This window comes from Trichosurus vulpecula, chromosome 3 (genome assembly GCF_011100635.1).
Source record: "Trichosurus vulpecula isolate mTriVul1 chromosome 3, mTriVul1.pri, whole genome shotgun sequence".
Taxonomy (NCBI): Eukaryota; Metazoa; Chordata; class Mammalia; order Diprotodontia; family Phalangeridae; genus Trichosurus; species Trichosurus vulpecula.
Genome location: NC_050575.1, coordinates 387,138,081 through 387,357,251, shown reverse-complemented (window position 1 = coordinate 387,357,251; position 219,171 = coordinate 387,138,081). Strand labels below are relative to the sequence as shown.

Sequence of the window (219,171 nt, the reverse complement as noted above, 5' to 3'; positions counted from 1 at the left end):
GCCACATGCATGGCTCAGGATTACACATTGCCCCTTGTCTTTGGGACCTTGGGCAAATCACTTCATTTCTTCTAGCTTCAGTCTAGTGATCTGTAAAATGGGCAGGTGTACCAGGTCCCAAGGTCCTTTCCAGCTCTGAAATCCTATAATGAGGTCTGTTCTCCAGGTAGGAACATTTAATAATAGGTGCACACACATACACACCTATTCATACATGCAAACATGTATATACATGCATACATACATGCATAACTCAGTTGATCCAGCCACGATGGGTTCTCTTTTTATCCCCATCTTACAGTTAAATAAACTAAGGTAAACAGGTTAAATGCTTATCTAAGGCTGGATTTGAACCTAGGTCTTCCTGATTCTGGGTCTTTACCACCTACCTGCTTGATAATAACGCCACCATCCAGCAGCCTTTATGTCACTGCCTTGCGGCTCCCGGGACTCCGATGCTCACATCAGCCATACAAAGGAGGCAACCCAGGGGTGATTATGCCCCATGACCTTTTATTGTGATGTGTCTTGGGACTGGTGATGGAGGGACCCTGTTCCTGGGCTTTGATCTCCCTCTATCAGTGAGAGGCATGTTTTCTTCCAGCAGAGTGGTTCTTCAGCCACAAGAACCAGAGGAGAAGAAGGAAGATCTTTTTTGGAGTCCGCTGAATCAAACACAGGCAAGAGCCGTGAGCCAAAAGACACGTTTATTGTACAAATGGTACTGGCAGTGTCTTTTCTATCCCTTCTGTGAGGTTATCAGTAGAGAGTCAGTCCCTTTGACTGAAAGAGGCTAATTAGAACCCGATGAAGATTAACTAAACAAGCTTCAATAAAATGAGCTGCCTGTACTGTTTAATTGCCGTGATTAAAACAGCCCTGATAAAGAAGCACCTTAAATGCAAACAGCAGGGGAGAGGTAAAAATACTATACAGGGTTGTGAGATAACCAGGAATAGAATCCGTAGTGTTCAGTTAGGGAGCAGCAGAAAATGTGCGGTCTTTTATTTTGTCTCATCAGTGGGTTGGTTTGCCAAGCAGAATATACTTAATGCTCAGTCAGTGGTTCATGGTAATGAATAACCAGCAAAAAAAGCCAAGAACTCCTTCATTTTATGCCATTACTAAAAAGCTAATTCGGCTTTTTAAGTGGCCGTGCCCAATGCCAGCGAGGAGACACAGCCTGGACCCATGTCTCTGTCCAGCTTGGTTTGTTCATCTTGGTAATTATTAACATTTCTGCACCGTAACCTCCTCCCCCAAACCCCATTCAGTGGTTAACTGTCCCATTTGTGGACCCTGGATTCTTTCCCACTTCCTGTTACCACCTTTGGGGCACATCCATGGACTTGGGGACAGAGAGAAGTCAAATACAAACCAGCCCATGGAGCATCTGTTAGCCCCTCCCGTGGAAGGTTCAGTGAGAAGAGATTGCAAGGAAGGATTCCTGAAGTGTATGGACAATTGATGGACATGATTTCTCACCCTTCCTCGCAATAGCAAACATATGGAATTGGCTATATAGAATAAATCTTGTTAAAATAAATTCCAAATGATCATCCAAATTATTTGGTTGGGCTGAGATTACAGCATAACTTTCTTGAAATAAATTAAGTGAACTTTTTGGCTGTGACTTGGAAGTATCTTTTATTCAGAGGTCTTTACTTTAGTGGGATTGATTGTGGCAGATTCCAACCTCTGTTCAGATTTTTCAGTGAATTCTTAAAAGGAGGAAGTTGGCAGATAAAGTAAATGGGTTCTTGGGGCCCAAATGCAGGTGGCGATGTTAGTGCGAGAGAGGTTTGAGGATACCCCATGTTGGAGAAAGGACACTTTATATTTAGTAGTCACACTTTGGGGGAATATGAGTGTTTCCAGAAAGTTTCTCAGATGACGTCAGGAGACAGCTAGCCTAAAATATAATTAGCATAAAATAAAATCTGAATTTGGTTATTGTACTAGTTAACGTTATAATAATGACCTGAGGGTAAAAGGAAGGGCCTAATGGTCAGCCCCCGATATTCAGGGAGATGGGGAGTTTGGAGGAGAACCTCGATTTTTATCTACTTGAGCAGAGCCTAGAATCTCAGAGGTCATCCAGCTGAACCTGTATCTGAACAGAAATCTCCTCTAAACGATCCCTGACAAAAGGTTATCCAGCAGTTCGTTCCACTTTGGGACACCTCTGAAGTGTTCGGAGACTTTTCAGTAATAAATAATCATAGTTAACCATCCAGTTTGCAAAGCACTATTACAGATACCTCATTTATCTTCACAGCAACCCTGTGGTTGGGGGCTGATAAACAATAATCCCCCTTTCAGTCAAGGAAAAGGAAATAGATAGAGGTTGAGTGCCCCGTCTGGGGTCATACAGCTAGTAAGTGGCTGAGGCTGGATTTGAACTCAGGTCTTCTCGACTCTAGGTCCAGTATATATCCATTGTGACACCATGGAGCCAAAATTTGCCTCTCAGCTTCCATTGTCTAGTTGAGGCAATAAGTATGTGCGGATGGAGCCAGCTCACGCTGATTGTTAAATTTTCAGTGTGAGCCCATACGTTGGAAATCAGCAAATGCTACAAACCAAGGCTTGTTTTGGTGATTTGCTGGATACAGCATAAGGCAGAATAAACTTGAAGGTATGCTATCAATATATTTTTTTCTTTTTTTGAGCTGGTTGTTAAACATATACTGGCATACCCCTAAATAACTTTGGGCAAGATACTTCCCCTTCCTAGGTTTGTTTCCTTGTCTCTTCAATAAGGAGGTTAGACTAGGTGGTACCTAAGATCTCTTCCAGCTCTAGAGAAATAATCCTACATGCTAACATCCCCAACTCCAAAGAATCCTCGCTAGTAAACCATCAGCTGGTGGAAGAAGGTAAATTAAGTGGTAACAAGACCTTGCCATCCAAGGATCAAAGGGAGGACCAGGGAATATTTAGCCTGGAGACTTCGATGAGAAAAGTCTTCAAATATTTTAAAGGTTCCCACGAGGAATAGAAATTACACTTGTTCTGGATATCTATTTGAAACAATTGCTCCATGTCCTAATGATTATTAGTATGTATTTCCCATAGGTATCTTAAAACAAGGAAGTAAGTGTTATATACAGGGAGACATGTCTTATTTTTACTAGGATCACAGGTACCAGCTCTAAAATCTTCTCATATGAGGTAATTAGTTTTTTGTTGGGCCCATCGGGATATTTATTGGTTATTCATAATAAATGAAATAACATAAATGGTCATTTACAATGATCTGGTCATACGTAAATGAAATAACAGTTCATTACTTGAACTTGCCAGAGACCAGATGTTGGAGTAAGGTGAACCACTACTGAGACATTTCCTCCCTTCCTTCTTACAGAATAACTCTGTTGTGTATTCTGACATTGCCGCTTTTCATTGTGGTGAAATGCTTCATTGAAGAATGAAACTTTGGGGTGTCAGCTAGATGGTGCAGTGGATAGGGTGTAGACCTTGGAGTTAGGATTCAGATCCTGCCTCAGATATGTACTGAGTTCAAATTCTGCCTCAGATATGTACTAGCTGTCAGTATCTACTTACAGATGGGGCAGCTAGGTGATGCAGTGGATAGAGTTATGGGCCTGGAGTCAGGAAGACTCATCTTGCCTCAGACACTTACTAGCTGTGTGACCCTGAGCAAGTCCTATTTGCCCTGTTTTCTCATCTGTAAAACCTAATTCTATTTGTCTCAGTTTCCTTATCTGTAAAATGAGCTGGAGAAGGAAATGGTAAACCATTTCAGTATTTTTGCCAAGAAAACCCCAAATGGGGTCATGAGGAGTTGAACACAACTGAGAAACAATTGAACAATAACAAATCTTCAGATGTGAGTTTCCCCTGATACTTACTAGCTGTAAGTATCCCCTAGAGACTTAGTAGCGATAAGTTTCCCCAGATACTAGCTATAAGTTTCCCCTGATACTTACTAGCTGTAAGTATCTGGGCAAGTCACTTAACTTCATTCTCACCCATCAAATGGTAGTACTAATATCACCTACTTCACAGGATTGGTTGTGAGGATAAAGTGAGATAACATGTCAGCATTTCACAAACCCTAAAGTGTTATATAAATGCTAGCTATTATTAGGATAAGAAGAAAACTGAGATCCAGGGGAGGTATCTTGCCTAAGGTCACTGCTAATAAATAGCAGGAGTGGGACTCCAAACCTGTGTCCTCAGCATCCAAATCCAGGGTTTCTTACATCATATACCAATCACCCTGCCTCTCCCAATTGCCTCCCCTTCCCTCAGACCTAACATCCCTTCTCTCCCCTTACCTTTCCTCTTCTCCCTACCTGGTAAAGGTCAGGAAGTAGTCCAGCCTCTCAATGGGAGCACCTGAGCCATGCTGGCCTGGTGTGGACACCCTCCACTTAATAAGGAGCAAGTACGGCTTATTAGTAATGATAGTGTCTCAAGGCCCTGTTAGTTGGTGGTGCAGCAGACAAAGAGCTGGGCCTGGGGTCAGGGAGACCTGAATTCAAGCCAGTCTCAGACACTTACTAGCTGTGTGACCCCGGGCAAGTCACTTAACCCCTGTCTACCTCAGATTTCTCAGCTGTAAAAATGGGGATCATAATAGCACCTTCCTTGCAGAGGAAAGGAGATATTATTTGTAAGAAGCAGTTAGCACAGAGGAAGTGCTAGATAAATACTTATTGCCCCTCCCTTTTCTTCTCCCCTCCTCCCACCCTCCCTAGTGTGGCTTTTAAAACCTAAACAGGCCCTAGCACAATGTCCTTATGCTGCTTTGATAACTGCCCAGGAAATGTGTTTTGATTTTTAAAAAATTATCATGATGATGATGATTTTTGGTAGCATGAGGCTTTTCTTTGCATCAGATGAAGTTCCAGTCTGACAGATAAACTAAGAGTATAAGGGAGGGGGAAATCTATTAAAATAGTACTTTCTTCTGCAAAGAGAAGACTTTGAAACCCTGTGCAGTACACCCCAAGAAAGAATTACCCAGGGAAAACACAAAACAAAATTGGAGGCCTGTTTAGGCCTGGATGGGAGGGGACAGGAGGGGAGACAGTTAGCATCTACATCCTGTGAGGAAGATGTATTCTCTTAAACAGGAATCACTTAAAATGAAAGATGAGATTCACTTAAAATGAAAATGAGTGCAGTGCCCGATAATTCAGCCCTTTGAGGGTAAGGGGCCACATGGTACATATGACCTGCCTCAATTTCTTCCTTTGATCTTTGCTGAGATCACTCAACCTGGAGTTTCCAATTCTTTCTCAGACACTTAAGTACCTGTGTGACCCTGGACAATTCACATAACCTCAGTCTGCCTCAGTTTCCTTATCTGAAAAATAGATAATAATAGCGCCTACTTCCTAGGGGCATTGTAGGAACCAAATGAGATATGCATAAAATACTTTGCAAACATTAAAGCACTGTGTAAATGCTAGGGCTATTATTAATAATCCCTCCCTCCGACTTGAACACTCTGCCTGATCTTTGTTTTGATGGTCATTCACCATCTTTTGTCATATTTGTGCTCATGTTGAATCCCTTCCAACTGTAAGCTCCTGGAGCAGTGGGGATGAGATCATTTTTTAAAATTAATCTTTGCAGACTCAGAACCTAAAGCCTTGCTAGTGCTTTGTGCTTAATGTAAAATGGGTTTCTTAATACCTTATCTCACATGGTGCTTGTAAACTTTAAGACCCTAAATAACAATACTTTCCACTTTCATAGTGTTTTAAGGTTTCCAAAGTGCTTTCCTCACAATAATCTGTTGAGTTAGATGGTATAAATGTTATCTTCATTTTTACAAATAAGGAAACTGAGACACAGAGAAGTAACCTATGATCATAAAAATATTAGGAAAGAAGTATTTATTGAGCTCCTACTATGTGCCAGGCACTGTTTTAATACATTAGCTATTATTAATATCAATTATGATTTTTTTTTCATCTTATATTCCCCTGTCATGGTGTAGCACGGTAACTTGAATGCAGTAAATTCTTAATCAGTGTTTGCTGGACGACAAATGCAAAGGGTCACTATTGGGTGTGAGGGTGGCATCTAGTATTTCTTAGCTAAATGTTTGTTGCAGTATTCCTTCAGGACATTTTTCAAAAGACCTTTTTAAAGGGACACTGTCAATCCAGATTGAATCTTTTGAAGACAAATTTATGCCATTTATGCTTGATGTTGGCCACTGACAAAAGTCCCCACCAAGACAGCAGTTCACTGGGAGGTAAGGGCAGTGAGGAAGTAGCTTGTTACTCACCAGAAAAAGATTCTATTTTCTCAGAATTCTGTGTAATTTATGATATTTATTACCAAAACAGGCAAAAGATCTTTTCATCTTGACAGTGTCCCTTCATTGTCTTCCATTAGCTGGTTAAATGCAGAATAAGGGGATGATTTAAGCAATTACATTCATTAAAGAAAATTATTTTATTATCATTTTTTAAGTAACCAAGCTATTTTCTTTCAGCTAAAAGAAAAGAAAAAAGGCCGAGGTAACTTTTTTTTTTAGCCACTTCATCAATGAGAAAAAAAATCAGAATATATTCAACATTCCCTTTTTTTTGTCAATGCACAAAATAATTGCACTGTATCAGCAAACAGTTTACATGCACCAGGAAAAAAAAAGAACAGAACCAGAAAAAAGAAAAATGCAGATTTAGACTGTTTACTTAAGGAGTCACAAAAAGGCATCCATGTAAGGGTTAGTGGTTTCATGTCTAGTATATGATCAAGTTTTCATATGCAGCTCTCCAAAAGGACAATTGGGTTTTTCTTTTTAGATCGGGCTACTTTGGGTGGGCGCGTGATGCAAAGACACAGAGTCCAGATAAATAAATTGTGTCCAGTAGGGCACCAGTCAGAACCTCAGAAATCGTGGAGGCACCAGAAATAAGGAAATGTCACTATGGGCATTAAGAGAAGGCCCCTGCCTCCAGGGGCTGCTCTCTGCTGAACTGCAGTTGGGGAATAGGAACTGGCAAATATGCATGAGGCATAGAACTAGGCAAAGTGTTGACTCGAATCTGCAGCATTAGGCCCTGGTTACCCTCCCTGTCTTCCCCCAGGAGGACCCAGCAGTAGGTGAAAGTGCAGGTCACAGCTACTCTGATTATGGCAGTCACAGTGTTAAAGTGGGCAGGTGTCACTTTCTTTTGGAGAGTGTCAAGTGAGAAAGTTAGAGAGAGAAACAGAGAGATGAGCTGAGCAGGGTTCGCTAACATGGTGGAAGCTCTGGCTTTTGGAGGAGGTCTTTTTGCAGCAAAAACGTAGGATAAGATGTTGTCTGTCTGCCTTTTGGTAGCAATGACACCTTCATCCTTTCTAAAGAAAAGATAAGTGGATGCTTCTCTGTCAAACACTTCTGTCACTTCATATGGGTTATGAATTGTCCACTCCCCTGAGGCTGACCCAACTGTTGAGAAAAGCCATCCTGGCTGATTAGAGAATTTCCCTTCCAGTCACAGAATATGGGCATTTTGAAGTTAGAATAGTCTGAATAACATCTCCTTACATTAGGAATCATCGGTATGAATTTCAGGGGGAAAACTGCAATGAATGTTAGACCTAAGAGTGCCTAAAAAGGAATCTTTAGTTTTATGAATGTTACCAACATGGAGAGAAGTAGAACATGGGGAGCTTCTCACAAGTGAAGATTAGAAGTTATGGAATATCTTCAATGGTGTCAAAGAATGGCACCATCTTCATACAAAGAAAGAGGAAGCCTCAGGTGCCACTTATTAGGAATGAGATGGGCGTGAGGATGGCTTACTGGGATATTAGAAAGGAAAGATGTCAGGATGGAGGAGAGAGCATCTGTCCAGGGGAAGAGACTGTTGCCCTCATACAGGTCAAGATTCCCCTAGCCGCCACCATGGAGGAGGACACTGGAGCTGCTGGGGGAGACCCAGGTAAACTTGACAGGGGAAGGATGGGAAGCAGAAAATCACCTCGTGAAGAAAGATGCTTGAAGGAAAATATCATGACTCTCTACCTCACTTCAGTCCTACTAAGCCCCTTTTATGGGGGTGGGGTGGAACAAGGAAAAAAGACACCCGACTTTTTGTGTCAAGGAGCTGTGTTGATTTTACTCTGTTTCTGAATACGTGACTGGAGATGAAAGGGTTTACTGAAATGGGTATCAGTTAAAAGGAGTCTCAGAGGGTATTTAGAAACCCATACCTGAATAGTAATCTCTAAAACACGTCAAGAAGTGGGCATCTCTCCCCAGTGAAGATCTCCAGGGAGGGGGAATCTTCTTCCTTCCAAGGAAGGTCTAGTTTATCCTTCACAGAGAACAACAGAGATCAGAGCTTATCCCACCTGTATAAGAAACCCTTTTCTATTATACCTGACAAAGAGTACCCCAGCCTCTCCTGAAGATCCACTCGAAAGGGACCCTCTACTTCCTGAAGCAGGCCTCTGCCCTTTTGGACAAGTCTTAATTGTTGGGAAATTCACCTTATAGACTGAACAACTTTCATTACTTCTTTGTTTTATTACAGAGGCAGCCTAAATCTGCCTCTAACTAGAACCCATTGTTCCAAAGCCTCACAAACAAATCCAGTCTTTCTTCCACATGACAGCCATCTATCTGAAGACAACTATTGTCTCCCCAGTAAGTTTTTCTTTCTATAGGCCAAGTCATCCTCCCTTTGTTCAATATGGCCTTCCTGGACACTCTGCCTAGCTTTTCAACGTCCTTAAAATATGGTACCCAGCATTGAATACAGTACTCCAGGGGTGGACTGATCAGGATAAAGGACAGTGGGATTACATGCTTTTCAGTGCAGCCTGAGATCATGGTAGTTCTTGGAGATGCTATATCTCGCTGTGGACACACTGATTTTGTAATCCACGAAAATCTCATTTTTTCTCCAGAATAGGATTTTCATTTTGCCAACTAACGGTAGAAAAACAGCAAGAAATGAGGTAGGGATGTAAATTCGCACCCATTCTTTACTTGGAGCTTCGTTATTGTGGGTCTGAGACACCCTGGCCAGAACTTTGCAAGTAACAGTCGTTCAGTAAATGATTGAAGTGCAATGAATTGAATAGAGCAGGGGCAGTGGTCTTAATGTTAAGCAGACTCCTACAGCCTTGCAAAGTACTGGGTCTGTGCCTGATTTCAGGCTCCTCCATCTGCCACAAAGACTGGCATAGGAAAGACTCAGAACAAAATAATGCCTCTGGTGCTGCCAATCTGGTACTATGCACTGAAACAAACACTATCTGCTCCTCTCAAGCAGGCCCCAATTTTGCAATACAATCAGTCCTTCTCCATAGGCAAGGCATTAAAGCATTCATCTACGAAAGAGCCAGATAATCTCTTCTGTTGCCAGTGTACCCATCAAGGGATTTTTAACCTGAAAGTCTCCATCAAGCAGTAGAATTAACTCCCTAAGATGGTGGGGCCATCTTTTCTGGAGATTTTACAGCTGCCGAGTTTGCTGCAAATCATTCAAACCCCTTCCATCTTACACTAATAAAAGCCTTTCCCATCCTTCCTGGACACAATGCCATAAGGATGATGGCTGTGCCTGTCCCATTTTATAATCTATGAGCCCTTATATTTTTAGGCTTCTCATGTATTTCTGCATCCTTTCCACGCATGTAGATAGATACACCTTAGGGGCCCTATGTTTGTCAAGGGCATTGCTTAAGTCAAGGCAGCTGCATGGTTTTTTTTTTTCCTTCTCCCCCTTGCATCATTTAAGGCAGTCTTAGCAATACTGCTCAGGACTTACATGTCAAAGGATTAACTTTGTTTGCTCTTAATTCTGGGTACCATCTAGGTAACACTGACAGCCGGAGGTGAGTCAGTATTACTAACACCTCAGGCTAATCTTTCTTGAACAGGCCAAAGCTTCAGCCTTCTACTCTTTCCCTTAACTGGACTTTTGACTGTTATTCTTAAGTGAATAAAAGGCAATTCTTCAGGCGCTCCCCCCCTCTCCCCGGGAGTGATTGTTGAATACACACTATAAGAATTAATCTATCTCAGCTTCTTAACCTGGGAGAGTCAGTGAACTCGGATGAGGGGAAAAGACATTTTAATTTTCACTAACCTTTGGTTTTCTTTGTAATCCCATGTTTTATTTGAGGCATTTAAAAGTATTATAGACTTCACCAGACTGCCCAAGGGCTCCAGGACACAGACAAAAAAGTTGAGAACCCCTGCCTATCTGAACTTGGTATGATAAAAATGCTGGTATTCATCTCTTCTCCACTGGATCAAGTAGTTGGTTAAAGTTAGTGGAGTTGGTATTTTGCACAATTTTAGAGAGGCACCTTTCCCTTAGTTACTTTCCCTGAACTAAAGGAAGGTATAAATGTTGGAAGACAGATTCTATAAAAAAAAGTTAAAGAGATGGGATTTAACCGAGGAGAGAAAATACAAATTATTGCACGAAGGATGATAACCTTTAGTTCCATCTGTGCTTAAAGGCAGAATAAGAAGAAACAAGCTAGACATGTGTACCATGAAGACATTTGAAATTAGAGATGGGAAAACACCGTAAAGTGGAATCTCAAAATGGTCACCTCTGATGAGCCATCTGAGATGGCTTAGCTGTCCTATTATTGGAAGGTAGGAGATGAACTAGCAGGCTTTGCAAGGTTTCCTCTTCTCCCTTTTATTTGGACAAGACTCTTTCTCAAGGACAAAAGCCCTATTTGAGGCATAACACATGTTAATTCATGTTTTATGGAAAGTCTTTTCCAAAATTGAAACAACAAACAACTCCAGCCCATGGATCCCCTGCAAGAGAGCTACCTGCTCACTGCAACCAATCCAACATGGCGGTTCTATTTGGACATTTTCCACTCTAGGTGGCCTATAATTTCTTTTGGCATCACAAGCCAGAGGACCAAACATCTAGAGCACAGAATTGAGATAACAGCCTCTTGTCTTGTGATTTCATAAAATGCCTCTTTTCCAGTGGCTATGGGAAATCTCAGTGAATTGGTTTGAGACTGGCATGTCCAATCATACCATGCTTAGGGAGGTTTTGACTTAAAAAAATAAAAAAAGATGTTGGCATTTGTTTGAAAGGGATAACGGTCACATGTAGAAAATCAGTCAGTAAGCCCTTGTGTTTCTGGGATCTTTTTCCCTTCGTGATCTGTTCGATTGTATTTGCTCTCATTTCTTTGGAGCCACACTAATCTTCTGTCTGGTTGCTAGGCCTCACTTGTCCATACTATTTATTTTACATACATCAAACCATTCATATCATCTTGGCAGCACATGAATCCAAGAGGATGGATAAGGAGCATTTTTTTAGGTATTCAACTATTCAGATGCTTCCCATGTAGGAAATCAAATTCAAAGGCACAAATAAACCTGAAATACAAATTACGAAAATCCTCAAGTTTTAGTTAAGAAAAATCGATAAACCGAGGCACAGATAAGTCAAACAATTCGACTAAATCCTATAGGAAATCCCTTTAGAAAGTGAATCCTTTCCCAGGTCCTCCTCCACCTGATTTCACCAAGGACTCGTTTCCTCCCAGGTTATCTTTTCATATATTTGGACTAACCTGTGGTTAGTCAAGGGTTAGGATTAGCCAAATGGCAGGAAAATGACCAAAAATTGCTTTGTTTTCAGGACAAAGACTAGGATTGCTGATCTTCCAAGTTTCTTAATGTTTGCGCTTTAAAAAAAACACCTTTTTCTTGTTTGTTTGTTTTAACTCTGATTGAAACATGGTTTAGAAAACCAGGTTTCAAAGCGTAGTTCAGTAAGACTCTACCCGCCTCTCTGAGCTGATCTGGTGTCTTCTCTGCCAAGTCCCTTCAACTTTTCTGTGCCTTGGCTTTCACATTCGCAGCATAGGGACAACGGCACCTTTCTTACAGGATTGCTTTGGGTATTAATTAAAAAACTGTTAAATGCTTTGGGCCACTGGGAGATAGCTGCTAGTGTCGAGTGCTTCCATGCTGCCCCACCCACCCTGTAATTCTCATTTACCTTCCTCTAGTGAGACAAGCATGTGTGTACTCAGGCAGGAAATGGAGAGAAGCAAGTCTGTAGACAGTGATGGAAGAAAATGATGAGTGAATGAATGAATGAGTGATGTAGCTGTCAGGGAAATGTGAGGCTCTGGCCAAGGTGTGACAAGCAGGTGCTTTCTTAAAGTGCTCAACCTGCAACAATTAATCAAGTCATCCTTGCTTTTAATCACATTGTTTTGGAAACCAATTAAAGCCTCTCTTCAGCTGTCTTTCAGAACCAAGCAGTCTGCTTTGCAGCCTTGATTGGAGTAGGCTCTTTTAGTCATTCCGGAATGAGAGGAAATGGTTTGGTCTAGTGACTATAATGGCCCCCAAGCAAGAGCCCTGGGGTATTTGTTGGGTGGCCACAGTTTAATTCACTGGCAGCCAGGAATGGTGGTCATGGAAAACAGTCAGTCACCAGTGTGAAGTGCCTAGGCATGAAACCACTAGTTCTTGTATTGAATGATAGGCATTTTTGTGCTGTTGCTTTTTTTTTATACATATCTAAATATTGTATGGTGTTTGCATGTAAATATGTAACCTGCATTTGTAGGTACCATTTTGTGGCATGCAGTTACTGGAATGTACAAAAGAAGTCTCGCTAATCTTTACAAAGAGTTGCAAACAGAATTACAAAACACGTATCCCAGCATGTAGGATTCTCAGAGCTGCAAGTTAACAAGAATCTTTATTTGGTTCACTTTAGGTTCTGCAGCAACCACTCAATATTAAAAAAGAGGAACAGAAAATTAAGATGTACAAAAGATGTAATATCCCTTTAGAAAGCAAATTGTCAGAAATGTATTTGTATTACTGATGCTCTCTCCTCCTATGTCCCCTCCCACCCTCTCCCCCAAAAAAGACCCTTGAACTAAACAAAACTGTGAGAAGTATGGTGTGTGAGTGTGAGAGTGTGTGTGTGTGTGTGTGAGTGTGTAAGGAAAAGAACTAAACTTCAATGGAACATGCTCTAATCTTTAGTTTATTTCTGGTTAAAAATATAGCAATCCAGTGCGGTGTAATAAAGAAATCTGCTTCAAACAGAGCAGAAAAACAGCTAACGAGAAGCAAAGCAGAGTGCGGAAGTCTGGGCCGTACCCAACAACGTTGTATGTGGGATCCTCTTTCAAAGGGATTTCCCCAATGTGGAACTGAGGTGTTTGTCTATGGATCTGTCCACACTCGATATAGACACGTACATACACGCACAGGCATGTCAAGGTGTTATCTCTAGTGACTACTGATCAGAGAGGGACAGTCAAACATGGCGGTCTAGCTTATGATTTGGGTCAGATCATGAAGCCACGCTGGCAGAGTAGGCAGAAACACACTGCACCTCCTGGTCTGACTGAAACAACACTTGGGTTGTATGTTTTTGCACTGGTTTTTGTGGGGAGGTTGAGGGAGGGAGGTAGAGATTTTTTTTTTAACGAACTTGGGAATTTTTTTTTTTAGCCACTGAATTTTAAAATATGATCCTGTTATTGGGAACTGAACAGCTTCAGAACAGGGATAGTGCATCTTTAATGACTATGCATATCTACCAGTGGGGAAATCAAGGCAGGCATTATTACAAAGATGGTAAAACCAATGAACTTAAGTGACATATATCATAGGAAACAATACATCCTTAAGGGGCTGTCATTACCAATGGTGGCGTACAAGGGACATGTTGGAAGCCTGAATATACATCCTGCATACAAAGTGCAAAAATACCACATGCTCTGAGCCCAAGCATGATGTCGGAATCTGTCCATGGCAAGATGTACCAGACACATTGACTGCATTCATTCCTCTTCTGAATAATTGCCCTGGTTTCCCATCTAGACACTCCAGTCTCGACCTGAATCCAACTCCCGGACCTCCGGTAGCATGGTTTCCCTTAGGAGCTGGTGTGTGGGTGACAAGGAGGCAAGGGAAAACACTTGGGCTAGGGACTCTGATGCCAAATACAAAAATGAACCACTGGTGCAGATGTGTCTGTACACACCCATGTTTGGTTAAAACCTAGGCTATGAGTTGGGGGTCAGGGATTTGGCCTTTTCAAGGAAAGCCAATGGGGCAGTGTTGGAAAATGGTAAGATTAATTAATTTAGATGGGTAGAAAAGGGGAAGACATTTCTCCCCCCACCCCTTAACATATGTATATGCCCATTTGAAGACAATAAAAAGGGCTAGTTTCCCTACCCATTGGGAAAAGACAGCTTCTATTCCCTCCACTCTATACCCATGAATGCTCGTCACCAGGATATCTCAGACCTGAGAGTGAAAAGAAAGTATTAACTACCTTTCTTTCCACCTCCCAACCCTGATGCTGGTGTCTTAAAGACAGCTGCTTCCTTCTCCTTGCTTGACCCAGCTCAAAAATGAGACGCTCCTCCGGGACTTCGCTCTTTGGCCGCCGTGTCCTTCCTCTGCCTACTGGCAGCAGCTTGTCCTCCTTGTCGTGAGGGTGACGGTGATGACAAAGGTGATTTGATTTTTGCTGTTGATTTCCCGAGATCCCTTCTCTTCTCTTTCCGTGTCTAGCTGGGAGGGCTGGTGTGTCGGCCACCTTCTGCCATGTCACACAGCATAGTGTTATACAAGCAAAGAATTTTGGCTAAAATCCAAAAAACATTACCCAGAAAAAAAGGCAAACTGTGAGTGATACCCAATCATGTTGTTCTTCTGTGAAAAGACTTGGAAGTTGTTGTTGGACAGTCAGAGTTATGCTCGTTCCCTTTTTTGTTTAGTTTTGTGTTTTGTTTTCCTCTCCTTTCCCCCATCTGTATGTAGAACTGTTACTTTTGCTAGGACAATCTCATTAGATGAAAAAGTTAATAAACAAAATGGCGACTCCAATGTTTAGCAAGATCACCATGACTACCAGAATAGGAGCTGAGCCCTGGAACAGAGAGAGAGAAGGAGAGGTGAATTTTATGGACACGAGAAATGCAAAACTTTCTCTTTATTGGATACACCCTACTTCCCTATAAACCAAACAATTGGGAATTAAAAGGAAAGAGGGATGGCAGATCGCCAACAGTTTAGGGACCAGTGGGGTTAAATAGGACCAGAAAAATCAGGTGAAACCAGAGGTTGCCATGTATACCACTCTCTAATTGGGACTATCAGTGGCTGATTTGCAAATAGGGTAGTGAGCAATACTAGCTCTTCCTCATTTTCTACCTGAGATGATGGATCTCAGAAGTACTTATGGCCTTGACAGAATGGAGCACAGATCCCTCTGGTTACCCCTTCTCAAGGATAAGTGATCGATGACTCAGGCAGACATATATGAGCCCCCATGGTGGATGTCCTTGTTGGTGACCAATTCAGAGCGGCCCATGTCGTCCACACCGCCCCACACTCTAGGAGACCTCACCCTTGAAATTCACTGCCACACAGCCCTGATGAAACAAAGAATCCTGCTTTTTCAAGAGCATACGTCTATGTTACTTTCCCATAGAAACCATTTTCCTATCCGCTCTGCAGTCCTGGAGGCTAATTGCTGGGACTCCCCTCTCCCACTCTAGTTATTCAAAAACCATGGATGAAGGGGGAAGACCTAAGTTCAGAGCCTACGTCAGATGCTTCCTAGCTTTGTGACCCTAGCGAGCAAGTCCTTTCATTTCCGTCGGCCTCAGTTTTGTCCTCTGTCAAATGGGTGTAATGATGGTACCTTGCTCATAGGGTTGTTATGAGGACAACATGTAATAACAGAAGCTAGTGTTTATATAGCACTTTGCAGATCTCTCTCCCTCTCCCTCTCTCTCCCCCCTTCCTCCTTCCCCTCCCCTCCCCCTCACACTTGGCATTTTCTTCAGCTTCTTCCCTAAATCCTGGAATGCTGAATCCCTGCTTAGATCATCCAAATGCTCTCTAATTTGATCCTCACAGTAATGCTGGGAGTTAGCTGCTGGTATCACCTCCATTTTATAGATAAGGAAACACTGAGCACAGCACAAGTGACTTGCCCAGGGTCACCCAGCCAGTAAATGTCAGAAGAAGGATTTGAACTCGGGTCTTCCTGACTCTGGCAGCTAGGTGGTGCAGTGGGTTGAGCATCAGGCCTGGAGTCAGGAAGATGAGTCTTCTTGAGTTCACACCTGGTCTCAGACACTCACTAGCTGTGTGATGCTGGGCAAGCCACTTCATCCTGTTTGCCTCAGTTTCCTCATCTATAAAATGAGCTGGAAAAGGAAATGGCAAACCACTCCAGTGCCTTTGCCAAAAAAAAAAACCCCAAATGGGGTCACGAAGAGTTGGACATGACTGAGAAATGAGTGACTGTCACTGCAGCGAATCCACCGAGTTCAAATCTGGCTTCAGACACTTACTAGCTGTGTGACCCTGGGCAAGTCACTTTACCTCCATTTTCCTCGACTTCTTCATTTGTAAAATGGGGGTGATAATAGCACCTACCTCCCAGCATTACGGAGAGGACTGAATGAGATCATATTTGTAGAGATTCACTATGTAAATGCTGGCTATTAGTAGAGTTTTGCAAGTTAAAACTAAGCTATTGAGCTAAGGGGTCTTCTCTCTGTCCCTTTCTGTATCTTTGTCTGTCTCCATCTCTGTCTCTGTCTCTTTCTGTATCTTTGTCTGTCTTCATCTCCATCTCTCTGTCTCTCTCTCTGTCTCTCTGTCTCTGTCTCTGTCTCTCTCTCTCTCTCTCTCTCTCTCTCTCTCTCTCTCTCTCTCTCTCTCCCCTCGCTACTTGGCATTTTCTTCAGCTTCTTCCCTAAATCCTGGAATGCTGAATCCCTGCTTAGATCATCCAAATGCTCAGCCCTTGGCCACAAGAGCATCTTGGCTCTGGGACTCTCTTTCCAACTCTCCCCCGCCCCACCCCGCCTCCACACTCCCAATCCTCTTTTTGTCATGGTCCCCTCCAGCCCAGGGATTTCTAACAGCAGCTTCTCTTCAGCCACAGTTGCTGTCGTTGGGCAAAATTTGTCTGAAACCAATCAGTGGCCCTGTCGCACCTCAGTATGATAGGAAATCTGCAGTGAGATTCCTCGGAAGCTGCAGCAGCTCCCACACGCCAGCCCCTCTAGCCAGCCTGGTCGGCAGAGTGGACCGCATTGGACAGGAAAGCTAATGACAGAGGGGATGGGGGAGGAGGAGGAGATGGAGGGAAGGGCAGAGCCAGGATGCTCTGGCAAGCTTCTGTGGCCCCTGCCCACTCTGCCCAGCAGAACCGTCTGAGTAAGGGACCCACCACAGGAACTCAGGCTAGAGGTTTCCTTGGGAAACACATCTGCCAGATCAATAGGGGAGAAGGGCCCCGCCTGGCATCTTAGGACCAGGTTGGTGTTTCAAAGCCACTCTCGCCTGGAAGACACTGACCCCCATATCTCCTTGAATCAAAACCAGGAGAGCTCAGTGTGTGCAGGCTGCAGCAAAGAGCAGACACACCCTGGGCCGCAGGCCTGGCTTCGGTTTCCAGGGATTGTGAGAATCCTGACTATTCCTTCCAGTCCCTTCCTCGGCCGTACAGATAAAAATAGGTAAACTGAGGCATAGGTCCCTATTCAGCTGTTTCTACTTGGCTGATTTTTAATTCAAACTGCTCTGTTTTTAACAGATTTCTTTACAAAATTACACTAGGTAGGTAGGTAGGTAGATATTTTAACCAGACATAAATGAAAGATTAGTATGTGCTCCAAGTTAAGCCTGGATCTGCAAGGTTGGGGCCTTGAGTTGGGCAGAAGTCCTAGCCTCTTAATGAGGAACACTTTACATATTATCCTATCTCGCCAGGTCTGAAAAAGCCTTACAATCTCCCAAACTGGATCTAGCACTCTTCTGACTTGTTCCTGAGCTCTGATGAGGAGTATTCTAGGTATCATTCTAGTCAGCCTAAACCAAAGGGTTCTAGACTCTCCCAGACTGGCTCCAGCTGTCTTCTTTCCTGAGCCTATGGGGTCTGAGCTTTGATGAAGAATGTTCTGGGTATCATCACTATACCAGGCCTAGACTGAAGGGTTCTAGAATCTCCCAGACTGGCTTCAGCTCTCCTCTGCCATGGGCCCTGGGCAGGGGCTTTGCAGCAGAGGCCATCTAACTGGGCAGCATTTTCCATCTGTCTCTGTCTCATCCTTCTGATCTATTTTAAAGAAGCCTCCACACTGGCCCTATTAACATTTCCTCCTCTGGAGCTCACTGATTCAGTTCACTTGGGGCATGGTTGGGGGGGGGGGTGATGGAGGGAAGAAAGGGGCGGCGGGGAGAGCTGTCTCCCAAGCCTTGGAGCTTGTTGGAAAGGCTTACGTGGTCGCATAGCAACAAGGTCAGGGGAGCCAACCACAGGGAAGGATTTTGCAGAACCTCTCCCAGCAGCCAGGTAGCTACCCTGGATTGGTAAATGTGGCTCCGTCTGCTTGCGTTCCAGAACCCTTTTTGAGATACTGACTCCCCAGCCCTCCTTCCTCCACCCCCACCACCCTCAACCTCCTGGGTTGAAACCAGACTCAGCAATTCTGAGCAGTCTGCTACTGGTCATCTCTGTGCGTCTTTAAATCCCCTCTCCGAACATGGAAGCGCATCATTGGGTGGCTACTGCGGCTGGTGTGGGTTCTCACATGGGAAGCCAACCTGCCCCAGCCTAGAGGAACAGGACCCCGGCTGAGGAAAAGCAATAGTCCCCCTGCCCTCCATCAGTAGCCATCCAATTGAACCTGTTCACGTTCCAGGGGCCTGAGACCCAGGGAGACTGATATAGCCGGCTAAAAGTCCAAGGGCTGAGAGACTGGGGGGGGGGGGCAGCACAAACAAGGTTGCATTGTCATAGAGGGCTAGGGCAAAGCTGGCTACTGTACCAGGGATTCTGGAACCTAAGGAGAGATTGCCTAAGATCTCACAGAGGGAGGACTGGAGGCTGAGACCTGCAGAGTCTCTGGGGCAGGGCAGCGGCCTTCTCTCCTTGGGTGGTCTGAGTCTACAAGAGGCTTTTTTGACTGACTGGCATTTAGCTAATGGGTGTCTGCCCAGGATGTACAGATATAGCTGTGTGGCCCCAGCAAGCCACCTGACCTCCCTCCTCTCTGACTTCTGTATCTGTAAAATGGGGATAAAAAGAGCACTTGTACTGCCCCTCCCCCTGCTAATTATTCTTTCTGTCTTGTCTTCCTCTAGACTGTCTAGAGACAGGTAGGTGGTACTGTGGATGGAGCGCTGGGCCTGGAGTCCAGAAGATCCAACTTCAAATCCAGCTTCAGGCACTGACTAGCTGTGTGACTTTGGACAATTCACTTAACCTTTGTCTTCAGTTTCCCCATTTGTAAAATGGAATAATGACAGCACCTATCTCCCAAGGTTATTGTGAAGATTAAATGAGATGATATTGTGCCTGGCACACAGTAGGTGCTTAATCAATGCTTGTTCCCTTCCTTCTTATATTTGCATCCTCAGTGCCTGCATGGTGCCTGGCACACCTTGGGTTGTTTCTTTCCTTCTTTTATCTCCAGCACTTAATACAGTGCCTGACACACAGTAGGTGCTTAATCAATGCTTGTTCCCTTCCTTCTTATATTTGCATCCTCAGTGCCTGCATGGTGCCTGGCACACCTTGGGTTGTTTCTTTCCTTCTTTTATCTCCAGCACTTAATACAATGCCTGACGCACAGTAGGTGCTTAATAAGTGCTTGTTTTCTTCCCTCTTATATTTATATCACCAGCACTTAGTACAGTGCCTGGCACATAGTGGTGCTTAATAAAGGCTTTATCATTCATCAGTTATATTCATTCATCAAATGAGATGATGTATACAGAGAACTTTGTAAATACCATTGTGCTATAGAAATGTCACCTGGGAGAATATCTGTAACGTGCTTAGCACAGAGCTTGGCACACAGCTGGCACTTGATAAATGTTCGTTTCCTCCCTCTCTTCCCTATTATATTTATACCCTTTTCTGTGCAGAAAACAACACGAATCTGCCGACACAAATTCCCTTTCACTCTTGTCCCCAAACTAGGCAGCTCCCTTTTCCAAAACCAAGGCCTCAAAGCCTTCCTCTTTCCCTTCCCAACGTCACTAAAATTGTGCCATCAAAGGCAAGTTGTTATTCCCGTCCAACAGGTGAGCAAACTGAGGTCCTGAGGGGGGTGAAGTGATTCGCTCAGGTCACATGCTAAGTGAGAAAGCCAGAAACTGAACACAGCCTCCTTCCAAGAAGTTATTGCTCTCTGTCAAAGTGGGGACATGTCTCCATGCTATCTCCAGGACAGTTGCCAGAGATCTCTGACTCATCCGAAGAAACAGGTTCACTGGCAATTAAAGTAACGGGAATTTCTTGATTTCCAATCCAGTGCTGATACTCGGGCGACTCTTATCTCTAAAGGAATAAATATGTAGCAAGTGTCTTGGGTGCAGTGGGTTGGGGGATGTACTTGGAGATGGGAAGAATCCTGTCGCGTCCACTCAGGAGCCATGTGACCGGCTTTGGGCTAGTCACTCAATCTCTGGAGCCTTGGTTTCTTTATCCATACAAGACAGTAAGATTATGGTGAGATGCAAAGGAGATCATGTATAGAAAGCAATTTGCCTATTAGCACCGATTAAACGTCTGCAGTTGTTGTTCTGACTTGAGAGGTCATTCCAGGGTTCCCCAGAAGCCCAGTGGTCCCAGCACAGCTGAGCTGTTTCTGGCAGGAGCTGGAGGGGCCATGGTGGTTCTCAAAGTGCCAGCGATGGTCTGCACCAAAGTCACCATCTCGCTTTCCCCCCTGTACTTGGGCCTTATGTCAACCCCAAAGCCATTCACCAAGGGGGTGCCAGAATGAGTAAGAAATGGGCCCAGGGCCTCAAGCATGATGGCCTAAGTCTGCGGCCCCTTGGAGGTAAAGACCACGGAACCAAAGCCTCTTCCCTCTGATCAGGAGTGAGGGGAATAGGGGCAAGGGCTCTCCTTTTGGTCCTCAGGTGCCCACTGAGTAGATGCTGCAGATATTTAATGAGAGAGAGAGAGAGAGAGAGACAAAGAGAGAGAGACAGAGAGAGAGAGAGAGAGACAGAGAGAGAGACAGAGACGAAGAGAGAGAGGGAGACAGAAAGAAATAAGCAAGACAGAAACAGAGAGACAAAGACAGAAAGAGAGATAGAGAGACAGAGAGAAAGAAAGAGGAGAGACAGAAACAGAGAGAGACACAGAGAGACATAAAGAGAAACAGAGAGACAGAGAGAATAGTGGATAGAGCACCAGCCAGTCATGAAGAGCTGAGTTCAAATCCAGCCTCAGACACTTACTAGCTGTGTGACCTTGGACAAGTCATTTAAACCTATTTGCCTCAATTTCCTCATCTATTGAACGATCTGGAGAAGGAAATGGCAAACCACTCCAGTAATTTTGCCAAGAAAACCCCAAATGGCATCAGAAAGAATCAGACATGACTGAACAACTGTCAGATTAATCTTTTATCACATAACCCTCAGTGACTCCCGCTGCCTATGGCAAAGCCCAAATTCTTGCTCTCAAAGCCCTCTACAATCTGACCCCAAATCACATCTTCAGCCTGATTCCCCTCTCACTGCTCCCTTATGTAAATCTTTTTGAATCAAACCTCCTAATTTCCTCCCTCTGCACTTTGTTCATCCTGTTCCCCTTGCCTGGGATGCCTTCTCCCCCCTTTTCTGCCCAAGTCCTACTCATCCTTCAGAGGCCTAAGTCAAGGCCATCACTTCCATGACAGTATTAGAGCTAGCCCATGCTGCTCATTTTCTCCTGAATTCATAGCACACATCGTCTGTGACTCATTCGGTGACTAATTGGATACTATCTCATGACATCTTCTAGGATCATGAGTTGCAAGAGACCTTATAGATCAGTTTGTTCAATGCTTTACTTTACAAAGGAGGGAAGTGAAGACCAGAGAAGGAAAATGACTTACCCAAAGTCACTGTGGTTGTGAGAAACAGAGCCAGGATTTAAGCCCAGATCTGCCTCCATATGCCCTGATCTGATACTTTCATCTTATAGCAACTCTCTTACACACCTGCACTAGACAGACGATGAGCAGCCCAGTGGAAAGACCGTGTCTCATCTCATCTTCCCATGTATCCCCTGTAAAGCTTCACACATTTGGGGTGTTCAGGAAATACTTGTTGAAAGGAGAGTTGAGATCCGGGGGACAGGAGGCTCCAGCACCCAAGCCAAACTCCCGGTCTTGGGGACAGGGTCACAGACTGCAAATGTGGTTTCTCTCATTGTCAGTGCAGCATTGAATGTATCTGGGATCGCTGAAGCTGTCTAGCTTCTTGTTAAGTGGGGGCTGGGCTAGAAATGGGGGGAGCCCTCATGGGCCTGCTGCTGGGCCCACCCTCTTACTCTAAAGCATCCTCTTCTCATTCTCTCTGGTGTTCCAGAAAGTGAGAATGTCCACGAGACCATCCTCCCCTTGGGAATAGGGGGCTATGTGGATGGAGCTGAGGTTCCGTTCTTGACCTGTTATTGTACGTGCCTGGCGGAGGGCCAGGCAGGAAAGTTAACCTCTCCATCTCCCTCTCTTCCCGAGCCCGACCAAAGCAGGCCAGGGAGGTGGCTCAGTGAGGTCCCAAAGACCCCAGTTCTGCCTCATTCACCTTGCTAGCTCTGTGACCCCGGACAAGGCAGTCTCAGCTTCCTCTCCTATAAAATGGGGATAGTAATCACACCTGCCTCCCTGGCTTGTTGTGAGGATCGAATGAGATACTCATAAAACACTTTGCAAACCTTAAAGCACCATATAAGTGCTGGCTGGTATTATCATCCCAGACAAACAATTCTCAGACTGCCCCATGCCTGCCTAATAATAATTGTGATAATTATAATGAAGAAGGAGAAGAAGGAGCAGACAGAGAAGAAGGTGGAGGAGGAGGAGGAGGAGGAAGATGATGAAGAACTAACATTAATATAGCACTTTCTATGTGTTAAAAACTTTACAATGATCTCATTGATCCTCACAATAACCCTGAGAGGTAGGTACGATTATTATCTTTATTTTAAAGATGTGGAAACTAAGGCAAACAGATTTTTAAGGTGACTTGCCCTGGGTCACACAGCTGGTAAGTGTCTGGGGCTGTTGAACTTGGGTCTTCCTGAACCCAAGCCTGATGCTCTAACCATTACGCCACCCAGCTACCTGACAGATGTACCAATCACTTAGCCGACTGGAGGAATTATTTCAAAGAAGCTATAAAATTGTATAGACAGGAGGGGCTTTTCCAACCAGTTCAATACCAGAACAGGATGAAGGACGTTGATTCTAACCACTGTCGAAACATGTTCTCCGGAAATGGAAGCCCTTTCAGGTCCTGTGCAAAGAGTACTGGGTAAAACCACGTCATTCATTCTGTCGCCAGAGGCCTAGCTGGATACATTTTGTAATAAAACTCTTTTGAAATAAAGCAGGGCTGTTGGACCTGCTGGGTCCCTCCGCACCAGGATGGGAGGCCATGTGAGCCTGATGTGATGATAACCGATAACAAGGTCGTGCCTTTGTTGACTGTGTCATGGAAACCACATAGGAGAATTCCTTGGGGGCCCCCCAAGCACCATTCCCCAGGGTTCCATTCAGTGGAAGAGTGAAAAAGAAAGCCACTGAGCAACAACACAGTCAGACCTCTGAAAGACCCTCCTCTTACCAGGGCTGGGGAACGTAGCGCGGCAGTTAACACCCCCAGGCGCTCATTTGGGGAAACCAAGGCACAGAGGGATGTAGAGGTAGGATGCTTCCAGCCTGCCCTGGCTGTCAATGGCAGAGCTCACAAATAGGGTCTAAGGTCTAGCTCTATGTAACAGTACTCCCTGGGGGGAAACCTGGCTGGGCTTAGGAAAGAGTTATTTGTCTGCTGACAAGGAGAGGCTGTCAAAACTCCATGTGACTGCGGTGCGATTGTGAGGGGAGGGGCAGCAGCTCATTCTCTCCTAGGCTACTGGAGGTGCGCAGCCCCGGCCCTCCTGAGGAGGATGATAACAGAGGCTGCTCTGGCTGGGAAGTCTATTTACCTGAGTTTGTCTTATGCAGAGTGGAGCGTACAAACCCATATTTCTCACCAGTAAACACCCAGGCCCTTGGTCACATGAATTTTTGACTCTACACAAATGCACACAGCTGTTCACATGAGATCATCATGTCACCAGCGTCATCCTCTCAGACTCAATTTCCTCCTCTGTAAAATAGGGACAATAAACCATCCCAAGGTGGTTGTCAGGACTAAATCAGGTAACTAAATCAGGTATCTGTCTTTAAAAACTGCTGCCTCTTCTCAGCCGGTGCAGGCCACCTGAAACATCTGATGAGGCATCTTCATGGGCTCTTTGAGACCTCCCTCTAACAGATACCCACCAGCTTACGGGCACTTTGAGATGGCAGCTCTGCCCAGGATGTCCAAGGATAAACATTTATTCAGAGTCTCCTATGTGTGAAACTCTATCCTGGGCACTGGGGAGACATTGACAAAAATGAAACTATGCCTGCCCTCAAGGTGCTTCTTGTCTATCAGAGGAGATAAGATGTATGGAGATAAAGACAAAGGGAGGGGAAGAATGGAGCCAAGAAGAGATCAGGCAAAGTGTCATGGAGTGGAAGGGAGAGGAGAGAGAGGGGGGAAGAAGAGACAGAGACAGAGAAACAGGGAGTGGGGGGAGAGACAGAGAGAGAGAGAGAAGGGAAGGAGAGAAAAAAGATAGAGAGAAGGGAAGGAGAGACAGACAGAGACAGAGAGAGACAGAAAGAGGGAAAGAGAAGGGAAGGAGAGAAAGAAAGACAAAGAAAAGAGAGGAAGGGACAGAGAAGGAGAAAGAGACAGAGAGACAGAAAGAGAGAGAGAGGAGGGAAGGAGAAAAAGAGAGAAGGGAGGGAGAGACAGAGAGAGATAGAAAGAGGGAGAGAGAAGAGGAGAGATGTTTTATACACAGAAATGGTAGATGGAATGATGAGAACAGCCAGTAATCCAGTTTGCCCAGAATAACTGACTGCATGTTTCCCCTCCTCGCTTAATGGGACCTCCGTGTGTGTGTGGGCAGGAGTTATATTGCAAAGGGAATTAAATCCTAGGCTAAAGGGTTTCTTTCTTATACTAGAGATAATAGGGAGCCATGGAAGGTTTTTGAGGGGGGGAGTAATTTGACAAGACCTATGTATAGCATAGGGGATTATAGCAACTCTTGAAGTAGACAGAGAACCGGGCCTGGAGTCAGAAAAACCTGAGTTCAAAACTGGTTTCATTTACTAGCTGTGTGAACCTGGGCAAGTCACTTAACCCTGTTTGCCTCAGTTTCCTCATCTGTAAAATAGGCTGGAGAAGAAAATGGCAAACCACTCCAGTATCTTTGCCAAGAAAACACCAAATGAGGTCATGAAGAGTTGGACACAAGTGAAATGACTGAACAAAAAAAAGATGAATTGGAGTGGGGAGAGACAGGGAAGTATAGGCCATTACAAATTTTTATAAATATAATTTTAAATAAACACAAGTATAATAATGAGACATATTAATGCACAATGAATATCATCAATATATGAATATTATAAATAATTATTAAAATAATTTTTATAAATATAATTTTTAAAATTATCAAGGCTATTATCATAGTTCAAGTAAGAGGAAAAGGGCAGTGGCTAGCAAAAGTGCACCACTGCAATGACAAGATATGGAGTTGGAAGGCCCATGGAAGGTGAGGGAGAAAGAAGAGCCAACCATGGCTCTAAGGCTTGGCCCTGGAGGGCCAGAGAAGTTTGGAAAACAGTTGGTTTTAAGGGGGAAAGCGATGAGTTTGGTTTTGAACATTTGAGTGTGGGATGTCCATAAGACACTAGGCTGGAGATTTCCGGTAGGCACCTGGAGATGTGGGTCTGGACTCTGGGAGAGAGAGAGATCAGGGCTGCTTTGTCCTGGGCCTGCTCTTCTCCCTCTACATTCTCTCCCTTGTTATTCTCATTTGCTCCCATGGGTTCAATTATCATTTCTCATCTCTACACAAATATTCCCAATTCTCTATATCAGGCACTATTCTCCTTATATGAAACACCTTGACCCTAAGTGATGCCCTCCATGAGGGAGGTGTGCTAGAAGAGAGAACTTTCTGACCCTCTGAACAACAGCCAATTTACTCCAGGCACCATATTGGATTTTATCATTGCCTCATCTTCATGCAAGATGACATCAATTCTAAAACTCGCATTTTCTCAGTCGCCCCCCACCCCAACTCCGGGGGTAGTTAGAGTGGGTGGTGAGTGGACATCTGGGAGCTTCTCCCAGATCTTCCATTTAAGGAGGTGGGCCAGAGCAGCTGCCTTATCATTCCCCACTTGGCTGAAGGACTTCATCAGACCCTCTCTCTCCTCTCTCCCCTTCCAAAAACCTTTCTAGTTCCTGTGTATATGCTGTCTTTCCTGATTAGACTGTGAGCTCCTTGAGGGTGGGAATGGTCTTTTGCCTTTCTTTGACTCCTCAGAGCTTAGCATGGTGCCTGGCACACACTAGGTACTTAATAAATGCTTACTGACTGGTTTAAGGCCACCTCTGCATTCCCCTGATCCCCACCTTCTATTTTCCCACCTAAACAAGCTCAAACATATCTTAGTGACCTAAGGAATCCAAGAAGCTCTTTGGTACCCAAACAGAGAACATATTTCTTCATCCTTCACCCTGCCAATCATCGGGCTTGTCTGAAAATAGCCACACAGACACACGATCTCACGAACATATATATCCTAGCTGCTTTGATGAGGAAAATAAAGTTGTAAGTGGAAGCTGGTATTTTGGTCCCAGCAAGGGGGGAGGGGAGATGAGAAAGGGGGGGACAACTGCATCTTCGTGTGTAAGTAGATGGGGGGGCAGGAATATTTTAAGAATCAGCCAACTGGTAAGAATGACAGATGGTCACAGAGACTTCAGGTAGAGGCAAAAATAGGCCTGCTTTGCGACAGGACAAATCTCATGGATGCAGCCCCGTCTCTGTGAAGATGAGGCATGTTCGTTCCCCCAGATGGCCTCCTCAAGAGGCACTTCCTGAGGAGGGGTGGGAATCTCACTTAGAGAGAAACAGACAGAGAGACAGAGGGAGACACAGAGACAGAGAGAGACACAGAGACAGAGGGAGACACAGAGACAGAGGGAGAGACATAGAGAAAAGAGAAGTTTCCTATAAGGACATGGGGGTATCCCGTTGCTATAACAACAATGATGTCTAGAATTTCAACAGTACTTTAAGGTTTGAAAAGCACTTTATGTATAGGAACCCACCTGGTCCTCATAACAACCCTGTAAAGTAGGTCCTATTATAAGTTCCATTTTACAGATAAGGAAACAGACCAAAGGAGGTTAAGTGACTGGTCCAGGGTCACGCAGCTAGTATATGTCTGTGGCCGAATTTGAACTCAGGTCTTCCTGATTCTAAGTCTTGCCTTCTAGTCACTTCCACACCCAGATGACTACTGAAGGAATGCAGATGGGTTTCAGATGGGTTATAAGGGACTCGGCCCAACGTCATGGAAAGAACGTTAAGATTGGCAATAACAATGTTAATAATAATATAACAATACATCATGACAATATAATAATTCATTCTAATATATTATAATTATATGATAATATAATCTATTATAATATAATGATATATAGGACTTTAAAGCTTGCAAAGCACCTCACAAATATTACTCCTTTGAGCTTCCCGACAACCCTGGGAGCTAGGTGCTATTATCACCCCCCATTTTACAGATGAGGAAACTGAGGCAGACAGAAGTTTAAGTGACTTGCCCAGGGTCACACTGCTAGTAAATGCCTGAGGCCAAATTTGAACTCAGGTCTTCCTGACTCTCAAGACTCAGTGTCTCATGACATCCGAGAGTGATAAGACCTAAGTAGCCATGTGGCCAACGGGGAAAATCATCTTGTCTCCCCAGGAACCTGCCAAGAGAGGTTTCTTTTCAGCCACGACATCTTATGACCCTAAAAGCTCTTATCCCCTTTGAACATGCTACCTGCACACAGGGCCAGGTTCCCTTCTGGTGTGTGGCCCGGATGGCCAAGGAAAAGGGAGTGTAATAGATTCATGGATGGAATCCCAGCATGTTTGGCCCAGAAGGGCCCCAAGAGATAAAGAGGAAACAAGCCACTAATCCTAGTCCTGTGTGTGAAATTCCCTATTGGAAATCAGGAGACCTAGTTTTGGTTCTAACATCTACTCTCAGGTGTAGACCACCACATGGCAAATGGTAAACTTAGTATTCTTATGGCAGATTATAAAATGTCATTTGTATAGAATCTAGAATCCAAATGACCAGGAAGCTCACAATTCCCCAAAGACTGAAAATTTCTGCCTTCCCCCAAAACTACAACTACCCCCTGTGCAAGGTTATTAGAAAGAGTACCGGCCCCGGAGGACTGAGGGGTTAAAATCCCATTCCTGATGCCTACAATACCTGACTGACCTTGGGAAAGTCACTTAACTTGTTGGAGCCTCTGTTTCCTCATCAGCAAATGAGGGGTGGGGTGACACTAAAGGCCCTCTAGGGTCTCTTCCAGCCACAGATCCTGGGTTTTTGATAACTCTGGTCATCCTGAGGCCCCTAAAGATTCTATCGTGATCATATGCTGTCAATCTAAACTTGAAAGCAGGTAATCCATGTGTGACCTCTCGGTTTACCAAAATAGTCAACCAGAACATTTCATTTCCCATTCTGGATTGAATTCTGGATTGTGGATATTCTGGATAAATGGCTGTGTAAGCTTTTGGGTAACTGAGGTGTAGGGGGTGAGAACATAGGGAGGCAGGGGCCAGAACATATGCAGGTCATGATCCCTGCTCTTCAGCAGCTGGCATGCACGGTGGCATAGTGGGTAGAGTGCTGGATTTGGATTCAGGAAGACCCGAGTTCAAATCCTGCCTCCAGGACATATTTCAGGCAAGTCACTTAATCTCTCTGAGCCTCAGAAACCCAGTACTTGGATAAAACACATCTCACTGCCAAGCTGCTGTAGGTCTTCCTTATGTGCCCGAGGAGCTAATGGGGAAGCTCTCCCTGGCAGCTGAAATTGGAGCATCTGTGAGGACCAGGAGTAAGAACCTGAGCCTTTCTTCCATTTCCTCCTCTCCCAACAAAAAGCAAGTATGAGCCTTAGTCTCCTCGTCTGTAAAACGGGGATAATGACATCTGGCACATTCTGTTTCACAACATTGTTGTGAGGGTCAAATAAGATGAGGTGGATACATAAACACCAGTTACTATTATTTTTGACCCAGGGACCACATCCTGATGTGTTTTATGAGACTAGCACTTAAACCTGGGGAGGGTATATGAAACAAGATAAGGTGAAATGCTGTTCCCACTTCTGATATGTATGAACCCATTCTACTAACTTCAAGACTATCCCAACGGATAAGCCATCCCACTTCCTTACTGCACCAAGTGAAGTGCGAACCATCCCACTATATTCAAGACTATACCAACAGAGAAGCCATCCCACCTCTTTATTTCTCCAATTGAAATGCAAACCATCCCACTATCTTCAGACTATACCCATGGGTAAGCCATCCCACCTCCTCATTTTTCCAATTGAAGTGCGAACCATCCCACTTACCTTGGGTCTCTCTCTGAGCCCTGTGGAGGGCCACGCCAAATGCATCCATGCATCCTCTGTACACTTGAGAAGAATAGCTCCCATTTCTATGGGGTTTTAAGGTTTGTGAAGTGCTTTCGGCACAAGCCTGAGAGGTAAGTAGTGCAAGTATTATTACTCCCCATTTCACAGATGAGGGAACTGAGGCTCAGAGAAACTAAGCGACTTGCCCATAGTCACACAGCTAGGAAGTATCGGGGGAGGGATCTGGACCCAGGTCCTCTGGCTCCAAGTCCAGGGCTCATTCCACAGGACCACAATGCCTCGCTTCTGTCTGAGAGTTCTCCACACCCATGTCTGTAGACCCTAAGCCCCCTCCCCATCTCTGCCTCTTGAAGCCCCTCACTCCTCTTAGGGCACAGCTCTCCAGAGCTTCCTCCTATGAGGGGGCTTTCCTGCTTCCCACCGTTGCTGACGCCACCCCAATTTCTATCTGTTTGAGTCTGTGTCTGTCTCATCCCCATACCTAATAGAAGGGAATCTCCTCAAGGGCAGGGGAGATTTCATTTGAGTCTGACACTTAATAACTACCTGGCCTTTCTGGGGCTCCGCCCACAGAGAAATCCACCCTTTGCCGGGGCCATCTCCCATGCCCGGGGCAGCCTGTTGTCACCTCCGTCTCATAGAATCTCTTACATCCCTCAAGACTCAGCTTGAACACTATCGTGTCCATCCCAAGCCCTCAGAGCCTTCTCTCACCTTCCCGAGAGATCATATCAACCCTGAAACTCATACTGCCTCAGTAGCCCCTGCCCTTAAGTCAGAGTTAGAGTTTCCCCCTCTGATTAGAGAGGGTGGCAAGCTCTTCCCAAACCCTCCATTTAAGGAGTGTGCTCAGGGCAGCCTCCTAGCTGCACTTCTGAATTTCAGACTTCATTCCCCTGAGTACCCTGCTCCTCAGATTCTTTTCATGTGTTATTTTCCCCCATTAGATTGTAAGCTCCCTGAGGGCAATGTGCATATAGTAGGCACTTAATAAATGTTTCTTGACTGACTGGCTGGTCCCCTCAGCTGCAAGTACCCTCCCCTTCTTTAACTACCTTATATATGTGGATGCTATCTCCCTCAATAGAATGCTGGCTTCTTGAATGGCAAGAACCATTTCTTTTGTTTGTTTTTGTTTTTCTCTTTGTATGTGCTCGGCATTTAGCACATGGCTGGGCATATAGTATGTTCTTATTAAATGCTTATTGATCGATTAATGAATTGAATGAGGGCAGGAACTGTACCTTATCCAAACTTGGACTCACCCCCATTCACTAGCACAGGGCTCTGTACACAGCAGGTGCTTAATAAAGATTTACTGAATTGCCTGCTGGGCAGTGCAGCAGTTTGTGATTTCCTGATGAAAACAATATGCTTTCTATCCACTGGGGATGCCATTTGTTATTGATTCCTTTACCTGGCCCCTTCCCACTCAGTCTCACAGATCCAGCCCACCTCCAGCAGGGGTGTCCAGTAAGGGGGTGGGGGCGGGATGGAGGAGACACAACTGATCACACATTGGGAAGTATGACTGTGGGTGATGAAGGTAGCCCAGAATCTTGGTTAGGTCACTGGTGGGGCATCTATTGGGGAACCCCAAACCTAAGGCCCTGCTAATAGAGAGACCATGCGGTACAGTGGAAAAAACATTAGATCTGGAGTCCAAAGACCTGGGTTCAAATCCTGTCTCTGATGCTTCCTACTTGTGTGACCTTGGGTAAATCACTTCCCCTCCCTGGGCCTCAGTGTCCTCATCTGTAAAGTGGGGTGTTTGGACTAGATGTCCTCTGAAGTCCCTTCTCCTTCTAATTTCACGATCCTCTAGGGAGGACCTCCACCATCATGAGAGCTCCCCGCTGGCCTGGCTCTGCCCCCAAGCTGAAGAAAAATGCACATGCTCTACTCACTTACCGTACTGGACTTAAGCTCATTGCCATTTTCCTCATCAGATTCTAGTGCAACAGGTAAGGATTTCTGGGGTGGGGAGAAGGTCAAGTCCCATCTCAGTAGCCGGGGCTCGGCTTTGTCTCCGAGCCTTAGATTTTCCAGTTTTTGCACTGTGGGTTCAGCAGAAGACGACGGCCTGAAATTCTCCTTATTCTGGGACTTGGACCTCAGTCTCTGCACCCCGAAGGCCCGGTCATCGGAGCGGTGATCCTCCACCAAGCTCCGGCAGGCCCCGGCTTTGCTGTAGTGTCTTTTTTGGGTGTGCACCTCTTGCATATAAGAATCCATCCTCATGAGGGGCTTCATCTCCATCTCATAGTTGCTTAGCTTCTCGTCCAACTCCAGCAGCTTGGGATTCCCTGAGCTGTGGTTGTTGGATCGGTGGTGGGAAGTCCATGAGAACGGGGTGGGGGAATCCGCCCACCTCTCCCGGGGCTTGTGGTTCCCCGACGACGATGACGGGTGTTTGTGACCTGAGCTGCGGCCGCGGTAGTCATCCCCTGGCTGGCAGCTCCGCAGGGCACCGCTCCGCACCCCTCTCGACCCCCCTACCTTCTCCTCGCTCCAGCTGTTGGGCCTTAGGTAGTCCCCACCCCGGCCCTCCAGCAGCATCTGGATCTCCCCGCCTCGCTCTTCATCCACAGAGATCTGCCGGGAGAAGTGGGCACTCTTGTTTCGGCAGGCGGGGACTGGCGGTGGCGTGATGGAGGGGCTGGCAGGGAAGCTCTGGAGGGGGCTGTCATCAGGGGTGAGGTCGGAAGGGGTTGTGCCTTTCCGGTACAGCTCAGGGCTCTCCTGTTGCAATGGGGTCCCTGTGGAGATCACCTCGATATCGTCGCTTGAATTCTGACGCTTTGGCCTCTGGCATTCAAGTCCTTTATAGAGGAAGATATGAAGAAGAAACACAAGGTCAAGGTGACCCAGAGAACACTGGGGGGGGGGGGGGGTCCTAAGTGAGTAATCTTATCTTAGAAGGACTCAGAGGGTAAAGGGCTGGAAAGAGCTGGAAGCAAGGATGGAATGCGGCAAAGAACAGAGGTAGTCACACAGTCCCTGCCAGGACAAGACTTTAGTAACAACTTACTGGTCAGTCTCCCCATATCAAAAGCCCCAACATCACATGATGACTTTATCCCCTGCCCATGTCACTATGCTGGGGCCTCTTGTCTGACCTCCAAACAATGATGAATTATCAAGTAACTTCCACAGTCATGGTTTACCCTCTCCGACCCGGTCAATTATTAACAGCAAAGGAGAAAGGAAGAAAAGAGATAAAAATAGTTAAAATTGTTATGACATCTTTCAGTTCTTCAAAGTACTTACTTATTCACCAGGAAGGGAGGCCAGGTATTATTACACCCTTTTCACAGATCAGGAAATTGAGGTGCAAAGTGGTATAACAGGAGTGAGTGCTGAATTTATAGTCAGAGGATGTGGATTTAATCCTGGCTCTGACATTTGCTACCCATGTGACCACGGATAAGTGATTTAATCTCTCCAGCCTCCGGTTTCCTCATCTGCAAAATTATGGGATGGGGCCGTGACTACCAACATCTCTTCTAACTCAAAATCTATTAAGTCACACGACTTGGCCAAGATGACACACCTAGTTAGTCATAATGCAAAGACTAGAATCTGTATCTCCAGGTGAATCCCCTCAAGACCACAAGATTTCCTTGCTTCTGGTGCATGAATGGATGTCGGTCCATGCTTTAGCCAACTTACCTGGGATTTCCTCTTGCCCTGAGTCACTCCTGGGTGGGGGGGTGTGTATGGCAGGTGGGAAAGGATGGGCATGGATAATGTAGAAATGGGTCGTCAAGAACGGCTGGCTAGATTGGAGTAAGCCTGAAAAGGGTCTCAAAGGGATGGTGGGGCCCAAGCTGAGCATGAGCCAGGGATGCAGGACTGTCATTAATAAGGTGGGGGGTGTAGTCCTAAAAGGACAGTTTCTACAACCACCCATTGACTTAGCATGGTCAGATCCTTATTAGAGGACTTTTCAATTCTGGGCTTCAAAACCTGGAGGATACAGAGGAAAACAATGGAGGAGACAGAGGGTGGTGGATGGTTCTCTGAGTAAAGACTAAAGAACTGGGGTTATTTATCCTAGGAAAAGAAAAGTTAGAAGGAGATGATTATAATGTTAAGAATGGTAAGGATTAGTGCCTACTCAGGCAGGATAGGAGGGGAGGCAAATTGCAGGATGAGGGTTTTTTCAGTTGTGTCTAACTTTCTGTGACCCCATTTGGGTTTTTCTTGGCAAAGATACTGGAGTAGTTTGCCATTTCCTTCTCCAGCTCATTTTACAGATGAGGAAACCGAGGCAAACTGGGTTAAGTGACTTGTCCAGGGTCACACAGCTAGATTTGAGTTCAGATCATCCAGACTCCAGGGCCAGCACTCTATCGACCACTGTGTCACCTAGTTGTCCCCATGAGAGGCTTAGGTTAGATAAAAAAATTTTCCCAACTTTGGGACTTGTTAAACATTTGGAAAGGGTTACTACAACAGAAAGTAGACACTCTTTCCCACAAAACCATCACAGTTTTCCCTTTTCTGGGCTTCAGCTTGCTCTTCTATAAAATAAGGGGTTTGTACTACCTAACCTCCAAGCCTCCTCCTGTTCTAACATTTTACCAATCTATAAATCTCTGTGATCTCCAGTGGTCTGAGACATCTGAGGTCCTGCTAGGAAAAAGGGTGGAGTCATAATAAGGAACCTATCCTTGAGGGCAGGGACTCTCTCTCTCTCTCTCTCTCTCTCTCTCTCATGTGTGTGTGTGTGTGTGTGTGTGTGTATCCTTAGCACTTAGCACAATGCCTGGAACATAGTAGGCTCTTAATAAATATTTATTAAGTGACAAATCAGTGTCCCAGTTCATAGGGTCAGAGGATTTACAGTTGAAGGGGACCTTAAAGATCATCTAATCCAACCACTTTATTTCTGAGATGGGGAAACTAAGGCCAAGAGAAGGGGAGTGACCTGCCCAAGGTCATGCAGACAGTTGGGAGCAGAACTAGGATACAATCTACATGCCCTGCTTCCAGAAGTCTGTTGCTCCCTGGTCATACCATAGGGCCTCTCTAGCCACCTTTCCCCAACGTGCCCCTTCTTCCTTCCTCCCACTATTTGTTGACTGCTCAATGGATTGAACCAGGTTTGCAAAGTGAATAAATGAAGCATTGGAGCTGTTCTGCAAGGCTCCTAGAGGCTGGTCCCATTCACAGCTTGTCTTGTCCTCCTCCACCCCACCTCAAACAGCTAAGCCCATAGGCTTCCTTTGTGTGGTCCTCTGTCCTCTTCTTCTATACATTCTGTGGTCACAAGGGCCCCCAGAGACACCTGAACATTCCCAGCCATACCCCTATAGCTCCCTGCTGTCCTCCAAGGCCCCTCCTAGGCCTACTCAGGTCTTCACTCCAGCTCTGCAGGGATACTGAAATCCACACATCAGCCAAGCCATTCACCTTGCCCCAGCCCTGTGCCATCTGGATGCTGTCACTTCTCCAACACTGACCTCCTGGTCACAAGTATGATGTGCCCTTGCCAAATTTTGGGGGCAGGGGAGGAAGGGGCCTTTGTTTTTAAACCTGCTGTTTGGCCCTGGCATGCCACAAGTGGCACAGGGCATTCTACCAGTGCCCCTCATGGTGGCACTCTCATGGTCCCAGGCCCAGGAAGTATCGGAGCCAGAAGCCTAGAGCCTGGTGAGAGCCCCCGGGGGAGGGCACTGGTAATAGCACCTAGGGAGGGTACTTGTGAGGGCACCGGCAGGAGGTGCTGGTGGCGGCCCTGTGCCTCCTGCTCATCTTCACAATCCTGCCTTTGAGCAGCTCACCCAGCTGGGAAATGATCTTTGGCTAAAATTAGCTCCTGAGCATGTGATATTCCTGGAAGAATCATTGTTAAAATGCAAAACAGTACACGCAGCCTTTACGCTTTGATTCCAGCATCTTTGTTCCTCTTACTCCTTTCCTGGGACTTCTAAGGCTGAAGAACTAGCCAGCCCCAAGTCCTCCCTGCCTGCCTCCTGTACCCATAGGCCAACCACCTCATTCAAGGTCTGATGGAATTGGGGAGAGAATAAAAAACTCTGTGGGAATTGCAAGCAATCCAGCCTCCATCCTGGCTCCCAAGGCTCCCAATCTATGTGTAAATTAAAAGATGGAGAATGATTCCTTCATAGCAGGGTCACAGAGCTATAGGGACCCCACTTACTCAAGACCCTCAATATTTATACAAAATGGGTTGGGGCTCCTAGCAAACACAATATTTAGTTATCAGGATGGTTCTTCGAGTCCCAGGTGCCTATGTTTTCCCACCACTGTCCTGGCTGCTGGACATCATCCCATTCAGCCCAAGCCTGTCCAGGGCTGCTCTGGCCCACGGCCCAGACTATGGTGAAGCCACCACCACCAACCAAAGACCTCAATGTCAGGTTTGGGTTTGGGAATGTTGGCCTTGTAAAGGCTTCTAATGAGAAACAGAAAAGACAGTGATGGTGGAAAGACCAAGGAAGGAATAAATTAAATAAAAGATAATGATGCATTATCTAAAGCATCGCTTCAGGAGCAGAAAGAGAACTGGAAAAGTCTCTGAGCAGAAGATGGGTGAGGGCCTGAGAATCTGTGAAAGTTGTAGGAGTGAAGCTGCATTAAACTACTTGGTCCAGGAGCCAGGATGGGATTGTAAGAAAGAGGTGAGCTTGGGAGAAAGGAGAGAAGGGAAGGAAGGAAGGAAGGAAGGAAGGAAGGAGGGAGGGAGGGAAGGAGGGAGGAAAGGAGGATGGGAGGGAGGAAGGGAGGATGGGAGGGAGGGAGGGAGGAAGGAAGGAAGGAAGGAAGAAAGAAAGAAAGAAAAAGAAAGAAAGAAAGAAAGAAAGAAAGAAAGAAAGAAAGAAAGAAAGAAAGAAAGAAAGAGGGAGGGAGGAAGGGAAGGAAGGAAGGAAGAGAGGAAAGGGCAGAGAGGGTTAGGAAAGAAGAAAGAAAAGAGACAGGAAGAAAGAGTGAAGGAGGGGCAAAGGAAAGAAGGAAGAAAGAAAATACAATCATTAAAATAAGTAGATACACAAATGTAAACACATTCAGAAAGAAGATACAAAGAAACAGGATTCATCTGGTTACTATTTTGTTAAATTTAATGTATCCTTTTCAAAAACAGAAAATATGTAAAAGAAATGGGTGGTTTCATATGCAGTTCTCTCGGTTCTTCTCTACGTATTTAAAAGGTCTGTGTTAAATGACTGTCAAATTCATCATAGAAGAGTGAAGAAGAGAAAGCCTTGTCGGGGGAGGGCAAAGTGACACAATAGTTTCAGAGCCTTGTCTTGCCAGCACAGGCCCATTGAGGCCCACCCCAACGTGGGTTCTCCAGCGCTCCCCCAAGTTCTCCGCCCACCAAGAGAAGGCCCAGACAGGTGGTTTCTTGGGGAGCCGTGGGTGCTTAGCTGTGTCTGGGGGCTATGTTTCTGAAAGTCCAAGGCGTTCCCAGTACAAAGAGGAGTGAGGCTGAGCGGAGGAGGAAGGGGACCTTGGAGGAGAACCATGGAAGAAAGAAGCTCTTTGTCTTTTATGAACAAGAAGACTGCTGGGAAAGGGAAATACAGCATGGGGAGATAGTAAATATAGAATTAACCCTGCAGTCAGGAAAGTCCTGGGTTCAAGACCTGTTACTGACACACCCATGTGACCTATCCAGAATAAGTCAAGCCAAAAAACCTTTATTAAGCATGATTAAATTACTTAATGTCTCAGAGCCTCCACACAATCCTACAACAGTGGCTGATCTTCATTAGGTAGAGGAAAAGTCATAGATAGATCTGGGCAGAAGGGGCCTCAGGAGCCCTCTAGTTCAACCCCTCATTTTTGATGAGAACACCGAAGCCCAAAGTTGTGACGTGACTTGTCCAGGATCACATGTGGTCTTTGTCAGAGGTGGGATTTGAACCCAGATCCTCTGACTCCAACGCCATTGTTCCTCCTGCTGTATGGTGCTGCCTCCCTCCCCTAGCAGTCATTCCCCTATACCAATGAGATCAAAGAAGGGAGGCCTGGGCATCTCCTCCCAACCAGAGGGCTTGGATCATGCATGTAGAGAAGTGTACACATGTGTGTGTTCATGCACATACAAACACGCATGATGTGGGGGGGGCAGTGCAACTATGATGATCCAGAGAGACGAACACTAGACACTTTTCTGGGTTGCTCGCTCCCAACCTAGGAATAAAAATGGCAGCATAAGGTGCTGACAGAAGGAATCTGACAGACCCACAGTTCTGTCTGGTTTTTCGCAAGGAATGTCTTTTGCAATGTACAAGGAAATGAGGGGCCAGCTGTGATGATGATAAAGTATAGCTTTATACATACCACCCCCACCCACCCCCACACACATACATAAAACATACGCACACACAATATATGCATGCATACATATAAACACCTACATTCACATACATATACAAGTACTGCACATGCATACATAAACACAAAAATATGTACACATGTACACATAATACACACAAATATCCATGTGTGCACAAACACACACACACAATACAATAATGCAAACACACATGGTTCCTACATACGCACACTCATGCATACACAGTGCACACATGCACATGCACACAATACACATACACACTCGTACACATATACACATACACGTGCACACATTCACATACAAAACCACACACACTAACATGCACACACATGCACACACTAAACACTGCACATGTACACATGCACAGACACACACAAACACACATATTATACACAAACACATACAAGCACATTTGCATACCAAAGTAATTCACTAACACACATGCACACAGTGCACAAGCACACAATACATTGCACACATGTATACACGCACTCACACACAAAAGCACATGCACTAACATACGCATGAACACACACAAATACACACACATGCACATGTGCCTAGACATACCCTTTGGGGGTAGGAGAGGGAGAGAAGGTCTAAGAACAGACCACAGAAGGTGGAATTAATAGGACCTGGTGCCATGGGTGACGATGAGGGTGCACTACCTGTCCAATGCTTTGGTCATTTCTCAGATGGCCTTCTGCCCCACTGGCCTCCTGCCCCGATGCCTGCCCCAGATCCTAGCCGACTCACCATTTTCCCTGTGCTGGAAGGAAGGCGAGAAGTCTTTGGCAGTGATCCTGGCCATCCGGGCTTCTTCTTGGGCTTTCTGAGCTGCAGTGAGGGCTGCCTCCGCCTTGGCCCGGGAGTGGGAGGTCCTACATAAGTGAGAGAGACAGGGGAGATGGGTGAAACACATTCCAGAGCTGCAGAAGAAGGGACCTCATGGACCATCTAGTCTAGCCTGTGGCTGAGCAGGGATTCCCTGTAAGATAACCAGAGAAGCGATGGGCATTCAGCCGCCTCCAGTGAGGGATCCCCTGAGTCAGGAGGTGGCCTGTTCCACTCCAGGACAGCTTTCAGACTTGTGAAATTTTTTCCCAGCATGGAATATCCACCCACTGCCCAATGGGAACAAAGAAAACAGAATCATAGAGTTAAAGCAGAGTCACTCAGTCCAGCCCATTGTTTTACAGAATGAGAAACTGAGGCTCAGAAAGTTTAAGTGACTAGCCCAGGGTCACACAGCTGATAAGTGTCAGGAGCAGAATCTGAACCCAGGTCCTTGATTATGAGCTCTGCACTCTATCCACTACACCACATTGCACCCCCCTCCAATAATCATCATAGCTACCTAACATAGATCTCATACATTAGCATTTGTAAAGTGCTTTACAAAAAAAAGAAAGATCATAGATGGAGAATCTGGAAGGGACTGAGAGGCCTCTGGTCCAACCCTTCATCCCACAGAGAAGGAAGGTGAGGCATAGAGGGTAAGGGGCTTGCTAGAGGTCCCACAGGTAGTAAACATCCAATGATGCTTCTCTGCCCCTCAGCATGTCCATGAATGGGCTGGATGTGACCGTGGAGCCCAGATAGAAGACGCAACTGCTTCTGGTGGCCCTGGCACCTGTCGTGGAAGGGGCAGAGAGTGACATGCTCCAACAAGAGGGGACAGACTCTCTCTTGTGAAGAGGCTGGAAGTGAGAACAAAGTCTGCAGGTCAGGACAGACTCTCTGCTGTCTTCCTCCCCAGGGATGCTCCCGAGAAGAACCGAGAACCAAGGGCCCCCCGAATCACAGATTCCAAGCTAGAAGGGACCTGAGCTCAGCTTCTCAGTCAGTCAGCCAACAAGCATTCAGTAAGCACCTACTCTGTGTCAGGCACCGTGCTAAGCGCTGGGGATGCAAAGAAAGGGGTGAATATGGTTCTTGCCCCAGAGGGCCTTACATTCTAGTGGGGGGAGACAACATGCTGAGAACCAGACAAATATTATCCATCCATCCATCCATCCATCCATCCATCTATACATCCATCCATTGATCTATCCATCTATCTATACATCCATCCATCTATCCATTCATCCACCCACCCATCCATTCATCCACCCACCCATCCATCCATCTACCCATCCATCCATCCACCCACCCATCCATCTACCCATCCATCCATTGATCTATCCATCTATCCATCTATCTATACATCCATCCATCTATCCATCCATCCAATCTATCCATCCTATCTTTATCATCTATTCGTCATTCATCTATGTATCTATCATTTATCTTTTCATCCATCCATCCATCCCTCTACCCCTACACATGTGTATATCTTTCATGGTGTGTGTGTGCATTGGTGTCTATATATATGTGTGTGTATACACACACTATGGCATATATATTATATATACACATACATACACATCATGGTATATATTATATATACACATACATACACATCATGGTATATATTATATATACACACTATGGTATAACATACATTATCTTGATATGCATAATATATATAGCATATATGTGGCGTATGCTATATGTAGATGTGTATAGTCTATATACAATCCATATTATATATACCATAGCATGTCATATATACTATATGATATATCACACATATACCAGATATATTGCATATATACCATATAGTATGTGAGAGATATAGTATTATATATACACACCACATAATTTCTATATAATATATGTACCATATAGTACATATGGTATACAGTATTATATAATTTCTATATATCACTTATATAATATATTATATACTTACCATATATGATGTTTATTATATAGATTGTACATCACATTTATAATATATATAAGTATATATATGTGTATATATATATATATACACACACATACACACACACATACACATACACCCACACACTGTCACACATACACTGTGTAAATGGAAGTTAATTTCATAGGGGAAGGCAGTAGTGGGGTGGGGTGGGGTGGGGTTGGGGGAGGGCCTCCTACAGAAGACAGTATCTGACCCGAGCCTTAAAGGACTGGCTAGTGGGCCGGGGGAGGGGGAAAGCACTCCCTAAATCCAGCTTTTGTTGAGCACAGCCTCAGAGATGTAAGGAACAAAGAACCACATCTGACCCGATGGGAGGGGTGGGACAGATCTCTTTAGAGGCCCTTAATAGTGAAGGAGGCGCATGAAATGATGCCACAGCCACCACCACCACCATCATTACCAACATGCCAAGGTTGTGGTGTGAATAAAAGGAGCTGATACACTTTCCAATATTATCTTACACTATACTAACTCTGCGTGAAACCTTTGCGGCAGCCTGTCTGGTCTAGTTACCATCCCCCAAACACACAAGGAATGTTCCTACTTCTGGAGCACTGCTGATGTAAGTCCTCTGCACCCCCATGCCCATCCCCCACGGGGTGCCCTATACTTCCTTCTCTTCCTTTCTAGTCCCACCTAGTGTTTGAGGCCTGTGTTTAAGAAAAATAAGAATGATAGCCAGTATTTATAGAATGCTTTAAGATTTGCAAAGGGCTTTACAAATACAAAATCATTTTAATCCAGCTACAACCCTGGGGGGCAGGCTGATCACCATTTTTACAGATAAGGAAACTGAGTTTGACAGAAGTTAAGTGACTTGCCCAGGGTCACACAGCTAGTAAAATGGATGAGGTCACATTTGAACTCAGGTCTTCACTGCTCTGGGTCTAGTGCTCTATCCACTGCACTACCTAGCTGACTCAAATAAGCACCACCTTCTCCATGAAGCGATCCAGGAGAGGCCTGACCATCCTAGCCTGCTTAAGAGTTCTCTCTCCTCTGATTTAGAATGTCAAGGCTGGGAGGGCCCTTAGGATACAGAATGTCAGAGCTGGGAGGAACCTTAGAACATAGAATGTCAGAGTAGGGAGGGCCCTTAGAACATAGAATGTCAGAGTAGGGAGGGCTCTTGGAACACAGAATGTCTGAGCTGGGAGGGCCCTATAGAATACAGAATGTTACAACTGGGAGGGTCCAAAAAAGACAGACAATCAGAGTTGTAAAGGAATTCAAAAACCATCTAGTTCAAATTATGGAGGCTCCCCAATGAACTGGATCTAGAATTGAAGTGTCTTACATGGGAGCATGAAACTCACTTTTTAAAAAAATAGAACTTCCATCTTCCCTTAGACAGCTCTACAATGTGCTTGCCCCCACCCCTCACCAAAACAAAGGGCACATGAGTCCCAGTAAAGGGTTTGTGGATGTACGCTCACATGGGCTTATTGGCACCCAGCCCCCTACTCACGTACCAATCCTGGCACACCCTGCCTTACACATGTCTGTTCTGCTCCCTCTGCAGCTCCTTGGAAGAATTCTACCTCTTTGCCATTGAATTAAAGAAATCCAGACACTTCCCCACATCGACTCCCATTTCTCATCGGGAAACCTGCTGGGAATACCAACAAAAACACCCTCCCATGTTGTCCTGCTTTTCTGACTTTCCTGTAATGTTGCCTGAATGGGGAGAGGGAGGGCTGGCCAAGCAACAGTATGCTCAGCAAGGCTGGTTCCCAGGAGGGCCCTGGCCAGGCCAGATCGAGCTATTCCCTGTATTCCTCGGGTAGCTGTGGGCATGGCTCCCAAAACCTGGGGCAGGATCTCCCTCTCTGCCTTCTGGCCCAACAAGCCTGGAGCCAGAGCCATCACATTTGGAGCAGCCCCTACTTGGGGGACATGGGAGCCCCAGCTTCCAGGCTCTCTGACCCTTGGTTACTCACAATGTTATGGGTGCTATAGCTATTTCTGAGGCTTCACTAAGATAAAATCAACCACCTGAATCAAGCCTAACCATGTGTCTATCAGTCAACAAACATTTTTTAAGCACTTACTCAGTGCCCTAAGTGCTGGGGATACAAAGAAAGACAAAAACAGTCCCTACCCTCAAGAAACTCATAGGAGAGACAACAGGAGAACAACCCCATACAAACAAGATACAGACAGACTAAAGTGGAGATAACTGGATATGTGTATGTTATACACACAATAAATTAAAAGTTATTTGAAAGGGGTGAAGCTCTAGTAGCTAGGGTGGGGGATGCATTTAGGGAGAGGGGAAGACCAGGAAAAGCTTCTTGCAAAAGGTGGGATTTGAGCTAAGTCTTGAAGGAAACCAAATAAATTAAGATGAGGTAGAGATGGGCAGCCCAGATATGGGGGTAGTCAATGCAAAGGCTTGGAGGGGGGAGATAAGAGATGAGAGGAGCATGGAGTTTGAAGAATTAGAAGTAAGTCAGTGTGGCTGAATTGCAGAGACCATGCAGGGGAGTCAAGTAAAAGAAGACTGAAAGGGCAGGCAGGCAGGCAGGTGCCAGGTTGAAAGGGCTTAGATGCCAAATAGAAGACTCTCTTTGGATCAGAGATCCACTGGGGGAAATATTAGAACTTTACATAAAAAGAAGGAGTCTAGGCAAGTGATCTTCCCTGCTCTCTTGACCCCAAATGGTTCTAGCCATATTACCTTGTGCCATCTTGGGCACAGAGCTTCATTATCAAGATCAAATGGAAGGAAGCCATTTTCCCTTGCTTCGGTTCTTGTTCTTTCCTTCTCACCTCTCTTCTGCCTCCCCTGCCCAGCACCAGGACTTTCTTGCCACTCTGCTCCCCTACTTCCCAAGTTTCAAAGGAATGAGACTTGATAAGAGAATCAGAACAGTGGAGTCAGAAGTCGTGGATTTTACACTTGACCTTGTCTCTGAATAGGCATGAGACCTTGGGCAAGTCACTCCTTTGGTCTTCTGTGGACCTGAGTTTCCTCATCTGTGAAACTAAAGACTTAGGTGGTACAGAGGAAAGTACCAGCAAGCCCATTTTCTGCCCCATCTTCCTTGTGATCAAGAAAAACGATTAAGCACCAAAAAACTCATCCAATACAGAAACTTTGTTCAACAATGCATATGTGCCATTCTGTCCTCATATTCCCCCACCTCTCTGCTATGCTGGACCAGGTGTGTTACATTAACTCTTTCCTAGGACCTTTGTTAAGTTTTCCATTCCCCAAAATTCTGCTTCCTTTTCACTAGTCTTTCATTTACATTGTTATAGTCATGGTACATGACGTTCTCCAGGTTCAGTCTGCCTTGTCATGCCTCATTTCAGGAAGATCCTCCAACATTTCTCTGAATTCCTCATATTTGTCATTTCTTGCTGCCCAATTATATTCCACTGCATCATTTAAGCCATTCTCCAATTGCTGGGCACCCATTTTGTGTCCTTTGTTACCACAAAGAGTGTGGCTGTGAATATTTTGCCTGTAATGCATCTGTTTTTGACTTCCCCAGGGTACACATCCAGTAACAGAATTATTATTAATAATAACTAGCATTTATATAGCATTTAATCGTTTGCAGAGTGCTTTACCAATATTATCTCATTTAACAACCCTGGGAGGTAGGTGCTGTTATCCCCATTTTTCAGTTGAGAAAACTGAAGCAAAAAGAGGTTAAGTGACTTGCCCAAGGTCACACAGCTAGCAAGCATCTGAAGCTGGATTTGAACTCAGGTCTTCCAGACTTGAGTTCTAGCTCTTTATCCACTGTGCCACCTTGCTGCCTCAAAAGTATGAAATGTTTAGTCATTCTTTTTTAAAAAAAATACCTCTTCCATCATAATGGAAAATGAAATCAATAAAGTTTGAAGCTGGGGCAGCTAAGTGGTACTGTGGATAGAGCACTGGTTCTGGAGGCAGGAGGACCTGAGAGAGAGAGAGAGAGAGAGAGAGAGAGAGAGAGAGAGAGAGAGAGAGAGAAACTTTGAAGCTTTCTGTGTTCCACCAACAGGGATCAATGTGCACCTGCCTTCTCACAGGCTCTCAAGTACCAACCATTTCCATACAGGGGAAGGGGGGAGTGTGAAACACCAGAGTTGTTTTAATTTGCCTTTCTCTTTCTATTAGTGATTTTGAGCATGACTTCATACGATCCTTTATAATTCAGAATTTTTTTTTTTGGTGAAGCAGTTGTGGTTAAGTGACTTGCCCAGGGTCACACAGACAGATAGATAGTTCAGAAATCTTAAAAAAATCCCAAACCTCTTTATTTCCTTTGTCTACTTGTCTATTGGAGAATAGGTCTAGATATTTATATTTGTATCAGCTTCCTGTATATATTAGATATAAAGTTTCATTTATACTTTATTCCATTTCCACCTTTATTTTCTAATTCTGTCTTCACTGATTTTATTCATACAAAAGCTTTTTAGTTTTATTTCAAGTCAAGTCAATAAACATTTATTAAGCACCTACTATGTGATACGCACTGTGCTTGGTGCTACAGATACAAAGAAAGGCAAAAGACAGTCCCTACCCTCAAGGAGCTCATAGTCTCATGTAGACAAGATGCAAATAACCATGTACAAATAAGATGTAGAGGGAATAAATTAAGGATAGTCTCAGAGAGGAGGCAGTAAAATTAAGAAGGAATAAGAAAGGCTTCTTGCAAAGGGTGATACGTTTGCTGAGACGTGAAAGAAGCCAGCAAAGTCAGGAGGTAGAGATAAGCAGGGTGGAGCTGCTGGTACAAGGAACAGCCAATGCAAATGCCCGGAGTTGGGAGATGAGTGTCTTATTTGTTGAATAGCATGGAGGCTGGTGTTACCATCAAAGGATGTGGAGAGCAGTAAGGTGAAAAAAAAACCCAAACAAACTAAAAATGCAGGAAGGGGCTAGGCTATGAAGGGTTTTAAATGCAAATATAAGATTTTATATTTGATCCTGGAAACAATAGGGAACCTCTGGAGTTTATTGAATAGTGGGGGTAACATGGTCAGGTCTGCACTTTAGGAAGATCAGTTTGACAGCTGAATGGGAAATAGACTGGAGTGCTGAAATGTAGCCATAATCATCTTTTATTTTTTTATCATTTCCTCTCTCTCTCCACTGTTTGGTTACTTTTCCTTCTAGACATAATTGTGAATGGTATTTGATTTCATCCTCTTCTTATATGTGTGTGTATATATATATATATATATATATATATATATGTATGTATGTATATATGCATGTGTGTGTGTGTGTATTTTTTTTACTGTGTCACTTTTTATATTCAGATCAAGTATCCATTGTGGTATGTGGTATAAGATATTGGTCTAATTCTAATTTTTGCCAAACTGCTTTCCAGTTTTCCCAGCAGTTCTTATAAAAAAAAAAGAGGGTGGGGGGGTTGGTGGGTGAGGGAGGAATTCTTCCAGTATTTGATGTTCTTGGGTTTATTACACCTTGTACTTCTCTTTTTCTTCATTTTTGTTTCTTATTTATCTAATCTGTTCCACTGATCCACTTTTCTGCATTTTAACTAGCAGGCGATATTTTCATGACTATGGCTTTCTAAGAGTTTGAAGCATGGTAATGATACGTCCTGATTCATTCACACTTCCATGTTTTTCTTAAGCTTATAGACCTTTATCTCTAACAAATGAATTTTTAAATTATTTTGTCTAGTTCTAAAAAAAAATGATACCTGGATAATTAATTTGATTGGTATGGCACCAAATATGTAAATTAATTTAAGTAGCAGGAACAAGATTGGGATTAAACCTGTGAATTCCCTGGTATGGGGAATTCTCTGGTAGGGAAATTCCCTCTACTAATGCAGGTCAGCACCTCATCTGCAACTTACAACCTCAGAGAGTTTTCTAGAGCACAGAGATGTTAAATGTCATTAAGCCAGTAGGTGATGGAGGTAGCACTTGAACCCAAGTCTTCTCCACTCCAAGTCCAACCTTTTATCTACTGTGCCTTGATGACTCATTTTGCCGTGGCTGCATCATGAATAGTGACAATCTCACTGATTATTTAAGCATCTCTTTATTTCTTTCAAGCATGTTCTGTATTCGTATTTACCCAGGGTGTCCCCAAAATTTTAAGCTATTAAAATATAAATCGCTGGGGACCCATGTATGTCTTAAGAGCATTTGGAATGGAATTTCTCTTACTATAATTTCTTCCTGATTTTTGTTAGTACTGTATAGAAATGCTGACGATTTCTGTGGATTTATTTTGAATCCTGCAACTGCGATGTAGCTGTTAGTCATCTCCATTAGGTTTCCCCCCACCCCCATTCTCTGAGGTATGCTAAGCTCACAATTATGTCATTTGCAAATAAGGATGCTGATACTTATACTTTTGATTTAGTTTGCTTGCCTTATTGCTAGAGCTAACATTTCTAGAGCTATGTCAAATCATAGGTTAATGGGTCAGAAATGAATTAGGGTTAAAGTATTCCTGCTTTTTAAATTTTTTGCTAGGAATGTTCCTAGTTTTTTTTCCACTGCAAATCATTCTTGCTCTTGGTTTTATATATATGCTTTTAACTATATTAAAAGGCCTTACTATCTTTATGCTTTTTAGAGTTTTTTAAAGTACATGAGTGTTGAATGTTGTCAAAGGATTTTTTTTCTGCATCTATCAAAATAATCATGTGGGATTTGTTCTTTCTTGTTTCTATAATTAATTAGGCTAACTGTTTTCCTAGTGCTGAACTATCCTGGCATCCTTGGTATGAATCCAACTTGGTTATAGTGAATTATCTTCTGGATACATTTCTGTAGTTCCCTTACAAGAATTTTATTTAAAATTTATGCTTTGGTAGTCATTAGTGAGAATGGTCTAGCGTTCTTTTATCTGCTTTGTTTCTCCTTTGTGTTGTCAGGATATTTGCCTCATAAAGGAGATTTCCTAGGGTATTTTCTGTGTCTTTCTTTGAGAATCATTTCTGTAGCATAAGTATTAATTACTCTTTAAACATCTGATAGGATGCACTTGTAAATCCATCTGGCCCAAGCCCCACATACATTTTAACTGCCTTGCCAGCTTTAAACAAAAGGAAAAAATACATCAATGATGGCATTCTAGGAATTGCAGTTCCACAAACATTTGTTAAAGGTCTACTATGTATACCAGACCCTAAGCTATTTCCCAGAGGTAAAAAAATGGGTTTTGTCCTCTTGGAGCTTATTATCTAATTAAATAATTAATGTATAAGTACAATGTAATTAGGCAGCCAGGTGATGCAGCATATAAAACACAAGGCCTCTAATTAGGAAAGTTTGAGTTCAAATCCAGGCTCAAGCATTTATTAACTGTGTGACCCTGGTCAAGTTAAGTTCTGTCAGCACTTAGATAAATACTGTTAATTATATAGGAGCAAAGGAAAGATCCCTGTAAGGGAGGAGAAGAAGAGGAGAATCCAAGAATCTCAGAGTTGGAAGGGACCTCAGCAGCACCAACCTGTGCCTGAGCAATTCTATGTACAACGTACCCAACAAGCAACCATCTAGTCTTCGCTTAAAACTCTCAAAAGAACAAGAAAGACCTACTTCCACCCCATCATCTCCATCTCTTAGAATCTCTAGGTTCCTTCAAGGCCCAGCTCAAGCGACAGATTGTACATGAGGCCCTTCTTGATCCCTATAGTTGTTAGTACTTACCTCAAAATTATTTTGCATTTACTTCGTATGTTTTGTGTTTACTTATTTGTGCACGTGTCGTTCAGCCTGCCCTCACCATCCACCCCAAAAGAATGTAAAAGACCATGGTCTATTTTCACATTTTCCTATCCTAAGGTAGGCCATTCCACTTTGGGATAGCTTGAATTGTTAGGAGGTTTCCTTAAGTCGAACCAGCATTTGTGCTACTTAGACCCTGTTCTGTTCTCTGAGAAGGGAACAAATTTAGTCCCTCCTCCATGTGGCAGGTCTTCAATTGACTGAAGATAGTTCTCATCCCCATCTTTCCATCCCTGTCTTCTCTTCTCAGAACTAAATACCTCCTGTCCCTTCAATAGCTCTTCATTTGGCATATTCTTGAAATCCTTCACCATCCTGGTTTTCCTTCTCTGGATACTTGAGAGTTGTTCTTCCTAAAACATGGTGCCCAGAACTAACCCCAGTAATCCAGGTATGGTCTGACCAACACAGTGGTACAATAGTATTAATATCTGCTTCATCCAAAAAAAAATCTGCTTCATCCTAGATACTATACCTCACTTAACACAGCCTATGATTACATTAGTTTGCTAAATCCAATATTTTTTTAAAATCTGTTCTCCTCCTGAGCATTTGACACATTTGATCACCCACTCCTCCCTGGATTTGCAAGATAACTTCTTTCCATGGTTCTCTTCCTATGTGCCTGATTGTACCTCAATGTCCTTTACTGCATCATTATCTATGTCCTCCCCACAATGCATGGGTGTATTCCAGTGCTCTGTCCTCAACCTTCTATAATTTTTCTATATTCCTTCTCTTGATGAATTTATCATCTCCCATGGTGGAAGGGAGTTTAATTATCATCTCTATACAGTTGATTCTCAAATTTACATAGCCAGGTCTCATCTTCCTCCTGAGCGACCACACCATATTTCCAACTGCCTGCTGGATCTCTGCATCTGGATATACTCTAGACCTCAAACATGTCTGAAACAGAATTTCCCTGATCTCACTCTTCTTCTCTATATCTGTCACGGGCACCACAATCTCTCTAGTTCACAGCCCTGGAGCCATATTTGATTCTTCCCACTCTCCAACCACTTGCCAAATCTTGTTGATCATACCTCCAGCATCTTCCTTAACCTGTCTCACCTCTACTCACACAGACATAATCCTAGTTTTCAGGTCCTTTTTTACTTCTGATATACACATAGCAATAGCCTTCTAATTGCTCTCCCTGACTCCAGTCCATCTCTTTCCTCTCTTATCCACTAGATACAAAGCTGTCAAATCAATATTCCTAAAAATCTACCCTATGTCACTCTGTAGCCAGAATGGACTTTGTTTTCTTTGAATGACTCAGCTTGCCTCGTTGAGCTTCCCTGGACGCTGGGGCTTGCTCTTCCGGGGCAGGAGGCCCAGCGACCATGCCAGGGATCGGAGAGCTTCCTGTGTGATGAGTGGTGGGGCTGGCTGAGGGGAGGTGTGTTAACGTGGTCTACGCTAGCAGGAGGGGCCAAGTCAAGAACCAATCGGCCCTGGTTGTTCAGGCAGCGCTTGACGATGTCAAAAACTCTATAAGAGAGAAGAGGACAGCTTGAAGATCCTCCTCTTTCCTTTTCCAGTTGGAGCCAGAGACGCCTACAGCCGAAGCTGAGCTGCTGGTAGCAGAGCTGACTAGAGGCTAGTGGGTAATCTTCTTACCGTAGAGGGGAAGCATGTATACGATTTTGCCTTATACCATCTCGCTTCTCTGTGGCCTCCTGGTTACCCTTGTAAGGCGGACTTATTGGGCCTGGAAGCTTTTGATGAAAATATCAAAATGGGGACGCTGGTTTGTGTGCTTGTTATTGTGGAGTGTAAATACATGCTTTAGTTCTCCTGCCTTCTGCCTAGAGAATTCCTTATATCCTGAGGTTCCGGACCTTTTAGGCACATATGAGATTCTCTTTGAAATCATAAATTCTACCTTCCTAATATACACTCTCCTGCCTTAGTGACTCCCTATCGTCTTTAGGGTGAAGTAGCAACTTCTTTGTTAGACTTTACAGTATGGCTCCAACCCATTTCTCTAATATTATTCCATGTTATTGCTCCTCACACATTCCGGCCAAACTGACCTATTTGCTATCCCTAACTATGACATTCTATCATCTCCTACCTTCATGCCTTTGCATGGAGCCAGCCAGCTGGCCCCCTTATGGCTGGAACATTCTCCCTTATCATCTCCACCTCTTGGAACCTCTAACTTCCTTCAAGGCCCGGCTCAAGTGACAGATTGTACACAAGGCCCTTCTTGATCCCCATAGTTTTTAGTACTTACCTCAAAATTATTTTGCCTTTACTTTGTATATTTTGTGTTTACTTATTTGTGCATGTGTTGTTCAGCTGACCTCACCCTCCACTCCAAAAGAATGTAAAAGGGCATGGTCTATTTTTTTTTGTGGGCCTTTTCTTTTTTTAATTAATTTATTTAATATTTTTGGTTTTCAGCATTGATTTTCACCAGAGTGTGAATTACAAATTTTCTCCCCATTTCTACCCTCCCCCACTCCAAGATGGCATATATTCTGGTTGCCCCATTCCCCAGTCAGCCCTCCCTTTTGTCACCCCACTCCCTCCCATCCCCTTTTTCCTTACTTTCTTGTAGGGTAAGATAAATTTCTATGCCCCATTGCCTGTACATCTTATTTCCTAGTTGCATGCAAAAACTTTTTTTTGAACATGTTTCTAAAACTTTGAGTTCCAAATTCTCTCCCCTCTTCCCTCCCCACCCACCCTCCCTAAGAAGGCAAGCAATTCAACATAGGCCACATGTGTATCATTATGTATAACCCTTCCACAATACTCATGTTGTGAAAGACTAACTATATTTTGCTCCTTCCTATCCTATCCCCTTTTATTCAATTTTCTCCCTTGACCCTGTCCCTTTTCAAAAGTGGTTGTTTTTGATTATCTCCTCCCCCTATCTTCCCTCCCTTCTATCGTACCCCCTTTGTATCTCCTTCCTCCTTCTTTCCTCTGGAGTAAGATACCCAATTGAGTTTGTATGTTATTCCCTCCTCAGATCCAATGAGAGCAAGATTCACTCATTCCCCTTCACCTGCCCCCTCTTCCCTTCCTACAGAACTGCTTTTTCTTGCCACTTTTAGGCAAGATAATTTACCCCATTCTATCTGTCCCTTTCTCCCTCTCTCAATATATTCTTCTCTCATCCCTTAATTTGATTTTATTTTTTTAGATATCATCCCTTCATATTCAACCCGCCCTGTGCCCTCTGTCTATATACACACATGCACATGCACACACACATATACATATATACATGTATTCCCTTCAGCTACCCTAATACTGAGGTCTCATGAATTATATACATCATCCTTCCATGTAGGAATGTAAACAAAACAGTTCAACTTTAGTAAGTCCCTTATGATTTCTCTTTCTTGTTTACCTTTTCATGCTTGTCTTGATTCTTGTGTTTGAAAGTCAAATTTTCTATTCAGCTCTGCTCTTCTTACTGAGAAAGCTTGGAAGTCCTCTATTTTATTGAAAATCCATATTTTGCCTTGGAGCATGATACTCAGTTTTTCTGGGTAGATGATTCTTGGTTTTAATCCTAGCTCTATTGATCTCCAGAATATCATATTCCAAGCCATTCAGTCCCTTAACGTAGAAGCTGCTAGATCTTGTGTTATCCTGATTATGTTTCCACAATACTCAAATTGTTTCTTTCTGGCTGCTTGCAGTATTTTCTCCTTGATCTGGGAACTCTGGAATTTGGCAACACTAATTCCAGGAGTTTTCTTTTTGGGATCTTTTTGAGGAGGCAATTGGTAGATTATTTCAATTTCTATTTTACCCTCTGCTTCTAGAATATCGGGGCAGTTCTCCTTGATAATTTCTCGAAAGATGATATCTAGGCTCTTTTTTTGATCATGGCTTTCAGGTAGTTCAACAATTTTTAAATTATCTCTCCTGGATCTATTTTCCAGATCGGTGGCTTTTCCAATGAGATATTTCACAATGTCTTCCATTTTTTCATTCCTTTGGTTTTGTTTTATAATAACTTGATTTCTCATAAAGTCACTAGCTTCCACTTGCTCCAATCTAGTTTTTAAGGTAGTATTTTCTTCAGTGGTCTTTTGGACCTCCTTTTCCATTTGGCTAATTCTGCCTTTCAAGGCATTCTTCTCCTCATTGGCTTTTTGGAGCTCTTTTGACATTTGAGTTAGCCTATTTTTTAAGGTGTTATTTTCTTCAGTATTTTTTTGGGTCTCCTTTAGCAAGTCACTGACTTGTTTTTCATGGTTTTCTTGCATCACTCTTGTTTCTCTTCCTGATTTTTCCTCTACTTCTCTAACTTGCTTTTCCAAATCCTTTTTGAGCTTTTCCATGGCCTGAGACCAGTTCATGTTTTTCTTGGAGGCTTTTGATGTAGGCTCTTTGACTTTGTTGACTTCTTCTGGCTATATGTTTTGGTCTTCTTTGTCACCAAAGAAAGATTCCAAAGTCTGAGTCTGAATCTGAGTCCATTTTCGCTGCCTGGCCACGTTCCCAGTCAACTACTTGACCCTTGAGTTTTTTGTCGGGGTGTGACTGCTTGTAGAGAGTATTTTGTCCCAAGCTTGAGGGGCTGCACTGTTGTTTTCAGAGCTATTTCTACACAGCAAGCCCTGCCACACCAGCACTACTCCTCCCCCAAGAACCGCTAACCTGGACGGGACTCAGATCTAAGCTGGCTCTGCACTCCTGCTCAGATCCACTACTTAATTCCTCCCACCAGGTGGGCCTGGGGCCAGAAGCAACTGCAGCTGTAGCTTTGTAAGCAGCCTCAGAACTGTACCACCCCCGCAGCCACTGGGGAGGTGGCCAAACCACGAACTCCTTTCACTCTGTCCCAGCAGCTTTTCCCACTAACCTTCTCTGTTGTCTTTGGTGTTTGTGGGTTGTGAAGTCTGGTAACTGCCACAGCTCACTGATTCAGGGTGCTAGGGCCTGTTCCACCCAGCTCCCAGTCTGGTTGGTCCAGGTGCGGCTCATGCTGGGCTCTGCTCCGCTTCTCTCCCAGTTCTGTGCGATAGACCTTACCCTGTGACCATCCAGGCTGTCCTGGGCTGGAGCCCTTCTTCCCTCTGCTATTTCATGGGTTCTGTAGTTCTAGAATTTGTTCAGAGCCATTTTTATAGGTGTTTGGAGGGACCTGGGGTAGGGGGGACCTCATGCAGGTCCCTGCTTTTCCAGCTGCCATCTTGGCTCCGCCCCCAACATGGTCTATTTTCACATTTTCCCTTTATATCTCTAGTATGTACTACAGTGTTTATGACCCAGTAGGCCAAAGTCCCAAAATGACTGAGTAGAACATTACATTGCTAAACTATATTGAACTTGAAACCCACCAAAATCACCAGAAAATTTTCGGCTAAGGGCTGGGGGTGAGCTGGGGACTAGGGAAGATTTCATGGAGGAGGGGGCATCTGATGCAGGCCTTGAAGAATAAAAAGGATTTTGACACCTGAAGATAATTAAGAAGTATATTCCAAGCTCTCCTGAATGCACAGAGGTTGGAGAAGGCATGACAGGAGTAGAGATAACTAGTAGTTTAGTTTGACTGGAATGACAAGCACATGAAGGAAAATAGCAAGACATATGGCATCACATGGAAGAAGGATATTTTAAGTGTATTAGGGCCTTTGTTAGTATCTACTTGCACAAATATGTCATTATATTTTCTTTGTCTTTCCCATAGTGATGACTTGCCCAAAGAGAACTCCGAGACTCAAACTCTGTTATGAACACAACCCATTGCTAGGCAATGGTCCAAATGGCCCTTCTAAGCTGCTTAGAACTCAGATGCCCCAATAACCAAAGTAAATGGATGTGGTAGCTCTTGCCCAGGCAGCTGAGCATGGTGCCCCAGAAAATGGGATCCCAAGCTCATTCCCATGTGAGTCCAGTTGGATGGGCTTTCTATGTGCTACTGTTCACAAAGGGGATGGATGAAGTGTGTGTGTGTGTGTGTGTGTGCACGCGTGTGCGTGTGTGTGTGTGTGTGCGTGTGTGCATGTGTGTGTGTGTGTGTGTATGGTTCATCATACTTATTACTTCTGAGCAAGTTATTCTCTTCTCTGAATTTGAGTTACCTCATTTGTAAAATGGAGAGAGTTGGTGGACTGCATGATTCCTAAGGTTCCTTCTGGTTCTAATGATCTATGATTCTACTACTCTAGAGTATTGTTGTTCCAGCTATTAAGTTCATTTAGGAACCTACAAACTAGATGGTATAGCGGAAAGAACACTGGATTTTGAATGTGGGAAACCTGAGTTCAAATCCCAACTCTACTTCAATCAGTTCACATCTCAATCTTCTCCTATATAAAATGAAGATGTTGTATTAGTAATCTCCAAGGTTTCATCTGAATCTAAAGCCTATGAGAATGAATGACAATTTGACTGCAGGATTGCCTCTGTCCATGGTGCTACTATCTAGTATTACTGTCTTTTAACTGACCAGCATCATTACCTATTCATGCTAGTAAAATGAATACAGTTAATACAGAGAAGGAAGAGGAGAAGAAAGAGGAGGAGGAGGAAGAGGAGGAGGAAGAAGGAAGGAAGAAGAAAGAAGAAGGAAGAAGAAGAAGAACAACAACACAACTACACAACAACAACTCTTCCCACATCGGTGGCAGGCTAAATTATTTATTGACTGGTTTGTCAGTCCTCAGATGACAAGTACGGTCCTGTTCTGTCTGCATCAGAAAATGAGGAATATCCCTATTAAAAAACATAAGAGTTTGTCATATACTATGATTAGATCACTGAGGTCATACAGGCACATACCAGGATCTTGTATCTTCATGTTCTCCCCCCCCCTCCCCCTCCCTCTCTCCCTCCCTCCCTCTCCTCACCACTCTATTCCCTAGGTAGTTATTTAAAGGAATTTCATTATAAAGCACTTTCTCCCCCTTGGCTCCACACCTACCAATACCTATGGGCTAATCAGTGTTGCTCTTAGTAGGCAGTATGAGAATACCTAAATTTACTTGTAAGCAACCAGGAGAAAATACTATTTTTATATATCAGAGAAGTGGTGGCATAACTGCAGTGTAGAGGATGGGTGGGGGCCAAATTACAGCCTATAGTAGGAACACAGATCATTGCACTGACCTCCTTGATTGAATGATACCCAGGGAGCACTTTCTGGGGACCTAGGAAGTAGTTACTGGCAGATGTCAATCTTAAGCCATCACCATAAGCTCACACTTGGGATCACAGAACCTTAGAATACACTTTCAACTAGGGAAGTCAGAGTGCAAGCAATCAATTCATTCTAACAAATATTTATTAGGCATCTACCATGTACAAGGTACTATGGCGGGTGCCAGGGATGCTGGGATTGATGATACAATCCCCATCCTCAAGCAGCTCAGTTATACTAGGGAGTGTACAACTATACAGATAAATATGAGATAAAGTAGCATATGAGAGGTCAGCAGCAATGTGGTGTGGAGGCATCTGAACAGCTTTTTGGAATGAAGAGAAGACTGAGGTGGGTGTCTTGTGCCTCATGCTATCTTCAGGTATCTGAAAGGCTGTCACGTGGATGAGGAATTTCACTTATTCTTCTTGGTCCCAGAGGGCAGAACTAGGAATAATCAGTAGAAGTTACAGAGAGGCAGAAATCAGCTAGACGTCAAGAACAATGGGACATTAGGTGGCACAATGGATAGGGTGCCAGGTCTGGCGTCAGGAAGACTCATCTTCCTAAGCTCAAATCTGACCTCAGACACTTACTAGCTGTGTGACACTGGGCAAGTCACTTCACCCTGTTTGCCTCAGTTTACTCATCTGTAAAATGAGCTGGAGAAGGAAATGACAAACCACTCCAGTATCTTCACCAAGAAAACCCCGAATGGGATCCTGAGAGTCAGGCACAACTGAAAAGACTGAACAACAGCAAAGAACAAAACTTCCTTACAATTAAAGCTATCAAAAGGGAAATGGGTAGCCATGGATGTAGTGAGCTCCCTTTCACCAGAGGTCTACAAGAAATGCCTGGATGACCACCTAGGAATGTTGTAAAGAAAATTTTTAGAGGATTAATGATTTGAAGTGGAAAGAGACTTTGGAGACTGACCTCTTCAACTCCCTCATTTTATAGACAAGGAAGCTGAAGCTCAGAAAAGGTCACATAGTAGGTATGATTGTGTTAGATGGCCCCGCAGGTCCCTAGCAATGCCAAGATGCTGTGATTCAAACAAGAAATTCAGAAGCTGCTTCCTCTCAGCTTTTAGAATTAAGCTTTTGTTTCCTGTCTCTCTCCTCTTCTATTTCTTACCCCTGCTACTTCTTCTGGCTCCTCTACCTCCATCTCTTTTGTTACGAAATAGCTCTAAGAGGGAAACTGAGGCGCATATCTGTGTCCAGAGCAGGTAGCAGGACCTCAGATAAACAGAAAAAGTATGCTTCACCCTCACCCTGCCTTTCTCCAATGCACATTGTGGGAGCTGCTGGTACAGGACCTATCATATAAGCAAGGCAAAGAGGTCTTAAGCCACTAGGATCATTCATACCAGCCTCCTAGGTGCAATTGAGACTGAAACCAGAGGCAACCTGATAGTGGAGTGGAAAGAGCACTAGGCTTGGAGTCAGGAAGACCCGAGTTCAAATCCTTAATAGGCATATAACCTCAGGCAAGTTACTTAGTAACTTAAGTACTTAGTAACTAAATAACTTAACTTTCTGCATCTTAGTCTCACCTCCTTCATCTGTAAAATAAGGAGGTTAGGACTCAATGTCTCCTAAGGCCCCTCCCAGCTCCAAATCTAGATGCTTATGAACCTTACATTAGGCAGTAGCTGGTTCTTCACTTCTGGCCTCTGTCAGGTCCAAAATTTTATGATTCTAGAATAAGGCTAATTCATACTAAAATATTTATAACTTATATTCCTGTGCCCCAGGGCATTTGCATCAGCAAAAAAAAAAAAGGAGCAAGGGAAAAGGGGAATAGTTAACCCTAAGGAATGACTCCTTAATGGTAAATGTAAATGTACTAGGGCTTATTGTAGGGAATGGTATTTACTGGGGATGGGACAGAGAAATGCCCACACTGCATACGGCACTGGAAAAAACACAGGACTGGCAGGTTTTGGATCTGTCTTCTTGTCCGGGCTTTGCCAGTTATTAGCTATGTGACCTCAACTCTTCCACTTGTTAGCTGTGTGGCTTTAAGCAAGCTAATGAAACTCTCTGGGTCTCAGTTTCCTTATCTGTAAAACAGAATGCTTTAGGGGCAGCTAGGAGGTGCAGTTAGTAGAGCACCAGCCCTGGAGTCAGTAGGACCTGAGTTCAAATCCGGCCTCAGACACGACACACTTATTAGCTGTGTGACCTTGGGCAAGTCACTTAACTCCAACTGCCCTGCCTTCCCCCCTCCAAAAAAAGAAAAACAAAACAGAACGCTTTCTAAGATCCTTTCCAGATCTAATATTCTGTTCCTGTGTGGTGCCTTAGGCAGATCAGTTTTCCTTTTCAAAGCTTGTTTTCTTCATCAATCAAATATGGAGGTCTGATTAAAGGATCCCTAGGTCTGTTCTAGCTCTAAAAGCTAGATTTTTGATCTAGTTTTAAGTGGGTATGAGATGGGCCTCCATTTCAAAATCTGCTTTGTAGCTGGTGCCCTTTGTGGCTGGTGAAGAGATTCCCAGCGGCACAGACTTCACTTTGGCCCTATTCAGGGTAGAGGTCCAATCTCTGAGGCAATGAGGATTACTACCCCTCCCTCTGTGGTCTTTCTGCAAGGAACTTGATTCCTTAATGACTCTGTAAATGTTATTATCGTAGAAACAGGGTCTGAGTTCTCACTAACCACTAACAAAGCACTTCTAGACAGAAAAAATAAAAAAGGACCTGGTCTTAACCTCCTGGTGCTAAAAAACAAACAAAAAACCCAAAATTATTTCTATGGTCGCAGACAACTGGCAGAAAAGCTTAAATCACCCCATCCAAGAAAGGATCAACCCGCAGGCTCCAAGCAAGCACAGTGGAAGAAAGTCTTCATCCTTCCTTCTGGTATAAAAACAAGGTAGAAGCAGCAGCTGAATTCAATTTGAAAGCTGCCTGCCCCAGGAATAGATTGGAAGCCAAAGGATACCTGAGAGGACAGCCGGAAGAAGGGACAACTGAACCAGATTACCAGAGAGGGGGAAGGAGAGGGAGCTGCTTCCATTCCTAAGAAAAGTCCAGGACTGGGGCCACTCTACTATGGGTGCCCAGAGTGACATCTGGGGTGGCCACTGAGGGCACTCTGCCCATTTCTTTCCTCTCTCTCCCTTTTTTCTGCCCTTTCTTATCTCTCTTCCCTTCTCTTTCTTACCCCTCCTACTTCCTCTGGCTCCTCTTTCTCTATCTCTTCCTCTTCACCTTTCTCTTTCTTCTGTCCTTTTTATTCTTTCCTTTTCTTTCTCCTCTTCTTGCATTTCCCATCTCCCAATATCTCCTTCTTCCTTTCTCCCCTTCTCCTTTTAAATTTTCCATTCCTATGGGCAGCTAGGTGATGTAATAGAGCACCAACCCTAGCTAGAGTCAGGAGGACCTGAGTTCAAATCCAGCCTCAGACACTTACTAGCTATGTACCCTGGGCAAATAACTTAACCCTAGTTGCCTCCAAAAAAAATTCTCCATTCCCTCTCTACCTCTGTTTCCCCTATTTACTTCCTCCTTTCTCCTCCCCTTAGCCTTCTCTTTCTTCTTTCTTTCCTCCTTCCTCTTTCTGAATCTCCTTATCCTCTCTCTACTATGTTCTTCTCAACTCTCATTCAAGTCAACAAACATATATTAAACACCTACTATGTGGCAGGCACTGTGCTAAGCACCAGCAGGGTGCTTTGCTTAGAGTAGGTGCTTTGTATGTAATAAGTGCCTTCTACATGAGGCAGCACGGTGTAACTGGATTGGAGGTTAGAAAGACCTGGGTTCTAATTCCCCCCAGACACTTGATCACTACACTACCCTAGACAAAGTCATTTTACCTTTTTCAGCCTCAGTTTCCTCATCTACAAAGTGGAGATAACAATAACCTACCTCATAGAGGTGTTCTAAGGATTAAATGAGAAGTGCTTCAAATCAATAAGGTGAAATAAAATACAGATATTATTTTTAATTTCCTTTTTTACTGAGAACATAACAATCATCAAACACCAACATTTCAATATGTTTTAAAAAGAACAAAAATAGGTTTGCACAAGAAACTGTTAACTATCGCTCTGTGAGGTTTGTTCTTAACGAAGTGTGTGTATATCTGCATATATAATTTAATGAGGTGATAAGGCTGCTCTATTTGTTTATGTCCCCCTTTGCACCTTTTTAAAATCTTTTTCTGCACATTTAAAAGTGTTTCATTGATGTTCTTTTGGGGCATATCTATCACTACTCTCTAACCTCAGATAGAAGGCCTCCCTTACAACAATTAGCTATAGTGCAGCAAACTGAGAATGCCTAGCTCATTCCACATCTGTTGTTGAGAAATGTCTAATTGGACTGAATCTCCCCCTTTTTCCCCCTAACCCAGCCTTCCTTATGGGCTAAGCCACTCTTTTCCCTTCTTTTCCTGAAACTTCCATGAAACTATGTTTCATGTGCCCAGTGGCCACTCTGTACCAGCTATGGGGTGTTTGCAATGCTCAGAATTTAAGAGTTTGCTGAGCCCTGCCCTAGGGCTCTGTCTCCCTCGTGGATCAGGCCCACCATTGCCAGGGGTTTCATCTCTGGCGTGAGCCACTGTGAGCTTCTGAAGGCACATATGCTGATGCTCCTATCTGGGGGCTCAGAGAGCCAGATTCAGGGCTGGCTCAGGTAAATTTTCTGCTGAGCTGGTTTCATCATTATTACCAGGCAGCTAGAGAAATTGGCAGGCATGGTACCCAGGAAAGGGAAAAAAGCCTAGTGCTGGCCAAGTCAATAGATCTCCTTAAATCTCTACAGGCCCTTTCAGATTAGGATGCAGGTGCTGAGTGGGCTGCCGGGGAAGGGGCAGAAGCCTCCATGCTCATTTCTCTTGCCTGATGCTGATTTAAAAAACAACCACCAGAAATGAGAGTGAAGAGGAGAACAGGAATTTTTCAGGAATGTCAGATCACCTAGGGATGGGATCCCACGTGATTTCCTCTCATAATGTTCTGAGGATGCCAAGAGTCCTGGGAAGTAGTATGGAGGGGTGGCCTTCAGTGTCTTTGAGTCCACCTTGCTTTCTTCCTGGTGCTTCTGATTTTTTAGTAAGTCAACCAATAAACATTTATTAAGAACCTACTATGGGCCAGGCACTATTCTAAGCATGGGGGATAGAAAGAATGGCAGAAAATGGTCCTTGATCTTCAAGGAACTCACAGTCTAACAAGGGAGAGTCTATGTAGACAATTGAATATAAACAAGCTATGAACAATAAGTACAAACAAGCTGTAGATAAATTTGAGATAATCAACAAGGGAAGGCACTGGAATTAAGGGGGATTAGGAAAAGCTTCTCGCAGAAGGTAGGATTTTAGCTGAGACTTTGACTTTCTCAGATTCTGAATGCTCATGGGAAACAACAAACTATATTTCTCCTGAAGATTAGCAATTAAAAGTGTTAGGCTATTGGGAAGCAAAGCTCTGAGAAACCAGATCCTTCCTGTCTTTGCCAGTGGCCTATTAAGGGATGACTACATGTTGGCTGCTCCTTGGGCCCTCGCCTATATTTGAGTCAAAAAGACCCAAATGATGGGATCCTTGTTCCTGGTCTTTTATATATACAACTAGAGCCTGAGGAGGAAAAGGAATCTGGGTGTGGCCTAGACATTTGCGATGTTTCTAAGGGTCCAGTTTGGATCATTTTTCCCAAAGTCCCCTAGTGCTAACTCATTGCCTTGAGCTAAAACCAAAACTTGCCCCCTGCTGAATATAACCAGGCACCTGCCCCAGGGCACTGTGGGCCTGCCACTGATCACATTTCCCTGCCTGGCCTGTAATGCCCAAGATACACTAATGTTAGAATCCTGAACACCAATGCTGAAGAAGGACAGGGACCAAGAGAGTTTCTCATTGTACCAAATGGGCCATTTCAGGAACTCATCATTTCCAAGAGCAGTGTGTTTCCTACATTCAGGTTACATGACCAAACTCGTTTCTCATCACCATGGTCACTTCTCTTGGCAGGCAGAAAATCAATTACTGTCTGATCAGCCAGCAGGGCAGTCAATCACAGTGGATTCTATTTGAATCTAGAAGTTTAAATAAGCTCTCCTTTCCCAAAGACCTTTCAGCTACTTTCCTTGGGGACAGAGGGACCTCAGAGAATAAAAAAATTCAGAGTTGGAAAGGACATCAGAGATCATTCATCCAACCCCAAACTCAGCAGGAGTCTCTTCTCCTACATTTATGAGTTAGAGAAGAAAGAGGACATTGTGGCTTGAATCAGAGGGCCCGTGTGATTCTGGGCAAATCACTTAAATTCTCCTGGACCTCAGTTTCTTACACCGTAAAATGAAGAAGGAGTAAATGACCTCTAAAAACCCCATCTCGCTCCAAATCATGATCCCCCAGCAAGTGGTCCTCCAGACATTGCTTGAAAACCTCTAGTGATGGTCTAGTCATCTAGAGATGACTCATTACCTTCCAAGACAGCTCACTCCATTTCTGGACAGTTCTGGGTTTTCTGGGTTTTTTTTAAGATTGAACTAAAATTTGCCTATCTGTAATATGCATAGACACTATATATATATATATATATATATGTATATATATAAAACCAGTTATATTTGTGTATTTATATAACCAATACATAAACTTATAAAATCATTGTAGACCTATATGTATATGTATGTACACATGTATGCATGTATACATAAAATATGCGATTTCAAGCGCTTGATGAGGAATTTTTCTCTCTACCAGAGACTTTTAGTCTTAGACAGCTGCCTCACGCACTGGCAGGTTAACTGACTTGCCCAGGGTCACACAACCATTCTGTTGCAGAGACCAGATCATCTTCTGTTTGGCTTTTAAGTTCTTTATAACCTGGCCCCTTCCTAGCTTTCTAGTCTTCTGATTACTTTCCCTTCCCCATAATCTATAATCCAGCAACACTGGCCCCCTGGCTGCTCTTCCCACACCACACTCCATCTCTAGATTCCATGTTTTCATGGGCCCTCCCCATACCTGAGGTTTTCCTCCTTGTCACCACCTCCCGGCTTCCTTGGCATCCTTTGAGTCTCAGCGAAAATGCCACCTGCTTCCAGAAGTCTTTCCTGGTCGCCCTTCATGCTTGTGCCTTCCCTCTGTTGATTACCTCTGATGTATTCTGGAGATACCTTGTTTGTACACAATTGTTTGTATGTTGTCTTCCCTGTGAAGTTGTCTTGAGACAACTTCATACTTGAGAGTATGGAATTATCTTTCACCTTTCTTTATATCCAAGGTTCTTAGCACAATACTTGGGCACATAGTAGGGGCTTGGCAAATGCCTGTTGACTTGATTTCCTGATTCCATGGTCACCATTGTCCAATACTGTTCTCCCCACCTCTCTCTCTCACATACACACACACACACACACACACACACACACACACACGAATGAAAATGCATTCATTGAATGCTTACTTTGTGCCAAGAACTGTGCTAAGCACCAGTGATACAAATATAAAAATGAACAATCCCTGCCCACAAGGAATGAACACTGTAATAGAGGGACACAGCATAACCAGGGAAGTGGTAGCCAGGGAAGAGTATTTTGCTTTGGAAAATTCCAGGGATGGTGAGTGGCATTATGGGGGAACAGACTGACAGGTCCTTTTCCGGAGTGAGGGAAGTATTGATTTGATTACAGTGCCAGAACTAGAAAGCTGGAGAGAAGATGACCAGGGAGGAGGGAAGAAAATGAAGCTTGGCTGGGCCTGACTGGACCAAGGCAGGCACTCAGTAATGAGGCCCGGGGAAAGGAGGGAGGGGAGAGCCCAGGGCAGGAGTTCAAGAGTTAAAATGATTAAGATCTCTAGAGTGTGGTTTCTGGTCCCAATACCAGTGGGCAGAAAGACAGTGGAAGATTAAGGAATAAACTAAAATGTAGTTGGCTTCTACCTGAAATAGTGAACCAAGTGTAAGATGTGTCAATCAACATTTATTAAACACCTACTATGTGCTGACTAAATATTGTGTATATATAAACACACATGTGTATATGTATGTATGTATGTGTATATATCAAAGTTCAATATATCCAGAACCTGTTATTCATGGTTGTAAAAACTCTCTCAACTAAAGGAGCTCAACACACTTCCATGAATGGATGAGACAGTTTGTGAAAGTTGCTGTGGCTGAAAAAATGACCCTACAAAGCTAATATGAAGCCTCTGAATTTATCTAGGCTACTTCTCAGAAGACAAATATATAGTCCACCTCAGGGCACACACAGAAAGCCAGCGCAGATTGGGAAGGCCTTCCAAAGTTGATCATCTACTGGTGCTGTCTTCAAGAACCAAAAGTCATCACCAATTCCCAGGAATCAGAAGTGTGGGTCATCCAAAGGCCAATGGAGAGGTGGATGGCAGGAGTAAACAGGCTGCAGCATATTACCAACAACAGCTTTTACTGAAGTGATTAAATATATGGTCAAATGAATCACTGGAAGAGAATATTAGTGTAGGATGGAGAAAAACTTATTCTTGATACTTCAGGAAAGGGAGAGGAAAGGAATTAGTATGTATTAAATGCCTACTATGTGCTAGGCACTTTACAAATATCTCATTTGATCCTCACAACAACCATAGGAGGTAGGTGTTAATATGATCCCTGTTTTACAGTTGAGGAAATGGAGACAGATAGAGGTTAAGTGACTTGTCCAGGGTCACACAACTACTAAGTATCTGAGGCTGGATTTTAACTCAGGTCTCCCTGACTCTAAGCAAGGCATTCTATCCACTAGCTGCCCTTAGGAATGTGGGGAGGCGACTCTGGGTTTCTGAAGGCTACACCAGTGAAAAACAAGCTCTGCCAGGGTCGACCACCAAAGAAAGACTTTGAGTAGGTTGCCAGTGGTTGATTGTGTTTGCTCTCCAAGAACTAGCCTCGCCAAGTATGGAATGAGTCATGACCAGTAGGCTGGACATGAACTCATAAACTCTTTGGATGTGGTTATTCATGGACAAAGAAATTTTAAAAATGAAAAATAATCTTTAGTCCCATGTGGTCCCCTTCCAGTTCTACAGTGGCAGAGGCAGGGAGTTGGAAAAGGTCTAAGAATCACACAGCTTTAAGGCTCTTTATAAGCATTAATTTAACAAGTGGTACGCTAAATGAGAGTAGGCAGCTAGGTGGCGCCATAGTGCATATGGCACCTGGCTTGGGGCCTGGAAGATGCCTCTTGCTCAGTCCAAATCCAGCTTCAGACACTTACTAGCTGTGTGACCCTGGGCAAGTCACTTAACCCATTTGCCTCGATTTCCTCATCTGTAAAATAAGCTGGAGAAGGAAATGGCAAACCAATCCAATATCTCTGCCATGAAAACCCCAAATGGGGTCACAGAGTCAGACATGAGCAAACAATAACTCTAAATGAGAGAGTCTTGCCTAATGATGATCATGCTGGCATAATGTTTGGGGACCTGAATCGTATCATTCACATCTTTGCTATAAGTAAAACCAGGAGACATAAGAGAGTTGTAGCTAACTGGAGGTTTTCTTTGGAAAGGCAAATAAAGAGTTGGTAGAGACATTTTTTACCAGGAATCCAAAGGCAACAAAGTAATTTCATAGAACACCTGGCCATCTCACCTTGCATTTCTCACAATGAGTGCAAATAGAATGAGCAATATGAAGATGTAGGAAGCTAGGTGATGTGATGGGTGGAGTGCTAGACTTGGAGCCACGAAGAACCAAGTTCAAATCCTGCCTTGGATTCTTAACAGCTCTGGAACCAAGATCAGTCAGTGTCAGTTTTCCCTCTATAAAGTAGAAATAATTGTAGCACTTATTTCACAAGATTGTTGTGAAGATCAAGTAACATATGTAAAGTACTTTGAAAACTTTTAAATGCTACATAAATGTTAGCTAAAATTATTATTAAGATAATTGTAGGGGCAGCTAGGTGGTGCAGTGAATACAGCACTGGCCCTGGAGTTAGGAGGACCTGAGTTCAAATCTGTACTTAGATGCTTGACACTTAACTAGCTGTGTGACCTTGGGCAAGTCATTTAACTCCAACTGCCTTGCCTTCCCCTCCTTCCCCCCAAAAACAAAAAGATAATTGTAACTAATGCACCAACTTTTGTTGCAGCAGATGAAGGGGTAAAGAAATTCTAGGAAGAATCCTAGAAGACTCTACAAATCAAATCGATATATACTCAGCAACTTCAATGAAAAGGTGGGCACAGGAGAGGACAGCAAATACACAGTGGAAAATGCTCATTTGGATTAAGACTTGAAAAAAACTGAAGACTTACCATTAGATTGTAAGTTTCTTGAGGGCAGGAATTGTCTTTTGCCTTTCTTTGTATAGCCATTGCTTAACACAGTACAGGCACATAGTAGGCACTTAATAAATGCTTACTGACTGACTGACTTAACAGATTTTACAGAAGTCTCATGCCTAGCTATTATGAATACTTTATTCAAAAAGAGCCCAGACATGATAAGCACCAAATAACGTCACAAAACTGAAACTGACATATCTTAACAGAGAGGAAGTAAGTGACCACCAGTCAAAGGGAGGAGGTAACAATCTTTGAGGTAGCTGTCTGTGTATAATCGGGCTGTTCATTGATTTTCTAGAACAAAGATAAAAATATATACTAAATTAGAAGAAAAGAATAAAATGAGAAGATAAAGCACAATCAAAATAGCTCCAACCTAACCTATCAGACAAGCTTGTGTTTGTCTTTCATTTTTGAAGGGGACCATGGCATCAGGGAAATGATGACATGACTTGCAGTTGACTTTGATTTGAGTGAGGGAGGGCTGTGCAAGGTCACCAGCCTCACTTTCTCCTCCAGAGCCATCAGGGTCCAGTGGCCTGATATTAATCAGGATGACTGGAGATGGCCCAGCTATTGACACTGAAAAATGAGAAATGGCTATTGGATCCCCCTTGTCAATAGGAACTATTCCCATTTTCCTGCCAAAATTTGACTGATACTAAAACAATCGCCATTCCAAGGACTCCAAGAGATTCCAGAAACTCCTTTAGCCAACCAAACACTTTGATCACCTTGCCAAGCAGGCACATGACAAGCAGAAGTGAGCATACACTAATTTATAAAGCCCCCTAGATGAGTATGGCGAAATACTATGAACAATATTACCTAACAAAACAATAAGAAACAGGGACATGAGACAAATTTGCAGAAAGCTTGAAATGAGACCCAATTCAACCAGATCATCTCCAAACACATTTAGGATGCAAATGGAATGACAAACAATAGAAGAAAAGTGGAAATGATTCATCAGCATTCCCATAACACTCAATTGTCTTCAATAATTACAATGGACCTACCATCATTGGACTCTAACATATCAGTCCCTGGTGTATTGCATGAGGAATGAGGAATGGTTCTAAAGAAAGTGACAGGAAGAAGAAATGGACCAAACGAAATATACACAAAGGCAGCCCAGGTTAGAGGAGACAGAATTTCAAGAACATTGAGGGTCCATGAAGGTGTCAAGGATGGGATCATTGATTTAGAACTGGATGAGACCTCTGAGATCATCCAGTCCAAGCCCCTTATTTTATAGATAAGATAACTGAGACCCAGAGAGGTAAAGTGATTAGTCAAATTTAACAAAGGCCATCGGCATTGGAAGTGGCATCAAAGCTCCAGATATCCAATGAATGATGAGAAAAAATCATGCACAGTATTATTACTTAAAAATTCAATTGGTAAGATAGCAAAATAATTACTTATCAATATGTCTTATCTTTATAAAATTATTATGAGCAATCTGTACATCTATCATGGATGTCCTTGATATGAGAAGGGAACAGGTAGGGCTTTCTTCAAACATTTTCTATCGTAGAACCTATCTTTTACACAGTTGAATGAAAGGTGCACAAAATACAGGACCCCATTATGTTTGTTTCTTGTTGACTATAAAAAAGCATTTGACTTGATAGATCCAAGTGTAGCACTGATAACGCTCTTCTGATAAGGTGCCCCCTCTGCCTATGTTAAGCCGCCACAAGATTCCTTGATAGACACAAAACAGAGATAACTTTGTTCCATGACAAGAGGCTTACTATTATTAAGCAAGGCAAAAACAGGGATGTGTAATTGGCAATGGTGTTTGCCACTAACATGGAAGATGTCCACCACAGAGTATAAATAGAAGATGGTAATGTCCTCCAGATATTTCTATTTGCAGGTGAGATTGTGCTGAAGACATCAAACCCCAGAGTACTACAGAGCCTCCTAAATATAATTCAAAACCACTGAAAGAGCTGGTCTAACAATCCACACAGGAAAACACAAGTGCATCAACAGTGTTCACTGTTCAGACTATGACATGCAGTTGAAAGGACAGTTTTTTGAGCCAGTCCCACAGATCTGGCATAAACACTATAGCCAGACAGTGAACTTTGCCTACAATTTCATAGGAGGGAAAGAGCAGAGGGGTCTGCTTTTGGAAAACTGCCCAACATTTGCAATGATCCCAACTTTTCCCAGGAAACAAAAATCTATTTAGCACCAGTAGTATTCTGATATTGTTCTATGGTAGCAAATCATGGAATGCCACGATTACCAAAAATCAAAATGGTGGATCATCCAAGGGGAATGTAGACAATGACAGGTATAAATAGGGTGCAGCACATTACCAATAATGACTTACAATGAAGTGGCAAAAAATATATCAAGTGGATGTAATTGGAAAAGGAGGTGAGCCAGTCATACAGTGTAAAGAAGAAATTTATATATGGGCAGTCCTTGCATTACACTGGTACCCATATAAGATGGAGATCTAATAGAGAAGGTTCCTATCTGTTGATCTACTCTCTTCTTTTGTTTTTTTTTTGGTCTTTTTTATTTTTAGCTTACAACACTCGGTTCTACATAATTTTGAGTTCCAGATTTTCTTCCCCCCCTACCCTCCCCCCCATCCCTCCCCAAGACAGCATGGAATCCGATACATCTTCTATGTATAACTTCGCATTGAACGTATTTACACACTCCACTCTCTTCTTAAATCTTTACAATCTGGCTTCTGACCTTATCATGCAACTGAAACTTCCCTCTTCAAAGCTAACATTGACCTCTCAATTGCCAAGTCCGATGGACTCTTCTCGATCCTCATTCTCCTTGACCTTTGACACTGTTGATTACTCTCTCCTCCTTGGTACTCTCTTCTCTCTTGGTTTTTGGAACACTGCTCTCTCCTGGTCCTCCTACCTACCTGACTGTTCCTTCTGAGTCTTCTTTGCTCAGTCTTCATCCAGGCCAAGTACATGAACCATGGGGTTCTGTCCTGGACCCTCTTCCCTTTTCCTTCTATACCATTTCAATTGGTGATCTCATCACTTCCTGTGGATTTAATTATTACACCTATGCTGATGATTCTCAAATTCTCAAATCTATTTATCCAGTCATAACTTTCTTTGTTGACCTTCAGACTCATACCTCCAATTGCCTTGTGGACATCTTGAACCAGATGAGATATCTTAAACTCAACATGTCTAAAAATGAACTCATCTTTTCCCCTAAACCCTCTCCCCTTTTCCTATTACTGCCAAAGGTACCACTATCTTCCCAGTCCTCCATACTTATAACCTGGTGCAACTGTTGAATCCTCACTCTATCTTAGCCTCCATATCCAATCAGTCACCAAGGCCTTTCAGATTCACCTTTGAAACATCTCTAGAATATGCCCCCTCTCTCCACCCTGATGTAAGCCCTCATCTCCTCAGGCCTTGAATATTACAATAGCATTCTGGTTGGCTTTTTTGCCTCACATGACTCCCTACTCTAGACTGTCTTCCATTCAGCCACCAAAGTGATTTTCTTAAAGTTAAGGTATAACCATATACTCCCCTACTAAATAAATTGCAGTGGCTCCCTATCACCCCCAGGATCAAATTCAAAGCCCTTATAACCCAGCTGCCTCCTACCTCTTTAGTCTTCTTACACCTCTCCCTTTAACATACCCCTCTCTCCAGCGACACCAGCTTCCCTGCTGTTCTACAAACAAGGCACTCCATCTCTCAGTTCTGGGTATAATCTGTAGCTGTCTCCATGCCTAGAATTCTCTCCTTTCTTATCTTCACCCCTTAGCTTCCCTGGCTTCAAAATCCAGCTAAAATCTCACCTTCTACAGGAAGCCTTTCCAAATCTCTCTTTAATTCTAGTGCCTTCCCTCCATTCATTATTTTCTATTTATCCTGTATGTAACTTGTTTGCTCATATTTTAGTGCATTTTGTCTCTCTAATTAGATTGTGAGCTCCTTGAAGGCAGGGACTTGCTGTGATCACAAAGTGAATACATTTCAAGGTCAGGACTTGAACCCATGAACTGGGATTGTGGACTCTGATCCAACATACTTCCCATTGGGTCAAATTGTCTTTCACTGGAAAGCCTGAATTTAATGATACTACCCTATAGATCTCTTCTGGACTGGCTAAGGAAGGTGCCATATTGGAGCCACACTGGTGAGTTCATGAAGTATTAAAATAAATATATTTCTAGAATTTTCTAAAACTAAAAGTTGAAGAGAAAGTGCTAGTCTGCACTGGCAGACTCCTCACTGAGACTTGTGCATACCCATGAAGTCAGAGTTCTAATCCCCAGCCCATCCCTATAGAGACAGAGATGATACAAATATAGACACAAATGTGAATACAGATGAAGGTGTAGATAGATGATATAGGCATAGATAGATTTAGACAGATGATACAGACATATGATATAATGTAGAAACACAATACAGATGTATAGATAGATGATATAGACATAAATACAGATATGGATAGAAGAAACATAGATATAAATATAGATCTGGATAGATAACATAGCTATAGATATGTTACATAGAAATATATAGAAAGATGATACTGACATAAATATAAATGTAGGTAGATGACATAAACATAGATATAAAGATGATATAGACATAAATATAGATAGATGATATAGAGATATTATATAAATTATAAATACAGATATGTGATTCTATGTGTATGTGCATATGTATACATGCACACATAAACACACATATGCATACATAAGTATATATACACACATATGTATGTGTGTGTGCATATGTATGCATGTATGTATATATATATTGTACAGCTCACATTGATTTAAAGCCTTCACTAAAATATTAGGAGCAGAGACATTAAGGTGCTTGCTGCATGACCACCGGAGCTGGGGCCCCAGGAGAAGATTCGGTCCGTCTAGGGCATCTGGATTACAGCCAAGCCATTTAGGAAAAAAAATTACTTCACAGGAGATTATGAATTGTCTAGGATTTTTCAGAGAGTCCACAGTGGCTTCAATGGAACTGGTCTCTGTCTCAGGTTAATATGTAATGAGGCCATTTGGAAAGCTGCATCTTCATGTACCCTTGGGATGGGAAGTGCCTATATCACTTGAGTAAGGCATATATTATGGGCCTTTTAAAGAGACCAGGCCATTGAGGGGACATATTCCAGACGTGGCCATTTCCGATCGGTGAGTGGACAGAGACATCCTAGAATCATGAATTCATGAAATGCTAATGCTTGGTGCATTTGCACCACAACATCTCACCCAGCAACCCTGCTTCAGGCTATGGAACAAACAGAGATATAGATACTAAAACTTTAACACTAAAACATCACTAAACTAAAAATATCCTTCTGATTTGTGACCTTGGTATCTGGACAACCCCTGTGTGGAAGAATTCCTCTCAGTAACACCTTCAGCTTTGCACCTAGAGGCACAATAATTTAATTTAAATAGGCCTTGCCATTTCCCTCGTGAGGGAGGAAGGGTGAAGGTGTCAGTGATGATGATGCCTTCTTTACACACAGGGAAACTGAGAAGTCAAATGATTTGCTCATGAGCCAACCTGAACAGGAAATTCAAGTCTCTTGATTCCTAGCCCAGTACTTCATAACTGACACCAGACTTATATGATTTCTTTGTGGATCTGGGCACTGACCTATGTGCCACCAGCTCAGTCTTAATAAAACTGTGTAGAGGAAACTGTTTGTATTCATCAGCTACAGCCTGCCTTTCATAATATTTATTCTCTCCCAATGGCACCATCCTTTCCCTCTCTTGGCAAGGCTGTCTTACAACTTCTACCTACTTAAATGTCCATGCCTCCTCTCTCTTATATCAACCATATATAGCTTAGTATGAATTTATTCCAGAAAGCCCTACTTTAATGACCCATTTTTGTGTAAAAGTGACCCTAGGTCAGGGAAGCTTAACCTGAGGTCAAAAAACCCAGATTTCAGGGGATCCATGAACTTGGATGGGGAAAAATACATCTTTTTCAATATAATTGATTTCCTTTGTAATCCTATGTATTCGATTTTACGCATTTAAAATACTATTCTGAGAAGGGGGCTACAGGCATCACAGGACTGCCAAAATGGCCCATGACACCAAAAAGGTGAAGAACCCCTCCTGTAGGACCTCACAGATTATATTAGCAGAGGATAATGTCTAGCAGGTTCTATCATAATAGAAAGATTTTAAGGATGGTCACAGTAGAATGAGTCTGCTATGTGAAGGCCAACCCAGCTCAGTACAGTAGGTTAACTACTCACTGATGAATTTTTATAGATTTAGAGATGGAAGGTCTTCTAACCCAATCTTTTTATTTTCAACATGAGGAAGCAAAGGTCCCGTAAGAGGTTAGTGCTTGGCCAAGGTTACATAGGAAGTGGCCGAGGTGGGATTCCAACCCAGATTCTCCACCTCTCCATCCAGTAGTTTCTTCAGTACCATGCCACCATCTTTGACCATGGCAGCCTCTAAAACAGACAAAAATACAAATGGCCTTCAGTGCTGTGTGGCCCCTTCTGCTTCCTCAGTGACTATTGTGGGGTGGCAGAAATTGGGACAGAAGGTGCTAGGAATTAAATAATTTTCTGTTCTCAACCTACTTTGTGTCATGGACCCCTTCTCAGAATGTTTTAGATGTATGAAATAAAATACATAGGATTACAAAGGAAAGTAATTATAATGAAATACAGTTACCAAAATATTTCAAAAGTTCACAGACTTGAGGTTGAGAATCCATTGTTTAGATGGTTCATGAACCTTAACTGTTGGGACTCTAAATCCTCCACTGACAGACCAATTCACATAGTGCTGGAATAAATATTCCCACTGCACTAGGATGTCCTCTAGGCAATTCAAACCAACACGCCCAAAACAGAGCTCATTCTCTTTCCACCTCAGCCTAACTCCCCTGTCTCCATTGAGGGCAGCACCATTCTTCCTGTTGGCCAAATTCACTTCTTTGCTCCCACGTAGCGAGTCACCAAATGTCACACTACGTCTACCTCATCAATATCTTGTTATCTGTCTTCTTCTCTCTATTTGTACCACAATCATTCTAAGGCAAGCCCTCATCACCTCTCACCTGGACTATTAAAACTGTTTCCTAATTGTTCTTTCTGTCTCCAGTCTCTCCCCTCTTTAATCCATCCTCCACACAGCTGCCAGATCAATATTCCTAAATCACAGGCATAAGCATGACCCTCTACTGCCCCCAGAAGCTTCACTGGCTCCCAATTACCTCTAGGACCAAGTGGAAATTCATTTGGCTGGTATTTAAAGCTGTTTTTCCACCTTGTAGATTCTATATTCCAAACAAACTGTCAGTTTGCTCCCATGACATTCTTTCTTTTTTTGAGCAGGGAAGGCAAGGCAATTGGGGTTAAGTGACTTGCCCAAGGTCATACAGCTAGTGAGTGTCAAGTGTCTGAGGCCAGATTTGAACTCAGGTCTTCCTGATTCCAGGGCCAGTGCTCTATTCACTGCACCACCTAGCTGCCTCTATCCATGACATTCTATTTTCCCTTGCATCTTTGTCCCTCATACCTGGAATGTTTTCCTTTCCTTGTCTCCATTTCTTGGAATCCCAGACTCCTTTCAAGGATCAGCACACGTGCCACCTCTTTCAAGATATGTCTTCCAATTCCACAGATGATTAGTATCACCTCCACTCAAAATCCTTTGGTATTTTTTGGTAGGGCAGCTAGGTTCTAAGCACTGGGCTTAGAACCAGAAAGGCTCATCTTCCTGAGTTCAAATCTGGCCTCAGACACTTACTAGCTGTGTGACCCTGGCCAAGTCACTTAACCTCAATTGCCACCAAAAAAATAAGGTGTCACAGATTGACCCAAAGATTGACCTGGTACTCATAACACATAAAAAGACCTAGGGTCAGGTCTCCAGCACACTGAAGAGTTTTTCTATCAAAGCACTTGGACAATAATTAAACAGGATGAGAAGGTATGGATGTACATTAATGAGATAAAAAAAATCCACTGAAACAAGAATTTAAGTGAATGAGTAAAATCCCAGAGGATGTTATTTTAAGTCTCATTTCTCATTATGGAAGCAAAGATTTTTGTCCCCATTAGAGCAATTATTAGGCATTAGTGAGCTACTAGGGAGGGCCTGGAGGGAGCAGGTAGGAGGGGCATGAGAGACGTTTTCTTAAACCTGTGATTTAATTAGCATAGGGAGCTTTTGGTGGGGAAATTCCCTCCACCTGTTCCTCTACTTCATCTTAGAGAATTAGCTGGGGCACTGAGGGGTTTGGTGTTTTGAACTGGGACATTTAGTCAGTATTTGGTTTTGTTTTGTTTTTTTTGGAGGGGGGAAGGCAGGGCATTTGGGGTTAAGTGACTTGCCCAAGGTCACACAGTAAGTGTGTCAAGTGTCTGAGGCTGGATTTGAACTCAGGTCCTGCTGATTCCAGGGCTGGTGCTCTACTCACTGAGCCACCTAGCTGCCCCTATTTAGTCAGTATTTGTAACAGGTGAAACACATTCAGGTCTTCCTGACTCTGAGTCCAATCTCTCCATATTACCATGTCCCCCTCCACAGCAGGCTCTCCTGGCCCTCTAACATCACATTCCATAAAGGAAGGCTATCCTTCTCATGGACAGTGGATAGATGGCTTCTCCTCTCCTTCTCCATTATTCTCTTCTACCTCCTCCAGGTCCCAAATGATGGAAAGAAGGCCCTTTCTGTTGCTCCTTCACTCAATTTTAAAATGTAACCCCCCTTGTAGTTGTAGCAGGTAGCCTGTGTATCTCAAGTCCAGAAGTTCTTAACTTTTGAGGGGGCCAAACCCCCTTTGGCAAAGCCTTTGGATCCCTCCTCAGAAGAATGGCTTTTTAAAAAATTCATAATTGAAGAAATGCTACCTTTTGGGTGAGGATAGTGAAAATAAAGGTGTCATTTTTTCCAATTCAGGTTCAAAGACTCCTAGAAATTTATCCATGGACCAGAGCTCCTACTCTACAAGTACTTGTCATATCCCCTAGGCAGTTCCCTTTATTCTGGGAGTCTCAGAGTTCAAAGGGAACCCAGAGGTCATGTAGTCCTGTACTGAATAGGAACCCTTTGACCATATCCCTGGTGTGTGATCATCGAGCTTTCATTTGAAGTCTTTCAGTAGGAAGAAATTCTTTCCCCTTTCCCACAGAATGATGATCCCCTTTCGGGACATCTCTGATCACTGGGAAACTTTTCTGTATGCCAAACCAAAACTTGTCCCTCTGCCACCTCCATCCATCACTATGAGCTGTCTCCACTGAAACCCTAGAGTAACAAGCTTATCCATCTTCCAAGTGACAATCCCTCAAATATTTGAAGATTGCTATTTTGTCCTCTATGTTTTCTTTCTCCAGGTTGAAGATCCCTAGTTCCTCATGTAGCCTGATCTCCTGCCCCTTCACCACCCAGATTGCTCTTGTCTAGATGAACTATGAGCACAACTGCCTTCTACTCACTAGCAACCAGCATAATTTTCTATTCTCAGGCCAACCATGGGCAGCCCACCCAGGTGCTACAGAAAGCTTCAAGCACTGGAAAAAATTATCACCTATCACCTGCCTTCTGACACTCACCCAGGAGAAGGTCAGAGTAATTGTCACAAAATATTATATCCCCATCTGTCAAGTAGGGCAAGCTCAATGGATAAGGGTAGATCCAAGCCCATCAATCTGACAGAGATCTGTCACTGGCACATTTCAGCTCTGCCAGGTTCTAAACTTTGTCACTGACACGACAGTTAAAGGCTGCGGACCCAGGAAAATTATGGATATCACTAGAGAGAGAGAGGAAAATTCAACTTGGGGGCAATCTCAGGGGAAAAGCAATGACATTGAGGGGGATCATGAAGGCTTCTTGAAGAAGATGGCACTTTAGCCAAAACTTGAAGGAAGCCAGGAAAGCCTGGAAGCAGAGATGTTGGAGAGCATTCTCGATGTGGGGACAGCCAATGAAAATGCCCAGAATCAGGAGATGGAGTGCCTTGGGTGAGGAACGGCAAAGAGGCTGGTGTCACTGGACTGAAAAGTATGGGTTCAACTCTATCATCTCTGGGCTGAACTCTATCATCTTGATACAAAGCATTCACCCCTCCTAAGGATTCATTCCTCCCAACTTCCTTGTTATTTTCAAGGGTGCCACCATTCTCTCAATCACCCAACTTCACAACTGAGAGACCATCCTCATCCATACATTTTCATTCACTACCCCATATGCAAATCAGTTGCCCAGTCTAGTACAACTAAAAAGAATATCATATAATGGATAGAGCATTGGATTTGGAGCCAAGAAGACCAGGTTTCAAATGCTGCCTCATGTACTTATGAGCCACGTGACCATGGACAAGTCATCTAACTTTTTAGTGCCATGTTTTTCTCACCTATAAAATGAAAGCACTGGATATGTTGGCCTTTGGGGCTCTATCCACTGCACCACCTAGCTGTCCATTGTTTTCCCTGCCCCTTAGTAAAACACAAGCTCCTTGAGGCCAGGAATTACTGTGTTTGTGCACTTAATCGAGGGCCTGGTAGATAGCTGGCATTTCATCAATGCTTATTGAAATAAAGTCCCCAGGGATCTGTCCGTGGTCCTGAGCTGTTCAACACAGACCTGCAGAATCATAGATTTAGAGCTGAGGGAAGCCTCCCAGTAAGGCAGCAAGGGGATAAGGAACTAAGCATCCATATAACACTTGATATGTCCCAGGCACTGTGCTAAATGCTTTTAAAAATATTTTCTGATTTGATCCTCACAATAACCCCAGGATGTAGGTGTTATAATTATTCTCATTTTACAGCTGAGGAAACTGAGGCAAACTGAGGTTAAATGACTTGCCCGGAGTCACAGAGATAATAAGTACCTGAGGCTGGATTTGAACTCAGATCTTCCTGACTCCAGAGTGTCCAAGGTTGCAGAGAAGTCAAGAAGTCTGAGGACTGAGAAAAGCCATTGGATTTTGTGACTAAGAGATCATCAGTAAGTCTGGAGAGAAGATTTTCAGTTGAATGATGAGGTCAGAAGTGAGATTGCAGAGTCTGGAAGGATGGGAGAAGAGAAGTGGAGGCATCTACTATGGGAGGCTTTCTCATGTAATTTAGCTGTGAAGGAGAGGAGAGATATAGGAGGCTAGCGAGGGAGGATGGTCAGATCCGGGGAGAGTCTTTAAAGAGGTGATAAGACATCAGTGTTCTTGTAGGCAGCAATGAAGGAGACCGTAGAGAGGAAAAGAATAAAGATCAGAGAGAGTGGAAAGAATCTGCTGGAGAAGATGGTAGGGGACAGGATTACGGGTGCTTGTAAAGGGATTTTCCTTGACAAGAAGATCCACCTCTTCATGCAAGATGGGTGAAACAGGAGATAGTGGAGGAAGAGGGATGAGTCACGCACAAAGAGGAGGACAGGAGAAGAGAGAGTCCTTGGAGAATGGCTTCAATCTTTTCTGGGAATTGTGAAGCCGCAGCTGAAAAAGTGGGTGTGAAGGGGGTTGTGGGAGGCTTGAGGAGGGATGCAAATATTTGTAATAGTCACAGATTACTCTGATTTTTAGAGGATGGGAACATCTTCCTGAGTTCAAATCTGGCCTAAGACACTTCCTAGCTGTGTGACTCTGGGCCAGTCACTTAACCCTATTTGCCTCAGTTTCCTCATCTGTCAAATGAGCTGGAGAAGAAAATGGCAAACAGTTCTAGTATCTTTGTCAAGAAAACACCAAATGGAGTCATAGAGAGTCAGACATGACTAAAAAGTAACTGAAAAATATAGTACGATTAGTTAGCCAGGTGACCTTGGGCAAGTCACTTCTATTTCTCTAAGCCTCAGTTTCTTCATGTGTAAAATGAGGGTGTTGGGCTATGTCAAAGGCCCTCAAACATTTTTGCTCGCAGAAAAGTCAACAAATCAAAAAGCATTTATTAAGTGCCTAGTGTGTGCCAGGCACTGTGCCAAATGCTAGGAGTACAAAGAAAGACAGAAACAGTCCCTGCTCACAAGGAGCTCATAGTCTAATGGCAGAGATGACATGTTAACAACTAGGTACAAACAAAGCAAGGAGAACAGTGTCACTGGGTCAAAGAATTAATTCATGTTGGGGAGTAAGGTGTTAGAAGGCTAGACATAGGAAGGGGTATGGTTGTGAAGGGCTTTGAATGCCAAACAAGATATTCTATTTGACTCTGGAAGTAATGGGAAACTATTGAATTGGGGGACGGGTAACAGTCAGAGCTTCATTCTAGGAAGATCAGTTTGACAGCTGAGCACGGGATAGATTGGAGTGGGAAGAGATCTGAGGCAGGCTGACCAGCTAGCAGGTTATTGCAATAGTCCAGGTGGGAGGAGATGAGGGCCTGCCCCAGAAGGCTGGTAGTGTCAGAGGAGAGAAGGGGCACACATGAGAGACGGTACAAAGGTACAAAAAAGAAGACTTGGCAGCTGATTGGATATGGGGTGGGAGAGGGGAGAGACTGAGGAGTCAGAGTTCACCCTGGGTCGTGAGCGTAGCTGACTGGGAGCACGGCGGTATCCTCCACAGTAACAGACAAGTTAGGAAGTGGGAGAGACTGGGCAAAAAGATAATGGGCTCAATTCTGGATTTGTTGAGCTTAACATAGCTAAGGAAGTAGAAATGCAAAATTGGAGCTTAGGAGAGAGGTCAGGGCTGGACAGACGGATCTGAGAATCATCTGCTTAGAGAAGATAATTAAATCCATGGGGATTGATGGGAATCACCAAGAATGTCCAGGATGATTCAATTTCCTTCTCTCTTCTGAAGCTCAGGGTTCATTTTATTTTGACCAGTTATCTGAATTCTCAAACTTATCCTAGATTATGTTTCTCTACCTACTTCTCAAGCCAATGTCTTCTTCAGCCAATCCTTGCTTTCATATCCCTCCACTGTGGATAGCTCTAAGGATTCAGTCCTTGATCCTCTATGCCGGGGCGGGGCGGGGGGGAACCTGGGCTCAAGGCCACATGTGGCCTTCTAGGTCCTTGGGTTCAGCCTTTTGACTGAGTCCACATTTTACAGAACAAATCCTTTTATTAAGGGATTTGTTCTATGAAGTTTGGATTCAGTCACAGGGCCTCACTAGAGGGCCACATGTGGCCTCAAGGCCCCAGGTTCCCCATCCCTGCCTTAGGTAGTTCATCTGCTCTCCTGGTTCACAGATGGCACAAGTGGATAGGGTGCCAGGCCTGGAGTCAGGAAGACTCATTTTCCTGAGCTCAAATCTGGCTTCAGACACTTACTAGCTGTGTGACCCTGGGCAAGTCACTTCACCCTGTTTGCCTCAGTTTCCTCATCTGTAAAATGAGCTGGAGAAAGAAATGGCAAAATCAGTCCAATATCTCTGCCAAGAAAACCCCAAAGGGGGTCACAAAGAGTCAGATATGACTAAAACAAATGAACAACAATACGATTCACAGAACTAATTTCTAGCTAGATGACAGAAGTTAGCTTTCTTATACTCAAATGATATACCCTATGCAGCACCTTCGATGTAATGGAAAGGCCACAGGATATGGCCCGAGGAGACCTGGGGTTGAATCCTGATTCTAATACTTATTCTCTCTATAACCTCTTGGAGCCTCTATTTTTTCATCTGCAAAATGGGAATGATCATACTTTAATTCTCTCTGGGTTGTTTTGGAACATATTGCTTGGTTAAAAAACTACCCAGATGTGCCATGGCTGATTATTCTTAAAAATAGCACCAAAGACAAAACTCCTTGACTTTTCCTCTGATTTCTTTGGCCTCAGCCCAGTTTCCCACTCAACACTGCCAGTGCCATCATTTCTCTCATTTTCTGGGCCTTAAACTTTAGTGATATCTTTGACACCTCCCACACCCAGTTACTTACTGCTTCTTCTGACAATAACCTATCTGTATTTATCTCTTCTCTTTTATTCTTTCTGCTAATTCCTTAGTCTGGGTCCTCTCTGCCTCCAGGCTCTCTTCCCTTCAATTAAGCCTACACTTAGTTGCTAAAATGATCTTGCGTGCCCACTTCTTAAAACTTCTCAGAATTGCTACTGCCAACATGCAGGAACCCTAAAATCCAGACTGTTACCCCCATGAGAGCAGGGCCTAGAACAACGTCCTGCGCACAGTAGGGATAGATGTTTGTTCCATACAATTCAACTCAATCTATTCTGATCACACCCATACCTCACCCTCAAAAATAATTCATCCATCTACTTGACAATGAAGATGTAAATTGCTTTATCAGGTAGAAGAGATTTTTTTTATAATAGAAAAATCATTGGATTTGGGATCAGATTTGAATTTGATTTTAATTAGATTTGAATCCTGGATCTACTATTTACTTGTGTGACCTTAGAGAAGTCACTTAATGTCTCTGGCCCTTGGTTTCCTCACCTATAAAAAGGGGAAATTGAATTAGAGAATCTCTCTAAGGTTCTGTCAGTTTTAAATCCTGAGCCTAAATCTTTTACTCTACCATAAGAGACAAAGCTTCCAACAGAAATAACTCCAAGAGAAGTGAGACAGCTGTTTAAAGTCACATTAATGTATACATGAAGGATAGTTGGGGAAGAGGGCTTGAGTTCCTGGTAGGATGATTCTTCCTGGTTGTGTCAAAATCTTTCACCAGCAAGCCAGATCACCTGCATTGAATGACTTCAGGTATCTCTGGGCCAGCGTTGGAGAAGGGGCCAGCCATCCTCACTAACTGCCAACCAACTGCCACCCAGAGGGCAAGCAAGCTGACCTAGCTGAAGCAGCAAAGCCCCCTGAGGGTGGGACAGGAGGCAGCATGGGCATCTTCCTTCTGGACAGCTCAGGACCCCCATGTCTTCAGGCATCACCCTAGGAAGCCACCCCTACAGTGATGCAGCCTGGCTGGACCCTGTGGGTATCACAGCCACAGCTACCAAATAATCAGAAAAGACACGTCTTAACACCAAACTTTCTGGTGCTATCAAATGGTTCCACATAAGAAACTGATGTGATTTTATCAGTGGGAATGATATTAAAGAAAAGGCATTACCATCTGTGTTGTCCCCGTACCCTAAGGACCATGAGACTTTTCCATGTGACTTGCAGTTGAAATCTTCCATGCATGCTGTCTCCCTCATTAGAATGGGAACTCTTCGGGAGTAAGAACCGACTGTCTTTCTCTTCATATCCCTAGTGCTCAGAGCACTGCTTTGTACATAATTCTTAATAAATGCTTTGATTCATTCATTTTTTCATTCATAAACACTGATAAGTATAAATCTAGCAACTCTATCAAAATTTTATCGATGCCTTTTTTTCATTACATGCTCTTCTGAATATATTTCTCTCCATTCCATTGTAATAAAGATCTTAAAATAAAAAGGGGAAAAAAGCAATTTAACCATCCTAACACACTACCTGGAATTAATTAACAGTATATATAACATTCCCCACTCATTGTCCCTCACCTCTACAGAGACTGAAGGGAGGTACATTTCCTCAACTGTTTTCCGGGGCCAGGCTTGGTCTTTATAATGACCCAGTGTTCAGTTTGGTCTTCTTGTTCTTTCCACTTACGTTGCTATAGCCATTGTGAACCAACGGCTTTCCTGGCTCTGATCACTGCACTCTGTATAAATCTTCCCATGTTTCTCTGAATTACTCCCATTCATTATTTTGTACACTGCAGTAGCATACCATTACAATCACATACCATAACTTGTTTAGCCATCCCCCCAATGGATGGGTCACTACTGTTTCCAATTCGTTGATACCACAAAAAGCATTTCTGTAACCTGATTAAATTATATTTTTCATACATATATGTGAATATATTATGTATAAATGACAATAGACTCTGCTGTTGAATCCTAAGTGTGCTCCTCTCACTCTAGTATGAAAGGTCAGTCTCATGCGGGTTCACTAAAGATGAAGCAGACAAGGATGGATGGTGGTGGTGGTGGTGCTTGCTGTGTGTGTGTGTGTGTGTGTGTGTGTGTGTGTGTGTGTGTATTCTTGCTCCAACTTTCCATTGGGCACACAGAATTAGGATCCTTTGCTGACATATGACATTAATATCTATTGCTACAGATACATGCTTCTATTGGTGTCCTTCCGTACGTATAGAACATTCAACAGTCATCCATTTACTCAGCTAACACACAGTATTTAGTAGCCGTCAGCCACGTAGAATGTGCTGCTTAGTCTCTCAGTGTCTGAATTAGGAGTTGCTCCCGGGCCCAACCTTCTGTCTTTGTACCACCTCTGCCCATCTGGCCAGCCCCAGACTCACCACAAAGCACTCCGGCCATCTTCTTTTTATGATACTAATTCTATGATTCTTCTCACTATCCTTAGACTTCCCAGATCAAAACATGCCTTCCTGACCAACAACTTGCCTTATTATATGTTGTCTTCTCTTATTAGCATGTAAACTCATTGAGGGCAGGGGCCGTCTTGCTTTCTGGATTTCTATCCATAGCATTCAGTACCATGTCTAGCACTTACTCATTTGTTCATTCATTCATCTTCCTGTCACATGTGCTCCCCTCCCCTCCCCCCATATAGTTAGTTTGGCTATCAGCTATTTAACTAGCAGGATTATCTTGGGCACACACTAATCAAAGCTACCTCTGTGCACAGAATACATGTCTTCCTCAGTCTCCACTTGTTAACATCCTTCTCTTCCTTCAAGACGCAGCTCTGACATTACTTCATTTCAGAAGATCCCTTTCGGTGGAGGATTTCTGAAGTGTCTAATATGCATCAGGCACTATATTAGGTGCTGGAAATGCAAAGAAAAGCAAAAAACAGTCTAATGGGGGAGACAGTATGTATATTTAACCAACTATGTACAAACAAGGTTTGTACAGGATAAATAGGAGATGATGAAAAGAGGGAAGGCACTAGCCTGAGAGGAAATCAGGAAGGACTTCCTACAGAAGGTGAGCCTTTAGCTGGGACCTGAAGGAAGCCGCAGAGGCTGAGATAAGGAGGAAGAGAATTCCAGGCATAGCAGAGAGCCAGTGAAAAGGTCAAGAATTGGAGGACGCAGTATCTTGTGGGAGGAGGCCAGTGTCACTGGGTCCCACAGCAGATGGAGGGGAGTAAGGTATAAGAAGACTAGAAAGGTAGGAAGGGGCCAAGTTATGAAAAGCTTTTAAAACCTAATGGGATTTTTTTTCATCCTGGTGGGATGAAATAAGTGAGATCAAATAGTGGCTTTCTAATAAGGAGCCACCAGAGTTTATTAAATAAGGGAGTAACATGATTAAACCTGTACTTTAGGAAGACCATGTTCATAGCTGAGTGGAGGATGGGCTAGAGTGGGGAGAGACTTGAAGCAGAGAGCTATTTCAATAGATCAGGCATGAGACGGTGAGTCATGAAGGTGGTAACTGTATCAAGAGGAAAGAAGGGGGTCCTATGAAGGTATAAATGAAAGGACTTGACAACTGATTGGATACAGGAGGAGGGGGATGAGAGAGAGTGAGGATTTGAAGATGACACCTCGGTTGAAAGTCTGGGTAACTGGGAGGATGGTAGTATGACTGAAAGTAAAGAGGGGAAGATTTTTGGGGAAAGATTGTAAGTTCTGTTTTGTACATGCTGAGTTTAAGATGTCTACAGGGCACCTAATTCAAGATATTGGGGTATGTGAGGTGTTCAAAGAGAATTAGCACATCTCATGTGAAGGCTTGCCAAGCCCTTTTACAGGGCTGCTCACCCACCTTTGGTGTTTACCTGGCACTCGACTCTCACCCATGGGTCCAAGAAGCTCTAGCATACACAATGGCTACAAAAACTGTTTTGACACATGGGCTAGACCAGGTTGAGGGTAAATGACAGGCCTCAAACCCACTGGTGAGTTGGGGTATGTCTACCCCAAGTATATGAAAGACATCCCCCAGTGGAATGGGTAGATGAACAGTTTGTTCCAACGGCCATGAAGCCGACTGGAATGCTTAAAGCTTGGTCAGACAATGAAGATGCCAAGGTCATCTGCTGCATCCTGAGCCATTGCCAGTCATCCTGACTTTTGTCCTGCCACTGGACTTCAACTTCTTCTCTCTGGAAGAGAGAGTCAGGCTGACATCTTTGTGCAACTTTGCCTCACTTAAAGCCAATTTATGCACGAGTCAAGGCATCACCCCATGGGGTCACTGGTCCTCTTTGAAAATGAAAGGCAAACAACAACAACAACTCGAGATGCTCAATAGGCAATTAGAAATTTGAGCCTGGAGGTCAGGACAGAGGCTGGGGCTGGACGGACAGTTCTGAAAAATTATCTGCACAGAGATGATAATTGAAGCCATGAGAGCTGATGAGATCACCAAGAGAAACAGCATCAAGAGAGAAGAGAAGAGGCTTGCCTGATTTCCCCAGCTGATAGTGAGCTTTCCCTCCTCAAATTATTTTGTATCCCTGTGTCTAGAGCTCGTCTTTGTGCCCTGATCATATTATACTATGTGTCATGTGTGTGTGTGTGTGTGTGTGTCTGTGTTTTGAGGCAGAGGGGATTATAGAGAAGAAAACCCTCGGTCTGGATTTAGAAGACATAGCTTTCGATTTTCTAGTTGGCATCTCTAAAACGAGACTAAACTAAATGATTCTAAAGTGTTTTCTACTTTAAGCCTAGAGTCTTTTAATGCCCAATGCTCTGATCAAACAACAAGCATTTATTAAGCACCTGCTATGATCCAGGCACTGTGCAAAATGCAGGGGACACAAAGGAAGGCAGAAACATGGTCTCTGCCCTCGAGAAGTTCACAGTCTGCACAAACAAATATGTCCAAACAAGATATAGGTTGTTCCAAAAGTCTGTGTGAAGTTTTAAGAGATCAGAGCTTAAAGCTGCTTTAAGACTTTTAGAACAGCTTGTACAAAGCCTCAGAAGGAAGGCTCTAAATTGTGCGCTCTTTGAGGGCAGGGTGTGTCGTGTTCTAGAACAGAATGTTAGGTTCTTAAGATTAGGTTGTGTTTGGAGCCTCAGTACCTAGCACAGAGAAGGGACTTCATAAATGCTTGTGAAATGACTGTTAATAGATATTTATTCATCGGCAGATTGATTTTTCTCATTGTATCACCAACACCTGGCAGCCAGCACAGTGCCTTGCATGGGGCAGACACTTTTAATAAAAGTTTATTAAATTAGATACATATTTTAAGATAACTATGGAGCTCATTGTTTTTATCTCTTCCCAGCTCACAAGCTTCTCGAAGACAAAGACCAGATCTAATCTACAACTATTCTGCTCCCAGAGACTCTATTACAGAATGCTAGATAGACCCTGTGGGTGCTAATTGAGAAGGCTAAGGCTGGTGCCCCAGAGAAAGAGGTTGTCTTAGGGGAAACTAGATCCCCTACCAAGCGACCATCTGTCTCTTTCCCCCCACCCCCCACCATATCCTGCATGCTGAGCCTTGGCCCGCCCATCTCACTTTCCCAGCCCTTTCCAATGGGTACTTAGCTTTTCCAGTCCAGGGCTGGAGACACTCCCCAGGCCTTTAGCAACCTAATGACTTGCCAATCAATCTTTCAGATGGTTATGGGCCTCTGGAGAAGATGAGATGGGGAGGAAGTGCTAGAAAGCATTAATCTACATCCTGGAGAGAGTCATCTGAGGAAAGGCCTCTGGGATGGCTTGGACAGACAACAGGACTTCCTGGGCATTTGGTTTTAAAAGCAAAGCAAAGCTATTTACTCAGACCAAGAATCGAGGGTTTGTTTAAGAAAGACAAAGGCAGCGATGCAAGAAGCAAAGAAACCAGAGGGCTGTGTGTTTCTGTTGCTATTATTTGTCTTTTTAATCAACAGCTAAAATAAGTTGAATTCCCAGAGGTTGTTTTTTTTTCTTTAAATTTCTAGTTGTACATGTGTCCCATAGGGCTGTCTATATGCACTCCAATCCTGATTTCCAACAGAGAAGACCCAGGCTTTCAATGACCCCTAGCTTTAGGGTTTTATATTTTTTTTCTTTATTTTTCACATCTGGACAGCTTAGGCATTTTACAGGATTCCTCCAACACACACACACACACACACACACACACACACACACACACACGACATGATTTCCCCCAGTCACACCCAGGAGCTGGAATCTGAACCCAGCTCCTTCAAATCCAGAGCTTTTTCTCTCCATCCATTTTTCTTCCCAGTTCAGGGGAGGGATTGTTTTAATTGTTTTGTCTTTGAATTCTCAGTGCTTCAAAGTGTCTGGCACATAGTAGGCACTTCATAAACCCTTGTTCATTTGAATTGACTTGATGTAACAAACACCAGAACTGTAAGCTCTATTTTGCTCCAACCCATCTCACTAATACTTGGTTGCGAGGCTAAGACTCAAAGAGGATAAGAAGAGTTTAATCTGAACACCAAGGCAAGTCCCTATCCACCCCCCACCAGCAGACTCCTAAGGAAGCCAGGTTTCCTAACCATGTCACGGAGGAGGGAAGAACAAAAGGAGATGAGGACAACCAGTCACTGAGCATCCAGAAAACAAGTTTCTCTTCTTCAGTTGCCATGGTAACCCCCACCTCTTCCGGGGTGGAGGCTGGTTAGGGAGACACGCACTCGCGCACACACACCCCAGATTGCTTTTCCAAAGTCTTCTTCCCTATCCAGAGCTTGGCTAAAATCTGGTAGAGACCCACATCCAGAGGCTGGGACCTGCCGGCAGTTACTCAGGAATGGTACACTGGCACTGCCCTGTGATGGCTGAAGGCCTCCAGGCCCCCAGTGTGACTCAAACCCCTGAGGGATCATAGAGGAAAAGATTTTTCCCTCTACTCTGTATACATGCACATAGTTGTATGTTGTCTTCCCTTGTTAGCACGTGAGCCCTTTGAGGACAGGGATGGGATTTTTTTTTCTGCCTTTCATTGTATCCCCAGGGCTTATCACAGGGCCTAGCACATAGTAAACCCTTAAAAATGCTTTCTGACTGACTGACTGTCAAAGCACTTACTGAGACCTGCCCATTCTGGAAGACAGAGCAAGCAGCCGTTGTTTCTTGGGGTGCCCGCTTCAATCAATCGCCTTTCCAGTACAACTAAGCTCGTTCTCCTCTGCATCTGCTGCTCTGCCCCAAATAAGATGCCCCTCGCACAGATTAAGTTCATCACCTCTGATCTCATCACCAGGTGGCTAACTCAAGCTTTGATAGACACCACCTCCCTCAGCTCCTCTCACCTCTGATTGGAGGGCTGATACCAAACTCCTCCCAATGCCTTCCTTCAGAGAGGGCAGAAAGGGGACTTTTTGGCTCAACTGGTTTCAACTCCTCAGAACAAGATACCGCCAAGCTGGGTAACCCCTGGTGTGTCCTTCATCTCCAACCGTGACTCTCCTGTCTCCTTTTGTGGGTGTTGTCTCCCTCTGTTAGACTGTAAGCTCCTTGAGGGCAGAGAATTTCTTTTTATTAGTTGTATCGCCGGTGCTTAGCACAGTGCCTGGCACATAGTAGGCACTTCATGTTTATTGGTTGTCTATCTCCATCTATTTGGATAATTAAAGCCCCTAAAACTCTGACCTCTGTCTGAAGACCATCCAACCAGTTGAAATGGTGTGTGTGTGCATGTATGTGTGTGCGTGTGCGTGTGTGTGTGTGTGCGTGTGCACGCGGCCATGCTAGAGGTAAAGTGATGGAGAAACGATGACTTAAAAACTCACCTACCAGGCTAGAAAATCTATATTCAATCCTGACTTTCAGCTGGGTGTCTTTGGTAAGTCTCTTCCCCCACTCTGGGCTGGCTTCCATTTTCTCACCAGTAAAATAAAGGGGGTTGGATGGGATGCCTTCTAAGGTCCCCTCTACCTCTGAGTCCTCCAAATGCACAGGCTTCTCCCTCTCCTCTCTTCCTCAGCCTGGCCCTGCCCTCCTGCCTCACTGTAGAAGGTCTATTTTTTTTGTGGCTGTGGATAGGCAGAGCCTGAAAGCACCACTCAGTTTAGACTCAGCTGCTTTTGGAAATCAGGGGGTTTGCAGCTTATAACAAAGGACTTGTTATTTTCCCACCAGGTGTTTATTGCTCTGATAAAACCCATCCTTAAGTGCCAGTTAGAGAGACTCTCTAAAGGTTTCCTGAGGCCTGGTTGCTGTTGTAAAACCTGAGCCTGCCACCGGTGGTGGGGAATATGAGGGGTCCTGAGTAGGAAGGGCCTGATTCCTTTCCTTTCCATTCCCTTCCCCGTTAATGTTTAATTATGTAGTAATCCCAGATGGGTAAAACCAATGTGCTCACTCTGAGGCTATTTTTAGCCAAGCGTAGTCTTTGGCTCAGGTGAGCTAGCTAAGCTAGCTAATCACATACCCTGCACCTAACTCACCCATCCCTCTCTAAGGACTGGAGGAGGCTGGGGCCGCCCAAGTGAGCAGTGACGGCTACAGCCTGGCCTGTATTCCCCCAATCCTGCTCATTTTAAGGACATGAGGCCCCAGATCGGTTTTGTGAGTGAGCTGTACTTTCCCTGACCATTGCCTGGCTATCTGCACCTTCCTTGGCCCTGCCCCCACCCTTCCCCCTTTCTTCTCCCAGGAGGACAGTCCTGATATGATTGTGGCTGCTTTCTCACCTGGATACTGGTTGTCCACACACCACAGAGTGACTCAACGAGCCACCACCCAGCCCTGCCTTTTCAACTGCCAACACTTTGAGGAGCTAAAAGGCCACAGCATCCCTCCCTTCTTGGCATTGCTCCTGACCAACCCTTGACATTCCTCATTTAGACCATCTGGTGCAAGAACAAATGGGGACAGGTCCACTTCCATGGAGGTAATGTTGATGGATGCCCAAGGGAAAAGAAAGCATGGGATGCTTTAAAGGTGCCAGGGGTGGCATTTAACAAGCCATTCGCTCCAGGTCCTAGTATAGGACAATATAGCCTAATGGTTACAGCAGGGCTCTGAGATCTGTCCCAGTTCTCCCAATGGCTCTCTGTGGCTCAGTTTCTCTTTCATTTTTATATGACTGGGACACTATGATTTACTTGAAAGAGCGCTAGCCTTGACATTGGAAATACCTGGTTTCAAATCCCACTTCTGGCCCTTACAAGCTCTATGATCATGGGTAAGTCACCTAGAATCTCTATGCTTTGTATCAATGACAGGATAATACCTATAGTACCGTAACCTGTCAGGGTTCTTATGAGGATCAATCAATCAACATCTCTTAAGCACCTGGTATGTGCCAAACACTGGATATACAATTAATAAAAAGGATACAAAAAGAGGCAAAAGACAATCCCCACCCTCAAGGAGGTTACAATCTAATGGGTCCGATGAGACATTTGTAAATGTTGGCCATTGTTATCTGGGATGTGTTGGGCCTTAGAAACGTGTAAGACCTTTCACTGGAAGGACTGATCGAAGGTAAACCAGTCTTGGACTCCGCTACTCGCCTATTTGTCCAGGGAGAGTGGCAATTTATGGTAGGCAAATGGAAGAAGCTACCATTTTGATTTATTTTGGTAGTAGTCTGATCAGAATAAGTCACAGTTCTACAAGGCTTTAAAGTTTATAGAGCTGGCAGGCGAGGTCTTGAGGCAAGGCAGACAGGAAATACCTGACAAGAGAATATTCAGGTCCTCGGACTGTGCCCAGCACAGAGCAGTACCAGGTGCCAAATGGCCCAGGGGAGGACGGTGTTATCACCCAGGTCAAGGACTGCTATCTCTCTTGCACCCTAACAACAGCCAGCTTTAGAGCTGGAAGGTATCTTAGAGATTGCCTGGTCCAGCCCCCTCCTTTACAGATGAGGGAACTGAGGCCAGAAAGAGTACGCATAGAGTCACAGATTTGGAGCCTGCAGCTACCTAGGTCATCCAGTCCAATCTCGTTTTACAGATGAGGAAAATGAGTCCAGAGAGGTTAAAATGTTGATTAAATTGTAGATTTAGGGCCAAAAGGGGCCTAGATCATCTAATCTTCTCATTTGATGGAAAAACTAAGGCCTTGGAGAAGTGATTTTGACTACCCTCCAACTTGTCCCATATATATCTTGTTTGTACAAAGTTGTTTACACGGTGTCTCTCTTATTAGACTGGAAGCTTCTCGAGGGCAGGGACTGTCTCTTCCTTTGTATCTCCCGCACTGAGCACAGCGCCTCACACATGGTGGGCACTTGGTGGCTGCCGTCCTTCATTCTCAGAGAGGATCACAGTGACATCACTATGTAGGTGTCAAGGCATAGTGTGTCCGACTGTGGCTGATCAGACCAACACAGCTCTGGAGGCTCTACCACAGGTTGGGCACAAACAGTCCATAGGAACATGTGGGGTGGAGATGTCTCTAAATTTGTGCATCTCATGTTTCCTTTGGCCACCATATGACCCTGCCTCTGATTCCCACCTTGAATGTACTACTTGCTTTAGCAATCTGTGTTAGAATCTATTCCCCCTACTTGACCGTAAACTGCTTCCATGCAGGGGCATGAAATTTATATCTTCTCCAAGGCCAAGCTCCATGCTCTGCACACAGTTGATCTTAATAAATGTTCATTATATTCTAAAATTGAAGCCAATTTTAAAGGAAAGCCTGGTTTGTCCCTCCCCTTCCTGCCCCAGTCAGGGTAGAGGGTGAAGGTGGCGAGGCAGGCAGAGAGAGAGCGGTGACAAGCTGAGGGGCAAGCCTAAGGAAGAGAGGGGTAGGACAAGAATGAATGAAAGCTCGATGAAGGACTCACAGAACCAGGGAAGGAAGATGAGAAGTCATGTTAATTCAGTTGGTAACACACTGAATAACACCGTTTCTAAAAAAGATGCTGGAGGGGCGGTCCCTCTGTACACTTAGTGGCAGGATGGGCTGTGGGGAAGGTACAACACTGTGAGGCTGCTCCATGGGGGTCTGCAGCACCTCTGTCCTCCTCCCTGCTGCTCTTTCTCCAGTCTTGGCCACTCCTACAGGTCCCCAGCCCCCATAAGCTACCCCGTGGGCATTCTCCATTGCCTGTTGCACGGCCTCCTCCACAACTGGCTGCCTAGAAGACCTGTTTTTTTAGATGCTCTCATGTTAAGCTGGGTTAAAAATACTGGAGTTATTTTTAGGGTTGTTGACTGTGCAAAGGACTGAGGTTAAATCCTTGGGAAAAACATGATTCTGCAAGGACCCCCACATACAGGCTACTCAGGGTCCTTTTTCAGCCCTTGGGAAAAATGTGGGTGAGCTCTGAGCTCTGCATCCACTGTACACAAAACATAATTAATATCCGGGGGCAGGAGGGGAAGGGAGGGCCATCTCCAGCCATATGGTATTTCTAATGAAGCTATTGGGACATCAAGCAAATTACCAATTGAGACAGGGCAGATGGGAACTACCCAATGACAGGAAATCAGGGTGCTTAGACCGTGTCCTTGCATGAGAGCCCGCCCTTCTGCCCCTTCTGTGCCCACCACCCACCTCCCTGAGATTCTGCTCTTCATCAGGTTTACAGGTCTACAGTCTTAGCTTGGGGAAGTCACCTTACCTCCCTTCCCTTTTCCACAGACTGCCTGGGACTTAAGCACAAGAGTCAAAGCCTCACCAAAGTTATTTCCTAAATTACACTAATACTCTCCTTTGTATCTGCATAGGTCCTCAATCTGAGGTATTCACATAATTTGTCTTATTGTTCTAATCATGAGCCTCCATGATGAAGAAATTGAACCTTAAGGAGGCCTTGTGTCTCACCCCAAATCACAATTGTAGTGACCGAGTCAGCATGGAAACCTAGCAATCTAGAGTCCAAGTTCAATGCTCTTTCCATTTCTACCATCTTGCCACTCATACTGTCATGAAAACTGGGTAAGCCATATGTTCCTATCCCAATTTACAGATGAAGAGATTGAGTCCTAAAGAGGTTAAGTACTATTTGCCCAAAGTGAGCCAAAATCCCAGTTGGACTGCCTTCTACGTCCACATTTTTCCCTATTTCTCCCATCCCAAATGACTTTATTTCATAATTAAAGCCCTGGGAGGTTAGTAAAGAATTTTCCTTGCTGTCTGGGTCTCCTCTGAGCTCAAGACAAGACACCTAAATATAATTCTACCTTAAGTTGTCATTCTGGGAAAATCCTTACAGGGGTCAGTAGGCTTTTGTTTCGCTCTTTGGCCATACTGCATCTAGAGCCCAGGGTGATGGTCTGAAGTCAAGTCAACAAGCATTTACTAAGTGCCTACTATATGCTAAGCACCGATACAAAGAAAGGCAAAACTGATCCCTGCTCTCCAGGACCTCATAGTCTAATGGGAGAGAAAGCATACAAACAGATGAGTATGAGTAAGCTATGTTTAGGGTGAACACCGATATTTGGGGGTGATGATGAAACTGAGGTTGAAATTTAGAACTATGCTCAAAGGGCAACCAAACTGTGCATACCCTTTGATCCAGCAATACCACTACCAGGTCTATATCCCACAGAGATCATCAAAAAGGGAAAAGGACCCCCACATTCAAAAATATTTATAGCAGTTCTTTTTGTGGTGGCAAACAATTGGAAATTGAGGGGATGCCCATCAATGGCTGAATGAGTTGTGGCATAAGATCGTGATGGAATACTATCATGCTATAAGAAATGATAAGCAGGCAATCTCAGAAAAACTTGGAAAGACTTACATGAACTGATGCTGAGTGAAGCAAGCAGAACCAGGAGAACATTGAACACAGTGACAGCAACACCGTGTGATGATCAACTATGATACAATGATCCAAGACAATTCCAAAAGACTCTTGATGGAAAATGCTATCCACATCCAGAGAAAGAACTACGGAATCTGAAGGCAGATCGAAGCAGACTATTTTCATTTTTTTTGTTTTTTGTTTTTTTTCTTGTGGTTTTTCACTTTTGTTCTAATGTGGAAATATGTTTAACGTGATTGCACATGTATAACCTATATCATATTGCTTGCTGTCTTGGGGGAGGAGGGGAAGAAGGGAGGGAGAAAAATTTGAAACTCAAAATTTTACAAAAATGTATGTTGAAAACTATCTTTACATGTAATTGGAAAAAATAAGACACTATTAAGGAAAAAGGAAAGAAACTGAGGCTGATGAAGATTGAACTTGCCCTACTAGTATTTGAACATGGGTCATCCTGGCTCCAAATCCAGGGCTCAATTGACGACGGTACCTAACTGCTACAAATTTTAATTGAAAGAGAAGAAGAAAGGGAGAGGAGAAGGAGAAGTAACTGTATCCCCTAGTTCTGTGCCTTAAGTGCTTAATAAATATATAAATATATTTAATAAATAATAATTAACAAAATAAATAATTATTAAAGTAAATTTTAATAAAATGTGATGATTTTATTTGAATTGAAGGGAGAAAACAGAGAAAGTTGGCAGGAACTAATGGAAGTGGAAGGTCGACAAAATGAAATTGGACACATTGGATCAGGAAGAGTGGAACTCATGCTCCTTTTGATTGTCACTTGCTGAGCCTTTGATTCGATCTCTCAGCCTTTTCTTGTTATCAGTTCATTCCACCAATATCTGCCAGCCTCCCAATGACTCCTCTCTTTTCTCCAGGGGTTTCTGAGCCAGTTCATCACTGCTCTCCATTCCAATCCCTGCTCTCATGCTTGAGGACTTTACTATTCAGGCCGATGTCCCTTCGGACAATTTGTCCTTCTAACTTGTCAGCCTCCTCAGCTATCGTGAACTCCACTTCCACTCCACCTCAAAGAAAGTTCAACAGTACCCGACATTTTTCTGAGCCTTCATTCTTAAAAGACTCCTTTTTGATCATAAGCCCCTTTTCGTTCTTCTCTCCCTCCTTCCTGAACCTATGCTTCATCCTTAATACAGCATTTAGTTCCTTCTTCCATGTGATAGGTGCTGACCTCAACTTCCTCCCTTCACAGGCTTTAGCATCATTAACCAATTCACCTATGCACCATCCTTGACCTTTGAATCTGATGCTGCCTTGCCTTCATCTTCTTCACACCAGAGGTTAACGCCACCCTGTACCTTATGTTGTTGTCCAGTTGTTTCATTTCTGTTCAACTCTTCGTGACCCCATTTGGGGTTTTCTTGTCAAAGATGCTGGAGTAGTTTGCCATTTTCTTCTCCAGCTCATTTTACAGATGAGGAAACTGAGGCAAAGAGGGTGAAGTAACTTGCCTAGAGACATACAACAAGTAAGTGTCTGAGGTAGGATTTGAAACCAGGAAGATGAATCTTCATAACTCCAGACCCGGCACTCTATCCACTTGTGCCACCTGTGAACCAGGAAGCAGATGAACTGCCGAAGGCAGAGATGGGGAGCCCAAGTGGGACATGACTGAAATGAATGAACAACAGCAACGATCTCCAGGATCTAGCATGAGGCCTTGGGCATAGCAGACACTTTATAAATACTTGCTGATTCGAAGGGCAGAGGGAGTGAGAGGAGAAAAGAAAAGGAGTCAAGAGTAGTTAGAATTATCGACAAATATCATCCCTCTTGATTCTCACAGCAACCCTGGGAGATAAATGCTGCTATTATTATCCCCTTCACTTGTGAAGTGGGGAAAATGAGGCAGAGAGAGGTTAAGTGATTTGCCCAAGATCACACAACTAGTAAGAGTCCAAAACAAGATCTGAATTCACGTCTCCCCGATTTAAAGTCTAATGCTCTATGCACTACGCCACCTAGGTGACTCAAAGAACCAAGGGCTGGGGTTCGGGAGAGCATCCACCCCAAATTCCTGGGCGCCAATCAAGCACTTTCATTCTGGAACGTGTACTTTATGTAAGAATGTTATAAAACCGACAGAGACACTGTAGCATTGCTAGGCATGATTGTTACAATTTTCATTCCCAAGCCCAGGGCAGACGTGCAGAATGAGAAGTGACCTAGCCTACATTTTGGAGAGATAATCTAATGCGTTAGCGTATTCTGATCTCCTTCTGCACTGTCATAAGGACGTAAAATGCTACCCATGACAAATGAGACCCTCCCCCTGGCCAAGGGGTAGGCAAGGCTATGCTCATCCCCAGAGTGGGGATGGAAAAGAGCCTTAGACTATAGAGTTAAAAAAAATCTGGGGGTCCTGAATGATCAGATCAAAGCCCAGAGTGGCTGGCAATGATTTCACATGCCAAGGATAAAAACTCCTTAAAGAATGATGTAAATGCTAGTTATGACAATGACAGTGTTGATGACTACTAGATGTCCTTATCTCACCCAGGCTGAAAGATCATGGGCTTCTCAGAGCCCTAGTCCCACCCCGATCAGCACGGGAACTTTGACCTGCTCCATTTCCAACTTAGGTCAGTTTCCCCTCCTTAGCAACCTGACTCACCCTATTAATACCACAGTGGGAACACTTAATCACCATAGCCCACTGAAGCCCAGAACTCCTAAGCTTGAGGTATCTGCCATCCTCAGCCTCCCCTGTAGACTACAGGCCTGCTACATCATAGCCAGTCTGCCTTTATTATTACACTTGTTAAGTGACTTGACCAAGGTCATACACTTAGGAAGTAGGAGAGTCAAGATTTGATGCAAGGTCTCTTGGTTCTAAGTCCAGTGCATGTTCCACTATGCCCTGGCTGCCCCTCTGTGTGAAGCTGTAAACAACAGATTCTTTTTCTCCTTGAAAAGTAACAGGCTTCACATACTTTTTAAGCTAGCTTTTATAGAGCCTTAAGGTTTACAGATTATTATGACAAAAATGGTGGCTCAGTGAATAGAACACCGGGCCTGGAATCAGGAAGATTCAACTTCCTGAGTTCAAATCAAACATGGACTACCTGTGTGACCCTGGGCAAGTCACTTACCCCTGTTTGCCTCAGTTTCCAAATCTGGCAAATGAGCTGGAGAAGGAAATGGCAAACCACTCTAGTATCTTTGCCGAGAAAACCCCAAATGGAGTCACAAAGAGTCAGACATGATTGAAAACAACTGAATTACAAAAATAACAATAGTTAGCATTTATATAGAGCCTCAAAGTTTGTCGATAATTTTAATAATAGTTAATATTTAAATAGAGCCTTAGTTTTGCAGAACACATTGATAATGATTGCTAACCTATTAGTGTATCTTATGGCTGGCAAACTGTTTTACAAATATTGACTCATTTTATCCTTAAAACAACCCTGGGAGGTAGATGCTATTATTATCCCTATTTTACAGACGAAGAAATTGAGGAAGACTGAGATTAAGTGACTTGCCCAGGGTCACACAGTTCAGGCCACATTTGAACTCAATTCTTATTGAGTCCAGGCCCAACGTTCTGTCTACTGCACCCCTTAGCAATCTCCTAGGACAGCAGTAACCCAATATCACTTGCATGTACATATGTGCAACTGCAAATCATAGAGCTGGTTGGACAGTTCCTCAGTGGTCATCTATGATGACAGGAACATAAATCTAGAGTCAGAGGAGACCTCAGAGGTTATCTAGGTCAATCCCTGCATTTTGCAGATGAAAAAACTGAGGATAGGGGCACCCAGGTAGTAAGTGTGGGAGGTGAGATTTGAACTCAGATCTTCTGACTCAAAAGCCTGCTATCACTCTTTCTTGTTACACCATGGCTCCCTTCAAGTGTTGGTCCTAGAAGCAGCAAGAGTGATTACAAATATAACAGCTGCAAAGACATTTACAGCACATTTTAAAGTTAGCACCGTGGCTGTGATATAATAATAAGTACATAACAAATGTCTGATTGAGTGATAAAATCCTAAGGCCGGTCACAGGCCGCTGAGAAACAGCAGTTCATGGACCTGGAGACCAGGAGTTATTCAAGAAAGCTCTGGATCAGAGAAGTCCCTTAGAGATAGCTCCTTAGAAGGCTAAGTATTGCCAGAGACTTTTAGCCAAAAAAAAAAAAAAATAACAAAAATGAACCCTTTAAATCCAAGTAGTTGGCACATGTGAGCTAGTTAGCCAACAGGCCATGTCCACCAGGCCCCCAATGCTGTTGTGTAACTTCTCGCTGCCAGGTGTCATGCTAAGAGGCTTTAGTCAATTAGCAATGATAACTGAACCTAAAAGTAACTAATTATATAATTAAATTCATGCTGCCCACACACATATAAGGATTCTTGATCATGAGGTTCACTACTGAAATGCAATACCCCCAAGGGAACTGAGGCAAAGAGAAGCAAAATGAATTCAGATTGCATCCGTGTAGCAGGTTTCTGAATCCCAATCCACTACAACAGCAAACAGGGTACTACTGGAACAATGAAAATTAGGTTTTTATAGAGTTATAAAGTACAAAAGCCATGTAGCTGTGGTCCAGTAGTACTCAGAGGCAGCCTGGAGTGGTGGGAAAACCACTGGGCTTAGAGTCAGGAAGCATGTGTTCAAATCCCACCTTAAATACTTCCCAGCTAGTCACTTAACCTCTCAATGTCTCATTTTCCTCGTCTGTAAAATGGGAACATTGATGCATGTAGGGCCTAACTCACAAGGCCATTGTAGAGAAAGTCCTCTGCCAGCATTAAAGCACTACAGAAATGTGAGTTATTATTATTATCACCACTACACTAATTCTGAGGGAATAGGTATGCCCTCTTCCCACCACAGATTGAAGTTCTAGGGGAGAAAATCTAGAAGCGAATCCACCCCATGAACACTAGGACATGAAGAAACCCATCCCACTGTGCCCAACAAAATCCAAACCAATTTAATTGCTGCATCAATGAGATTTCTTATAAGGTAACTTTAGTTCAAGGTTTGAAAATGTGAGATTATTTCTACATAACCTGAATTCTACCAGGCTCTCTAGAAAGAGTACCAGGCTTGGTCTGAACATCCAAGTCTGGAGGGTATAGCTCTCTGACATCAACCAACAACAGGATAATCTGACCCATGAACCTCTGACAGGCACACTCAGTTGGCTCACTCTTTATCTTCACTCTTTTGCTATAAATTTTCATCCAAATGTCTTGATGGAGAAAAAAGGGCAGAAAGCCAATGAAGACAAAAGAAAAGAAGGAGCCAAGGTGAAGTGGACTGGCTAGCTCTGAGACATAAAGGCGTCATGTTAGCAATGAAGTCCACAGAATTTTTATTTACTGCCAAAGTTTGAGGTTCCATCATTAGAGCACTTCTCTTGGCCTTGGGGTGCCAAGAAGCACAGAGTTGCTGACTGACCACACTTCTGAATCTTTAAAGCACCTAACAGTTGGCCAAAAAGACATTTGTCGGGGACCTAGGTGGCACAGTGAGCACAGCCTCAGCCCTGGAGTTAGGAGGACCTGGGTTCAAATCCGCCCTCAGACACTTGACACATTTACTAGCCTTGTAACCTTGGGCAAGTCACTTAACCCCAATTGCCCTGTCTTCCCCCTCCAAAAAAAAAAACAAACAAAAAGACGCTTGTCTTAGGGTTTCTCTGGATGACAGCACTTGGCCCAAAGAGTCACCATCCACCACTATGGAGAGTTTTATGTCAGAGATAAGGAATGTGATTTCTCACCCCAACTCAATTGATATAGTCATAGTATTTTGAAATAGCTGAAGGTTTTAGAGTAGTGACAGGTGTTTAACCGTAAAAGTATGGCCAAATCCAGTGATCCTTTGGCAATATGTGACCACCTTTCTCTGACATAATTTAAAGGAGCAAGCTCACTTCCCTTGCTGAGCAAAAAATTTTAAAAATGGAAACACCTTTGCTTTAAACAGCTAAGCCCTGGATAAAAAACTGAATTTGGCAGTTTGAGGAAGTTCCAAACTAGGTAGAGGAAGCTTCTGAAAGAGAGGCACTCTTGGGGAGGAGAAGGTAATTTCTCTCTCCTCCCCAAAAAGACTATGCTTACTATGCAGAAGAACTACTCAAATAGTAGCAGATAGTTCATGCAGCAGGGAGCAGAGGCATACAATCACGATAGACAGAAATATAGAGACAGTCACCTGAGGGAGGAAGGAGCTCCAAAGAGCAAGACCACTGGCAACAGAGAAGAGAAAGAGCTAAGGACTTAGAAGAAAAGTATTTCTGGAAATTAGAAGTTAGGCCACGGAGAAACCTGTATGAGGAGAGAAAGGATTTCCAGGCCCTGCAGTTCTGGAGTTATGTTATCTTGGCCCACGTGTTGTCTCCCTATGTAATTCACTACCATAGTAGTCTTAAATTATGACCACTTTTCTCATACATAATGATGTGTAAGAGTATACTATGGCTTTTTTGTTTCATAGCTACTACTATTGTTGTGCCATTAGGTAAATACCTTTACTATGAACTAAATGTGTCTTCCTATTAACATATATTGTTAATAAGAAGCACACCAGTGGGGGCTCATGAGTTATAGTTCAAGTACCCCTAGGACCTGAAGCGGGGGAGTACCAAACTACAAGTTTGGGAGAGTACCCTAGAAGGTGGGCTACATTTAGACAATCATTTTAAAGGTGTTCTTGAAGGCCTATGACAAAAAATACCTTCATATTTGTTGAGATGTTCATGTTACTCCCATCTGGACTGACCTAAAGACTGTTTTCTTTGTGGGCAATTTGGTTTTTCTCCCACTGAAAAAGCATTTTTTCCATTGAAAAGTGAAGCATAGGCAGGAAGAATGGGGCAGATCCATGGCTCTGTGGGACAACCTGAGTAAAGCAGGAGAAAGTTCTTGGATGCTGGTAGGATTTTGACTGTGATTTTTGGATCAGCTAAGGGTAGAGGTGGGACTTGTACCTTGGAGGCCTACATAGCGATGTGGAAGATCACAGGGATTCCCTCCCTTCCACTTTTACTAACATTCTTTTCCCCATTATCGATCTAGAAGTATGCCCTGTTGGCTAGGGCCACAGAAAGAGCATGGACTCTAGAGTCAGAAAACTTGGCTTTGAACCACACTTGAGATATTTACTACCCATTATGACCTTGGGTTTTTTGCCTTTCTTGGCCTTGGTTTCCTCCTCTGTCAAACAAAGAGATTGACAGAGATGGCCTCTAAAGTCCCTTTCAGCTCAAAATCTAATCTCCTATGTTCCTATAAACATAGCCTGCCCTTCTGTAGCTGAGGAGGAGGGGCCTCTCCCTTCCCTATCACTGTCTCTCAACAGGATGCTGCTTCCCCCTTGACCCCTTTCTAAGGAAAAACAACATTTTTTTTACTAAAAAATGAATCATTATTGTAAAACAAAGCAAGCCACCTTGACAAAAAAAACCAGCTATAACCACAGGGAGAAGCATAGACGGTGAAAGACAAGGTAAGTCTCTTCAAAGAAATACCCAATGTGGAAAATTCTTTCATAGGGCAATCCTCAGCCAGCATCACTTAATTAGTGGAAGCTTTGAACAATAGACAGGTCAGGGCACTACTAGACCATGTCTATGTGGCCCTTGAATGAAAGGCTTGACGGTTCTTTTCTGTGCTCATCCCATCCAACCGAGTCCCTTCTCCCCCTCCAATCCTCACTCCTGTAGTGGAAAAAAGCCCAGATGTGGAGGCAGAAAATCTGGGTTTGAATCCCACTTCTACCCCTCAATAATTATGTGGCCATGGACAAATGATTGCCCCTCTCTTGGGCCTTTTTTTCTCATCTGTAAAATGAGAAGATTAGACCCTTCCAATCCCAAAATTCCACGATCCCTGATGTGCTCTTAACACCTCACAATTCTTCCCTTATGTCTGGGTACCTGGAAATGCAGAGAAGATCTTTAATGGGAAGAGATGATACCAGGGGAGAGGTAACAGGGTGAGAGGTTAGTTAGTCCTTGGCAAATACACAGGGCACACTCCTCAGCCTGGAGCCACCAGACAACAGCCAAAGATAGGGACATGCCACTGACCAGACTGTCTCCCTATTAAGTGCAGGGCCACTGGGTTTCTGCTAGGGAGGGAATGTGGTGCATCACTGTCACCATGACAATTCATGGGGTTTTTCTTCATTACAACTTCAGGCAGTCTGAAAGAATTGGTTTTCAAATATTATTTAATCACACCCCCCCTTAATCACCCCTCCCCCAACATGTACACTTTCTATTTGGGGCTGCATTTCTATGTTTAAAATGTACACTATGCCTCTCTCACCCTCACCACCCCCCCCAACACACTGCCCCCACACACCCAGAATAGCAGGCAAACATGCCAGTGGCAGAGTAGCCTAGATACCCACTGAACAAGTCCAAAGACAAAGCTAATCCTGGTGGCTGTTCTTTCAATGCTCTCCCTTCGCCGATAGCAGCCATCTCAGGCTGGCAAACAGGACTATACTTACCTTTAATTGTATGTGTGTCAATGGAGGAGAGCCAAGAAAGGAAATAACTACGTTCCTCTGAAGACAGGATAAACCAAATTGAAGCCCAGAGCATTGTTGTTCGAGGTGGGCAAGATGATCCTGAGGAGTTATATTTCCTCTCTGATTTTCCTTATTAGTTCATACTTTTCTTTTCCAATAGGCTGGTTGGAACCTGATTCAACTCAACTCCATCCAATTTAATTTCTTTTAACTCAACTCAATTGAATTCGATAATTATTTTACTGTCCACCCTCATGAGGTATTAGAGATACTCCTGCTAAGTCTGGGGTTCCTACAAAAGAAGCAGTGTCCTTGCACCCTAGAGACTTCCCATCTTATTGGGTGCACAAGACATGACACCGGAAAGGTTAGGTCAGGAAATAAGGGAAGACAGGATCCAGTACCAATATGTAGCATGGTAGAGACAGTCAGGGCTTATAAGAGCTCCCTGGTAAGAGAGACATGGGTGTGCGCTCAAGTGAAGACTCAATGGCTAGGAAACTTCTGAAGAAACTTATCACTAAGTTTGTCGATATAATACGTTCTTTGATGTGGAAACCCACTGAGGGTTGTTGATGTAGGTCACAAACTTAAAATCTTTGGGATTTGCTTAAGGGACAGAGAGGATGAATGATTTACCCACGATCACACACCTAGTAAGCATCTGAGGTGAGATTTGAACTCAGGTCTTCCTAACACCAGGTCCAGGGCTCTTAGCTGCTGTACAGCCTAGCCACTTCTAGATGCCCAGAAGGTTAACAGAGAGGAGGAAGTCAACCAGAAGACCACAGATTTAGAGCTAAGATAGACCTTAGATGTCATGGGATCCAAACCTCTAATTGTAGAGATGAGTGAGCCGAGGCACAGAGAGGTCAGGGAAGTGGCAGAGCTGAGGTTTAAACCCACATCTCAGGACTTCAAATCCAGCACTCTTTCCACTGCGGATCAGGGGGTTATAAAGATGCTGAGCTAAGGTTCTGGAGTATGGTGATGTGAACAAGATGCATTCAAGACACGCAGGAATGGGGGACTAGGGCAGGGGGGAGGGAGCAGAAGATGAAGACAGATATCATCAGTAAATGAGATAATCTATCAGCAGTTCTCGAGCTTTTTGGTCTTAGGACCCTTTTACACTCATCAAAATCATTGGTAACTCTCCAAAAGCTTTTGCTTATGGGGGCTGTATCTATCTAGATTTACCGTATGAGAAATTAAAATGGGAGTTTTATTATAAAAGTAGTTTTGATATTGTGGACCCCCTTAATGGGTCTTTGGAGAAGGAAGGAGAAAGAGGGAAGGAAGGAAGGAAGGAGGGAGGGAAGGAAAGAAGGAAGAAAGGAAGGAAGGAGGGAGGGAAGGATATACATATATATATACATATATATATACATATATATATACATATATATACATATATATATACATATATATATATAGGGAGAGAGAGAGAGAGGGAGGGAGGAGGGGGAAGGAAACAAGTATTAATTAGTACATTAGTAGTATGTGCAGGCACATTACAAATATTATCTTATTTGATCTTCACAACAACCCTTTGAGGTAGGGGCTATTATTATCCCCATTTTACAGTTGAAGAAACTGAGGCAGACCAAGATGCCCAGGGTCACACAGCTAGTAAGTTCTGAAACCAGATTTGAAATCTCCCTGACTCTCTCTCCACTGTACCACCTAGCTACCACCTGAATTAATAGAGACAAAAATGTGCAGAATGAAGGAGACGACAGTTTCAGGGTCCTATCCAGGTGCTACCACATACTGTGCTCACTGCTGGACACCCCATTTTAAAAAGGGCATTGACAAGGTTGAGCATGAAGGAGAATTGCTAAGATAGTGAAAGGCTAGACACCATATCTTATGCGGATCAAGTGAAGGAAATGGAATGTTTGAAGACCAGAAGACTTAGGGAGGCAATAATTGTAGTCTTTAGACATCTGAAGACACATGGATCGTGTGGTAATCTGCTTGGCCCTGGTGGGTAGAATTAGAAGAAGTGGGTAGAAAGACTGAGATTTAGGTTCACTCAATGTAAATTGAATTTTCTAATAATTAAAGTGGTCCAAAATCAGAATGGGCTTCTTCAGTAGGTAGTGAGCTCCTCATCACTGGAAGTCTTCAAGTGGAGGCTGAATAATCTCTCGCCTAGAATGTCATAGAAAAGGTTTCTATTTCGATACAGTTTGGCCTAGATGGCCTCTGAAAACACTCCCCAGGCTGAGGTTCTATGATTCCATGACTCATCTCCCTTCCCCTTTTCTAGCTGTCTTGGATCCAGTATTAGCAGGAATTAGGTAATTCAGCTTCAGAGTTGAATTACAGCCTCACCCACTCTCCTCCAACTCTCTCCCCCCCACCAACCAAGACTCTACTTTGAATCACTCTGACATTAGTATCTCCCTGCACCTCCTACCATTCTCTGTTTCCTGCTGGGACTGGAGGTGGGGGGTTCATTCGTTTCCCTACCTCTCTCACTTGCCTAGCATATTGGTCTGGCCCCCAAACTACCCACTTTGGAGAACCACATTTCAGTTAAGAGCAAGAGAAAGAGACGCAAACTGGTTCCCAGACATCCCTTGACATGTCTCTGAAAGGGAAATAGTAACCAATGTACAGAATTGATGTGCCCTGAGTTACTTGAGGCCCCAAATTTAGAAAGAGAAAACACAGTGCCCAGAGATGCTGAGCTGGGCTTTATGCTGATCTTTCGGTTCTTGGAATGTAGAAGTACAGTGAATTTCGCCTTCTGGAGCACGGGGATCATTAATGAGATGTTTGTAAAACAGTTTGCAGTTCCCTGGAGACTGGAGCTATACAGACACAAGGTATTGGCTTGAGAAGATTATTGACACATTCTATCATGGCAGGCGGAAAGTCCTGCTTCTGACACCTAGGAAGTATGGGACCATGGACAGGTTTCACTCAATAGGCCTTGACTAAGCACAGATGTGCCAGGCACTGGTCTGAGTGCTGAAGATACAAAGAAAGGCAAAAGACAGTCTCTGCTCTCAGAGAATTTAGTCTAATGGGGGAGACAACATCCAAACAACCACGTACAAACAAGATATATCCAGGATAAATTGGAGAAAATCAACAGAGGGAAAGTCTTAGCGTTAAGGGGGGATCAGAAAAGGCTTCTCATAAAAGATAGAGCTTTGGCTGGAACGTGAAGGCAGTCAAAGAAACCAGGAGGCAGAGATAAGAGGCAGTAATTGCAGAAGAGTTATTGATCAGTATTAGTGGAAGGAAGCTTCCACACCAGAAGCCCCTTAACATGGGTGGAATAGGTCCAAACAAAAATCAGAACAGTTAAAGAACAGCGTGATGTAGTTGGGTCACGACTGGGGTAGGAGTCAAGGGGCATGAACCCTGGGCCTGGTTCAGCTCATCCATCACCAATCTTGGTGATCTAGGTTTAGCTATAGCTTCTGACACATGTCACCTATGCGATTACAGACTAGTATACAGCAGACAGTGAGCCTTCTATGTCCCTTAAATTTTATCTTTGAGGAAGCAGCACGGTACAATTGAACAAGCAGAGGAATCAAGAGAGGCCTGGGTTCAAACCCTGCTCTTGACATTATTACCTGTATGATATTGAATAAATCACTTAATATTCCTGAGACTCAGTTCCCTCTTCTGTAAAAAGTGTGGGGGGGGTTCCATTAGATGACCACAGAGGTACCACCATTTAGCTGTATTAGCCTATGATCTTATAACTCACTAGCCACTTCCATTTCTCTGGGTCTCAGTTTCTTCATACGTAAAGCGTGGGTGTTAGCCCAGGTGATCTCTAAGAGAATTTCCACCTCGATAACTCTGAATCTGCCTTATAGGAAATCACCAGCCCTATTTAAGGGAGTGTGAACAGTTTGATTTACTGATGTAAAGTGGAATTTTCAGGTGGAACAAAAAGCCCAAAGTAAATAAGAAACATCAGTAGGGCCAGACAAAATGCGTTCATGAAACCAGCAATATTTGGAGGTGGGGAAGACGGCCTAAAGAAGCCACCTATGATAGTGGCAGATACTGTTCTTGGCCCTGCATCTAAGAATTCTCCCTTCTCCCTCTGACCTCAGCCTTCAGGAAGGCTGGCCGGAGATGGGGCCAAGAGGTGAAATAGGGGGATTGGAAGGGGTTTTGCAGAGAGAATTCCAAGGGCTGTTTTTTCCTTTGTCCAGAATGTTCAACAGCCGTCATTAGATCTCCAGAACTAAGTGCTGGACCAGCATAAGAAAGCTGACTCAGGTGTAAGTGTGTGCCCAACAGAAGAAATACACAGAGGGTCCACAACAAGGGTACCATAATTCAAAGCAAGTGGCTAGCCAAGAATGAGATCAGAATTTCAAAGCTGAGGGGACCCATCTAACACGAGCCCAATGCCAGGGCAGCCACAGGCTGTTCTGGGAAACAGATGCCACCTTCCATCAGCATGGAGCCATCCCAAGGAGTGAGGGCTGAAGAGCTCGATTCGGTGACCTGTCAGATGCAAGGTCCAGTCTGGGAAATGAGTGTGGGGGCAGCCGAACATGCAGTGCAGCAAGGGGAGAAATGGGTAATTATCTAGGTGTAAAGGTCTTGTTTGGGGTGGGGGGCTTGAGGGCAGGACTGTTTTATTTTGTTTTTGGATCTCCAGGACCTAGAAAGAGCTTGGAAAGAGACTTAATAAGAGGTTTGTTCAGGTAAGAAAGAGAAATGGGGACAAATCTGGATCCACAACATATCTTTAGATGACTATTTAGTTCTCTGGCCCTTACATATCCTCTTCTCCAACACTGTGGTCTAGTGGAAAACCCTGGGCTTCAAATCAAGCAAGGCAGTGAGCATATCTTAAGTGCCTGCTATTTGCCAGGCACTGGGGATACAAACACCAGCAGAGGACTTGGGTTCAAATCTCGCTGTAACACTTAGTAGGTCTATTACTCCTCCCTGTGTACTCTTTGATCCGGAGACACTGGCCTCCTCGCTCTTCCTCTCACACCACGCTCCATCTCCCAACTCACCCTGTTTTTACTGGCTATGCCCCATGCCTGGAACACTCACTCTCTTCATCTCTGCCTCCTGACTTTCCTGGCTTTCTTCAAGCCTCAGCTAATGCCCCACCTTCTACAAGATGGCTTTCTTAATCCTAATGTCTTCCCTCTGAGACCACCTCCCCACCCCGATCTGTCCTGTATATACATTGTCTGTACATAGCTGTTTGCCTGTTGTCTCTCCCATTAGACTGTGAGCTCCTTGAAGGCAGATTTTTTTTACCCTTTCTTTGTATCATCAATACTTAGCACAGTGCCTGACATACAGTCAGTGCTTAATAAAAGCTAGCTAGTTGAGTGACTGTATATCCATAGGCAAGTTTTTTTAACCTCTCTTAGGCTGTTTCCTCATGTGTAAAATGAGGATAATAAGAACGCCAAGTCACAGAGTCCTAGTGAGGAAAAATACCCAAAGGGGCCAGGACGAGGGCTCCACAAGTCAAGGGAAGTGGCTGGCCAAGAATGAGATCAGAATTTCAAACCGAGGGGACCTGACAGGAGCCCAGTCCCAGGGCAGCCACAGGCTATTCTGGGAAACAGATGCCACGTCCCATCAGCATGGAGCCATCCCAAGGAGAGAGGGCTGGAGAGCTGGATTTGGCCACCTGTCAGATGCAAGGCCCAGTCTGGGTAATGAGGTAACTTGAGTGTCAGTAATATGTTTAAAGTGCATAGACGTTAGCAATTCTCATTCCCCACTCGAGGTGGTATTTCTGCATTCTCTCCTTGCATGTCCCAACCATCACAGCACAGGAGATACATGACAACTGGCACAGGGCTTGACAAGGGCAGTGGGTGACCTCGTTGAAGATGCTAGCTCTCAGAGAGGGCTAGCCTTGGAACCAAGAGCTCAAACCTGGTCTCTTCCACTTGCTATCTGGTCCACTTTGGGCAAGGTCATGATTTCTTCCTCTGAATAGTGAGAAGATTGGATTAGATGAACTCCAAGGTCCCTTTCTAACATTCAATGATCCTGGGGTGTCTCCAACTGTGTCTACAGGGGCTATCCTACCCATCAGGCTCTTATCCTGGGATTGAACTGCTCCCCTCAACTGCAAGATCCCCTCCTCTCTAATTACCTTGCAACTAGGTGGCAAAGAACATAGAGCACTGAATCTGGAGTCAGGAAGACCTGAGTTCAAATGAAGCCTTAAACACCTACTAGCTTATGACCTTAGCTAAGTCACTTAATCACTCTGTGCCTCAATTTCCTCATCTATAAATTGGGAATAATAATATTTATAAAATTTATAAAAATATTTATAAAGTACTGTGTAATCCTTTTTGTTCAGTTGTTTTCAGCCATGTCCAACTCTTCGTGACCCCATCTGAGGTTTTCTTGGCAGAGATACTGGAGTGGTTTGCCATTTCCTTCTCCAGATCATTTTACAGATGAGGAAACTGAAGCAAACAGGGTTCAGTGAGTTGCCCAGGGTCACACAGCTAGGAAGTGTCTGAGGCTGGATTTGAACTCAGGTCCTCGAGACTCCAGGGCTGGCACTCTGTCTGGCACCACCTAGCTGCCCCATGTAAACTTTAAGTGCACTTCATAAGAAGTGTATTTATAATCATCATAATAAATAAATATTGTGATAATAAAAGCACTTAAATATTTCTTGACTAACTGATTGAGTAAAACACCCCATTTCCGGTATGTCATAGATCGTATATTCAAATCCCACTGACTGAGGACAGAGAAGCAGGCTGGATCCTAGAGAAATTCCATGAGTTTCCCAAGGTCCCATTCGGCTATGACCTCTGGCTATTTTATAAGGTAATTTATGAGGCTTGGCAGTTGGTAGCAGGAACACAGGAGCCTTGACCCTGAAGAAAGGCCCCTTGCAGTTCAGCAGTTTGCCAGGAGAGTTCTCTGAGAAGACCCCCTTGGGCCTGAATTACTTGAATCTGAATGAGAATTGCTAATAGGTGTGCATTTTCTACATGTTACTGACACTCAAGTATATATGCATATCTGGCTTGGGCCAGAGTACCCACTCCCCTTCCCCAGCCCCTGATACCCACTACAGTCGAACAGCTCAGTGTGGGGACTGTGGAGAACAGTCGGGAAATCAGCTCCTCACCTTTTCTGAGCTTCCAGGGGTGGGGAACCTTCTGTGAAGTTTGGATTCAGTCAAACGGCTGCACTTGAGGACCTTGAGGGTCACATGTGGCCTTGAGGCTGCAAGTTCCATACTCTTTCATCTATCCCATCTGACATTCGATCATCTCTCCTATCCCAGCCCCTCCAGGCTGATTGGAAACAGAGTCACTTTAAACTAGGGGGGAGCATCATGGACATTAATAGGTGATTTTTCCTAACTTTCTTAGGATTCTATATCCATGAGGATGTCTAGCTCCAAGGCACCTGATGCTGCCTGCCGGCACAAGGAGAAACAAGCAGGAAATTCTCAAATAGGAGTTTTGCCTCACATCTGTCAGACTTGCCCTGATGGACTCTCATCAGACAGCTCTGTTCCCCGCGCCCTCCCCCACCCCTACGTCTTTAAGAAGGACTTATAGTCTAGGTAACCATCAAATTTAAAAGGAAAATGAAGAAAACACATTGAAGGTCCCTGGGAAAAGGGAAAAAATTAATTAATAATTTAAATTAAATTAACAATTTAAAGTCTAGCATGGCAGAGAGTTTATGCCCCATTCCGAGGAACACAGGTTCAAATCCCACCCCCAATGCTTAGCCACATGACCGCAAGCAAATCACACAACATTTATGAACAATTTCCCCATCTCTAAAATGGGGCTATCTGTAGTACTTACCTCACAGAGTTATTGTGAGGCTCAAGTGAAATAATGTATGTAAACTGATGTGCAAACCTTGAAGTGTTTGATAAATGGAAATTTTTATTATTAACCTATAGTCAAAGGAGTGATGTCTTCCTGTCCTCTGACTCTGATGCTGAGATAGCAAAAGGCTTTCATTGAATTGGTTCTGAAGGTACCACTTAATGCATTCATTCAGTGAACATGTATTAAATGCCTACTGTGTACTTAGCTATGCCAGGCACTGAGGTACACGCAAAGTTTAGATAAAACACAGTCTCGCTCTAATGAAGCTGTGTAGGTCTTGCATACGATTTTTTTTGCCTCTTGTCTCCTCTATTAGAACATAACCTCCTTGAGGGCAAGGATTCTATTTTTACTTATCACAATGCTGACACAGTATAAATGCTTCATAAATGTCTGTTTGACTACATCTTTGAATGCTAACAATAGCTAGTATGCATGTAGCAATTTAAGATTTGCACGGCAATACATTCAAATTATTATAAATATTATTATTAAATATTATTCATAAATAATTATTATCCATATTTTACAGGTGAGGAAACTGAGGCAAATTTCGTGCCTTACCCAGAGTCATACAGCCAGTAAGTTTTTGAGGCAGGATCTGAACTTAGGTCTGACTGACTCCCAGGCTGGTGCTCTAACCACTGCCCCCTCTGGCTCCTATGTAAATTGGAAAATAACAAGACAACCCCGGCTTTAGGGTTAGAAATGACCAGAGAGAGGATCTATAGTCAGATTAAGGGGATAATGACAGCAAGGGGTTAATTGTGGGAATTGAGTGAGCCACACTGACTCCATCTTGTGATTCAATTTGGAGCTAACTCAGTTCCCTTTCTATTCAATTGTGGGTCTGGTCCAAATTCTGTCCTGTGAGAAAACTTTATTCAATTGTGGGATTGGGAGAAAACCTTATTGTATTGTTTGAGCCTAGTTCTGCATGGCTGGGAAGCTGGACCACCTCTCCCTGCTGCTTAGAGACCCTTAACTAAGGACCTGGGTTGTGCCGGCCAGAAACATGGTCAGATCCAAAGAATGATGTAAGGAGTTTTCTCACAATTATACATCTCAAGCAACCCGTATGTCTTATCTGAAACCTGGCCTCGTACCGGTTAGCCAATTACTGTTTCCATGTTCCTTTGATTGTTTACAGACACTTGTGGGGGTGGTGTGGAATACCTCTTTTTCGGATTTCAGGGAATTAAACTTGTTCGTTCTCCCCCTCCCAACTCAGAAAGTCCCTAATCTTTCATCCAATGAGAAATCAGATTACCCAATGTTATCCAGTTTCCTTTTAATTAACTGGCCTTATGCGATTGTTTTTTTAAAGTGTAAAAGTTGGTCTTCCCTGTATTTGGGGTCCAGGACTAAACTGAGGAGGTCTGGTCACCGTTTGTTGGGCAATTGGCATGCGTTGTTAATAAATCGATACATTCAGAAGCTCAAACCTTTATTTTCCTTGGTCATTTCACCTTTCAGCTGCCACAGAACCATTTCATTTTTAGGACTAGGGAAAGGAAGCCACATAAGATCACTCAGATAATTAGTGGCAGGGACAGGAGTTGAGTCTTGCCTCCAAATTTCCCCCTTTCGATTGCTCCTGCCTCACCCTGATAATTGAAGCCTTTGGAGTGTACTGAAATCTACAGCCTAAAGAAATCAGACAACAAGCTCAGTGAAAATCAGGCAGAAGGCCTAAAAGAAATGGAATAAATTCTTTTCTTTTTTTTTTCTTTTTGGAGGCAACAGGGATTAAGTGACTTGCCCAGGGTCACGCAATTAGTAAGTGTTTGAGGCTGAACTTGAACTCAGCTCCTCCTGACTCCAGAGCCTGTGTTCTATCCCCTGTGCCACCTAGCTGGCCCAGAAATGGAATAAATTCTTTCTCCTCCTTTGGTTTGGCACCATGAAAGGAGCCCTGGAAGGACAGGAGGGGCAAAGGGGAAGCCAATCTGGGAAGGCTGACACAAATTTAATGGGCTTCAGCATTCTGGAAAGATGATTTATACTGTGGCTCCCAGAGCAGGAATGCAAGTCTCCTTGTACCGCAGAGTTACCCACTGCTCCCAGACTGCTGAAAATGGACTCACTGAAATTTACCTCTTTACCATGGGAAAAAGTGACCCAATGTTCTTCTGAGCTGACAGACACCGGCCACATGCAGTGCCTTGGTTTGCTGGGAGGGAAAAGGAATGGTGCACAAGGTAAAAATGGAAATGTTCTCCCCTCCCCGCTTTTCAGACTACCTACCATGACTATAGAGTCATTAGCTTTGGGGGGAAAAGCACTAAAATATCCAAATAAGTGGGTCTTTCTTCCTTCTTAACATTCAAAAATAAATCAATAATTATGGTAGAATATAACATATGGCAAGCATTTATTAATCATCTACTGTTTTCAAAGCCCTAGAATTGGGGTTGTAAGGGAGAAAAAGTTTAAATAAGCCCCCTCGTGGAGTTCCATTTATTTGGGAAATACGATGACAAGATAGTTAAACATGTACCAAGAGCGTGGGTGGAGCCAAGAAGCTCTGAGTTCAAACTTTGCATTAGACTGTTACTAGTGATGTGAACCTGGGCAACACTTTGAATCCCCCCAGCCTCAGTGACCTCAGCTGTAAACTTTGGGGTACTGAAAACACCTAAAGAGGCAATACAGCATGGTGGATGGAGAGGGGCCTCAGAACCAGGAAGATCCAGGTTCAGGTCCTGCCTCTTACACAAACTGGCTGTGTGGCCCTGGGTAAGTCACCTAATCTCGTAGTGCTCTGGGCAACTCTAAGAATTTTAAGTAGCAGAGAAAATGCCAGTCTTCATTGGCAGAGGGAATTTCCTCACCTGGGAGCTCCTAGCACCAATGAAATCAGGGCCGGGACCAAAACCAAGGTAAAGGACACCATAGGAGAAGTCACAGCATCACTGAATCAAAGATAGAAGGAATCCCAAAGATCATCTAATGCCACCTGTTTATTTTATAGAGGTCAAGGCACACGGGCAGGGTCACATGACCAGTAAACAGCAGAACTGGAATTAGAAGCCAGATTCCCCCACGCTCCAAATCCAGCCTCCTTTCTACTCTGCCACGGCTCCCTCCTACAACAGAAGACTCATAAGATATCAGCCATGGAGGAGGTGCTGGGGGTACACTCTGTGTCCATGGGACGGAGAGAAGCAAACTGGCCCATATGGGTATGAAATATATGACGCTGGCATTATTAACACAATGATCTGAGCAAATCAGGTAAGAGCAGATCCAGGAGGGAGGGAGGGAGAAGTCAGAAGGGGAGAAGAGGGAGGGAGAGAGGAAGAAGAAAGAGAAATAGAAAGAGGAGAAGGAGGGAGAGAGTGAGTGGGAGGGAGCAAGAGACAAAGAGACAGAGACAGAGAGAGGGAGGCAGAGAGAGAAGGATGGAGAAAGGAAGGAGAGACAGGGAAACATTCTGGATCATGGCTTAAGTGGGAACTTGTTTTGCTGGACCAGGCATGTTTATAAAGGGCATTTTTTCGTCTTCATTTTTTTCTTTTTGTTGTTGGCAGGGATGCACATAAAAAGAAATAAATTTATTTTTAAAACTATAAAGGGGGCAGGATTAAAGGTCCCACACAAAACCATCGATGTACTGGGGAGCTGAAGAGTAGGGCGTCTGTGATGGTGGTCCTGATTTAGGATAGGAAGAGGCAGTCAGAGCAAACAAGCTGCTCTTTTACTTCTTTACCAGTATCCCATAAGAGTTGTCAACCCATAAAGAATGTAAGCTCCTCGAGGTCAAGAATTGTCTTTGCTTGTATCCCAAGCTCTTGGCAAAACGACTGGCAAGTAGTGTTTAGTAAATGGTTTTCATTTATTCATTCATTGATTCATCCCAGTTTGATTTTTTTTGTTGTTTAAATTAAAGGGGCCATCCCTTGACTCACTTCTTAAAGAGGCCTATTCACTGAATGGGCCTTACCTCACTCACAGTGAGAACCTGAAAAGGCCTTAACCTAAAAGGGCCAAGGTCTCCCATTGCATCCTGAGCCATCTCCAGTTATCCTGATGAATATCTGGTCACTGGACCCAGATGGCCCTGGAGGAGAAAGTGAGGCTGGTGACCTTGCACAGTTCTCCCTCACTCAAATCAAAGCCAACTGCTAGTCATGTCATCATCTCCCTGATGTCATGGTCCTCTTTGAGAACAATGGACAAATACAACAACAACACTTCTCTCCAACCTGGCTAGAATCTATGGCCCAGGTAAACCACTGTCCCTTTGCAATGGGCCTCCCATTTCTCCTTGGCTGGTTGAGGTCTGCCCTCACATAAATGACACAGAATGACAGCCAGGGATGTCAACTTTTGCCCAAAGACCCAGAAGCAGATACTTCTTTTTCAAGAGGTGGGTACTTTACATAAGCTACTTTGTGGGAGCTTGGTTCAAATTAGGCTGATGCCTCTAAGCAAAGGGTATGGACAAGATGCCATCTTGGTATGCCTTGACTCCATTGGCCCTGCCAACGGCCAATCATAGAGTCACACAGAAAGCTCATTAGAGGACATCTAGTCCCTCATTTTACACATGAGGAATCTGACACTTAAGGAAGTTAAGTAATTTGCCAGAGTTCCATGAAAATTCCTTCTATTGTACCTTGGATTAGAGTCAGGTCCCCTAGAGACTTCAGCAGGGTCTCTAATAAATATAATGTATAGTAAGAAAGACCACTGGACTAAGAAGAACTTGGTTGAGTCCCAACCCTGATGTTTATTAGATGTGTAACCTTGGATAAGCCAGTCAGTAAGAATTTAATAAGCACCCACTATTTGCCAGGCACTGTGCTAAGTACTGGGGCTACAGAGAGAGGCAAAAGACAGTTCCTCCCTCAAGGAGCTCATAGTCTAACGGTGACTGTGTACAGACAGGATATATACAGGATAAACTGGAAATTATCAACAGCAGGAAGGCTTTTCCCTTTAATGGGGAATCGGGAACGGCGTCTTGCAGAAGATGGGACTTTAGGTGAGAACTGAAGGGAGTCAGAGAAGCCAAGAGACAGAGATGAGGAAGGAGATAGTTCTTAGATGTGGGAGACAGCCAGCGAAAATGGCTGGAGAGTCTTTTTCGAGGAAGAGTCAAGAGCCAGTGTCACTAGATTGAACAGTGTGTGTTGGGGAGGAAGGTATAAGAAGGCTGGAAAGGTAGGAGGGGGCTAGGTCATAAAGAGCTCTGAAGGCCAGAGTATTTTGTATTTGATCTGGAAGTGATAGGGAGCCACCCGGAGTTTACTGAGGGGGTGTGTGTGTGTGTGTGTTTAGAAGGGCTGGAGAGATGACATGGTCAGATCTGGGCTTTAGAAAAATCCCTTTAGTGACTGAATGAAGAGACAATGGATGGGAGTGGGGAGAGACTTGAGGCAGCAGACCCTTCCCCACCTACCCCACCCCCACAGCTAGTGCAATAGTCCAGGTGTGAGGGGATGAGGATCTGCACCAGGGTGGGGGCAGCGTCAGAGGAGACAAAGGGGCATATTCAAGAGATGTTGCAGAGGTAAAATGAACAGGCCTTAGCAACAGATTGGCTATAGGGCTAAATGCAAACGCTACACCTCCTCCTTCCTCCAAGCCTGACCTTTCCCCTTTCTCCGCTCCCCCCAACCCCATTCCCTGACTCCTGGGCTGCTGTTCTTGCTCCAACTCCACTACCCCAGCACCCCCTCCCAATGTGACACAGGAGATGCCAAACTCTAATAGGCAGCTGCGGCAGAAAGCCAATTAAAGCCTCGCCTTCGGAGCTCCACCATCAGGGCCTGTGGGGAGGGCACTCACTCTCCATTGTTTGCAGGGGCCTCTTGGGAGATGAAAATTACATTCCCCTACCAGTGTGGTCCTCTCCTGCCTAGTACAGACTTTGATGTGTGTGTCTGAGAGAGACAGAGAGACAAAGACAGAGACAGAGAGGCAGACAGAGACAGAGAGATGGAGATGAAGACAGAGAGATATAGACAGAGACAGAAAGACAGGGAGAGGGAGGGAAGAAAGAGAGTTAGAGACAGTGAGGGAGAGGGAGACAGACACAGAATAGGAAGAGAGAAAAGATACCGAATTAGAGAGAAGGAAGGAGAGGGAGAGAGAAAGAGAAGATAGAAAGACAGAGATGCAGAAAGAGAAACAGGAAGAGACAGAGTCAGAGACAGAGAGAGGGAGGAAGGTAAGAGAGACAGAGACAGTGAGGGAGAGGAAGAAAGACACACAGAGCAGGAATAAGGGAGAGAGACAGAAATAGACAGGGAAGGAGAGGAAGGAGAAAGAGACACACAGAGACACAGAGACAGAAACAGAGAGAGTAAAGAAGGGAAAGATATAAAGAAAGAAAGAAAGAGACGGAGATGGCCACATAATTGCTTCCTCCTGAGTTTTCACCTGTTGGCCCTCTGAGAGAGGATTTCAATCTGAAGACAAATGCTGTCCCAAGTGGACACTGACTCCAAAGGAGACTACTGCTTCAGCCTAAAGCGAAACCACATTTATGGCCCAGCATGAGCCTAGAGTGTCTGGTGACCAAAAATACTCATACAGTTCCCAGAGAGCAGTCTTTCAGCAGGGTACACACGACAAAGTCCCTCACTGGAAAGAGAACTTGTCAAAAATAGAATATGAAAATGCATTCATTCGAATGTTTGGTCGCTTTCTCTTCTCTGCTTGGACAGACAGAATACCCCTCCTAAATCCGAAAGCCCAATCCCCTTAAGGCTCATGGGGCCTCTGCATTCATTTTGTCCTGGCATTTTCCTCCTTCTGAACCTCCCTCAGCTTCCCTCTCGCTTTCTGGGCTAGATTTGATTAACGTTCCCAATGGAACTCAAGGCTTTCACCCTCCCCCAGCCTTAGTCACTTACAATAACACTTCAGCACTGTATGATCCATGATTTCATTAATGCCTATATTCCCCTTCCATACACACAGATTTCAGGCCCTCTACAACTTAATAGATGAATGAATGAACGAATAAGTGAATGAAAAAAAACAGGCATTATGTGCTTCTTCGAGGCCAAGACTATCCTCGCCCTCAGGGAGTTTACATCCTAATAGAGGGAGACAACACATAAAAGGGAGTAGTGCCCAGGGAATGGGGTACTTTGATTTGGAAAGTTACAAGACTATTGGAGTGTATTGGAAAGGAGAGATGTAGCCAGCAGAAGGCAAATCAGACTCTGCACCATGAAATAAGCCCAGGCGCATACAGTTCCTGGAAGGGATGCTTCCTTCCTTGATGGGGCACAAGTGTCCCTGGGTTACTCTCCCCCTCACCACATCCATAGCCATGTCCCTCACAGGCCTGCCAGCTCGCCGACCCCTGCAAGAATGAAAGCCAGACTATCCCTTCTCCCAGGGTGAATGTACCTGCCACCCCATTACGTCCCAGTTGTTTTTGCCCCAGATGAAAATATTGCTACTTATACCTCTGACTAAGAATTCGTCGGATCATAGATTTTGGAGGGGTCTTCAGAAACTATCTAGTCCAACTTCCTTTAGATGAGAAAACTAAGGCCTGAGAAAATAAAATTACTTATCCAAGGTCAAAGTAATCATGAGAGACAAGATTTGAATCCAAGTCCTCTCGCTTCAAAGTCAGTGTTGACTTCACTGTGTCTGGAAAATTCTGTTCATCCTGTGACCAACTTCGTGATGAGTGTCTCCAAACTCACCTTATCTCCTCCTTGGGTGATAGATCTATACTCTGTCCCTGGGACCATACTACTTCTATTACTACTGCTAATATCACTGCTGCTTAGCACAATGCCCGGCATATAGTAGGCACTTAATCAATGTTTATTGACTGATGATAATAGCATCTATAGAAGCACTGTGAGGTTTGCAAAGCACTAAATATATCTATCTATCTATCTATCTATCTATCTATCTATCTATCTATCTATATATATATCAACTCAATTGATCCCCACAAACACACTAATAGTAATGATGGCCAACATCGACACATCTCTTTGAGATTCACACACAAGTCAAGATTGTCTTCAAAAACAAGGACAAACAACACAATGCACGCAACACAAATGCAATTACCTCATTTGATCTTCACAACAAACCTGTGAAGGAGGGACTTTTTTTTGGAAGGAGGAAGGCAGGGCAGTTGGGGTTAAATGACTTGCTCAAGGTCACACAGCTAATACATGCGTCAAGTGTCTGAGGCTGGATTTGAACTCAGGTCCTCCTGACTCCAGGGCTGGTGCTCTACTCACTGCGCCACCTAGCCACCCCAGGAGGGGCTATTATTATTTCCATCTTATAGATAAGGAAACTAGAGTAGAGAAGGTTAGATGGCTTGCCAGGTGGAAGAGGCAGCAAGTGTTTGAGGCAGGATTAGAACTCAGGTCTACTTGACTCTGGGTACAATATTCTATCAACAACGCCATCTAGTTGCCATGCTTGAAACTTTTCTAGCTTAGCATTTGCACCCCATTGGAATACCCCTGAGGAACAAGGTTCATCTTCTGACTAAATGAGGCCTCCGAAGTGGACTCAGGCGGATGTCATCGTCATATTGTGTCTTAGACTGATAGAGTGCTTAGTTAAAATGTGTGTTCACACCTGTTCACTCACTGAACTCTCACAACAACCCTGTGGGCCAGGTAGGATTGATATTTTCTCCACTTTACAAATGAAAGCAGTGAAGACTAAAGAATTTAAATAACTCGACCAAAGCAAAGATGACTAAAAAAAAAAAAAAGGAAAATGGCAGTTGTTGGAGGGGCTGTGGGAGGATAGGCATACCAGTGCATTATTGGTGGAGCTGAAGGCAGCAGTCCAACTATTCTGGATAGCAATTTGGAATCATACAAGAAAGGCCACTAAACTATGCAAGCCCTTGGACCCAGTTAGTAGTGCTAACACTAGAAGCAGGACTAGACAGAGCCCAGATTTTCTGGTTCTAGGGCAATACTCTTTCTACAACACAACAGGGTTCTGGGTTGTTACCCAGCTCAGGGAGTGAGGGGCTAACACCTTTCCTACTCTTGCCAGACACTGTGCATCAGAGGGGTCAGACTCAGGGCCCTTCGACTCTCGGGTTATTTGGGATAAAGTCTTAGGCCTTCATTCTCTTCTGCACAGGTACAGGAGACCACAATCATCTTAGAGTGTGATCTCTCTTGGAAGGCAGGGGCCCTTTATAATGTGCACTATGTGAGCTCTTAATACTTAATCCTGAACCAACATGCTGGTCCTGGGTCATGAAGGTGATGGCACAAGCTCACCATTAAGAAGGCATGCATTTTCCCAGTGGTGAGGCTCAGTTCACACTACACAATCCATCACCCTGTCTGCTCTTGCCCAACGGCACAGATTTGTGAGACAGCTGGCCAGGGTTAGGCATCTGGGGCACTAGACTGGGAAAGTGCTTCGAAAACAAGCTTTTAAAAAACCCAGCACTCTACAAGGTGGAAGTAGCTGCTGTCCCAGGAGAAAGCCCAGCCAAAGCCACTGGGCAGCTCTTCTCTTTTTCCACCGAAAGGATTAAGACCAGGTGATGAGGAAGGTGGGTGAGATCAAGGAGGGTAAAATGAGAACCTTCCATCAAAAATTGGACAACGGGGATCAACTAATGTCTCCCTCTCTATAAACAGGGTGGAGCAGAAGGGGAGGAATAAAGGAGAATAAAGCCCAAAGGGCCCTCTCACCAGCCCTACTCAACACAATCAAGGGTTAGCTATGGTCTAACCCTGCCATTCTGCAGCTGAGGAAACTGACCACCAGGAAAGGAGAATAATTCGTGTAGGGCAATGGAGAGATAGACTGCTGAACTAAGCCTTCAGACTCCAAATCCAGTGCTATTCCCATGATATCATGGTGGAAGGAAGGGAGGAGGGAAGGAAGGAAAGAGGGAGGGAAGGAAAGAGGAAAGAAGGGAGGGAGGGAAGGAGGAAGGAAGGAAGGAAGGAGGGAAGGAGGAAGGAAACAAGCATTTATTAAGTACCTATTATGCACCAGGCACTGTGCTAAGCACTTTATCAATATTATCTCCTCTGATCCTCACAATAACTCTGCAAGGTAGGAGGTATTATTATCTCCATTTTAAAGTTGAAGAAACTGAGGCAAGCAGAGGTTAACTGACTGGCCTGGGATCACATGACTAGTAAGTGCAGGAAGCTAGATTTGAACTCACGTTCAAAAAACTCCAGACCTAGCACTCTTTCCAGATTGCTATGGTCCTGCTCCAAATCCTATTATTCCCACAAAGCAACACACTCTAAGCTATGCCCCTTTAACACTGCCAGAGAGCCCACAGGGCTGTACTCTCCGACACCAAAATGCGAATTTGTCACTTAATCTTACATATAATAATAGCTCATGTTTATGTAGTGCCTTAAGAGAGCAAAGCACCTTTACACACCTTATCTCATTTGAGCCTCACAAAAATGATTCCCATTTTACAGATGGGAAAACTGAAGCTCAGAGAGGCTCTAAGTGACTTGTCCAGGGTCTCATGGCTAACACATTTCTGAGGAAGGATAACAACGTTGGTCTTCCTGATTCCACATCCAGAATTCTACCCACAGCACCACGATGTCTCTGCCTCCTTCCTCACCCCTACACTCTGAACCCCTTAAAGATCCAAACCTTCAATCTCTTCCAATGCCTGCCTACCATGTCGTTCCATATACAATTTATTGAATATATTTATTAATGAATTAATAACATTAGCTAAATATGCAAATAGCTAAAAATATTAGCTATTTATACAACTTTAAGGTTTGCAAAGCAAACTCTACATACGCTGACGCATTTGAGCATCACAACACCCTGTGCGTGAGCTATAAGCTCCTTATGAATTAGGTGCTTTATTATTTCCATTTTACAGATGAGGAAACTGAGGGAGAGAGATCAAGTGACTTGCCTAGGGACACAGAGATAGTAAGCGCTGAAGTGGGATTTGAACTCAAGACTCGCTGACTCAAAGTCAAGCACCTAGCTGCCTAGATGAATGAGGATGTACCTCATCTGTGTGTCGATGGCTGCCAAATAGCGTGCCTTGCCTCAATAACAAGTGATAAGAAAGAAGAAAGGTTAAGTAATCACCTCCCTTATTCTGCTGCTTCATGTAATTACTCCACTGAGGCAATAGCCTGACAAGATGCCCTGCTGGGGAAATAACTAATAAAAGGGTCATTAGATTAAAATGGGTTAGCCGGTTTGGATTGGGGAGGAGATGGCAGACTGGCTCAGCCATGGCGCCAACCCCCGAGCAAAAGGCCCTGCGTTAGTCACCCAAGACTGCGCTTCTAACCTCTGACAGTCTGTGATTAGAAATCAGGCAGACAGATGATCACTGCCAGCACAAACAGCAGCCTCTTGATCAGGCAGAGCGTAGCAGGTGGTGGCAAAAGAGGAGGAAGAGGAGGAGGAGGAAGAGAATAAAGACAAGGAGGAGGAGGGTTAAGAGGAGGAGGAAGGGAAGAAAGAGGAGGAGGAAGAGAATGAAGATAAAGAGAGGAGGAAGAGGAGGAGGAGGAAGAGAATAAAGATAAAGAGAGGAGGAAGAGGAGGAGGAGGAAAAGGAAGAGGAGGAGGAGGAAGAGAATAAAGACAAGGAGAAGGAGGAGGGTTAAGAGGAGGAGAAACGGAAGAAAGAGGAGGAGGAAGAGAATGAAGATAAAGAGAGGAGGAAGAGGAGGAGGAGGAGGAGGAAAAGGAAGAGGAGGAGGAGGAAGAGAATAAAGACAAGGAGGAGGAGGGTTAAGAGGAGGAGAAACGGAAGAAAGAGGAGGAGGAAGAGAATGAAGATAAAGAGAGGAGGAAGAGGAGGAGGAAGAGGAGGAAGAGGAAGAGGAGGAGGAGGAAGAGAATAAAGATAAAGAGAGGAGGAAGAGGAGGAGGAGGAGGAGGAAAAGGAAGAGGAGGAGGAAGAGGAAGAGGAGGAAGAGAATAAAGACAAGGAGAAGGAGGAGGGTTAAGAGGAGGAGAAATGGAAGAAAGAGGAGGAGGAAGAGAATGAAGATAAAGAGAGGAGGAAGAGGAGGAGGAAGAGGAGGAAGAGAATAAAGACAAGGAGGAGGAGAGTTAAGAGGAGGAGGAAGGGAAGAAAGAGGAGGAGGAAGAGAATAAAGATAAAGAGAGGAGGAAGAGGAGGAGGAAGAGGAAGAGGAGGAGGAGGAAGAGAATAAAGACAAGGAGAAGGAGGAGGGTTAAGAGGAGGAGAAACGGAAGAAAGAGGAGGAGGAAGAGAATAAAGATAAAGAGAGGAGGAAGAGGAGGAGGAAGAGGAAGAGGAGGAGGAGGAAGAGAATAAAGACAAGGAGAAGGAGGAGGGTTAAGAGGAGGAGAAACGGAAGAAAGAGGAGGAGGAAGAGAATGAAGATAAAGAGAAGAGGAAGAGGAGGAGGAGGAGGAGGAAAAGGAAGAGGAGGAGGAGGAAGAGAATAAAGACAAGGAGGAGGAGGGTTAAGAGGAGGAGGAAGAGAACGAAGATAAAGAGGAGGAGGGAGAGGAGGAGAAAGAGGAAGAGGAGGAAGGGGAGGAAAAGAAAGAGAAGGAAAATAAGGAGGCAGAGGAGGAAGAGGAAGAAGACAATGAGAAGGAGGAGGAAGAGAGGGAAGGGGAGGGGGAGAAAGAGGAGCAGGAGGAAGAGAATGAAGACAAGGAGAAAGTGGAAGAGGAAGATGAAAGGGAGAAAGAAGAAGAGAAAGGGGAGGAAAAAGAGGAGGAGAAGGAGGAAGAGAAAGAGGAGGAAGAGGAGAAGGAGAAGAAGTACAAAGAGGAGGAAAAAGGAGGAGGAGGAAGAGAAGGTGGAAAGAAGGAAAGGGAGGACCGAGGAAGACACAGCAGGTGCTACCAGCTCCTGCCATCCGAAGGTATGTGAATCACCCACATTATCGTTAACATTTTTCCATTGTCCTCACCATTACCTGGCCCCCAGGGGCACCATGAGCTACAGCCATCAGCCTGTCTCTTTTGAACCTCAGAGAACAGATTAGACAGAATCATGCTATTTCGGAGCTGGAGGGAACCCCCTAAGAGGACATTGTGCCCAACCCATACATGAACAGAAATTCCCCACCACAACATCCTCAAGAAATGACCATCGAGCATCTCTGCCTGAAGATTTCCTATAAAGAGGAATTCACCACGTTCTGAGGTGGCCCATTTTATCCCTGGAGAGCCCAAACCATTTTTTCTTCATATCACAATTAAATCTGCCTCTCTTCAGCCTTATTCAATCTAATTCTCTCTAGAACCAAGCAGAACAAAATCCCTCTCTGCCATCGATCAATCAACAAACAGTCTCCCTTATAGCATGGGCATCCTTGTAAAAAAAAGGGGGGGCAGTGAAGGACACAACAGAAAATATTTTCAACGACCACTTTACTAAAGATATGGAAAAAGTGTAAGGGAGCCTTAGAGCAGAAAACCTGGGTTCAAATTCTAGCCCTGACACAAAATAGTGGTGAAAGCGGGGGCAAATCACTGCATCTGCCTCAGCCTGAGTTTCTACATGCAGGGACACTGTCACTGCCTGCCTCATATGGTTGTAAGGAAAGAGTTTTGTTGACCTTACAGCACTAAAGAAGTGGTGGCTTTTATTATTGACCCCAAAGAGGGAGGGCGTAAGAGTAAATCGTGGAAGGCTCCTGTATAGGCAGATAAGATAAGGTAGGCTTGCAATGTTGCTTTTTTTGGTGAGCCCAGGTGGATGAAAGAATAGAAACATGGAGAATCTTGATGAAAAATCTCTGCTTTTATCAACCTGAGAGAGTTCACCGATGTCTGCATCTCGACCTCTTATGGCACACCGCTGGACTCTAGAAGATCCACCCATTCCTTAGAGTAAAGATCGTCAAGGTAGACATGCTAGCGGGAACAAGAGAACAGGCTCGACTAGGGACCTGCTCAAGGGAGTGGTCACACCTAGGACAGTGATCTAGCACTGTGGGCTCCGGGTGTGGAGTGAGAGCTCTGCAGGCTTGGGCGAGATATTTCCCCCCTCTTGGGCCTCAGTTTCCTCACTTGTAAAATGAGTGCTGGACTAGATCAGAGGATCACATATTTAAAGCTGAAAGGGACCTCAGATGTCGTTTAGCCCCATTCTCTCATTTTACAGATGAGGAAACTGAGGCCCAAAGACATTAAGTGATTTCCCAGATCACGTAGGTGGCAAGTGCCCAATTCTCTGAATGTAGAGACAGCCATCTCTTGACCGCACCATATAGTCTTGGAGGTCTCTTCTAGCTCAGGTATACTCTGTGCCATTTTTCCCATATGGGGCCCATTCTCTCTTCCCTCCCTCAGTTCCTTTCTCTTCTGTCTTCCCAGCCTAGGGCACGTCTTTAGCACAGGGATCATATCCATTTCTCTATCCCAGACAGTGCTTTACAGAGATCAGGTAATAGCAGCAGCCGCCACTTTATTATTATTGGTCAGCCATAGCACCTCTCTCTGGGGCGCCATCATTCTGGATTTCAAGAAAGCAGTACGGGGAGGATAAAGAATGTCATTTCCACCAGTGTGCTATGGAGTACAGAAGAAAGCGATTAATGTCGTTAGACCCAGCATAACCTCAGCTCCTATTTGTCCACAGTAATTGCCCTGCTTTCAAAAGAGCCCCAAGACACCCAGAACGGCACTGAGCTAGTAACTCCACCAATGAACCAATCCACCTAGATACAGCAAGGCTCCCATTTACAGTGAAGGCCCCCAAAGCAGTGGGAAGGAAAGAATCTCATCAGGCTAAGAGCCAGGACTGCTACTCCTCCTTCTAATCTCTGCACCCCTCAATCAAACGAGTTTTTGTTAAACACCTACTAAGTGATTTGTTGTTGTTCAGTCATGGCTGACTCTTTGTGACCCCATTTGGCAGGGATATTGGAGTGGTTTGCTATTTCCTTCTCCAGCTCATTTTACAGATGAGGAAACAGAGGCTAATAGGGTGAAGTGACTTGCCCAGGGTCACACAGCTAGTAAATGTCTGAGGCTGGATCTGAACTCAGGAAGATGAGTCTTCCTGACTCCAGGCCCCATGCTCTGTCTACTACCCCACTTAGCTCCCTACAAAGTGATATGTACCACTTAGACTTTGATAAGATAAAGAAGTATTAGACAAGGACCCTTCCCTCAAGAAATTTACCAGCTAGTTAGAGGGACACTGTAAGTAGCCCAGCTGGCTACTAACTTTCCAGACCCCTTCCTCAGAATCCTTCCCACCCTGGAGATACCTTCCCACTCCAAAACCAGTGCTCTCTGCACTGATCCATGCTGTTTCTCTCCATTTTATGGCTGAGAGAACTGAGCTCTGGGGAGATCACAGAGTGGCCTCATCTAATCTAAATCCTTTTTATAGGCAAAGAAAATGAAGAACAGAGAGGTTAGGTGATTTGTCTAATGTCATGCAGATTGTAAACAGCAGAGCCAGCAAATGCAGGAACCACCAATGCCAAATTCATGTGGACTTTGCTACGGCACCACACCCATTTTACAGGTGAGGAAACTGAGGCCCAGAGAAGTTACATGATCTTCCCGAACTCATACAACGGCTCAGCTATAACTAAAACCCAGGCTCCCTGACTCCAGATCCAGAGTTCTATCCATGACATCAAAGCCCAAGCTTCAGCTTGAGGATGGAAGAGGTATCACCTTCAATCACCAAGGGGGATGGAGATCCACTTAGGCTGCGGCAGCCAGGGGCTTGAGCCTAAGAAGGCAAAAATGTTTCCTGAAGGACCAGACTTAGCCCTGGAGAGTGGCAGAGGGCTGTGTGTGTGTGTGTGTGTGTGTGTGTGTGTGTGTGTGTGGTGTGTGTGTGTGTGTGGTGTGTGTGTGTATGTGTGTAATGGCTTCCAAAATGAGGTAATAGCAGAAGCCGTAATGCTTTGTTTCCCATGTTCATTTTATCAGCTTCTACTCAACCACATTTTTCAGGTCAGAGAAAAGTGGATTAAGCCAGGGCTGGACTTCTGTGGCGCAGTCTGAGGAGTTACCAGGCAAGGACTCCCCAGAATATAGCCCGCTGCCTGTGTACCTGTCACTAGAGTGTTATTCTCTGGTTATCGTACGGGCTTTTCTGATTAGAAGAGCCTGTTGTTAAAATAGATAAACCCTCAGCCTTCATAGCTGGCATCCCCTTCCTGGGCCTACAGGCAGGAGCCGCGTAGCCAGATGTGCACACTTGCTAGTGATCTTGGCCCATGGGGCACAGCAGAAAGCGCGCTTCTCAGGAATGATCCCGCTAACTCACACCCCCTTTCTAATGCCCAGTAGCTTCTTCATCTGTAAAATGAAGGTAATAGCTGGCATTTGCACGGCACTTGGAAGTTTTACAAAGTTGCTTAACGTACGTTATCTCATTTAATCCTCACAACAGCCCTGGGAAGTAGAATCGATATTGTGTAGTGAGGGATTATTATCCCCATTTTACAGATGAGGAAACTGAGGCAGAGAGAGTTTAAGTGACTAGTCCAGGACCATACTGCTAGTGAATGTCAAGATTTGAACTCAGGTCTTCCTGGCAGTTAGGTGGCTCAGTGGATACAGCACTGGGCCTGCAATTAGGAAGATCTGAGTACAAACCTGGCCTCAGACACTTACTAGCTGTGTGACCCTGTGCAAGTCACTTAACCCGTTTGCTTTAATCCACTAGAGAAGGAATAGCAAACCATTCCAGTTATCTTTGCCAAGAAAACCCCGTGGACAGTATGGTCCACAGGGTCACGAAGAATAGGACATGACTGAACAACAACTTCCTGATTCCATCTATCTGTGTGTCCCTGGGCAACTATCCACTGAGCTGCCTTCATATATATGTCTGCGAGTACTATACATACATACATATATATATATATATATATATATATATATATATATATATATATATATATATATATATACACACACACACATACATATACATACATATACATACACACATACAGACACATAGATTATACATGTGTACACACGTACATTACATTTTAATTCACAAAATTGGGGGTTTTGGTCTGTTTGGGGTTTATTTTTTGAACAGTTATGTGATTTCAATTATACGGGGTACTCCCAGTAAGGAAACTTCCTCTTAACTCAACTATCCCTTAATTCAGTCTTAGAAAATAGCTCGAGGCAGCTTGGGGAGTGAAGAGAGCATAGGACGAGGAAGGAGCCCAGAGATTTAGGTTATAATTAGTAATAATAACTAAAATTTATATAGCATTTTAAGGTTTACAAAATGCCTTATAAATGTTAACTCATCCTCCCAACACCCCTGGAAGGTATGGCTATTATTATCCCACATTTTACAGATAAGAAAAATCACACGGATCAAAGGTAAGCAACCTGCCCAGGGTCACACAGCGAGTAAGTGTCTGAGGTCACATTCAAACTCAGATCTTCCTGACTCCAGGCCCAGCCCTCTATGCACTGCAGCACCCAGCTGCCTTGATACATGACTTTGGGTAAATTGCTCCCCTTTTCTGGGCCTCAGGTTCTTCCTCACTTCTTAGTGGTAAATAACTGGAAACAAATTGGGTGCATATTGATTAGGCAACAGCTGATTCACAAGTGTGGTGGAGGATTTCCAACTCAAGTGAGCTCTGATTGTCTAAGAGAGACGGCAGGTAGGGGAGAGGGAAGGGTAGTAGGAGCCAGGAGAGAAGAGATGAAGACACCAGTGGAGGGATGAGATGGCTCTCCAAAGATAAAATGTGCCTAGCTCATAGTTTTTAAAAACAGCTAACATTTGCCTAGTAATTGAAAGTTTACAAAGACCTTTATAAATATTATCTCATTTGAACCCTATAATAATCCTGGGAGTAAGTGCCATTATCATCCTCCAATCAGGAAACCAAGACTCACAGAGATGAAGTGATCCATGACATGTCCATGGTCAGGTAGCTGGAAGTATACTTAGAAGTCATCCCTTCCCCCCATTTTACAGACAGGGAAACCGAGGCACAGAAATTTAAATGACTTATCTAAAATGACACCAATAGTAAATCAAGTCCTCTGAATCCAAACCCAGGCCTCTTTCTCCTACACCTAAAAGGGTGCAGAGGAGAGCCTTCAGGTGCTGAGGTTCTAGTGTTACAACCTTGCTTTTGTCTAGTCCTATCTGGATTAAGACAGAAAGAGAGAGAACATGCTTAAGTGATATAGTAAGGGATTTGGGTTTGATTTAAGGGAACTTTCCCTATGAAATAGTTATTAAATTCCATTCAATAAACAATAATACCTGCCCTAAGGGAATTGAAATTCTACTTGGCAAGACAATGGGAGTACTGAAAATAGGCTATCTCTTGTACCTTGAATATCTCTGTGGTCTTTTACAAATGTAACTAACTGTGGAATTATGCTTTTTTCAAAAGTGGTCACAATGTCTAAACCCTCTCTCTCCAAAATATCCCTGTTAGGCCCATATGCCAAAGAGGTGAAAGTTAGAATAAAAAATTTCCACAAACCAAACTATTCACAGCAGCACTTTTTGTAATAATAAAGCAAATGAGGCAGCTGAAACAGCTAGGTGGCCCAGTGGATAGAACACTGATGTCAGGAAGATGACGGTTTGAATCCTGCTTCGGATTCTTGTTAGCTAGAAAGCAAATCACTTCATGCTTCGGCCTCACTTTCCTCTTCTGAAAAATGGGAGTAAGGATAGTACTTACCTCATCAAGTTGTTGTGAGCATCAAATAATATGTGTAAAGTGTTTCGTAAAACTTAAAATGCTATCTAGAAATGGGAGCTATTATTGGCATTATGTTAGGGGCCCATTGATAAATAAACAAACCAAATTTGGCATGTGAGCATAACTGATTAAAATGCTATCTATAAATGGGAGCTATTATTGGCATTGTTAGAGGTCCATTGATAAATAAACAAACCAAATTTGGCATGTGAGCATAACTGATTAAAATGCTATCTGTAAATGGGAGCTATTATTGGCATTATATTAGAGGCCCATTGATAAATAAACAAACCAAATTTGGCATGTGAGCATAACTGATTATAACTATGCCATAATAAATGATAAAACTGAAGAAATCAGAAAAGCTTGGAAAAGCATGTATGAACTGATACAGAGTGAAGTAATCAGAACCAGGATAACAATATATCCATTGACTATAACAATGTAAACAGGAAGAATCACAACAAAAAGAAACTGGATACTACGTAATTATAATGATGCAGCTTGGACCAGTCAAGTCAATAGGCATTTATTAAGCATATATTACACCATGTGACAGGTCCAGTGTGTTAAGTGCTGGGGATAGAAAGAAAGGCAAAAAAAACCCCAATCCCAGAATTGAAAAAAAATGCACCTGTAACCTTGTATACAGGGTTAAGGGACTGTGCGTGTGGACTACTGCACACATCATCAGACATAATCGATATGTCATCCAGTTTTGCTAAACTAGTTTTTTCCTTTCTTTTTTTATTATTCGTGACAAAGACTGGCTTACTGGGTAATGCTAAGGGGAGGGACATATTCAGGAATGAAGGTGATATGGGAAAAATTATATCAATAAAAACATTTTTCAAAAATAAACCCGTAATTGACTCTGAGTTGTTTGAAGCAAGATCTTGCCTAACAGCAGGGGGCTGGATTAAATGACTTCTCTGAGTCACTTCCAGGCCCCATGACTCTCAGAGCAGGTGTCTCCTGAACATGCATCTCAGCCCAGGGCTGCTTCTCAAGAGCCCTTGTCATTCAAAGAATTTTTCCCAAGCAAGAGGCGGAAAAGCTGCTTGTAGGATGAGTCAGAGGCACCCCGTGTTACCCAGTCTGACAAGTGGCCCGGTTTGATATAAGGGCAAGAGAGAAGCGGGAGCTGATCCTGATCACAGGAGACAGCCTGTATCTCCTGACCCCGTCAGCAAGGGCAAGACCACACAGGGGGAAGGGAAAAAGACAGCAGAGGTGTGGGAAGGAAGGCTTGAGTCCAGAGGCTGCTTAGCAGCCAACAGCCTTGTCTCCATGAAGAAAAGTGGCAGCAGAGAAAGCTCAAAACAGACCCCCAATTAAGAGCTGCCTTGCATCCTCCCATGAGACTCAACAGCCTCCCCAAAGTGTGGGACTGAAACAGAGTGAGAGACAACGGGAGAAAAAGTTTCCCCTCTGTCCATTTCCCCTCTTATCAGCCCATGCTTCCTTAAACCCCTATCCCTTGGACCTGAACTGGCTGATTTCCCAGGAATCCCTCCCCAAAGTCAGCCCCTCCTTTTCTGTTTCTTCTCCTGTTGTGAGTTCAGAGCCAGAACAGATGGCCGAGGCTCCCACAAAGAGGCCTTTTTCATCATGCAGCCCACAAGGCAGGAAGCCACAATAACACCCTGGGTTCAAGAGAGTCTGTCTTTCCAAGAGCTGAACACACCACCACATCTACAGGGCCTTAGAGCATGACTACAAGATGGCGGCAGGCCAAGGTTGGCATCCTGGTGCAGTGGAGAGGGAGCAGTCCAGCACTCACTGGCCTGACATTCTGGAAAACTCATCGTGTTAAATGAGGATGACATGACCTATAGCTATAGAGAATAACGAGGCTCAAATGTGATGACCAAACAAGCCAAATGTATCTATTAGGTGTCTGCTATATTCCAGGTGCCAGGTATGGGAGGTAATGTATAGAGAGCACCTTGCAAACCTTTATTAATTGTTTTCCAATTAGCAAGCATTTCTTCTTCCCCGGCCTCCTCACATTAGAGAAAACAAAGCGAAACAAAAGAAAACATGCTTGTAACAATAATAATCGAGCAAAACAAATTCCCACATTGGCCATGACCAAAAATGGGTTTCTCAGTCTGCATCTTAAGCCCATCGCCTCTTGGTCAGTGGGTCCTCCAAAATCATGGTGGATCTTTGTGGCCTCTTGAGCCTTTGTGAAAACACTAGATAAATGTCAGCTCTTATAAGGGATAAGGGAAGGACCTATGATTTCAGATTAGAAAGAGGGTGGCTAGGTGGCACCATGGCGCACAGAGCACCAGGCCTGGAGTCAAGAAGACTCATCTTCCCGAGTTCAAATGGGGCCTCAGACACTTACTAGTTGTGTGACCCTGGGCAAATCACTTAACCCCGTTTGCCTCAGTTTCCTCATCTGTCAAATGAGCTGGAGAAGGAAATAGGAAACAACTCCTGCATCTTTGCCAAGAAGACTCCAAATGGGGTCATGGAGAGTCAGACACAACTGAAAATGACTTAACAACAACCAATAGCAGGTCAGCACCTTCCCTACAATTTACAGTCTTAGAGAGTTGCCCAGAGGAGTAAGTGACTTGCCCAGGGTCATACAGTTCAGGAAGGATTTGAACCCAGACCTTCCTGATTCAGAGACCAGCTGTCTATCCACTAGACCACAATGCCTCTTGCCTATTATTTTAATGATTCCCATGTTTATGATACCCAATGAAAACACAAGCCCAGTCCCAAGTTTATCTCTATTTTTTTATGGATATGAGAAAAGCATGGTGAAATGCTATAAACTTAGCCAAGGTGTCTCAGCAGATGAGGCTTCTGAACCAAGACAGACACCACTCAATAACAGTCCTAGCCAAGGTCTGTTCTTCTCAGTTCTCTGCTGCTTCCCCTGCCCAGAAATGCCTTACCAAGTTCATCTACCCCAGAGAGAAACCTTAGATAGGTTCCCCAAAAGACAAGTCTAGGCTTCTTCAGATGCCCAGGCCAGGTTAAAGCCAGACACAGCTCTAAGACCCAGCATGCTACAGATCAATCATTTACATTGAGAAGAATCCACCAAAGAAGGACATTGGGTCTGCAGTGAGTAAAAGGTAGATCTGCTTCTAAACATAGAGTTAGGGCCTCTTGGAAATCCTGGAGGAAAATGAACAAAGGCCCTCCCTACTTGGGTAGAGAGAGCCCCATGGGGATCTCCTCCCTCTTTTCGTGCCCCAGGATCTTGGTCAATTTTCCCATGCAGGCCTGAGAGGGCAGCTAGGTGGCGCCACAATGTACAAAGCACTGGGCTGGAAACCATGAAGACTCATCTTCCTGAGTTCAAATCTGGCCTCAGACACTTTCCTAGCTGTGTGACCCTGGGCAAGTCAATTAATCCTGTTTGCCTCAGTTTCCTCCTGTAAAATGAGCTCGAAGAAAAAAATGGCAAAGCACTCTAGTATCTCTGCCAAGAAAACCCCAAACGGAGTCACAAAGAGTCATACATAACTGAACAACAACAAACCTAGGCTCGAGTCTCAACTGCCACTTAATGTGCGACCTGGGTAAGTTATCTCTGAATCTCAGTTTCTCCAGCTCTAAAATGAAGGAATTGGATTGGATGATCTCAGGTCTAAATCTAAGATCCTAAATCTCCTAAGCCCACCCCCCTCAAACACCAGCATTCCTCTCATTTGTAATAATTAATATTATATTGATGTTATTGATATAATATTAATAATAATAAATAGTATTTATACAGTGCTTTAAGGTTTAAATACAAAGAACTTTACAAATATTATCTCATTTCACCCTTATGAACTCATGAAGTAGGTGCCACTATTATCCCCATTTTATAGGAGAGGAAACTGAGACAGGCAGGAGGAAGTTAAGTGACTTGACTAGGCTCTTGTTGTTTGTCCTTCATTCTCAAAGAGGACCATGACATCAAGGAGGTGATGCCATGACATGCAAGTGAATTGGATTTAAGTGAGGCAGGGTTGTGCAAGGTCACCAGCCTCACTGTATCCTCCAGAGCCATCTAGGTCTGGTGGCCAGATAGAGATAGGACAACTGGAGATGGCCCTGGATACAGTGGGAGACCTTGGCCTTTTCAAGCTAATGTCTTTAACATCTCAGTCTGACTCACTTAGTAATTAAGCATAGGTAAGAAATGAGGCAAAGAATGGCCTCTTTTACCTAGTCAAAAAAAATCCAGGGGAAGCTAGGTGGCGCAGTGAGTAGAGCACCAGCCCTGGAGTGAGGAGGACCTCTGGCCTCAAACATGACATAATTACTAGCTGTGTGACCTTGGGCAAGTCACTTAACCCCAATTGCCTTGCCTTCCCCCCTCCAAAAAAAAAGAAAAGAAAAAAGTCAATCTGGGAGAGGAAGACCACAATTAGTAAATGTTTGAAACCAGCTTTGGATCCAGGTCTTCCTCACTTAGAGTCCTGGCCTGTACCACTTGACTGTATCTATACCTACAAAACTAGATCCCTTCCTAAATCTCACGATTCCCTTCTCCAGGGGAAAATGGCATTCACGTTATGCCAATTATCAACTAAATTATTCTAGGATGAATGTGAATGTAGTCCTAGGCAGAGGTTAGCAACTTATAGTATATATCCTAAAGATGGCACGATGGTTAAATTTCTTTTTTTAATCTAATTTTTTCCATTAATAAAAATCTACTTTTCCCCTCCTACTCCATCTCAAGTTGAGAAAAGAAAGCCAAAACCAAAACCTTTATATCAAATAAGCAAAAACAAGCAAAAAAGATTCCCATGCTGCCCATGTCCCAAAATTACATTCCTCAATTTGTACCCTGAATTGCACGGCACTTTTCAATGGCACACAGAGTAGTAAATCAATCAATAAGTATTTATTAAACACCTATGTGCTATCATGCACTGTGTTAGGCACTAAGGATATAAGTACAAAAACCTCCCACAGGAGAGATACCACTACCCTCTCTAAGCAGTATGGGGTTGATGACTGCCTTGACCATAAGTTGACCCAAGAGACGGCTAGAAAAGAATGCCCCCCTCCTGATTATTTCTCAGACTCAAACATGCTTTTGCCAAACACTAGGTAGGATAGGATCTTTTAAAAAACTCACTATAGTCAAGACCACAGATCTGTACCCTTCTCCCCCCATGCCACCAATCAATCAGCATTTATTAAGCTCCTACTTTGTGCCAGGCACAATTCTCCCAATTCTGTCATGGGCACTAGTTCCCTACTGAGTTACTCTTATGTTATCCAGGCTGTTTTCAGCCTTCTGGGAAGTATCCTGTGCAGCTACTGAGCAAGCTGTAACTAGGGTGGAGTCTATCTCAACAGTGCATTTGCAGCTTATACAATTCTCTGTGTTTCTACCATTGCCCTGCTTGGCAGTGAGCCCACAAATGTAAGCAGAACATTCATTCTGATTCGATTCTGTCCCTATTAATGAACCTGAGTCCTAAATACCATTTGTCCTTTGTCTTGGAGAACAGTTCATGAACGATATTTCCCTTTCCTTGGGAGAGAGAGGTTGGGGCTCATGGGTATGGAATGCTGAATCATCAGACACTGCTGTAATGTCAATTTTTTTCCTTATTTTTCCTTCTCCTGAGGGAAAGTTGGGGGGGGGCAGAGTATTATTGGGAAATAACTATGGTGTGAAATACAAAAGGCAACAAACTTTTAAAGCTAAGCAAAGATACAGTGGCCCCAAACTCAAAATAACATGTGGCAAAGAGTTCTAGTCATGGAGTTGCATGGACCTGAGATCAAATTCAGGCTCTAATATACTTGCTGGCTGGGAGTGTGAGCAAGGAATTTAACCTCTCTAAGCCTCAATTTCCTCACCATCACCATGAGAAAAGCACTTTATAAAGACTTCTACAGTGCTTTGTTATTTTAGGGGTCCTCCATTTTATCAGATCATATATTTAGAGCCATATGGGACCCTAGAAGTCATCCTGACCAATCGCTCATTTTTTTATAGATGGGGAAATTGAGACCAGGGCAGCTAGGTGGCACTATAGTGGATAGAGTACCTGGCCTCTAGTCAGGTACTCTTGAGTTCAAATCTGGCCTCAGACACTTATTAACTGTGTGACTGTGGGCAAGTCACTTTACCCTGTTTGCTTCAGTTTTCTTATCTGTAAAATGAGCTAAAAAAGGAAATGGCAAACCACTCCAGCATCTTTGCCAAGAAAACCCCAAATGGGGTCATGAAGAGTCGGACACTACTAAAAATGACTGAATGACAACAACAAACTGAGACCAAGAGTGGTTAAGTGAGCTGTCTACGGTCACACAAGAAATAAATATCACAGCTGAGATTTGAACCAAGGACCCCTGGCTTCACAACCAACATGATTTCCATTGCCCCATTTCATGAGCCTCAAGGCTCATGATACTGCAGCACAATTTTGCCATCGGCCTTTCTAACAAGAGTCAAGACTTTCTCACATAGACTCCATGATTTAGAGATGAACAGGATGGGGAGGAAGGAGGGATGTGGACCTTAAAAGTTTTCTGGTCCAGAGATGACAATGATGATGTAGCCCACAGCACTCCTGGATGCTGCCTAAACAGATTAAAATGTAATTGGGAAATATTTAACAAAATAAAAATACAATAAAACATAGATAGTGTTAATATGTACTTTTCTAAGTCAATTAGAAATTCTAAGTCAATTCTAAGTCCATGTGTCACACACAAGGATACTTATATATGGTTTAGTGGTCCCCATTTTGATTTAAATTTGACACCACTGCTCTCACACAATCCCTTCATTTTGTAGATAAGGAAACTGAGGTCCAGGAAGGTTAAGTGCCCAAGGTCATACTGATAATAAGCAGCACAGCTAGGATTTGAAGAGATACCCTGTGGCCTCAATCAGATCTCTTCTTCCACCATCATCCCTGACTTGCCCCTTTGGCCTGAAGGGTTTATTATGAGAACATCCTTACCTTTGTTAATTTACTTTTTAAATGTTTAAATTTTATTCATTCATTTCACTCAGATTATCATGATTATAATTACATAGTATTCGTTATTATATAATATTATAAAATATTAGGTATTTATTATTATGAAACCAACTATGGGCAAAAGGAAAACCCCAGAATTCTCTAGCTAACCCTTTTCCTTTTATTGCAATTCCATCGGCTACACCAATCATCCACCATCACAACAGAGAGATACATGGGGTTATAAACCAGGCCACGAAGGCTCAGTCACACTTCAGACAAGGGAGGGAGCCTCAATCCTTCTCAAAGAAGGGTCCAGGTTTTACTTCAAGAGTGAATTTTGAAACCAACCATTAGTCTGTCAGGCTTGCTTCTGTAAATGATTGGATTTTTTTAAATGTCAAGTCCATTGAGAAAACAGAGAAGTCTCAGTATTGTACTCTTGGATTCATGGGATATTTCAGCAAGGATACTCAACTGAGGATGCTACTTGGTGCAGTCCCCCTCTGTCTTTCTTCTTGATCCCTAGAGCAGCTTCTAACTTAGCTGGTTGCCACAGACACTCTTCAAATATGTCTGCTTTACTGCCATTATATCCTAATTAGCCTCCCAGAATCTATTCTCTCCCCTCTCCACTCCATCCCCAACATGGCAGCCATATTGGTATTACTAGACCCATTTTAAAGAACTTTCAGAGGCTCTTCACTGCTTCCAGAATTAAATACCCATTTCTTTGGCATTTACGGCCCTCCACAATCTGGGCCCAGCTCATCTCTACAGACAAATCCTGTACGACTCCTCTCTCCCCCTACCACCCCATGTACTGAACATTATAACCAAACTACTCTGCTTGCTGTGCCCCATAAACAATATGTCTTTCTTCTGCCCACCTCAGTTGTTAGTACCCTGCCCCAATCTGCTCTGTAGTTATTTTGAATATACAGGGTATCCCAAAAGTCTTAGCAAAGTTTTAAGCTGTTAAAGCTTATAAATGAAACCATAATTACTTCTCTACTATCTCCCTCAAAAAGCTGCTAGGAGAAAAGTGCTTCTGTGTGGCTACTATATCTCCCCAGTAGAATATAAACTTCTTAAGGGCAGAGACTGATTCCATTTCATATTTGTATCCCACAGTCCCTGACAATCATTCAATCACGAATATTTATTAAGCATTTATTTTGTGTCAGGCATTATATCAAATGCTAGGGACAGAATTAAAATAGCCCAGATGGTCCCTACGTTCAAGGAGCTTTTATTTGAATAGGGGAGCCAACATGTAAATAAATAAATCAGCAGATACAAGATGCACACAAAGCAGATGGAAGGTAGACTTGGATAGTTTGCCTTCGGAGGCGCTTAATAAATGCTTATTGATGGATTCATTGTTAGTGGATCTATTACTAGAAGAATGAGGTACCATGGGGCCCAAAGATGGAAGAGGGAACAAATACTAGGAGGTTCCCTGAGAGATGTGCCCTACCAGGAAGGGAGAAACAAGTGAACCAAATGATAACTAAATGAACTGGCACTTTGTTGTTGTTGTTAAGTCGTTTTGCAGTCATTTTTTCAGTCATGTCTGACTCTCTGTGACCCCATTTGGGCTTTTCTTGGCAAAGACACTAGAGTGGTTTGCCATTTCTTTCTCTACTTCATTTTGCAGATGAGGAAACTGAGGCAAACAGGGTTAAGTGACTTGTCCAAGGTCATACAGCTAGGAAGTATCTGAGGGCAAATTTCCATTCAGATCTTCCTGACTCTAGGCCTGGCATTCTAACCACTGTGCCACTTAGCTGCCTCATAAAGTATTGAAAGGAATCAAATAGAGTATATCTTGGAAGACTCTGACCTATCTGTGGTGAGATTGGTTGGGGTGGGATGATGAGATGCATCATTTGGTCCTAGGTCTTTCTATCCTCTCCTTGTGCCACAACTATGGTGAGTGAGAGTACTCACAGGTGTCTATGTTTATCTAGGATTGTGCCTTGTGCTACTCTAGAACTCCCCTCAGGTACTAACTAGAACTGTAGTAGTAAATAGAGAAGAGACAGGAATAAGCATTTTTATAACACCTACTATGTGCTAAGTACTTTTTACAAATATTCTTTTATGGTTTCTCACAACAACCCTGAGAGGTAGGTGCTATTATGATCTCCATTTTACAGTTGAAGAAACTGAGGCATAGAAGTCAAGTGACTTGCTCAGGGTCGCACAGCTAGGAAATGTCTGAGGCTAGATTTGAACTCAAGTCTTCCTGACTCTAGGCCCAGGGCTCTATCCACTATACCACCAACTGCCATAGTACATGGGGATGAAAACTGTCATCTGATCCAGTCTAGATTTCCCAATCTGAATGGCACAAGCTGAGCTTTTTCCCAACCCTCCATTACCTGGAAAAGATGCCCAGCTATGGGCATCATACTGCAACAGCTATATACATATACATATACATATACATATACATATACATATACATATACATATACATATACATATACATAAATATATCTCATTTCCAAAGGGAAAAAAGTTTCAAGGATCATAGCATATACATTGACAACAATAATGCAAATGAAAAAGCTAAAAGGCAGCTAAGCTCATTTTTAAGGGCAATGACCAATTTTGGTGCCAGGGAACAAATCCTGAAACATTCCTCCCTCCTATATCAGGAGGACAGAAGCGTGTGGACAGAGGAAGATGGGTCGCTGGTTTCAGAGTCAGGAAGACCTGAGGAAAGTCTCCCTTTGGATATATACAGATATGTCACTGGATTTGCTACTGGATCAAAGAATATTTGATGGGGAATGAGGTATAAAAAGACTAGAAAGATGGGGGAGAGGAGAAGTCAGGAAGGGCTTTGAATATCAAACAGAGAACTGATCCTGAAGGTGTTAAGGAGCCCCTGGAGTTTACTGAGTAAGGGGGTGACACAATTAATTAATTTCTCAGTGTCTTGGGAAATTCTAAGACTATGTAAGTTACAGGGAAGATACTAACCTGCATTGGTGATGGGAATTTCCTCATATGATTGTTCCCTGTACCAAATAAATCACTGATCCAGTCCAGTCCCTATCCCTTTATCTTTTACAACTGAAAGTAATGCATCTGGAATAAAAATGCAAAATATAGACTGGGAAAAGCATTTTCTGATAATGCTCTAACACACAAAATCATCAAGGAATTGATACAAATTTATAAGAGCAAGATCCATCTTCCAAAAGTTAACTTGTCAAAGGATATAGAGGCAGTTCTTGAAGGAAGAAATAAAAATGATCTCTTTGAGAGCAGAGACTGTGTTTCACCTTTCTCTGTATCCCCAGCACTTAGCACAGTACATAGTAGGTGCTTAATAAATGTTTGTTAATTGACCTACAAACTACCAAAACACTAGATGAAAAAGTGTTCAAAATATACAGTAATTGGGGAAATGAAAATTATAACAATCCCATCAAATCAACAAAGATAAAAAATGATAAAATTCAGAGCTTCCATGTTGGTGGAAAAACTGACACATCCTAATCTACTGGTAATGGAATTATGAACTGGTTCAATCTTTTTGAAGAGCAATATAGGATTATACAACGAGAATTACAAACAATCTATCCCTTTGATCCTCTGAGCCCCTAGGATGTGGATTTGTTGTTCAGTCATTTCAGGCATGTCTGACTCTTCTTGGCAAAGATATTGGAATGGTTTGGCCATTTCTTTCTCCAGCTCATTTTACAGATGAAGAAACTAAGGCAAGCGAGGTTAAGTGACTTGCCCAGGGTCACAAGGTAGTAAGTGTCTGAGGCCAGATTTTAACTCAGGACCAATGCTCTATCCACTGTACCACCCAGCTGCCCCCAGGAGGTAGATACTTTAAGCATATTATTGACGAGAAAAAAAATTTCTGCAAAAAGTATCAGTATTAGCACTGCCCCTAATAGGTAAAAAAAAACCTGAAAACAAATGCAATGCTCAGTAACTAGAAAATTAAATTATGATATATAAATGTAATGGAATAATTATTATTGCTCAACAAAGGTCAAATGTGAAGAATTTTTTAAAATAAGAGGGATGAAAGGATGATAAGGTAAACTAATTAGATAATAGATGTGTCATACAAAATGAGTAGGCATGGATGGCTGGTGATCTACATCTTTAGCAAAAGTACCCACACCAACAGACTATAAATGCTTGAGCTTGTATCTATATCTTGATCACCTAGCACAGTGCCTGGTACATCACAGGTGTTTAATAAATGCTTATTGAGTGATGAAATGACAAATCCATCAAAACAGCCTTAAATATATATAGACAGTCACCTGCTGACAAATGAATTATGCTCTCAAAGTTCATTTGTAAGACCTGCAAATGCATTTCCATGTAGAAATGACATTATATATGGTGGGGTTCCTAGGCTACCCTGAAACATGCACATTTAACCCATAATGTAACTAACTACATGGTTCTAATGAACCTAAAAGTAAGGAGACACATGGAGCATTTGATCTCCTTTCTCAGAACCAAGGAACAATCCTACAAAAAAAGTCAACAGTCATTTATTATGCTCTCAATGTATACTAGGAATTGTCCTAAATGTGGGAGATTCCAGAAGAACTGGATTCAAATTCTCCCCTCTGCCACATACTGGCTTTGTGAACCTGGGCAAATCACTTAAATTCCCACTTCTCCAGGCAATTCTCTACCACAGTAAGTAGCAGAAAGTTCAAGACCTACCCAGGGAGAGGGAGTTTCTGCACCTGGAAGTTTTCTGTGCCACTGAAATCACAGGACCATTTCTTCCCCCCATATGCCTGTATAACATAACATATCAGCAATACGCCTGGGGAACCTAATAAAGATTTATAATGGATCTATAACGTTCCCATCACCACATCCCCTCATTGCTCTGGTTCGCATTTATGGCATTTAGTTTCTGGATACAAAGTTGGAAAAAAATGTATTCATGTTTCTGAAATATTTCAAAGATATGCTTAAATTTACCACCATTACACCCCCCGATCCAAAAACTGGCAAAGGCAAATGAGGAAACCCAGAACGTTCGGCTATAGCCACAACATCTTCATGAAGCAGCCACATGTCTAGATGCCCAGTTAGGAGCATGCCAATGACTTGGCCATCCAGATCTAGCTTAATCAAGTGACTAAACAGATACACATGCTTTGTGGCATCGCCTATGTGTCAGGCACTGTGCTAAGTGCTGGGATACTAAGAGAGACAAAAGACAGTCTCTGACATCAAGGAGCTTACAATCTAATGGAGGAGACAACAAGCAAACAAAAGTGTACAAACTAGCTATATACAGGAAAAATCAGAAATAATTAAGAGACAGAAGGCACTAGAATTAAGAGGGGTTGGGAAAGGCTTCCTGGAGAAGGTAGGGTTTTAGTTGGGGCTCAAAGGAAGCCAGGGAGGTCAGCAGGCAGAGATGAGGAGGGAGAGCATTCTAGACATTGGGGACAGACAGAGAAAATGTCAGGAGTCAAGAAATGTAGCGGCCCATTTGTAGAACAGCAACAGACCAGTGCTACTGGATCAAAGAATATTTGATGGGGAATGAGGTCTAAAAAGACTAGAAAGATGGGAGAGAGGAGAAGTCAGAAAGGGCTTTGAATACCAAACAGAGAACTGATCCTGGAGGTGTCAAGGAGCCCCTGAAGTTTACTGAGTAAGGGGGTGACACAATTGGACCTGTGCTTCAGGAAAATCACTTTAGTGGCCAAATGGAGGACAGACCGGAATGGGGAGAGACTTGAGGTGGGTGCACCTGCCAGCAGCGATTGCAGTAGTCCAGGTGTGAGGTGGTAAGGGTCTGCATCTGGGGGGTGGCAGTGTCAGAGGACAGAAGAGGACATAGCTGAGAGCTATTGCAAACGTAAAACCAACAGGGCTTGGGGCAACAGCTTGGACATGGGAGATGAGAGATAATGAGGAATCTAAGATGACTCCTAGGTCATGAGCTTGAGGGACCTCGTGGATGGTGTTGTCAGCTATAGGAATAGGGAAGGGGAGAGGAGGAGAGGATATGAGGGGAAAGACAATGAATTCCGGTTTGGACGTATCTGTCTGTAACTTTGCAGAACATGGGGAGCTCTGCAGAGAACGTGCCCTAGGAAATTCTGCGCATTTGTAGCCTTCATCTCACCTGCCTGGTCAGAGGAATGATAGCTAGCAAGATTCCTTCCCTCTCTGGGTCACAATCTGCTCATGTGGAAAAGGAGAGGGTTGGAACTGATGATACCTCAGCTCCTTTCCAACTTAAAAAAAAATCTTTGTTCTAAGGGCCCTTCTTTCTCTGAATCCAATGATTCCCTAAGGTTTGCGAAGCACTTTACACCTTTAGCTTATTGGATCCTCACAACAACCCTTTGAAGTGCTACCGCTATTCTCATTTCACATATGAGGATACTGAGGCTGAGAGAGAAGTGACATGTCTAAGAAGTAAGTGTCTGAGGCAGAATCTGACCGAGCCTCAGAGGTCCCACCAGCGTGTTTATGTTCCCTGAAGGCGCTGCCCGTTTGTGTCCAATGTAAAAGTGAGTCAGGCTCAGGATATGTGAAACCTCTCTTTTTGATTCTTAAGAAAAGAGGAGGCATTAAATTGTCATCCTCTCCTGGGGGCTTTAGGCCTCCAGAGAGCTGGGCCAGGGGCAGGAGCACAGATGTTATACAAAGGGCTCCAGCATCCCATTGGGTGGCACTCCTCAGGAGCCCCCTCTGAGACTAATGAATGGGTTTCTCCCTGGGGCTGATGAGCGTCCTCATATGACTTCTGGGAAGCAAAGGCTTTTTCCTCTCTGGGTCACAGTCTGCTCATGTGGAAAAAAGAGCATGGAAACTGATGATGTCTCAGGTCCTTTCCAACTTAAAAAAATCTATGTTCTAAGAGCCCTTCTAGCTCTGAATCCTATGATGCTAAACCCTCTTACCTTGTCAGAAAAACTGGAGTCAATGATGACCAGAGAGTCACAGAATCTCCGAGCTAGAAACAACCTCAGAGGGCATTTGGTCCAAACTGGACGCAAATCCAGGAATCTCCTCAGCCACCAGAGGCGAGGAACTCCCTGGCTCACCTGTTGGGAAGTGTTCTTTTATATTAGCTAAATCCCCTAGCTTCCACTGTTCCCAGTCCCGCTGTTTGAGGCCAACAAGGTGGGTAGAAATCTCCTTTACTCACAACATTCCTGTAAGCGTAAGCAAAATGGATTTCTGTTAGTATTTTTTGGAGTTTGGTTTTCCAAGATCCGTGGCCATAACAATCTCTTGATCCTGCCAGGTGTTAGATATGAGTTCTATGGCTCAAAACATCTCCACCATGACCTGTGTAGATTGTAAGGACCACGTGTCATCTGTTTAAATTGTAAAGGTCAGGACCCTGGAGGAGTGGAGTGTAAGTAGTATAAAGCAGGTGGGTCAGTGAGTGGGGAATCTTTAGGGTTGAAACACACAAGCTGGAATGCTGAGTGTGCCTTGATTGGCCCCCATCAAGGCTTGGGTGGAATCTGTGCTTGCTTCAACTGGCCCTCATTGAGGTTTGAGGGAATTTAGGGGAATGCACAAGTTGTGCCTGTCTCCATTGACCCCATGGAGACTTAAGGGGACTTGCCCCCTTCTTGCCAGCCTGTGAGAAGGGTGATTAGGGAATACTGTAGGAGTTGGTGCTCACCAACCCTTCTGAGAAGGTTAGATAGAATAAAGTCTGCAGTGTTTAATTAAGGTAGGATTGTTAACCCCTTTGAAGTTGTCTTTCCTTTATAAAAGCAGATCAAAGAACCTGTGCTAGCAGGCCATCCTGGGGGTGCTAGGGTGCTTGCTAATATGATGCCTTAAAACACAATCTAGCTCTCACACCCCCTCTGAATCTTCTCCAAGCTAAACACTTCCGACTGTAACCAGAAATCCTATAGGGGTTCCAAACTCAGCTTGTCCGAGATAGATCTCTCATTCTCTTTCTCCCCAAGTCTCACCCCCCCCCTTCTGAACTTCTCCATCATGGCTGAGGGTGCCACTATCTTCCCAGTCATGGTTCAAAACCTCAACTACTCACTCTCACTCAAATTCCACATCTACTCCATTGCCAAATCTTGTCCCTTCTTGCCTTCATGATCTCTCTTTTATACGTCTCTTTATCTTCTCTGACATTACTGCTGCCCTAATTCAGACCTTTGGCGCCTCCCAAATGGACTGTTGCTAGAGCCTTGTAGTTAATCTCCCCGCCTCAAGGTTCTTCCCCATCCAATTCATCCTCTGCTCAGCTGCTAAAGTGAATTTGCTAAATCAAAGGACTGACCACCCTCACCCCGCTGCCCCACCCTCACCCTCCACATGCTCAGTGGCTTTAGGATCAAACCTACGATCCTCTGTTTGGCTCTTAAAGCACTTCACAATCTGGCCCCTTCCTACGTTTAAGAATCTTTTTATGTATCTACTAGGACAGCTAGATGGAGCAGTGGATAGAATGCCAGGCCTGGAGTCAGGAAGACTAATTTTCTTGAGTTCAAATATGGCCTCAGACACTGCCTAGCTAGGCGATTCTAAACTGTTAGCCTCAGTTTCCTTATGTGTAAAATGAGCAGGAGAAGGAAAAGACTAACCACTTAGTATCTCTACCAAAAAAACCCCAAATGGAATCACAAAGAATCCTACATGACTGAAAAACGACTGAACAAAAAAAACAAGGACACCCCATTTCCCATCACATCTTTGCACCAGCTGCCCCCCAAGCTTGGAATGCCCCTCCCCCCATTATCTCTAATTCCTGGCTTTCCTGGCTTTCTTCAAGATTCAGGTCAAATCCCCCATTCTGGAAGAAGCCTTTTCTGGTCCCCCCCACCCAGAAACTAGTTTCCTCTCTTCTCAGACTGCCTTGTATACACACCTAGTTGTTTTCTTGTTGTCGCCTAGTAATAATAGTGAGCATCTATACAGTGCTTTTTCAAGATTTGTAAAGTGCCGTACATATGTTATCTGAGTTGATCCTCACCACGGCTCTATGAAGTAGGTGATGTTATCATATCCGTTTTACAGATGGGGAAATTGAGGATGAGAAAAGTTAAAGGATTTGCCCAGGATCATACAGATAGTGTCTGAGACAAGATTTGAACTCAGGTCTTCCTGACATTCTAACCCCGAGGTGGGGAACCTGTAGCCTTGAGGCCACATGTGGCCCTCTAGGTCCTCAAATGCGGCCCTTGACTGAATCCAAACTTTGCCGATAAAGGGGTTTCCCACCCCTGTTCTAACCCATATGATCTCCTTGAGGCTGGAGATTAATTTTACCTTTCTTTGTATCCATATATGTGTGTATACATATGTATGTATGTATGTATACATGCACACATACATGAATTTGCCCTTGGCACTTTGGGGATCAAGTCATACAAAGAGTTACTTTCCCTTGCATCTTTCCCCTAGGTTGGCTCAGCCAGAAGAAGCCAGAAACACATGTGATCTTCTTCATCCCAGAGAGACTCATTTTATTCAAGACTTGGCTAGCCATGAAGGGAGGACCCATTGAGGTAGGGTCAATGGCCCTGGTGAGTCAGAGCCTTGAAGGGATGGGGTAAAGCTGATTAATCTGGGAAGTGAAGGTATATCCTCCAGGCTCCCACCTTAGGCAGGAGGTGGGTCCACCACAGACACCGAAGTACAGGAGAGTCTCATCACACCACATTTAACTTCCAAGACTTCACTCACCATACTGCATTTAACTTGAGGAAGCTAAACGATAGACTAAGAAAAAGAGAAAGAGAGAGAAAGAGCAATTTCCCTGGTGCAGCTCTTCTCCGCAACGCTCCCAATAAGGTGAGGTGAAGATTAGACTATAAAATCACATGTTATTTGTGGAATCCTTTCAAGGTATCTTTTCTCCCCTAATTATCAGTTTCCCTGCCAGCTAAATCTTTACCTATTTTTGTTTTCCTCTAAATTCTGGTTTCCACCTCACTTCTAATCAACACTTTAGCTGGGTATTACGAAAAATAAAATTTACGTCCAATTGTCTCCATAGGAACCATATCATTTCCCCTCCCCATCCTGATAAAGAAGACTTTCTTTTGAGACCCTAGCCCCTTTGCAGCTGTTCAAAGACACTACACTATCCTTTCTGAGCTGTTTCACCTTCCTTTCTCACTTTATAATCCAACCTCATACCCTTTACTACGTGGAAGTTTTGCTACTTTGGACATCAACATAGTCACATAGAAACATTAACCAAACCCTCATCCCCTCCTATGTGGATGATGAATGCTACAACTTTCTTTTCTTTTTAAATTATACTTAATTTTTTTCCAATTACATGTAAAAACAGTTTTTAACATTTGTTTTTTTAAATTCTGAGTTCTAAATTCTCTCCCTCTCCTTCCCTTCCTTGAGAAGGCAAGCAATCAGATGTGGATAGATCATACATGTGCAGTCATACAAAACATATTTCCACGTAAGCCATGTTGCAAAAGAAAACACAGACCAAGAATACTACAACTTTCTAGAGAGCTTTCTTGACTTCCACATCTCCTCTTCCCACATAGGTTGCCACAATAAACTTCCTATCCGAAAAACTTGCCATCCACAAAATAAAGTCCAGATTCCTTTGCAGGTCTTTCAAGGGCCTCCACAATCAAGCCCCACTCCATCTACTCAACCTTCCACCTCTTGCTCCCCAGCACTCACTCTCCTCTTACAGTCAGGTCAACCTCCTCATTGTCCCTTGTACACACTGTTCATTCCCACCTCCCTGTCTTTGCCTCACACTGTACCCCATCCTGGAGTGCCCCCTCTCTACACTTATGTCTAGCCTTATCCATCTTCCAGTATAAGTTGTCTCCCCATTAGAATGGAAGCTCCTTGAGAGCAAGAACTGCCTTTTGCCTTTCTTTGTATCCTCAACGCTTAGCATGGTGCCTGTTATATAGAAAGCCTTTAATAAATGTTTGTTGATTGATAAGTCATACCTGGGGTCTGCCATAGAGCTTTCTTTGACAAATCTGGCTGGCCCACAGTGATCGCTTCCTTCTCTGAGCTCTGACAGAACCTCTCCTTTAGACCCCATACTCAAGCACTTAATGAGATTGGAACCCTGTTTTTTAGGATGACTTTTCTTTGTTTTGTTTTATTTCCCTCTGAAATCTCTTACCTTCTACATGGCATGCTAATAACTATTGTTCGTCCCTTTTTTCAAGGATCAAGATTCAGCAGAAATCACAAATCTTAACCAAGACACATCCCTGTTAAGACAACCAGACTACGCTTACCCTTAATGAAGGAATGAAGGGCCAGGGATACTCTTCTTGTCCTGGACACACTGCTGTCCAGGCCTCTAAACACAATTTCAGGATCCCCAAGAAGAGGGGGCCCTCTGTCCTTTGGGCTTCCCCAGGCCAGGTATTAATCATGCCAGGTGACCCAACAGATGACCAATAACCCAAACGCTTTAGGAGGTTTCTCTGTACCCATCATCAGCCACGCCTCACTTTCCTTTCTCTGTATCTATCACTCCTCCTTCTGTTTCCCAGCCCCAAATGGCCAAACCATCCTTACCTGGAAGCCGCGATCTCCGCTTTCTGCTTGGCGATGGTGGCTGCTCGTTCCGCCGCCTCGACAGCTCGGTCGACCTTCTCCCGGATCTTGCTGGCCCTCAGTGGAATCAGGTTCTTGCGCTTTCCACTCACCAGAATATTCTGCTTGTATTTCCCTTCCTCCTTTGTGCCATCCGGGAAAGTCATACAGCCATAGCCGTGCCTTTTATTGTTGGCCCACTCCCCCTCGTACTTGAGTCCATCCGAGCGCTGGCTCAGCCCAAAGCCAGACCGTTTGTCATTCTTCCATTCGCCCACGTAGGTCTCAGTTGTTGTGGCATCGATGTCATCCTCAATGACAGACAGCTCCGCCTCCCCCTCCCCCAGGCTGATGGTGGAGTTGATGTCACTGGCAGTGGAGCTGACCGTACTCATCCCAGCCTCACTTCGGAAAGAACTCTGCTTGCTCCTCTGGCTGGCCAGGCTGCTCTTGGATTCTGACTTCCGCAGCTTCAAGCCACTCAGTAGGGACCGCCGGAAAAGCCCCTTTTTCTTGCTCTTGAGGACCTCGGCATCACTATGAGCTACAAGGACGAAGCCCCCCCGGGACACCGCAGGGCTGCCAGCCACAGCAGGTGAGGCATCTGGATGCAGTGCTGTGCCATTGGTGTGCTCACTCCTCAGCGAGTTGATGGATGTCCTCAGGGGTGACCTGATGACCGCAGCCATGCCGTACGGGACACTCTGCCGGACGCCATAGCCTTGGCGCATTCCACCAACCCATTGACCCTGGTAAGTCCCTGGAAAAGATAGAAGACAAATGAGTGAGCTGTTACTTCAGCCCTACATGTGGCACAACATAAGTTAAGACAGGAGAAAATCCTCTACAACAAGGAAGAGAGAAGAATGGGGCAGGGAGTGGGGAAGATCTCTCATCTCCTCCCTCTATTCAAAAACCTTCAGTTACTCCCCACTGACTACAAGGTGAAGTCTAAACTCCTTAACTTGGCAGTCAAGGTCCTCCGCAATATGGCGCCAATCCATGAACTTTCTGCCCCACCTAGGCTGGTCTATTCCCTGTCCCCCAAACACCCTCAGTGAATTCCAAATTCTGTACCTCTGCTCATGCCCTAACAGAAAACTGGCCCAAGATGGTGACAGTGTGAAAGACTGGAGTTCCAGAACAGCTACTCTCAGATTAATGAGCAGTCTCTCCAAGAACAAGAAAAACCCTTGGTCAGCAGGCATGGACTGGAGAGAAGATGGGAAGTAGGAGGGCCTTCCTAGCTATTCATCTTGGATCTTGTTTCTCCCAGAGGCATTTGCAAAAATAAGACCTCTCCCTAAAGTTAGCCCTGACACAAAGGTTTACACAATCCCAGATCTGCTGGATTCAGACAGATCACAAGAAAAAAATCAGTTAAACCATCTGAATGAACTTTCCAGATGAGGAAACTAAGGCTCAGAGCTGGGAATGGGCTCGTCCACAGTTAACACAGCCTACCAAGTGTCCTGGATGGAATCTTTATCTTTTCTCATCTTTTTGTCCTACCACCCAAAGCAAATGTCAGATCTCAATTCCTATACCAATGTTTCCAATCTCAAATAGAAACAGGGTCCCTAGACTATTCATATTGACTTAGAAAACCACATATTAACATTATCTATGTTCTATCACACCTAAGTCATTTTGTCAAATATTTCCCAGTTACATTTTAATCTCACTTGGGCTGCACTTGGGAGTATATATGCCAGTATGTTTGACCATAAGGTCTGATATCTCATGACCTCTTAGACCATAAGGGTGCCCAATGAGGAAGCCCAAAGCCAGAGCCATTTGAAGGAATTTTGGAGGAATGGAATCTCAGAGAGGAATAAAAAGAACTATGGGCACTATTATCAGAAAGTGGGAAAGGAACGGCTTGCAGTCAGTGTCACCAAATGGACAACAACCCCTTCTCTCTACCCACACTGTAAGCATGCCCTCCTCACTTCAGTAATAATCTGGACATACCTGTCTCAAGTCCTTCTCCAGTTCAATCTATCCACAGCAGAACTGCCAATGTAATATTCCCAAAGCCTAATTCTGACCATGTAACTCCCCTGCTCAATAAACCCTAATGGCTTCCTATTACCCCTAAAATAAAATATAGACACCTCTATTTGGCATTTAAAGTTCTCCACAAGTGCCCCAACGGGACCTGGGTGCACCAGTATCCCTTGGTGGAAAACCTTTCAGAGATAGCCTGCTAAATCTTCATGTATTCCTAACTAGGGGAAGGTTAAGGTTGCCCACAGATCACCTCTTCTCCAGCTGGTTACCCTTCCTTCAGATGCTTTGGTTAAGGTCAGATAAAGTATCAGAGCTAGGAAAATGGGGTGGGGCTGGAAATCCACTTTAGAAAATGCAAACACTCTATACCTTACGCAGGTATCAACTAAAACTATAATTAACAGTTAGTACTCTGGCAGGAATTAATTGAGTCCACAGAACACAAGATAGGACCTAAGGGACAATGTGATACATAGGGAGGGAAAAGTACCAGAAGTAAACCAGAAAACTCGGGTTCAAATTCTAACTCTGCTATGTATCACCAGTGCGATCTTGGGCAAGTCTCTTTGCTGTGCCTCAGTTTACTCATCTGTAAAATGAAGGGGTTGGACTAGACTGTGTCCCAGCTCCAAGTCTATGATGATGCCAGGAAGAGAGAGGAGGAAGGAAAGGTATGCTGGTAGACAAACTGCAAGATGCGAACTTCCCTAGCTTGTATCTTCACAGTTTTGCTGAGGGCTGGACCCAAACAAATCACATGGAATTTTCTCCCATGCCCTAGGTTTCTGACCTTTCACCTGGTCAACTCAAATGCTACTTTCTCCAGGAAGTCTTCTGTGAGCCCAATGGAGCATTCTCCACTCTTGGACCTCAAGGTATTTTTTTCTCTATCTTTCTGATGAGCTTTTTATGAAATAGTGTATACTCTATAGAGATTTATATTTATGTCTTTCCCTTCTATTTGTTTGTAAGCTCTTCGAGGGCATAGACCATGAATAATAATAACAGCTAACAATTATGTGGTACTTTAAGGTTTGCAAAGTACTTTACAAATATCTCACAACAACCCTAAGGGGTAGGTGCTGGTGGTGCTTAGCATTAAATGAGATAATATTTTGAAAGTGCTTAGCACAGTGCTTGGCACATAGTAAACCCTATAGAAATGCTTATTTCCTTTCCCTTGCACGTACCCTGAGCAGAGTGTTCTTCAGTCAGTCAGTCAACTAGCATTTAATAAACCCCTACTGTGTGCCAGGCACTGTGGTAAGTTCTGGGAATGAGACAAAAGGGCAAAAGATCCCTGCCTCCAGGGAGCTCACAGTCTGCACACGGTAGACATTTTATAAATGTTGGTCAGACTGAATGGAATTGAGGATTAACTACACAACCAGTCTGGATTAGGAAGGCCAGAGAATCGACTTATCCAAATCATTTGTCAAAGTATCTAGCACACACCTTGGAAGGTCCATCAGCAATCAAACCATGCAACACCGTCCTGAGTTAGGCTATATCAATACCTTATCTATGAGAAGTTATCCATTTAATACAAAGGGGTTTAACCTGGTGTCTCTGAATTTAATTTGTTAACGTGTTGATAACTGCATTTCAATATGCTGGGTTTCTTTTGAAATCCTATGTATTTTACTTCATGTATTTAAAAACATGATTCTGAGAAGAGATTCCACAGGCTTCACCAGACTGCCACAGGGCTCTCCAGATCCAAAAAGGTTAAGAACCTCTGGCTTAAAAATTTTCATGCTGCAGTAACAGCAACCTTGTGCGATGAGCAGCTTTGATAGACTTAGCTCTTCTCAGCAATGCAATGAACTAAGACAATTCCAAGGGACTCATGATGGAAAATGCCATCCACATCCGGAGAAAGAACTATGGAGTCTGAATGCAGGTCAAAGCAGACCATTTTCTCTTTTTTTCTTTTTCATGTTTTTTCCCTTTTGTTCTGATTATTCTTATACAAAATGACTAATGTGGAAATATGTTCAATATGATTGTTCAGATATCCCCCATATCAGACTGCATGCCATCTTGGGGAGAGGGAAGGGAGGGAAAAATAGAACTCAAAATGTTATAAAAATGAATATTGAAAATTATAAATAAATGAATGAATGAATAAATAAATAAATAGATAAGTGGGGGGTGAAGAATATTCATGCTGCCTGATTGGTAACCATGTTGTGGTTCCCTTCAATGAGGCAGGTGGGCTTTAATAACAGAAACAAATCCTCACATTTGTAGAGTTTACAAAGTGTTTGACAGTTTACTGAAACTGCTCTCTCCAAAACTACCAATGATGTCTTCATTTCAGGGTGCTACAGTGAAAAGAGTGATGGATTTGAAATCTAAGGACCTGGGTTCATCCTGCCTCTTCTACTATCCCATTGTGTAAGCTTGGGCAAGTCACTTGACCTTTCTGAACCTGATTCTCCTTAACAGTAAAAGGAAAGAGTTGGATGAGATGATCTCAATGCTCCCTTCAACCTCCAACTAGATACTATGAAATAACCATAGCCTTTTCTCCATCCTCATTCTTCTCGACCTGCCTACAATATCTGACACTGCTGATCTTCCTTTCCTCCTGGATACCTCTGGGTTTTTATGATGCTGTTTTCTCGTAGTCTTTCTTCTACCTATCTGACCGGTCCTTCTCAGTCCCCTCTGTTCCATCATGGTTCACCCACCCCCATCTGCCCATATCCTGAGCTCTTTTCTTAACTCTATGTTCTCAATGACCTCAGAAGCTCTCGTGTGTTCAATTATCATGTCTCCATAGATGGTGACCAAATGTACATATTCAATCCTAGTTTCTCTCATGGGTTCTACCAACTGCCTGCTGGATATTTCAAACTGGATGATGACCTGGAAACATCCCTAACTCAACTAGTCATCTTTCCCCCCAAACCCAACTGTCTTCTGAATGTCCCTGTTTGTATCAAGAAGGGGCATCACTATCCTTCTAATCCCCCACATCTGCAAACTTGAGTCAGCATTGACATCTCCAATCAGTTGCCAAATCTTATTTCTACCTTCACAACATCTTTCATATCAGCCCTTTTCTCTCAACTTGCAGGGCCTCATCACCAAGGCTACATACAGCTTCCTTTTATTGGACTCCCTGTCTCACATCTCTTCCCTCTCCAATGTATTGTCCACACAGTGGCCCAAGTGGTGTTCCTATAGAACTGATCTGACCACGTCCTTCTTCTGCTCAATATACTCCAATGGCTCACCATTACTTCCAGAATCAGGTTCAAATGCCTGTGTTTGACATATAAAAGCCTTTGCAGCCTGGCTCCAATTTGCCTCCCCTTCAAGCATTCCACAGTCTAGCCAAATTGGCCTTCTTGCAGTTCCTAACATATGATACCGCATCTCCCATCTGTGTATCTTTGCAAGGCTGTTCTCCCTGCCTGAAATACATTCCCTCCTCCTCGCCTCCACCTCTTAATATCCCAAGTTCCCTTCAAAGCTGAGCTCAAGCATGACCTCCTATATAAGGTCTTTCCTGATGCCTCCAGCTGCTAATGCCTCTTCCTTCAAAAAAATTTATTTTGTATCATATATATATATATATTGCATATGTATGTGTGTTTTGCACATATGCACATGTAATATACTCATGTAATATGTATTTTCTCCCCCTGTAGAATGTGAGCTCATTATTCTGTTCTTTATCTATATATCTCCAGCACCTAGTACAGTGCCTGGCACATAGTATGTACCTGATAAATACTTGTTAATGAATTGATTGCTTGACTGATTTACAAAGCATACACACATCCATTTGAGCCTTCCCAAAGGAAGAATCACAGAAGGATAGACCATAGGATTTAAAGGTCATCTAGTCTAACTCCCTTATTTTTTCAGAGGTGGAAACTGAGGCACAGAGAAAGGAACAGACTTGCCTGGGGTCACACAGGTGGCATAGATATGTCTAGAACCCAGTTCTCCTGACTGTCAGTACTCAGAGTTCTTTAGGCACAGTGTCTCAGTAAAATCTCTTTCCACTAAAATCATCATGGTTTCATCCTGCTCATTCTACCATCACAAGGGCTACCAAACTTCTATAGTGACCATTCTTAGCTCTGCAGGTGCCCCCTTTGCTCCTAGTTCTGCCCTCAAACTGTTCCATCCACAGCAAATTAAGCAATAGGAAGACAGAATTCTGGTATAATGGATAAAGCACCAGACTCGGAACGACAAAGATCAAATCTTAGCCAGGACATTTACTGTGTAAAACTGGGCAAGTCACTGAACACATTTGGGTCTTAGTTTTCTCATCTTTGAAACAGGGATGATAGTGCTTATAATATCTACCTCACAATGTTGGGAAGATCAAATAAGGAAATAAGGCAGCTAGCAATGTGGCACAGTAGATAGAGTGGTGGTCCTACAATCAAGAAGCACCTGAGTTCAAATCCAAATTTAGACACTTATTAACCTCTCCCTTGGTTTCCTCCTCTGTAAAATGGGGATAATAATAACACCTACATCCCAGGGTTGCTACGAGTATCAAATGAGATAATGTCTGTAAAGTCATTTGCAAACCTCAAAGCACTATATTAACGCTAGATATTAAATGTGTGAAGAGCACTTCATAAAATTCAGAGTGCTGTAAGAGTCAATTATCATCATCATCATCATAAATGAGAACCAACATAGGCTCAAAGGATGACAATTTAGAAATGGAAATAACTTTATATGTAGATTCTCCATGAAAAAGCTGGTGATGAAAGCTGGATTTGAGGCTCAGTCAATCAGCTGGGGGATCTGTCCTAGGTCCTGAAACGTTCCTACCTGACTTACTGGACTTTGTGTTGGCAGACAAATGCCCACTGCTGACAAGTGGCTTTGAGCTCCTGGCATGTAAAGCAAGAAGTAGCTAAGATGTCACTAGAGCCCAAGGACCAACAACGCTCTATCCCAGTGTGTACTCCTGGTGGTACTGTTCTTATGATTTAGATAAATGACTATTCTTTTCTAAACTGACTACATTCTGCCTTATCATCATCATTGTCTTTGTCTCCTCCTCCTCCTTTTCTTCTTCCTCTTCCTCCTCCTTCTTCACCATCATCATCTTCATCACCAACATTTCTATATCACTTTAAGATCTGCAAAGCACTTAGTAAAAAACGTACGATTTAAACCTCAGAATAACCCCTGGGAGTATTAAGTACTGGGGATACAAACAGAAAGATTATATAATCCATGCCCTCAAGAAGCTCACACTTTAACAAAGACAACACATAGTAGAATATTTAGTTGCAGGGACTGAAAGGTCCTTAAGGTTCAGAGGCTGGGCAGATTTCAAGGCCCAAGAGTTGTTAGGGTGCATTGGTTGGAAAGCAGCTAGGTGGTACAGCAGATAGAGTGCCAGCCCTAGAATCAGGAAGACCTGGGTTCAAATCTGGCTTCAGACATTTACTAGCTGTCTAACCCTGGGCAAGTCACTTAACCCTATTTGCCTCAGTTTCCTCATCTGTTAAATGAGCTAGAGAAGGAAATATCAAACCACTCCAGTATCTTTGTCAAGAAAACCCCAAATGGGGTCAACTGAACGACAACAACAATATTGGCAGGTCAGAAGGCGATGCCTGGGGGTCCAGAGGACATAGCAGTAAGACCCCGTAAAACTTAGGAAAAATGGTATGTGGTTCACTATCTTACCAAAAGAATTGTAGCTGGTGACTCTTTTTCAACCAACCAGAAACTTTCAGGAAGGAATATTTTAATGTACCCTGAGATTGGAGTGGTCCAGTGGCTCTGCATTATCTCCCTTGGGCAAGGGGAAGGATCAGTATCTAGTACCTGGTGGGGAATGGGCAGTGGGAGTTGGGGTGAGGGATGGGAAAGGTTACTACTGGTGCCACTGAACTAGTAAATAATAGAGACAGGATTCAGCCCCAGACCATCTGACTCTAAATGCTGTAATTCTGCTGCTGTCTAAAAATCCATAATGTATCTTCCCCCATCCCACCCCAACCCTTCGATCACAAGCACCTTGATGGCAGGAAGTGCTTTCAATTTGGCTTTTATCTCTAGAACCCTGGCAAACAGTAGATATTTAATAAATATAAAATGTTAGGTATTACTGTTATAATGTTGATGATAATGTTACTTAAGTCAATCAATCGACAAGCATTTATTAAGTATCTATTGTACAAAGTGTCCCAAAAGTCTCTGGATGGTTTTATGCTACCAAATCACTAAGGCTTTTGGGACACTCTGTGTGCCAGGCTGGATTCTGGAGTCAGAGATTTGTCCACATAAATCATCACTATTTGCCTAGGAGCTTTTTCTCCTCAAGAACAGGGAAAGGAATAGGGCCGGACAACAGAACCACTAGTAAGCAGATATTCTGGATCTCAGAGTTGGAAGCAATTTCAACAGTCACTTAATCCAACCCATATCTAAGCAGGAACCCTGGAGACATTGCTGAATCTAAGCATGGCCAAGGACAGCAAAGCTAAGGAAGGCATGCCCTCCACCAGATGCAGACAAAGTCAAGTGTGATAAATTCAAAAAAGGGATATGGAGAAAGGGCCAAAACAGTTTAAAAGGAGGCAGAAGTGATCTCTTCTTTCCTTTAAACTGTTTGGCCTTTTCTCCACATCCCTTTTATGAATTTATCACACTTGATTTTGTTCGCAGTTTTGGAGGGCATGCCTTCCTTAGCTTAGCTGCTGGACTATGTGACAGTCAGCAAGCATTTATTAAGTGCCTACTATGTGGCCTGCATTGGACTAAGCTGGAGATACAAAGAAAGACAAAAACACAGTCCTTGTCCTCAAGGAGCTCAGTCTAATGGGGGAGACAACACGCAAACTACTATGTACGTGGAGCGCAGCTAGGTGGCAAAAACTCATCTTTCTGAGTTCAAATCTGGCCTCAGAGACTTACTAACTGTGTGACCCTGGGCAAGTCACTTCACTCTGTTTGCCTCAGTTTCCTCACCTGTAAACTGAGCTAGAGAAGGAATGGCAAACCACTCCAGTATCTTTGCCAAGAAAACCCCAAAGGGGGTCATGAAGAATCAGACACATCTAACAACAAATGTACCTACAAGATGTAGACAGGGTAGATGAAAGGTAATTGACAAGCTACTTGAGGTCAGTTAATATATTTCATAGCTGTATTTTTCCAGCAACCTAGCATAGTCTCTTTTTAACTTTTCATTTTAATTTTATTTTCTCAATTACACATAAACAGAAATTTTTAACATTTGGTTTTTTTTAATTTTGAATTCCATATTCTCTCCCTCCCTCTCCTCCTCCTCCTTGAGAAGGCAAGCAATTTGATGAAGATTATACATTTGCAGTAAAGCAAAACATTTCCATATTAGCCATATTGCAAAAGAAAATAGACCCCCAAAAACCCCAACAAAAAACAAGAAAGTAAAAACGTATGCGTCTATCCGCATCTGACTCCATCAGTTCTTTCTCTGGGGGTGGATTGTATTTTTCATCATGAGTTCTTTAGAATTGTCTTGGATCATTCTATTCCTGGGAATATCTAAGTCATTCACAGTTGATCACCATACAATGTTTCTGTTACTATGTACAATGTTCTCCTGGTTCTGCTCACTTCACTCAGCATCAGTTCATGTAAGTCTTTCACGCTTTTCCTGAAATCAGCCTGCTAGACATTTCTTATAGTACAAAAGTATTCCATCACAATCATATACCACAACTTGCTCAGCCATTCCCCAATGGATAGGCATCTCCTCAATTTTCAATTCTTTGTCACCACAGAAGGACTCTAACATGGCTTCTTGCCCATTTTAAGGGTCCAGTGTTTGATAATTGAATTGAATGAATGCCAGCTACCACACTGAATATTTGTATTGGAACCATATTAGATGTTAGGTTCTAGAGTTCTCCATTCAGTAATGTGCTGAAGTTTTTACTGTATGTATATGTACTCATATACAGAAGCATAGCTTATGGACTAGTTGTGTGGTATTGGACAAGTCACATCACCTCTTTCAGCCTCAATTTTCTCATCCGTAAAATGGGGGTGGGGGTGGGAGTGAGGGAAACTAAATATCTAAGGAAACTTAAGGTCCAAATCCTATGATCTTATGGCTCTTGCACTTTCTACCAATGATGCCCAAATAGAGATGTACAAAAATAATTCAAAGCTTTCTAGCATGTAGAAAGATCAAAGATAATACAGAAGAGTGAAGCAGTGTGGATTGTGGAATGGGCACAGGACTGAGAAGCCAAAAAACCTGAAAAACTGGGTTCAAGAACCTGATCCATGGCTTCCTAGTTATGTTAGCTTAAACACGTCCCATTTCTCAGAGCCTCAGTTTCTTCATCCATAAAATTGGATGAGATGGTCCCTTCTAATTCCAAGTCTACAAGCCCGTGACTCAAGGATCACTGAAGTCCTTTCTAGCACTATACAATATCCTTTCTGAGTCAAGTCTAATTTTAGTAGGGACAAGGGAAGGGAATAAGCATTTATTAAGCACCTACTATGTGTCAGGTACTGGGCTAAGTGATTTTTTAGAACTATATTACCTCATTTTATCCTCATAACCAACCCTGTGGGGAAGTGCTATTATCACCTCCATTTTACTGTTGAGGAAACTGAGACAAACAGCACTTAAGTGACTTGCCCAGAGTTACACAGCTATCTTAGGCTGAATTTGAACCCAGGCCTTACTGACTCCAGGCCCAACACTGGCCCTATCCCCTGTACCACCTAGCTGCCTCCAAATAGACATTTGTTTAGGACCTAAAATTAACAAGTCCCTCATATTCATTCGCTCATTTGATCCTCTCTTGAGTTCCTATGAGCTAGGTAGCACAGGTGTTGTTATTCCAATTTTAAACCTAAGGAAACAGGCTCAGAGAGATCCAGTAATTTGACCATGGTCACACAGCTGGTAAATGACAGCACCTGGATCTGAACTCAATTTCCTCTGACCCCAAGTCAGGAAACCTTGACACTACACCATGTTGTTTGTGTAAAAAAGAATCTTGTTCAGATCTCCATCCTCTCAATAGGCATCATGATGTAACATTCTATAGGTAGGAAGATCCAGGTACAAAGTCAGCCTCTGATACTTCATAGCTGTGTGCCTATGGACAAGTTAATTTCATTGAGTCTCAGGTAACCCTCAAACACTTTAAGGAATAGTGGGTTGCAATCTGCCACAGTGGTAGGAATTCACTCGATACATCTCTCCTTTCAAACAGACTCAATGTAAATAATTTCAAACTTGAAAACCTGATAAACTAGACAGCAAGGTCAGATTATATAACCTAAAACTTCAAAGTTGCAACTGTGATTATTTATTGAAAGGAAAAACCACCCCTTCCGAATAATCCCTCAAAGGTGGCATGGATTTGGAGTCCCAAAGCAGAATGCGGTACACTACCAGATTCTTAACCCTGCCGCAATCTGAGTGGCTGGTGATTTTACAGTGGAAATGCTTGGAGTCATCTTAATGACTTATTTGATCCAGAAAGATCAGAACATAAAGCTGACCCTACACGGCATTATCACGGTGAATGCTCAAATTTTACGGAACGCTGACAATGGAAGTGGCACTGAGTGAAAAGAGGCATGGTCCCTGCCCAAAGGGGTCAGATCAAAGTACCCAGCTTTATCATCCATCAGCTGCGTGCAGCTCCAGGATGGAGCATGGTAGCTATCTGCAAGCAATATCAAATCTCAACCTTTCAGGGCAGCAGAGAGAAGAACAGTAACTTTCAGGGAGAGAATAAGAAATTAAGAAACAAACTCTGTAATTCACCAAATGGGAGACTGATAGAACACCTGGTTCAACCTCTTCCACTCATGTGTTTTATTATCTACAAAGTAATGAGGTCTGGACCTCTTTACCAGGACTGGACCTTCTGAGCCACGTGGGATGTAATAAGGGAGAAATGTGGTATGATCAAAAGAGAATCAGTCTGAGAGTCATGACAGCTGGTGTCTACAGGCAGCAAGACTGCAGTATTCAAGAGTCCAAAAGGCCAGGGGTTCAAATTTCACCTTTCCCACTTATTAGCTATGTGACCATGGGCCTTTTGCTAAACCTATGGCCAGCAGCATGGGAACCACTGGCCAAGTCCAATCACCTCCATGTTCTCAGTTATAAAACAGAGATAGTAATAATCTGCCTCACAGGATCTGAGGGAAAAATCACATTAGATAAATGTACATGAAGTATTTCGAAGACTTCAAAAACTTTTTAAAATACCAGCTTTATCATTAGTTCTGGCCTTTCCCCTAACAATCTCTGTGAGCTGTCCTTGGGTCCATCACTTCCCTTATGTCTCAGTTTCTTTCCTCTTTTTCAATGAAGAGAGTGGGCTTGGGGAGCTCTAAGTTCCTTTCCTCAAACTGGAATGGTACCCTGATTTTGTACCCCTCCGGGACCAAAGCCCTAGCCTGAGTCACCTGAATTTGGAGAGTCATGCCCCAGGCCACAGTATTGGGACATACACATGGAAATGAAGATTTGGCATTTGGTTTCTGTTTGGGTAGGAGAGGGGGACAGTGGAAGTGTGTGACTTGCTCTGGACTTACCCACCCCTTACAAAAAGCCCATGCAATAATACTCTGCTTGACTAAAACGACAGTCCCCTAATCAATCAAGCAGAGTGCTTCACACAGCATTAATTACACAAGGCTGAGAGCAAGTGCCCGTTGGAAGATGCAGCATCCATTATGCGGTCAGAAGCCTCCCAGGCAGGGCCAACCTGGGCGCTGGAGCCAGCAGCATGGAAACTACTGGCCAAATCCAATAGACTTGATAGAACATTCTGAGAATCCTCAGAAGAGGTAGAATGAGAGAATGCTGTTTCTTGGGGGGACTCACCAGCCTAGGACCTCCCCTTTGAAGAGAAAGAACTGGAAAATGTGGATGACAGAACCTACATCCAGGCTTGTTGTAAAGATCAAATGAGTTGCAAAGAGCTTAGCATAGTGCTTGGCACATAGTATGCATTTAATAAATATTTATTCCCTTCCCTTTCCCTCTGGGAGGGAGTAAGTGATGTGCTGCCACCCATTTAGAGAGGGAGGAACTAAGAAACAGAGACCACTTGGGACGTCATGATCCAGAGATCACAGGAAGTAGACAGGGTCCAACTTTCAATTGTAGAGCAAAAAATGCAGCCTGTTTCATTGGCATGGTAAAAGACCACAGATGTAAAAAGTTTCATCCTCTGTCAAACGGTGTACATGGGGAGTTGGTTTGACTTAGCTGTTTCTGGGAAGCTAGGTGGAAGGAGGCAAGGTATATTTAGAAATTGCTGCGATATCCAAAACAAAAGATATGGATAAAACTAAAAAACAACAAACATCAAACTAATTAATACAAAGAAGGTGTGTTAAAAGTTATATTATTCTGGATTATCCCAAAAAATGGAGTTTGGAAGGGAGTCACCTGTTACATTTGGATACTCTCCACAGAGGCACCTACCCATTCCCTAAGAATGGGGGTACGGCTTGTAGGTTCACCCAGCACAATTCAGATAACAGAGAGCCCAGGGCTAGTTCTGACCACAGTATCATTATGGCTGACTCGTTCAGTTCCAGAGTATGCCTGCGTGTGAACTCTGGATGGGACCTTCGAAGACGTTTGTAAAAACTTCTCAGCACAACAAAAACAGACAGGAAGAAAGATTTGGGTCCCAACACTGAGTAGTGATGATGCCCTCATGTCCATTTCGACCCGCACTCACATGCTCTATGGTGTATACAGAGGAGCCTCATCATTGAAATAATGGCCCCACTCTCACTGCAAGTTTCCCCTAAATTCACCAACAGAGGTGCCACTGTAATTGGCCTTTACCACATTGACATAACTATTGTGGCAAGAACACTGGATGTGGAGTCAGAAGTTAAGAATGTGCCAAGTCTCTTTCCCTCCATGGGCCTCAGTTCCTCATCTGTAAAATTGAGGTGGGGGTTAGAATTCAATAAACTCTCTGTTTCCCAAAGCTCTGCCACTCAAAAATCTCCCACAGGCAGTAAAAGATGCCAATTTCACTTTCTTCCACCTCTGGGTCCCAAAACATCCTGCTGTGTAGACAACATCGGTATCCATTAATCATCAGGCAACCGATACTGAAAGAGCAATGTTTCAGGAGTCAAAATAACTTGGGTTAAGTCCAAGCTCCACCATCTGCTAGCTGTTTCATCTTGGGCAAGTCACTTCCTCTATCTGAGTCTCAGTTTGTTCATCTATAAAATGAGAGACCTCCAAGGTGCTCCCTGGCTCTACGGTCCTATGAAATATTAGCTAGTTATAAAGCCAGAACTAGGGTGGGAGACTTCTGACACCAGCCCCACATATTTTCCACTAGGAAAATGGGCCCCTAGTTTATTCATGAGAAGGTATTTTTGATTTCCTCTATTGTGCGATGTAAGGAGAGAGAGGGGAGACTGAGAGTGTCAGTCCCTGAGTGAGGTCATAGGACCCCAGATTTAGAGCTAAAAGGGACTTTGAGGCCCACCTCTCCCCAGTCAGATGGCTTGCCCAGAATCATGCAGCTAGTTAAGTGGCCATGGCTGAAAATAAACCCAACTCTTCCTGATTCTAAATCACATACTCTATTGACTACTCCATGGTCCCCTCTAAGAATGGAGGCCCGTCTTTTCAGTTAACTTTCCGGTCACTGATGGGAAAGGGAAGGGGGTCAGGAATATGGCTGCTGGATGAACTCCCCTCCCCATATGTCAAGAGGTAGAGAACATGGGGGTGGCCAGATAACCAGGCAATTCTCATCCATGATATCAACCTGTTGGAGAGCCTGCTTCCACGCCAACCCTGAGTCAGACTGGATGATTCAGCTCTGCCCAGTGAGGTACCATGGGCTCTGGAGGCCTGCTGAGCAAGCCTCATATTCCTCAGCACGGCCCCTTTCTCAGAAATTACAAGGTGGCTAGGCCCAACGTATTTAGCTTAGCTCAGCCTTGCCAGGTTCTGTCCAATCTTCAGCAGATCTAGTCGAGTACCCAACCCGTGCTCAATAAATATTCCACAAATTAAACTGAATGAATAAGAAGAGAAGAGAGGGAGCCGTGTGGTACCATGGAATCAGTGCTGGACTTCAGTGCCAGCTTTGACAGTGACTGTGTGACGATGGATGAATCCCTTAACCTCCCTAAGCCTCAGCTTTCTCATCTATAAAATGGACTAACAATGTGCTAAGAGCAGCAAGATGGTGCAGTGGGAAGAGCACCAGGCCTGGAGACAAGAAGACTCACCTTCCTGAGTTCAAATCTGGCCTCAGACACTTACTAACTATATGAACCTGGGCAATTCACTTAACCCTGCTTGCCTCAGTTTCTTCATCTGTAAAATGAGCTGGAGAAGTGGTATCATTGCTAAGAAAACCCCAAATGGGGTCACGAAGAGTCTGACATCACTGGAACAACTCAACAACAGCAATAATGTGTTAAGGCAGAAGTATCTGTCAAACACATACTCCTGAATGTTTCCCGAACCAGGTTAAAATGTGATTGGGAAATATTTAACAAAATAAATAAAAATAGAATAAAACATGGATGAGATTATATTTTTAAATGAAGTCACTATGCAGGAGCATATACATATACAGATTAGCGGCCCCATTTCTATCAGAGTTTGACACCACTACTTTAGAGAACCATCGGATTTTGAGCTGGAAGGATTATTAGAAGTTATCCAGTCCAATCCCTTAACTATAGAGGAGAGCCAAATGAGACCCAGAGTGGCAGCAGGATCGCAGACTTAGAGATGGAAGGCACCCCTAACCTCCTCATTTCACAGTGGAAGAAACTGAGACCAAGAGAGATTGAGTGATGTACCGCAGGTCAGATAGAAAAGCCAGGATCTGAATTGACATCTTTTGACAACCAAACAACACTCTCTGCAACGCAATGCTGCCTCCCAAGTGAGTGACCCTAGGTTACATAGGCAAATAAGTGAAAGGCTGGGGTTCAGAAGCAGGTCATCAGGCTACAAATATACCACTCTGTCAGGGGTTGTTATTGATGGTCTTTGTAAGGCTTAAATGTCCATAGAAATGTGAGCTGTTGTTAATGTTATGATTGTTAATACAACCAAATTGAACAAAAACCTAAGCACCTAAAAGGTGTGATTGATACACAGATGCAAATGAAAGCCACCATGCCCTCCAAAAGCTCACTCCTTGGTCCTTTATCTGCAGTGACATACATTGATTGGACTCATGAATGCTGGTCCGTAGTGTTTGGGAGTGTGGAACGCCCTCAGAACAAAGGAGGATCCAGAACATTTCATTCAATTCCATGTGTCGCTTCACAGTTAACATTTTAGAGGGGGAAATATAGCTAGCATTGAATTTCTCCTCAGAACCATTATTCACAGTGTAATATATTGGAAGAAGTGCAAGATTTAGAGCCAGGAAGAACCGAGTTCAAATTCCAGGTATGATGGTTGCTAGCTGGGTGACCTTGGGCAAGTCATTTACCCCTCTGAGTTTTATTTCTCTTATCTGTAAAATGAGGGCTAATAATGCCTAAGCAATCTGTCTACAGAACAGCAACCAGGGCAGCTCTTGCTTTTCCTCAGAGCACCATTAGTGGAAACAACAACCCAACCCCAAATGAGTTCTTCCCCTCCAAGACCCTCCATCCGGGGCATGCTTCCTCCCACCGGCAGCCTTTGATCCTCTAACTTCCTAACCTTCAATCCCCTAACTCGACAACAATAAAACCTAATCCCCCTACCCTCTAGCGGCAGCCCATCCTTTGGCAGTGGAGAAACCTTGCTATGACTGCTTCGCCGGGTGGTGACAGAGGTGCTCTGCATGCTTTAAGCGCTAAATAAACATGACTTATTGTTCCCATCATGGGTAATGCCAAGGACCTGCACAACTCAGTTTAGGAAATTTGGAGCTAATACGTGACTCGTCTTATACAAGGATGACCTGCTAATAATGCTGTTTGGTCATTTTTCAGTCATATCCGATTATTTGTGACCCCTTTGGGGGCTTTCTTGGCAAAGATACTGTAGTGATTTGCCATGTCTTTCTCTAGATAATTTTACAGATGAGGAAACTGAGGCAAACAGGATTAAATGACTCGCCCAGGGTCACACAGCCAGTAAGTATCTGAGGCTGGATTTAAACTCAGGTCTTCCTGACTTCAGGCCTGGTGCTCTATCTGCTGCACTACCTAGGTGCCCACTAATAATAATCATAGCTAAATAACATATAGCATATGACAGGCACTTCGCTTATCACTTCAGAAATATTATTTCATTCGATCCTCACAACAACCCTGGGAGAGAGACTATTATCATTGCCACTTTACAGATGAGGAAATTGAGGCAAAACTTAACCTCTGTTAAGTGACTTGCCCAGGGTCACACCGCTAGGAAGTGTCAAACTGAACTTAAATTCAGATCTTCCTGACTCCAGGTCCAGAGCTCTATCATACCAGCTAGCTGCCCCTATGTCAGCACCTACAAAGCACAGACAGTCAAGATGTTTGGGGTTTTTTTTCTGGGGATGGTGCAGGCTTGGCCCTTGTGTGACCCCTTCTCACCTTTCGGTGAGATAATTGTCTGGATTAGGGGCACAGCCTGCAAAAAAAGACCAAATCATGGAATCAGAACTAGTGAGTTGGAAGGCGCCTTACATGGCATCAGGAAGAAACCCTTCATTTTCCAAATGAGGATATCAGGGCCCACTTTTACAGCCACTCTACATAAATCAAAATGTTGACTTCTTGTTTGTGGCAGTCTAACCCGGTGGATCAATAACTGCTAGACAGGAAGATCTGGGTTCAAATTTTGTCTTGTATACTTCCTAGCTGTATGACCCTGGACACGTCACTTAACCATTCTGTGCCTCAGGGGTAATAACTGCCCCTGCCTGACAAGGTTATTGTGAAGATCAAACTAAATAATACATGAAGAGGGTTTTGCAAATTTTAAAGTACAGTCTCTAAATATTAGCTATTACTGTTGTTAACTTCATCCCTAAACAGCTTCCTAAGTATGTTTTTGTAACATGGAGTCTTTATTCTGTTTCTCTTGCCCATGTTGTACTGTGCAAACACAGCTCAAAGAGCTCTTTAGAACCAGAACACTTAATGACCTCCCAAGGGAAGTCACAAGTGAGAGAGACAGGCAGGGGAAGCTCTGGGAAAGAGAATGTTTTACATCAGCCTGAGAAATTATATGCTGCATACTGCTAGGGAGCCGATGGCCCAGGGAGGCCAAAGACAGAGGGAAAGGACCCCAGTATACCAAAATATGCACAGCTACACCTTCACGTGGTAGCAAAAATACTGGGGAAAAAGGCAGGTGCCTGTCAGTTGGGGAGAAGGCTGAAGGAACTGTGGAATGTGAATAAAATACAATAACCAGGTTGTAAGAAACAAGAAATAGGAAGAATCTAGAGACCTGAATGAACTAATACATACAAGTGGTAACTTGTATGAACAAAACAGAGAAGGCAGAACCAAGAGAACAATCTACACAATAATCCAAACAAATAAGGAGAAATAACACCAGAATTCAGGTTAGTATAATTACCACTCAATCCCAGAAGGCCAAGATTGCGTCTTCCTTCTCCCCAGAGAAGTGATGACCATCAGGAGAATGCTATATCTTTTGTCATACATAGTCAATATGCCAGGGTTTGAGGGGTTTTTTGGGAGGGAAGAGGAAGACTAAGTCAATAAATATTTATTAAGTATGTACTATGTGCCAAGCACTGTGCTAAAAACTGATGATGCAGTGAAAAGTTAAAAAAAAAGAGCTCATAGTCTAAGGGGACAGAGATAGCATGCAAAGAACTATATACAAACAAGCTATATACAGGATAAATTGGAAATAATCAATAGAGGGAAAGCACTAACTTTAATGAGGATAGAGAAGAGCTTCCTGTAGAAGGTGGTATTTTATCTGGGACTTGAAGGAGACTGAGTGGAATTACTGGTATCTACCCCAACCCTATTAATGTAAACTTAAAAGGCTCGGACTCCTGGAATGAATTAGTTGGTCAATGGTATAAATTACATAAGGCCTTAATCAATTTTGGAGGGGTAAAGCGCTGTACATAGTTGCTCGCTGGTTGTCTTTCCCATTAGAAAGTAAGCTCCTTGAGGGCAGGGGCTGTTTTCCTCTGCATCCCTAGTGCTTAACATAGTGCTTGGCACATTGAAAGTGCTTAATAAATGCTTGTTGACTGATCATTAGATAAAGACAGGAACTATATTGTGATTGGCGGAAAGAATCAGACACATATCTGGACCTATGTATAATACTGCAAGCCAGTGTGGAATTGAGTATCCCAGGAGCAGGCTGGTCTAGTGGGATGGCAGCTTTAGCACACCTCTGAGAATGGATCACTTGGGGAAGGGTGGATGGAAGATTGAGTGGATGATGGCACCACCTGCATAGACACTGATAAGATATTCTCAGGACAACAAGATATGATGAAGAAAAAGATCCTTGTAACCCTACAAGGACACTGACCCTTGGAACCCAGAAAAGAGCTGTCCCTAAAGACAACTTTGTGAAGACTACAACAAGGGAGACAAAGCCTCCCAATCATCAGGAACTGTGTTTATCTTTTGGCCACTTGTGCTATTTAACTTGGAGCCCCCTCTCCCCAGAGTATGCCCTCAGTTCCTGGGGATGTTTCTATAACAACTTAGCACAGTATCTGGCATGTAGTAGGCATTAATAAATGCTTAACGACTAACAACTGTCCTTGCTATGCCTGCTTAGTAAAAGCTAAATTTCCTGTCTAAAAAGCTAATTATCTCTAGCAAACAAACAATTGATTGTGAAGGGGGAGTGCTCAGGAGCAACAGTCCTAGAGAGTCCATCCCCTCTGAGTTAGCCCTAGAACTCTGAAGGGAAAATTAGTTAGCCTACTTCTGGGGACCTGGCCCACTAGTGGTAGCGTAAAATGAAGGAAGCAGCCATGGAATGGGGTGTCACACTGGAAAACGATAGCAACAGTGGAAAAAATCAATAAGACTTTTTTCAAAAAAAGAAATTATCTGCTGCAACACCAGAATGGAAGGAAGGAAGGAAGGAAGGAAGGAAGGAAGGAAGGAAGGAAGGAAGGAAGGAGGGAGGGAGAGAAGGATTCATAGATGTGAGTAGCAAAGGGAAACGGCATTATACCAAATGAATCAGCTCTTCATAATTTGGTCTGTAGGGGTATATTTGCTCAGAACAGATCTCACATGGCATGGTCTCAAGGTCCTTCACTATCCCATTTTCTCTGGTCAATGTCCTTTCTGATCTGAGGCACCCAGGGCTAAACCAAATAGTCAAGAGGGGATCACCCCTCTAACCCCACCTTCAGTACATGGAGATCATCATCTCCCTGGTCCTGGCCAGATGCCTCTCTTAATGGAAAGATTACATTACCTGCTGACAGCTACTCTACAGTCTACTGAAAACTCCACAGCTTTTTCAGAATTGCTGTCTAGTCAAACCTTCCCTCCTTCTCCTTTTAAAGCTGACTTTTTGAAACTGTCTGAGACTTTACATTGTCTCTATAAAGTTTCATCTCATTAGATTTAGCCCAATGACCTAGCTTGCCATGATCTATTTGAATCCTTGCTGCCATCCAATGGATTACTCATCTCCCCCAGCATTGGGACACCTACAAATCTGATACACCTTCTATCTCTACCTTTATCCAAGTCATTGGCAAAAATATCAAATAGGCCAAGCACATATGCCTATGACACTCCACTGAATGCCTCCCACCATTCTTATTCTTTATGTCCAGTCACTCAAAAAGTTCCCTTAATTATACTATGATCCAACCTACATTTCTCCATTTTTTCTACAAGAATAGTAAGAGAGTGGAAAGACTTGTATGAACTGATACAAAGCAAAGAAAGCACACACAGGAGAACCACCCAACCAATGTCTAAAATAATGTAAATTGAAACAACACTAAAAGCCATCAGAATTCAGGCTCTTTACAATGTTTCCTTTTAGTTCAAAACTAATGCAGATACATACTTCTCTCTTCTTGGCAGACAAAGGGCAAACTAATGATTGGTACATATGTTATCAGTTACACTCATTCTTTCAGCTTGACTTAAATGTTTCTCTTAGTTGTAAGAATGAGTTTTAAGGGTGGGAGAGTTTTTGAGAAATTAAAAAAGGCAATGGTATAAGAAAACACATCAATAAAACATGTTCAAAAGATGCGAATGCATATGAAGACTATCATGGGAGAATCGAATGGCTTTGCTAAAGTCTAGGTAAATTATTATTTACAGCCTTCCCCTGAGAGTTAAGAGAGCTTACCTGTAGACCAATCATTGTTTCTTAAGCCCATACAGAACTAAATCTCTTCCATCTTAGACATGAACGCATTTTTTTGGATTTGTATCATTTGCGAATGCTTTGGGGTCCCTGGATCTACAAGACACTGGGTTAATGTAGGATGTCACATTCAGTAGAATGCACCCTCTGCTAAATGGAGATATCTGTCAGTGGATTAATGGTGGTTTACAAAGATAAATACATCTTTTCATGAGCTATACTGTAGGTTTTATTCAGGCAGGGTGTCTAATCTGCAACTGCTCCCTCATTTTCAGGCAGAAACCACCCCTTACTTGCTGTAGGCAGCCCAGTGGACAGAGCACTATACCTGGAGTCAGAAAGACCTGAGTTCAAATGTAGCTTCACACATTTACTAGATGTGTGACCCTGAACAAGTCATTTAGCCTTGTGTCTGCCTCAGTTTTCTCATTTGTGAAATGGGAATAATAATTGTGCCTGCCTTCCGGGGTTATTGTCAGAATTAAATGAGATATCTGTAAAGCACTTACTTTGCTAACCATAAAGCTTTATATAAATAGGAACCATTTTTGATTATTAGTACTAACACAGATTCCACTTGATTTAATAGATGGGCCAACCACAGGAAAATTAGGTGAGAATAAAGTCTATGGCTGGGTCTGTAAGACCAGGGGATGGAGTGGATTATGTTGGTCAATGAAATGGCTGAAGCCCAACACTTGTTAGTCATGGGTGAGGGCAATGGGGGAGGGGAATAAACACTGATATAGCAACAACTATGTGCCAGGCACTATGCTAAGTGTTAACACAAATATTATCTCACCTGATCCTCATAACAACAGAGAGAGGTAGGGGCTATTATTATTCCCATTTAACAGTTGGAGAAACTGAGGCACACAAAGATTAAGTGACTTGCCCAGTGTCTGAGGCCAAGTCTGAACTCAGGTCTTCCTGACTCCAGGCTCAGTGCTTTCTCCACCACACCTAGCTGCCTAATCAATCAGTTGCTGAGGGTCAACCTGCAGATAGATACTCTGGTTTATTTACATACAGCCAGCCTGGTTCTAAAGAACACAAAGTCAGCTTTATTCAAGGTTAGGGGTTTCATTGCTGCTATTTCTGACAGTAAGGGCTTAACAAATATGTGTTAAACTGAACTAAATTAGGAAAAAATGGAAGTACAGAACGTTAGAGCTAGAAGGAACCAAATAAATAATTTCCAAGATGACAAAGTTGATGAGTGGCAAGACTAAGATTAGAATCTCAATCTTTTTATCGCCTAAATCCAAGGTTCATTTTATTGCATTTGGTTTAATATTTTAATTTTCCTTGCATGGAGCATTTGGCCAGCACCAGCCTGGAACAAAAAGTGCCCAGATGAGGTTTGTAGATAGGTTGCTAGACAGGGAGTCAGAAAAAACTAGGTTTGAATCCTACCTCAGACATTGCCTAACCGAGTGACCTTGGCCAAGTCATTTTATTTTGAGAACCAAAATTTTTCATTTTAACCACATCATATAGAAACCGTTCACAAATGTATTACACACTTGCCTGTCTTTTTAAGCAAACTATAATGAATATAATTTAACCCAGGAGTGGAGAACCTGTGGTCTCAAGGCCACATATGGCCCTCTAGGTCTTCAAGTACGGCCTTTGACTGAATCCAAACTTCAGTCAAAGGCCACACTTGAGGACCCAGAGGGCCACATGTGGCCTCAGGGCCTCAGATTCCCACCCTTGAATTTTAACCTTTCCAGAAGCAACTAGTGTAGTAGATAGACAGCTGTTATCAGAATCAGTAAGACTCAGGTTCAAGTTCCACCTGTGTGACCCTGGGCAAATAACTTAATGTCTCAGTATTCTAGGCCTCTCTCTAAGACTATAGGCTTTAGGGTAGGTGCTAACCTACACTGTAGAAGGAGCTTCATCATCTAGAAGTCCCAATAATCAAAGAAATCACAGTTCCAGCCCCTATCTTCTGTCTTGATGAAAGACCCTTATAATGGGTACTGGGCTATGGAGCACTGTGATGATGCCCCCGGGGGTGGGGGAAGGGACACTACTGAGGACACAGAACACTTCACCCTTCCACTAAATAGCCCCAGACTGCTGTGCTGCCAGTGTTCACGCTGCCTCCTTTGATTCTCATTACTGTTAATATGCTGCTGCTTCTAATCTGCCATCAGATTCCACACACAATTATCTGCCTTAAACATGGCTGCCTTGGGCTTGGGTTTGGGATGGCCATTTGCTCCTCAGAGTTCTTTTTGCATCACAGATGTGTTCTAGATGGCTGAGGTGGCCAGAAGGCTGACCTCTGGATAAATGGGGGTAGAGGTTGAGGAAACAGTCTCACTGTACAAATAAAAACTCCAAGTCAGGACCTAAGAAAGCCAAGATAACTAAAGAAATACCATGTTCCTAAGGATCGATCAATCAATGAGTGTTTATCCAGTGCCTACCATATGCCAGATACTGTGTGCTAAATAAGTCCTGAGGGATATGAAGAAAGGTATAAACAGAACCTGCCCTCAAGGAGCTTCCAGTCTAATGGGGGGACAATAGGTGTCCTTACAACTGTGTACTTATATGATATGCAGAGAGTAAATGAGAGGTAATCTTAGAAGGCATTATGCCTCCACTGGCAGCATGTGATTAAATTCTCCTGGCACTTAGCAAAGGCCCTTTCAAGAAGGAGGGCTTGGAGCCTATGACAAGAAGAACTGGGGCTACTGTAGGATCAGGCAATGGGAAAAGGTAAGGCAGGGTGGAAATAGAGCTCAGTAAGAGAATCAGTGCATCTCCTAAGATTTAGGGGTCTACTCAGATTTCAGAGACACGAGCAACCATCTCCCAAGAAAATTTGGAGGAATGAAAGAAAAGTTTCTTTTGGAATAAGAGGAAGACCTCGTTAAAAAAAGTGGGATTTGGGCTGAGTCTTGAAAGAAGCCAGGAAGTTGAGATGAGGGGGGAGAACATGGGAGACAGCCAGTGAAAAGGCACTGAGTTGGGAGGAGCATCACTTGGGGGCAACAGCCAGGAGTGCCAGTGTCACTGAATTGTAAAGTGTAAGAAGACTGGAAAGGTAGTAAAGGGCCACATTGTGAAGGCCTTGACATGCCAAATATTTGACCCTGAAGGTAAGAGGGAGCCCCTGGAGTTTCCTAATGGTGGGGATGGGGTGACATGGTCAGACTCATGCTTTTTAGGGTAGATCGCTTTGACAGATGAGTAAGGGCATGGGGGGGGGGATTTGAGCATAGAAACCAGTGAAAGTAGAGACATCGTAGAGACTATGAGGAAGCCACTGGAATTTATTAAGTAAGAGGATGACATAGTATTAATCATATGATTAAAAAAGCAGGATGGAGGGAAGAGAGAAAGAGAAAACAGGAAGTAGGAGAGGGAAGTGAAAAATTTGGAGAGACATAGAAATACACAAAGAAAAATTAAGAAAGTCTGTATATAAAAGCAAATGAAGAATATTCCTATAATAGCTTATTTAGAAAACATGCTGAAAAATTGGAAACATATAACAGAAAAAGCAGGGGTGTGGGAGAGTTCCTGGTTCTCTCTTTGCTGGGAGGATTGAAGAATGATTGACCCTGAAAACCAACTCTGTCTCCACAGTCTGGGAGGGAAGACTTCACACAGGACTTAGGCAGAGATTGGAAAACAGCATCCAAGCTTGGATGCTCCTAATGTGCCAAAGTGACAGGTCCAGATACCAGCGAGCCCTGGGTTTCAGAAGCATCAGCTGAGAGAAGAAGGCAAACCTAGAGGGGTCATTCGGAGGTTCATGGTAAGAGTAGAGTCCAAAGGGCTGGCGAGGTGCCAGTGACACCTCTATTCATAAAAAGGCTGCCAGGAAAGGAGGGAAGTGATAGCCGAGCAGGGAGGTCAGCATCACAAAGAGGGGAGGGTGTGAGGAATTACACTAGGCAGGTTCTCATCTCCCCAAGCAGCATGTGATTAGATTCTCCTGGCACTTAACAGAGGCCCTTTCAAGAAGGAGGGCTTAGAGCCTATAGGACAAGAGAAAATGGAGCCACTCTAGCATCAGGCAATGGGAATAGGCAAGGCAGGGTGAGAATGGAGCTCAGTAAGAGAGTCGGTCCATCTCCTAAGGTTTAGAAGCTGAGAAAAAGGAAGAACAGACTAGGAAAGGAGTGGGAAGCAAGCTGGCAACTCAGATTTCAGAGACATGAGCACCGATCTCCCTGGAAAATCTGGAGAACTAAAAGACAAATTTCTTTTGTAATGAAAAAAGGCAGCTGGGTGGCATGGTGGATAGAGTTCTGGACTTGGAATCAGGAAGAGCTGAGTTCAAATCCTATCTAAGGTATTTTCTAACTTGGTAAGCCCCTTGATGTCTCTGCCTCAGTTTTCTCATCTGTAAAATGAATGAGTTGTACTCAATTGCCTCTGTGGTCCCCTGCCAAATCCTATGATTCTTTGAACTATGCAATATTGTGAAAAGGATGTGTAGTAAGAATGAGGTCTCATCAGATGCACGGCCCAAGTGCTACATGACCACAAGATGTAGGAAGATCTGGAGAATCCTCCCCCCCTGACACTCCAAATTGGAAAAACCCTCTCTTGGTTGACTTCACAGGATGAATAGGTTTTGATTCGCACTAATGGAGGGAATGCCCACAGCAATAATATCACAGATCCATTTAAGTTTAGTGGGAAGAAAATTATACAGGGTGTCAAGAGACCCGGAGTCTGAATAGGGCTCTGGTCCTAACTACCTGTGTGACCTCAAGCAAGTCACTTACCTCCCTTAACCTTTAGCATAGTACCTGGCACACAGTAAGCACTTAATAAATGTTTATTGACTTAAACAACAATAATAGCCAATACTAAATAATGCTTACTACATGCAAGGCACTGTGTTAAGCCCTTTACAATTTACAATTTATAATCTCATTTGATTCTCACAACAACCCTGGGAGAGAGATGTTATTAATATCCTCATTTTACAAATAAGGAAACTGAGGCAGACAGGGTTAAGTGACCTGCCCAGGGTCATACAGCTAGGAAGTATCAGAGGTTGGATTTGAACTCAGTTTTCTTCTGACTCTAGGCCCAGTATTCCATCTGCAAAGGAGTTGGACTAGCTCATCTCTAACCATTTGGTGATCTCTTCTCCTCCAGTAGATCCAATTATCATCTCTATGCAGATGACTCTCATATTTTTTATTCAGTTCGAACCTCTCTCCTGACCTCTAGCCTCCTGATCTCTGGCTGCTTATTGGACATTTCAAACTGGATGTCCCGCAGATACCTCAAACTCAACATGTCCCAAACTGAACTATTTCTCTTTGTCTCTAAACCCTCCTTCACCCTAACTTCCTTATCACTGTGGGGGGCACTACCATCCTCCCAGTCAGCTGGACTCATCCTCTACTCCACACTTGTTCTCACTCTCCATATCCAATCTGTTGCCAAATTATCATTTCGACCTTTTCAGTATTTCTCATGGACACCTTCTTGTCTCTTCTGCCACTGAGGTGGGTCCTCATCACCCCTGAACTGGTGACTTCTGGCAAGTGTCCCTTGCCTTATGTCTTCTCTTCCCCACCCCCCACCACTCTAATCCATCCTACTCAGCTGTCAAATTGATCTTCCTAAAGTTCAAATCCTCCCCTGCCCCCTAACCTGCAACGGATGGTATAATCTACAGAGCACCGGGTCATCTTCCTGAATTCAAATTCAGCCTCAGATAATAGCTAGTGACCTTGGGCAAGTCACTGTTTGCCTCAGTTTCCCAATCTGTAAAATAAGCTGGAGAACGAAATGGCCAAGCATCTAGTATCTTTGCCAAGAAAATCCCAAATGGAGTCACAAAGAACTGAACATGACTGAAACCGCTCAACCACAAACGAAAAGTAAAAGGAAGAAAAGGAAGACATGGTGGGGGTGGTGCGGTATAAACATCATGAACAAACATGGAGAGATGGGGTCAACTATGGTGTATTCGAGGGACAGTGAATGCTTCAAATACTGCCTGATTGAAGCAATTTTACTCCAAATAAAGTAATACCATTGGCAAAATAGTGGTGAAGACCCCCGAGAGAATCTGTGTGTGCATTACACAATAATATAATTTCTAAGGCTGGAAATTAGCAAGTGCTTTTCTAATTTTGCAAGGGCATAGAAATCATCTAATGGAGCCCCTCCATTTCCTACAGGAGAAAACTGATCCCAGAGAAGGAACTTGTTAGTGGGAACGAGGGTCTGGGTTGGGGAAAGAAGCAAAAGCAGAAAAATGCGATGAAATTCTGGCACACCCTGAACACTGTCCTAACCAGAGGACACCCTGCAAGAGCATCCTTGGTATGTTACAACAAAACTCCACCCCATAAGATCCTACGCAAATGGCCAAGGGCCATTTAGACCACTCTTAGCATTCCTCCCAAGGCCATAGAGATCAGGTAAAACCAAGAAGAGAAGGGAATGAGCAGGGAGGAGAGTGTCAGAAGCTGGGACAAAGTGGGTGGAGATTTGATTTAATGGGTTAAAGATTGGCTCCATGGAGAATGTGAACACTAGAAACCACACGTTCACAGATTTAGAGGAGGACGAGGTCATGCAGTCCAAGCATCTCATTTTACAGATGAGGAAACTGAGGCCCAAGGAAGCTAAGTGGATTACCCAAGGTTTCATAGGTAGTAACCTGGTGGGGGGGGGAGGGAAAGCATCTAGGTGACACAGTGGATAGAGTGCCAGACCTGAAGTTGGGAAGATTCACCTTGCTGACTTCAAATCTAACCTCTGATACTTACTAGCTGTGTGACCCTGGGCAAGTCACTTAGCCCTGTTTGCCTCAGTTTCCTCATCCATCAAATGAACTGGAGAAGGAAATGGCAAATCGCTCCAGTATCTCTGCCAAGAAAACCCCAAATGGGATCACAAGGAGTTGGATACGACTGAACGACAACAACTATTATATCTGGTCCAATCCCTACCCAACTGAAAGGTGTGAAAAACAATGTAAACATCAGTGACTTGCCCAAAGTCACACAGACAATATTTGTATGACCTGAGGTGGGTCTCCAACCCAGCTCTAACTCCAAGCTGCTTCTCATACTTCAGCTAAACTGAACAACTCACCACGTCCCAGACACTTGCTGTGTTTCCCAGATGATGTACTTTCACTCATTTTCTTCCCCAATCTGGAAACCTCCCAGCCCCATCCATCTGCTGAAATCCTACCCACACACAGCTCTCCTACCACCTCTTCCAGGAAGTCTTCAGTGTTAACTTCCAACTGAAAGTGATCTCCTGGAACAATCTTCTTTGGGGTCCCTCACACTTAGGACATCAACTTTGTGTCAGTTATCTATGTTCAGGTTTTCTCCCCTCCTACTAAACTGTAAGGCTTTTTTGGTGGCAAGAAGTTAGGTGGCAAAGTGGCTGGAGTGCTGGAAGGAAGACCTGAGTCCAAATCTGACCTCAGATACTTACTAAATGTGTGATCTTGGGCAAATCTCTATGTGCCTCAGTTTCTTCATCTGTAAAACGGGCCTAACAATAGCACCTACTTCCCAGAGAGGTTTTGAAGATCAAATGAAATATTTGTAAAGTACTTTGTGAATCACAAAGTGCTATATAAATGCTATAATGTTATTGCACTTTATTAGAATATAATTATATGTTATATATAAATGCCATAATAATGATATCATTTTACATCATTGATACATTAAATTTTATTAAATACCTTAATATTTAATGTTTCATGATTATTATTATTAATCTTTGTATTTCCTCAAGGACAGGCATACAGTTTATGGTTAGGATCCTTAGCTTCTTCTTCATATTCAACTCCCTTGAATCCAATTTGATTAGACAAGCACTGATTAAATTCCTGCCATGGCCAACACTGTACTAAGGCACTAGATATACAAAGACCAAAATGAGCTGAGATGCCCTGAGGGGGGCTCAAATCAAAAGCCCTTAGTAACTTACGATCTTAAGAGCTGTCTACAATTCTGAGATGTGAACTTTTGGGTTGGTGTCACATAGCTATTAAATATCAGAAGTTAAGTTTGAACCCAGGGCTTCCTAAGGCAAAGTGAGTACCCCACTGACTACACCATACAGTCTTTCCTTTGTAGATCAGGCTCAGCAATTTTTACTTCCAAAATGGCATTCCCTCCACCATAAGCCTTAATGGTCAAGGAAAGCAAACTCATTTTAGGATTAGCCTAAGCCAAGACCTAATGAGGAAGATTCATTTATCAGAGAGAAAAAATATTGTCAAATACCAGCATGAAGCTAAATAACATTTTTTCCAATTATTCTCCACGTTCGGATTTTTTGTGCCAGTACGTGCTTAATAGAGCATTAGCAGCACCTGTCTGTGACTGGGAAGGGAAGAAACGATCGGTTTCATTCCGAAGCAAAAGGAAGAAAAGGAAGACATGTGGCGGGGGGGGGGGGGGGGTGCGGTATAAACATCATGAACACTGAGTATCCCCCAAATGAAATCAGATTTCTTCTCCTATAACTGCTCAGGATATGTTGAGAAAACCTTAGTTTCCTCTTTTTGCTATTTTTAGCCTAGATGGTTAGTCAGGCTACAGGGAGCATAGCCCATCTACTCCCCTCCCACGCCCACCCCACCCCGACCTGGTCAGTCCTGAATTCCCAGTAATTCTCAAAAGCAACCTCTCTATCCTACTCTTAAGTCCAGCCTGGAACAGGAGAGGTAGGAACAGCAGAAATCCAGATCCGGAAAAGAATACTAATCAGCATTCTGTCATCTGGAGACTGGCTTCCTGGAATCACACTTTCTGAACTGAGCTCTTAGAAGCTATTTATGCCAGTAATAAATCATCGAGAAAGGCCCTGGTGGGGACTTTATCAGGTTCCAGAGGCCAATAAGGGCTTAGTCTCCGAAAAGAAATTGAGGATTAATGGAAACCATTGTCAGGTGTGAGATAACAGGTGACATTCATTAGGATGAACAGATACCTCCTGAAACTTGGGAAATACTATAGCAATGTGGGGATGATGGGGGGAGGGGAAAGCTAGAAGTAGTATGGTCCCATTTGTCAACCCTCAGAGACTTTGGTTGTGCTTCCCTTTACACAAGAGAATTGAAAAAATGCCTATAAATCTGCTAAGGTGAAACAACCCTATAATTGTGGTGGATCTTTTGAGTTCAGGAGTTCTGAGCTGCAACAGACCTTAGTCTTGGTGTCCACACAAATATGGTGAGCCTCTAGGACTGGGGACCCCCAAGTTGCTGAAGGCAGAACAAAGTAGACCAGGTCAGAAATGTGGCAAATTAAAAGTCCTCTGCCAATCAGAGTGGTATCAGACCCCTGAGTAGCCCCTGTAATTTCAGCCTGGGTAAGACAGGGAGAGCCAGTTTTAAAAAAAGATGCTCATAAATAAAAATTCTATAAATCAAACCCTATTTTCTACTGGTTGACAACACCATTTAAAATCCAAGAGGTGTTGCACAATGTTAGCTCCTAACACTTATTTAAAAATTGCCTCTGGGGATAAGGATACCATTTGTTTACCCAGTGCATGTGATGTTTACCCTAGGTAGGGCTAGGGATACATCCCCATGGCTTCTTCAAAGGAAATTACTTAGGATAGTACTAAGAGTGAGGGATAATATGTAAACAGGCAATTTGCTACCCTGGTACCCCCAAAACATTAACAGAACCAGAAGGCCTACATGTGGGTTGTATAGCTGCTCTATGGAGAATTTATTTTTATTAATTTTTTATGCTAACCACAGGGTTTATTGATAGCATGCAAACCACGGATGGAACATGTTCTCCTCCAAGAAGGATACAAGACAAAATGTGCATTCACTTCATCATTACACCATCCTGGATACCAATCTTTGTCTATTTTTGAAAAAGAAATCAGCACACACAACTGGACCCCAGGCAATAGGTTCTGTCCAAATAACAGACCAATTGTGGGTGATCCAAACCTATTAGGGTTAGGTTGTTTTATTCTGATGGGAACTGGGACCTTTGGCAAATGCGCTAATACAGAGTAAGCAGACCCCACATACTTTTGAACCATGAGTGGGTAGGATAAGTCTATACAGAAGAGTTTTTTTAAAGGCTTGTATTCATCAATGCTCGTTGGTAACTCTAACCGTCTCTGGGTAGATTTTCTCCCACCATCCTACATCATTCCAGCCCTTTAACTGATGATATACACACATATAATATATACATATATACATATATATATGTATAGGATATATACAGTATATATATATACTACATATATTATATATGTGTGTGTATGTATACACACACACGTGCGCGCACACACACACACACACACACATACTCCTTGCAGATATATTACAGTTTCTGAAAAGAACTATCCACTCTCTCAAACAGGTAAAACCATACTAACAGAAAACTCCTAAAACCCTAATGAATGCAGGCATAGAAAATGTGCTAAGGAGTTAGTGTCCTTGTCTTTGGTGTATATCCAAGGGAGAATTTCTATGAAGAAGTTACAGAAAGATGTTCTCATAAAATCCCAGAATCTCAAAGCTAAAAGGACATGAGAGGCCATCTAGTCCGACTTGTACCTGAACAAGAATCCTCTCCAGTACATCCCCAACAAATGATCATTCTGTTTATTTGAAGAGGTCAGTGAGGGCAGAACCCACTAATTCCCAAGGTGGCCTCTTCCACTTTGGAACATAACCAAGAAAATATACTGGAGGAAAAGGTGGAAAGGGGTTGTAATTGGCAATAATTGTCATAATACTCGTACTCATGAAGTCATGGATTCATAGGAGGGTTAGAAAGTAGAAGAGTTAAGTTTGGGATTTTTCTGAAAGTTCTACTATTTACTGAAAACTGACTTTTCTACAATAAAGGAACTTGATTAAAATTAATGAAAATCCCACAAAATGGGTACAAGAAAAGAGGTGTTTGGCAATCTCAACAGTAGTCCTACAGATCTCTGCTCTTTCAGCAAACTGTATCTAGCTCTTCAGAAAAGGTGGGATCTGGATGGCAACCATGTTGCCAAAATCCACCTTGGCTAGAGATGATAAAATATTCAATGAACTAAGTATGTATAACCTGGAGAAAAAGATGGTTGGGAGACTTAATGGCTTTATTCAAGTACCTAAAAAGAAGTCATGCTATGAGTATGAAATGTTACCTCTGCTGTCAGATATGGTCACTATATGGGTTGGTTTTGTTTGACTTTTTCTGTTGGAAGGGAAGGCTCATCCAGGAGTCAGGGGGGCAATATATCTGGAAATGACTATATATAAAATCAAAAGGTATTAATAAAACCAAGAGAGGGAAGGAAGGGAGGGAGGAAGCAAAGGAGGAAAAAAGCATGCTGGTAGAAGGGAGTAAGGAACAAAGGGAAGAAAAATGAAGAGGGGTACAGTGAAAGGAAAGTTATTATGAAGAAGGATTAAATTTGTTCTGTTTGGTCTCAGTCGGCACAACCAGAAACAATGCGTATTAGTTACAAGAGGCATTACAGTTGTGACAGGGGAAAAAATGTCAGGAAAAACTTCCCAAAAATCTGGGATGAACTGGGTCAAGGCAGGGACCCTGGAGTTTTCCTCACAAAGAAAGCCGAGCTCACCCAAAGCAAAAACCCAGGACAAGAGCTAGGAACAAAGGCAGAGGACTCACCAGACAAAGGGGAAACCAGACTCCAGAGAAATTTTAGTAGCACCTAGTCTTCTCTCACTGGTACCAGAAAGTCCACTTGGCCTGGTTCCAAGTCCAGTCCCACTTCTGACACCAATTTAAATGTCAATCAGACTGGAACCTGTCTCTAACTTATAGGTAGCCAGAGATGAACAAAGCAGGCTACATAGAGGAGAGTCAGGGATCAAACAAAAGTTTAATTTCAAAGTGAGGAAAATGCTTGCAAGCAGAAGTCCACCTTCCTGAGAAGGCAGGCTTAAGATGCTGGGGCAAAGGCAAGTGTTTATATGCATAAAAGTAACTGGACCTCAACACAATCATTCTTAGGTCCTGAGTAGGCAATTCCCATACTTGACATTTCTTGGATTTGGGTCCTGCGGGAACAGTCTCTCAAGTCTTAAGGCTGTTGAGCCTTGTGATCATTCAGTGGGGTACAGAACCACAGTTAGTGCGGCAAGAACAAGAGGGCAGTACCTGGTTTGATTCACTTGGAAGTTATAAGAAACGGAAATTGTGAGCATGGCAAAAGATGTGATGGATGGCTCTCTGGTCGCTGGAAATAGGGGGAACTCCAACAAATCTAAACAGTTATTAATTACTATGAAAATCATAAATCCCTCAATGAACACCTGGTACTGGTCAAAGCAATTCACTTTGCCAGAGGATGAAATCATGTAGAGCACAAAGAGTACAGCCTGCTTGTTGGGCCTTAGCTCTGGGAAACAGGGTATCTCCAAATATATTCACACAGAGCTGCCCTAAAGTAAAATGGACTGCCTATCTGGAGGTTTTAAACCAAAGGTTAGATGACAACTTGTCAGTTATTTATGTAATGATGAGGATTAATTTTTAGGAGTAGGTTGGGTTAAAAGTTGAGGTAACTCTAACTCTGAAATTCTATGATTCTGATTCTTTATTTAGAGTTCATTTTAAATGGAAAATTGTATAAATCTTGTCTTAAATCTATTGGCCTATATCTCTACTACCAAAGGGAAGGAAGCAAAATCTTGCTTTTTGACTCAATGAAAATTATACTGTGTAAAACCCAAGAAAACACAGTGAGAACTAATCTAGTCACGTCAGAAAAAGAAAAGTCAGACAAGCTGCCCAGATGAGCCCTTTTCAGAATGAAGTGTCTATATACACCCACGTGCATATGTATATAGAGTATATTTACAAATACATATACACATATGTACATATATTATAGTACAAAATACTTTACATATGATATCTGATCCTCACAAGAGGGGAAAGCTTAACAGGACAAGTATGATTCCCACTTTACAGATAAGAAAATTGAGTCTCGAAGAAGTAAAGTGATTTTCTCAAAATTGTACAATTAGCAAAAGATGTTGCCAGGACTAGAAGTATTCTGACTGCACATATTTCCCAACTCCAATCTCAGTGAGGTAATAAGAGTCCAATGGAGGAATGTTAATGAAAAAGCTGGCATTTTTTGGGATGTTCCAGTGACTTCGAATTTTAATCAATGTACCTGGAGTCTAGTCCAAGAAGGATTGGTTTGTGAATGTCTTTTTTATTATGTTGATAACTGTAGTTCAGTATAATTGGTTTCTTTTGTAATCTTATGAATTTTATTTTAAGCATCTAAATTGAGCATTTCCTCAATTATGAACTTTTTTAAATGCCATTCTTCTGAAAAGAGCTCTATAGGTTTCCCCTGACTGTCAAACGGGTCCATGATGAAAAAAAAACATTAAGAGGCTTTGCTCTATAGCTCCCTTTTTGTGGACGCCATTGTGACGACTGCATCAAACCCTGAAACAATGCAGATCCTCCTGGATGAGATCCATAACAATGCAAAAGAACTGGCCTAACTATTTACCCAGGCAAAACCAAGTGGATGAAGAATGTCTATTGTTTGGACTATAATAGTCCATAAAGTTCATCCATCAAAATCTTGGACAGATAGATACACCAAATGGCTGGTGAGTTATGCTCAGAACTGAACAAGAGGAAGAAAGTGGAATAGATGATCTTTGGGAGACTGCAAAATTCTCTCAATGGCCCAAAATTTCTTCCTGAAACAGAGGGTCATCTTCTTAATACCAATATTCTTGTTGTATGACTACAAGACATGAAACATTATGTGTGCAAATTATTTAAAATGTATAACACACAGAGGACAACGGAAAAGAGTGTGGTAAATGGGAGTAAACCGTAACACATTACAAATGGGATTAAAAGGAGAAGCAGAAGAAATAATGGCATGAATGAATTAGCAAATCAGGGCACTGGAGAGAGCCTCAGAGGACATCGAGTCCAACCCCACCATTTAAGAGATGAGGAAGTTAAAGACCAGGGAAGTTAAGTCACTTGCTTAAGATCACACAGGCAGTAAGCATCAAAAGTAAGATGTGAAACCCAGGTGCTGTGATTCCAAGGCTAGTGCTCTTTCTACTATACAAAATCCTCCAACACTGTACTGTATATATGTATATGTATACGTATACATGTATATATACACTGTATATATGAAGATGGAATGGTCATATGGTAAGAATGAGGAATAAATGTTGTGGCTAGCTAATATCATGGAGGATTTGAACTCTGGTGATCAGCCCTCCAAAAGAATGAAATTGGATTAGATGTTTTCTATGGTCCATTTGATAGTCTATGATTCCAAGAGGCCAGACTTCATGTACTTGGGTCTCTGGCAATCTTGTGTCCTGAGGTTCAAGGTTCTCTAGCATCTTCTTTTTTTCCTCCCATTTGAATTCTTGAGGAGTGTTTTGGGTATTTTGGAAGGTTTAAATATGGTCCTACATGATCCACTGATATGTTCACAGCATTGTTAAAGCAAGGAAGGTCCCCAAGATGTTGGACAGAGCCCCACATCTCACTCATGGGAAGGCAGGGACAAAGATGTGCAGGAATGGATGACTTACAGTCTATGATTGGTGGCCAGATCCATATCCATGGGGTCATAGATCCATCCGAGATGTCTTTCGGGTCTAAAAGAAAATGAACTGAGCCTTTTAGAGAGCTATGACCTTGGGCTTCAAATGGGAAGTTGTTCTAATGGGATACTGGGGGCGGAGAACAGATTTAGGCTTGAATTTAAAAAAAAAACCCACTTCCTCACAATCAGAACTGTCTGTAAGTGGAACAGGATGTCTCAGGCAGCAGTGGAATCACCCTTCCTGAAAGCTTTGAAGCACAGACAAAAAGGTTATCAAGGGGATTCCAATTCAGTGCTGGTACCAGTTAGATTAGGTAACCCCTGGGATTCTTGACAAATCCAAGTCTGTCCTCCCCTTCAAGGAGTTCTCTGAACCAGGATCTGATTGGCATTTCCTAGCCCTATCTGATAACAATCATTAAAAAGATCCAGATTATAGACATGAAAGACTCAGTAAGATTTCCTATTAGGGCCAAATGGCCCAACTGGCCTCTGTTGAAAACTTAATGGGATTAATTATACTTTACAAAATTAGGGAAATAGCCTGCTATTAATTCAGGCAAGATCCTTGCCACCTTCTCTGTATATGTGGCAGCACATTCATTACCACGGAACTCTAATAACCATAATCAGGCAGGTCTGCAGACTGTACCTTTACCCAAGCCTGTGCCAAATCACAACACAGTCAGCACGCTCTGCAACTATAACTCACTGAAAAGCCTGCTTTGTTACCACAGAGACCCTGCAATGGGTATGGAGGCCACTCTACCTAACCACCACATTTAACCCTCCAAAGTATATCCACTCAGAGGATTCGGATAGGAGAGAAGGTGACAGCAGATAAACAAAGTTGTGAAAGACACACGAACATGAAATAGATATCATAGAATAACAAAAGGAACTCAGAAAACCTATTCCAACTTACTTCTTTCTAGGGACTACCCAACAGAGTTCAAATTCTCCATGGTATTAGATATCTACAAGACAAGTTGAGTAGTACAGTTCACAGTCTGGGAGACCAGCTAATGAGAGAGGCTTAACAAGAGAGGGACAGAAGACTGAAGTCTGAGAAGGTCAGGCAAGACTATAAAGGGACAACCTTAAGTTCTACAGGGTCAGAGGCCAGGAGGCTGAGAGAGTCTCAAGTAGAGGGTAGGACTCTGATCCTACTTGCTCTGATTCACATTGCCTTATGGGTGTGGGTAGCCTTGGGTACAGAGATATTAATGATAGACAGAAGGTCAGAGATTTGCAGACAAATCATCTGCCCCTGGTTAAAGGAAGGGACCAGTAACTCTGATTGTTAGGGATTGAATGTCTAACAGGAACACTGACCCCCAAATCTTGGGACCCCTCCCTGTCTGCCAACATGAGAAACCTCTTTCCAGGCTGTAGTATAGGAACCTTGAGCAAAGATGACCTACTACTGTATCTCAGAAAATTAAAAACTGGTGTGGTTTTTTCAGATAGAAAGGAGGATGGGAAGTAAGCAAGAGATCCCTTAGGAATTTCACTGGCTCCTGGTGAATCTCTGAGGTTAAGTCTGGTGTTATCTTAGCGTGGCATAAACACATCTAAGAGGTGAGAGGTCTACCCACTAACAGTCTCTGAGCCTCAGGCTTTCCTGTGAGAACCTCAGAAGCCTTTGCCAAACTTTCTCCAAGTTCATAGGGAAGGTCCATTCTAGCATGAGGATCAGCCTCTTTGGCTCTTTCCGGGGCAGTCTGCCTGCCCATTGGCCCAGGAAGTGCCAGGCTTCTAAACCCCTTGCTACAGGACAATAAGCTTGCTAGTCAAGAGTGGAACTGAGATTACAATCCACCTCTCCTGACTTTTGTTTCAATGGTATTTCCATGACACCATACTGATGCTTGCCACCTCCACTACCTAGCATGGCAGCCTAAGACAATCCCAAGGTCACTCAGGCAGGTCAATCAGGGGCCTCCTGACTTCCCAGACTTGCTCCTTTCTAAGGCAGATGGTAAGAGCCAAGGCATAACAAGCTCATTACAGATGATACAGCAAGAAAGGAAAGCTGCATCTTCACAGTGGGGATTCCACCTGGCCCCAGCCTAGGAGGGAAGGGCAGTCAAGGCCAATGGCTAAGGAGTCCAGCCCTCCTTCCCCAAGGAGAACAACCATGGGGCCCACCTCACAGTTCTTGTGCCCTCTGACAACCAGTCCACATTTTCAACAAAGACCCAGCCCAGCAAGCAAGTGCCAATCTTCCCTTGAGTGGTAGTATTTGAAAGGAAAGAAACCCATATAAACTTTGTTATATCCTGGAAACAAAACTAGGATCAGAATGATATAATGGGATTCCCAATAAAGGCAATCAACTGTCTGTCCCTTCCAAGCCCTTGAGCAGAAATTCATGGATTAGCAGTCTTAAGTAAATTTGAAGTTTACTTGGGGTCTAGTACATTGATCTTTCTTCTATTATGACTCTTGCCCCAGGGAGTTCCCTAGATTACTCCTCTACCTGCTTCCACCTCCCTGGTCTCTCCCCTCCTCCCTTGCACCCCATGCCCCCTAAAAGAAATAACTCTATGTCTCCAAAATCTTAGAGCAGTTTTAGTGATAAAAACTTTATTAACATTTTATTTTGCAAGCAACCCTACTTCCTTCAAACTACTGTTTGAAGCTCTGTATCTCAGGTCTTTCTCTTGACACCATCACCATCATCAGCACACCATCCATCTGAATTATCCAATGTGTGTGTGTAGTATGAAGTAGGGGTTCAATAAATATTGGTTTTGAATATACTTGTTCAATGTTGATCTTAAGGACTAGTAAGGAAGGATGAAACAGGTAAAGGGAGAAAGGAAGAGAAGGGTATTCTTATCCAAGTATAGATTGGATGAGATGGCTTTCAAAGACTCCTTCAATTCCATGATTCTATGATTCTTGGAAAGAGGGGAAGAGAGGAAGGAGAGAAAAGAAGGGAGGGAATCTGTAGGAGTGGCCAAGAAAGAAGGAGAAAGAAAGGAAAGGAAGGAAACTGGAGGAATGGGAGAGAAGGAAGGAAAGCTATATAACTCATAGCTATTCAGAACTTTGCTATTCCAGTGTTCTTAACCCTCTTTTAATTCTTAAACCTTGATTTGAGAAACTCTGCTCTAGAATGCTCCCATAATAGACACCCTGATATTAATAGATAATAGCTAGCATTTATATAGGACTTTAAGGTTTGCAAAGAACTTCACAAATATTACCTCATTTGATCCTCACAACAACTCTGAGAGGTAGGTGTTATTAGTATGTCCATTTTACAGATGAGGAAACAGAGGTTAAGTGGCTTGTCCAGGGTCACACTTCTAGTAAGTGTCTAAGGCAAGTTTTGAACTCATGTATTCTTGACTCCAGGTCCAGTGCTCTGTCCACTTTGCCTAATGAATGAAAGTCTGTCAATGCCTCTGAGATCTGACAATGACATATGTCTAGGAAAGTAAAACCACTGTCTCTATGAATCTGTGTCTACCCAATCTCCATGTCACTAGTGCTTTTTCTCCTATCTTCAAATGACTTCAAATTTATTCTGTATATATTTTACATATAATTATCTATATAACTGTTTATACCCCTCCTCTCTCAGCAAAGGACTGGTTCAGTTTTGTCTCTACAACCTTAGCACCTAGCATAGTGAATTGCCTATAATAGGCACTTAATAAATGCTTTTTGAATCACTCATTAGAACTATTTCTTCCTTGGTTCCCACTTGGATTTAAATTTCCTCTTGTCCCCTAACCCAGATGACACCATATGATTGGGTCAACCCAGTCAGCTTCATAAGAATGAAAACCAAAAGACATAGACCTTGAAAAATAAATAGCTATGTACATCTCCCCAAATTCTTGGCCCTGACCAGATGAGTGAGTGAATGAGTGGATGTTAGAGGCTCAGGTAGAAACCTTTTTTCCTCAAAAAGGAAGCAAAGTCATCTTGGGGGCGCGGTAAAGCCAAATATCAAAGGAAAAGAGGAAAGGAGAGGAGAAAGAAGGAGGGGGAGGGGACCTCATTATGATAAAGAGGTGACCCTAGGAAGTCTTAAAAGGTCTCTTAGGGCCCAGGTCTTATCAAGGTGGAAAGGTCTGTCCCCTCAAGACTGGTCTAATGATGTGGTGAGGTGAAAGGAGCCTTAGGACTAGAATCAGAAGACATAGGTTAGAATCCCATGTTTGAATCTCTTACCCATTGATATGACCATGGGATAGTCAATTTCAAATAATCAATCAATAAATAAATAAACATTTATTTAGTGCCTATTATGTGCCAAGCTCTGCACTAACTTCTAGAGATACAAAAAGAGGCAAAGGACAACCACTACCCTGAAGGAGCTTACAATCTAATGGAGGAGACAACAAGCAAGCAAATCTATCTCCCTAGGCCTCTGTTCCCTCAAAAGCAAAATGAAAAGTCTGGACTAAATGATCCTGAAAGTATTCTCCAGCTTTTACATCTACGATGTGATGATGCTAGGATTGGAAAGGTTTGTTATCAGGATGTGAAGTGATGATTTCTTTTCCTACCCATGGCAACTCAAAAAGAGAATTTACTAAAGAATAAATGGGTCAGGAAAGCTCAGGATCATAAAGTGTTTGGGGCTATAAGGAACCTCAGAGAGCAACTGCCAAATCCTCTTTATCTTACAGCTAGAGAAACTCAAAGACATTAAGGGATCTGACCAATTTTTTATTGCTAGTTAGTGACAGAGCTGAAACTAAAATTTGGGTCCCTGCCTCTGAATACGCTAGCCAAGTCAACAAGCAAATTTTTTTAAATGCTTTTGGGGGGTGGGGCAGGAGGCAATCAGGATTAAGTGACTTGCCCAAGGTCACACAGCTACTAAGTGTTGTGTCTGAGGCCAGATACAAACTCAGGTCCTCCTGACTCCAGGGCCAGTACTCTATCCACTGCACCACCTAGCTACCTTTCAACAAGCAATTATTAAGCCCTCTCTCTGTGCCAGACACTGTGCTAAGAGACTAAGGCTGCAATATGCAATAGTAGAGGGTATACCCACAAAGCTGAAATGAACTAACTTACATTTATGTAGGTGTTTTTCCCTTTGGACATGTTATTTCATCCAGAATGCTCAGGATGAAAAATTCCCTCGACCAGTGGAAATTAGCACCTGCCTTGCAGTCTATAGTTTTCAGAGTTGCCTGTTAAATGACTCGACCAAGGTCATCAAGCCAGTAGGTGTCAAAATTAGTTAGGTCTCACTTAACCCCAATTGCCCTGCCTCCCCCCTTCAAAAAACAAAAAAAAACAAACAAAAAAAACGAAGTTAGTTAGGTCTTCCTGACTCTGAGGTCAGCTTCCTATCCACTGGGCCAGGCTGTTCCCTTTAAGGATTTCAAAGCACTTTCTTCACAACCTTGACAGGTGGTGAGAATATTACTATCCCTATTTTTGGTGATGTTGTTCAGTCATGTCCAACTCTTCTGACCCCATTTGGGGTTTCTTGACAGAGATACATAAGTGGTTTGCCATTCATTCCCTTCTCCAGCTCATCTAACAGATGAGGAAACTGAGACAAACAGGGTTAAGTGACTTGCCTAGGGTCACACAGCTAGGAAGTATCTGAGGCTGGATTTGAACTCAGGTCTTCTGACTTCAAGCCCTATCTGCTCTGCCACCTAGCTGCCCCACCCCCATTTTACTAATGGGGAAAATAAGGCCCAGCGACATAAAATGGCTTGCCCACTCCTGTCCACACAGTTGGAACCAGAATTTCAATGCAGGACTCCCGGCTCCGGGTACATACTTTCTACCCCGCCATAGCTTCTCTCAAAACCAGAGCATCTCCAAAATTCTCAAGTGCCACAAGTTTAGACAGAAATGTATTCTCCTTGGAACTTCCATAGTGCATCATGTCTGCTAAGAGGAAATGCTAACAACGTTTTTCCTAACTTACTTTGAGGACAGATGATCTCATTAACCCTCCAGGCCTTGCCCTGGAAAGCTCCATTGTTCAACCCCTTTCACAGATGAGGAAACTGAAGCTGAGAGGGTCCACAGAACAGGTGCAAAGACACTTGGAGACTATGATGGCACCAGAAATAGTGCTGAGGTCTCCTGAGCCCCAGCCTAGGCCTCAGTGCTAACGCACATGGCCAGTCAGTGTTTTGGACCGTAAGTACCTTCTGTTCTTTACTCAGACTCCAGCCAATGCTCTGCACCTGTGAGCACTCAGCAGGTACTTCTGGCTGGCTCACTACAGACTGTTCAGACCATCCCAGAACACTGACCTCTGCTATAAATATGCTCCATTCTCTAGTGGGTAACTAATGGATTTACTCCCAAGGGTATCCTGCAACAGTCAAGCCACAAAATAACACACAAACTCAGATGTTTGTTCACATCACTCCAGGGGACCACAGCCATGGATAACCTAAATAGCAGATGTAGTCATGGTCGGGAGGAAAGAACACCAGACCAAGAGTCAGGAGACCCAGGTTCAAGGCCTAACTCTGTTACTATTTTCTGTGTGACCTAAGTAAGCCACTTTTCTATTCTGGGTCTCAATTTCCTCTTCTGTCGAATGATGGGATTGAACTAGGTGGTCTCTGAGGTCCTTCCCAGCTCAGATATTCCCTGTTCCCTAACTCTGACATTCTCTGTCCCAAAGTCCCTTCCAGCTCAGAAATTCTATGTTCAAAGATCTCTTCTAGCTCTGACAATCCTTGTTCTCAAGTGCCTTCCAGCTCTGACATTTTATGTTCTAAGTCCCTCCCTGCTCAGACATTCTATGTTCTAAGGTCCCTTTCAGCTCTGACATTCTATGTTCTAAGGGTTCCTTCCAACCCTAACATTCTATGTTCTAATGTCCCTCCCAGGTCAGGCATTCTATGTTCTAAGGTCCCTTCCAGCTCTGACATTTTATGTTCTAAGGTCCCTCCCTGCTCAGACATTCTAAGTTCTAAGGTTCCTCCCAGGTCAGACATTCTATGTTCTAAGATCCCTCCCAGGTCAGACATTCTAAGGTCCCTTCCAGCTCTGACATTCTATGTTCTAAGGTCTCCTCCAGCCCTAACATTCTATATTCTAAGGGACTTTCCAACTCTGCTATTCTAGGTTGCAAAGTCTATTCCAGTTCTGTCATTCTCTAAGACATTTTACCAGTTGTAACCATTCTATTCTGATTAAAAAACTATTCATGCTAAGATTTGGAAGGCATCTGAAGAGGCTTTTTTCCAGTAGATTTACTTCCTACATGTGTTTTTTTAAATGTATATTTAAATTAATTTGCATTTCCTGAAAACACACACATAAACACACAAACACACACATTACCCCCCCCCCCCCAACACACATGCACACTGGTCACAATGATTAAGGAGGGGAAATACAGCCTGGATTTTAACTTTGCTGTGGTTAATCCACAAAGAGAAGAACCCACAAGGTGATCTATTTCCACTATTTGCAAGCAGTGAATTAGATGTTGGCAGGGTCATGAGCAAAGATGGAGAATCCTCTGCCCCGCCCCATTTCTGCATTCCCCAGTACTGTTCTGGCTCTACTTCCCTCCCTCTCAAAAAGAAAAAAAAAATGGATGGTACCAGTCCTAACTTCCTTTTAGCCCAAAGATGTGCTTCTCTCTGCCTGTAAAAAGATCCCTAACTCTAGCCCATTAAAGTAGCTACTGACTAGAGCCTAATGAGCAAGAAGTAATTATTATCAAACACCAGAGAGCTTCCTGGGTAGTTTTTCTTCTTTAGAGGGCACTTGAGCCTCTTGGGAAATGAGCACTCTCCCACGAGAGGTTGTTAGAGGAAAGACATCAGAGAAGTGAGGGAGAGGCACTGCTTGGCCTCTGACTTCATCTTCAGCTTTGCCTCCCACTCCTCCCCCTACCCAGACCCTCCACTCTACCCAGACTCTGCCGCTCACTTATCCCCTCAGTATGCCTGGTATATCCAAATCTGCATCTTCGCTCAAGCTATTATCCCTGCCTCTCTCTCTCTCCTTCTACCCAGCCAAGTCCTTGTCCATTCTTTGAGGTCTAGCTTAAGGTCTACCTTCCAAGGAGCCTTCTTTGATCCACCCCAGCCTATAGTGACCTCTCCTTCCTCTGACCTGGAGTCAGGAAGTTCACATTTAGCCTCAGACACTAAGTTCAAATTCAGCCTCAGGTATTTACTAGCTATGTGAAACTAGGTGAACTCTGTCTACTTCAGTTTCCTCAAGTGTAAAATGGAGATCATAAGAATATCTACATCCCAAGATTGTTGTTAGGATCAAATGAGAGTATGTAAAGTTCTTAGCACAGTGCCTGGCACATTATAGGCACTTGTTCCCTTCCCTTCCCTTCTCTATTAACATCTGGTGTGATCAAGGTATGCAGATCCACTCTCCCCTATGAGACTGTAAACTCTGTAAAGGCAGGAGCCATGTCTTTTGGTTTCTGTGTATATATGTCTCCCCCAGAGCACCTAGACCAGAGTGGATCACTTGTCATATGTTTGTTAAACAAGTGATAAGTCATCACTCATCAAGGTAAAAACGCATCGAGGTAAAAAAGACAAGCTGACAGCAAGAAAATAGACCTAGAAGGAACCTGAATGGGATATCTCATCCATTTGTTATTTGCTGTCCTTTGAAGGGACTCAGTATGAGTATTTTGTGGCATACAAGTCATTTTCCAAACAAGGCATGTGAACAAACTTCAGTTTTGAAATTCCAATCCTAGGGAGAACCCTACAGTTAAGTAGTTAGTAACCACCTAATTTTCTCCTTTCATCATTCTACTCTCTTTTTTTCTACTTCATATTCTTAATCAAAAGCATAGCTAAGGAATCAGGGGGGGATAGATAACTGCATCCACAGAAAATGCCTCCAAACACCATCTTGGATATTAGTTTTAAGAGGCAGAGGGTTATAGTGCAAAGGGCAGCAAATTCAGAGACTAAGTCCTGGGTTCAAGTGCCAGCTCCTTCATTTACCAGTCACGTGACTATAAATGAATCACTTCACCTCTGGGGGCCTCCATTTCCTCATCTGTAAAATGAGGAGCATACTACTTAAACTATTTTGCAAAGTTATTCTGAAGACCAAATTGGATACCATCGATCAATCGACAAGTATTTAGTAAGTGCTTACTATGTGCCAGGCGCTGTCCTAAGTGCTGAGCTTACAAAGAAGCAGCAAAAACATGTTTACAAAAACACTTCCCAAATATTAGTTGTGTCATTCTCATTATATTATCAACATTATTCAGAAAAATATGTCTCGCTCATGCAAAAACTCAACAAAGAATCACTTAAGAGGAAGAGCCAACGGTTAGCAACTAAACAGAATCCATGATCAGGAAACCACAACATGATTCTTTAAAAGAATTCTGTTTTGCAGGTTCTGCTAATCTGATTAGGGAAAGATTAAGGAAATTATTCTTTTCCTTTCCTCTAAATCTCAATTTAAGTAACAGAGTCCTCATGAGGAAAGTAAGCTATAGGACAGAATGGCACACAGGGTTAACATTTCTTAATATTATTTATAGTAACAATTAATCAATTAATTCTGGTTTGGAAAGACTATGGTGAATACTCCATCCTGTTGGCTGCTATGGACAAAATCCAATGCTGACTTTCAGTTACACACTCAAATCCTACTGTAAGTCCAATGGTAAACGAACACACATACCCAAAGGAAGAGATTCATCTCAAACTTCAAAGAAGGCTTCATGAATCTTGATAAGATTACTTGGACCCACTGCTAAAACACTCTTTCCCTAACAATGTGATCCTTTCCATTGTCCCAATGCAATGCTAGACCCAATAGTGATGAATAAAATGGAATAAGTAATAATTTTCCTATAATAAAGTCTCATTAGCTCCAGACTTCTAAGCCATTTACCCTGTAATTTCTTGTTTAGCTTTAAGAGATGACCCTAAGAGATCTGAGTATTTCGGCCACTAGGTCAATGAAAAGAAGTAACCACAGGGCATAGAAAACCTGGGAAAAGCTGGTGAACACTCTCCAAGGTCCTGAAGAGACTAAGCAACCTCAATATGTTGCTGTCAGAATCTTAGCAATGAAGAGTTAGCCTTAGGGATTTAGCTCTGAAAATTCTTAACCCCTGGAAATATCAATTTGGAGATATTTGTGAGGAATGGAAATGATTGGGGGAAATGAAGTACATGTGATATTTATTTTTACAGTCCTCTTTGCAAATCTAAGTCCACTTTGCTTGTTTAGGGACACAAGGTCTAGGATTTATATAGCACTTTAAGGTGGTTGATACTATTATTATCCCATTTCACAGATGAGAAAACTGAGGCAGACAGCAGTTAAGTTACTTTCCCAGGGACACACAACTAGTAAGTGTCTGAGGCAGGAGTCTTCCTGACTCCAGACCCAGTACTCCATCCATTGCACCACTTATTTGTTCATGGAATTTAAAGCTGGAAGGGATCTTAGAAATTGACTAGTCTAATCCACTTGTTTTGCAGAGAAAAAATGACATCCAGGGAAGGGAAATGATTTGTCTAAAGTCACATGGGTAGTGAGCGGCAGAGCTGGGATTTGATCCCGTGTCCTGACTCCAGCTCCAGAGTTCTCTCTACTGTGTCATGTAGCTAGTTCACTTAAAGCACACCACCCACTGCCTTTCATTCAACTGAACTGAAGCATCTGATTATCTGTTGTGTTAAGGTACTGTTCCAAGCCACAGAGGATACAAAAGCAAAAAAGAAAAAGCTCCTGTCCTCATGATCCTTATATCTGCCATCATATGGAATTTTATTTACTCATCAAATTATTGTGACATGTTTATGTTATTTACAGGTGTAATATGGAAAATGAAATATGTTCCTTTCTCAATCTTTCTTGTCACTTGGGCTGACAGATTCCACAGAGGCAAAGGGAGTAGAGAAATTGACAAAAGAACATATATTTTTTAGCTGAGAAACCAAACGGTTCCCAGGGGTAGGAAAATAATATTTTTTTGCTGTCATTCCTAAATGTTTCCAGGTTCCCTCCCCCTCCCCAAAAAAACCTTTCACCTCTCTAGCTTGGTCTCCCTAGAGAAGGTAAAGATTGAGCTGTGCTTTTCCCAGAGTTAGCTAAGTTAATTGTTAACATCAGAGTTAGTCACTCCGTGAACGGATAAGCTCTTTTAAGGGGATACTGATTCTTTGTATTTTTCACCTGGCTGCCTAAGGCTTCCTAATGTAAAGGCTGGCAAACCGCTCTAGAGTTGAGTTGGGGTGAAGTGTGTTTTTAAAAAACACTGCTATAATTGGCAAATGAAAGGTAGATACTCTTGGTTTCTTTTCCTTTCACTTTTATCTGCCTTTTTTCTGTTTTTTTCTTTCTTTTCTTTAAAAGCAGCTAAAAGGTGATCTTCCAGTACTCACCTTTATCCTTGATTGTGGGCATTTCCTTCTTTTCCATTTCTAAAATGAGCTCTTATCAGCAGTGTCTACACTATTTGATTTGTACCTTCAGAAACTGGACATTTTGATTTTTAAATATATAAATCAGACCAAATATGAAAAAGACTTAAGAATTCATCTGCATCTTTTCTCTTCTCCTCTCCTTTTGTATGTTACCTCCCCCTCCCCCATTGGACTGTAAGCTCTTTGAAGGCAGAGATTGTCTTTTTTTTCTTATTTGTACCCCCAGCATAGTGCCTGGCATATGATAGATGCTTAATTAATGTTTAATGTATTGTATTGTTGTATCTGGGCAGCTAGGTGGTGAAGTGAATAAAATGCTGGGCCTGAAGTTAGGAAGATTTATCTTCCTGAGTTCAACTCTGGCCTCAGATATTTACTAGCTATGTGATCTTGGGCAAGTCACTGACCCTGTTTGCTTCAGTTTCCTTATTTGTAAAATGAATTGGAGAAGGAAACAACAAACCATTCCAGTATCTTTACTAAGAAAATTCCAAATGGGCTAAGGGAAGAGTTGGACATGACTAAAACAACGAAACAGCAGCAATTATTGTATCTGGCCCACTCCCTACCCAAACAATGAATCCCCTCTAAAGCATCCCTCTAAAGCCTCTGCTCAAATACCTCAAATGATAGAGGAATCATTGTCTAACAAGGTGGGCTCATTTTGAGGCATCTCTAATTGTTAAGATGTTCCGCTTTATATTGAGTCAAAATCTGCCTCCCAATAACTTCCACCCATGAGTCCTAATTCTCCCCTTTGAGACCAAGCATAAAAATCTACTTTGTCAAATACTGGAAGAGAGCAATCATGTCTTCCCTAAGTCTTATTTGATGTAGGTGAAACATCACCATTTCCTTCAACAGATCCCCCATAGAACATGATTTCAGTTCCCTCATCCTCCCTGTCACCCTTCTCTAGACATCTCCCAGCCCATCAATGTCTCTCTTAAACCATGGCACCCAAACTAAAAACAACACTACACACACCGGATCTGACCAGTTACCTATCACCTCTCTCCTTCTGGACACTAGGCTTTGACAAATGCAACCTACCACGGCATGAATATTTTCCCAAATGTTTCATATTTTTGCTATTCTATTTCCAAGGAGCTACGGCACGATTTCTTTAGAATATATTAACAGTTCAAACATTAATTTTAAATGAAGTCAAATCACATAATTTCATTAGTAACTTGAGGCTCCTCAAGGACATTATGTCTGTATTTATTCAACAAACATGAATTCAATTCCTGCTGTGTTCAGAGTTCTGTGCTAGACACTTACCAGCTTAGGCTTCATCCCTCATGGAGAGTACAGCCAAGCAGAGTGATATGAAAGACAGAAATAACTATAATTCAAAATATTACAGTAAATCCACATGAAAGGTGCAAGCAAAATTCTATGGAATATTTGAGAGAGAAGAGGATATTACTGACTTGAGAGACCAAGGAAATCTTACTGGATGTGACGGCACTTGAGTTGGCTTTAAAGGGTGAGCTTTAACAGGTGAGAGAAAGACGATGTATGGCTCTGAAGGAAAGGGGGTATATTTTAGGGGAAAGTGTTTTACAGGATCCACATGTCTTCATGTGCATATTTCAGAAATGGACAAGATTAAATGCCTGAATGGAAGCTCCTGTGTCTGTGTTTCACCTAATAGGGTGAAAAATATCTCTGGGTGGCAGGTGTGTGTGTGTGTGTGTGCGCGCGCGCGCCCGCATAAGTGCACATGCGCACCACACACACACACCCATGTGCACATGTGCCTGAAGTGTATCTGAATTTTGACTGTGGGTGTGTGTGATGTGTGTGGGATGAGTAATCTGGGCCTGTGTATAGAATGTGTGTATTAGAGAGAGATGTATGCGGGTATGTGTGGAGGAGGAGGGGGAGAGGGAGTGTGTGTGTGTGAGATGACTCATTTTTCAGGGTGTGGGTGAGTTTATTTGTAGGGGGTGACTTTGGGTCTGAGGGATAGATTCCTGTGTGCAATGCACTGAAGAGGAAATATTTACCTTGGGAGAAGGGTATGGAGGTCAAATGGGTGGAGAAAAGTCAGTATTTCTGTGAAAGTATGTGTATGAGAGGAGAGACAGGGACAAAGAAGAGGAATGAAAAAGAGGGGGAGGAGAGGACAAAAGAGGAGAGAAGAAAAGAGGAGAGGAAAAGGGAGAGAAGAAGAGAGGGAAAGGGAAAGAAAAGGAGAGAAGGGGAGAAGAGGAGAGGGAAAGAAGAGAGAAGAGATGGAGGAGAGAAAAGGTGAGAAGAGAAGAAAAGAAAGGGAAAGAAGGGGAGAGAAACGGAAAGGAGAGAGAACAGGAGAGGAGAGGGAGAGAGAAAAAAGAAGAGAGGAAAAATAGGAAAAGGAAAGAAGAGAAGAGGAGAGAGGAGAGGGAGAAGGAGGGGAGAAAGGAGAGAAAAGAGGGAGAAGAAGGGGAAAGAAGACAGAAGAGAACAGGGGAGAGGAGAGAAAAGGAAAGAAGAAAGAAGGACAGGAGAGAACATGAGAAGAGAGGGAGAGAGAAAAAAGAAGAGAGAAGAGAGGGGAAGATGAGATGAGAGAAGAGGAGAGGAGAGAAGAGAGGAGAAAAAGGGGAGAGAGGAGAGGAGAGAAGAAGAGGGGGAGAGAAGAGGAGAGGAGAGAAAATGTGAGAAAAGAAGAAAGGAAAAGGAAAAAATAGGAGAGAAAAGGAAAAGAGAGGGGAGGAGAGAAAGGGAAAGAAGAGAGGGAGTAGAGGAGAGGGAGAGAAAAGGAGAGGAGAGAAAAGGCGAGAAGAGGGGAAAGGGAAAGAAGAGAGAAAAGGAAAGGGGAGGGAGGAGAGGAGAGGAGAAGAGAGGAGTTTATCGAAAAGAAGATATGGAGAGGAATTACAGAATCGAGGCTATTGGAGGTAGAAGGGACCTTAGCAATCACCAAGTTTGGGGAAAGGAGGGTTTTCCTGGGTGGTCACACATATGGGTAGTGATATAATGGACTTGTTTCTATTTCTACAGCGATTCATGCGAGTTGTGTGTGTACTAAAACCCCTGTATTTCTGTAGGGCCTCTAGCAGGTCCTGGTGATGGTCTACAAGTGAACCTCATCTCACATCAATAAAGAATGAGTATCATTGCCTGGGAAAGAGTGAGACTGGAGAAAGGTCTGGTCAAAAAGTCTCCACTTTAAATGGATTCCATGCACATCCCATCTAAATGCAGAGGATATGAGCCATTTGTGCATTATTTATGAAAAATACTTTTTCCCCAAGTCAGCACTCGGAGCAGGGCTGGAGTTGCAGCTTTCCTGATGTTCCAGCTAATAGGAAAGGAAAAGCAGGATTAGCTTCAAAACCATTCATTCACTGGGACTCTGCTTCCCAAACTCTGCCTTGCCTGAGCCATTGCCTCCCACTAGCTGATTACTGAAATGTTCAAGGGACCACTATTTACCTTAAACAGTGTTTACCTTTCTGGCTAACTGTGATCCCATGATTCTCCTAGTCTCCCGTAGAGATGGAGTTGGTAGCACTGGGGCATTACTGACTGGCAGATAATTTTCAATAGACACCTCTTTCATAATGAGAGAGGGCTAATTACATTCTCAGGCTGGAGGTTATTATTCCAGGGAAGGGAGTCCAATGAGATGCACACAACAGAACCAGATTGGAAAAAAAAGCTGCCCAGAGCAGGTGCCCTAGCAACTACCTCTTCTATCATTGGGTAGAACTGAAAAGAGCCACAGCTCATAGATTGTGAGAGCTATAAAGAACCTTAGCAATCATTTTGTCTAATCTCTCCATTTTGTAGGAAGGAAGACTGAGGCCCAGAAGGGGGAATAATTTGTCCAAGCCCACACAGCCAGTAAGTGGCAGAGCTGGGATTCAAACCTAGGTCTTCTTGACTCCAAGTTCTGTGGTTCTTTCTTATACTTTCGTGCCTTAGAATTTATAGTGAAAACCATCGACCCACTCCCTGAGCTAGGCTCAGCTACATCCAGGTCAGCTATGTAGGGCTTTGGGTAATGTGTGAGCAATAAATCCTATGAGATCCCGCAGGAAAGAAATGTCTCTCTTGTTAACACTTTGAACCCCAAACTTCCTGACCAGCATGTGCCAAACATAGACCAGTCCTTTATACCTGGGGTTACTTTTCCTAAAAGGATAGACAGAAACTACCCACAAAACCCTCCCTCTCTTCCCCTACTTGTGGGTTGTCTGGAGATGATGCTTCACTCCTGAGGTTATATCATGTATGACAGACTCTGGAGATTCTCACTAAAACAAGAGATCTGGACCTTTACCCAGTCCATCCTTCTTTCCCTCACCTCACATCTAAAGCTGCCCCACAAAGAGTTAAGGAGGAGGTTAGCTTTTCTCGAAGCCTATTGGGAACTTCCGGCCTCTTGCCTCTGTGGCACTCCTAAGCTTGCTGTTTGGGGGAAGGGTCCCTCCAGGGCTCTCTAGTTAGTGCCCCGTGGGTTACAGCTCCTCCCTCTGCACAGGGTACATGCCAGCTGGGAAGTGCAAGCTGCCTGCTTCCCCCGTCCATATACATCTGCTGCTGAAGCCCCATCACCCACACACACACACACACACAGAGAGCCCAGGAACTGGGGGAAGCTTTTGCAATCCATGACCCTGCCCTCAGAATCCCACCATTGGGACACAGCTTGGCTCATCTTTGTTTTTTTTAAACTCACCCCCAAAAGCAAGGTCTGTGATTAGGGTTTGGCAGGGTTTTGATAGGAGGGAGAATTATATAATTAAGTGCACCAGACTCCTCCTCTTTGTTTAATAATGAGCCCTTCCTTTTGGTTGCATAAGCCAAAATAATCATCACTTCCCAGCCCTACCTCACCTCTGTATATGTGACTGTCAGGCAGGTGTTGAAAGCTTTTTTTCCTGTGGCCAAAACAAAAGGGATCAAAGCGGAAAATCTAAATGTGCTTCCCTGATCCACCCCCATCCCTCCAGGAAAGAAACATAAAATCACTGCATTTGCTCTTCTCCCACCTATAGAATAAACATGCTGCTTCCACCAAACCACTACCTGTATCTCACCTTAGCTCAAAACTAAGACGGGGGTGGGAAACTCACTTCCAAGATTTGTTTTGTCCCAAACAATCAACACTCGACACGCCTCAGATGTTACTTATGGAGAATATGAAGAGTGTTGGGGCACGGAGACATGCAAGGAGTGTACGCAGTATCACAGACACCAACAGCCATTAACAGCCTTGAATCCACACCACTTGGAGCTCTTAGAACTGATCCTGACTCTGGTAGCATCTTAGAAATAAGATCAAGAAAAGATTTCCTAAACTCCTGGTGCAAATTAATGCAAGTACTTCAATCAGAGCCCCAGTAGCATCCAAGAAACAGATGGGCCTCACAGGCTGCCTGGTCTGACAGTATTAGCCTAGGTCCAACCCCCTAGAAGTTTATTGGCCTGGGTTATTTTCTGAGGTTGCACCCTTCCCTCCCTCCCCACCACCTCCACTACAGCATTCTAAATTTCTCAGTGGCATTTTTTCAGGTTAGATGCCAAACTGGGAAGGGCCCTTGGAAGCACATGAAACCAAGAATCCAATCCCTGAGCCCAGATATTGGGATGCTAAGCTCAGGCCTGAAACCAGGGAGCCTATTCCAAAGGGATGAGGAGGCTGGTGGGGAAGGGAAAGGACCAGAGGCCCCAGCACTGCCACTCAGCTGACAGCATGACCCACCAGTAGGCCCCCTAACTTGCGAGAGCACAAGACAAAACCCCAGGCCGGGTAGTTCTCCTGTAAGGCCCTCTCCACCCTCCTCTCAGACACACACTTTGCCTTCTAGTTTATGATGGTGCAGTGAACACCGGCATCTCTCCCCTCCGACCAATTCTAAGCCACGAGGTGAAAACCACCCCCTCCCCTTGGCTTCCTGGACACAGTCCGAGAGGGGCACCAGGCACCACCACTGCACTGCACCCCCATTGAACATATGGAGCAAGCAACCTGTGGCGGGAGGGCCAGGAGCCTCCCTGGGCTGTCTTTGGGCCTCTACAGCACCGCCGCCAAGGCAGCGGGCACCCAGCACCCCAACTAGCAACAAGAACCCAGAAAAACACAGTAAAATAAAAGGAATCACAGGAAAGAGACGTGGAGGAGGCTCTCAGCTGTGCAGAGAGCGACACTCCCGCCTCCCTAGTCGCCCACCTCCCTCCCACTCCTCAAGCACTCCGGGCTGGCGCAGCACCCACCTCCATCCGAGTAGGTCTCCGTCCCATAGCCGTCCTGTAATCCATTGCTCCAGGTGCCTTCGTACTTCGCCCCGTTGCCGGTACACTCCCGGACCCCGTAGCGCCCCTTAAAGCCGTGAGTCCACTCTCCCTTGTACAGCCACTTCCCCTTGCTCTCCAGGCCGATGCCATGACGCTTGCCCTGCGCCCAGGTGCCCTGGTACGTGTTGCCGCTGGGCCAGGTGTAGACCCCCAGCACCTCGAAGCCATGACTCCAGGAGCCGGTGTATTCTCCTTGGCCCTTGGGGCCGGTGCAGATCCCATGGCCGTGCGCTTTGCCGTCCTCCCAGCCTCCACAGTAGGACCCTCCATCATCAAAATTAAACCTACCCCCACTGGACATGCATGTAATTCGGTTTGCAAATCCCCCAAAAGGTGAAAAAGAAAAAGGGGGGAAAGGAACAAGGTACAAGAAACAAATTGTTTGTGGTTCCTCTGTCTTTAAAGAAGAAAATAGAAGAAAAAAGAAAAAAGAGAGCCGTCTTCAGCTGCGGCGGCGCCGGCTTCGGGGGAATTCAAGTCAATTTCTTGCGATTATTCATTGTCTATCTGCGCGGATCCCGACCAGTCCCTCTTCTGCTGTTGATCCAGTATCGGAGGGGAGGAGGGAAGGGGAAGGGAAGGGAAGGGATGGGGGGAGGGGGAGAGAAGGGGGAGCAGTTGCTACAGTTTTTGGTGCAAACGGCTCCGCCTAAAAACCATCACAGGCAGAGCACCCAAGGAAAAAAGCATCATAAATAAGGGTCGGGGAGAAGCCGGTGCCAATCCCTGGCGCGGACCCGCGGCTGGCGGACAGGCGGGCGGGGGGGCCGGAGAGCGAGGGGAGGGGGAGGGGAAGAAGGGGAGGGGAGGGAGAAGAGAGCCCGACCCGGCTCAAGCCCACCGCGCTGCTCTCCACCTGCAGCCGCCGCTCTGCTGCTGATCTCCACCAGATCGCGGGCCCCTCAGCGGCAGCAGCGGCGGCGGCGGCGGCGGTGGTGGCAGCGGCAGCAGCGGCCGCATATTGGGGGCTGAGCGAGTCGTGGCTCAGCAGCAATGCAGCAGTCGGTGGCTGGGTGTCTCTCCCTCTGCCCGCCCGCCTGCCTGCCGCGCGCTCTCACGCACTCACACTCCCGCGAGGGCGCACACATGCACACGCAGTCCCATTGGCACACGGGCGCGCGCACACAAACACACACGGGCACACACGGACACTCACGCCCCTCACCCTACAAGACAGCGAGTGTGGGAGCTGCCTCCTTCTCCCGCCCCCCCTACGCCCCGCCCCGCCCCGCCTCGCCTAGCCCCAGCTGCAAAGCTCACGCGTGGCCTGCCTGCCTACAGTCCCCGCTCCTCTCGCTGGTTTGGAGGCGCTCCGGCGCCTCGGGCTGTGCTCTGGCGTGCCTGAGATTCAGGACGGGAGGAGGGTGGGAAGCTCTACCAGGGAAAGGGGCGGGGGGCATTTTCTGTCGGTCCTGAAAATAAGACCCCCATTCCGTCTTCTCCCTGCCTTCCTAATGTTATGAAAATCCTGTCCCTGGAGAAAGCCAGATTCAAAGCGCTCTCAGCCCCCTTTCTCTCCACTTGGATTTAAAGAGACAGGAACTGAGTAACGTGGAGCCTCCCAGAAGCGAGATCTCTCCACCTGGGCCTTGGAGACTAGAGGCTGATCTCAGACAAACAGGCCATCGGGTTTGCTTTCAGCACAATGCATAGAAGGATAGGCTAAAAGTCTCAGCATAGTGGGCGGGACTTCCTACATAAAAAAGAGACCAGAAGATTTCCAACATACACCTTAAATTCCCTTTAGTTCAGCTCTCACAGACTTATTTACCTCCCAAGAACGGCTGGCTGTACTGCCAGTCAATGAATGATTCCTAGTTCGAACATTACAGGTGGCAATCCATCTTTTTGTCTTCATTCAACTAATTTCAGTTAAGTAGAGCGAACATTTAAGCTTCTATTACGTGCAAAGCCATGGTAATAGGCTCTCAGGAGACAAAAATAGAGAACCGGTGTGCTTTGTATCCAAGTAGTTTTGTCGAGAGGGAGGCATTTCCCACGCCCCCCAGGTTTTGGGAAAGTGCTACCCAAATTTAACAATAATGATGATGATATTGATGATGATAGATCTCAAGATCCAGCTAATTTGTCAGTTTTAGTCCAAAAATTTCCCCACTGAACTCGGGCGTCAAGACTGACAACAGGTAATCCCACCCACCTTTGGAAAGAAAATCCAAGAAGCGTTAGAGAGCGTTGTTTGCTCTTTCCCAAACCCCTAAAGAGACTGTACACTGGCTGAATCAAGTCATCTGGGGACCAATTTAAAATGAATTTCCTGGATCATAAATCCCAGGGAAGCCCCAGAAGTCAGCTCTCCGGGAAAACCTATGCCAATTAATGGATGAAAATTAGTATGTTGTATTTCGGGGATGAGAAGATGGGCTTTGTTATTTACAGCTGCAACAGAACGGTTCTATTAGAATTTCAAAAGCTCTTGCACACCAGTTCCCAGATCTCAGGTTTGTGAAACCCGGATAAGTGTGATCCAATGCAAAAGGAGGAGCCCCAAGCATCCAATTAACAATTCATCCTTCCCTCATTTCTACTCAGCCGGATCAATCACCATTCTTCCTAACCCTTATTATACATTATTTATCTTACAATGAAGAAGACCTCCACCAAGTCCCTGGAGAGCCCATCTTAATTCCATAAACTCCTGTTCTCAGGCAAGCTTCCATCCTCTGGTGACGGATGGAATATTCCAAGGTGCCCAGGCAAGTTTTCTCTCTACTTGGGCCATGTACGTCTGTGCACCAGGCTACCTAAGTTTATCCATACTGGGGAATTCTCATCCTGGGGTCTGGCCCCTGGATAGATTTCAGGTCCTCTGTGAACTTGGATGCCATTTACAAAAAATACATCTTTATTTTGGAATGATGTTTCCCTTGCAATCTTCTGTATTTTATTTTGTGGATTTTAAAGCATCATTCTGAGAAGTCTCTAGACTTCACCAGGCTGTTTACAAGACCATGACACACACATAAAAAAAGGTTAAGAGCCCCTGAACTAGATGGTTTCCTCAAAGCAATCCAGGAGAAACCTGCTCCTCACCCCTTACTTCTAAACTTGGGTCTACACCTCTGTCCTTGCTTAGTCAAAGCCTATGTGAAGCAAAACAGTGAAAAAGATGCTCATCCAGATAATTTTGTTTCTACAATGCCAAACATCTGGGTATGTGGAAACCCCACAATAATACCTCCCTAGTTGTATATAGCACTTTACAAGGGTTTGAACATACATTCTCTCATTAGAGTCTCCCAATAGTCATTATATAGGAAGGACAGGAAAGGTTTTGTCCATTTTACAGATGAAGAAACAAGCCTCATTGCCACAAGTCAGATAGATGATAAGAAGCCTGCTCAAACCTAGGTCTTCTGGTGTGAACACCAGTGTTCTCCCCACTATACCATTCTGCCCCTGAAATTTCTCTTTTTTCTTTCAGATGATTTGTACTTACCTAGGTACAACCTGTTACAGATGGGGATGGAAGGCGAAAGGAACCAACCCCTGTGAAGTGAGCTATCTGGTGGAAACAACCATCCATGGGCCTCTAATAGATAATTCTCTCCTACAGGGGAAAGAGCCCTGGGTTTGGCATCAGAAGGCCTGGGTTCCATGTCCAGTTCTGCCACTAATGGCCTGTGTTACTGGAAGTCCCTCCACTTCTTTGTAACTCAGATATCCCATCTACCCAATAAGAGATTTGAGTGAAATAATTCATTTAAAATCTTATCTAGCTTTAGGTCTTGGATTCTAAGTGCCAAAAGGGAGCAAGGCTGGGACATCCAAACAATCTGGTACATCCTTGGGCAGGGCTACTAGGCAACATTGTCTTTGAGGGTCTCTCCCCTCATACATTTTCAGTTCCCCTTCTCTTGTCAGCTACCTAAGTGTAAGGAAAAAGGTTTATCTCTCCATGAGATAACTGTATTTTAGTAGGATATTCATAAAAAGTCTCAAAAGATTTCAAGATACAAAGGCATGAGGATCTAACAGTAGAATTTCAAACTTGTTAGATGTGGTAGCGAAGAGATGTTTATGAAGGGGACTTCAGATAAGGACACGCAAGTGACTGTTTCTTCCTCTGTTTATAATTCATCAACAATATTTACTGCATGGCTATTGTATGCAAGAAGATCTACTTCATGGATAGCTATAATATAGAGAGGAAGCCTTTCCTTATCCCTAACCAGTTTGTTGTTGTTCAGTCATGTCCAACTCTTCATTACCCACTTTGGGGTTTTCTTGGTAAAGATACTAAAGTGGTTTGCCATTTTCTTCTCCAATTCATTTGACAGATGGGGCAAACAGGGTAAAGTGACTTGCCCAGGGTAACACAGCTAGTAAGTGTCTGAGGCCAGATTTGAACTCAGGAAGATCAGTCTTCCTAACTCCAGGCCACATACTCTCCCCCTTGAGCCACCTAGCTGCCCTCTCAAAGAGTTTATAATCTATAAAAGAAGGGAGCCTTGTTATATAAAGAGCCCAAGACTGACTGCCAGAAGACCTGGAGCTTAATCCCAATGCTGCCACAATCAGCTTGTAAGAATTTGTTCAAGTCACATCCTCTCTGTGGGCTTCAGTTTACCCATGTGTAATATAGCCATGGTATAGGGAAAAGAGCACTAGATTTAGAGTCAAAAGACCTCAACAAATACAGGTTCTGCAACTTGTGTGACTTTGGGCAAAATTCTTTACCTAGATTCTAGAAAAAAAGGGTATCAGAACAAAAAATCTCTAGGGTCCCTTCCAACTCCAATTTCAATATTATATGATGTGACCCTGGCCTCCTTGATGTTCTTCAGATAAGCCCCCCAGACTCCAGGTATTTTCCCTGGTTGTTGCTCCATTCATGGAGTGCCCTCCCTTCTCATCTCTGCTTCCTGGCTTCCTTCACGTCCCATCTAAAATCCCACTTTCTAAAGGAAGTCTTTCCTGATCCCCCTTAATTCTAATGCCCCATCTGATGATTATCTCCAATTTATCCTGTCTGTGGTTTGTTTGTAGGTAGATGTTTGCATGTAATCTCCCCCATTAAACTTTGACTACCTTGAGAAAAGGGACTCTCTTTGGCCTTTCTTTGTATCCCTGGCACTTGGCACCATGCCTGGCACATAGTAGGTGCTTAATAAATATTTATTGACTGTCTGACTTTGGATAGAGGGACAGTAAAGTTTCTCCCACCTCTAACACTGTGTTTCTACTTCAGCTCCCCTGCAGCCTCACTCTGCATATCTCACTCCCCTAAAGAGAGAGCCTAGAAAATTTCTGGCAAAGTGAAATTAGGGAGTAAGAATGAAAGTTTGCTCCATTCTTAAGATCTGTCCCACTGGCCCTAAGAGTTCAGGGCCACCTCAGTGCACTTAGTCCAGAGCCACCCCCAAGACTCTTAGCTAGATAGGGCAGCTCCCATTCCTCAGGACTTCTAGGAAAGCAGGCGGATTGTGGAATCTCTCAGGACCAGCCCCAGAGCAATGATGATAGCTTCCCAGTACAGCAATCAATTGCTCACTGCCTGCAGTTCTGGAATAAACATTTCAATACTTCTGTGCCGTCTGCATTTTTCTCCATTTTATTTCCGTCCTCCATTTCGCTGATTCAGCAATGCTTCTTATACTATCATTGGATTTTAGCAGAGATGTTGTCAGGAGCAGTGATTGGCTATTAGGGAGCACTAGCCCAGCCCATGTCACTTTCACATCAGCCTCTGCTGGCTTTGAAGACAGATGCCTTGTCCACACAATTCAAATTGACCACCCATCCTCATCAAAGTCTCTCTCCCAAACTCCCATATAGTCTCCAAATAACAACGACAAAATCAAGGCAGAAACTTTAGGAACTATTTTGTGAAATCTGGAAATTCATACTAAACTCTATCTATTATGATTGATTCACTTTCTAGTTATAGGCCTAGTTGACATAATAGGATTTCCTCATTCTAGCAAGCATTTATTAATTTTCTGTACAAGGTATTGTGCTAGGCTGCTGGAGGGTACCAAGCAAAATGAAAACAGTCCCTTTCATCTAGGTGTTTACATTTTCCTGGGAAAATAGAACATAGAAGTATGTGTGTGTGTATACATATACATATACATATACATATACATATACATATACATATACATATACATACACATACACATACACATATACATATACACATATAGACATGATTATCTGATGAGGAAGAGCACAGGGATCAGGAGCAGCTTACTCTAGGACTCAGCAAATGAGCTGGCCCTTAAAAGAAGCTAGGGATTCTAAGAGATGGAAGAAAAGAGGGTGTGTATTCCTGACATGGGAGACAGCCAAAGAATTTTATTGTGTTCTACAAACAATGGGGAGCCCCTAAAGGCATGTGAACATGGGGGTAACATGGTCAGGCATTCATTAGAAAGATTATTTTAGCAGCTGAATAAAAGATCGACTCAAGAAAAAATAAAATATAAGCAAATGATACTGTTGGTAAGTAGGCTACAAAATGTATGGTTTAATAAAAGGCTAGGACTCCTCATCAATTAATCATTCAGACCTGTGTATTAGGGTAGGTGCAAAGCTGCCCTGCCTACTTCAGGCTGACCATGTGTGTTATCATACTCAGCACTGGATTCTTTCGGTATATGAAGCAATCTCTTTATTGGCCCCTGAACAGAAAAAGCTGCTGACTCAGTGGCTCTTTAAAAGAAAATGAACTTCCCTTCATTTTCCCCCCGTTTCTCATTTGTAGATGATATCTGGACTATGCCACGCTATCTCTAGAAAGCTGGTGGCAGGGGATTTTCCTTTCCCTTTACCCCTAAGAAATGACAAACTGTTAGCATATGGCAGCTAAAGCAGAGACCTAGCTAAGGGAGCTGAGTCTAGGCCTCGAGCTCCTTAGCTGCTTTTATTTCTTTTCTGTGTTTCCCTTCCTGACTATGGGCTGACCAAAGAGCAATCCCGAAATAAATATGCCTAATCTTGGAAGCAATCTTGTGAATTTGTCAAGTTGGAAATCTTGAGTTGTTTGGTTGGAGCTCATTGTTTACCTAGGAAGTCATTGACTTGAAGAAGATACCAACAACAGAAGACAGGAGCCCAACAATTGACCTGACTGCCCAAAAGAAATGGACTTTAAGGGAGACAGTGCAGGGCTAAGGTGAAGTGTGACAATGTCCTTTCAGCAACCTACAGACTGCTTCATGGTCTGATGTTGAAATCTCAAAGTCTCAGGAAAGCATAATAATAGTTATTACTTGCCTCTTGTTTAAGTTTTCTGTCAACGTAGGCTCATGGGTCTTTGTGCTAAGTATTTCTTTCGTATGTAGGAAATAAATAGCTGTCCCATAACTGATTCATACTGTACACTAAGTACCTTTCTACTCTTCTCTTTGGGGGAGGTTATAGACATGAGGCAAAATGTAATCTTCAAGTAATTTTCCCCAGGGGAACTGAGATGAAAGTATAACAAGACAAAGAGTAGGAGGAGGTGAGTCTGACCTTTCTTCTAGGTGGTCAGGTTCTCTCAGGACTGAACCCAGTCTGAATCATGGAGAAGGAGAGATTGCCACACCAAAGTATCTTGGACCCAGGAGTAGTTTTCAATTGTTAGAGATAGAATGAGAACTTTAAAGTTTAAAGGAATCTTGTCAATATCCTGAAAAAAAATGCAATGTAGTGGGTGAGCTCTGGATGTGGGACCATATTCCTATCCTGACTCTGCCAGTACGATGATGAGAAAGTCTGTCAGAAAGTCTGAAGAAAAATGATTTGTTCATTGTCAAGCAGGCAATCAGGCTGCTCTTTGCTCAGGACTTTTGAGCTATTATTACCCAAAGTTCTAATTTTACAGGGGAAGAAACCAAGGCCCTGGGAGATTAAATAGGATCCTAGATTTAGAACAGGAAGAGGATCCAAGGCTCACCTCATCATTCTGTGGATGGGGAGACTGAGGCCCAACGAGGTTAAGTGACTTACTCAAGGTCACATAGTAAGTGGCAGAGCTGGAATTTGAACCCAGGTCCCTGATACCAAAGGCTGTTCTTTAAACTGTACTGTATTGACTGAACAAAGGAATTATTTAGATCCTGCCAGAATTTGAATTCAAGTCTCATAACTGTAAGTCTAGTGCCTTCTCAATAAAGTTTACTATAGTGTGCTTTATATGTGCAGGGTGCTCTACCAAGCTTAACTCACTATGTGATACAGGACCATGGAACCATAGAGCTAGAAGAGATCTGATTAACGATCTAATCCAACTCCTTCACTTTACTGATACGGAAACTTGGGCGGGGGGGAGGCCGGCGCTAAAGAGGGGAAGCCACTTGAGCAAAGACAGACAAGTAGCAAGTCCCAGGGTTCTTGACATTACAGCAACATTTATTCATTTTTTGTGGCCACATTTTTCCCCATCTGTAATAAGGAATGGAAAGAAAGAATTTTAGCAATCTTACGGGAGGCCATTTTTGAAAAAAAAAAAAAAAAGGTTTTCAAAGCCTACTGAACCTTCCTTGATGAAGGTCAGTCATCACAGGTACCCATCATTCACTTCTGTTGATTCTGAGTCTCCTTGTCAACTGATTCTGACTAAGGGTCCAGAAAACTGTCAGCTGAAAAGTAAAGAATCTGCCTGTATTGGGACAGCTAGGTGGCACAGTGAGTAGAGTACCAGCCCTGGAATCAGGAGGACCTGAGTTCAAATCCAGCCTCAGACACTTGACACACTTACTAGCTGTGTGACCTTGGGCAAGTTACTTAACTCCAATTGCCCTGCCTTCCCCCCTGCAAAAAAAAAAAAAAAGATTCAAAAAAATCTGCCTGTGTCTTCAGCCCTTCCTTAGAAGCACTGTGACTTCAATCTGGTGGCAAGTTTATCTCTGTAGTGAAGAAGGATGACATGTCAAGTTACCCTCACTAATAAAATTACCTCTTAAGGACATTTATGCTCTGGTTCAGTATTCAATATTCTGATTTTAATTCAGTTTCCCAAGTCAATTTCCCTACCGGGAAGAGAAAGAAACTACTGGCTGAAACAAATATTCCGGTTGACTCAGCTTCATAAATTAGTAAATTGACCTTCTGATAGCGATTGGTCTTGTGTGATTTTGGGTAGCACAAGCCCATTTTTCCAGGGCACGATTACCGTTGGATTAGCTAACCATCAAGGCTCTGGATCTATAGTGATGAGAAGCTGAATCTGAGATCAGTCTAACCAGGAGAAACAAGGTGATTGAGTGGATAGAGCACTAGGTCTAGAATCCTGAGTTCAAATGCAGCCTCAAATACTTACTAGCTATGTGACCCTGGGCAAGTCACTTAACATCTGTTTGCTTCAGTTTCCTTATCTGTAAAATGGGAATAATGATTGAACCTGCTTCCCAGGGTTGTTATAAGGATCAAATGAGATAATATTTGTAAAACACTTTGCACAGTACCTGGCACCTACTAGGTGCTTTATAAATGTTGTTGATGGGGGGCGGAGCCAAGATGGCAGCAGGAAAGCAGGGACTCGCTTAAGCTCTCCCCCAAATCCCTCCAAACACCTGTAAAAATGACCCTGAACAAATTCTAGAGCTACAGAACCCACAAAATAACAGAGGGAAGCAGGTCTCCAGCCCAAGACGGCCTGGATGGTTGCTGGGAAGGGTCTATCACACCATTTTGGGAGCGGAGCACAGCCCAGTGTGGGCTGCACCAGGACAGACCAGGCACAGAGGAGATGGGGTGGAGCAAGCCATAGAACCCTGAATCACTGAGCTGTGGCAGCTACCAGACTTTTCAACCCACAAACACCAAAGACAACTTAGCAGGTCAGTAGGAAAACTGCTGGAATGGGGTGAGAAGAGTGCATGGTCAGCCCCAGCCCTAGGGGTGGCAGAGGTGGTGCAGTGCAGTGGCTGCAGCAGCAGGAAGCTCCTGTGGCTGCTTCCAGAGCTCCAGCTGCAGTTGCTTCCCTTCCCAGGCCCAGTGGGAGGAATCAAGGGGCGCAAAGGCAGCCCTGCTTAGATCTGGATCGTGGTCTTGGTTAGCAGTTCTTGGGGGATGAGGAGCGCTGGTGCGGCAGAGCCACGTGGAAGTAGCTATGAAAAGAGCAGCACAATGCCCTGAAGCTTGGGACAAAGCACTCGCCATTCTGAAGTCAGACCCTGACAAAAACCTCAAGGATGGCCAGGCAGCTAAAGACTCAGACTATTGAATGTTTTTTTTTGGTGACAAAGAAGATCAAAACATATAGCCAGAAGAAGTAAACAAAGTCAAAGAGACCACATCAAAAGCCTCCGAGAAAAATATGAATTGGTCTCAGGCCATGGAAGAGGTTAAAAAAGGATTTGGAAAAGCAAGTAAGAGAAGTAGAGGAAAAATTGGGAAGAGAAATGAGAGTGATACAAGAAAATCATGAAAAACAAGTCAATGACTTGCTAAAGGAGACCCAAAAAAATACTGAAGAAAATAACACCTTAAAAAATAGACTAACCCTAGGGCAGCTAGGTGGCACAGTGAATAGAGCACTGGCCCTAGATTCAGGAGGACTTGAGTTCAAATCTGGCTTCAGACACTTGACACACTCACTAGCTGTATGAGCTTAGGCAAGTCACTTAACCCCGATTGCCCTGCCTTCCTCCCTCAAAAAAAGGAAAAAAATAGACTAACCCAAATGGCGAAAGAGCTCCAAAAAGCCAATGAGGAGAAGAATGCCTTGAAAGGCAGAATTAGCCAAATGGAAAAGGAAGTCCAAAAGATCACTGAAGAAAATACTACCTTGAAAATTAGAATGCAGCAAGTGGAAGCTAGTGACTTTATGAGAAATCAAGATATTATAAAACAGAACCAAAGGAATGAAAAAAAGGAAGATAATGTGAAATATCTCATTGGAAAAACCACTGACCCGGAGAATAGATCCAGGAGAGATAACTTAAAAATTATTGAACTACCTGAAAGCCATGATCAAAAAAGAGCCTAGACATCATCTTTCAAGAAATTAACATGGAAAACTGCCCTGATATACTAGAACCAGAGGGTAAAATAGAAATTGAAAGAATTCACCAATCACCTCTTGAAAAAGATTCCAAGAAGAAAGCTCCTAGGAATATTACAGCCAAATTCTGGAGCTCCCAGGTCAAGGAGAAAATACTGCAAGCAGCCAGAAAGAAACAATTTGAGTATTGTGGAAACCCAATCAGAATAACCCAAGATCTAGCAGCTTCTACATTAAGGAATCGAAGGGCTTGGAATATGATATTCTGGAGGTCAAAGGAGCTAGAATTAAAACCAAGAATCACCTACCCAGCAAAAAATGATATAACACTCCAAGGCAAAATATAGATTTTTAATAAAATAGGGGACTTCCAAGCATTCTTGAAAAAGAAAAGAACAGAGCTGAAGAGAAAATTTGACTTTCAAATACAAGAATCAAGAGAATCATGAAAAGGTAAAAAGGAAAGAGAAATCATAAGGGACTTTAAAGTTGAACTGTTTTGGTTACATTCCTACATGGAAAGATGATCTTTCTAAGTATAAGGGTAGTTGAAGGGGATATACATATAGATACATACATATATATATAGAGAGAGACAGGGTGAGTTGAATATGAAGGGATGATATCTAAAAATAAATAAATACAATTAAGGGATGAGAGAGAAATATATTGGGAGAAGGAGAAAGAGAGAGATAAAATGGGGTAAATTATCTCACATAAAAGTGGCAAGAAAAAGCAGTTCTATTGGAAGGGAAGAGGGGGAAGGTGAGGGGAATGAATGAATCTTGCTCTCATCAGACTTACGGAGGGAATAACAAACACATTCAATTGGGTATCTTACCCTACAGGAAAGTAGAGGGGAAGGGGATAAGAGAGAGGGGATGATAGAAGGGAGGACAGAGCAGGGAAGGAGGTAATCGAAAGCAAACATTTTTGGAAAGGGCCAGGGTCAAGGGGATAAAATTGAATAAAGGGGGACAGGATAGGATGGAGGGAAATATAGTTAATTTTTCACAACATGACTGTTATGGAAGTGTTTTGCATAATGATACATGTGTTGCCTATGTTGGATTGCTTGCCTTCTCAAGGAGGGTGAGTGTGGAGGGAAGAAGGGAGAAAATTTGGAACTCAAAGTTCTAAAAGCAGATGCTCAAAAAAAAGTTGTTTTTGCATGCAACTGGGAAATAAGATATACAGGCAATGGGGTATAGAAAGCTATCTCGCCCTACAAGAAAGTAAGGGAAAAGGAGATGGGGGGAGTGGGGCGACAGAAGGGAGGGCTCATTGGGGAACAGGGCAATCAGAATGTATGCCATTTTGGAGTGGGGGGGAGGGTAGAAATGGGGAGAAAAGTTGTAACCTAAAATCCTGTCAAAATCAATGTGGAAAACTAAAAATATTACATAAAAAAGGAAAAAATGTTGTTGATGATGATGTCTGTTGTAGTAGAAAAAGAGCAAGATTTATAGTCAAAAGGTGCAGGTTCAGGTTTCATTTCTGCCATTTACTAGCATTGTGACCTTGGGCAAGTGATTTTGCTGGTTTGGGGACCTCCTCCATAAAATGAAAGTTTCTTCCTCCATAAAATGAGGAGGTTGGGTTAACTGTTCTCTAAGATTTATATCTCTATGATGCTATGATTCTATATATTTCCTTGAGGTTTAAAAAGACCAAGTCCTGAAAAAAGACTGTTCCTTAACTAAAGTGTGGATGACTACAATAATGGAGACAAAAATACACTTAGAACAAAGCTAAATGGTGAGTAACTGAAGACCAGTCCTTGCCTCAGAGGAGACATAAGGAAGAGTTCCTCCATTCTTTCTGTGGACAATAAGGAACGAGAAGTACAGAATGGTTTGTACATCATAAGCAGTTGGTTGATGGGCTGGCAGATTTTGTATTTTTTTAATTGTATAGTTTTTTTAAAGTCCTGAACTTAGCAAATACCAAGTGAAATGAGAATTGCACAGACATTGTAGAACAAAAGGAGAAGTACCTGAAACAGTGAGTCTCTATCATGTAGAGCTTGCTTTTCTTTTTAAGCACATAATAAATTTATAATGTTTTCTTTGTTGCATGGACAATTTCACTGAGTGGGTGTGTGTAAAAACAAAAGACACCAAAAAATTAAAAATTCGTGAATGGGAGAGCAAGGAGTCACTTTCAAACCACTCGCGTCTTGGATATGTCTGTTTCTGGGTGGCAAAGTGGCTAGAGCATTGGATTTGGAGTCAGGAAGACCTGAGTTTGAATCCTGCTTCAGATACTCCCTGTGTGACCCTGGACAAGTCATTTACTCTTTAAGCCTCAGTTTCTTCCTCTGTAACATAGAAATATTAGTAGTTGATGGGTTGTGGACAGTAGGGATCAAATGAAATAACACAGTTGTAGATTTATTTACACAGTTGTAGATGAGATTTACAAGTTGTAAAGGGCTGTTGAGTATTATTATTTTGTACTTCTGTTATTAATAATCTGTACATATTTGGCCCTATTATACATGGAATCATAAAATGTCAGACATAGAGAGATCGTGTGGATTATGTCACCCAAGCCTTTTACTCTACAAGTGGGGAGATGAAAGCCCAGAAAAGGACAGTGACTTGGCCATGGTTACACAAACCAGTCAGTAGCAGAACCAGGGCTTGAACTCTGGTCTCTTGCCTTTCAGTCTAGTCAAGAGGTATGACCCTCAGGGAAAGAATGTTAGTATAAATCAAGAGCTCATATTTCCATAGTGCTCCCGACCGGCTCTACCCCTTTGGATTTCTCCATAATTCTCCCTTGCAGGAGTCCCATGATCCTGCAAGTTAGCATCAATCTTGGTACCCATACCTCATCAGTACCCTCTGCCCCTCTGATAGGAGGGCAGAGTGAAGAGCTCCTCTCCAAACCTCTATTGAAGAGGGGAATTCTGGCCAGCCATCTCTTTATTTGCCAACCAGTTGCATCCTTACTTCTGTATCATGCTCCTGCTCCACATACCTTCCTCTCCCCTCCTTTTCAGTTTCCTTTTGGGTATTGTCTTCCCCATTAGAATGTAAACTCCTTGAGGCCAGGAACTGTCTTTCTTTTTCCTATTTGTATCCCCAGGGCTTAGCAGAGTGCCTGGCACACAGTAGACAGTGAAGAAGTATTTATTGACTGGCTGACTTTAAGTCTTACTAAGTATAGGCAAGACAGGCAGACGACACAGAAAAAGCAAGTCCAAATTAGGGAAGAGAAACTTACTTATGTTTGCCTAAGCAGATGGCATGTCAGTCAGACAAAGACATCTCAAACCACTTTCCTAGTCCCTTATTTATTTTTTCCCCTCCTTTTCTGCCTCCTAGGGCTAATAAGTTTCGTTAGCTCTCATTAGATGAGTCAGCTAGTGGATTCCTGGAGCTTTTCCTTATCTACAGTATAGCCAACTAATGTATCCTCAAAGAAGATTATACGGTAGACTGTTATAAGAGAAAAAGGCTCGCTAATCTTCTGGTGCATTAAAGATTATGAAAGTCATTGATACGTGGGAAATCATATTATTTGAATGAAGTCAAAATTATGGATTCACCGGATAAACCAAGGCTGGCGAGCAGTGAGATAATAGGTGGGGTGTTGGGTAACCATACATGATGTTCCCACCCAAGACTGGCTCAGAAGAGGACACAATAATAACCATCTTCTTAAGTGAATAGCCCTTCAGAGCATCCAAAGCACTTTCCCAGATATCATATCATTTGATCCTGACAACAATCTCATGAGGTTGGCAAGGTGAGAATTATTGGACCTGTTTTCTAGATGAAAAAACTGAGTCTTGGAGAGATGGAGTGACTTGCCCAGATTACAAGGCATTTAATAAGTGCAGTGGAAAGAGGCTGGATTTGTAGTCAGAGGTATAAATCTTGACTCCATCACTTAATAACTGACTTTCAGCAAGTCGCCTAGCTTCTCTGGGTGTCTGTGTCTTCATCTGTGAGAGGAGGGGATTGGATTGGACAGCCTCTAAAGGTTCTTCGTTACTATGATTCAAAGTGAGCCAAATAGAACTCAAAACCAGTGCTTCCTACTCCCTGTCTGTCTATGTCAGGGCTGTCCAACCTTAGGTTTTATTGAAACAATAGACAGTATATTTTGATTTGCCATTTTAGTAAGAGCTCTGTGGTAGCTCGGCTTCATTTACTAAAGCATTTACGTAAATTTCTATGCTTGTAGGCGTCTATGCTTGTAGGCGGGCCACATAAATCAAAGGGCAGGCTGCATGCAGCCCGCAGGCCGCATTTTGGACAGCCCTGATCTATGGGATTATGCTCCACCCTCCAGTGACTTCTCCCTGAAACCAACCTAAACTTCATGGAATTACCAAGGCATTACCAAGGCATTATCCAAAGCCCAAGAGAGGTTCAATTATTTGTCTAGGGTCCCACAGCTAGTAAATGTCAAAGGTGGGATTTAAACCCACTTCTTCCTGACTCCAGGGCCAGTGCTTTTCCTACTATACTTCTCTGTTTCATACCTTTAAGCCCAAACCAAACCAATTGCTACTTCCCCCAGAAAGCTTTCTCTGATTTCCTAGGACACATGTATGTGGGTACACACAAACACACACACACACACACACCAGTCAACAATAATTAATGTATCAGACTTTACCTACCACTTTTACAAATGAAAGGGAAATGTGATACAATTATAACATAATATTATACACTATGATTACCTCTCTGTGTAAGTTCTCAGAGGACAGGGAATACTGTATCTCTGAATACTGTATGTCCCTCCAGTGCCTACCACAGCTCTCTCCACACAATAAATACTTGTTGAATTAGACAGCATTAAATTGAAGCTGGCTGCCACTGAATGAATGAATGCATGATGAAGCATTTCTTAAGTGTTCACTATGTACAAAGCGCTGTGCTAAGTGCTGGGGATACAAACAGAAAAGTGAGCCAGCTCCCATTCTTATGGGGGAGGTGACAATATTGAGCAAGGGTAAAATGGAAAGGTCCCATGGTCCTTAGGGTGCAGCAGTGAAGCAGATGGTAATGCCTCTTCTTTAACGTCATTTCTCCAGATAAAATCACTTTCTGATATTGAACTATTGAACAGTGCCAAGGACTCTGGTGGCAAGTATTCTTTGTTCTGGGCCTTCAGTCACTGTGATTGTAGCTTCTGCAGGAATGAGCAGGTGCCACATTGCATCTCTATATTTCTATAGGGATAGTTCCCAGGATAATGGTTGTGGGGGCTCTGAGCTATTTCCAAGGCTCCTGGTTCTCTACAAACATGCCACTGGGTTACATGTGGCCCACAACAGTCCTGAGTGGGACCCAATTAAAATATAATTGGGAAATACTTAACAAAATAAAAAATATAATAAAGCATAGATAATGTTACTATGTATGTTTCTAAATCAATATGCAGCCTGCAGGGATCCTTATGTATGGTTTAGAGGCCCCATTTCTGTCTCAGTTTGACACTTGTCTACATCAAGATCTGTAGGGAAATGGTGGTCAAGGTGGTGAGGGTGGTTTGACTTGTCTGGCCCATGCTCCCTCCTATTTCTCCTTTGGGGTGCCCTGCTGCTCCCTCTTCTCTCCCACCACCACACCCAGTCTCATTAAGGTTTTCCATATTCTCCTTATAGAAAACCTCTCAATTTATCTGCCTCTTGGGTTCCTCCCAATTTGCTAAGAAGCTTTACCCTCAGCCTTTACCATCCCTTTATCTTCCATAGTCATCCTTAGACATTCTTAGATGGTAAAGTAGATGGAGTACTGGACTTGGGCTCAGGAAGACCTGAATTTGAATCCTATCTCTGACACTAGCTGTGTGACCCTGGGCAAGTCACTTATTTGCCATCAGCCTCAGTTTCCTCATCTTTAAAATGCAGATAATAATAGTACCTACATCACAGAGTTGTAGGGACAAAATGAAATAACAAAGGAAAATGGCATGGCAGACCTTAGAGTGTCATATCAATTCCAGCTATTGTATTCTTTCCCCCCAACCCTCAGTCTCATGACTTTGGGGTAATACAAAGTAGCCCCTCCTCCTAATAAGATGTCATTCTTCCTCTAGCCATACATTTGTCTTTCCAGGGACTTTTGTGACATCTTATGCCAGGGCAGAGGAAGAACACCCCAGCATATTTGTGTAGGGCAAATCAAAGCCTAGGAGTTGTTACCAGCAAAGGTATAAAAGGGGGAATGGAGGTACAGGTCATGCCTCCACTACAATCTATCTGGCCCCACTTAAAGGGATTTTGTTTCTGCTTTTATCTCTCCTATTCATTTGCATGAGACCCAAGAATCTTGGGCTGAGGTAAAAATGAGGTTTTGCCATTCTTCATAACTCTCATTGGGTTTCTTTGGCCAAGCCCATTTCCTACTTCTCTTGAAATGGGTTTCGGGGCACAAGATCACCATAAGGAAATTAAGCAGAATTTATAAGGATTTTCTAACTCTAGGTCAAAAATGGGTTTGTTACAAAGACTCTGCCTGTAGGTGCTATTGGGGTTGGCAGTTGTTTTCCAAATGAACTTGGCTCCTGTAAATAAGGATTCTTCCTCTAGGGGGAAAAGCCACTTACAGATAAGGTTCTGGGAAATCAAACTCATATGGTGATAAAGGCAGCAGAGGTATTTCTCCTTTGTCTGCTACTGACTAGAGGAAGAACCTACCTCCCTAGAAGAACTGATGCTTAAGTCTAGGAGCTCTGAGCTAAAAGATGGTTAATATAGCTCACTCTTTTTCTTTTTGGGAAGAGGCAACACCTCAAATGAAGCATCTAGCTCAAACAGAACACTGTCTAGTAGAGATCTCCTGACCCACAAGACCAAGAGAGAGTAGGCACAGCAGGAATAACATGATGGCATCACCAGAAGATATTGGCAGTGTCTAAGTTGCGAGTTACTCCTCCATGAGCATGGCTTGGCCATTTGTGCTCCCTGCTGATGCCCACTTCTTCTCTGTATTTGTGGAAGAAAGAACCCAAATTTATGGGGGAAATTTTCTATTACAATTTTTGTTACAATGCTATTTCAATAAATGCCTTTGTGTCCAACTAATTGTCTCTTCTGGCTGCTAAGTAAAAGCAAATGCATCAGTGAGGACTCACATGCTATGAATTTATTTTTAATTGGATGCAAACCCTGTTTGCTTGAACCTGGTTAGACTTATTTGCCTGGGGGCATAGCCTACATTGGTTAGTCATACTGCAGGCATGTGGCACCCATGATATGGGGGAGGTAAAATAATCTGATTATTTTCTGTGTCTTAGGAGCTGGCTAATGCATTCACCAAATGGTCACTGAATGCATCCCATTAAGTTGCTTCATAGTGCCTGTCTGTTTATCCAGCCAATTACTGCAAATCTGATCAACTCCAAACTGGATTAAAAATAGACCCAGGTCCTAACAGAGATCAAGAGGCTGAGGAGGAGCAGTAATAGGAAGCAGAGGTAAAGTGCAAATAGAGAAAGCTTCGAGTTTTTATTATAGAAAAAGATCTGAATACTCCAAACTGAGGAAAAAGAAGGGGTTTTTCTTCCAGCATCTTCTGTAAAGAGGTACCAGTCACTGCATGAATCAGGGAATCCGGGGAGAGAATGCAGAACGAGGGAGACCTCATCTGGACATGGCCATTTTGTGCACAGCTAAGGTGGTTGCTGGTTCTTTTTACTGAAAGCAGCCAGCCTCCATCAGAACTTGGCCTTTGAAAATGTGAAGCCTGGGGTTAAAATGTTCCCATGAGACAACCCCAAAGTTGGCCATTATCAGACAGAAGTAGAGGTAAAGGACAAATCATGTCCTTTAGTCTTTGGAAAGCATGGATGACGATGGACCCTCCCTCCCTTTATCAGATAATCCTGATTTCCTAGTTCTGGGTCTTCATGTGAGAGACTAAAAAAGAGCAGAAGCTAAACTTTCCTGCTCTAGCTCTACATTCTCAGACCCTGCTAGACTATATCATCTTCTCCCTCTGTCTCTCATAATCTGTGTCTCCATCTTTGTTGGATCCCCTCCCCTACCTCTCTCTATTTCTTTTTTATTTTGTTGTTGTTGGTTTTTTTTTTTTGGAGGGGGGAAGGCAAGGCAACTGGGGTTAAGTGACTTGCCTAAGGTCATACATCTAGTAAGTGTCAAGTGTCTGAGGTCGGATTTGAACTCAGTCCTCCTGACTCCGTGGCTAGTGCTCTATTCACTGCGCCACCTAGCTGCCCCGATCACTATCCTTTTAGCCATACATTCTACTTCCTAGCTCCATGACCTCTCTCTCTCTCTCTCTCTCTCTCTTTCTTTATTTGTGTGTATCTCTCTCTGCCTTTGTGTCTCACTTTCTTGTTCTCTGTCTGTCTTTATCCCTCTTTGTTTCTCTCTTTCTGTCTTTGTCTCTCTCTGTGTCTCTGTCTCTCTCTGTCTCTGTCTCTGTCTGTCTCTCTCTCTCTCTCTGTCTTTCTCTGTCTCTGTGTTTCTTTTTTGCTCTCTGTCTCTGTGTCTCTTTCTCATTCTCTGTCTTTTTGTCTCTCTGTGTCTCATTCTCTGTCTGTCTGTCTCTCTTTGTCTCTATCTATCTCTCTGTGTCTCTCCGTCTA

General features: G+C 43.5%; 1 protein-coding gene across 1 annotated transcript; it reads right to left on the bottom strand.

Moving 5' to 3' along the window:
• Positions 1-12,679: 12,679 nt before the first annotated feature.
• On the bottom strand, positions 12,680-199,941 carry JPH3 (junctophilin 3). Its single transcript, XM_036751601.1, has 5 exons — positions 199,560-199,941; positions 146,010-146,787; positions 38,676-38,800; positions 31,499-32,409; positions 12,680-14,897 (listed from the first exon to the last, which is right to left on the bottom strand). Exons 1-5 carry the CDS (start codon positions 199,939-199,941, stop codon positions 14,817-14,819), a joined length of 2,277 nt encoding a protein of 758 aa, XP_036607496.1. The 3' UTR covers positions 12,680-14,816.
• Positions 199,942-219,171: the final 19,230 nt, after the last annotated feature.

Excerpts from the sequence above, each read along its gene's own strand:
- JPH3 (XM_036751601.1), bottom strand. The coding sequence starts at position 199,941 with ATGTCCAGTGGGGGTAGGTTTAATTTTGATGATGGAGGGTCCTACTGT. Across the intron at positions 146,788-199,559 it reads GGAGACCTACTCGGATGGAG|GGACTTACCAGGGTCAATGG; the intron begins GTGGGTGCTGCG and ends TATCTTTTCCAG. Across the intron at positions 32,410-38,675 it reads CTTCCAGCACAGGGAAAATG|GACTTGAATGCCAGAGGCCA; the intron begins GTGAGTCGGCTA and ends TCCTCTATAAAG.